The 288358-nt window shown below is 40.3% G+C and overlaps 1 protein-coding gene and 1 long non-coding RNA gene across 7 annotated transcripts; both read left to right on the forward strand.

Annotated features, from left to right (window-relative positions):
- Positions 1 to 4979: 4979 nt before the first annotated feature.
- On the forward strand, positions 4980 to 179672 carry LOC125355611. The gene is made up of 3 exons (XR_007211692.1): positions 4980 to 5499; positions 33444 to 33446; positions 178632 to 179672. It is a non-coding gene; the product is annotated as an uncharacterized LOC125355611 (long non-coding RNA).
- On the forward strand, positions 145887 to 149376 carry S1pr1 (sphingosine-1-phosphate receptor 1). 6 transcript variants are annotated; one of them, XM_048352062.1, is made up of 2 exons: positions 145887 to 146203; positions 147909 to 149376. In XM_048352062.1, exon 2 carries the CDS (start codon positions 148111 to 148113, stop codon positions 149257 to 149259), a length of 1149 nt encoding a protein of 382 aa, XP_048208019.1. In that variant the 5' UTR covers positions 145887 to 146203; positions 147909 to 148110; the 3' UTR covers positions 149260 to 149376. The 6 variants fall into 6 exon arrangements, with proteins under 6 accessions (XP_048208019.1, XP_048208018.1, XP_048208023.1 ...); XM_048352061.1 differs by having other exon boundaries at positions 147918 to 149376; XM_048352066.1 differs by having other exon boundaries at positions 146008 to 146199; positions 147918 to 149376.
- Positions 179673 to 288358: the final 108686 nt, after the last annotated feature.

The following is a 288358-nucleotide window of genomic DNA, read 5'->3' on the forward strand; positions in this document are numbered from 1 at the left end:
AAATTCCCTAATTTTCTGGCTCAATATTTGCAGACTTTACTTTTCCATTTTCTGTTGCATTCTGTTCTCACTCCCATGATGGTTAGTTTTATATGATACTTTGCTAGGCCTAGGTTCTAGATGCTTCCACTCTAACCTGTTGCTAGTGTTTGAATTCTTTTGTAGATTTAAGGAAGATAATATAGTGGAGCTCATATAATCAGTAAGTTAAAAGCAGTTTCCTAGAGAAAAAGAAATTGTGTTGTCAGGACTGTGGCATTACTCCTATTTAAGTTTCTGGCCTGTTAACCTACCCATCCAAACAATTTCACACTCTGACTTACAGAGTTTCAGGATGCCAGTCCCCACAGTCATGTGTGTCAACTCCTTGCTACAAGGGATTATGTGCAACTGAAGAGGCTATGTGGAACTTGGAAAGCCTACAAAAATAAAAAAATTCAGGTACCAGTGGCTCATCCCTATAGTACTAGCTACTCAGGAGGCTAAGATCTGAGGACTGTGGTTTGATGTCAGCTTAGCCAGACAAATCCAAGAGAACCAGCAAAAAATCAGAGGTGGAGCTGTGGCTCATGTGGTAGAGCACTAGTCTTGAGTAAAAAAGCTAATGGGCAGTACCCAGGCCCAGAGTTCAAATCAGAATACCAACACACATGGATAAAAATTAAAAATAAAATATGAATTTTAAAGTTACCATTACTGAAAATACAAGATTCAAGTTTTGTGAAGGAGAGGTCAAGACTGAAGCTAGACTATGTGTTTACAAAGAAGCAATCATTGAAATCACAAGATGGCAAAGATTTCTGTGGGAGAAAGAACAAAGACAGGGCAAAAGCTTTCGCTTAAGCCCATAGAAAGGGAAAGACCAGGGAGAGGAGCCATAAAGAAGCTAGCTGAAGACAAATTCCAATTCAGAAATTTTATTGTAAGAGATAAGATTAAGCCTTCCTTAAACCAAGGCAAAAGTTTGTGATTACAAACATGGACTAGATTCCTTGTAGCAAATTTCTATAAACAGGGTATCTTTAAGCAAGGGACATTTATACATTCTCAGGTATGAAGAGGCTGAAATCAAGTTCTCAGAATCCCCGGGGGAAGATCCTTTCTTTTCTCTTCTGCTTTTTGGTGGTTTCATGCAGTTTTAGTCCCCCAGCCCTGGCCATCAGCTTTAGTGTGGCTTATACTGACATCACTCCTGTAAGTTTCTGCCTTCTTTAAAGCCAGGGGCTTGCACTTGCTAAGCAGACACTCTATCACAAGAGTCATGCCCCTACTCTCGGCTTCCTTCTTCACATGGCTCTGTCTTTCTGTGTCTCAATGTCTGCATTTTCCTCTTCTTAAAAGGACACCAGTTATTAGATTTAGGGCCTGCTGTGATCCAGTGTGATCTCATTTTAACCTGATTTTATCTACAAAGACTTTATGTCCAAATAAGGTTATATTCACCATTTCTGGATAGACAAGAATTTTTCATGACACTTTTCAATCCAGTACTGATTTAGGAGTGGCAAGGCATTCTATAAAGCACTAAAGACAGTGAGCACTTAAAGTAAAAATATCTATTTTCTGGATGATTGTTAGAAGAAAAGTAGAGTTGTAGTTAGAGCCAAAAGCCACAACAAGAAGGATAGATATAATGAAAAATTATATACAGACTGAGAAATTATATACAGACTAAGAAATAGAGATAGAGACACCTATTGCTATTGATATAGTCCTAATGCCTATATATATTTGTAGGCAAAAATAGGGGGTAATAGAAGAGAGTTACCAAGTACAGTGATAGGGTGACGTGGAAAGGGGACAGAACAGCCAGTCCTGGGATCAGGACAGACAGTAGTTTTCAGTTCCAATAACAGTTCAAAACCAAATAAGGCTAGGTGTTGGTGGCTCGTGCCTGTAATCCTAGCTATTCAGTGGACTGAAATCTGAGGGCCAAGGTTCAAACATAGCCTGAGGAAACAAATCAGACAGACTGTTACCTCCAGTTAACTCACAAGAGCTGGAAATGGAGCTATGGCTCAAATGGGAGAGCACCAGTGTTCATCAGAAAAGAGTGAAAGCCCCTGAGTTCAAGCCCTAGTACAGGCATGAAAGGAAAGAAGGAAGGAAGGGAAGAAAGAGGGAGAAAGGGAGAGAAAGGAAAGAGAGAGAGTATGAAAGCATTCTTTAAAATACTATGTCAGTGTTTGCTCTGATGTTATGTTGTAGCTATCAGTTGTATATTTCTCAAAGAGGTACTTTTTTTCTCATGACAAATCCTAAAAGAATTGCTTATAATTAAAATTGACTGTAACCCACATGTCCAAATTGTGCTTTATAATTTGCTTACAGAAAATGATCATTTTAGACACACTAGAGAACTTAGTCTAGAGTAGCTGGAACCTATAATTTCATGTTGCTTAAGTATAAGCATACTAAAAATACTTCTTTTCATAAAAGTGCTTATGTGGTTGGATTCTAGCCAAGAGCAAAATATATATGTCTGTGATAATGTGAGTATTTCAAAGCTTTGACAATGTTGACATGAAATTTCATGTTTGTCCTTCGCATGGTTTGATTCGTGTGACATCACCCATTGTGGGAATTTCATGAGGAGGAGGAGAGCTTAAGTAAGCAAAGTTCCCTCAGTATGAAGTGGAGCTTTGTTTCTCTAGATGCTGATTTAGTTTTATTTTTACATAAGCAAGAATACAAAGGAGCTAACCAAATACATTCAGATTATATATTTACACACACACACACACACACACACACACTTTTCCCTCTTAGCTTTTTTTTAATCTTACAGATTTAATCAGCTCTTCAAAATGACAATAAAACATTTTCTCAGCCACAGAGAATGGTGTGTTTTCAATTGTTAGACTTTATTAAATAATGGATTTATATAAAAAGTTAGCCAAATAATACAAGTTACCTGTGATAATCTATATTTTGTAATACTAAAGTTTATTAATGCTGACATTTGGAGGTGTGAAGAATTACTGAGGTGGCCAGATCCAAGATGGCAGACTAGAGACAGGGCAATATCAGAACTCTGCTCAATCAGAAATATGAAGAACTACAGAGGTCATCAATTTGTGCCCTTTTTTTCAGATTGAGAAATGTTTGCTCAAAACAGCTGTTGGTGTCCTAAAGCCTAAAAGAATGATGAAGTGGATTTTGTAGACCAGGCATCATTTTAAACATCTTAGATGCACTTTCATATTAATTTACTTAATTCTCAAAGGCATCACTTCACAGGTGAGGAAATTAGACACAGAGGTTAAAGTTGCCCAAGAGAGCTACAGCATGGCATTTCTTTTTCATCATCTCCACAATTTATTTTGCATCTTTGAATATATTTATAATACTTAAAACAACTCTTTTTAAGGTCCTTTTTTTCTTATTCCATCATTTGTTTCAGTTCTTTTTCTTCTTTGTGGGTATTTGAACTTTCTCCTAGTTGTATAGTTGACATTCTTGTTGCTTGTCAGATTTCTTTAAAGACTGTACTGGTGGACAATTAAGTAATTTGTACATCACTTTTATCTTGTCTTGGCCTGAGCATAGGCTTTATTTTTTTGGCCAGTCCTGGGCCTTGGACTCAGGGCCTGAGCACTGTCCCTGGCTTCTTCCCGCTCAAGGCTAGCACTCTGCCACTTGAGCCACAGCGCCGCTTCTGGCCGTTTTCTGTATATGTGGTGTTGGGGAATCGAACCTAGGGCCTCGTGTATCCGAGGCAGGCACTCTTGCCACTAGGCTATATCCCCAGTCCCCGAGCATAGGCTTTTTTAAAGATAAATGTTTGTCTCAAAACTAATTTAACCTTGCTAATAATTCTGAAGGTTAAAATTCCATGATGCCTTTTGTATGATATGAAAAATAGTTCAGGTATTTTGTTGGTTTTGTATTCATCTACAGTGGGAAGGTAATGCCTTTGGCAGGTGTTTTGACCTCAAACTGCTATTACCAAACACCAGAAACTGTGAGTCTGACCAGCACAATTCCAGAGGCTGGGAAGTGCAGAGGTAAGTTGTTAAGTGATTTATTTCCTGTTGAGAATTTCTAGATTATAGATGGCGCCTTCTCACTTTGTCTTCACATAGTGAAGGGGGTAAAGTTGTTCTCTGGGATCTCTTACAAAAAGGCATTAGTCCCAGGGAAATGGATGGACCTAGAACAAATCTTGTTAAGTGAGGTAAGCCAAGCTCAGAGAGACAAAAGTACATGTTTTCTCACCTATGCAGAAGCTACTTCTAAAATACCCCAGGACATGACAAATTATACAGGATTCCAGGCATCCACACACAGTAAAACCAAAGGAGAATATTCTTAGGGGAAGAACACAAAGGCTCAGTGTCTGTGCCTCTGATCATATAAAATAATATTTATCAAAATTAACTTTAGGAAATGGAATCTATTGTTATCTTTTTCTGTTTTATTTGCTTATCTGTCTTTGGGAGGGTAAAAGGAGCCTAAAAGTTGGAGGGACAAAAGATGAACAAATGCAGCAGTGGTACTCATGAGACATTCTGTTGGAAATGAACTATATAATTTGTGAATAGGGATGGAAAAATCTGTCCAAAAAGGAATGCACTCATTACCTGACTTATGTAGCTGTACACCTGTGTACATTGCCTTTATAAAGAGGACTTCATGGAATCCTCTTTGGGCTCCTGTCAAGATGGAGAGCTACTTTAAAAGCTTTTTTTCCCTTCTTCAAATAACTTATTTTGATTACTTTTTTTTAAATGCCATTAGTCCTTTTTAATTATTTGTTTTGTTTTTGTTGCCAGTCCTGGGGCGTGAACTCAGGGCCTGAGCACTGTCCCTGGCTTCTTTTTGCTCAAGGCTAGCACTCTACCTCTTGAGCCACAGTGCCACTTCCAGCTTTTTTCTATATATGTAGTGCTGAGGAATCGAACCCAGGGCTTCATGTATATGAGGTGAGCACTTTTACCACTAGGCCACATTCCCAGCTCCATTAGTCCCTTTTAAGAGAGCTCTAGCTTCTAAACCTAATTACCTCCCACAGACCCCATTTGGTAATATTCTCATAATGGTGATTAAGTTTCAATATATGAATTTGGGGATGAGGATGAAAACATCATAACAGTGGACAGTAGTAGTTCACATGTATAATCAGATATCCTACATTTCATTATGGATCTTTCAATGAGCCTTTAGTTTTATAACTTGTTATTAAACTGACTGTGAATGCTATCTTCCAGCATTTTAAAACTATTGTCAAACTTGACTAAATCTCTCTTGAATTTCTTCTTGGGTTAGCCACATGCTTTCAGTACATAGCACATGGGATACATTCATACCATCAAATGAGTTCTGGACCTGCACCTTTGGTCTTGATACTGAATCAGTCAGTACACAACATGGTAGGAGAATTGCTAGAAGTTTGTCTTGACCTCTCTTAGGTAGTTGTAATTTACTGCACACTAAGTTCTGAAGACTGACCCTACTGGTCTTAAACAACTGTAAGACCCTCTTGCCCATATACAATTAGTGTTTCTTACCGCAACAAACGGTACAAAAGTGTGTTATCATTAAATGCATTTCTAGAGTTTTCCTCTGGGAAGGACTCATGCTTGTGCAACTCCAGGCACTTGAGCTCCATCCAGTCAGCTTCTGACTTGACTATCTGTGTTTTGAAAGCATGGTCATTGTAATGGGGTCCCCCTAAGGTAGGGGACCATAATGTAATGGGGCTCGAGGGGGGGAATCCCCATCCCTCCAAGAGTCTACCACTCAGAGACAGTCTCAAGTAAAAAGATGGATTTATTGGGGACGTAAAAAGTATACTGACTGGCCAGGGTGACAGCCCAGACTTGGGAGCTGATACTGCAACTGTAAAAAGCAGGCTGGCTGGCCAGGGCCGCAGCCCAGACTCGGGAGCTGGGACCGTGCGCAGGGCCATGTTCGGGGTCAAGTTATAAAGGCAAATACCACATGGTCAAACCTGCCATACACAGGTGGCCAATGAGGTTACAACACTTACAGAGCATGCCAGGTCACACGCAGGTGGCCAATGGAGTTACAATCTGCCTCTTAGCAACTGTTTGAACCAACCTATCATTTTAGTTAGACTTGGCACATGGATTTGGCAGGGCTCACATGATTCAGGCAGATACGCCTACTCATGGGAGGACTCAGGTTTGACCTTGAACGTTCTACTACTCAGATGGTCAAGCAGTTTACACAATCTCATCACAGCCAAGGGAAACTTCCCTGGATAGGATGGGGAAGATCTTAGTGAAGATGGAGTCAGCTTCTGCTCTCTAACTAATCTGAGATGGAGTCAATCTGAAACCCCTCAACAGCCAATGATGGTGCTGGCCAGATCTGACCTCCAAATTACAGTCATTCCATGCCACAAAATGGCTCAAGATTTGTAGGCTCTTCATTCACAGCTATCATCTCAGAAATGAATGTTAATTTTTCAAGACACTGAAATCAGGAGTTCAGGAAATATTTTCTTTTTGTATCTATTATATTAGATACTTGATGCCAACAAAAATCAATGCAATGTAATGTTACACGTTGAGATTCCCTGAAAGTTTGGGGAAAAAAGTTAAATTTACTAAGGATTTGAGTTAAGGACACAACAGCACTTCCATTTGCAGAATTCCAAATGATTATAAATCGACAAAAAAAGTTAAACAAAGCTTTGATTCAAAAATAGGAAGTGATTATTTGATTTATCTTTCAATTTGGCAACTGGTACGATTCTCATTTGGTTGCTGTCTCATCTGTCCCCTGACTCCATCACTTAAGAATAAAGATGTAAGCTTGATTTGCTGCCTTGTGGTCCTCCATAACAAATTAGATTTTGTTTAGAGTTTATTGCAAGTATTCCATTTTTTTTTTGTCAGTCCTGGGGCTTGAACTCAAGATATCTACACAATGGTCAGTCCCTAAGTCTCAGATAGTGGGGGATGGGGGTGGGGAGGGCAGCTTACTTCCTCATTGAGAACCAAAGGAATTCTTTTGTGCACTAAACAAGCAAGACTTAGACCATCATAGTATCTGGCCTAGGTTAGGAAGTTTAGAATCCTTTTCTTGTTTTGAATGGTCATTCCTCTTTTGACTTGTTCTTTGAGAAAACAGATTTTTGGACCTGCTTTTATGCCTGGGGTTGAAGTAATCAGTATCAGGATACAAAGAAGATAGTGAGACATTGCAGAATGAGAAGATTTGAATAAGTGAAAAGATAAAAATGCTGCTGCAGTAGATTTCAGAGATGAGACAAATAGATTCTGGAACTTAAGCTTGGTTTTAAGGTTGTCTAGATTGAAAGGACATTTCATCAGGCCAACAAAATAAAACTAATGAGTAAAGGTAACAAGATTAGAATGTGAATGTCTTAATTTTGTTTAGCTCAACAATGTGTATCAAATGCTTATTCCTTTCTGAGTATTTTGCTAACAAAAGGACATAAAGATAAATGAGGAATAGTCTTTAGAAATTTTAATCTGGAAAGTGATACACAACAACTATAAGAGAGTGGATTTCTATTAATAACATTTATATTAGAATCCTTTATTCAAAGGTTGCTGGAGCAATAGACCTGGGTTGGAAAGATGTAGGTTTAAAATTTAGCTCAGCCTCTTCTTAGTTATATAAGATTGAACCCTGTGAAGTCTTAATTTTATCTATATCTGTCTTGCACTTGATATCATAGATACATCTAGAAGCTATATATAGCTGTATATCTACCAGCAGATCTTTCTCACTAGGTCAGAAGGCATTTCACTACCATCAGACCTATCTAATTAATGGAGCCTGTGCTATCTTTTCTACCACAGGCTTTTTATTTTGTTGCTTTACAAATACTTGTAAGTCAATATTAACCCAGTAGAAATTACTGAGCTTCAATTTTCCCTTTCTTTCTCTCTCTCTCTTTCTTTCTCTCTCTCTCTCTCTCTCTCTCTCTCTCTTTCTTTCTCTAACAATAGAAACAATAAAACAATAAAAACAAAAATAAAACCAGTGGACAACAGTCTTGGGTAAAAATTTTTTCTTTTCCTTTTTTCTCCCATTTCTCTCTTTCTCTCCTTCCTTCCCTCCTTCCTTCCTTCCTTCCTTCCTTCTTTCCTTCCTTCCTTCCTTCCTTCCTTCCTTCCTTCCTTCCTTCCTTCCTTCCTTCCTTCCTTCCTTCCTTCCTCCCTCTCTTCCTTCCTTCCTCCCTCCCTCTCTTCCTTCCTTCCTTTCACTAGTCCTGAGATTTGAACTCAGGTCCCTGAGTTTCTTGGCTTAAGACTAGCACTCTACATTTCAACTTTTTGGTGGTTATTAGGAAATGATGGTCTCATAGACTTTCCTGCCCAAACTGCTTTGAACTGTGATCCTCAGGTCTCTGCCTCCTCAGTAGCTAGGATTACAGGCATGAGCCATGGGTGCTAGGCTTTGGGTTTTAATATTTGATGTCTGTCTTCAGGCATTACTATGCCACCTCAGCAAGTGAATTTAATTCCACTGTCTCTGACTCTTCTCAGAATCACATCTATCTATACTTTACATTTCTTTTTTTAAAATTTAATTTATTTATTAATTGAACACAAATTTTTTGACAAGGTGTTGTGCAAAAAGGGTACAGTTACATAGTAGGGCAGTGTATACATTTCTTGTGATATCTTACGCCCTGTTTTTCTATCCCTTCTCTAGGTCAGGTAGACATATATACAATATACAATGTATCAAGAACATACAGTAGCCACGTGGCCAGGCCCAAGAAAGTTCGCCTAGGGCTTTAAATGTAATGTCGATATTAGACCATATGTCGACAGTAGTCTTATATGAATGTACATACATAGCTTTTGAGCTATTGTATTCCCCTGAGAGGTCAATTTTTGACCTTTATATGTTGAGTAATTGTTTGGTTTTAGTTACATGATTCTGGATTTTTCCTTGTATTAATATGTAGTGTCCTTCTTTGTCTTTTTGAGTTGATTTTAATGAAAAGTCCAGCTTGTCTGAGATCCGGATGGCTACACCTGCCGTTTTGGTAGGTGCGTTTGCTTGGTAGATCTTGCTCCATCCTTTCATTCAGAGCCTGTTATGGTCTATTGCTGTAAGGTGGGTCTCTTGTAGGCAGCAGATGTCAACTTTTTGTTTGCGGATCCATCCTGCCAGTCTGCTCCTCTTTATCGGGGAGTTTAAACCATTTATATTTAAAGAGATCAAGCATAAGGGTATTTTTTCTCCTTCCATTTTCTTGTTTTGCTGTTTTTTCCTCTTTTTTTTTTCTTGTCTTTAGTGAGCTGTTCTTTCTGTTGGACTTTGGCTATTGTAGTTTCTTTCTGTTTCTGTCTGTGTGTCTTGTACGATCTCTGTTGGGTGGTGCTCCCCTCTTAGAATTCGCTGTAGGGTTGGTTTTTTATTCACATACTCCTTTAGCTCCTCTTTGGTGTGGAAAGATCTGGTTTTCCCTTTGAATGTGAATTCCAATTTCGCTGGATATTTGATCTGAGGTTGCATATTGTTAGCCTGAAGTACTTGGATGGTGTTCTTCTACTCACTTCGTGCTTGGTAAGTTTGTGTGGATAGGTCAGCTGTTATTCGAATCCTCTTCCCATTGTAGAAAATTTCTTTCTTCGCTTTGGCTGAATTCAGAATTTTCTCTTTAATCTTGAGGTCTGAAGTCTCGAATATTATGTGCCTTGGGGTGGCTTTTCTGGGGTCTGGCCTGCCAGGTGTCCTATAGGCTTCAGTTACCTGGATGGGGTCCCTTGTGAGATTGGGGAAGTTTTCTGCAATAACTTTATTGAGAACATGTTTAAGCCCTCTGCTCTGGTATTCAGCTCCTTCTTCTATTCCAATTACGCGCAGATTATATCTCTTGTCTTTGTCCATTAGTTCCTGGATTAGTCTGCCCTGAAGCTTCACCGTTGTTGTCGGCTGCTTCATCATCCAGGCAAGAGATTCTGGATTCCATATGGTCAACTCTTTGTGTTGTGGTTTCAATTACGGAGTTTATGGATGTCAGAGAGCTATTTATGGTTGTCAGATCAGCTCTGATAGTGGAAATTTCTTCCTTTAAAGAGTTGTTTTTAAAATCTATTTTTTCATGCATTTCAATTCTCAGGATGTTAAGATTTTCTTTAAAGGAGGCATTGTATCCATTTTTGCTTCCATTTATTTCTTGGCTTCCTGGGTGTCCTTCAAGGTTTCTGCTCTAAACTCCTGGAATTGTTTTCTGATTTCATTTCTGACGCTTTCCATCATTCCTGTTAACATGGCCTCATTTGCTTTTTTATTTTCCATCTCCTCTTCAGTCGTGCTGCTTTTTGGAGCTGGCGAGTTGGCTTGCTCTTTGATGAACGGTGTTATGTTTCTTTGTGATTTGCGCATCTGGAGATCTGTCGATGGCTTCCCAGGTTTGGTTTATAGCTCTGCCCTCCCTCCTGTGTAGGCGCATCTACCAGAGCAGGTGCTGCCGCTGCCTATACTTTACATTTCTTTGAAGTAGAGAAATGGCTTACCCTAAAAGACTAGGCTCCAGTCAAGAACTTTTTCTCATGACTGTAATCCTAGCTACTCAGGGTGATAATATCTGAGGACCAAGATACTGGGTAGAAAAGTCCACAAGATAGTGTTTTCAATTAACCAGCAAAGTTGAATACCAGACTGCAGGCAGGATTCAAGTGGTAGAGCACACAAGGCCCCTAGTACCAGTACACACACAGACAAAAAGATCAAGCTTCCAGCAAATAAACTTACTCTGCTTACCTTAAGAAAAAGAAATGATTGCAAGATACTATGGCAAAGGCCTAGTATGGACTAGATGCTCATTAGATACTTGCTGAATGGATAAATGATTCCAGTGCTGTGGAAGTCAGGATTGAAAGGAAGATCCACATCTGTCCATCAGCTCCTTGAGGAAGGAACACTGGCTATGGTGCTTACTGCAGCATTAAGCCCAGAATATGGCAAACAACTGATGCTTCAGTTTCCCGTGTGTCTGCATGAATATAGAGATGGCTGAATAGAGTCTAAAGATGGAATAAAATTCTTTAGGAGACTGTAGCATATTGTCAGCAAAGAGAACCATGTACTCAAAAGCTATGGTGATATAAAAATGCATGATTCTATCCTAGTTATCATTTTAGATTTCCATTTATGCACTGTCAATCCTACCTACTCAGGAGGCTGAGATCTGAGCATCCCAGTTTGAAGCTAGTCGTGGCATACATATTCTAGACTTTTTCTAATTAACCAGTAAAATGCAAGAAGTAGAGGTGTGGCTCAAGTGGTAGAGCACCAGCCTTGAGCAAAAAAAAAAAAAGCCAAATGAGATACACACACACACACACACACACACACACACACACACACACAGAGGCTCCCTGTCACAATAATAATGTCACTACAGACATCATTACTGGTACATATGTTTCTTGGTGTATTTATATTTATCATTGGACACCTATAACTTTCCTGTCATATTTGAATATATTTGTAAATCTTAGCCAGTTGAAATACCTTCAGTTCTAGCACAGAAACTTTTTTGTTGTTCCAACTCCTTTCAAATAGAATGTTTATAAGCAAGAACCACTCTGCAATCAGAACAGATAGCATTGTCCTCGCATTACAAAGATTAATTCACTTGAGTATGCCTGGTGAAAGAAAAAAAGTTAGAGATTTTGCCACACAGTTAAATGTAAGATTGTTTCCATTCCTTATGCAGTTAAATCTTCATCAAGGTAGGACAAGCTCTGGAAATTATTTCAACTGAATAACATAAGAAATGGAATAAAATTCATTTAAAACTGGTTCACACCAGCTTTCCTGTGTATACTATTAGCTGCTAAAATCAAGTCACAAAACATTATTTTGAGGAGAAAGGATTTAGTGAACCCTAGAAATTGGGTTTGATTTATGCCAGAAAATCTGCCTTTTCACTGCTTGAGATTTCTATGGAAGAAAGCCACAGTCTTTTACCAAATGGTTTCTAAGGAAACCCCGTATAGCACAGCATCTGAAAACAATTTGGTTGTTAATGAGAAATGGTTCTCACGGTGGGAAAGTGTTGACAGAGAGAAAAGCCTTCCAGATTTGGCAGACAGTCTGCAAAAGTGTTTACTGTTCTACAGTTACATTTATGAAATTTCTACATAGAGTAAATCCTATTCCATAGTCATTCTACTTGTAAGTATATATTTCTTGGGAAGGTGTAGCAGGAGAAAAGTGTTTGTGTTAAAGTTGTAAAGAGTTAAAGTTGTTGAACTTGGAAGTATATTCAGACAAGTTGCATTCCAGAATCTGTCTACTCCATTGAATTTTTCAATCTGTTTTGGAATTCCAGTGTTCTAGAATTTATATATTAGTATTGAATAATAAGCACACTATTTCACATAAAATTTATCTAAAAATCCTCAAACACAGGACAGCAGGTGTTTTGTAAATCTGTTTTCAAAATATGTTCTGAAATGTCCTACAAATTATATTTATTTTACTTCCTTTAAGTTCTTCCCCAAAAGAAAGTAATTAACTGCAGCCTTTAAAGTGGAATCCTTCCATAATAATTTCAAGATTACTTCTATTATAGCATAAAGTTCTAGATCTTATGGTTTAAAAATACTGTCAGATATACACTAAGTACTATAAATATATCTATTGAAGTAAGATTTCAGAATAGCCACACCTTTATTTTCTTGACTACTTTTAAGTAATTAAACTAAAGAGAATTCACTTAATAATTTAAATAGATTTTCATCTCTAGCATTGCTTAGAAACATGAATAAATACATAAGAAAAGCAAAAAAAAAAGTAGACCACTGGAAATTCAGAGGAAAATATTTAAGAATACTTCTTGTCCTCAAAGGATTAAAAGTTTCTAATCCATGTACAAATGTAATACTCAGATAGATCTTCTGTCACTTGGAAGCCTAGTGAGGCATCGTTTTGTGTATAGCTGCCATCAACCCATCTGTCCCAGAGTATGATTCCTGCTTTAAACTTCTGTGCATGACAGAGTTGCCAAGAGTCTTCGTGCTGTCCTCAGTTGCTTTTCCTCATTTGACCCCCACCGCCTTCCTTTTTCTTCTCTGGTCTTTGAAATTTCTCCACTCTGGACAGCTGCTTTCATTTGCAGCTCTGCTTTGGGCAGGGAAAAAATTCTGCCAATGAAAACAAGAAAACAAGAAGGGTTGCAAGTGCTTGCCATGTGCTACGGCTCTCTGGATGTCCACCTTGGAGTCTGCTCCTGCACGGACTCATGCATTGAGAAGGGGTCTGTTGTTGGAGACTGATCCTAAGTGAATGGTGGTTATCCAAGAGATGCCCCCCTCCATTATCATTTTAGAATCTACTAATTTACAATCTGTTGAGAGAACTGGGAAGGTAATAATTCATATTTACTCAATCCACTTCACACTTTGAGGATTTATATTTGGTTTGGTCAGATATATGCTATTGTCACTATTTCAGATTACAATAATAATTATAGAATACTTTTGATTACGTCATTTGAGAGCAAAGGAATATGACATTTTCTCTTCAGTCCTTACAATACATAGAAACCAGAGGGTAAAAGGTCTTCAAGTTTTCCAGAGTCATAAATCATGGATCTATCTATCTATCTATATCCATCCATCCATATATATGCATACACACATATATGTATATGTATAGGTGAGTATATCATAAATATTACTCATGAAGAGAGTGAACATCTTTTCTAAACCAAAATAATAGCAACAAAATACTCTTGTTATTATGCCAATTAACTTGATTTTGGAGAGTTAGTGAGATCTGTTTTGAGTGGCTAAAAAGAGAAAAGGATTCAATTCTTAACTTTATGGGTAAAGGGGAAGACTGACAGAGGAAGGAATCTCTTGAAGTCCTTCCTGTGAGCTTGTTTCAGTACTATGAATTGCCACTCTCAGAGCTGAATAGGTGAAAGGTAGAGAAACACAATTCAAGATCTGCGTAGATCACAGAGTGACGGTTGTCACTTAGTGTCTTGGACTTAGTGTCAGACTAAGGCTAAGGAAATGTCTCATTCCCAGAAGGCCTATAAACTAGACCAATGACAGTTTCTCAGAACTTGTAGGGCTTTTGCTTCTCTAAGTGCTGTTTCACTTATCAAACACCTACTGAATGCTCTATTTGTGAGGAAAGTGGCAAGTTGAGATGTTGAAGACAAGATATCGCCTTCCAGAACATCTCAGTCTAGTGGAGGAAAGGGACACATAAAGGCAAAACCATGGTACAGTGTTATCAAAATGAATTAATAATAAGTCTACTGGAGCACTTTTTTTTTTTCCAGTTCTGGGCTTTGACTCAGGGCCTGAGCACTGTCCCTGGCTTCTTTTTGCTCAAGGCTAGCACTCTGCCACTTGAGCCACAGTGCCTCTTCTGGCCATTTTCCATTTGTGTGGTGCTGGGGAATCAAACCCAGGGCTTCATGTATATGAGGCAAACACTCTTGCCACTAGGCCATATTCCCAGCCCCTACTGGAGCACTTTCTAAACTGCTAGAGCTTGCCATTAAATGAGAACACTTGTAAGGTGATTGCCATGTACTAGGTTTTTGTGACAGACTGAGGGTAAGAGAGAGTCACGGGGGTAAACAGGGTAAAAGCCCAAAATTGTCACAATAAAATCCACTGTTTTATGAAATTAATACCCACTAATAAAATACTTTTCAAGATGTCATCTTCTTTACCAATATTGACTTTACTGTTCCAATTTCAGTATTCTCATGCTAGACTACAGGTCTAGCCCTCCCATACTGGACCCCTTTTAATGTCTTACTGAAAAAAAACAAGTTTGTACTTTTGGAGAAATGAGACTTGTTGTGGAGATTAAAGAAAAAGATGGGGGGGGGGTGGGAATATGGCCTAGTGGCAAGAGTGCTTGCCTCTTATACTTGAAGCCCTAGGTTCGATTCCTCAGTACCACATATATAGAAAATGGCCAGAGGTGGTGCTCTGGCTCAAGTGGCAGAGTGCTTGCCTTGAGCAAAAAGAAGCCAGGGATGGTGCTCAGGCCCTGAGTCCAAACCCCAGGACTGGCAAAAAACAAACAAAAAATACCTTAAAAAAAGGGATAGAAATTTCTCTAATAGCAGAGAGAAAGTGAAGGGCTTTTCACTTGATCTCTACCTTTCCATTTCAGTAGATTTTCTCTTTCTGGAAGATGAGCACCAAGCACTGGGCTCACACCTGCAATCCTAGCTAGTCAGGAAGCTGACATCTGAGGATCACTGTTCAAATCCAATCTGGGCAGGAAAGTCTGGGAGACCCTTATCTCTTACCAGTAAAAGGCCAAAAGTGGAGCCATGGCTCCAGTGATAAAAAGAAAAGCTGTGTTTAAGCCTCAGTACCAGAACAATAAACACGAAACAAACAAATAAATGAAGTGAATGTCTTCTCCTTCCTCCCTCCCTCCCTTTCTTCCCTTCTTTCTTTGCTTCTCCTTCTCCCTCTCCTCCTCCTCCTCCTCGTCCCCCTCCTCCTCTTTCCCTTGTCCTCTTCTTCTTCCTCTTCTTCATGAGACTTCTCTTGTTTAAATACTAAATGCTTTAGTGAGTTGTACTCTGGATGACTTAGATAGCAACTATCCTGAATATTTGGTTCACTTGTAGATCAGGATGTCTCACTTGCAGTCCTATTGATTTTTAGAAAGGGGAGCTATTGAGAGAGGGCTGTGCTTGGTAATACAGTCCATTTGACTGCACCTGCTAATAAAAAACACTTTCTGCAAACATCTTACACTTGTGACAACCAAAATGCCCTCTAGGCATTGCCAAATACTTCTTGGTCGGTAGAATCATTTCTATGAGGCCCTCATGTTAAGGTGATGAGACCATGCACTGGGGCTCAGGTGTGGATTTTCTTCTTCAGGCGTAGCATAGACTTCAGTGTACCATGTGCTTTCATGTATGGGTGCATAGTTTGTCCAAGGTAACAGTGGGACCATGAGGAGTAAGCTCGTCCCTGCCCTGATGTAACTTACAGCCTAACAATTGACAAAGTCAGTCTACTTCTGTGGATAATGTCACATGATTCTTTGAAGTAGTGCCTTGAGCTTTGTTAAGATAAATGTCCAAAATCAGGTATCATTATAGGTTATCAAAATACAGCCAAGCACCAGACATTCTTCTTAATTTTCTTTAGACTGCATTGAAGGGTTGATTATTATATAAGGAATGGATTGAAATTTTTTGAGTTGTTTTACTAATGGGAATTTATTTAATTTTATTTTTCAGCTCTTTTTCCTCTAAATCTTTGATAAACCAACACGTGCTGTGGATTTAGGGGACATTAGCAGCACCTGTCCTGTCACACAAAGTTTTACTGTTTGGACAGCTGTCCACACTTTGAACATTTGTACAAGCACAATGATCTTACAATCATGTAATTGAAGCTAATCTATGCGTTTAACTTATTGCTATCAATTATATAAAAACCATTAAATAATTAAAAGCAATGACTCCAAATACTATAGCTAAGTATTGTGATTTATGTAAAGTCAAGAGTAAGGTACCACACAACATAGCCTTTAATATTCCATCTGAACTGGCAGGCGATTAGACAAATTAGTTAAGCACGAATAAAATATTTTCCAAGAATAGTGCATTTTCCTTCCATCTATGACAAAGTGATTTGGTGAAGCTATATTAAGAATTTGAGATTTGGGGGTGTTATGTATTAATGGTAAGTAAGCTTCAAGAGATATGTGGTTATTTAAATTTTTAATACTTCCTTTGGCCAGGTGCTGGTGGCTCACACTTGTAATCCTAGCTATTCAGGAGTCTGAGATCTGAGGATTACATATTGAAGCTAGCCTGGGCAGGAAAGGCTGTGAGACTCTTATCTGTAATTAACTATCTAAGAATGGGAAATGGAGCTGTGGCTCAAAGTGGTAGAACAATAGTCTTGAGCAAAAAAGCTCAGGGACAGCAACCAGGCCCTGAGTTTAAGCCTCAGGACACACACACACACACACACACACACACAAACACACAAATGCACACATACACACACACACACACATACATCTCATCACTAAGGTTTATTGTAGGGGTCTGTTTGCAACTCTAGCATTGTTTCTGTGTGTATGCCATTTTACTTTTAGTTGCTATTTGTTAAGAGCTTACTCTATGCCAGGAGTCATGCTGTGTACCTACTGACATGTATTTAATTTAAGGAACTCATTAAGAGATCCATAGTGATTTCCTCAACCTGAATCTGAATCCAGGATCTGAATGCAATCCATTGCTTTGAGCCAATGTTCTTGGTCTTAGCCATTCTAGGATGTGGCTCCATTGTGCAGTGTATAGACCATTGATTTTATGGGCATCAAAAGAAATGGACATTTGTTATCTAAGCTAGCTGATACTTGGAGATAACAATTTAGACATTTTGGTCTTTACATCCTAAAAACACTAGGATATGTTTGATTTTTTTGAAATAGATCTTAATGATATTTCTTCTTCTATTACGATAACAAAAGCAAAACAGAAACTTACAGGTACCAAACTTTCTTAAGTGATTTCCCTATTACTTCAATCTCCCTGACATTTCTAAGCTAGATAGACAGATTAATGTATATACAATGTAGCATTGCTTACATGATAAGCATATCATAATTCTGAAATAGCCATACTTCAAATGGTTCAAGATATTTGGCTTCAGTTTTGTTATTCTAAGTTAGATAAGCTACGTGGCTAAATTAGATTTAATACAAAAATTGCAAAGGGAAGAATTTTAAAACCACATACTTTTGCAGTGAAATCTACCTTGATGTATTTCTTTTTGTACTCTAATGATTATTGGTTGATAAAACATAATTTAACTTATATTGTAATGCTGGGTTTGTATTTAGAGCTAACTATGTAAATACTTACATATGGATGTGAAAAAGGAAGAATATGGAATTGTTAAGAGAAATAAATTATATTCTACAAAACATATGATCTATGAGCTTGGCATACAATCTATGACTCACAACTGTACTACTAGCTACTCAGGATGCTAAGATCTCAGGATCATAGTTCAAAGACAGCACAGACAGAAAATCCCGTGAGACCCTTTTCTCCAATTAACCACAAAAAGCCAAATATGGAGCTGTAATTCAAGTGGTAGAGTGATAGCCTTGAGCACAAAGTTCAAGGACAGCACTCAAGCCCTGAGTTCAAGCCCCGGGATGAGGGTTGGGGAGGAAGATGTATGAACATCTAAACTTAAAATCTAAGTAGTAAGTTTATCACTATTCTGTACTTTCTCTCAAGTTCTAATGTCTTAGTTGGAGAAAAAAACATGGTCTCCCATGAAATTTTGCACACTGTAAGAAGTCACACTGGCAGAGCACCCAGGATATACTTCAGATATAGATATACTTCATACCTAGATCAAACTGGGAACATAAGATGACCGGTAAGTTTAGGATGCCTTTCCATACTGCATTTTTGTTCTAGGCAGCCCAGCACATGGGTCTATCTAGGCTCTAGGTGTCTGTTGTGGGATGGACCAGTGTAAATCCTATCCTTGACATGAGGCTGAAAGTGAAAAATGAAATTTTCCTAACACCACACCTTTTCTCCAGTACTCTGAAACCCATCTGTGCCCTAGTCAGGAAGTCACAAAGTTTTCCAAGGAAGTCATTCTCTCTCACCTTGCTGGTTGGAGCACACCCCTCAAAGTCTCCTGTCACCTCTAGTAGAGTGATGCGCCCTACATTATTAGCAGATAGGATTCCTTGAGACTTCACATGACAATTCCCTTAGGAATCCTGCTATCTGAGAGCCAGGAGTAAAGTGAGGATCACTGTCCTTGGAGAAAGAGTAGCCTGAAGTTGCATTGTAGTTCTGAGGTGTCTTAGTCACATAACACAGCCCATCATCTGTGGGCTGGGCCAATTTGAAAAAAGTATAATTGTACCCACCTATAAATTGTTGGGTGGATTAAAGGAACCCTGTATACATATGCTAAAGATCAAATAACTCCTATGATTTCACTGTATGTATGTATGTATGTATGTATGTATGTATGTAGGTCAGTTGTGGGGCTTAAACTCAGGGCCTGGACACTGTCCCTGAGCTCTTTTGCGGAAGGCTAGCACTCTACTACTTTGACTACAGCTCCACTTCCAGTTTTTGAGTGGTCAAGTGGAGATAAGCATTTTATGGGGACTTTTCTGCCCATGCTGGCTTTGAACCACGATCCTCAGTTCTCAGTGTTCTGAGTTGCTAGGATTACAGGAATGAGCAATTGGCACCAAGCCTTCACTTTCTTTTATCCTTGTGCGGACTCTCAAAAAAGGAAGGGAGGGAAGGAAAAGAAAACCGACTAAAATACCAAGCAAACTAAATGTTTATTACTAAATAGTAAAGGGTTCAAGAAATGCTCTGAGCACTTGATATCTGCATTTTTTTTTTTTTTTTTTGCCAGTACATGGCCTTGGACTCAGCGCCTAAGCACTGTCCCTGGCTTCTTTTTGCTCAAGGCTAGCACTCTGCCACTTGAGCCACAGTGCCACTTCTAGCTGTTTTCTATAGATGTGGTGCTGGGGAATCAAACCAAAGGTTTCATATATATGAGGCAAGCACTCTTGCCACTAGGCCATATTCCCAACCCCGACATCTGCATTTCTCTGGCCTGCTTTTCTAGACATTTGCTTTATTCTCAGATTTTTTTTAATTTTTTATTTTTTGCAAATAATGATTCCTACCAATGCTAAATTAACCTGTTTCCAGTCTAACATAAAGTAGAGCAGCTCTCCTCAGAAACACCTACAATGAAAGTCTTGGCTTGTCAGAGCTGGTGCTTCAGGTGTGTATTGCCAATTAACCACCCCAAACCCAGAAGTGGAGCTGTGGCTCAAGTGGTAGAGTGCTAGCCTTGAGCAGAAAAGCTCATCGACAGTGCCCAGCCCTGGGTTCAAACCCCGAAACCAACACACACACACACACACACACACACACTCACACACGTATGTTTTGGTTTGCTGTCTCTGCACATTTCCATCCTGGAAGTAATCCAAGGTGTTTCAGTGATTTAATCATATAAACCTAGACCATATGTGTACCTGGGATGATTTCAGCCCCTCTAAAGAATAAAGGCAGAAGGTATACTGTGCATGGTATGTAGTTGTTACCAAAACAAACAATAAAGGGCAACTGAATGTTAGATTGTGAAATTGGGGAAATGTCTACTACACTGTCTTTTAAATAATAGTTATTATTGTTATTGTTATGTATGTTTGGATGTCATTTCCAAAATCTTATTAAACCCCTAATATTAAAGAACTCACTCTAACAATTTCACTCTGAGAATATATTTTAATATTGCCATTTTGGATAGTGCAGTACATCTCTTTCCATGAGGGCAAAATGATCAGGAAGTCTATAACATACCTATGCAAACACTAACTTCACTTTTGTGAGCCTCGAGTACTCTTCCAACTTCTTCAGCTTTGATCAAAATGGCTCTGCTCCCTGTAGGAAAAAACAGATGGTTGTCTGATAATTTCCTTTTTCCAGAAGCAAGAACATCAGCCCAGAGCTAGGATTAAGAAGAAAGAAGCAGGGGCTGGGGATATAGCCTAGTGGCAAGAGTGCCTGCCTCGGATACACGAGGCCCTAGGTTCGATTCCCCAGCACCACATATACAGAAAACGGCCAGAAGCGGCGCTGTGGCTCAAGTGGCAGAGTGCTAGCCTTGAGCAAAAAGAAGCCAGGGACAGTGCTCAGGCCCTGAGTCCAAGGCCCAGGACTGGCCAAAAAAAAAAAAAAAAAAAAAAAAAAAACAAGAAGAAAGAAGCACTTATTGGTGAAAAAGCATTTTTGTTTCTATAGATGTGTTCTTACACCTGCATTTCAGTAAAAGGAAAAGTTTGAAAGCAGTATTTCCCAAGTTCCTACAAGCTTTATTTAGCTTTTTCTATTTATACACTGGTGTAGAGTTCAAAGGGCTGTGGCTCTCAAAAGAAGACCCTTCTCTCCTTTGTATCTGTAAATCTACTGATCGATTTGTTTAGCTAATCCTATAGGCCAATCATCTGTGTTCGTACTTCAGCTTAACATAGAAGTTAACATTCCTTACCTTATATTACAATTATGTGTGTATATGTCACCTTAGCCTCAGAGTGGCCATTACTTGAAAATAATATTTAGGTCTTAATTCATTTAAATATCTCCTAACTGCTTATATAGTGAATATTAATTGTGAATTATTACTAATGAACATTAGTATGATTTAAATGGAATTTAATTAGATGGAGTTTGCTATATCATAAAACTATAATAGATGTGGGCACAAGTCTGTTTTCCTATAACCACTAAAACGTTCCTCTTTATAGACATATCAAGTCACTTACTACATGTGACAACCCCTGCAAATTAATTTGTCTTGTCTTGGCTATAGTTGATTAACATTCTCAGATACTTAGATCTTCTTTTCTTTTTTTTTTTTTTCAAATTTTTATTATCAAACTGATGTACAGAAATGTTACAGTTTCATACGTTAGGCATTGGATACATTTCTTGTACTGTTTGTTACCTTGTCCCTCATACCCCCCTCCCGACTCCCGCTTACCCTTTCTCCCCCTGAGGTGTTCAGTTCACTTACACCAAACAGTTTTGCAAGTATTGCTTTTGTAGTTGTTTGTCTTTTTTTACCCTGTGTCTCTCAATTTTGGTATTCCCTTTCAATTTCCTAGTTCCAACACCAGTATACACAGTTTCCTATATACTCAGATAAGACTACCGAGATAGTGTAGGTACAACCACAGGAAGGTAATACAAGAACATCATCAATAATAGAAGCTACAGATACACATGGGACGTTGAAAGTAGTTACAACTGTGATATAACAATTGTCTCCATAACATGGAGTTCATTTCACTTAGCATCATCTTAGGTGTTCATAAGGGTATAGCTATTGGGCCTTGTGATGCTCTGCTATGACTTGCCTAAACCTGTACTAATTATTCCCAATAGGGAGACCATGTTTCTTTGGGTCTGGCTCACTTCACTTAGTATAATTTTTTCCAAGTCCTTCCATTTCCTTACATATGGGACAATGTCATTCTTTCTGATAGAGGCATAAAATTCCATTGTGTATATGTACCACATTTTCCTGATCCATTCGTCTACTGAGGGGCATCTGGGTTGGTTCCAGATTCTTGCTATGACAAATTGTGCTGTGATGAACATTGTTGTGCTGGTGGCATTACTGTGATTTTGTTTGTGGTCTTTTGGCTAGATACCCAAAAGTGGGGCTGCTGGGTCATAGGGGAGTTTTATATTTAGCCTTCTGAGGAATCTCCATACTGCTTGCCAGAATGGCTGAACCAGATTACATTCCCACCAACAATGAAGTAGGGTTCCCTTTTGGCCACATCCCCTCCAACAATTGTTATTGTTAGTTTTCTTGATATAGGACATTCTTACTGGGGTGAGATGGAATCTCAATGTTGTTTTGATTGCATTTCTTTTATGGCCAGTGATGTAGAGCACTTTTTCATATGTCTCCTGGCCATTCTCATTTCCTCATTAGAGAAGTCTCTTTGTAAGTCTTTAGCCCACTTGATGAGGGGGCTATTGGTTCTTTGCAGTTTTGTTTTGGAAGAGGGTAATTTTTTTAGTTCTGCATATATTTTAGATATGAGGCCTTTGTCCGTTGAATGTCCGGTAAAGATCTTCTCCCAGTCTGTGGGCTTTCTGTTTATCTTGTTAGCTATGTCCTTTGCCCTGCAGAAGCTCTGCAGTTTGATGCAGTCCCATTTGTCCAACCTTTCTTTGATTTGTAGCCTTTCTGGGTCTTTGTTAAGGCAGTTCTGTCCTGTGCCAAGGAGCCCAAGTGTTTCTCCTACTCCTTCCTTTAGTGTTTTCAGGGTGTCTGTTTTGATTTCGAGGTCTTTAATCCATTTGGAATTGATTTTGGTGCAGGGTGATATATAAGGATCTAGTTTTAGTTTGTTGCATGTGTTGAACCAGTTTTGCCAGCACCATTTGTTAAAGAGGCTATCTTTCTTCCAGACTATTGTTTTAGCTCCTTTATCAAAGATTAAGTAGGCGTAGTTCTGTGGGTTCATTTCTGGGTCTTCAATTCTGTTCCATTGGTCTTCAGGCCTGTTCCCGTGCCAATACCAAGCTGTTTTTATTACTATAGCTTTATAATACAGCTTGAAGTTGGGTATTGTAATTCCTCCAGCACTGTTCTTTCTGTTTAGGATTGTTTTTGCTATTCTAGGTCTTTTATTGTTCCATATGAATTTCTGGATTGCTTCCTCTATTTCATTAAAAAATGGTGTTGGGGGGCTGGGGATATAGCCTAGTGGCAAGAGTGCCTGCCTCAGATACACAAGGCCCTAGGTTCGATTCCCCAGCACCACATATACAGAAAACGGCCAGAAGCGGCGCTGTGGCTCAAGTGGCAGAGTGCTAGCCTTGAGCGGGAAGAAGCCAGGGACAGTGCTCAGGCCCTGAGTCCAAAGCCCAGGCCTGGCCAAAAAAAAAAAAAAATGGTGTTGGGATATTAATGGGTATTGCATTGAATTTGTAGATAGCCTTTGGCAATATTGCCATTTTGATTATATTAATCCTCCCAATCCAGGAGCATGGGAGGTTTTTCCATTTCCTTAATTCTGACTTATTAGATCTTCTTTTCTTAGTCAGTATACTTAGGCAATATACTTAGGCCCTCTTATTTATGCTTTATACAAAATTACTATAGTTAGAGTTGTTTGCAGAATTGAAGGTATCACCAAATAAGCAAGCTTGATAAGAAAGCAGGACACTTCTGAGGACTTCAGCAATGAAAATCCATAAACAATGTCCCTTTGGGCACCTTCATGCATCTCCACTCAAGATTCATATTGCTAAGAATTGGTTTCAGCCAAGCTGATTCAAGAGTCAATGCCTGTGATTGGGAAATGGTTTCCCTTCCCTTCCTTCTTTCCTTCCTTCCTTCCTTCCTTCCTTCCTTCCTTCCTTCCTTCCTTCCTTCCTTCCTTCCTTCCTTCTTCCTCCTCTTCCTCCTCCTTCTCTTTCTGTTTCTTCTTCGTTCTTTTTTAATTCTATCAGAAATTAGAGTTAAGAGAATGAAGGGAAGAGGAAAAGGACAAAGACAGTTGTTACCATGGTAACTTGAGGGCAAACTAAGCCACCAGATTCTCTCCAAAGAATGTGAATTTTAAGTCCAATAACAAACAAACAAATGAACAAACAAACAGTATGAGTGATTTTGGCTTAGAAGTCACACAGACTGAGACTGGGGCCACAATGGGGAAGCAAAGGAACCCATGCTGACAGAGAGAAGCCAAGAGGAGAGATAAACATGCTCATGAATTCCTGAGCAGCCCAACAAGACAATTTCATTTCCTGGTGCATTCTCTTTATTTTTTTGAGCCTGAAAATGTATAATTCACAGTTATACCTCACAATGGTGGTAGTCACTCCTAAGGGAGTGGCAGCTGCTGGTCTGTGAGATGTGTTCAGAAAGTGATGTTGATAAGAGTGTACTGTACTTATACAAACCTCATGTTCTGGTAACTCATTCAGCTTGCATAGCCTCTTTTTGGTTTATTTATTTGGGGTTGTTTTTGGTGCTGGTCCTGGGGTTTGAACTCAGGACCTGGACAGTTTCCCTGAGCACTTGTGCTCACATTTAGTGCTCTACCACTTGAAACTACAGTGTCATTTTGTTTTTTTGGTAGTTAATTGGAGATTAGAGTCTTGTGGATTTTCCTGCCTGGGTTGGCTTTGAACCTCAATCCTCAGATCTCAACCTCCTAAGAAGTTAGAATTACAGGAGTGGATCCACGGATGCCTGGCTTGCTCAGCCTCTTGACATAATCAAGATATACAGTAAACATGGGATTCATGAGCTTGATGACAGAGTAACAAAACTTTTATATATTTTAATCATGAAAAGGAGTATATGCTAAAATAATGATTACTAAGCTCACAGTTGCATGTGTGATGCTCTTATTTGCCTGGCAGCACAATACCAGGAGAGCATTACATGAGTAAGGCATTCATAGCAATATGAAGTTACAACAGCCATGCAATGAGCCATCAGTTGGACACTTTAGTTCCATTATAATCATAAGCAACCTGTTGTTGACCAAAACATTTGGTGAATGACTATAATTTCCTTGTAACTGTCATAACTGAGGAGATCCTTTTAATTTATAAACAGGAAATTTAGCATTTTGACTCATGCCTTGGAATATTCAGTTACAAATTAGAGTTAAAATGGTCCTAGATACCAGAGTAAAGAAAAATCAGATAATCTTAGGCAAAGCAACAAAAATGCCATTTGTCAGTTAGTAATGACAATAGCAGCGACTTAAGATGTTTTGTATTTACTAAGTACCAAACCAAACACTGTTTTAAGTATTTATACATATTGTTTTATTTAATTTCCACCCTCCCTCTTTGAGGTTTGGGTAGTTGTCTTTTACACACAATAGATCTAATAATGCATAGAGAGGATAAAGCACAGGATTAAAATTCTACAATTAACATCAAACTGTAAATTCTTGAAAGTATAATTCTCTTCACAAACTTTAAGAAATGAAGTGAAAAGTTTCTGGTTTTTTTTTTTTTGGTTTTAGAAATCTAAGTTTTAAGATGGTTCAAAAAGCTTATAAATTCCTCTGGATCAACAACTTTCATTTTTTTTCCAGATTCTACTCTAATTGCATAGTTACTCTGGTATTTTCACTCAGATGAGTTTTATCTAGATCAAGAAATAAAATGTTATACAGCTTCTAGAAGAGTCAAGACAAGAGCAATTGTAATGCCCAAGAACCATGATTTTAGAGCACTTCATGTTTTCCAAGCTCAACCTCCCTGATGTAGACATTTTCCACAACCTCATGAAGTAGAAAACAGTATCATTCCCACCATAATTCTCTACTGTAATATGTTAAAATGCTTAGAAAACATGTGCAGTAACTATGCAGTACTTATAAACAAAAACACAACTACAGGTATTAGTCAACTTTAACAACTATTTGCTTAATGGAAACACAAATTACTTAGCAGTTGTGTTTTTAGGCTTTAGTCTTTGAGAAGCATTTGGGAAAAGAGGCACTGTCCTCTTTTAGCAAAACCATCAGAGATGGTTCCATGTGACTTATAAGGCAATCCAATCCTGTCTCACAATGAGTCTGTCTCAGAAATGTTCTTTAATTCTTAGTATGTCCACTCCACTTGAGAGTTACCATCAAGTGCTTCCAAGGTACACAGCATGTAGTAGCATTAATGATGACCTGCTGGGGGTGTGGGGTGTGGAAGGCTCCTCAGCCACAGGGAGGCTGTCTACAGTGGGCAGAAAGGAAGACTGGGCTGGAGCTTGGAGGATGCCCAGGCCCTGGCACCTCCTATCTCCTCATTCTCTTCTCTCTGGGTTCCTGTATCTCTTTTGTGATCCAACCTGCTCGGTGGGCCAATCTGGGAATATGTTTGGTCCCTTGCTAAGATGGGGAAAAAAAAAACACTAGAAACAGCAACAAGCAAGTAGCAAGCTTTTACATTGAACTTCAGCCAAAGAATTGGAAATTCTTCTTTTGCGTTAAAATCTTTTGCCTGTGTTAATCTGAAACAACCTACTAGATCAAATATGTTTTCTTCTCTGTTATTTTTTTTGAACAATGTCACCCCTTCTGTTTCTTTTTTCTTTTTTTATTTTATTAATTAAATTTTGTTGACAAGGTGTTGTACAAAAGGCAATGAGTACATTTCTTGTGATATCTTACACCCTCATTTTTCTTTCTCTTCCCTAGATCAGATAGGCATATATACAATACACAGTGTACCAAAATCATATACAGTAACCACATAGTGTACACCAAAGGAGATTCACCTAGAACTTTAAATGTAACGTCAACAATAGAATCCTCCTGTGTCCTTCTCTTGGAGTTGTTTTTGCTTATCCTCGTTTTATGTGATCATATGTACATAACTGTTGATCTATTGTGATCCACTGATATGTCTATTCTAGACCTTTTTATGTTATTAGCTGTGAATGTGACTCCATGAAAGGATTGTCTTATGGTTAACAGAAAAAGTGTATGTTGACAAAATGGTAACCTTTAATAAAAAAATTGGAACCTTCAATTTGATAAGACATTGTTGACAGTTATTCAGTTCTCAGATCCAGTCATAGTGACATAAGATGCAGCATAAGACAAAGGCCACACAAATTATCAATGTTAAGTATCAAGTGTGTGGAGAAAAAGGATTACAATTTATTTTCCTCCCAACTGTTGTAATGTTTGCTTTTAAAAAATCAGATTAGGGGGCTGGGGATATAGCCTAGTGGCAAGAGTGCCTGCCTCGGATACACGAGGCCCTAGGTTCGATTCCCCAGCACCACATATACAGAAAACGGCCAGAAGCGGCGCTGTGGCTCAAGTGGCGGAGTGCTAGCCTTGAGCGGGAAGAAGCCAGGGACAGTGCTCAGGCCCAGAGTCCAAGGCCCAGGACTGGCCAAAAAAAAAAAAAAAATCAGATTAGGGGAATATGGCCTAGTGGTAGAGTGCTTGCCTCGCATACATGAAGCCCTGGGTTCGATTCCCCAGCACCACATATATAGAAAAAGCCAGAAGTGGCCCTGTGGCTCAAGTGGTAGAGTGCTAGCCTTGAGCAAAAAGAAGGCAGGGACAGTTCTCAGGCCTGAGTCCCAAGCCTGAGATGTGGCTCAGTGGCAAAGCACTTGTCCAGCAAGTGCAACATCCTGGGTTCGAACCCAGTACCAAAAAAGAAAAGACCAAAAAAAAAAAAATCAGATTATTGAAATGAACTACAAGAGATGGAAACAAAGAGGTTTTTTTAAAAAATAAATTTTTTCCTTTGTAACTGTTTTTAATTTCTGTACATTTTGTCTCCTATGTATTTATCTGTTTGGGGAGAGTAAGAAGGAGCAAAGAAATGGAGGGACAACAGGTGAATAAAGGCAGAATGAGGGTCACGGTTCAAAGCTACCCCTGGCAGAAAAGTCCATGAGACTCTTATTGTCAATTAAACACTCAAAAACCGGAAGTGTCACTGTGGCTCAAAGTGGTAGAGTGCTATCCTTGAGCAAAAGAGCTCAGGGACAGTGTCCAGGCCCTGCGTTCAAGCCCTGGAACCTACCAAAAGAAAAAAAGAAAGAAAAGAAATGTACTTATTACCTGACATATATAACTGTAACCCCTCAGTACATCACCTTTATAATAACAATTTTAAAAATCAGATTAAAAAGTACATTAAAGCCTGGTACCATGCCTGTAATTCTAGCTATCCAGGAGGCAGAGATCTGAGAATTACAATTTGAAGCCAGCCCAAGGAGCAAAGTCCAAGAGACTCTTATATTCAGGTAACTACCAAAAAGGGGGAATGGAAGTATGTCTCAAGTGGTAGAGCACGAGCTAGCCTCCAGTGAAAAAAGCAAAAGGACGGAGACCAGACCAAGTTCAAGCCCTAGTACTAGCACCAAAAATAATAAATTATTAAATAAAATTATAAATAAATATACATTAAGTTCTGATATACTAAGATACAATTCTACCAACTAAAACTAGGCGTGCCTTATTCACCTTTTTCCCTTTCTCAGGATGGGATGCTCTCTACCAAGCTGTCTTTCTTTCTTTTCATGTGTTATTATTTCATCATTGTGTCAAGTTTAGCCTATTGAAAACTCCTATGTTCTCTGTAATTTAGGTTTTAAGTAGCATATGATTAAATCTGTTATTTTTTAAAAAAATCTAGCTGTTTTCCCTGACAGGGAAATGGTTTGGCATTCTTAATCTTCTGCAGAAATTATGTTGTAAAGAATAGATAAACCTAAGCAAGTCCAGAATTTTAAAGGAGCTCCATTAAAATGTGAAGGCCTTGTCAACTAGTTAAATAATAAAAGTTGGATTTGTCCTGAATATCCTTGCTGGGCTTATTATGCCTAAAAGGGGCCACAACCCACTTGCAAGGCCTCTGAATGAACTCCATTCATTCGATATTTGGAAATGTCTTTTCAGCCACAAAGAGAAACCATACTTACAACCTAATTTCTTTGGCGCCGACATCTGTGGAGGAAAAGCCAAGAGATGATTATGAAAACTCTAATACTTTCTCTCACTGGTTATATAATTTTGTAATCTTTAGTAGTGTTGGTGTATTTAAGGAAATATTCTTTCTAAAAGATTATACAGAGTAGTTCAGTGATACTGTAATAGCACATTTCATGTATGGTGCAACATTTCACAAGGCAGTGCCTCAAAGTAATTTGCTTCTTATGGTTACTGAAATATATATATTTACACTTAACACATACCCTGAGGCTTTAAGGAAAAGTATTGTGTTTTTTATTACTATGTTCTGAAATGTGAAGAGAATTCAAAATCTCGGTTTTGTTACGAAATCACTAGTGGAATTCTGTGTTCCTGTTTTGGAGGTCAGTGAAGGTCACAGAGTAGTGGGGCACGATGCATGTTTATGTGATTTCCCAGTGGTATCAGAGTAAGCTTTGGGGTGTGTGTGTGTGTGTGTGTGTGTGTGTGTGTGTGTGTGTGTGTGTGTACCAGTACTGGGGCTTTTTGATGGTATTGGGGTTTTAGTGGTACTGGGGTTCAAACTTAGGGCCTTTTACTTGCTAGACAGACACTCCACCACTTGAACCATGCAGCCGGTTCTTTTTTGATTTGGCCATTTTAAAAACAGGAGTTCATGTTTATTCTCAGGGAAGCCTGAATGATAATTTTCCCATTTATACTTCTCATGCAGCTGGGATGACAAGTGTGAGCCACAACACCCACCTTCATTAGATGGAATGGAGTCTTGTGAACTTTTTGTTTGGGGTGGCCTCCAACCTTGATCCTCCTCTTGACCGTCATGTCTTAAGTAGCTATAATCACAGGAATGAGTTACTGCACCTAACCTATAGTTTCTTTGAGATTTTATTTCCAGTTTTATCTTATTCATCTTTTGGGTAATACTGAATGTCACAAGATGTGTGACACTAGCAAGCATGAAGGAAGGCACTGGCAATCTACTACTTTCTACAAAGCAAAGCAACTTAGGTGTTGAGCTAAGTCATTGAACCTGTCTTTCACTCTTCTCCCCAGAACTTTCTTTTGTTTTAGTAGGATTGCTTCCTACTTGTGAGAGTGAATGTATGATTGCCATTGTCAGACTTGTAATAATTCTCAGACTACGTATTCTGGCACTGAACGCCACCAGACTTGGATTTCTATCAGTCTATATATTTATTCTACTGACATTCTAAGCACATCTAAGCTTCTTACATGCAAATCTGGAAACTGAAAATCTTGAATTAAACTCATTCAGTTTACTAGTTTTTAAAATTAAAAGCTAGAAATAGGAATGGGAATGTAGCTCAGTGATACAGTGCTTGCCTAAGAAGTACAGGCCCTGGGTTTAATCTCTAGCATCATTAAGAAAGAAGAAAAAGAAAAAAAAAGAAGGTAGTGATCAACATTTACGAAACCAAATTATTTGACTATTCTGGTATATCCCTCAATTATTCTTTTCCGGCCTATTGAGGGAAAATAAAAATATTTCTAATGGAAAATAATTAGATGAATTGTCGAATGGCAGAAGCTGCTAGTTACCCACTACTAGCTATTCCCCAGGGCTCCTGGCCTCAGATTCATACCATGTATGGTAGACATTTCTACTGATCTGCTATTGGCCCATTTCCAACTCAGAGCCAGCAGTTAACTGGAATTGTGTGTGGCAGTTTTTTTTGTTTTTGTTTTTGTTTTTGTTTTTGCCAGTCCTGGGGCTTGTACTCAGGGCCTGAGCACTGTCCGTGGCTTCTTTTTGCTCAATGCTAGCACTCTGCCACTTGAGCCACAGTGCCACTTCTGGCCGTTCTCTGTATATGTGGTGCTGGGGAATTGAACCCAGGGCCTCATGTATATGAGGCAAGCACTCTTACCACTAAGCCATATCCCCAGCCCCATGTGTAGCAGTTTTTAATGAACCTTCTTCAGGAGTGAAAGAGGAGTCATCATCTTCTCTGGAATATGATGCTGCCATCTTCAGACTATGGCATGTGGGCTTTAGAGGACAGACTGTCAAGGTGAATGGAGTCTGAGTCTCTGAAAACACAGAATGCCATTCCAGCTACACATTGGGACATTTCCATGAGCAATAATAAACATATTTCATTAAGCTCTTGTTTGGGATGGCGTTCTATCATTTGTTGTTAAACGTGTGTGTGTGTGTGTGTGTGTGTGTGTGTGTGTGTGTGTGTGTGTGCTGGTCCTGGGGGCTTGAACTCAGGGCCTGAGTTCTTTCCCTGAGCTTCTTTTGCTCAAGTCTGGCAATCTACCATGTGGGTTCTACTAATAGTTTTTGCTAGTGGTTTATTAGTCACAAGTCTCACAGACTTTCCTGCCTAGGCTGGCTTCAAACCACAATCCTTAGATCTCAGCCTCTTGACTAGCTAGGATTACAGGTGTGAGTCACTGGTGCCTGGCCCTAATCTTAACTAACACAGACTCACAAATCAGAAATTATTTGTTTATTTTTATGTTGAAAACATCTTTTTTATTGTTGCTTTTCCAAATTTGTTTGCATTTATTTAAAAAATTTGTAGACAACAGATGGTTGGGTCTTGATTTTTGATCCAACTTGCAATTTTTTTTTTAATCAGCAAATTAAGTCCATTGATATTGACTGTTAAAATGGACAGGGGTTTAGTTGTTCCTGCCTTTAAAATTTTGTTTTTCAATGTTACATTCTTGTTTGACTATTCATTTGGTGGAATTTATTTTCTCTATTGTTTTCCAGGTTCACACTCATCTTGCTCTTTTGTGTGCAGCATGTCTTGGAGTATCTCCCATAGTGGTTTAGTAGTGATAATTATTCTGGTTTTTGTTTATCATAGAATAGTGTATGGGCACGTGTGTGTGTGTGTGTCTTGGGCTTCAACTCAACTCAGGGCCTGGGCCCCATTGCTGAGCTTTGTTGCTCAAAGCTATTGCTCTAACACTTCACAGCTCTGTTTTATTTATTTAAAGAAATCTACTTAAGATGCTACTTGTACTTGAAAATTATGTTATAGGAAGGTTTTCTCATAAAGGATGCATGTTTTATTTTTAAATGTGGAACTAAGAATATTTAAGTTAGTTATTTTGGTGAATCATGATATTGTAGGAGATTACCAGTCAAATATACAGCCAACTACGGTATACATTTTAGATTATCATTTAAAAAACAACAACTCTAGGATATGTAGTGATAGACCTAGTGATATCTGGGTCTTTACCAAAAGTAAAATGACAATCTATGTGTGTTTACTTGTAGACTTACTTTTCTATTTCATTTTTTCCATGGCTTGGAATTCATTTTGATAAATAGTATTTTATTTTTAATTTTTATTGTTATTATAAAGGTGATGTACAGAGGGGAAAGGCCTCATATCTAAAATATATGCAGAACTAAAAACAAAACCACAAAGAACCAATAGCCCTCTCAACAAGTGGGCTAAAGACTTAAAAAGAGACTTCCCTGATGAGGAAATGAGAATGGCCAAGAGACATATGAAAAAGTGCTCTACATCATTTGCCATAAAAGAAATGCAATCAAAACAACATTGAGATTCCATCTCACCCCAGTAAGAATGTCCTATATCAAGAAAACTAACAATAACGATTGTTGGAGGGGATGTGGCCAAAAGGGAACCCTACTTCATTGTTGGTGGGAATGTAAACTGGTTCAGCCACTCTGGAAAGCAGTATGGAGATTCCTCAGAAGGCTAAACCTAGAGCTCCCCTATGACCCAGCAGCGCCACTTTTGGGTATCTAGCCAAAAGACCACAAACAAAATCACAGTAATGCCACCAGCACAACAATGTTCATCGCAGCACAATTTGTCATAGCGAGTATCTGGAACCAGCCCAGATGCCCCTCAGTAGAAGAATGGATCAGGAAAATGTGGTACTTATACACAATGGAATTTTATGCCTCTATCAGAAAGAATGACATTGCCCCATTTGTAAGGAAATGGAAGGACTTGAAAAAAATTATACTAAGTGAAGTGAGCCAGACCCAAAGAAGCATGGACTCTATGGTCTCCCTTATTGGGAATAATTAGTACAGGTTTAGGCAAGTCATAGCAGAGCATCACAAGGCCCAATAGCTATACCCTTATGAACACCTAAGATGATGCTAAGTGAAATGAACTCCATGTTATGGAAACAGTTGTAACTACTTTCAACGTCCTATGTGTATCTGTAGCTTCTATTATTGATGATTTTCTTGTATTACCTTCCTGTGGTTGTACTTACACTATCTCTGTAATCTTATCTGAGTATATTGGAAACCGTGTATACTGGTATTGGAAGTAGGAAATTGAATGGGAATACCAAATTTGAGAGACACAGGGTAAAAAAAGACAAACAACTACAAAAGCAATACTTGCAAAACTGTTTGGTGTAAGTGAACTGAACACCTCTGTGGGGGGGGAGGGAAAGGGGGAGGAGGGAAGGGGGTATGAGGGACCAGGTAACAAATGTACAAGAAATGTATCCAGTGCCTAACGTATGAAACTGTAACCTTTCTGTACATCAGTTTGATAATAAAAATTTGAAAAAAAGAGTTATACTACATGAAATGAGCCAGACCCAAAGAAGCATGGACTCTATGGTCTCCCTCATAGGGAATAATTAGTACAGGTTTAGGCAAGTCACAGCAGAGGATCACAAGAGCCCAATTGCTATACCCGTATGAACACATAAGATGATGCTAAGTGAAATGAACTCCATGTTATGGAAACGACTGTTATATCACTGTTGTAACTACTTTCAACGTGCTATGTGTAACTGTTGCTTCTATTATTGATGGTTTTCTTGTATCACTTCCTGTGGTGTATCTGCACTATTTCTGTATCTTATCTGAGTTTATTGGAAACCGTGTATACTGGTATTAGAACTAGGAAACTGAAAGGGAATACCAAAATCGAGAGACACAGTGTAAAAAAGACAAATGACTACAAAAGCAATACTTGCAAAACTGTTTGGTGTAAATGAACTGAACAACTCATCTTGGGGAAAGGGAAAGGGGGAGGGGGAGGGGGCAATGAGGGACGAGGTAACAAACAGTACAAGAAATGTATCCAATGCCTAATGTATGAAACTATAACCTCTCTGTACGTAAGTTTGACAATAAAAAATTTTTTTAAAAAGAAAAAGAGTACAATATTTTTTGGACAATGTCACCCCTTTTTGCTTTCTCTCCTAGATTTTCCCTTGCATCATCACCCACAAATTATATAGTTCTTTTTCAACATGGTGTCCAGTGCTGCATTTGTTTACCCCTTTTCTCTCCATTTTCTGCCTCCCCTTATATATAAATGAATAAACAGAACAAAAAGAAAAGAAAACACAACAGCAAAAGAGAAAGGACCTCTTATTTTCATTTTCTGGACTTCATTTTGATGAATAGTATTTTATATAATCAGATGCACATAAGCACTGTGCCTTTCTGATCCTCTCCTAAGAGTATACTCCTTTGGTCTTACAGTGTGTGAATGCCTACAGACCTATATAATTTATTATGTCCTGGTGTATTTTAAATCTAGCTTCTGCAAATGAAAGAAGTCATGTGCTGTTTGTGTCTCTGAGCTTGGCTTATCTCACTTAACATGATTTGTTCTAGGTCCATTTATTTCCCTGCAAATGACATAACATTATTCTTTCTATTGGCTGTGTAAATTTCCATTGTCTAGATATCACATTTTTTGGACCCACTTACCTATTGTAGGGCATCTGGGCTGTTTCCACAACTTGGCTATTATGAATAGCCCAGCAATGAACATGAACATGCATGTCTCTATGATAATGAATCAGATATTATTAAGAAAGCCTCCATAAAAGAGGACTATAGACCAATTTCCCTGATGAAAATAGACACAAAAATTCTCAACAAAATTCTGGCCAGTCAACTTCAAGAGGTCATCAAAAAAATCATACACCACGATCAAACTGGATTCATCCCAGGGATGCAAAGTTGGTTCAATATACGCAAGTCAATTAATGTAATCCACCACATCAAACGGAGCAAGGTAAAGAACCACATGGCTATATCACTCAATGCGGAATAAGTGTTCGACAAAATCCAGCACCCGTTTATGCTAAAAGCCCTGGAAAAACTGGGATTCCAGGGAACATTCCTGAATATAATCAAGGCAGTTTATGACAAACCAACAGCAAGCATAACTCTAAATAGTGAAAAACTAAAGACATTCCCTTTAAAATCAGGAACAAGACAGGGATGTCCACACTCTCCCCCACTCTTCAACATAGTACTAGAATTCCTAGCCAGAGCAATTAGACAAGAAGAAAATATAAAGGGGATCCAAATAGGAAAAGATGAAGTTGAACTTTCTCTCTTCACAGATGACATGATCCTATACCTAAAGAACCCCATAGACTCTACTCCCAAGCTACTAGAGCTGTTCCAAAACTTTGGCAAAGTTGCAGGATATAAAATAAACCCTCAAAAATCAATGGCCTTTCTCTATGCTAATGACCTGAAGACCGAGGCTGAAATCAGGAAAGCAACTCCTTTTGCAATAGCCTCAAAAAACATAAAATACCTAGGAATAACCTGAACCAAAGAAGTGAAAGACCTCTATATGAGAACTTTAAAAACATGAAAAATGAAATTAAGGCAGAACTAAGGAAATGGAAAAACCTCCCATGCTCCTGGACTGGGAGGATTAATATAATCAAAATGGCAATATTGCCAAAGGCTATCTACAAATTCACTGCAATACCCATTAATATCCCAACACCATTTTTTAATGCAATCCAGAAATTCATATGGAACAACAAAAGACCCAGAATAGCAAAACCAATCCTAAACAGAAAGAACAGTGCTGGAGGAATTACAATACCCAACTTCAAGCTGTATTATAAAGCTATAGTAATCAAATCAGCTTGGTATTGGCACCAGAACAGGCCTGAAGACCAATGGAACAGAATTGAAGACCCAGAAATGAACCCACAGATCTATGCCTACTTAATCTTTGATTAAAGGAGCTAAAATAATAGTCTGGAAGAAAGATAGCCTCTTTAACAAATGGTGCTGGCAAAACTGGTTCAATACATGCAACAAACTAAAACTAGATCCTTATATATCACCCTGCACCAAAATCAATTCCAAATGGATCAAAGACCTCGAAATCAAAACAGACACCTTGAAAACACTAAAGGAAGGAGTAGGAGAAACACTTGGGCTCCTTGGCACAGGACGGAACTTCCTGAACAAAGACCCAGAAAGGCTACAAATCAAAGAAAGGTTGGACAAATAGGAATGCATCAAACTGCAGAGCTTCTGCAGGGCAAAGGACATAGCTCGCAAGATAACCAGAAAGCCCACAGATTGGGAGAAGATCTTTACCGGCTACTCAACGGACAAAGGCCTCATATCTAAAATATATGCAGAACTAAAAAAATTACCTTCCTCCAAAACAAAACCGCAAAGAACCAATAGCCCCCTCATCAAGTGGGCTAAAGACTTAGAAAGAGAATTTCCTGATGAGGAAATGAGAATGGCCAAGAGACATATGAAAAAGTGCTCTACATCACTGGCCATAAAAGAAATGCAAATCAAAACAACATTGAGATTCCATCTCACCCCAGTAAGAATGTCCTATATCAAGAAAACTAACAATAACAATTGTTGGAGGGGATGTGGCCAAAAGGGAACCCTACTTCATTGTTGGTGGGAATTGTAAACTGGTTCAGCCATTCTGGAAAGCGGTATGGAGATTCCTTAGAAGCCTAAACATAGAGCTCCCCTATGACCCAGCAGCCCCACTTTTAGGTATCTATCCAAAAGACCACAAACAAAATCACACTAAAGCCACCAGCACAACAATGTTCATCGCAGCACAATTTGTCATAGCGAGAATCTGGAACCAACCCAGATGACCCTCAGTAGACGAATGGATCAGGAAAATGTGGTACATACACACAATGGAATTTTATGCCTCTATCAGAAAGAATGACATTGCCCATTTGTAAGGAAATGGAAGGACTTGGAAAAAGTTATACTAAGTGAAGTGAGCCAGACCCAAAGAACCATGGACTCTATGGTCTCCCTCATAGGGAATAATTAGCACAGGTTTAGGCAAGTCACAGCAGAGGATCACAAGAGCCCAATCGCTATACCCTTATGAACACATAAGATGATGCTAAGTGAAATGAACTCCATGTTATGGAAACGATTGTTATATCATTGTTGTAACTACTTTCAACGGGCTATGTGTAACTGTAGCTTCTATTATTGATGATCTTCTTGTATCCCCTTCCTGTGGTTGTACCTACACTATCTCTGTATCTTATCTGAGTATATTGGAAACCGTGTATACTGTTATTAGAACTAGGAAATTGAAAGGCAATACCAAAATCTAGAGACACAGGGTAAAAAAAAGAGAAACAACTACAAAAACAATACTTGCAAAACTGTTTGGTGTAAATGAACTGAACAATTCATGGGGGAGAAAGGGAAAGGTGGAGGGGGGAGAGGGCAATGAGGGATGAGGTAATAAACAGTACAAGAATGTATCCAATACCTAACGTATGAAACTGTAACCTCTCTGTACATCAGTTTTGTTTTTGTTTTTGCCAGTCCTGGGTCTTGGACTCAGGGCCTGAGTACTGTCCCTGGCTTCTTTTTGCCCAAGGCTAGCACTCTGCCACTTGAGTCCCAGTGCCACTTCTGGCCATTTTCTGTGTATGTGGTGCGGGGGAATCGAACCCAGGGCTTCAAGTATACGAGACAAGCGCTCTTGCCACTAGGCCATATCCCTAGCCCCTGTACATCAGTTTGATAATAAACAAACAAACAAAAAAGAATGGTTGTGGGGGAAATACTTCAGACACGTGTGTGTGTGTGTGTGTGTGTGTGTGTGTGTGTGTGTATAATAGGGTTCAATACATGTATAGAATACACTCAATGTATTCACACACACCACATACACAAACATATATCACACACATTACCTCTCCTGTCCTCCCCTTCTTCACAAAGATCCTACAAGCCAGGCACTGGTGGCTCATGCCTGTAATCCTAGCAACTCAGAAGGCTGAGATCTGAGGATCACGGTTCAAAGCCAGCCCAGACAGGAAAGTCCATGAGACTCTTCAATTAGCCACTAGAAAACCAGAAGTGATGCTTTGTTTCAAATGTCAGAATGATAACCTTGAGCGGAAGAGCTCAGGGACAGTGCCTAGGCCCAGAGTTCAAGCCTCACAACCAACCAAAAAGAAAAGGAAAGGAAAAAACAACCTACAGAATGGGGAAAGTCTTTGCCAGTTATCTTTTTTTTTTTTGCATTTGTTTATTTTTTTTCAAATTTTTAGTACCAAACTGATGTACAGAAAGGTTACAGTTTCATACGTTAGGCAGTGGATACATTTCTTGTACAGTTTGTTACCTTGTCCCTCATAACCCCCTCCCTCCTCCCCCTTTCCCCCCCCCCCCATTTTGCCAGGTATCTTTATCTCATAGGGAACTGATACCCAGAATACATAAAACCTTCAAAAATTAAATTCCAAAGCAATAAATGGATAAATAAATGAAACAGACCATTTGTAAAAGAAGAGCAGCTAGTGCTGGTGGCTCATACTTGTAATCCTGGCTACCCAGGAGGCTGAGATCTGAGGATCAGGGTTCCAAGTCAGACCAGACAAGAAAGTCCATGAGACTCTTTATCTCCAATTTACCAGTAAAAGCCAAAAATAAAGCTGTAGCTCAAGTGATAAAGTGCTAGCCTTGAGCACCAATGCCATGAGTTCAAGCCTCAGTATTGGCGCACACACACACACAGACACACACACACACAGATATTAATATTTTGAACAACTGAAGAATTTATCTAGACACATTGTACTCATGCACTGGTAAATTAAATTGAAACTCCTCTGTACAAATACTTAAAGGTAATATTTTTTTAATGCAGCCTTCTATACCAAATTAAGTGTTGACCCTGGGGTCCTCTTCATTACTTCTTACTTAGTGAATGCCTTCAGCCACTTACAGAGAGCACTGATGTTAAAATCTGACCTGAAACATCCTCAGCCCTTGGTTCCTTACTCCACACCGAAGGGCAAGTTCACATATGTTTTCATTGGTTGGGAACTGTTATTTGTGCTTTACAAGTTTATGGAAGCTTTATTTTTTTAAAGTTTTTATTATCAAACTGAATTACAGAGAGGTTACAGTTTCATACATTAGGCATTGGATACATTTCTTGTACTGTTTATTACCTCATCCCTCATTCCCCCTCTCCCTTTCCCCTTTCCCTTTTCCCACCCATGAGTTGTTCAGTTCATTTACACCAAACAGTTTTGCAAGTATTGCTTTTGTAGTTGTTTCTCTTTTTTTTACCCTGTGTCTCTCGATTTTGGTATTCCCTTTCAGTTTCCTAGTTCTAAAACCAGTATACATGGTTTCCAATATACTCAGATAAGATACAGAGATAGTGTAGGTACAACCACAGGAAGGGGATACAAGAAGATCATCAATAATAGAAGCTACAGTTACACATAGCACGTTGAAAGTAGTTACAACAATGATATAACAATCGTTTCCATAACATGGAGTTCATTTCACTTAGCATCATCTTATGTGTTCATAAGGGTATAGCGATTGGGCTCTTGTGATCCTCTGCTGTGACTTGCCTAAACCTGTGCTAATTATTCCCTATGAGGGAGACCATAGAGTCCATGGTTCTTTGGGTCTGGCTCACTTCACTTAGTATAACTTTTTCCAAGTCCTTCCATTTCCTTACAAATGGGCAATGTCATTCTTTCTGATAGAGGCATAAAATTCCATTGTGTATATGTACCACAATTTTCTGATCCATGCGTCTACTGAGGGTCATCTGGGTTGGTTCCAGATTCTTGCTATGACAAATTGTGCTGCGATGAACATTGTTGTGCTGGTGGCTTTAACGTGTTCTTGTTTGTAGTCTGTTGGGTAGATGACCAAAAGCGGGGCTGCTGGGTCATAGGGGAGTTCTATGTTTAGGCTTCTAAGGAATCTCCATACTGCTTTCCAGAGTGGCTGAACCAGTTTACATTCCCACCAACAATGAAGTAGGGTTCCCTTTTGGCCACATCCCCTCCAACAATTGTTATTGTTAGTTTTCTTGATATAGGACATTCTTACTGGGGTGAGATGGAATCTCAATGTTGTTTTGATTTGCATTTCTTTTATGGCCAGTGATGTAGAGCACTTTTTCATATGTCTCTTGGCCATTCTCATTTCCTCATCAGGAAATTCTCTTTCTAAGTCTTTAGCCCACTTGATGAGGGGGCTATTGGTTCTTTGAAGTTTTGTTTTGGAGGAATGTAAGTGTTTTAGTTCTGCATATATTTTAGATATGAGGCCTTTGTCCATTGAGTAGCCAGTAAAGATCTTCTCCCAATCTGTGGGCTTTCTGGTTATCTTGCGAGCTATGTCCTTTGCCCTGCAGAAGCTCTGCAGTTTGATGCAGTCCCATTTGTCCAACCTTTCTTTGATTTGTAGCCTTTCTGGGTCTTTGTTCAGGAAGTTCCGTCCTGTGCCAAGGAGCCCAAGTGTTTCTCCTACTCCTTCCTTTAGTGTTTTCAGAGTGTCTGTTTTGATTTTGAGGTCTTTGATCCATTTGGAATTGATTTTGGTGCAGGGTGATATATAAGGATCTAGTTTTAGTTTGTTGCATGTGTTGAACCAGTTTTGCCAGCACCATTTGTTAAAGAGGCTATCTTTCTTCCAGACTATTATTTTAGGTCCTTTAATCAAAGGTTAAGTAGGCATAGATCTGTGGGTTCATTTCTGGGTCTTCAATTCTGTTCCATTGGTCTTCAGGCCTGTTCTGGTGCCAATACCAAGCTGATTTGATTACTATAGCTTTATAATACAGCTTGAAGTTGGGTATTGTAATTCCTCCAGCACTGTTCTTTCTGCTTAGGATTGTTTTTGCTATTCTGGGTCTTTTATTGTTCCATATGAATTTCTGGATTGCATTAAAAAATGGTGTTGGGATATTAATGGGTATTGCAGTGAATTTGTAGATAGCCTTTGGCAATATTGCCATTTTGATTATATTAATCCTCCCAGTCCAGGAGCATGGGAGGTTTTTCCATTTCCTTAGTTCTGCCTTAATTTCATTTTTCATGTTTTTAAAGTTCTCATATAGAGGTCTTTCACTTCTTTGGTTCAGGTTATTCCTAGGTATTTTATGTTTTTTGAGGCTATTGCAAAAGGAGTTGCTTTCCTGATTTCAGCCTCGGTCTTCAGGTCATTAGCATAGAGAAAGGCCATTGATTTTTGAGGGTTTATTTTATATCCTGCAACTTTGCCAAAGTTTTGGATCAGCTCTAGTTGCTTGGGAGTAGAGTCTATGGGGTTCTTTAGGTATATGATCATGTCATCTGTGAAGAGAGAAAGTTCAACTTCATCTTTTCCTATTTGGATCCCTTTTATATTTTCTTCTTGTCTAATTGCTCTGGCTAGGAATTCTAGTACTATGTTGAAGAGTGGGGGAGAGTGTGGACATCCCTGTCTTGTTCCTGATTTTAAAGGGAATGTCTTTAGTTTTTCACCATTTAGAGTTATGTTTGCTGTTGGTTTGTCATAAACTGCCTTGATTATATTCAGGAATGTTCCCTGGAATCCCCGTTTTTCCTGGGCTTTTACCATAAATGGGTGCCCCCACAACCATTCTTAAAGTGGATTCATAGGACAAAACCAAGAACCTGGTGCTCTCTGTACAAGTCAATAAAAGAAGACACTGGTCTAGTTTCTACTTTCTTACTTACTTTCTTTGTTTCTTTCTCTCTTTCTTTCTTTTCCCTCTCTCTTCCTTTCTTTCTTTTTCTCTTTCTTACTCTCTCTTCCCCCTTTCTCTCTTCCTCTCTCTTTCATTTTCTCTCTTTCTCTCTACTATTTCTTTCTCTCTCTCCTTCTCTCCCTCTATCTCCTCTCTCTCCCTTTCTTTGTTTCTTTTTTTTCTTTCTCTCTTTTTCTTTCTTTCTCTCCTTCCTTCCTTCCTTCTTTCCTTCCTTCCTTCCTTCCTTCCTTCCTTCCTTCCTTCCTTCCTTCCTTCCTTCCTTCCTTCCTTCCTTCCTTCCTTCTTTCCTTCCTTCCTTTGCAGTGCAGGGGTTTGAATGCTATTGCCTGAGCCACACCTCAGTCTTTTTCTTTTTCTTAAATTTGTTTTTTAGATAGAGACTCAGACACTTTCCCCAGATTGGGCTTGGAGCTCAATCCTTTCATTTCAGCCTCCTGAGGAACTAAGATTACAGGAAGGTACCCCTCACCCCTTTCTAATTCTTTATGCTTTTTATCATTTTCCCTCTTTATCACATGCAGTGTTTAATATTTTGTTCTTCAATCATGATTGAGAAGTTTCACATCCTTATTTGTAGAGTATAAGATGTCATGCCCACACCTTCCTAGGCACACCTGGGCAAGAATGAAGGTTATAAAGGATCTGAAACTGGGTACTCTCTGACTGTAGGAAGAAGGAGCATTTGGAAAGAAGAGGATATATCTGTTTTAATACACTTCCTAAGTTCAAGGAAAGAGTTGTGCTGTTACCTATACTGTTGGCAGAGCTAACTGATGGACTATGATATATGATTTCCATTTCTCAAATAACCCACAATCCCTTCATGGTGGGAAACAATGGAGGCTGATGGGAAAGCCAAATGCAGAAAGAGCTGTGGTTGACTTCGAGTGTCTTTACAAGTTCAAGCTAAGATTCAGTGACACTTTGCATTTTGGATTCATGCCCGAGTACACTCAGATTTCACTATTATGCAGTTTCCTGAGGAACCCAAATACTAACAAAACTAATAAGCTGTATTTTTCTCCACTTCCTATGTGAACATTTCCAGTTGGTGCTCATTGTTGCTTTTGCTGAGGCCTTATATCATGAGAAGGTGGATTTGCACACTGATTGGGAGTGGAGTATGTACATTGGGAGTGTTACTATGTTCATTTTTACTTGTTCAGCAAAGGGACTGAATGTTTAGGAATACAAGTGTGATTTTCTCCCAGTCATTTTCTTTTGGGAGTTCTTCATCTCTTCCTACCAACACCTACCTACTCCCTAACCTCCTCAGTTAAACATGCACCTGCTCTTGCTCATAGATTTGCCTGCCAAGGCTGGCTATGAACTTCAATCATTGGATCTCAGTCTTCTGCATTGCTAGAATTACAGAGCCACTGATGCTTAATAAAGAAAGTGAAGTGCATTTTTTTAAATGCTGGAATCAGGGCCTTGGGAGCTTGAACCCAGAGCTGGGGCATAGTTTTTCTCCTCCTTCTCTCAAAGTTGGCACTCTACCACTTGAGCCACAGCTCTAATTCCATGTTTTGCTATTTTTGGAAACATTACTCTTTCATCCTTGTATGTGTCCCCACTTGGAGACAATAAAGCTAAGGAACAAACTAACAATAAATTAGACATTAATAACAGCTATTAAAGAAAGGTTCTTCTTGACCAACTTCCTTTACTCCTGGGACAAGATCAAGTATTTGAGAGATATTTGCATTTTGAGGAGCTGAAATATCATGCAGCCTTTTACAGTTCCTGCTCTTCCCTTCATCTTGATACTCATTTAAAAAAACAGAATACCCTTTTCACACCTTCCTTTTCCCACAACCACCTGCATTAGTGAAACTTTTCATTTTTTAAAATCCTTAGTTGTACAAAGCAGTTTCAATTTAACATTTCAGTTTTTGAATACAATGCACCATTTTCATTTATAATTTTTAAATTGTTATTTTTAAATGACAACAACGGAGTTGTTGTTTAACAAGGTCATTTATGAACACAATATGTCTTATTCAATGTCATCCCCACCATTATTTTCCCTCATCTCTTCGACCTCATCCATCCCCTCAAGTTACCTGCTTCCATTTTCACATAGGTACCTTGAATGTACTTTGACTGAGATGCTGTCTTCCTCCCTCCATTTGTCTGCGCTCCCCATCCCCCTGCTCTCACCACCTCTAAAAAAACATTTTTCAGCTTCCTGGTATTGATTGTGTTAAGGTGTTAAATACAAATTTGAATCTTGAATATTACTGGATACCTTTGACCAGTCAATCATGTCTCTACTTCTTATTAGAAAAATGTATTCACAACCTTTATAAATCAACTGATGCACACATCTGCTAGGCATAGGGTGAAGTGAGAGAACTGGTGGTGGGTAATTGATGAGTAAAAGTAATTGCAGCCTGAGCTGGGGGCTTGCTCAGGCCTATAATCTTGTCTATTCAAAAGCTGAGATATGAGGATCACAGTTCAAAGCCAGCCCTGGCAGGAAAACCTGCAAGACTCTTATCTCCAGTAAAAACTACTAAAAAAGCCACAAGTGAAGCTGTGGCTCAAGTGGTAGAGTGCTAACCCTGAGCAAAAAGCTCAAGGTCTGTGTTTAGGCTAAGTTCAAGCCCCAGGGCCAGCACAAAAAAATAAAGAAAGAAGAAAGTGAGAAAGAAGAGAAAAAGAAAATTCAAGTCCAGTAATGCCTACTGGGTTAATGTTGATTTATGAGTATTTGTGGAGCAACAAAATAAAGCCTCTAGTAAGATAGCCCAGGATCCATTAATTTACCAAGGAAGAGACTCTCTTTATTTCATTAGGCGGGATTAAGGAACTAGAATTCTTTATCAGAATCAGTGTGCCTGGGTTTGATTTGGCCCCTAATTTATAAGCTGAGTGACCTTTGTCAAATTATGTGATCTCTCCTGTCTCATATTTCTCCACTGTCAACCCTGTAGTTGAGTGTGTTTGTTTGTTTCCAACATGATTGTTAACTTGAAGACTTTCCTGCTGAGCAATGTAACATACTTTTTCAAAATGTAGCTCCACAACAATAATGACTCTTCCACAATCCTAAATGTGTAGACAATACAATATCATAAGTCTATTTGTGCTGTTTATTAAAACAATGAAGACCCCCTTTGTGACTCCATGATACTTCCCCCCATTGTAGGTCCAGTTTGATTACACATTAGTCAAACCTCCAATTACTTAGTTCATATCACAATGTCTCCCTCTTCTGAACTATTATTTTACATATCTTATATCTTATGGCGTTCACTCAATTCCTGTGCATGGTATTGGTCTTGTTCTTGGGAAGTAATAAAATACTGAATTTTTATTTGCGGTCAAAAACAGAACAAAACAAAACAAAACAAAAGCCCCTGGATTGCATTTACTCTCCAAAGTCTCATCTACTATCACAAAATAAATCTTAAATTATGCACAACTTAATTTTCACTGTGGTTCTTCAAGTTGGAATGCATACACATAAAAATGGAGGGACAGTTTATATTAGGCTCTTTAAACAAGAAGTTCATTCTAATCAGCTTCTCAAAAACATAACTATTTCCTTCACAAAAGAGTATGCCTTGGTAAACATGACATTCAGTGCAACTCACTGTACTATCAAAGCAAAGCATCTCTGAGTTATGGGGAGGGAGGAAATAAGTCAAGTTTCACAATCGAGCTCATCTACATTTTATAAGGGTCTACATTTTTGTCTGAAATGCTTTTGTAAAATGTGCTTTTTTTTTTTTTTTGCCAGTCCTGGGCCTTGGACTCAGGGCCTGAGCACCATCCCTGGCTTCTTCCCGCTCAAGGCTAGCACTCAGCCACTTGAGCCACAGCTCCACTTCTAGCCATTTTCTATATATGTGGTGCTGGGGAATCGAACCCAGGGCCTCATGTATATGAGGCAAGCACTCTTGCCACTAGGCCATATTCCCAGCCCCTAAAATGTGCTTTTTTAAAGCAGATGCATGACTTTGATGTCATAACATCATTTCATGATGACTATTAGGATTTGAGATTCTGTGTTTGAGATGATATGGAATGATGGAACTATTCTAGAATCAGTGTGCTGGGGTTTGAAACCTGGCCCATCGCTTAGAAGCTGTGTCAAATTACTTGGCCTTTCTCTGTCTGTCTCATTTTCATTTTCTGTAAATAAGAATGAGTATATATGTTATAAATGAACAGACATGAAGACCTTAGGATCATGATTATCACACTGCTCATTTGTTTGTGTGTTTGAAGCAATGTCCCACTCTTCAGCCCAGGCTAACCTTGAACTCAAAATCAGTCTACCTCAGTATCAAGAGTGTCCAAATTACAGGCATGCACCACAACCAACCACTGGTTCTTTTTTGTATCTTATGATTTCTAGCTAAATTCAGACTTCCTACCTCAAATGTAAATATACGTAAGTTATAAAGATGTTATATTCTCTAAATACAAACAGTGCAAGAATAACTTAAGCTTCCCTGTACACTATCATTCACCAAGCACATGGGACAATTCTTTTGTTTAATATGGAACAGTTCTTTTGTTTATTCATTTACTAAGTGTTCAATAAATACCTGCCCGCGGTTATGTAATTGCACAAGCCATTTCAATGGCTGGCTACTCAGTAAAGTATGTTCAAATATCATTTATTTTCTGTTGTTACTTGTGTGTCCTGGGCAAGCTTTTGTTTTGTTTTTTGATTAATTGAAAACCACACAGCCACCTATTATCCTAAAACTCAAGAAGGCTGAGGAAGGAGAATCTCAAGTTCAATGGCAGCCTGGGAACATATCAAGACTAGGTTGAAAAAATCATTAAAAAAGAAACTAGAAAAGAAACATAAAGCAAAATATATATAGCTAGATATTGATATCTATCTATAGTAAAATGCCTCTTGCAAAAGATGCTGTGTGCTGGTGGCTCACACCCATAACCCTAGATACTTAGGAGGCTGAAATCTGAGGATTGTGGTTTGAAGCCAGCCCAGGTAGGAAAGTCTGTGTTAACGCTTATCTCCAATTAACCACCCACAAGAGCAAGAAATAAAACTGGCTCAAGTGATAGAGCTCTAGCCTTGAGAAAAAAAATTCAGGGACAACACCCAGGCACTGAGCTCAAGCCCTAGGACAGACAACAAAAAATAAAATAAAATTTACAAAAAAAAAAGGTCTCTTTAATGCCATACTCATTCTTCAATTTTACACATTGCAAATAAATATGAACATATGTCCATATGTGTGCATACCCAAGACTATTTTCTCACAAAATTGAACTTAGAATATACATAATAGTTATCTATTGTGTTTTTCTCTTCAAAGACCATATGTGTAGCTCTTGACTGATATATGTGTGTGTGTGTGTGTGTGTGTGTGTGTGTGTGTATGTAGATACATATTCAACTTCATCTCTTTTACTTTCAGGTTGTTGCTGTTTGTGTGTGTGTGTGTGTGTGTGTGTGTGTGTGTGTCTGTGTGTGTGTCTGTGTTTGCCTGTACTAGAGAATGGACTCCGGCCTCATACACGTTCTGCTTCTATGGCTGGCCATCTACCGTCTGAGCCACATGCCAGAGCAGCTTTTTGCTGGTTAGTTGGAGATGGAGTCTTTCAGACTTTTCTACCCAGGCTAACTACCAACTTTGATCCTCAGTATCTAAGATTACAGATGTAAAACCACCACGCCTGGCTGGGCTTTTAATATTTAATATGGAAAAAACCCAACTTAATCTTTAAAAGTTTGTACAAACTTATTATATAATATCATAATCGTTTAGGTTTCAACTTAGAATCTGTCCATCAGTTGTTTTATTAATATTTTTAATGTCCTTTTTTTCTTTTGGAACTAGGGATCAAACCCAGGACACATTGCATTTGGTAGGCAAGTACTTTGACACTGAGCTACATCCCAGTCCCTCATATTTTAAATTTTTATCTGATTCAAAAATACATATATTTTTCTTGCTAGCTTGTAGAATTCAGCATGGTCACATGTTTATTATGTTTATACTTTGTTGAATTTACTCATTTATCCTCTAAACACACTAGTCTATTGATTTGCAATTTGTAATAACTCCTTCTGTAATATGTATATGAATATTTTGTTATGAGACATTAAGGATATTTTTCCTAGGATGGTTGTAAGATTTGCTCAAGCATCAGTGTCTTGAGGTTCAAGAATGACTATTCAATAAACCAGGTTTCACACTTGTATTTTCTCACAGCATTTGAACCTTGCACAGCAAAGATTATTTGAATAGCATGGATCACTGAATCTAACACGGTACTTTTTGCTCTGATTTCCATGTGTGTGAATGCACCTGCCTGGTTAGCCCTCTGGCCCTTCATCTCCCCATTCCACAGACAGTGTGCTACATTCCCTTGCAGTTCTTAAGGCTGCATTAGAGCTGTATTCCAGAGAAGCAATTTATTCCAATATTAAATGGATCATGCTATAGAATATATAATATCTTCTATATAATAATATATACCTATATCTTGTAAAGGAATGCCTCAAAGTAAAATAATGCTATGAACAATATTATTTGCTTGTGTGTGTGCATACAAATGTATAGGCTTGAAATCAGGGCCTCAAGTGCTTGCTTAGCTTTTTTGAGGCATTCAAAGCATTCATAGCATTATTTTACTTGTTACATTGTCTGTATTGCCTAGGTTGGCTTCACACTCCTCTCCCTTTAAAAATATGTTTTAAGCTAGGTGCTAGTGGCTCTTATCTGTAATCCTAGCTACTAAGGAGTCTGAGATCTATGTGTCACAGTTTGAAGCCAGCCAGATCAGGGAAGACTGTAAGACTCTTTTTTTCACCCTTTATTGTCAAAGTGAAGTACAGAGGGGTTACAGTTTCATATGTAAGGCAGTGAGTACATTTCTTGTTCAACTTGTTACCTCCTTCCTCATTTTTCCCCTACTTCCCCCTCTCCCTTTCCTTCCCCTCCCCTTCATGAGTTGTACAGTTGGTTTACACCAAATGGTGTTGAAAGTATTGCTTTTGGAATAATTTGTCTTTTTATCCTCTGTCTCTAGATTTTTATATTCCCTTTATTCGTAGTTCTAATACACGTATATACAGTATCCAGGGTAATAAGATGAGATACAGTGATAGCGGGGGTACAACCACAGGAAGGGAATACGAGAGAAACAAAGAAAAAGGTACTATTTCACATGACATGTTGAAAATAATTACAACAATGATGTATCACTTGTTTCCATAACATGGAGTTCATTTCACATAGCATCATCTTATGTGTTCATAAGGGCATAGCTACTATGATCTTCTGCTATGACTAACCTAAACCTGTAGTAATTATTCCCTATGAGGGAAACCATAGAGTCCATGTTTCTTTGGATTTGACTCACTTCACTTAGTATAAAATTTTCCAAGTCCTTCCATTTTCTTATGAATGGGGCAATGTCATTCTTTCTGATAGAGGCATAGAATTCCATTGTGTATATGTACCACATTTTCCTGACTGTAAGACTCTTATCTCCAATGAAACACCAAGAAATCTGGAAGTGAGAGCTATGGCTCAAATGGAAAAGTGCTAGCCTTGAGCATAAAAGTTCTAGAACAGCACCTTGGCCATGAGTTCAAGCCCCAAGACCAGTAAAAAAAAAAAAAAAAATATATATATATATATATATATATATATATATATGTTGGCTGGGAATATGGCTTAGTGGTAGAGTGCTTGCCTAGCATGCATGTAGCCCTGGGTTTGATTCCCCAGCACCACATAAACAGGAAAAGCCAGAAGTGGTGCTGTGGCTCAAGAGGTAGAGTGCTCGCCTTGAGCAAAAAGACAAAAGGCAGGGACAGTGCTCAGGCTCTGAGTCCAAGCCCCAGGACTGGCAATACATATATGTTGTATAAATTTAAAATGTTTATGTTTTATAAACATATGTTTTAACAAATGCATACATCTATGATTTAGTAAATTTAATGTATTTTTAATATAGCATTTAAAGACACAGATATATCATCAACTTTCTTCATCCTCTGTTAATTGTATACTATTTGTGGTTTAATTCCCATGCATGAAGTAACTAAATGTTGGCAAGAGCTTTTAGCTGGGCTCAGCTTTTAGTAAGCCAAGATTTTTGAAAGAAGATGGGCCATGCTTTTGCTTCCAAAATGTTGACTCTGGACTCAGCGGCCACCACGTAATAACAGACTACCCACTGCCTGAAAGGTCAGAATCACAGACTGATTAGAACATCATGATTATGTGCAGAAAGAAGCAGCAGGTCATCTGATGCCAAGCTTGAATTGGACTGTGTTCTGTGACCTACTTTCCTCAAACTGGTTTGGTTTTGATGGACAGAATAGGAACCAATATTCTATGGAAAGGACTTCCAGTTACTGTTTAACATGTAGCACCTTAAAGAAGTCATATATTAACAATTCTAATCTCTTTAGCAATGCTATTAATAATGTAGCTAATATAAAGATAGATGTCTTGATATATTTTCTAGTTCTGTAACAAGATGCCTGATACTGGATAGTTTTGGGAAAATAAAGTTTATTTAGCTCATGTTTTGTAAATAAGTCCAAGGGCATTGTGTGGGCAAACCACTCGTGTCATCACAGCACCCCATCCTCATGACCTCGTGTCATTCTCATGGCCTTCATAATCTTCCATGTCCAAAACCCAGTAACATGGGAATCTGGGAATTGAAATTCCAATACATGAAAATTTCAGGGACACATTCATCTAACACCATATGATATAATGAACATTCATGTGCAAAAACTAACACAAGCAATATTACTGGAAGACTTGATGTAGGCAAGTGCTTTCAACTTCATCGCTATCTTTGCAGGCAATTCTGGCCATGTTATTTGCTTGTGTTTGTGTATATTTGCTTATATACAATATACACCTGTACACTCACATGTATGTCATACATTGTATCCTCATATGTATAACTTTATTGAGATAATCCACATGCATAAATTCATCTTTTTAACAAGAATAATTTAGTAGTTAAAATATACTCATAGAGTTGTACAAACATCATTATTTAATTTAAAACATTTTCCTAACTTCAAAAAACAACAACAACAAGCAGCCAGTCCTCTAATTTGGTTGTTTGGAATAATAGATAAAACTTAAGAATCCTTTGATTAGACTGACCAAGAAAACCAAAAAAGAAAAGATAAAAATAAATTCAGACTTTAAGTGCATTATTATGTATAACTTCATCAGTAACTTTTAAATTATTGGTAGAGTAGAGAAATTTCTAGGAAAGCATAGGTTACTAAAGGTAAAAAAAAGAAAAATGAAAAAGAATATGATTGTATTAGACTACAGAAAATGAATTCATGCCTAGCATGCACAAGACCACCACACCAGATAGATTAGTGCACATTTATAATTCCAGGTACTTGAAAGGCAAGGGTAGTCCTTCCTTCCTTCCTTCCTTCTTTCCTTCCTTCCTTCCTTCCTTCCTTCCTTCCTTCCTTCCTTCCTTCCTTCCTTCCTTCCTTCCTTCCTTCCTTCCTCTCTCCCTCCCTCCATCCTTCCCTCCCTCTCTCCCTCCCTCCCTCCCTCTCTTTCTTTTTTCTTGTCCTGGGGCTTGAACTCAGGGCCTGGAAGCTGTCCATGAGCATCTTTTGCTCAAGGCTAGTGCTCTACTACTTCAGCCACAGCTCCCCTTCCACCTTCTTCCTGGTTAATTGGAGCTAAGAGTCTTACAGACTTTCTTGCCTGGGCTGGCTTCAAACCACAATCTTTAGGCTCAAACTCCTGAGTAGGTAGGATTAGAGGCTAAATGGTAAGAGGATCTTGGTCCAACACTAGCATAGGCAAAAAGCACGAGAGACTCTGAAAAAAAAAAACAACTGGAAGCAAAAGGCCTAGGATACTTGGGATTTGGGAAACTTGGGTGGGAGAATGGTGCAGTCAAGGTGCAAGCCACCTGTCTCAGTTCTCTCTGTGGAGATGGAGTCTTTTCTGTGTGGTCTGACCTCAACCCCAGTGCTCTTAATCACAGCTTCCCAATTATCTAGGATTACAGGTGTGAGTCACTAACTTTAAACAAGATTTATTTTTTTGTAGACAAAAGCACACTTTACCTTACCAGAAATAGAAAGGAACTTCATTAATCAGATAACAGCCTCTAAAAATAAAAACAATGGATATATATATATATATATATATATATATATATCTAATGAAGATATTCTAGAGGTATTATCCCTGAGAGCGGAAGTAAGGCACGATCACTGTCAACACTTAGACTCAACCTTGTGTGCCTGAATAAGTACAGCAAGGGTGTGAGAAAGGTAAGCAGATTGTTAAAGAGTAAATAAATCGCCATTTTATAAAGCTTATTACGTTAAGTGAGGACTGCAAAACATCTATAGACCAAGGCATGGTTATGCACACTTATAATTCCAGCTACTAAGGAAACAGAGGTAGGAAGATCTCCATTTGATGATGGTCCAGGAAAAAAAATCACAGGCCATTATCTTCAAAAAGCAAAATGCCCAAGGATGTGGCTCAAATGACAGAGCATGTGCCTAGTAAGTGGGAATCCAATTTCCAATTCCTAAAGAATAATCAATAGATAAATTATTACAATTAACAAAATGGATAAGTTAAACAACCAAAAATACTAATCACTGCTAAGGTATTTCAGAGTCCTCTAATCATAAAGAGGTGCCCCCCCCCCAATCTATCACTCTTTCATCCCAGAGTCCTCGTTTCTGTCATTGCCACACCGTTTACCTAGTTGCCCAAACCAGAACTTAGGGTGGTGCCTCTAGCGTGGGGCCTGCCTTTGTACAAACTTATGGGTGTGGATGTGACCCCGCCATGCCAGGGAGCTTGACTTGGTGAGCCGAGTGTGAGCTGGGGTTTAGCTCCAACTTGCCCTCATTCATTCAGCCCTCTTAGGTAGTGGACTTGCTGTCCAAAGCTTTCCTTCGGCTTTCCTGCTTTCCTCAGCTCAATTAACACAAATGCTGGCAAGTCTGTCTACACACAGATCCCAAAACCCCTCGCCTCCCCTCTGCTTCCTTCCCCCACACCCCCTTTCCCTTTACCCTCTCCTCTCTTCCTATCTCCTCCTCTCTCTTCCCTTCCCCTTCCTTCCCCTCCATCCCCTCCTCTCCCCTTTCCTCCATTCCCTTCCCTTCTCTTCTTTCCTCTCTCCCTTCCTCCTCCCTTCCCATCCCCTTTTCATCCCCTTATTCTCTGATTTTTCAACCTTGGCCCAAGTCCCCATTGTCTCCACCTTGCACACGGTACACCATCCTCTTCTCCTGCTTCTCTAGGATTCCTCCTCCCCAAAGTTGAGGGGTCAACACATAAACCCAATTGCATCAATTAACTTACATTCTTTTTACACACACACACACACACACACACACACACACACACACACACACCTCACCACCACCACCACTGCCACCAAAGTTGACTGGGAACCATGAAAACAAGCATGATCTGATGCTGCATTTCCAGCTTATGTGGTAACATCTCTCTTTGCCCATTCTACTGTAGCACACTTATTCGTAAGTAGAAGACTCTTTCATGCCTCAGGCTCATGCACAGGCTGCCTCTTTTGGAATAATGAGTGGTGTTATAAGCGCCATTGGTGCTTCTCATGCTCCATGCTGTGCACCTGCTGTGTACAATACAACTTACTGGTGTTCCTTCCCCCACCCCCGTCTCTCCCAATTACAATGTAAACTTCCTTAGGATGAGAATCGTTAAACGAACTGAACATGCTAAAGACTTTAAAATAAACAAAGAGAAGAGAGAACACCTTCTCAATAGGTAGCACACTGACACATAATAACCACTCAATAAAAGTCTGTTGAATTTTATGCAAATAGCATCTTTTTCTTCTACAGATACCTGTTTAAAAATAAATCTTTGATCATTTACAACAAATTTAAGTCAGGTGTGGTCATGCATGCCTGTAATCCCAGCACATAAAAGGCTGAGACAGAAGAATTGCAAGTTTGAGGCCAGCCTAGGCTACACAGCAAGACTTTGTCTCAAAAAGGAAAATCTAATAATGATAAAAACAATAATAATATGAAATTAAGTAATTACTAAAAGTATTTGTCAATCAACTACAAAGTTTTGTATGAAACACACAACCTATGCTTGACTTGGTGTAAAGTGATTAGAGCAGACAGGAAGACATGTGTCTAGCTGTGTGAATTAAAGATAAGCTAATACAGTTCTTTTTTTAAAAGAAGTCATGGTGAGAGTATTCTCTGCTACATTCAATGGCTTTAGTAGATAAGTATTCAATATTTTCTTGCTGACTGAATAACTTAATTTATCCTGATGTTCTGCCAGGTTTCTTATCAAAAGCAACAGAAGACAATTGGCTGATTGAAGAAAAGGAAATTTGTGGAGAGTCTGTGTGGGTTCCTAGAACCCCCAGGAGAGAGGCAGGTGGGGTTTGGGAGTGGACCGAAGTGTAAAGGTAGTCAGATGGAAGTGCCTTGAGTGGTGATAGGATGCTAGTGTTGAACAAAAAAGTACAGAGACACCACTCAGGCATGTGTGCAACCTCCCCCCCCCGCCGCACACACACACACACACACACACACACACACACACACACACACACACAGAGGAAAGGTCTCCAGAGCCAAAAAGCAAGCAATAACCTGACAAAGATATTGCTTCACCTCCCGATGGCTGATGGAGGTGCTCCCCACCAACCGCAGTGGTTATCCTGACTCTGGTTAAGGACCCTCTTCTTTCTGCTTCTCTGCAATGTTACTTGAGTGCATTTTCCTTGAATACAAGTTCTGCCTTCTGTTCCCATTTCACATCCAGGATAGATGTGCCTCAAAGATCTCATTGTGCATTTGATCCCTCTCTTTCTTTCTCAACCTTATTCCTCGCTCTGACTATGCATGCAAAACTCCAGCCATAGAGATGCACGTCAGAAATTTAGACAGTCTTTGCTTTCAGGAGACTCTTTTCTCTCCCTTCCTTCCTTCCTTCCTTCCTTCCTTCCTTCCTTCCTTCCTTCCTTCCTTCCTTCCTTCCTTCCTTCCTTCCTTTCTTCCTTCCTTTCCTTCCTTCCTTCCTTTCCTCCCTCCCTTCCTTTCCTCCCTCCCTCCCTCCCTTCCTTCCTTTCTGTGCTAGTACTAGGGCTTGAACTCAGGACTTGGGCACCTCTTCTTAGCTGTTTTTCTTGCACGAGGCTAACACTCCACCACTTGCACCACAGCTTCATCTTCAGCTTTTTAGTGGTTAACTAGAGACAAGAGCAGTTAATGGGTCTAAAGCACTACCTGGCTTTTAACCACAATCCTCAGTTCTCAGCCTCCTAAATAGCTAGGATTATAGGCTTGAACCACTGGTGCCCAGCTGACATTTTCTTATAGTTAAACAAAAACCAAAAGAGCATTCATAACAGCACATACCTTATCTATCAAGTTGTATAATCCAAGCGTGAAGTTAGCTTGATTTATTTTGTGATAGAACTTTGATAGCATAACTTCGTGATAAACATAGCCAGCCATCTAGCATTATGTATAATCCCTAATGACAATCTAAATTTAGTTTTGCAGATAATCTAAGCTCATGTAGAGTTAGATTTGGGGTGCATTTCATGCTCTTCCACCTTCTCTAAGATGTACATGCTGTAGATCTCTCCTTTTTCTTTTGGCTAATGTTACTTCAATACACATTTCCATGTGACTGGTGAGTTGACAGTTTCTGATGGATGATGAGGAAGGAAGCCATTTAAAGACTAAAAGCTATCTTGCCATATCTCCAAATTATGAAACAGGCATTTATTCATACATACATACATAAAGCATATATATATAATGTTTATGTGCCACATGTTTCTTTCATATGAGTATGTATATATATATTAAAAAATTTGCACAACAATAATCTAACTGCTCTACTGAAGAGACGAATGATACAAGTGATTGAAGTGTTCAGTTATGTTAGAACTTACCTTTGGGTGGAGTTCCACTACTGACAACGGATTAACTTGTGGTTTATTCTAAGCTTTATGGTCCCTTTGAACTATCAAGGCTGTTTGATCCAATGTGAGAAGAGTGCACTTTATGAGAACCAAGACAACATCAACTCCAGCTGTGGGGCCAGCAGCATGCGCCACACAGCAGGCAGCCTCTGCTTTGCAGTTCCTGTTTCCATCTGAAAAATGGCCCATGCTGGCATGATTTTTCGTAAGCAATGTAAATATGCAATGCATCCTTGCATTGCAGTGAAATTTAAAAGTATATGCAGTCTTAATTTCATTTAAAAACAAATGTAAATATGTCTGACAAACAGTACAGGGACACCTTCCCTTTGTGTTCTCACTTTTATGCGGCACTAGGGCTCCAGGGTTAGATTACAAGTGTGCTAGAGTTTCCTCTCCCTTACACACTTGTAGCTCGCTGCCCTGCTTGCTCTGTGTCCTCATTTCAATCTCAACAAGTGCCATCCAACCCTGTCCAGAAGCGGCCTTTAGGTAAAGCCTTGCCCTTAACTCTGCTCCACCAGCTACTTTCAGATCATCATTCTGCATTGTTTCTCTGTCTTCAACACCAACAGTCTCCTGACTGTTGTGAATTCTTAGAATTGCAACCTTCTCCCCTTTTCTGTGACAGATTATATTTGTCTTCAGAGCACTGGATCCTTCTATCTTTGGCCTCCTTGTTTCCTCTACTCTCACATGGCAGTTTATTTTCTGCTTTTTATTTATTTATATTAAAAATGTTAAAGAACAAAAGTAATGAAGACTCCTTGTAAGAAATAAAGAATAACCCAGGTGTTGGTGGATCATGCCTGTAATCCTAGATACTGGGGAAGCTGAGACCTGAGGATCCCAAGGAACAAGTGAGCTGGGTGCTCCTGGCTTACACCTGTAGTTACTAGCTACTTAAGAGGCTGACAATTATGTTTCAAAATCAACCCAGGTGGGAAAGTCTGTGATACTCTTATCTCCAATTAGCTACCCCAAAAAGCCAGAAGAGGAGCTGTGGCCCAAGTGGCAGAGTACTAGCTTTAAGTAGAAAAGCTTAGGGACAGCACCCAGTCCCTGAGTTCAAGTCCCAATACCATCACACATTAAAAAAAGACATAAGGATAAAATATATTATTGAACAAAAGAGTAAATGTCTTCCCTTCCTCTGGTTTATGTATACACACATGTATACTTGAAACACATTTTTAATTGCATATATGGATATTTTATCACAAAAGTTGGATTATACAGACTAAACAGTACTCTATAAATTGTATTTTTTTTTTTTTTACTGAAAATCGTGGATATCTTTCTTTGTTAATTTGTATGGACCTGTTTATTTTTTTGAAAAACTCCGTAGTATTCCAGAATATGTAAGCTTCATGTTCTAAAGTCTTTATTTTTCATGCCAGAAATGGATCCTTGGGCAGACTAAGCAAGTGCTCTACCACTGAACTACATTCCCAACAATTCTAAAATCTCTATGACTACCTCCATATAATCACTTTATTAGACAATCAAACGCAACAGCAAACCCAAATTACAAATTTTGTGAAAATCTGTAGTATGTTTCTAAACTACATTATATACCTGGGTTAATAACATTGCCATTTTTCCACACATGTGTCTTTAGAACTAGTGTTAAAATTTCCCCGAAACCCCATACAGAAATGTCACTAGTAGAAATGTGCCTTTGGGAATGGCACTAAGGCTTGGGGTCTGCATATCTCAAGTTGGATCTTCATGTGATCCCATTACACTTTTGATGGAAGCTCCAATGCTTTCTATTTATTGCAGAAGAAATACTTACCATATAGACCAGCAGTTATTAAGACTGTTTATCTGTAGAATTCCTTTCTTCTTCCTGCCCATCCGTACAAGACTAAGTATACTGTGCTTTTTTCATAAGGTCTTCCAGGATCTTTCTAGGAATAAATTATTGTCACTTTTTCTTTGCTGCTACAATATTAATGTGTATCCTGATTTGTACTCTAATCATTTATGTTTCTCCATTAATGAATTGGAAAATAACAGAATATTTTCCTTTCTTGGGTCTTACAAAATGAGTATTAACAGAACTTAAACCTTATGTTCTTATTGCATTTGAATAGCATCCAATTGTTTCATTATATGGTTCTCTGTGATATTTCTGCCCATGAGCTTTACCAAATCATATGCCATTGTAACATTTTATTTATAAAGTAACATTTTATTTATAAATCAAGTGATTGTTTCATAAAATAACCTCATACAAAATTTAACTAATTTTTTAAGAAAAGATTTTATTGCCTTAGAGCCGCAGTACGATTACATGGAAATAAGCCTTGATTTAACAAAGAATGTTTATTGCACTGGAATAATCTCAAATGTAAAATAGTATTGCAATAAAGTATTTGTATTGTACTTTCTGAGTGAATGAACACTGCTTACTCTTGTGATTAAAAGATCAAAGATTGTTAATCACATCCTTGCACGCTTCACATGTAATCTTCCAAATCCAGTAATAGTGATAACAAGCCTGTCCTTTATGTGAATGTTCAGAGCACCATAGTAATGAAACTTGGATTAGTCTTATGGTGGAATGAAGAGAGCAAATGTGTGTCTTACCACTGCATGTCGAATAATTTTTGTAAAAAATGTTTTGGGTTTGCTTTTTCTTTCATACTTAAGACCTCTTTACTAGTGCAAAACTGTTTTTGTGATTTATTGTTTTGTGATGCTTCTGGATTTTTATTTGATGCATTGGCCTGGGGAACAGATCACTGGAAAGAGCTTCTATGAAACTTAGCTACCAACATTATTGACCATGGAAAGATTGTATAATAAAGATGGAGGGGCTGGGAATGTGGCATAGTGGTAGAGTGCTAGCCTCATGTACATGAAGCCCTAGGTTCAATTCCTCAACACCACATATATAGAAGAAGCGAGAAGTGGCACTAAGGCTCAAGTGGTAGAGTGCTAGCCTTGAGCAAAAAGAAGCTCAGGGACAGTGATCAGGCCCTGAGTTCAAGCCCCAGGACTGGCAAAAAAGTGTGTGTGTGGGTTCCAGTTAAATATTCCTTATTTGGACACATTCAATTTCTTACCATTTAGAATAAAAATGTTCATGTGATATTGACTAAGATGCATTGTACTCAGAAACTGACATGTTGCAAGAAAACCCCTTTGCATAACTATTAGGTAATTTAAATAGGTTATGAATAAAAATTAAAAATTGCATGCATTTTTCTGCCTTGGGAACGACACTAATGGTAGAATAGCTGTAAGCACAGGGCCCTACATTGAAAGTTCAAATTTTCTTGCCCCATTAACCAGTGAACTGATGAATGGGCATATTTTGTTTACTGACATATTCTATAAGCAAAATGTAGCCTATTCATATGCAAAAATATTACTAAGCATCAGACAGTGAGATGCTCATACTCTAACATGGTGAATTTAACACCATTGTACTAAAAGAAAGAGAGAAACTGGGTGCTAGTGTTTCATGCCTGTAATACCAGCTCTTCAACAAGTTGAAATGTAAGGATGGCAATTTGAAGCCAGCCCAGGTAGGAAAGTCTTTTGAAACTCTTATCTCCAAGTTACCACCAGAAAGACAAAAAGTAGAGCTGTGCTCAAGTGGAAGAAGGCCAGCCTTGAGAGAAAAAGCTAAGGGACAGCACCCATGCCCTAGTACAGGCAAAATAATAGTAATAATTTTTTAAAAGCCCCTAGTTGAGATACAGAGTCTGTGACATTGGCAGAATAGGCAACCAAAGACACAGAAGCAGTGGTTTCCAGGGGCTGCTGGGAGGGAATCACGACCCCTGAATGGCTGTGCAATTTCTTTCCAGGGTTATTGAACTAGATAGTTATGACGAGTAAACAATTCCAAGAACTGTACACATTAAACTGACACATTTAATATTTATTCAATCATCGTGCATCAAGAGGCCTTGATCATTTATAATTGGCCTAGCAACTTTTCTAGAAATGAACTTCACTTCCTTTTCTAACGGGCTGTCCAATCAATTCAGTATCTAATTGATGAATCTATTTGATCCACAAATTTGAAATACCTCTTTCTGCTTTGTATTTGAATGTAAATTTGAGTCTTTTCTATCGGAAAATTTCATCTGCCTCTCTCTCCCAACACTGTATAGTTTTTTATCTTGGAATGTTACCTTCACTCTGACATTCTTCAGGGTTGCTTTCTCAGTTCTTTATCCTTAGAACTTTTTTTTTTTTGCCATTTTTTTCATTAGAAATTCGCATATGTTTATTATACAAAATAAATAGCACAGTTTTTCTCAGGCTCCTTATTCCCCTCTTTTTTTTGTGCCAGTACTGGGGCTTGAACTCAGGTAGCTTTTTCATTCAGAACTGTTTCTCTGCCACTCGGGCCCATCTCCACTTTCAACTCTTTGGTGGTTAATTGGAGATGAGTCTCATGGGCAAAGGGTAAAAGGTGAACCAATGCAACAGCAATACTTACAAAACTATATGCTGTAAACCAACTGTACAACTAGGGGGAGGGGATGGGTGGAAGGAATTGGGAAGGAGGGAAGGTGGGAGAAAAATGAGGGAGGAGGTAACAAGTTTGATAAGAAATGTACTCACTGTCTCACGTATGAAACTGTAACCCCTCTGTACATCACTTTGACAATAAATCAATCAATTAAGAAAGACTCTGTATATTACTTTGACAATAAATAAATTTAATAAAAGAGTCTCATGGGCTTTTCTGCATGGGCTGACTTCCAACTGCAATCCTCAGATCCTAGCTTCCTGAGAATCTGGGATTACAGGAGTGAGCTACTGGTACCCACTGACAGTTCTTTCATTTTTTTTTTTTAGAGAAGTTCTTGCTCTCCAATACAATTAAGCAGAAGATACAGGGATATCCCACAGAGCCCCTGCCCCTCCACCTACATTTATATACCTACACACTATTGACATCTTTCACCAGTGATAAATTTGTTCATATCAATGGACAACATCACCATCCAAGGCCCATAGTTTACCTTAAGGTTTTTTTTTGTTTTTCAAATTTTTATTATCAAACTGATGTACAGAGGGGTTACAGTTTCATACGTTAGGCCTTGGATACATTACTTGTACTGTTTGTTACCTCATCCCTCATACCCCGCCTCCCTCCTCCCCCTTTCCCTTTCCCCCCATGAGGTGTACCTTAAGGTTTATTCTCAGAGTTTCCCAGAGTTTCCCGGAGTTTTGCCAAGTGTTACAGTGACCTTTGTCTACCATGGAAATCTCACACAGAATAGATTCTCTGCCATGAAAGAGTCCTTGGGGATCTGCCTTTTCATCTGCCATATCCTTTCACTCCTGAGCACTATTGCCCTTATTTTAGTTCCCATTTTCTAGAACGTTGGATAGTCAGAATTACACAGATGTGGTCTTTCCACATTGGTTCAATGAGTACTGTGTATTTAAGTTTCCCCCATGCTTTTTCATGGCTTGCTGGCTTGTTATTGTTACTTCCCAGCATTGGGTAACACTTGGTTGTCTGGATGTGTCTGTTTGTTTACATCCAGTTATTAAATTCAGCCATACTCTCTCTGTATGAGGAGGACATTGGTCTGTCCCTCACACCAGCCATTCACGACCTCCAACTTGTTCCAACAACCTGAAACCATAGTGGATCACCATGATGGTCTAGGCATGCCGACATGCCTCACTTGAGGATGATAAAGGCATATTGGAAACTGATCCTGAGTGGTACCCAGATGCAATCTTTGTAGATAAGGAAGAAGCAGAGAGGAAAACCAAAGAAATTATAGGAGGCATAGGAAGAGTCACCAGACACTAAATTTGTGGGCATCTGTGATAAATACTGCACTAAAGGATAATGCAGTGGAGAGGGTGGTGGAGTCCATAGGGGCAGGCTTCATGGCTGCAATACAGACAATGTCTTCAGAGGCCAACTGTTGTTCTACTTCATTGAAACCCCCTGGATGACTTTTTGGGGGCTCCAAAGGGGTCATCAAGGAATCAGAAACTGAGGTGCACAGCATCGTGGGGGCCTCTCTTTTTCTCTTCTGTGTCTTTTAGTGGCTGTGTGATGAGCAGCCTCAAGTCTACATCAAATTCTACTAAAATAGATTAGAGCCAGTAAATCACTATGTAGAGAATTGTGTGTGTGTGTGTGTGTGTGTGTGTGTGTGTGTGTGTGTGCATGTGCATGCACCTGGTACTAGGTTTGAACTCAGGGCCTCATGACCTTGCTTGGCTTTTTTTTTCTCAAGCCGAATGCTCTAGTACTTGAGCTATACCTCTGCTTCTGACTTTTTGGTAGTTAATTGGAGATACTAGTCTCACATACATGCCACCTTGGGTTACGTTTATTATATTTATTAAACGTAATCCAAGGTGAGCTCAATGACTCTTCAGTAGAGTAGGACAAGATTACACTCTAACCAGAGTGCTTCTCCCTCTTGTTGAAATTTTACACTGAGCATCAAGACTGCAGTGGTGGGGCTGGGATTGTGGCTTAGTGGTAGAGTGCTTACCTAGCATGCTGATGCGCTGGGTTCGATTCCTTAGCACCACATGAACAGAAAAGGCCAGAAGTGGAGCTGTGGCTCAAGAGGTAGAGTGCTAGCCTTGAGCAAAAAGGAAGCCAGGGACAGTGCTCAGGCCCTGAGTTCAAGCCCAGGACTGCAAAAAAAAAAAAAAAAAAAAAAAAAGACTGCAGTGGTGTTAACATTGCCAGACCGATCCTGCTCTAGAAATGATAAATCTCAGGATTGATGAGAACAGGTATTCCTCCCTTCCAAGAGTTCAATGCTGAGTGAAGAAAGGAAGATATAGTATGATAACTTTAAGTAAAGTGTGAGTATACATGATAGTTAGGCATAAAGAGCAGGATATGCAGAGTTTACTTTAAGAATATACAGCAGAAAGATACTATAAAATTTTAGGTAAAACAACTCTATTGCCCTTCCGCAAAAAGCTGATAGTAATTTGTAAGAAATATTTTCAAGATATATGTTGGAACTTCTATTATTTGATCTTCATTGTTGGTACTCTCTAAATGACTGATGTAGTAATTATAAAATAGAGCTTGCTCAGAACAGTGCCTGGAGCAGAATAGATGGTAAATATTTGTCAAGCAAGTGAGTGAAGTGGGAAAGCAAAACATTTGGCATGCTAAGGTCTGTAATCATTTACTTACACTTGCTGTATTCTTCCTAGTAAGGGAAAATAACATTTTGCTATATATGTTAGTTCAATTTTTCATTACAAATTTCAAAGCAAAACAAAATTGTCTTATCCTTCTTAAACTAGTAAAACATATTTTACTATACTAAAATCTGTGTATGATTATAGTTTCTAAATCTTCTACCAAACTTAGTATATATGTTTGTTTGTTTTCAAGTGCAAACTTAGGGCCAATATAAAGAAGGCTGACCTTGTTGATTGGAATTAAGGTTTGGGGGCATCATTTGTAAATTTTAAAAAATATCAGAGCTATTCCAGTTGAAATTAATTATTTCAGATTGCATCATGGCTTCCTTCACAATCATGTATTGTGAAGTTGGAGTTACCTAACAGATAACAATGTCAATCAAGACTTTCAGCACACATGTAATCCTAGCTACTAAGGAAGCTGAGATCTAAGAATTGAAGTTGACAGCCAGCTAGGGCAGAAAAGTTTGTAAGACTCTTACATTCAATTAATCAGAAAAAAGTACAAAGTCAAGCTATTGCTTAAATGATAGAGTAACAATATTGAGTGAAATTGTCAGGGATGAGCTCAAGGCCCTGAGTTCAAACCTCATTATTAGCACAAAAATGAAAAAATAAAAAAAGACTATCATCATGTTTAATATACCAAGCCACAAATAGGATATGTTGATTTTTCTGGGTGAAATATTCAATAGAGAATATTTTTATTAGTTGAGGAAAGGCACCACTTGAATTGCATGTATCACACACTGTATTTCTAGGTTTGAATGTTATCACTAATATTTTAACATGCAAAAACTCCAATATTAGAACTTTAAGGATACATAACTAAAGGGAATTATATCTTGCCTATTTTGAAAAAGAAACCCAGATATTTATTTATATTACTGGTTATGATGTCTGATCTGCTGTTAAATCATGCTGTAACTAGGTCCAGGAAATAATGGAGGAACTGAGCCTGAGGTCCCATTGTGGTGAAATTATGCTTGGATTCTGATACAGGACAGTGTTTCGTCATTATATACTCTGTTAGAAATGTGTCTATAGCCCACATATAGCTTCTAGTAGAATCTACAGGGAAAGTATATCAATTAAGCCCTTCCTGAGACCTAAACAATGTCTATTTGACTACTAAGAGCTTGGATGCATTTAATAAGTTTCTTTTTAGCTATGGCCAAATATCAACAAACTTGGAAAAATCTTAGAAGGGGTAACGAATTCCGTCCATATGACATTAAGTCTATATATTTTCAGCATCTCTTTTGGACAAGGAATATGACTTTAAGTGTTCTGCAATCTGCTTTGGCTGGGAGAGTACAACATCTCACTACCTTCTGCTTGGAGTGCTCTCTCTTCTCTGGCTCTTGAACTCTCTGGAGGACATTTACAATTCTGGAAGACAAGGAAATGCCCCAGGCAGGGCGTGGCTGTGAAGGGATCTGTGTGCCTATGTGTGTGTGTTTGGGGGTGTGGGGTAGATTTTGATGGAGAATTCAGCCAGTGACACTTTCCCTGGAGTCTTTGAGGCCTAGGTTTCCTTCCTGCTATAAAGTGGGGCCCTAATCTCACTGAAACCATTCTTTATTCTACCCTGTATTTTCCCCCCTCCAGTGGGGTATACAATCGATCAAACCTCTTCTCTTCGTTGACCTCATTCATGTTCGCCTTCCCATGTGTTGTTTGTAGTGTTCAAATAAATTGTTCAGGCAATGTGTAGCAGCTGCCTGGGACAGATAACAGAAGAGCACTAGTTGGTAGCCCACTGTGGCCTGCCTTCTCTTCTTAAGCTGACCTCCGCACCTTTGAAGGTCTCTCGAGTTTTCAACAGCCAGAGTTTGAGGAAATCTGTTTAAAATTCAAAGTACTCACATAGGGGAAGAAAACAACATCTAGAAATGGTATTTTAGAAAAAAAGGAAGAGAGAAGCTAGAAATCCCTTCAGCAGTTTTGTTTAGCAAAAAGGAATGTCTCCATGTCAGGTCTAAGTTGATGGATAAAAACATAAGTCAGGAGAAAGACTAGGTGGGCATGTTTTTTAATGTGGTTATTAATGCTCAAAGTGTCCAATACAAGAGCATAGGATATAATCTGCTGGTTGTATATTTATTACTACATACTTAAATGACGTCTACTCACTATGCTGCTCCTGCTCAGGCAGCTTAGTGGTTTTTGTGGATCGCGAACCACACCCTTTAGATCAGATAAACTACAATATGATGATGAAGACAAATTCATAAGCCAGTGTTTATGAAGATATAGGATATATCAAAGGCCTAAAGTGGAATTCCATTGGTTGCACTTTTTACTAAATCTGTGATAACACTAAAAGCATACACAGTAATCTTTCACTAGATTAAAAGTCTGTACCATCTAAGTTACATGAAAACTTTAAGCACTTCAGCTATAAGAAGACTTAATTGTTACTGTTTTTATTTTTATTTTTTTATTTTTGTTTTCCATGGGGCTTGAACTCAGGACCTGGCACTGTCCCTCAGCTTCCTTTGCTTAAGGCTAGCACTCTACCACTTGAGCCACAGCGCCACTTATTGTTTTTAAAATCATGCTTGCATTTGAGTTTCTAAACTCCCATGGATTCCAGGAAAATTACTTTGGCAGTTATTTTGCATACACCAATCAGATTGTTCCATGGCATACAGGATTCAGGAAGTAATTTACATAGACATTTGATGGCTCTCCGATTCTACTCATCCTTTAGTCTAAATGCCTGCTATTTGAAAGTTCTGAGATGAGCACTGGCACCAGAGGTCTGGATTTTACTCTCAAAAATTGCAAGAATCCTGTTTTTCTATCCTTACTCCTAATATCAGATGACATGACTATTTTCCTATACTTTTTCAGAAAGCAGCTACCCAATCTGGTTACCTCCTGCCATGCTTGACATCACTGGCAGAATTATTCTTTTAAGTCCAATGCTGGTAACCATTTTTTTCTGCTTAGGAACTTCTAATGACGCATAGCTCCCCAGAATTGCTTGTATGACAAGATATTTACTCACTATGGACTTGAAGTTAGCTAGGTGGGAAGTAGCCACTACCCCAAGGGTTTTTGTCAGTTTGTTTTGCCTCTAATCCCAAATAGCTTCTAACCCCAAAATGCTATTCAAATAGTACCTTTGAAAAGTTATGTCAGTACTTTAAAAAGTTTCAAGCATCCTGCTTTAAAGCTAGTGCTCTTAATCCAAGAAGCTCTGGGAGATCAATATATGCATGTTTGGAATCCTCAGTAACTTTCTGGGGAGCGAGTCCATAGAAATAACCTAACCTTAAGAGGTCTTCAAAAGTTGAAAGCTATGCTGGGCCCCAGTGCCTCTGGTCTATAATTCTCACTACTCAGGAGGCTGGGATCTGAGAATCCTAGTTTACAGCCAGCACAGGGAAACAAATCTGAGACTTTTATCTCTAACCAGTAAAAAGCAGGAAGTGAACATGTGGCTCAAGTGATAGAGGATCAGCAGTGTGCTAAAAGGTTAAGGTGGAATGTGAGGCCCTGAGTTCAAGGCTTAGTACTGGTACCAAAAAAAAAAAAAAAAAAAAAAAAAAGGAAAAAGTTAAAGGCCATGAATCCATAACACACACTGGCAATTGGTCCTAATTTACTCTATATATTTACAGCGTCAACAGAATTTCTTTCACATGTATACCTTACAATCCAGCCACAATAAGCTACTTTGATTGTTTCAACATATAGGATCTCTGTAGACACTGCTATTTTCCTTCCTTCCTTCCTCTCTTCCTTCCTCTAACCTTCCTTTTTTGCTACCTTCCTTCCTACCTTTCTTCTACTTTTACTTCTCCTATGCCTGTACTGGAGTTTGAACTCAGGACCTCATGCTCTTGCTTGGCGTTTTCTGCTCAAGACTGGCTGTCTAACCACTTGAGCTACACCTCCATTTTTTGCTGGTTACTTGAAGATAGTCTCTGAATTGTCTTCCTAGACATACTTTTAACTGTGATCTTAGAGCTCAGCCCTTGAGTAGCTCGGATTACAGGTGGGAGCCACTAGCACCTGCCTTTTAAGCTTCAGCAGTAAGGGATGGTTTGCACCATTCTGAAATACATTTCCAGGGTTTGGTGCTCTGTCACAAGTGACTGTTAGATTGGAATGTCCTCACAATTCATCTGGTTAACTCCTCCACATCCATCAAGAACCAACTTAAATCCACTTCTTCATGAGTGTCTCCGTACTTCCTTTACAAAAAGTTATTGTACTAATCTTTATGTAAGACTAACACATTAACTGAACTAATGTCCACTTATTCTAATAAAATCGCTATATTCTCATTCCCAGTAGGCTTTATGCTAGTTGAAAGCAGAATCCCTAATTTTTCCATTCTCACATAGATACTATATTGCTTTATTTGGTGCTTAATTTCTCTTTTTAGATGATTACTCTATTTTTCACTTCCATTTATAAACTCTGGCTTTATTCTCAGGTGTAGTGAGGGTCATCATTTTGCAGACTCAGCCCTGCTCGGCATCTTGGCTTACTCCAGACCAAAGCAGCAATGTGTCAGTGGTTTTAGACTTACCACCACCACAACCGCAACTACCACTGTCTGTTTAGAACACTGGTATCTTTATCTGCAAGCTCTCCTTTTCTGATCTCTTGCCTTACATGTCTGTCACCGGGAAGTCTATTCCATATTTGGATTTTGCTGGAATCATAGCAGTAGAGCTTTCTGCTCTTGGCATTCTTATCCCATGTCAAAACCAATCCTCGGCCAGATATTGCACACTGAGTTGCTTTCCTGGTTAAAGTGAGGACACTTTCCTGCCCAGAGTAATCTTGATCTACATTCTGCTTTTCTTCTTGTCCCAAGAGCCTACAGATAATTAATTATCCAGAGATAGTGTTTAATAATCCCAAATGGAAATAGGATGACTTCCTCATGGCTGATATGAAATGAATGAATGGATAAATGAATATCTAGTCCAAAATACACACACACACACACACACACACACACACACACACACACACACACACTATTCTTTTCTTTATTTTTATTTTTATGTTTTTTTTGGTTTTGTTTTGTTTTTTGGCCAGTCCTGGGCTTTGGACTCAGGGCCTGAGCACTGTTCCTGGCTTGTTTTTGCTCAAGGCTAGCATTCTGCCACTTGAGCCACAGCGCCACTTCTGGCCATTTTCTGTATATGTGGTGCTGGGGAATTGAACCTAGAACCTCCTGTATGCGAGGCGAGCACTCTTGCCACTAGGCCACATCCCCAGCCCCCACACTATTCTTTACATTGCTGTGAAAAATACTTGGAGGAAGCAGTTTAAAGGAGAAAAGATTTATTTCAACTCATAGTTTTAGCATGTGGAGTCCATTGTAAGGCTAAGTATCATGGCCAACAAGGACATATGGCAAGCCAGGAGCTAGTGATTCATGCCTAACTACTTAGGAAGCTAAGACTTGAGGATGGAAGGTTGCAGACAGCCTGGGAAGGAAAGTCTGTGGGACACTTGTATCCAATTAGCCACTAGAAAACTGGAAGTGGTGCTGTGGCCCAAAATGGTAGAGCACTAGCCTTGAGTGAAAAAACTCAGAGACAGCTCCAGGCCCTGAATTCAAGCCCCATGACTGACAAAACAAAAACAAAAATGGCAGAGGAAAGCTGCTCCTCTCATGGTAGCTAGAAGCAAAGAGAAGCAAGAAGAATCCAGACCAAGACATACCTTTTAAATCACAGCCCTAGTGACAAGCTTCCTCCAAACTAGGCCCCACATTTCACAGTTCCTCCACCTCCCAACAGTATATTCAGATTTTGAATCCATCAATGTATTGAAACAAATAAAAACCCTCATGATTTATCTGTCTCAGGAAACATACTTTTATAGGTATGCTCTCAATCTAACTGAGTTGACAAAAAGTACCAATCATAAACAGACAGATAGACAGATAGAGAGACCATAGGGACTGCCTTACTTGTAACCATCAAGAATTTAGTTATTCCTTACTTCTCGCCACTTCTTCTTCTTCTTTTTTCTTTCTTTCTTTCTTTTTTTTTTTTTTTTTGGCCAGTCCTAGGCCGTGAACTCAGGGCCTGAGCACTGTCCCTGGTTTCTTTTTTGCTCAAGGCTAGCACTCTGCCTCTTGAGCCACAGCGCCACTTCTGGCCATTTTCTGTATATGCGGTGCTGAGGAATCGAACCCAGGACCTCATGTATACGAGGCAAGCACTCTTGCCACAAGGCCTTATTCCCAGCCCCTTCTAGCCACTTCTTGACACATGAGAACATGGGCCCAAGATTTCCAATTTTTCTACTTCCATCTACAAGAGTCCATCACAAAAGAAATTAGTTACATGACGATGACTCTGTGTGTGTGTGTGTTTGTATGTGTGTGTATTCTCTCAGCCAATCATACATCATTGCCGCAGAAGAAAGATGGAAGGAAGTCAGAGTCAAGTGGTAGACATAAGGACAAATACTGAATAATTCCACTTACAAAGTACCCATGATAATCAAATTCATCAACACAATAGAATAGTAGTTACCAGTGAATGTGAAATTCTTTTTTTTTTTTGGCCAGTCCTGGGGCTTGGACTCAGGGCCTGAGCACTGTCCCTGGCTTCTTTTTTTTTTTTTTGCTCAAGGCTAGCACTCTGCCACTTGAGCCACAGCGCCACTTCTGGCCAGTTTCTATATATGTGGTGCTGGGGAATTGAACCCAGGGCCTCATGTATACGAGGCAAGCACTCTTGCCACTAGGCCATATCCCCAGCCCATGTGAAATGTTCCATTCAGGTTCCTGGCCTCCAGCTGGTGGTGCTATTTTAAGAGGTTTTGAAAGGCAGGCTGAGGTGGACTAAGAAAGTTATAGAGCCATGCCTTTGAAGGTTATAGCTGGTCTGTAATCCCGTCTTCTCTTTGTTTGCTGTCTGCCATGAGTTGAAACTGCTCCTGTGATGTTCTGCTCAGCCCTGGGACAAATCTACCATGGACTGAACCCTCTGAAAAATGGGAGCCCAAACTAGTTTTCCTCCCTTAATTTATTATTCCAGGTGTTTTGCCCCCACTACTCCTGTTTTGTTTGTTTGTTTTTGAGCCAGCCCTGGGACTTGAACTCAGGGCCTGGGCACTGTCCCTGAAAAAAAAAAACTGATATGGAAAGTCACATGTAATATGGAGTTATTGTATACAATATGCAGAGTTTCAATTTGGGATACAGACTCATCAAGAGTTCAAGGCCAACCTAGAGCTATATAGCAAGACTCAGATTTAAGAAAAATAAAATAAGACATTTTCTCTTATATGTGCTCATTTTCTTTTATTGTGTTGAAACACAATTACAAAGAAGTCAACTTCTCATAACTGACCTATATTCTTGGCCAATGTAGGATTCTGGGTAAGTATCCTTGCTTTTCTTCTGCTACTTCCCAAATAATTTCCAGTTTCTCTGTATTTGTATATACATAAAACTCTCTCACCCTCTCGCTCTCTGTTTGTGTCTCTGTGTGTGAAGGTATTATGATAGTACAAAGATTGAAATAAGTTGGTAAGTCAGTATTATTCTTCATTTTTTTGGCAATCAAGAAAGTTATCTCCAGAGAGTCATATTTCTCTGATTGTGCTTTGTTCTAGTTCTAAATACTTTAAAATATTGATGACCTGTGATCATTCCCATAGTATTAATATTTCTTAATGGGGTTTGGTTATTAAGAGAAAAAGTATGGCTTCTAGCTTTCAGAAGAATTTGATGGGGAAATAAAAGCATGATATTGCCAACTCTATGGTTAACACTTCACTGAAGTTCCATAGAACCTTCTGCCGAACAATTGTTTCTTTCTTCTTTTTTCTCTTGCCTCATTCAATGTATACTGTCACATTGACAGAATATCACTTTCTTAGTAGATGCCTTTACTTCAAATTCTCAAAGGCTGCAGCAAAGCATGAATGTCCTTAACTTCCTGCCCTTCCTCCACTTCTTCAAAGGCAGCTTTGCCTCCTTTCCGTGAACCAGAGCTAAAGTTTTCACCCTTCTGTGTGAAAGCCAAGGCCAAAGCAGCACCTGTGCTCTGGTTCTCATTCCCTCCCACCTCATGCAGGACTGAAATCCACCAGCTGTCGCCTTTGCTTCCTGTGTCTTTAGATTCTGTGTCTCCTTTAGCTCCTTCCCCTGGGCCTATAAATGAGCTCAAGTCGCTCCCCAATTTTTTTTTTAAAGGGCATTTTTTTCAAACTTGGATCCTGATTTTTTGCGTTTACTCATTTGTAAAGGTCTCAAAGGGCTGTTCTGTTTGCTTTCTCTACTTTGTTAACTTTTACAGGCTCCTGATCCCACACCTTGGATGAGATTACTATGGAGATGTCACTTATGGCCACTTAGGTAGTAAATCCAGGGGACAGTTTCAATTATGTATTTATCTAATCCACAGCTTCGATGCTATTGAACTGTAAAATCCAGGTTCTGTAGTATAATTTCTTCTATAATCATGCCTTCTCATATTTCCTCTGTCTACTCTCAGCCATTGGTGCATCCGCAGATAGTCCTTTGTGGTCGCTTCCCAGCCAACACAAAGATGACCCCAGGACAAGGGCATTACCAGCATCTGTGACTCCCAGCTTTCCCCCATTTTCTAGACTCTGTTGTATATTGAACATATCCATCCGTGGTATACGGAATAATTTATTATAATTCTTCTTCTCCAGAGCTGCCCTCTCTACTCCTGTTTTGTTTGTTTTTGAGCCAGTCCTGGGACTTGAACTCAGGGCCTGGGCACTGTTTCTGACCTTTTTTGCTCAAGTCTAGTGCTCTACTACTTGAACCACAGCTCAACTTCTGACATTTTTATGGTTAATTGGAGATAAGAGTCTCACAGACTTTACTGCCTGGGCTGGCTTTGAACCATTATCCTCAGGTCTTATCCTCCTGAGTAGCTAGGATTATAGCCTGGCTCCACTCCAGTTTTCATATTTTAGTAAAGGATACCGCCATCTATTAATTGCCTATGCCAGAACTGTGGAAAAGATCCTTCTATCTCCTAAACGCTCAGTCCAACTAGGTGTAAAGTCCTGTGCATTTTACTAAGGTCTCTCTTTGACATGATTTCCCGTGTGCACCTATTTTTCCTGGTTGTTTAACTAGTTAGCTAGTGACTCTTTAATACTCACTCACTCAAGTAAGACAGCGCCATGCTCAGAATCCTATATGGTAGAGATGAGCTCAGTGGAACATGTTTGAAATCTCAGCACATGGGAGGCTAAGGCAGGAGAACCTTGAGTTCAAGGACAACATGTGCTATGAAGTGAAATCTCATCTTTAAACAACAAAAAGACTAGACTTGTAGCAAAAAATAAACCTCAGACCTGTAATCTTGGCTACTCAGGAGGCTGAGATGGGAGGATCACAGTTGGAAGCAAGCCCAGACAGGAAAGTCCATGAGACTCTTATCTCCAATTAACTGGCAAAAAGCCAGAAGTTGAGGTGGGGATAAAATGATAGCGCACCAGCCAGACTTAAATGAAAAACACTAGGGAACAGCTCGCTCTCAGGCCCTGAATTCAAACCCCAGCCCCTTTCCCTTCCCAGCCAAAACACACACACACACACACACACACACACACACACACACACACACACACACACACACACACAGAATGGTAGGATCTGGGAAAAGAATACAAGGCAATTACTATATATTTGTTAGAGTTGAGATTTGAGATGATGAAGTTTTGGAGAGTATACTGGAAATATTTGTTTAACAATGTTTATGCACTTAGCAACATTAAATTTTATACCTAAAGTGACCAAAAGGACAATTTTATGCTCTATATGTTGTCATACTGAAAATATTAAAATAGGTGGAGAGTTTCTGTGAACTTACATTGTTGTAATGACACATGGGGATATAACTTGACATGGGCAAATGATCATTTGTTGGCAGGGTGCAGTGGTATAGTTAGTTCTACAATGAAGGGATTTCAAGGGGTATCTAGGTGAAGAAAGTGGAGAATCTTTTAAAAATTTTAAATTTTTTATTGTTATTATAAAAGTGGTGTACAGAGGGGTAATGAGTACAATTTTTTTTGATAATGTCATCCCTTCCCTCCCTCTGTACCAGTTTTTCCCTCCAGTCCCCACCCACAAGCTATGTAGTTCATTTTCAACATAATGTCTAGTGACTAACACTACTGCTTTTGTTCATCCTTTGGAAATGGAGACTTTTTATAGATTTCCGGGTGGTCTAGCTACTGAATCTTTCCCAGTGACTTTAATGGTTCCTTCCTTCCTTCCTTCCTTCCTTCCTTCCTTCCTTCCTTCCTTCCTTCCTTCCTTCTTTCCTTCCTTCCTTCCTCCCTTCCTCCCACCCTCCCCTCTCTCCTTCATTTACATGCCCCCAGATGCTCCACAGGAGAAGATGAGTTCCTTAGCTTGAACAGGACCTTTCCTACTTCCAGAAAAGAAAATACTAGCCAATGCACTCAGTAGAGCAATAGAACTCTACCTAAGCAACAGAAATTACAAATAAGCAAGCTTTAAAAGACGTGCATTTGCAAAGTAGTTGTGAAGCAATCTGAAATCTGTACAAAAGAAAAGCAACCGCAGATGAAAACAAAGCCTTTGGGAGCTCTGACCTGGAATACAGGAATACATGATCACTGTTAAGTGCCAAAGGAAATGTAGTAGACCAACTCGAAACTGCTTATCTGGGTGCTTTCCATGGCGCCCCAAGACAGGCAAAGTTGGTCCGACTGCTCTGAGAGCTAATAAAGGTCACAAAAGTAAAAACAAGAGAAAGACTGCATGAGTCTTTGGTAAGCAGATGCCACATTTCCTCGATGTCTTCTCAGTTCTAAAGAAGTGAGTGAGAGTTGGCAGTTATGACCCTTATGTCTTTAGAATCATGCACTATTGCATTGTTTTCATGCACAATTAGCACATAGTTAAAGGAGAACTTTTTTCCTTTTAAACCAATCTGATATGGGGGCAGAGAAAGGGTGATCACTCTTTTCAAATTGTCTTCTCATCCTTATGCAATCAAAATAGCTTCAGATCCCCCTCCAGTTCCACATAGCTACTGACGGGATGGGGAGGGTAGCAATAGCAGCTGGCACATTTCTCTCCAGATGTGCTGTGGTTTTACGTACACAGAAGGCTGCTGATACCAGTAGAAATAGAAGTTCTACTCAATGGAATGAATTTGCCTTGGCCTTCAGCAGTTGACATTCTGAGTACTGGGATGCAAGGAAATGAAGTGGAGCCATCTCTCCAAGCATCTACTAAGTACTTACTCTATGTTATCTATACCTAACTTGAGTAAGTATGGCAGTGAGTGCTTGGTACTCAGTTCTGCTGAGTAATTTCTCTAAAGTCCCACTGTGAATAAACAGCAGAGCATGAGCCTCAGTGATGTGAAAGTCCATGTCTTTTTTTTTTTTTTTTTTTTTTTGGCCAGTCCTGGGCCTTGGACTCAGGGCCTGAGCACTGTCCCTGGCTTCTTCCCGCTCAAGGCTAGCACTCTGCCACTTGAGCCACAGCGCCGCTTCTGGCCGTTTTCTGTATATGTGGTGCTGGGGAATCGAACCTTGGGCCTCGTGTATCCGAGGCAGGCACTCTTGCCACTAGGCTATATCCCCAGCCCAGAAAGTCCATGTCTTTATTTAACCTCCCCCCTGCCCTTATGACCTTTCCATTTGGACATTAGTTAAAAAGGCCAAGTTCCATGTTCTGTGTCCCCATATCTGAACTTCTCCCATCACATCTACATGGCAGCCCTGCACCTTAGGTGCAAGGAATGAAATGGAAATTGCATCAGTCCTCTTTGAGCACCCAAAACATCCATAAGGTCTTAGTTGAACTCCAGGTTCCATGTGAATTCTGCTGCTTCTGCAATGGACAAAACTAGTTTGTTACAGTACTTAATTACTCATAATGAGAATTGACTTTTTAAAAAAGTCATTAACTAAGTCTTCTACGAAAGGATCTCTGCTAAAATTTTTGTAAGTCGTATTTCATTTAATAAGTGAGGAACAAGTATATGAAGATAAAACCTTTTTAATTAACCAAGCTGAGTAGGGATGGTTCATGCCTGTAATCCTAAACTATTCAGAAGGCTGGGATCTGAGGATCAAGATTCAAAGCTAGCCCACCCATGCAGGAAAGTCTGTGGGGACTCTTTTTTTTTTTTTTTTTGGCCAGTCCTGGGGCTTGGACTCAGGGCCTGAGCACTGTCCCTGGCTTCTTTTTGCTCAAGGCTAGACTCTGCCACTTGAGCCACAGCGCCACTTCTGGCCATTTTCTGTATATGTGGTGCTGGGGAATTGAACCCAGGGCCTCATGAATACGAGGCAGGCACTCTAGCCACTAGGCCATATCCCCAGCCCCTGTGGGGACTCTTATCTCCATTTAATCAACAAAAAGCCAGAAGTGGAACTGTGGTTCAAGTGGTAGACTATCAGCCTTGCACAAAAAAGCCCACGTTAGAGCCTAAGGCCCTGAATTCAAGCCCTAGGATGTGCATGTGCTTTAATTAGATCCTAACCTAACCTCTCTGTACATCAGTTTGATAATAAAAATTTGAAAAAAAAATTAGATTGTAACCTCTTTATTTATTAGCTGTGTGACTGTGGGCAATTTATTTAACTTTTCTGACTCAATTTATATCATCTGGCAAATGAAATTTTAAAAAATAATTAAGAGGTAGGAAATTTAAATAACAGGACTTAAGGAAATGGCTAATGTCCTTAACTGTTTTTCTTTGTATTGGCTTTGGAGTTTTAACTCAGAGTCTGTGTTTTCCCAGTGCTTGTGCAAATACCTCTACTGATTGAGTTGTACCTCCAGTTCAGTTTTTTGCTAGTTACTTTGGAGATAAAATCTCGAGGACTTTTCTGCTTAGGCTGGCTTCAAACTGTAATACTCTAGATCTCAGTCTTCTAGGTAGCGCCAGAATTACAGGCCTGAGCCAGTAGTACCAGCTGTGCACCTATTTTATTGTCTATACTAAAAACTTCTTCATTCTGTACAATCCCTGTCATGTCTATCCACACAGGTGAGCTTGGAGGACTTTTCCCTTGCTTTATCAGTTTTTACTCCAGCTCCTTGCCTGGAACTGCAACTCTACCTCAAACCTCACTCTAACTGACTGGATTCTTCAAGGCTTATTCTGAAGAGCTGGCTAGCATAGCAGCCTTTATTGCTTTGCTTCCTTCCCTATCACACCCATTGTCCTGAGACTGCATGTTGCAGAAGAACTCAAATGCTTACTCTATTCCTCAGACTGTTTTCTTTTTTTTTTATTTTTATTGTCAAACTGATGTACAGAGAGATTATAGTTTCATACATTAGGCATTCGATACATTTTTTGTACTGTTTGTTACTTCCTCCCTCATTCCTCCCGCCCCCCTTTTCCATTTCCTTTCCCCTCCCATGAGTTGTTCAGTTCATTTACCCCAAACAGTTTTGCAAGTATTGCTTTTGTAGTCGTTTGTCTTTTTTACCTTGCGTCTCTCGATTTTGGTATTCCTTTTCAGTTTCCTAGTTCTAATACCTGTATACACGGTTTCCAATGTACTCAGATAAGAGATAGAGATAGTGCAGGTACACCACAGGAAGGGGATACAAAAAGATCATCAATAATAGAAGCTACAGTTACACATAGCACATTGAAAGTAGTTACAACAATGATATAACAATCATTTCCATAACAGGGAGTTCATTTCACTTAGCATCATCTTATGCATTCATATTAGGCTCTTATGATCCTCTGCTGTGAGTTGCCTAAACCTGTGCTAATTATTCCCTATGACGGAGACCATAAAGTCCATGTTCCTTGGGGTCTGGCTCACTTCACTCAGTATAATTTTTTCCAAGTCCTTCCATTTCCTTACAAATGGAGCAATGTCATTCTTTCTGATTGAGGCATAAAATTCCATTGTGTATACGTACCACATTTTCCTGATCCAATTGTCTACTGAGGGGCATCTGGGTTGGTTCCAGATTCTCGCTATGACAAATTGTGCTGCAATGAACATTGTTGTGCTGGTGGCTTTAGCGTGTTCTTGTTTGTAGTCTGTTGGGTAGATGACCAAAAGCGGGGCTGCTGGGTCATAGGGGAGCTCTATGTTTAGGCTTCTAAGGAATCTCCATACTGCTTGCCAGAGTGGCTGAACCAGATTACATTCCCACCAACAATGAAGTAGGGTTCCCTTTTGGCCACATCCCCTCCAACAATTGCTATTGCTAGTTTTCTTGATATAGGACATTCTTACTGGGGTGAGATGGAATCTCAATGTTGTTTTGATTTGCATTTCTTTTATGGCCAGTGATGTAGAGCACTTTTTCATATGTCTCTTCGCCATTCTCATTTCCTCATCAGAGAAGTCTCTTTTTAAGTCTTTAGCCCACTTGTTGAGAGGGCTATTGGTTCTTTGAAGTTTTGTTTTGGAGGAATGTAATTGTTTTAGTTCTGCATATATTTTAGATATGAGGCCTTTGTCCGTTGAGTAGCTGGTAAAGATCTTCTCCCAATCTGTGGGCTCTCTGTTTATCTTGCAAGCTATGTCCTTTGCCCTGCAGAAGCTCTGCAGTTTGATGCAGTCCCATTTGTCCAACTTTTCTTTGATTTGTAGCCTTTCTGGGTCTTTGTTCAGGAAGTTCCGTCCTGTGCCAAGGAGCACTTGGGCTCAAGTGTTTCTCCTACTCCTTCCTTTAGTGTTTTCAGGGTGTCTGTTTTGATTTCGAGGTCTTTGATCCATTTGGAATTGATTTTGGTGCAGGGTGATATATAAGGATCTAGTTTTAGTTTGTTGCATGTGTTGAGCCAGTTTTGCCAGCACCATTTGTTAAAGAGGGTATCTTTCTTCCAGACTATTATTTTTAGCTCCTTTAATCAAAGATTAAGTAGGCATAGTTCTGTGGGTTCATTTCTGGGTCTTCAATTCTGTTCCATTGGTCTTCAGGCCTGTTCCGGTGCCAATACCAAGCTTTTTTTTTTTTTTTTTTTTTATATTACTATAGCTTTATAATACAGCTTGAAGTTGGGTATTGTAACTCCTCCAGCACTGTTCTTTCTGCTTAGGATTGTTTTTGCTATTCTAGGTCTTTTATTGTTCCATATGAATTTCTGGATTGCTTCCTCTATTTCATTAAAAAATGGTATTGGGATATTAATGGGTATTGCATTGAATTTGTCGATAGCCTTGGCAATATTGCCATTTTGATTATATTAATCCTCCCAATCCAGGAGCATGGGAGGTTTTTTCATTTCCTTAGTTCTGCCTTAATTTCATTTTTCATGTTTTTAAAGTTCTCATCATAGAGGTCTTTCACTTCTTTGGTTCAGGTTATTCCTAGGTATTTTATGTTTTTTGAGGCTATTGCAAAAGGAGTTGCTTTCCTGATTTCAGCCTCGGCATTTGGGTCATTAGCATAGAGAAAGGCCATTGATTTTTGAGGGTTTATTTTGTATCCTGCAACTTTGCCAAAGTTTTGGATCTGTTCTAGTAGCTTGGGAGTAGAGTCTATGAGGTTCTTTAGGTTTAGGATCATGTCATCTGTGAAGAGAGAAAGTTTAACTTCACCTTTTCCTATTTGGATCCCCTCTATATTTTCTTCTTGCCTAATTGCTCTGGCTAGGAATTCTAGTACTATGTTGAAAAGAAGGGGAGAGAGTGGACATCCCTGGCTCAGACTGTTTTCTAGGGGACTCAGGCTAAGACAAATATGAATAGAACTATTAGGCATATTCTGATAAGCTTCTTTTTTTTCTTTAATTTTTATTATCAAACTGATGTACAGAGAGGTTACAGTTTCATACTTTAGGCATTGGATACATTTCTTGTACTGTTTGTTACCTTGTCCTTCATACCCCCCACCCTCCTCCACCCCCCCACCCCCCGGAGGTTTTTAGTTCACTTACACCAAACAGTTTTGCAAGTATTGCTTTTGTAGTTGTTTGTCTTTTTTTTTTTTTTAACCCTTCTGATCAGCTTCTTAAGTAGAGTTTTTAACAGTAGTACTTTGGGAATTTCAGCAAGGATGAGGAGATTATCTTACCCAGGCCTCAAATAATGTCAAGAATGGTTAATATTTATGGACTACTTACTAAGTATGTAAGCCTTTTCTTTTTGTGTTCCTCAAGAAGGGGTCTTGTTTTGTAGCATAGGCTGGCTCTGAACTCTTGATCCTTCTGCCTCAGCCTTTTAACTTCCGAGATTACAAGCACTCACTATGACACCCAGCTAATATATATGTGAGCAAACTGAAGTATGTCAAAGTTAAGTAACACACTGAAGATTGCACAGCCTACTACTGGAGAATCCAGGTTTTAAATCCTAACATAAAGCCAATGCTCTTAATCTGACATCTTGGAATGATTTTATGGCAAAGGCAATGAGGGAGGACAACTTTCCCACCTGCATCACACAGCAAGCTCATATAACTGAAGTCATTTTGTGTTCAAGTCTAGGATTTAACCCAGCATTTCCCACCTGTGAGATCTACTTCATCAACAAAACATCTGATCGAGAAATACTTTCATTCCATAATTTTTGAGGGTTTAAAATGTAAGTATTTGAACCCATTTTAGGAGCCCATAGTAATTTCAAACTCTCTTGTTTTGATGGGCAAGGAAAGTTAGAGGGCTAGAGAATATTGGGTCCTGGGAAGGAGGCAGGGCCGCCTGGAGTAGGAAGCAATGACCTTGCCCAATTAGATAGCATGCTCATATGGTGTCCTGCTCATCAGTAACTGAGAGCTAGCAAATGAAAGCGGAACACAGAGGTCCTGAGGGATCATACCTTATGGAACCTAGGGATCAGATAATAAGCTTAATCCACAATATTTAAAAGTAGGCAGGATTGTATTCAGAAGCTGAGGATTATGAAGCAAAATAAATCCTATGGTTTTGATTTTGTTGTACCCAATACTACTGTGAGAAAAATCTTAAAAGCCTATCATTTCTAAGGCTGATCTTGGAATAAGATCATATCTGGACATTTTGTCAGTTAGATAACAAGCTCTTAGAGTTCAATTTTATGATGGGTGGTATGAATGCTCATGAGAGAGTCCAATAGGAATTGAGAATTCTTGAGCAAAAATTTACAACCCTAGGACATACTCAAATGTAGCTTTTAAATCCCATTTTCCATGTAGGCTTAATATATATATATATATTTTTGGCCAGTCCTGGGCCTTGGACTCAGGGCCTGAGCACTGTCCCTGGCTTCTTCCCGCTCAAGGCTAGCACTCTGCCACTTGAGCCACAGCGCCGCTTCTGGCCGTTTGTTTTTTTCTGTATATGTGGTACTGGGGAATCGAACCTAGGGCCTCGTGTATCCGAGGCAGGCACTCTTGCCACTAGGCTATATCCCCAGCCCTAGGCTTAATATTTTAAAAACTATTTTCTTACCTTTGTTCAGGACCCTTGTATTTGATGATTTTTAGTAAGATTATCATTTGAAATGAGGTCACCAGCTTCATGTTGCTGTGCAGGACTCTTGTGTATTGATATCATAATAATCCCTTGCTAATGAATCCCATTAGTTACAGCTTGTTTTTCAAACTTTTAGATATGTGTGAGATTAACCCAAGGAACCTATGACCACAGTCTTGGTCATAGTAAGAGTAAGCCTTCTCATTATTATTAATTACAAAAAGCCTCATATGCTACTTGCTATGCACTAGCCAGTGTTCTAGATATCTTATGTGTGTTAACTTACTTAATATGTGCAAATGCTATTCTTAGGTCAATTAGTCCAAGGAGAGAAACAAAGTCAATTAGCCTGCTCATACAGCTAATAAGTGATAGAACCATGATATAAACTTAGGGTAAAACCTTTTAACCACTAAGCAAAGTCTATGCCAGCACCTTGTGTTAAGAATCTAGAATGATAAGCCAATTATGATGGTGCATACCTGTAAGTCCAGCACCAGGGAGGGTGAGGCAGGAGGATCTCCAGTTCAAGGCCAGCCTGCATTACCTAATGAGATCCTGTCTCAAAGACAAAACAAAAGAAGCCAATAAACAAACAAAAAAGGAATCCACATCTGTTTGCCAAAGCATAAATAGTACCATGCCTCCCTTACAAAATTTTGTGTATAGAATGTTTAAGCTATATTTAAATTTTAACATAGCACCTAAAACTATCATTTATTTCTAACCTCAAAACAGATTCTGTGACAGTAACCAATCACATTTGCTTCCATTCAGTGAACACACTTTGATATTTGGCGTTGTGCTAGGTAGAAAGGATATGAAGACCCTATAGATGAGCATAAAGAGCATAAAGACCCTATAGAAATGATTGTGATAAATAGAAAGCGAATTGAATTAAACAGACATTATATATCAGGCACTATGTGATCACACACATTTTATTTTCCCATTTCAGGATAATTGGGATTCCGACTCCAACCTGTAACCAATGTCTATCTTTTCATGATACCAATGGTTTGTTTCTTTCCTTCCAAATGTTCTCCATTGTTAAAGAAAGAGTTGTGGCACATACCTGTAATCCTTGCACTGTGGAGGTGGAGGTAGGAAGACTGTGAGACCAGCCTAGACTACATAAAATACAATAAGAATAAGAAGGAAGAGGGGGGAGTGGGGAGGGGGAGGGGAGGGGGAGGGGGAGGGGGAGGGGGAGGGGGAGGGGGAGAAGGAGGAGGAGGAGGAGGGGGAGGAGGAGGAGGAGGAGGAGGAGGAGGAGGTGGTACCAAAGAGAATTGGAAAAGGCAAAGATGCTAGCTGATCAGAAGTGGACTCTCTCACATCTGCCATGCTTCTCTCATGGATCTATGAAGAGACACCACATGCATGGTGGCCCCAAACTGTAATCCCAGCAACTGGGAAACTGAGGCAGGAAGATCAAAAGCTTAAGGCCCAGCCTATGACATGTTGTGTCAAACACCACAGAGAGAGAGAGAGAGAGACAGACAGACAGACAGACAGAGAGACAGACAGACAGACAGACAGAGAGACAGAGAGACAGAGACAGAGAGGGAGGTGGGGAGGGAGGGAGGGAGGGAGAGAGAGAGAGGAAGAATGTAAGTATACATGACAATAATGCTTTTCTTTGGCTTACTAGTGCAATCGTGGAGAATGGGCCACATACTTTGGAAACAAGAAAGGAGCTGGGTCTGGCCTTTCTACAGAAGAGGTCATGTTTGATGTGCCCTGAAGAATGGGCAGGGGTTTCCAGCCGGAGAATGAGGTCAGGCCTCTGGAGGGAAAGCCAGCTCCCGCGCATCACCTGCCTGGTGTGCTGTTCTCATAGCACTTGCCTCAGAAAACAAACATGGACACTTGGTGCCTAGACAGAGCAGCGTGGTGGAGAGAGAGCAGACGGGAAGCCTGGAGATTGGGGTGAGCTTTGAGAGAGCCCCGCCCATGCCTGGCTTGTCATCTTCCTCCGGTAAAATAAGAGGGCTGTGCTGGAGATTGTTAAAAGCTCCTTCAAGCTTTAGAAAGGTCATTCTGTATTTCACACACAGTCTTTCCTTTGTCTTGTTTGTCAGTTATGGGGAAGAAATTCTACACGTGGCTTTTGCTGTTCATTTGGTATGAGACCTAGACTACTGTGTACTTCAGTACCTTAGCTCGCTGTGGAACCGTGTTGCAAGGAACTAAACATGTGAATGCACATATACCTATGACATAGAATGTATCATAGGTATAAAGTAAATTGACAAGAATGTACCATAAGTCTCCTAAGGGTTAACTATTTGTATATGTGTGTATACATAATACATACATATAATGAGAAGACATTTCAGAAGATTCAGCACATGCAGAATATAGCTGGGTGTGAAAGCACATGCTTGTAACCCCAGCATTTATGAGGCCCAGGAAGGAGGATCACAAATTCTAGGCCAGCCTGGGTTACATAGTGAGAGACTGCCTCATCTCCTGTCCTAACTGCACGCCACCAAAAAAGAATAATCTGTAATCAACCAGAAGCAATGGTCTGTGTCCCCAAATGAAAAGTGAATTTTCTTTCATATACTCTTTTGTTTGCGAGGGATGGAGGTGAAAAGTAATATGCTGTATTTAGTACAGGGAGACCATATTAACCCCAAGAAATAATAGGCAAAGGTTCAGCATCTGGAATTTTATATTTTAAGACCAGGTTACTGAATAACATGGAAAGATATTTAAGGAAATGATGCTAAGCTAGAATGGAATAAAATAGATGATTTTGTAATTAATGCTGATAAATTGATGATGATATTTGTGATAGTAAATACTTAATCAGGAGCATTTCTTGAGATTTTGCTATTCAATTATAACAACCTAAGCCTCTGAAGAGAATTCTATATTTTATTCTAAATCACAAATGCCTAGCTGGGTGTCAATGGCTCATGTCTGTAATCCTAGCTACTCAGAAAAGTGAGTAGCTATGAATCATAGTTCAAGCCAGACTATGCAGGAATAAGACTCTTATCTCTTAAGCAAACATGCACGAGCCTGAGAGCACACACGCGCGCGTGCACACACAGACACACACACACACTGATAGAGCCAGATGTGGAGGCATGGCTCAAGTGATAGAGTGCTAGCCTGGAGTGAAAAAGCTAAGCATAGTGCCCCCCCCCCCCCAGGCCCTGAGTTCAAGCCCTAGTATCAGTATGAAAAAAAAGAAGCTTTTCCATTTCTTTAGACTGCAACTGCCTTATCTCTTAGCAGAGGCCCAAAGCTTCAATTTGACCGCTTCTGGCAAACTAAATACAATTATGCAAACTACTAGGATTTGGGCCTAATCTAATTAATATGGTACATATGAAGCAGATAATAATTTCCCTGGTGGAAAACTGGATTGTCTTATTTCATGTTTAACTATAGTTTAGAAAAAATCATACTATGTAAATAAAATTTCATTGCCTTACATTTTCTGGTTGTTTAGATCCCAAATGAAAATGTTCAGGAAAAAAAATCTAGAATTGAAATTTCCAAACCATCATGTATAATGTATAATTATCAAACAGAATATTCTAGGAAACTAGAAAAAAGTCTCATGCAAAAATAATTGCTTTTCCTCTAATAAAGTACCTTATCATTTTTTTCTTTATATAACTACAAGCAGTGTCAAATATGATTTAAGGGAGATAGTTCTGTTCTCTTACATATAATAAAGGTTTAAGGGTTGAAAACTGACCTGATATGGTAATAGTTATGCACAGTAATGAATTCCAACCACCAACTTTCTGAATGGTATTTATAACCCAGAGAGCATTCTTATTTAATTATATGAAGTCATTAATATCAATGAGGGCGCTGGGAAGAAGAAATCAGGATTTCTTTTTCAGTTCACTTTATCAATAAAACCAAAGAAATTACCAATCTCATAGGGGAAAAGTCTTTTGTTTTTCTCTTTTCCTACCAAAAGTAGTTTCATACTGAAGAGAAGCCTGGCCTCACAGCAAATGTGCAGGGTGTATGAAGGCAGTTGTTTTTCCTAGTGTACGGATACAATCTTTTCTCATTTGTTCCTCAGTTTCTTGGGCACAGGGCCACCAATCCTGGTGACTATCAAGCTGTGCAGTCCCCCAGCCCAGATGTGGACTTTATTCACAGGTAGTTTCCAGACTCTAGGGCCCTCCAAACTGCTGTGAGGGAGGAACAGCTTGTAGAACGCAGAGGCCTGGCTTGTCTCCCTAGTCCATTCCCTGGGAGAAACTCTCACACTGCAGATACAGAGAGAGAGAAAAAAAATCCTTTGACAATTCTAATACTGTTCTGTCTTTCTTCATTTGCTTGTAAATAAAGAAATAGAGTGGTTGTGTGTTTACACAAAGGTACTGATAAGCACTGTTCCCCTGCTTCCTCCTTCCTTCCTGCTTTTCTCTCTCTCTCTCTCTTTCTTTCTCTTTCTTTCTTTCTTTCTTTCTTTCTTTCTTTCTTTCTTTCTTTCTTTCTTTCTTTCTTTCCCTTTCTTTTTTCTTTCATTCCTCCTCTCCCTTTCTTTTCTTCCTTCTTTCCTTCTCTCTTTTCCCCTTTCTCTCTTACTTTCTCCTCCTCTATTTTCTCTTTCTCTTTTTCTTTCTCTCTTTTCTTACTTTCCTTCTTTCTTCCTTTTCTTTCTTTCCTTATCTTCCTTTCTCTATTATGACACTATTTAGTCTCTACTGAAGACCATTTTGGTTTGCAGCAAGTGCTCTGCTTCTCTTTTGCCCTGGCAAGCGACTCAGAACACCATTTCCTTCTTTTCATTCTGATGCAGGGCAATTGTTCAGGACTGATAGGGCTTTGGCTTTTCCCATAGTTTAGCTTAGTATTTTACACTAGGAAGTTACAGTGTATTTAGATTGTAAAGCTTTTTCCATATATGCTTGTAACAGAACTCTGTGTTCTAATTGACCCAGCAAAGTTATGTTTCTTTTTCCTTGACTTTTAGTTAAACTTCAATTTCATTTTAATTTTGATGGTTTATTGTTCATTTGCCTCAAAGATAAACTGAGACAGAGAGATTGTCATTTCCTGTTTGGTGTGCTGCTTTTCCTGTTTACCATGTCAACCACTTTTTATTTAACTACTTATTCCATCAGGGTGACTTCCTAGGTAGTCACTAAGAAAAACTTTTGTCACTCTTTTTTTTTTTTTTTGGCCAGTCCTGGGACTTGAACTCAGGGCCTGAGCACTGTCCCTGTCTTCTTTTTGCTCAAGGCTAGCACTCTGCCACTTGAGCCACAGCACCACCTCTGGCCCTTTCTATATATGTGGTGCTAAGGAATTGAACCCAGGCCTTCATGTATATGAAGCAAGCACTCTTGCCACTAGGCCATATTCCCAGCCCCGAAGAAAAACTTTTGAAGCTGTGTTTTAAGCCTGTATTATTCTGCAGGTGATTTCTATCAGAAGTCAATGATCATGTGATCACTTGTATATGTATTCCTTTCAGCAATAACAAAATAACACTGTTACTTATCACTACAAACCTCAAAAAATTTGGGATTATTTTACACCAGCATCCCAACATTTTTATCTCTTGCCCAACAAGCAGATGAACGGCTGGGTAGGCTTGGAGGAGGGCATCAGACAAGTGTAGAGAAGTTGAAGGAGACACATATGTTGTTGGTTTTATTGATTTCTGTGATGACAGGCATGAATTTTGATTGAGTCATTATCTTCTGCTTTCTTCAGTAGATTTTAAAGATGGTTTTATCTTTCTCTCTGTCTTTATCTCACTCTCTTTCTGTGTGTTGAGGATTAACCTCTACAAGTGAGCCACACCCCCATCTCTAGAAGTACCTGTATTTCTTTTTTTTTTTTTTTTTGGCAGTCCTGGTGCTTGGACTCAGGGTCTGAGCACTGTCCCTGGCTTCTTTTTGCTCAAGGCTAGCACTCTACCACTTGAGCCACAGCGCCACTTCTGGCCATTTTCTGTATATATGGTGCTGGGGAATTGAACCCAGGGCCTCATGTATACGAGGCAAACACTCTTGCCACTAGCCCATATCCCCAGCCCCAAATACCTGTATTTCTTACACAAATATCAGAGCTAGTGATGGGTTCCTCTATAAACTTTCCTGTTTACATATAGGTTGATAGAATTTTGAATAAAAGCCTGTGAACATGTCATAACTGTTTATTATAAATTCAAACTCAGGAGATGCAACTGGCCCTATGCTTTGTAAATCTTCTACCTAAAAGCAGATGTGTTAGATCACTGTTTAAATAGTAACTGATATAATCTAAGTGGGATAGCCACTTAATACCTCCAATATCCTTTGAAAAGCTGGAAGTGAGTTGCGGATCAAGTGGTAGAATATCAGACTTGATGGGAAAAGCTCCAGGCTCTGAGTTCAAGTTCTAGTACTGGTATACACACAACACACACACACACACACACACACACACACACACACATATACACTGTTGTTTATGTAAGTATTAGTTGGTTTATGTTGAGGGCATTTGAGCATGATCTTTCCTATCCCTCGTGGGCATTTTATGAGATGCCTTCAGTTTGGTCATAAAGGTGATGTTTAAAAAAATGAAAAATTTTCCATTCCCTGCTGCATTTGCTTCTGACAAGGGCACCACATGAATCACAATACCCTCATGGCTGGGGTTTGCAATGGAGAGGTTTAGATTGCAGTACTGTCTTCTTCAGGTAAATTGGAGTATTTTTTCCTCCCCTCTAAGAGAGTTGCACAATAGGCACTGTACCTTCACCATCTTCCTTGGTCTCTTGTGAGTGTCATGGATCTCAGACAAACAAACGGATCTCAGAAAAGTATGGACAGTTGGATCTTCAAGTAAGAACAGAGTCTAAGTAATTCAGCCTGTTTCCTACATAAAGCTAGTGAAAATCAGGGAGTGTGTGTGTGTGTGTGTGTGTGTGTGTGTGTGTGTTGTGCATGCATGTTCATGCCAGTATTAAGTCTTGAACTGAGTCTGGGCACTGACCCTTAGCTTTTTCACTCAAGGCTGGCCCTCTATCACTGGAGCCATACATAGATCTATTTGTAGTTTTTGGTGGTTAGTTGGAGATAAGAGTTTCACAGACATCCTGTTTGAGCTGTCTTTGAACCACAATGCTCAGATCTGAGCCTTCTGAAGAGCTAGGATTACAAATGTGATCCTCTGGCTCAAGGAAAAATGAGGTTTCAGTTTGTTTGTTTTCATTTTTGTGTGTGTGTGCTGGTTCTGGGGTTGATATTCAGGGCATCAATGTTGCCATTTAGCTTTTTCAATCAAGGGGATTTTTAAATAAGAAAGTTAATGACTGAATGAATTTAACAAAGCCCTTCTTTGATGTATTGATGATTTGTTTGGATTTAAGTAGAATATCCATCAGCAATATTACATGGTGAAAAATTAGATCAAAAATATTTTTAAAAAGCCTTTACTATATATTTTTCGAACTTTTTTGTCAGTTTCCAATTTTGTTTTAGTTGACAGACCAGAACTTTGTCAATGCTATGCTACTGTTGAAGTAATTTTGTTAGGTAATCCTAAGTAAAAATTCCTTTCTAAGTTCAGGGCCAATCAATTTCCCCTCCCTCCCTCCCTCCCTCCTCCCTCCCTCCTCCCTCCCTCTCCCTCTCTCTTTCTCTCCCTCTCTCTCCCTTTCTTCTTTCTCCCTTCCTTCCTTCCTTCCTTCCTTCCTTCCTTCCTTCCTTCCTTCCTTCCTTCCTTCCTTCCTTCCTTCCTTCCTTCCTTCCTTCCTTCCTTCCTTCCTTTCTTCCGCCAGTCCTGGGCTTGAATTCAGGGCCTGCACACTCCTTGAGCCTCTTTGTTCTCAAGCCTAGCATTCTACCACTCTAACTACAGAACTTTTATTGGAGATAAGAGTCTCACAGACTTTTCTGCCAGGATCCTCAGATCTCAGTCTCCTAAGATTTCCCGTTTTAAACTAGGGTTTGATGTCTGTTAAGACCTGCTGTCTTGATGCAAAGGATGGGCAAGGGTTACTGATCCCAGTCCATTGACATTTACTGTGTGCTAAGGCAAGTGGGTCGCTGTGGTGTTAGGCATGCGGTGCCTCCTGCTTCTCCTCAGGGGAGACTTATGCAATAGAGAAAAATGTGTCTTTATCCCCTAAGGAAAGCAGATTCTAAATTTTGTTTGCCTCCTATTCAAACTCAAGTGAATCTTTTTTTGACCTCATATGTGGTTATAGGTAGCTGACTTCAAGTCAGGGGATGATATGGTAGGAGATTGGTAGCTCTGAATGAGCAAGGAATGACCTAGAAATGTTTTTAGAGGCTTAGTAAATATTTGTGGAAGAGGCTATTCAAACAATTTAGCAAATCCCATGTTGGAGGTTGCTGCCTCTAAAATTTACCACATACTTTCTCTAAGACAAAGAAAATATACCCTGAGATCTCTTGAGACTGTTTGAAAACTTTTAAACTTTTTTTCCACTTTTATAGTCCCCATATAATTGTGTGTGTGTTCACACGCGCGTGCGCGCATGCACGCCTGTGTATCTCTGTGTCTTTGTGTCTCTGTGTGCTAGTGCTGGCATTTGAATTCAAGGTTTTAAATTTTCTCTTAGTTTCTTCTGCTCAAGGCTGGTGTTCTACCACTTGAGCCACAGCTTGACTTCTGGCTTTTTGTTGGTAAACTGAAGATAAAAGTCTCATGTACTTTCCTGCCTGGGCTGGCTTTGAACTGTGATCCTCTGTTCTGAGCCTCCTGAGTAGTTAGGATTATAAGTGTGAGCCACCGGTGCCCAGCAGTCCTGTCTAATTTAACTTTGTTCACATCTATAGATGGGTTCTTTGGCTTTAAAAAGCATTTTGGTGTTTTTGTTTTACTATGACAAATGTACATAGTATGGATTTTTGCCATTTTAGTCATTTTTTAAGTCCACAATTCAGAATCATGAAGTGGAGTCATAGTGTTTTGCTGCCTTTTTTCTAGATGAATAGAAAGTGCATGTGACCAAGATGGATGTAGCGTTATCTAGGAAACAACTATAGTCAACTTAAAGGAGACTTCAGAACCCCAGAATCCTTGCCAGTGTGCACAAGTACAGGTAGCACAAGAACTATTCACCCCAAAAGTCAGGAAAACCCCATAAGAGCTGTGCAGTGTGCAACACTGGGTCTTTATTAGAATGGAATTGTCTTATAGAAGGCCAACAAAAAGTTGGCATGGATATATAATTAATGAACTGGGAAATGGATTAACAAGATTTATCTCGAATTAATTTTTCCCTAATTTGTGGATGAAAGCAAAACTGCATTAATTGGCAGAGGGGATGGTGTGTGTGTGTGTGTGTGTGTGTGTGTGTGTGTGTGTGTGCGTGTGTGTGTTTGTCATGGCTGTCTCTGGGGTTAGTTTGTCACATTTCATTTGCTGCCTTTTTTCTTTCTCTGCTCCCACCCTCCTTCCTCATTTCTAGCTCAACATCACCCCTTTTGTTCGTCTCAGGACTGCCATTGTGTAGATCTTCTGGATGGGAGAGAAGTGACAGACTGAATGATCCTGTTTTGACATGGATGTCTGAGCATATATGAATTAATCAATACTTCATAATCTAGGCAATGAAAGGTCCCCTCAGAGCTAAAAAGGACATTGTGCTCTGTGTGTGGGGGTGTGTGTGTGGGGGGGTGGGTGTGTGGCTTAACTCCCACTCATGCTAATGCAAATCACGCAGGCAAAGCCCCTTTCTTGAGTTGATAACATGTGCCCGCGTACATCCTCATCAATTACACAGCAACTCTTAATCACCTTGGCAAGCCCAAGAGGGCCTGAAGCCCGTCATGGAGGGATTATTGGCCAGCAGTTGGATCTGAATGTCAAATCTTAATTCTCTAATTTTCTTTCAAACTTATTCTACTATTGTTAATTAGATATTAGATATTGTTAATCAGATATTCCCTCAGGAAGTGAGCAAATGCGTGTGTGCTTGCAAATTGGGCAAGAAGGAGATGAAGTGAAGGGAACACAGGAGATTAAGAGGACAAACCTTTTGGCGTGTGCATTTTAGAACTACTAAATTATGTGCTCACCCACTGCCCCCCAGATCATGATTTGAATATATGTTTCTAGGTATAAATTCTTCTTTGTGATGTAGAGTTCTGGTACTTTTTTTTAAGTTCTGGGCATAAAATAGCCATTGTTAGAAGAGTCACTTTACCCTTGACTTAAATACTTCTTCATTTAACAGATATTAACGAAATCTATTCTATGCCAGGTAGAAAATGCCATAAAGATAGCGAAGATAATTTTTGCCATCAAAGAGCACCTTAACAAACAGGTACAGGGGCCCCTTGGTGTGTGAGGCACCCTTATATAAAATGGAATTTTCAAATAACCTCTGTGTACCCTCTTAAATACATTAAATTATATCTAGAAGACTTACTATATTTAATATGGTACCAATGTCATGCAAATAATTGATGTGCTGTATAGCTTATGGAATAATGACCAAAATCATGGACATATATAGTCTGTATGAATGCAATAGTTTCCTAAATATTTTTGGTCTGTGTTTAGTTGCATTTGTGGATGTAGAACACACAGATACAGAATGCCAATGGAAATATCAAAATACTTCGTGTCTGTGTATGTTTTTGAGGTTTCTCAGTTTAATTTTAAAATCATCTGTCACTTTACATTTTGGCTCATCATATGTTTGTATTTCTATTAAAATAATGTGTTTTGTTCTTCAAAAATCTCCACAAATCAACTAACACTGCTCCAAGAATATTTTCCAGGTATGGTTTTTAGTTTTACTTGATTTTTTTTTAATGAAGACACATTGTGTATCTCTAGCTATATTAATTGTGCAACCTGGGATAGCCTTCACTGAGAGGTCTTTGGCAGAGGAATGACCTGGCCAGATGTGCATTTTAAATAAAACATTCTGCCTGCTGTGTGGACTAGAAATGCAGGAGGCGGAGACTAAAGGCAGGAGGCGGGGATCAATTCGGAGCTATCTCTATAAAAAAATCTTACAGAACCCAATTTAAGTAGTAATATATAGGCAGAAGGTTAGCGGATGAAATGAATAGGGCAAAACCAAAAGGAAATTATAAAGTTCAATTGGATTTGTCTCAGCAAAAATATCATGACACTGGGTTTGAAAAGCAAGAGACAAACTGGAAAAACATATGTGACCCATGACTGGTAGAAAAGATGGGAGGGTTGTAATCACACATAAAGAGTTTTTAGGAATCAACAAAAAGCATTCTAGTAGAAAAGTAGTCAAAGAATATAAATATCCTAGAAAATTTTAAAGCCTCATCAAAGTTAAAAAAAAAAAGCACAAGAGCTATTTTTCATCTGACTGGCAAAAATCACACAACTTGCACTTGAGTGCTCACACACGGTCATACACACATACACAGTCATATGCACACGCACAAGAATTTAATAGCAATCAAAACTGAAAAAAAATCCTTCAGGAGATTTATTAAATAAAATTATAGTTTATTCCCTCAATGGAATATTATGTAATCATTAAAAAGAGTGTTTGGAACTTTATATCTTGACATAGAAAGGTATCATTCAAGTTTTCATTATTCAGTGAAAACAGGTTTCTAAATGTCTTGCATATTCAGGCATACTTCACATAGAACTGGGTGCATATGCAGAAATGTGCATGTCTTAATAAAGAGATATCTAGAAGGTTTTCAATTAAAAAAAAACAAAATGGGCCTTTCTAGAGAATTAGATATGGCTTTTGCATTTTGTGTGTATTGTTTAAAATTTTAATATGAGTGTTTAACAGAGGGAAGGACTTGTTGAACTGTGGTAAAGAGTAGAAAACCCATGCTGGGCTAGCAAGACTCCCAGTACCAGCCTGTAACCTCTGTCACTGGAGAAGAGGCAGCCTCTCCTCATTCATGCCCCTGTCCCCTAGGGTTATGCTTTCTGCTGCGCCACTTGTCATCCTACACAGTGCCTTCCTAACTGATCTGAAGCTCTCTGAAATATTGTTTCATGGTTAACTACTCCTTTACCTCCTCTGCCTTTATTCCAGAATTTTCTTCCTGTGTACTTTCCTTTATCTGCATGGCAGACGATTTGAGAAATGAGAGATATTATTGCAAGTGATTGACACAGACGTTCTTCTGTAGAAACAGAATGAACAATGAATGTGGCTCCCAATACTGGGCAGATCCATCCCAGGATGCCCAAAGGAGCTGGAAGGACTGTGGTTAGGAAGGGATGCCCATGATGCTGCTATGTTTGATGAGGGACGGCACTGAATGTTCAGGGCTTTTGAGGCAGGTTAAATTGTGGGGACAAGGATCTCTCCTGCTTAACAATCAAAGCAGATCTGCTGATAGAGTGTTTAGCTGTGCAAATAAACAAAAAAAAGTTTTAAATAGAGGACAAGAAAAGCCAGGATACTGTAAAGACACTTGCATGTTCATGTTCACTGTTGCACTATTCACAATAGCCGAGTTGTGGGAACAGCCCAGATGCCCTACTATCAGTGAGTGGATCCAAAAAATATGGTACTCATCCATTAGAGAGAATAAGATTATATCATTTGCAGGGAAATGGATGAACTTAGAACAAATCATGTTAAGTGAGGTAAACCAAGCTCAGAGAGACAAACAGCATGTTTTCTCTCATATGGGGAAGTTAGATCTAATATACACCAGGACATGATAAGTTATATTGGTCTCTAGGCATTCACACACAATGAGACCAAAGGAGGATACACTTAGGAGAGGAACACAAAGGGGCAATGCCTATGTGTATCTGATCATATGAAATAATACTTATCGAAATTAATTGCAGGAAATGGAAACCAGAGGTTTTTCTTTGTTGCTCTTTTTGTTTTCTTTTCCTTTTGCCTTATTTGTCTATGGGAGAGTAAGGCACAGAAATGGAAGGTGAACAAATGTACCAGTGGTACTCACTGGACACCATGTGGAAAATGAACTATACAACTTGTGGGTGGGGTTGGGAGGAAACTCTGGGACAGAGCAAGGGAAGGGGCAACATTGTCCAAAAACAAATGTACTCATTACCTGACTTATGTAACTGCAATGGCTCAGTACATGCCTTTTATAGTAATAATTTTTTTTTAAGCCAGGCTGGTCAGGCACCAAGTGCAAACGTTGTCTGTGTAAATGAGGACAACTGATGGTTGAGAAATTGGGGGTTTCTCAACCTCCCATGGAGAGCCTGAAGTCAGGGCTGTGCCTGTTTCCTGCCCCACCCTCTAGGACCACCTGCCCCTGACTTGTCTGTGCCTTTCTTGTGGTCACTGAAATCTCAGCCACTGGAGGGTGACTCACCTCAACCTTCAAGGCCCCGGCCATTTCTTATTGTGCATTGAACTCCTGCCAAATGATTGTCTCACACTATTATTGTCTAAAAGACAACGTGTACTAGAAATGTGAAACAGGAAATGTCCATCTGACCTTATTATGACAGAAGAAATTTCCAGAGTCCTTCTGCTGATGTCATTATTTGAAGAATTTTCTTCTTCCCCTTAAAGTCATGAGAATCTGGGATCAAATGTCTTGACCATTTTAGGCCTAGCCTGTTGCTTCTTAGCGCTCCTGACACAGTAGATGGACACCATAGAGCTGTAAGGAGGTTTCAGGGAGTCGGTTTCATCTGCAGGGTTCGTGTTATATGTATAGGAAGCATATCCATTTGTATGTCTTCATTTTATTTCCTTTGGAGGATTCTTAATTTCTGTGACATAGAAATCCCTTGCCCCACCCTCAAAGGCTGCATCCAGATTCCCATCTCACCTCTCCGGTCTTATGCTGGCTTCCTGCAGTCCCTGCGTTCTCAGCCAGCCACAGAAGCCAGGCCTGGCGGGCGCGGGCCCCCGCAATGCTCATGGTGACGCTGGGAAGCACAGCCAATCTCCTTTTTCTGTTTCGTTCCTGTTCTCAGCATCAGTACACTACGTTGAAATAAATGGAAACTCTGAAAGGAAGAGGAAGAAAGCTTAAGCAGGGCTAGGAGTGAGCGGAAGAAGAAAACATACAGACGTCAGTGACCCTTTCCTCCGTGGCAAGTGAGGAGCTGCCTCCAGGAAAGGAAGGAAAGGATTCCTCCTCCTCCTCCTCCTCCCCCTCCCCTTCCCCCTCCCCCTCCCCCTCCCCTGCTTGCTAGTACTGGATTTGAACTTATTCTTGCTAGGAAGACCCTCTACTACATCTCTAGTCTCTCTCCGCCCCCCCCCCCTTTTATTTTTTCCCTTGCTTTCGTTTAAGTCTCAGTTTAAAAAAATATTTATTTATTTATTTATTTATTGTTAAAGTAATGTACAGAGTGGTTACAGTTACATAAGTAAGGCAGTGAGTACATTTCTTATCAAACGTTTTTCTCCCACCTTGCCCTCTCCCGGGTTTCCTCCCCTGAGGTGTACAGTTGGTTTACAGCATATTGTCTTGTAAGTATTTCTGTTGCATTGGTTTATCTTTTACACTTTGTCTCTCCTTTTTGGTGTTCCCCTTCCTTAGTTTCAATAAACGTACATACAGTACCCAGTGCACCAAAGTCAGTTATAGTGACATCAGGGTTAAAACCATGGAGAAGAAGGACAAAAGAAAAAAGCATGACTTCACACAATATGTTAAAAACAACAACAACAAAGACAAACCCACTTATTTCCAAATCTTGTAGTTAATTTTGCTTAGCATCATATTATGTGATAATATATACATTGCTATTGAGCTATTGTGATCCTCTGCTAGGACTATCCTAGACAAATACTAATTGTTTCCAATGAAGGAAACCATAGAGTTTATGTTTATTTGGGTCTGGCTCACTTCACTTAGTATGATTTTTCCCCCCAAGTCTTTACATTTCCTCACGAATGGGGCCAAGCCATTCTTTCTAACAGAAGTGTAAAGTTCCCTTGTATATATGTACCACATTTTCTTGAGCTATTCATCCACTAATGTCTCAGTTTTTTAACTGGGAACTTAGATCAGGGTCCTCTTAATCAATGAGCTCCTGTATCACTGGAATGGGGACACTACCATCTCTGTCTTGTTGGTTGAGATGAGGAGGTTGCTAACAGGAACCAGTGACTTTGAATGATGACCCTCTTAATCTCAGCTTCCCAAGTAGCTAGGATTATTAGCATATGCCATCACATCTGGCACAGTAACTTCAGATTCTTATTTTATATTTGAACGTGATCCTTTTGTTGGGGGTGGGAAGTCATTCCTGGGGCTTGAACTTGGAGCCTGGGTGCTCAAGGCTATCACTGTACCACTTGAGTCACAGCCCCACTTTTGGTGTTTTTTTCTTTTGTAGTTTATTGCAGATAAAAGTCTTATAGACGTTCCTTCCCAGGCTGATTTTGAACCACTATCCTCAGATCTCAGCCTCCTGAGTATGTAGAATTGCAGGCACAAGCCACCAGTGCTTGGCTGAACTTTTTTTTTTTTTAATTGTATATCCTGAGAGTTTGACAGACCATTTTTGTTCCATTTCCCAGTTGACTTATTTCACTCTGGTTTCACATATTCCCAGCAATTCTTTTCTCTAGTAAAGTACAAATAGTATGTCTCACATCAATTTGAGTTTATTTACTGAAATTTTAGCTCACTTTGTGCAGAGTGAATTCTTAAGTGGCCCAGAGAGTGAATGATTGGCTTCCAGCCAAGTTTTGCTGATGTCTTTCCATGACCAAAATTAATCAGGTGAAAGGGAAAAAAATTAGTCTATTGTTTTGTCTGCCTTGGCCCCAACTTGCAGGCATATTTTAGATTTCTTTTCTACATCCATTGCAGATTGAGCATTGAAGGTTTATTTTGTACTTAAGTAGTTAAGATGTTTTAAGGGAAAAATGGGCTTTAATTTTTATAAGAGTTGTTATTTCAGAAACAGACCGGTGGGAATCTTGTGGTAGGAAGGGAAAAGTGAACACAGGAGAGAGTGGAAGTCCTATGTCAGAGGGCTCTGCACACACTTTCCTGAAGTGCCTTGGTTATACTTAAGTGCAACCTATTGTTTTAATCAGTCATAAAAATAGTATTTTGCCTTTTTTCCCCCATTCAACTATAAAATCAACAATATAAATATGACAGATCCTTCTTTCTCAGGATTCCTTTCCCACTGCCATCTCTGCTCTAACAAACAGATCATATTTCATTGTTTAAAACAAGGCTTGAAAAGCTATTAGGTTTTTGTCAACAATTAAATCCAAAAAGGAGTTTGTGATGAAGATATATGGCAGACTCTTGTCTAGGTATGCATGTTCCCCTGTGCATCTGGGGAACTTGGTGCAAAAGTGAATAAGAAAACTATGAAGCAAGGAAAAATGAGAAAACTGTAAAGCAATATGTTCCTGTGCCTCAAATTGAAGATGAAGGGGTTCATTTGCCTTCTCTTTCATTGATGCATATTTCAGTTTTAAATCAAACACTTCATGGATTCATAAAACATTTAGGAACTACACTAAGAAAGACAGACTTAAGAATCATAACCAAGATTTACCCATCACAAATATAACATACACATCAGGCTCTATCAAAGTATTGGAAGACACTGCAACAGAATTTTAAATTCTAGGCTTTTAGAACAGAAGCAACCATGGCTTTTTTGTCTTTGAGCTGATGCTTGCATAGAGGCTCACCTCAATTCTGCTTGATGTTTCCTTTTCTTATCCCATCATGCACCCAGCAGAAGATTAGAGAATTCATGACTAGAATCAGAAGATGCATCAAAACACTAGTTAAAATTCAGAGCAGATTGCAGAAGACAACATAACACAAGCACTCTTTGCTGATGGGCAAATAGGACCATGAAAACAGACCAGATAAGAAAATAACCAATTCTCTTTCCTGATATTTGACTTATGAAGTTTGTAGACACATTTGAATTCCTCGATTTAAAAAATGCTCATAGAACCAAATTGCTTTCTGAGGTTCGTTGAATGTGGCAACTTCACAGAGTGGATTCATCAAGTCAAATGATGTAGAAAGATGCTGTCTGGGCAGTGACTGTAGTGGGATGGCTGCCCACGGAAGTAAACAGGCCCACTGAGTTCTGCCCATTTGACCTGCCATCCACAAGGAGCGGGTGGGGGATCTTCATTAGCTGTTCTTCATTCTCTCTTCCAGTTTCATGTTTAATCTCAGTAAAGAACTGCTATTTTAAAAGGCTCTGTAGTCCAGAGGCAAAGGGTAAAGGAGAGGAGTCAGAGACCTACATTACATTCTAGCTGTAATATACTGTGGGTAGGGACAGGAGGGAAATATTGGGAGAGAGCTACAAAAAGGGAGACATGGTTTAAAAAGAATTGTGCTTATTACTCATTACCTGATTTATGTAACTGTCACCCCTCTGTATATCAACTCTATAATAACAATACAAAATAATAACAAAAAAGAAAATAATATTCCTATATATTCTTAGACCAATATATATATATATCAATATATATATCAATATAAATGTCTTTTTGATTATGAGGATAGCATGTTTTTTGTGATGTCTTGAATAAAAAATAATAAAAGAAGGTTTTGTAATCTAGTAAAAAAAAATACATTCTGGCTATAAGTCTTATTACCCATGAGACCTCTGAGAAGTTACTAACCTCTTTTAAATACTAACTTTCTCATCTATAAGCTACATTTTGTTGGGATCTATATCTATATCATCTATATCTATATCTATATAGATCGGTCATGTATATATATCATATATGTACATATGTAAAACAATCACATAGAGAAATTCTGGTGAACACACACACACACACACACACACACACACACACACACACACACACACATCTTCTGGTGACTTGTGGTCTCCTTCAAAACATTCACCCCCAACGCTCACTCCTGTCAGGCAGTTTTTTGATACTCCGGACAAGGTCACCAGTGACATTTACAATGACACATGCAGGGCCCAGCTCTCAGGCACTGTCAGCAGCATATGAACTTATCTTGCATTCTGCTGCCTGCTCCTTCTCATTTTCCTTATCTTGAAACACTGGCATGCTGTAGGGCTCAGACTTCTGGATTCTTCTCCCTTCATCATCAGAGCTTTGGTGGCCTCATTCTGCCTTGGATTCTTGCTGTCCTGGATGTGAAGATACATATTTCTAGTCTAGACCACCAATAAGCCTCCTGACAACCCCTGCACCCAACAGTCTTCTTTAATCTCTACTTGAATGTCATGCATGCTATCTTAAATTCAGCACATATCATAAATAAATGGAACCCCTTGGTCTTCCTACAAACCCATGGCTCCAGCAGTGTTTTCCATCCCACTAAGTCACAATTCCATCCTTAAAGTGGTAAGCTAAGAAGAACTCTGGAGTAATCTTTGAAGACTAGCACCTCTATTTAAGCCATCAAGAAGCCATGCTGTCAAATCCTTTGACCTCCATTGAGGACTGAACCACTGCATCAACCCTTTTCTACTCTGTCACTCTGGCCCTTTCCTGCTTTGCATCTCAATTCTTAGAAATTCCAAATGAGTCTTCTTGCTTCCCCCATAGCACTTTCAGACTATTTTCAAATAGCAGCAGTTATAGTGTAAGATCCTGCTACATTTTACTCAAAAGCCTCCAGAGGTATCCTACCTCATTTGGAGTAGAACTCAGATAGGCCCTACATAATTTGTCCAATATCCTAGTGCTCTCTTCCTTGTTTACTCTGCTCTACCATGTTACCTGACTTGCTTTTCCATAACCATGATATATATTCTCCTTTTTTTTTATTGCTTTCTCCCTTACAATACTTATTTTATAGACACCAATGTGTCCAGTATCTCTTCAAATTTTTGTTCAAATGGCATTTTTCCCATGAGGGTTTTGCTGGCTCCTTGTTTTACACTTTGACTCCCTACATACTTTATTTTTCTTTATAACTCACCATATCAGAATGTACTTTGTTGTGTTTTGTTTTTTTTGTTTATTTTCTATCTTACCCATTTGAATATAGCCCACAGGGAAGAGATTAATACATTATTGTCTCATTTGTTCACCATTGCTTGCCCTGTGTCTGTGTTTGCCATTGAGATATTTATTTCTATGAATAAATAAATGACTGCATTTCCTATCATACACAGCACTGGAATGTGACTACAATGTGCAAGGAAGTGAGAATCTAGATTCTAGTTTTGAATCTAGATTCTAGATTTGACTAAGGCTCCCATGAACAGGGTTATCTGGAAAAGTCATCACACATCTCTGATCCCTGTTTTCCTAGTCTTTAAGTCCTACCTTGCAGGGAGGGAGAAGTCTTCAAGTATGGGTTGTTTCTGGAAGGGCAATTCCATCTTTGCATAAAGAAGGACATGAATGCCACATGACCCTCCACATACCCACAATCAATGGTTGGTATAAACATTAACTCGGGGAAAGAAAATTCTTGTTTTTTATTGTTACTCTAAAGGTTATGTACAGAAGAGTTATAGTTTCATAAGCTAGGCAATGAGTACATTTATTTATGGACAATGACACCTCTTCCCTTGCTCTTTCTCAGTTTAGGAAGAGCAAATTCTGTGTGAACTGATTTTTTAAAAAAATTGTCATGGAAATAAAACACCCAATGAAGCCAACATCTAGTCTAGGGAAAGGAAGCAATGAAGATAACCTGGCAGAATTAGTTTTTCTGCTCACAGATGGTACTCACCTACTTGAACCATGCCTACACTTGCGGCTTTTGGAAGTTGAATTGAAGGTAAGAGTTTCACATGGTCTACCATGACTGGATGCAAATCTCAATCCTCAGAATTTAGGCTCCTGGGATTATAGGTGTGAGTCCTCAGCAGCTGACACCAATGCCTTCTTTCTACTCCCAACTCTCTATTAGAGTTTACATTCAAGTAAAATAACTGAAGCTGGGCACTGGTGGCTCACACTGGTAATTCTAGCTATTCAGGAAGCTGAGTTCTGAAGATTGGGGTCCTAAGCCAGCCTGGGCACGAGAGTATGTGAGAATCTTAGCTCTAATTAATCACCAAAAAGGCAGAAGTGGATCAAGTGGTAGAGCACTACTTGTGAACAAAATAGGTCAGGGAGAAAGTCCAGGCCTTGCGTTAAAGACCTAGGACCAGCACAAAGGAAGAAAGAAAGAAAGAGAGACCCCGGGACCAGCACACAAAAAAAGAAAGAAAGAAAGAGAGAAAGAAAAAGAAAGAAAGAAAGAAAGAAAGAAAGAAAGAAAGAAAGAAAGAAAGAAAGAAAGAAAGAAAGAGAGGAAGGAAGGAAGGAAGGAAAGAAAGAAAAAGGAAGAAAGAGAAAGAAAGAAGGATGGAGGAAAGAGAAAGAAAGAAGGATGGAGGAAAGAGGAGAGAGGAAGGCAGGGAAAGAAAATGAGAGAATGAATCAATTCAGCAGAGAAACACACTAGACACTATGTTAGAAATGAACTACACAACTTGAGCAGGAGGGAAGTTGGTAGGGGAAAAACTGAGAGAGAATGAGGGGAGTGGTGAGACTGTTTAAAAGGAAATGTACTCATTATCTGGATTATGTAACTGTAACCCCTCTGTATACCACATTTACAATAAAAAATTTAAAACATAGTATAATAAAATAAATGAATGAATGTATGAAAGGAGGCAGGAAGAAAGAAAAAACAAAGAAAAAGAAATGAAACAATTGTTATTTTTCATGTTTTTTAAATTTAATTTATTTATTAATTGAACACAAATATTTTTGACAAGGTGTTATGCAAAAAGGGTACAGTTACATAGTCAGGCAGTGTGTACATTTCTTGTGATATCTTATGCCCTGTTTTTCTTTCTCTTCTCTAGGTCAGGTAGACATATATACAATATACAATGTATCAAGAACATATACAGTAGCCACGTGGCCAAGCCCAAGAAAATTCTCCTAGGGCTTTAAATGTAGTGTCGATATTAGACAATATGTCGACATTAGTCTTATATGAACATACATACATAGCTTTTGAGCTATTGTATTCCACTGAGAGGTCAATTTTTGACCTTTATATGTTGAGTAGTTGTTTGGTTTTAGTTACATAATGTAGGGTCGCTGACCCAAACCTGTGGGAAATACTGTTTGATAAGCAGATTTTGGTTTCACAGACCTGGTCTCTACTGTCTCTCCGTCTCCCTTTCATAACAGTCATATATCAGGGAGATCACGCCCCTTTGTTTTCTGTGTTCTAGGCTAGTCTCGCTCAACATTATTTGCTCAAGTTCTGACCATTTCCCTGTGAATAACAACATTTTACCATTCCTAATCGCTATGTAGTATTCCATTGTGTATAGGTACCATATTTTTTGGATCCATTCGTCTGTGGAGGGGCATCTGGGTTGATTCCATATTTTGGCTATTGTGAATTGTGCCGTGATAAACATGGAAGTACAAATGTCTTTTTGATATCTTGGGACTTGCTGTTTAGGATAGATGCCTAGGAGTGGTATGGCTGGGTCATAGGGTAGGTCTATATTGAGCTTTTTGAGAAACCTCCATACTGTTCTCCAAAGTGGTTGTACTAATTTGCACTCCCACCAACAATGGAGAAGGGTTCCTCTTTCCCTGCACCCACTCCAGCATTTGTTGTTGCCTGAGTTCAGAGTATAGGCCATTCTAACTGGGGTGAGGTGGTATCTCAGGGTTGTTTTTATTTGCATTTCCTTTACTACCAGGAATGTTGAACATTTCCTCATATGTTTCTTTGCCATTTTTATTTCTTCTCTTGTGAAGTCTCTCTTTAGCTCCTTTGCCCATTTCCTAATTGGTTTATTAGGCTTGGAGGGGCTTAGTTTTTTGAGTTCTCTGTAGATGACCGATATAAGGCCTTTGTCTGTTGCTGTGCTGGTAAAGGTCCTTTCCCATATGGTTGGCTATCTTTCCGTTTTGGTGGCGATGTCCTTAGCTGTGCAGAAACTTTTTAATTTGTAGTAGTCCCATTTGTCGAGTCTCTCCCCTATTTGTTGTGCCCTGGGACTCTATTCAGGAAGTTCCTTCCTGTGCCTATAAGTTCTAGCATCTTTCCTACTCTGTCCTTCAGTAGTTTCAAGGATTCAGGTCTGATATTGAGCCTTGATCCATTTTGAGTTGATCTTGGTGCATGGTGATAGGCTTGGGTCTACTTTGAGTGTTCTGCATATGGCTGCCCAGTTCTCCCAGCACCAGTAGTTGAAGAGGCTATGTTTATTCCATTGTATGTCTTTAGCTTCTTTGTCGAATATCAGCTGGCTGTAAGAGTGCGGTTTTATTTCTGGATTTTCAATTCTAATCCATTGGTCTTCCGATCTGTTTTTATATCAATACCAGGCTGTTTTTGTTATGATGGCCCTGTAGTAGAGCTTGAAGTCTGGTATTGTGATACCTCCCGCACTGCTTTTTTTGCCTAGATTTGCTTTGGCTATTCTAGGTCTTTTGCTGTTCCATATGAATTTATGGATTGCTTTTTCTATTTCAGTGAAGAATGTGACTGGGATTTTGATAGGGATTGCATTGAACTTGTATAACAATTTGGGCAATATGGCCATTTTCACTACATTGATTCTTCCTACCCATGAGCATGGGAGGTCTTTCCATCTCCTTGTGTCTTCTTTGATTTCCCTTATTACATTTTTATAGTTCTCATTAAATAGGTCCGTCACGTCCTTGGTTAAGTTGATCCCTAGGTACTTTATTCTTTTTTTGGCTACTGTAAATGGAATTGTTTCCATAATTTCCTTTTCTTTTTGTACATTGCTGGTGTACAGAAAAGCTGCTGACTTTTGTGGATTGATTTTGTAGCCTGCTACTTTGCCAAAATGGTTTTTTAGGTGTAGGAGTTTGGGGACTGAGTTTTTTGGGTCCTTCAGATATAAGATCATGTCGTCTGCGAATAGGGATAATTTGATTTCTTCCTTGACGATGTGGATCCCTTTGATGTCCTCCTCTTGCCTTATTGCTATGGCTAGGGATTCCAGCACTATGTTGAACAGAAGTGGGGAGAGTGGGCATCCTTGTCTTGTTCCTGAGTTTAGGGGGAATGATTTAAGTTTCTCTCCATTTAAGATGATGTTAGCAGTTGGTCTGTTGTATATGGCTATTATTGTTTTGAGGAATGTTCCATCTGTTCCTGTTCTCTCCAGAGCTTTTAATAAGTATGGATGTTGTATTTTGTCAAAGGCTTTTTGGGCATCGACTGAGAGAACAATGTGATTCTTGATTTTAATTCTGTTTATGTGGTGAATTATGTTGATTGATTTACGGATGTTGAACCATCCTTGTGACTGTGGGATGAAGCCTACTTGGTCGTGATGTATAATTTTCTTGATCAGTTTCTGGATCCTATTAGCTAATATTTCATTGAGGAGCTTTGTGTCTGTGTTCATTAGTGATATTGGTCTGTAGTTCTCTTTTTTTGTTGGGTCTTTGCCTGGTTTTGGAATGAATATGATATTAGCTTCATAGAACGAGTTTGGGATTTCTCCCTCTGTTTCTATTTCGCGGAAGAGTTTGAGGAGTATTGGTATTAGCTCCTCACTAAAGGTTTTATAGAATTCGTTGGTGAGTCCATCTGGACTTGGGCTTTTCTTTGTTGGAAGGTTCTTGATTACCTCCTGTATCTCACTGTAAGTTATTGGCTGATTTAGTTGATTTATTTCTTCTTTGTTCAGTTTGGGAAGTTTATACTTCTCTAAGAATTGATCCATTTCTGTAAAATTATTGTTTTTTACTGAGTAGAGGTTCTGGAAATAGTTCCTTATGATTGTTTGAATATCGTGTGTACTTGTTGTAATTTTTCCGGTGGAGTCCCTGATTTTACGTATAGGAGTCTCTTCTCTTCTTTTTTTTTTTGTGAGTCTTGTGAGGGGTCTGTCAATTTTATTTATTTTCTCAAAGAATCAGCTTTTAGTCTTATTTATTTGTTGAATGGTGTTTCTATTTTCAATCAGACTTATCTCTTCTTTAGTCTTTGTGATCTCTCTCCTCCTAGTCATTTTAGATTCGATCATTTCTTGTTTCTCCAGTTGTTTTATTTTCATCATGCGGTTATTCACCTGCTCTGCCTCCATTCTTTTAATGTGAGTGCTGAGGGCAATGGTCTTGCCCCTCAGTACTGCCTTAGCTGTGTCCCATAGGTTTCTTCGTGATGTATTTTCTTTGTCATTGTGGCTTATGAATTCGTTGATTTCATCTTTAATTTGGTCTGTGGCCCAAGTGTTGGATAACAGTGTGGGGTTTAGCATCCAAGAATGTGTATAGCCTCTGTGGTAACTGTTGTTATTGAGGATTACCTTTAATCCACTGTGATCAGATATAATACATTGGATGATGTCAATACTTTTGTATTTGCTGAGGTTCTTTGTGTGGGCTATGACATGGTCTATTTTGGAGTATGATCCATGGGCTGCTGAGAAGAAGGTGTATTGGGTCTCTGTAGAGTGGAAGATTCTGTATAGATCTGTCAGATCCATTTGGGATATGGTGTTCCTTAGGTCCTCAGCTCCCTTGCTGATCCTCTGGGTGTTGGATCTGTCTCTTGGAGAGAGTGGGGTATTAAAGTCTCCCACTATAATTGTGTTTGCGACTATCTTGCTCTGTAGTTCTGTGAGAATTTGCTTGATGTATGTAGGGCCTCTTTGTTAGGTGAGTATACATTTATCACCGTGATGTCTTGATTCTGGAATTTTCCTTGTATTAAAATGTAGTGTCCTTCTTTGTCTTTTTGAGTTGATTTTGTTTGCTTGGAAGATCTTGCTCCATCCTTTCATTCGGAGCCTGTTTTTGTCCCTTGCTGTAAGGCAGGTCTCTTGTAGACAACAGATGGCAATTTTTGTTTGCGGACCCATTCTGCCAGTCTGGTCCTCTTAACCAGAGAGTTTATACCATTTATATTGAAAGAGATCAAGGATAAGAGTGGTTTTTCTCCTTCCATTTTCTTGTTGGGCTGTTTTTTCCTCTTTTTTTTTTTTTCTTTTCTTTAGTGAGCTGCTCTTTCTGTTGGGCTCTGGCTATTGTAGTTTCTTTCTGTTTCTGTCTGTGTGTCCTGTACGATTTCTGTTGGTTGGGATTTCCTTCTTAGAATTCGCTGTAGGGCTGGTTTTTTATTCACATACTCTTTTAGATCCTCTTTGCTATGGAAAGATCTGGTTTTCCCTTCAAATGTGAACTCCAACTTCGCTGGATATTTAATCCTAGGTTGCATATTGTTGGCCTGTAGAACTTGGGTGGTGTTCTTCCACTCACTTTGTGCTTGGTCGGTTTGTGTGGAGAGGTCTGCTGTTATTCGGATCGTCTTCCCATTGTAGTAAATTTCTTTCTTTGCTTTGGCTGCATTCAGAATTTTCTCTTTATTCTTGAGATCTGAAGTCTTGAATATTATGTGCCTTGGCGTGGCTTTTCTGGGGTCTGGCCTGCCAGGTGTCCTATAGGCTTCAGTTACCTGGATGGGGTCCCTTGTGAGATTGGGGACGTTTTCTGCAATAACTTTATTGAAAATATGATGAAGCCCTCTGCTCTGGTATTCGGCTCCTTCTTCTATTCCAGTTATGCACAGATTATGTCTCTTGTCTTTGTCCACTAGTTCCTGGATTAGTCTTCCCTGGAGCTTCACTGTTTCTTGGAGTGTGGTACTTTTCTGGTTCTTGTTGGCTGCTTCATCGTCCAAGAGAGAGAGATTCTGGATTCCATATGGTCAATTCTTTGTGCTGTGGATTCAATTGTGGAGTTTATGGATGTCAGAGAGCTATTTATGGTTGTCAGATCAGCTCTGATCGTGGAAATTTCTTCCTTTAAAGAGTTGTATTTTAAATCTATTTTTTCATGCATTTCACTTCTCAGGATGTTAAGGTCTTCTTTAACAGAGGTTTGCATTGTATCCATTTTTGCTTCCATTTCTTTCTTGGCTTCCTGGATGTCCTTCAAGACTTCCACTCTAAACTCCTGGAATTGTTTTCTGATTTCGTTTCTGACACTTTCCATCATTTCTGTTAAAATGGCCTTATTTGCTTTTTTATTCTCCATATCCTCTTCTGTCATGCTGCTTTTTGGCTTGCCTTTTGATGAACTGTGTTATATTTCTTTGTGATTTGCACATCTGGAGATCTGTGCGTGGCTTCCCTGGTTTGGTTTTGTGCTGGTCCATCATTGGGAGCCTTGTGTCCTCGTGTCCTGGCTCTGGGTTTGGGTTTGTCTGTTGAACCTTGCTTCCCAATGGGTGAGCGTGACCTTCTCAGTTGTTGCTGAGGTGGTCACTCTCCCTCCACTTGGGGGTCGGTAGGTTCTGTGTCTTTCTCTGTGGGACAGTGTCCTGCCGTTCTGTTGTGATGACCCTAGCGTGCCCCTGTTGGGGGTTTGCTGATCGCTGATTCAGCATGGTGTGGAGGCTTATCTCTTCCATGGTTCTTTTTTCCACTCTGTATCTTGGTCAGAGGAGCTCACCTCTCAGGCAGTTCACCTTCCTGTGTGGACTGCTCCGGGGCTGGTGTTGTTGAGGGGCGGCCCACCCACTTGTGCGAAATGTGCCAAACTGAGTGGGCACGGGCTGATGGAGAGCTCTGCCCTCCTGTGTAGGCGCGCCTACCAGAGCGGGTGCTGTCGCCGGGGGCCCTGCCCACCTGTGTGCTGTGCGCCCACTACAACAGACGCTGCCACTGTGGCCCCGCCCACCTGAGCAGGGTACGCCTACCAGAGCGAGCCCCAGGCTGTTGGCTTGTGCTTGCGCCCTCCTGCGAGTCCGATGTGGGGGGCGGTATGTCTGGGGCCCAGTGGGATCAACTGTCTGGGCGCGGGTTAGCGCCCTCAGACTGCGCCTCCACTGTGAGAGGGGCATGTGATCAGGCCCAGGTGTCCCTGCTATGCTGGTATTGCCCACCAGTGCCTGTGATTTTAATTGTAAAAGTCCGGGAGGTCCAGGCACCTTGGGTGGGGCTTGCACTTCCGGCCCCTGTTGGGTAGGGGGCGGGGTCAGTGCGGCCAGTTGAGGCTCCTGGGCAGCCTTGGGGCTGCTCCGCTCTTCCCCTGCTAAACTCCTGTGACTTCCTGGAACCTGATGGGGCCTTCCTGCCTGATTTGGGGGTTCTTTGTTCCCTCAGGGTGGGGAGGGGAGAGAGGGAGATGTAGCTTCTTTGTAGGGTTTGGGTCTCTGATAGCTGGTCTCCTTTTGGGGGAGGGGGTAATGGGGGACTCCCTGGTCCTGGATTGTGTGTGTGTCCGGCGCCGCCGTTGGTCCTCCGAGGGTGGAGTGCTGTAGTGTGGTGAAAGGTCATGGTGGCATCCCTGGCTCTCCCCTTCTGCACCGCTGGGTTCCCCAGCCGCTTACGTCCATTCCCGGTGTCAACCCGAACTTCCCATCACCACTGTCGCCATGTGTCTTGGTCCGCACTCTCCCTGGTGTCCGTGGAGTCCCGCTGTCTGGACTCTGCACTCCCGGTGTGAGTTTTCGGCAGTCGGTCTGCTGATCGCCGGGTCCCCTGGCCCTGTTCGGGCCAGGGTCAGCTGGTGGGGGGAGGGTGCCCCGGAGATTCTCCGGCTCCGTGTAGGTTTTCAGCTCTTCTTTTTTGCTCTTTTTTGTTTTCCTGCCTTTCTCCACTGCTTCTGGCTGCTGGTTTTGCTGGGTTCTTGATGGGGTGTTGGGTGTTGGAGTTCCCAGCTCGCTATTCAGTTGTAGCGAGTCGGGGTGCCTCCCTACTGTGGCGGCACCATCTTCCTCCTCACAATTTTTATTTTAATATTAATCAAACTCTTCTATTTTATATAGTCATGATATAATTCCAGTGAGGTTTGTGTCCCCCCCCTCCCCCCCCCCCCCCCCGTTGAACTCTGTCACTTTGAGCCACAGCACCACTTCTGGATTTCTGGTGGTGAATTGGATATAATTGTCTCACAGATTTCCCTGTCCACGTTGTCTTTGAACAGCAATCCTCAGATCTCAGCCTCCTGAGTAGCTGGGATTACAGGCATGAACAGCGGAGCCCAATGAGCATTTTTGAAGTTGCAATATTCAGTGCTATCCTTGTCTAACTAGGAGATAGGAATAGCTGATGTTTTGTACTTTGTGCATATTTCTAAATAGATAGAAACACATTTCTAAAAGTATAGAAACCAAATAAGACTTTAAAAACATCTTAACCATTTTTAACTTAAATACTTGGACATTTGAAAACATTAAATGATTTTCAAGGTATAGTTATTAAATTATTTTATAGAGTTTAAAAAAATTTTAAATTGCATTCAATAACACAGGATTTTGTAGTAAAACCATATTTGCTCAGATTCCCTGGATTCTTTCTTCCCTAGTAAATACTGGAAGATTTCTTTTGTATCTGAGTTATATAGCAAACATTTCCAACAAATACTTTTTCATGTTCTTGTTGTTTGTGGCAAGGTCTCACGATGTAACTTGCTGTCCTTGAACTTGAGATTCTCATATCTTAGTTTCAGACTACAAGGATTACAAGCATGTACCATGAATTAATTAGCAAGAATTTTAACTAACTTTTAATAAACATGAATTTTTGTGCAAATAAGATTGGAGAAAGGAATGCTAAAAACACAAAACAATCTGGGTGCAATAAGTCTGAAGCAGGAGGCTGGAGCAGGAAGATCACAAGCTTGCAGCCATCCTGGAATAAATAGTGAGACCTCCTCCCCACCCCCCAAACAAAAACTAGCAAAAACAAACAAATTAAAAGCAATTAAACAAAACAAACTTTAGCCAGGTGCTGCTGGCTCAAGTCTGTAATCCTAGATACTTGGGAAGAAGAGTTCTGAGGATCACAATTCAAAGCCAGCCCTGGAAGGAAAATAGGTGAGACTTGTGTCCAATTAACCACCAGAAAACAGGAAGGGGTGCTGTGGATCAAAGTGGTAGAACACTGCCTTGAGCAAAAAAGTTCAGAGACAGCGCCTAGCCCGAGTTCAAGCCCTGAGACCTCCAAAACAAAAAACAAAACCTTTAGTGGTGGTTTAAATACAAATATTTAAATACTTGTCTGGTTGAGATAGGATTCTAATGTTAGATCTGTTTTATGAACATTTCAGTTTCAATGGGCATCCTCAGCATAAACTCTTGACAACCTGGATGACATTCTGCTACTCCTGTCCTGAGCTCTGGCCTTTGTCCTGGTTGCCTCTCCTGCCTATCACCAAGTCTGAAATCCTAGTAAGCTTCATGTGTGGAAGCTATCTTTATCTTCTGTGGTGATAAAAATGGCAGCATACTTTTATTTCCCATTTCTTTGCACTAGGTAGAGATAGATAGATTAGATAGCTAGATACACAGATAGACAAATAGATGATAGATTTTCCTTTCCTATTTCTTTGCATTAGAATATAGATAATGATACATAATTACAGATAGCTATAGATAGATATTGGTAGGTACATACATACACATGCATGCATGCATATATATGGATATGAATAGATATAGGCATATACTTCTAGGTATAAGCAAATTGCTATTTTATTCTTGGTCTATGATCCTATATTTTTAGTTCTAATATTTTAGAAGCATAAATGTTTGCAAGGAAATGTATCAGTAGGTAGACACAGATATATAATTTTTAAGATAGGCAGTATCATGAAAGAATTAAGAAACATTCCAATGCCTATTATAGGCCACAGTTGGAATATCGTATACTGTACCAAAATTTAGCTTAACACAGTAATTTATTATTAGAGTTCATTTTTCAGGAAGTTGTTTGTCCTTTTAATGGTGGCAGAAAGATGATAGCGAAGCTAGGTTATCTGCAAGCTGTATTCCCACGTCTGTTCCTGTACTGTCCAGCTAGCCTAGCTGAGGGTTGGTCAGGAATTTCCTCTTCCTCTCTCCAAACATCCAGGAGTTCAGCGGCTTCTGCTTCTAGTTGTGCACTTGCAAGCTTACTACTGGATGTAACCCCCATTCTGTAATTATCATTCAACAGAGTATGGCCTTATAACACAATCATGACACATAAGCTATTCTTTTTCCTTTATGTTATTTCCATTTCTTATAGTTTCCTTCTTTAATTCCATTTTTTGGTTATGTTTTTGGTTTTTGGTGCCCCTCTTGGGGCTTGAACTTGGGCCAGGGCTCTGTCCCTTAGTTTTTTGTTTCTCAAGATGAGTGCTCAACCACTTGAGCCACATCTCTACTTTGTGCTTTTTGCTGGTTAATTAGAGATGAGAGTCTCAAGGACTTTTCTATCAGGACAGGCTTTTGAATTGACATGCTCATATTTCAGCCTCCTGCATAGCTAGAATTACAGGCTTGAGACACTGGCATTGTTTGTTTTTTCATTCAATTTTAGTAAAACTTTCAATGTTGTTTATAAAGTCCTCTCATTTGAAATGGCATTTACAAATGAGATTCATAAGCAAGTTGCTTCTGTAATCTGACAGAGCATATAGTGCCTGTCTTCCAATACATTCTGCAGGCTTTGGAAATGTGGCCTTTGCTGCCCTCGCAGGCAGAATGGACTGGTATTTTAAGATTTCCTGTGCCTGGGAAGGTGTGGAAAGTCTGACTGAGTTATATTGTGTTCTGACTTCCTGAGGCTGCCTCATTTTCGGCAGGCCATGAAACAAAGCTTGCTCACATTCTGCTACTTCTTTGTAGTTAAAATTCAATTCTAGGACTTTGCATTTCAATTTTGTGCTTAGGGTCTTAAGCTTAGCATCTCTGTAATTTTATAGACATAGCAATTTTATTTTATAATACCTCGATAGTAGGGATAATTAAGAAATATTGGAGACAAAGAATATCCAGTGTGATGTTCCAAATCATTTCTTAAAAGAAGTTGAATAGAGAATTTCAAAGGGGAAGAGAAAGCTACAGAGAGGGTTACTTCAAACAAATATATGATATATGCACATGCAGAATTCTATAGTGAAAGCCTTTGGTGTAATTACTACACACTACAAAGAAAAATAAATGATATGAAAGTAAAATAGCCTCTGAGAGAGGGGTGGATACCAGCCCAAGGAGAGAGGGCTAATGAAGAGAGTGAGGATGAATTCAGTTGATGTAATTTATTTACGTGTATAAAAACAGAACAATGGAATTGTTGAAATGGCTGTAAGAAGGGGAAATGGAATAAGGGAGAATCGAAAAGGCTGTGAGGTTGATCTGTATCCATTGTAGATGTGTGTAGATGTGTCACCAATGAACTTCTCCCTCACATGCACACTTTGTACAACTAATGTATGGTAATTAGAAAAGTAACCTGACTTTAATATGTATTTGTTGTTACATCATGCATTTATTGGCTATACTAGGTACATTATTATCATTTATCATCCACTCTTTTTTAACTTAAATTTTATTGTGAAGGTGATGTACAGAGGGGTTACAATTATGTAAGTCAGGTAATGAGTACATTTCTTTTTTGAACATTGATACCCCCTCCTTTATTTTTCTCCCAGTTTTTCCCCTCCCAACCCCCTCTCCCCAAGTTGTATAGGTCATTTCCAACATAGTGTCTGTTGAACTGGTTCACCCTTTGTCTCACCGTTTCTATGATTCCTCTTCCATTCTTCAAGTCAGATAAACTTACATACAAGACAAAGGGTACAGAAATAAAAACCAATGACAGCAGGTAGTGAACCAAAGGAAAAATAAAAATAAAAAATAATTGAAAATGGTGCAATTGGTGCAATAATTGTTTCAATTTCTTGGTGTTTGTTTTGATAAGCATCATTTTATATGGTCATATTGCACATAGCTATTGAGTCATTGCGATCCTCTCCTAAGAATGTCCTCATTTGTTCTCACTGTGTGGATGTTTAGAGTGCTTTTTCATTAATCTTGTCTAAGTGTAATTATTTGTCATGAATTTTTCTTAACATAGTAGAGAGGTTGAAAACATGGTCTGGAACTGGAACTGAACTGGGCTTCCATTTTAGTTTGCTGCTCATGAACTGCATATATATATATATATATATATATATATATATATATATATATGGATTACTTCAATGCTTCAGTTTCAAAAAGAGAGAGACTTGAAATAGTAATAACTGCCTAGTTATTACTAGTAGCCATATTGTGAGGGTTAAATAAGCTTGTTTAAGAAGTCTCCAGGCTCCATAGTTCAGGGGTTAGAGACTGGTCTTATAAGAAGTGTCCAACTCCTACTTCCCACAGAGGACTCTGGAAATGTTTCTCTCACTTATTCTTTTTTCAGTTCTTCCTACTTTATTCTGTTGTTCTAAAATTAATTCTGGTGAAAACTTCAGATGGAATTTGTTGATAAAAACAATCAGTATAGTTCTATGTAACTGGTTAATGAGCAGTAACTATTACCTGTTATTATTGCTGCTTTGTTTATTTAGATTTAGTAAGTTTTCCTTTCTTTTCCTGACTACATCTTCTTCTTCTTCTTTTTTTTTTTTTTTTTGCCAGTCCTGGGCCTTGGACTCAGGGCCTGAGCACCTTCCCTGGCTTCTTCCCGCTCAAGGCTAGCACTCTGCCAACTGAGCCACAGCGCCCCTTCTGGCCGTTTTCCATATATGTGGTGCTGGGGAATCGAACTGAGAGCTTCATGTGTAGGAGGCAAGCACTCTTGCCACTAGGCCATATTCCCAGCCCTGACTACATCTTCTTAATGATTTGACTAAATGTCTGTTGAGAACTATTTCAGCAAATAGCTGTCATTAAGCTGTTTTCTGTGTTATAATTTTTAATGAAAAAATAAAATTTTACAGTATCAGTATTTAATCCTTTCCTTCGTTCTTCAGTGAAAACTATGTAAGATATAAAAGACACTGAGAGTCAGAAATACAGGGAGAGTTTCTCAGTAGGTTATCTTGTTTGTTTTTGGTGTGTGTGTGTGTGTGTGTGTGTGTGTGTGTGTGTATGTGTATGTGTGTGTACTGGGGACTGAACTCAGGGCCTGTATGCTGTTCCTTAGCTTTTTCATCTAAGGCAGGTGCTCAGCCACTTGAACCACAGCTCTACTTCTGGCTTTTTGGTGATTAGTTGGAAATAAGAGTCTCTCAGCTTTGTCTGCCTGGGCTGGCTTCAAATCTCACCCTTCATATCTCAGCTTCCCTGACTAGCTAAGATTATGGGTGTGAGCCACTAAGCTCAGTACTTTGTAGTTCTTGAAAACAGTCAATAGAAGAAACAGACTGACACTGAGGTTTTCTGCTTGCTAGAAAGTATTATTTTGCTTTTCTGGAACCACCTTTGGTTTCAAGTCTCTCACTAAGATTGAAGAGAACAATGTTATATGTTTGCATGCAATGACTTTTAAATACAAATCTCAACAGATACTTATGTTTCAACTGACACAAGATTGACAGGAAATGGAAGGAAATGTTGAGCAAAATAAAAAAAGAAAAAAGCTACCTCATAGAGGCCTATGTAGAAATGAGACATTTCCAGAGAAGCAGTTGTTTCTGGTAATTATAAATTTTCTTCCTTCTAGACTGACTAATAAATAGCATTGTCAATTAATCATATCTTTTGAAACTCAGTCTCAGTATTGTTGATATCACCACCATGGCATTCATAGCTGAGTACAACTGTTACTATTAACTCTTTGAGGTCAAGAAATTTCAGTTATATCCTGTCTTCTGCTTGTCATGCAGAAAAGCAGAAAACCAAGTTATTTTCTCTAAATCAACAGATTTAGTCAGTTTAATAGATTGACATCTTAATATGTTACCTTCAAATCTGCAGTCTGAGTAAAATAATTCATATGAGGATTTCAAAGTACTCAACAAGACTTTAATTCCTATTGGATATTGTTTTTAATAGCAGAGGAGTTAAAATGAGGAGTTAACAGGAAGTGTTTCAATGAAAAAGAATCTTGAAGACTATATAATAAGAAAAAGGAGATAAAAGGACAAAGTGGAGCTTATAGAAGTCATAAAAGTGGGATGTGAAGTGTGCATATGTCTTTAAGAATAGGCAATAGCTTGAAAACTACATGCCCTTGAAAGGGTCGCTGGATATCAGTTGTCCTGGGAGCTTTTAACAAAAGTAGGAAGGGAGAGTTTTTTCTTAGAGGAATAACATCTAAAGGCTAAGATATAAAGAAAACTACCTTATAAAATGCATGTTCCATTTCTTGACCTGGTTGCTTAGCTAAGTGTTTTATTTGGTGATAGTTTTATATTATATTATTTTATTTTTTGCTGGTCCTATGGCTTGAACTCAGGACCTGGGTACTATTTTTTTTTTTTTTTTGCCAGTCCTGGGCCTTGGACTCAGGGGCTGAGCACTGTCCCTGGCTTCCTTTTGCTCAAGGCTAGCACTCTGCCACTTGAGCCACAGCGCCACTTCTGGCCATTTTCTGTATATGTGGTGCTGAGGAATCGAACCCTGGGCTTCATGTATACGAGGCAAGCACTCTTGCCACTAGGCCATATCCCCAGCCCCTGGGTACTATTCTTGAACCTCTTTGTGCTCAGGCTGGTGCTTTACCACTTGAGCCACAGTGCCACTTATGGCCCTTTCTGAGTAGTTTATTGGAGATATGAGGCTCACTGACTTCTCTGCCCAAATTGGCTTTGAGCTGTGATCTTCAGATCTCAGCCTCCTGAGTGGTTAGACTGTATTTTTTTTTTTTTGCCAGTCTTTGGGCTTGGACTCAGGGCCTAAGCACTGTTCCTGGCTTCTTTTTGCTCAAGGCTAGCACTCTACCACTTGAGCCACAGCCCCACTTCTGGCCATTTTCTATATATGTGGTGCTGGGGAATCGAACCCTGGGCTTCATGTATACAAGGCAAGCACTCTTGCCACTAGGCCATATTCCCAGCCCCTCCTGAGTGGTTAGAATTACAGGCATGAACCACAGGCACCTGGCTTTTTTGCTGATAATTTATCACGTAGTACAGTAATACTTTGAACTCTCTTCTACGAGGGCATTATATTTTAATTTGAAAGAAAAAAAGGTAACAAAAGCCAAGTACTTGTCTTTTATATTACTAAATTCTGTATTTTGAACTCCTCACAGATAATCTTTATCCCTTTCTCTTGATCTATTCCCTGTCAGACGTCAGCTAGGATTACAGGCATGAGCCACAGGCATCTGAGCTGGCTTCAAACTATGATCCTCAGATCTCAGCCTCATGAGTAGTTATGATTACAGGCATAAGCCAACAGACTAGCTCATATTTGTCTTTTTGAAGAGCTCTGATGCTTTTCTTCAAGTCACCTCAAGAAGCATTTATTGGATGTCTGTGTATACAGGTCACCAAAGATGTCACAAAGTTTGCAATCTAGCTAGGAGATGTAATTGGGTTTGGGGCAGTTAGGATGGCAGTCAAGGTATTCATGCAGTGTCACTATGAAAATGTTCAACCTGGAGTAGCAAGGGGGTAAGAGAAGGCTTAGTTTAAGAAGTGATTTTTGAGCCAGTGAAATAATTCACACCCAACTCAGAATTTCCTAATTTAGGAAAAGGCTTCTTACAAACACCCCCAACACACACACACACAACACACACACACACACACACACACACACACATCTTTCACTACAGGTACTCGTGTGCTACAAGTAGCTCAGTACTGCTGAGTTATAAATTCCTATGTGGTGAGCAGAAAGTACAGGAGAGGGACTTCCTTGAAACTTCAGAAGACTGTCAGAGAAGACAATGCTGCCCTCCATTTCCTATACAGAAAAATTGAAACTAATTAAATTGTACATCCAAATCCAATAGTAAACTATAAAGCAAGTGTTGAGAAATACAAGGTTCTAACATTTTTGATACTTTATAATAGCAAATATTTTTTTCACAGTCTTTTCCTAACATTCTTCACTTCTTGTGGTATACTGAGCACTTATCACTCAAGCCCAAACAATACCAGCATCTGTCGTTAACCTCTGTGGGAATTTACTTCTATTAGAGACACTATGGTCAGTATATTACATACATTATTTCATTGGGTTCTTTCAACAGGGTGTGGGAAAAATCTGTTAGAATGATTATTGTTATTATTATTAATGATTTTTTAAAAATCATCACACTGGGAAGCAATGATAGAGCTTGGTATCTTTACCACCCAGTGCCACCCTTAGGATATGACCAAGCAGGTACGTTAGTGAGAACCCCTGCTTTTTTTACTTCGATTCATTAATATACTTAGTCAATATTTCTGAGGACCTACTGTGTGCCAGCCCTGGGGTGGATATTGATGGTTACCATAAAACATGAAAAATGTCCTGGCCAGGATGGCCTGAATAAGTAGGAGAAGTCTGATCTGACAGAGAAACCAACAGAATTTGGAAAGTAACAATTGTATTAGGTTGGAAGGTGGGCTGAAATTAAAAGAGTTTCATGTGAGGTAGGTGCTAAGAGGGGCTCACACATACAGATGCCAAGTAAAGATACCCCCTGGGACAGAGCATCCCAGGTCCCAGAAGGGCTGCCAGCCCTTCCAGGGATTGCTTCCCCAAGGCCACACCTTTCCCCATATCCAGACCAAGGTCACACCCTTCCTCTCACATGCAGGCCAAGGTCGCCCCCCCCCCCCACATCCCCTTGCTGGCAAGCTCCAATGGACATCCCAGGTTCTGAGCACTCTGTTGCCTTGTTGGCTGGTGCTTGGCTCGAATCTCAGCTTGATGTTTCTGTCTTTCCAATCCTACTTCCTCCCCCTCCTTTGCATGGGTGTTGACTCAGAATCTGTCCCTGGTAAACATCCGGAACACGGAACTCTGCCTTGGTGTGTTTCCTGAAGAACCTAAACTGTGCTACTGCAAGACAAAGAGTGAAAGGCCCTTGGGAAGGCTGTGGATTGAGGGAGGTAAGCTGAAGAGGTGGATGAGAGTCAAATCACCAAGTTGTGGCCTGTAAGGATTTCTCCTTTTAGGCCATGGTAGGACACTATGGTATTGTGTGAAATAGGAAAGACAAGATCTGCTTGTGACCTGTGCAATATCACTTTGCCTACAGTGTGGACATACTGAATTGCTGCTATGCTTGGAAAACACTAAACATGTAACTTTCAAAATCCTTTTTTCTCCCCTGAGGGTAACGGGGACAGCAGGACATGATGAAAGTATTTTCTATGCTTATATGAATATGTTCTATTATTTTGTACAATTAATATGTGCTGTTAAAAAAGACCTGCTTTTTTCTTGTATATTTAAAGTTAAACCATCAGAGCGTGTTTTTCTGTTTTTGAATCACTGCTTTTCAGTTGTTTCCATTGTCAATAAAAGCTACTAGATTTGTTTCGTGGTTTTTGCAGCTTTCATCCTAAGAGATATTTTCTAGCATTAGATTTTTGACATACTATAGGAAGTAGAGCTATGTGATGACTAGCAAAGTTATTTGTCTAAGAGAAGGCACTAGAAATTTGGTCTCTAGAAACAAAATCAGAAGGACCTATCTTCCTGTCTATCATGCATCAATGGTTCTACTCTTATGTCTAGTTTTCTTCTTTTTTTTTTTTTTTTTTTGTTTTTTTTTTGGCCAGTCCTGGGCCTTGGACTCAGGGCCTGAGACTGTCCCTGGCTTCTTCCCGCTCAAGGCTAGCACTCTGCCACTTGAGCCACAGCGCCGCTTCTGGCCGTTTTCTGTATATGTGGTGCTGGGGAATCGAACCTAGGGCCTCGTGTATCCGAGGCAGGCACTCTTGCCACTAGGCTATATCCCCAGCCCTAGTTTTCTTCTTAATCCCCAGATACATGTAACACACAGTATTTGCATTATCACAGTTCATTTAGATAGAAAGAACTTTATAAGTTACATTTTCAAAATTGAAAACAAAAACAACTTTTGTTGAAGCCAAGAGCTGGTGGCTCTTGGCATGTAATACTCAGGAGACTGAGATCTTAGGATCATGGTTCAAAGCCAATCACAAAAAGAAAAAATAAGGCAGAAGTAGAGTTTTGGCTCATGAGGTAGAGTTCTAGTCTTGAACAAAAAAATCAGTGATAGCACCCAAACCCCTGAGCTTAAGCCCCAGGTCACACACACACACACACACACACACACACACACACATATACACACACCTCTTTGTTGAGTATACTTGAAATACTACAAGCACATGTATTTAAAGCATACATTTTTGATGTTTTAAAGTATGCATGTATGTGTCTGTGAAATTGCTATATCAAGACAGATAAATATATCCAGCACCCTCAAAACTTCATTGTGTCCCTTTGTCACCCCTCCCTCTCTTGCTTTCCTGACCTCTTCCCTAAACAACCATGGACCTACTTTCTGTTGCTGTGGATTACACTGAGTAGAACTTTATATAACAAAAGCACCAGAGGTGCACTGCTGTATATTTTTTGAATACTTTGAAAACTAGATACAAAATGAGCAATTGCTTAATATTTGATATTAATTATCAAACTTGTTACACAGATTTCTGTGTATTTATTCATGTGATCTTATGCATTACATGTGATCTTATGTATTAGAAATACCGTCAGTGAGAGGTGAGGGCTAGCATTCCAAGTATAATCATATGTTTAAATGTGCACAATGAGCCATTGCCCCTTACACCAAAATTTTGATCTAGTAAGCAAAGCAATCTTTCTATGAAATTATAAGCCAAAACAAATTATCTGTGACATTATCTTCACAAGCTTGTTTTTGACATAAAAGATGTGTTCAAATAACCTGGAAATTTTAAGGTGAAAGGTTGCTTTTATTAGGAGAAGCTGGGAGATGAGAGGTAATTTACTGAATTTCACTAAAATAAGATGATCTATTAAACTGGGGGTCTGTTTGTTCAACACACACACACACACACACACACACACACACACACACACACACCTTCTCTCATTCTGTCTCTCTTCTCCCCTCTCTCCTCTTCTTCTTTTCTTTCACCCTCCCTTCCATTCCCCCTCTTCTGATACAAATACACTAACTCATGCACACATAAATAATACTATTCCTTTTCTGTGACACAAATTGCCCTATATTATCATTTTACTTTTTTTGCCAGTCCTGGGACTTGAACTCAGGGCCTGAGCACTGTCCCTGGCTTTTTTTGCTCAAGGCTAGCACTCTACCACTTGATCCACAGCTCCATTTCTGGCTTTTTCTGCTTATGTGGTGCGGAGAATATGTCTGAATCCTGGCACTATTCAATTGTGCCTTTGATAGTATAAACCCTGGGCTAGACCACAAAATCATATCACTTTTATTTATTTACTCATTCATGCCAGTTCTTGGGCTTGAACTTGAGGCTTGGGTGCTTGTTCTGAGCTTTTCTAATCAAGGTTAGTGCTCTATCACTTGAGCCACAGCTCCTCTTCCAGCTTCTTCTGTGATTAATTGGAGATAAGAGTTTTATGGACTTTCCTGCCCAGGCTGGCTTGGAACTGTGATCCTCAGATCTCAGCCTCCTGAGTAGCTAAGATTACAAGTGTGAGCTACCAGTGCCTGGCTACATTTAATCACTTTTTAAAGATGGTTCCACACACAGAAGAGGCCCTCCCCATGGATTTCTCAGCAGATTAGGGGGGTTTTCTGCTTTCTGACCATCATTCCTTTGGGCACATGGAAGAAGCCAATGCTATCCATCCTTACCTTTAGCCCATCATGCTTTTATTCTGATTATCATTTTTTAATTTGATTATCATTTTATAAGCTCTTGAACAATTGTATTTTATTTTTTAATATGTGCACCTGTAGGAAGTAGCACTTTTCTATTTTGCATCCTATGTTTCATTTCATATTATTTTAGAGAAAGCTCTTTTCTCTATCTTCATCTCTGGCTCTCTATCTTGCATATGTAACCAGTACACCTTTTAATTCCCCAGTATCACAGGGCTTAGAAGCCTGTGCCTTACATGTGAACTTAAATGAAAAATCCATGGCAGACTTAACTCCAGCCACTATTGGAAGGATAAGATTGATGCAATGTGTAATTTACACCTTAGTGCCTCTACAAACCACATGCCAGAGTTGTTTTTTCTTTTTAAAAAATATGTGTTAACTTCTATACATCACAGGAATGGAATCCTGTTATCTTGTGCTGGCTTGGAATATTGTTACAGATCTGAGTTCTGTGTGGGTTAGATCTCAAGTTTTCTTTCTCTGGTCAAATGTTGTGTCTTGTGGTTTTCTTTTTTCTTTTGGAGTTATGATAATGTTTTAAAAGACCTTTTCTGTGCATTGTATCTTAGATCTGTTCATTTTTCAGAGGACTTTTTAAAAATTTAAGCCTAAAGTAAGGAAAGGTGACAACCCCATTTATCATATCCCACTGAGGGTGTGTGCTTACATGCAAAATTTCATCTATTGAGGAATGTTCTAGGATCCTTTGAAACTTGAATTGGAAATTTTTTTTTTTTTGGCCAGTCCTGGGGCTTGGTCTCAGGGCCTGAGCACTGTCCCTGGCTTCTTCTTGCTCAAGGCTAGCACTCTGCCACTTGAGCCACAGCGCCACTTCTGGCCATTTTCTGTATATGTGGTGCTGGGGAATTGAACCCAGGGCCTCATGTATACGAGGCAAGCACTCTTGCCACTAGGCCATATCCCCAGCCCCGAATTGGAAAATTTTTATAGCAAAATCAAATGAAGTCTTGGTTTCCAGAGCACAATGTATACAGCATAGTTACCTAAATTGTGTATGGAGAACACTGTTTTTATTCAAGAGGCTCTCATATTAATTTTACTTACTAACAAAGAAAACTTTTAAAAAGAAAAAGAAAAAACAGAATACTGGGCTAGAAGCGTGGCTCAAGTGGCAAAGCTTTAGCCTAGACATGCAAGGTCCTGTTTTCAAATGCCAATACATCAAAACAAATAATAAATGGATAAATAAAATGAAGTTGATAAATCAAAGAAAGAAATTGGAGACTGAAATCTCCCTGAGATTTCTTCTTAGGATTTTCTCACAGGTTGTAGCTAAGAAACAATAGAGCTCAACATCAAGAGATAACAACAGAGTATAATGTTTAAGTAACAGGTAGCCCAAGATAATGATATAGTTCTTGTTACTTTTTCTTTTAATTCTTCGAAGAGGACTCTTTCCCAGCAGTGACTGCAAAGGTCCCGGGCTTACTGTTGGTTGCTCCCTTCTCTTCTCTCCATTAGGGAGATGTGGTAGGGGAGGGGGCTGGGTGTATTAATTGTAGTTGATGAGGTTCGCACTGTCTCTGCAGCCTTGGCATTCTCATCTGGCTATGGTCCTCCTGTGCGTGGCCATGGAAAGGCCGTACATGCTGTTCTTGCTTGTGGAGAGTGATGCTCAGGGAGAGAGAGAAAGACAGAGAGATCCCTGATGATTAGCAGGAGGGAAGGCAGAGAGGACAAGGAGAAGAGGCAGTGAGACTCAAGGAAGGTAGAAGATGATTAAAAAAAAAAAGCTCTTGGTGAAACAAAAGTTAAGAACAAAACATAAGAACAAAAGTTCTTATGATACTTGGCACTGCCCACAGCTTTGGGCACAGTGGAGTGTGGATGGAGGACAGCAAAGTCTATTAAAGGGTCTAAGGGTGAGTATAGAAGTAGTCCCATGATTACCTTTGCTTCTACCAAGAAGTTTCTTCACCTCTAAAACAAGTGTGTCATGCTAAACGATCTCTGTGATACTGGGTTTGGAGCTGGATGTGGATGAGTGGAGAAAGTGGAGAGATATGATAATAAATCTATTTGTTTATTAAAAAAATAACAGTTCTGCCAGGCACTGGTGGCTCAGGAGGTGCTGAGTATCTGTTAGCAACTCAAGAGGCTAAGATCTGAGGACTGAGGTTTAAAGCCAGCCGGGGCAAGAAAGTCTGAGACATTCTTATCTCCAATTAAGCACCAAATAAAGCAGATGTGGAGCTGTGGCTCAAGGGGTAGAGTGCTATCCTTGAGTATAGAGAGGCTCAGTGACAGAACCCAGGCCCTGCCCTGAGTTCAAGCCTCAGGATCAGCACACACACACACACACACACACACACACACACACCTCACTATTTTGGGTCACAGTCATAAACCAAACTATTGTGACAAACAGTGCATAATCAAATTAACAGTTTATAGTGTGTTTTATGTGTTAGTAAGAACTATGAAAAAGATGGGAAGAGGGTGAACCTAAGGTTAAGTGAGGAGCAGAAGAATTTGAAACTTGGGCAGATTCCTTTCAGTTTGTGTATGGAGCTGAAGAAATATTCATTGTGTGTGTGTGTGTGTGTGTGTGTGTGTGTGTGTGTGTGTTCAGGCACAAGTACATGCACTGGTCTTGATGGGTTTACGTGATGCCAAGCCCTGCACCAAGAAAGACTAACCCATCTGAGGACAGAACACAGGTAAAATTAACTCAGGTAATGGGCCATGTGCATTGCAGGGAGATAGCTGCACATAGTGAATTGTCTGTGGAAACCAGACCTGCTGGGGCAAAGTTTTCCATGGGAAGAACTTTACATTTCTTTCTACTGTTGGGAAACCACTAGAGGACTTTGAACAGATAAGGGGCTCAATTAGATCCATATTAAAAAAAAAAAGCTTCACTTTGGTGGCTGTGTAAACATATAGAAAGCAAAAGTCTAAATGAGGGGAAGTCAGTAAAAGTCAGTGGGCTTTAAAAAAGAGGCTCAAGATTAGATTACTACAATGAAATACCCAAAGTAGTTTATTTCTACAGAGAAAAGGCTTCTTTTTGTTCATGGTTCTGGAGTTTCCAGCAAGAGATTCCATTACTCTGAGGCTCTGGCAAGGTAGGGTGTCATAGAGGGAGCCCATGGCAGAGCAGACAGACACCTGAGCATGTATCCCAAGACAACAGACAAGTACCACTGGAAACAGTAGCACGGTGTCAGAATATTCCACTGAGATCCACATCCAACAGTCTTTTTACATATTTTTAGATAAAAAAATTCCAATTTGGGGAGTCAAATGTTGCTAATACAACAACAACGTGCTATTCAAGTCAGCCAAATTCTCACTTGCTCCAAGAGACAGAGAGTGAATGTTTATAAGAAGTTCCTAGAAATCACTTCATACTTGTAGCAGAGCACCACATACCCACAGTCCTTCACTTCACAGGTTACAAAAAAAGTAAATCCTGTCAGCTAGAGAATGAAGGCTGACTTTGATGTGCCCTGTGCCCCATGGTCACCAGCCTTTGCTTTCATAACCCCCAAGATTTCACAACCCAAATCTCATGCTTACAAAATACTGTTCCCTTGTCACAGCTGACCCTGACTTCAGTGTTTGATTTTTCTTTTTTATTCCCTCTGACCTTGAATGATACACAGCCCTCTTGGCAGGCCTCAGACTTCAGCTTCTCCTGCTACACCTGGCTGACCAGGCTGATCCACCTTGACTTGTGCATTTCCTGATGCCAGTGAGATTCTGTGAGACAAAGCCTCTCCACCTTGAATAGTAGGACTGTCACACAGATGTGTGCATTCTTCAACACTTATTTAACTGCTCCTGTAGCTACTTTTTCATTTCTATTTCCTGCAGTTTATTTCAATAAACATTATTTTGTATGATCAGAGGCACATAGCAATTGCACCTTTGTGTTCCTCTTCTAAGAGTATCTAGCTATTTTTGTTTTTTAAAAAAACAACCTTAATTTTAAGCAGGTGTGGTGGCTTATGCTTGTAATCCTAGCTACTCAGGAAGCTCAGGTCTGAGGATCACAGTTTGCAACTAACTTGGGGAAGACAAATCCAAGAGAATATTATTTTTATTTAACCAGAAAAAAGCTGAAACTGATCTTAGTAAGGAATGACATTGTTCAAAAAGAAATGTATGCATTACTCAACTTATATAACTGTAACCCCTCTGAACATCACCTTTATAATAACAATAATTTTATTAAAAGCTGGAACAAAAGGCATGGCTCAAGCACTAGAGTGTTACTTGAGTAGAAAAGCAAAGCAAGAGCATGAGGCCTTGAATTCAAGGCCTAGTCCTGGCATGTGCCTGTGCACATGTGCACGTGTAAGAACACACACACACACAGATACTTCTGGTGAGGGAGATTTCAGCTCTGCTATTTCCTTTGCTATATGCAATGTTTTTTACTTCTTTTCTTAAAATATTCTCTTCCCTTGGAGCTTTAAAAGTAGGCCTTTAAAAGTAGGCTTTAAAAGTAGGGGCTGGGAATATGGCCTAGTAAAGTGTTCACGTCGTATACATGAAGCCCTGGGTTCAATTCCTTAGCATCACATATATAGAAAAGGCCAGAAGTTGCGCTGTGGCTCAAGTGGCAGAGTGCCAGCCTTGAGCAAAAAGAAGCCAGGGACAGTGCTCAGGCCCTGAGTTCCAGCCCCAGGACTGGCAAAAAAAAAAAAAAAGCATGCCTCGCTTCTCCAAGAGGTCTTTTCTGTCTTTCATGAAGTCACTTCCTTTTTTGTGTGCATGTACTGGTGCTGGGGCCTTGTACTGGTGCTCAGGGCCTGAGCACTATCTCTGAGCATTTTGTTCAAGGTTAGTGCTCTACTCCTTAAGCCATGGCTTCATTTCTGGCTTTTTAGGAGTTCATTGGCAATAAGAGCCTCATGGCCTTGTGTGCCTGGGCAGGCTTTGAATTGTGAGCCTCAGAGATCAGCTTTCTAAGTAGCTAGGATTACAGGTGTGGGGTCCCAGCACCAGCTTGCTTAGATTTTTGTTCGTCTGGCACTCTCACTTGAGCCACACCTCCACTGCCAGCATTTTCCTGGTTGAGGGTAAGGGTCTCTTGAATTTATTTTCCCTGGCTGGCTTCAAAACTGCAATTCTCAGATTTCAGCCTCCTGGCTATAAAGCCAAGGGACAGCACTCAAGCCTTGAGTTCAAGTCCCAATATTAGCATAAAGCAAACAAACAAAATTCCATCCATTGCCAGGCACCAGGGACTCATGCCTGCAATCCTAGCTACTCAGGAGGCTGAGAAATGAGGATCATAGTTCAAAGACAGCCTGGGTAGAAAAGTCCCCATTAGACTCATCTCCAATTAACCACTCAAAAACTGGAAGTAGAGCTGTAGCTCAAGGTAATACAACCCTAGCCTTGAGCAAAAGAGCACAGGAACTGTGAACAGGCCCTGAGTTCAAGTCCCATGACCAACCAAAAGATTTTTAAAAATTCATCCATTAGTTCTTTTTTAATTAATTAATTAATTGTCAAAGTGATGTACAGAGGGGTTACCTAAGGCAGTGAGTATATTGCTTATCAAACTTCTTACCTCCTTCCTCCCTCATTTTTCTTCCACCTTCCCCACTCCCCAATTCCCTTCCCTCCCCACTAGTTGTACAGTTGGTTTACAGTATACTGTCTTGTAAGTATCGCTGTTGCATTGGTTCACCTTTCACCCTTTGATGTTCCCCTTCCCTTCCCTAGTTCCAATAAACATATATATATACACACATACATATTACCTAGGGTACCAAAATCAGATACAGTGACATCAGGGGTAAAACCATGGGGAAGAAAGACAAAAGAAAAAGGCATAATTTCATATGGTATGTTGAAAATAACAACAACAATGATAAACCACTTATTTCCATAACTTGGAGTTCATTTTGTTTAGCATCATTTTATTAGCTATTGAGCTATTGTGGTCTTCTGCTAGGACTATCCTAGACATGTACTAATTTTTACCAATGAGGGAAACCATAGGGTCTTTCTTTGGGTCTGGCTCCCTTCACTTATTATGTTTTTTCCCCAAAGTCTTTCCATTTCCTTATGAATGGGGCAATGTCATTCTTTCTGATAGAGGCATAGAATTCCATTGTGTATATGTACCACATTTTCTTGATCAATTCATCTACTGAGGGGTATCTGGGTTGGTTCCATATTTCAGTGATGGTAAATTGTGCTATGATGAACATAGTTGTGCTGGTAGCTTTAATGTGTTCTTGCTTGTAATCCTTTGGGTAAATGCCCAAAAGTGGGGTTGCTGGGTCATAGGAACCTCCACACTGCTTTCCAGAGTGGTTGAACCAGTTTATACTCCCACCAACAATGTAGTATGGTTCCCTTTTGGCCAATCCCTGCCAGCATCTGTTGTTACTAGTTTTCTTGATAATGGACATTCTTAGTGGGGTGAGGTGGAATCTCTGTGCTGCTTTGATTTGCATTTTTTAAAATATTTTTTTGTTTATTTGTTTTGTTTTTGTTGCCAGTCCTGTGGCATGGACTCAGGGCCTGAGCACTGTCCCTGGCTTCTTTTTGCTCAAGGCTAGCACTCTACCTCTTGAACCACAGCGCCACTTCAGGCTTTTTTCTATATATGTGGTGCTGAGGCTTCATGTATACTTTACCACTTTACCACAAGGCCACATTCCCAGCCCCATGATTTGCATTTCTTTTATGGCCACTGATGTTGAGCACTTCTTTATGTGTTTCTTGACCATTCTAATTTCCTCTTCAGAGAAGTCTCTCTTTAGGTCTTTAGCCTAGTTGTTTCTTTGAGGATTTATTTTGGGAGAACTTAATTTTTTGAGTTCTGCATATATTTTAGATAAGAGGTCTGTTGTATGGCCAGTGAAAAATCTTCTAATCTGAGGACAAGCTATGTCCTTTGCTGTGCAGAAGCTCTGCAGTTTGATGTAATCCCATTTTCCCAACCTTTCTTTGATTTGTTGTATTTCTAGGCCTTTAGTAAGGAAGTTTCGACCTGTTCTAAGGAGCCCAAGTGTTTCTCCTATTCCTTTCTGAAATGTTTTCAGGGCATCTGCTTTTGCCTCGAAGTATCTGATCCATTTGAAGTTGATTCTGGTGCAGGGTGATGTGTAAGGATCTAGCTTTGGTTTGTTACGGGTATTTAACCAATTTTGCCAGCACAACTTGTTGAAAGGGCTGTCTTTCCTCCATCCTATTTTTTTAAGCTCCTTTATCATAGATTAAGTGGCCATAGGTCTGCGGGTTCATTTCTGGGTCTTCAATTCTATTCCATTGGTCCTCAGGCATATCCTTGTGCCAATACCAAGCTGTTTTTTATTACTATAGCTTTGTAATAGACTTTGAAGTTTGATGTCTATATTCCTTCTGCACTGTTCTTCCTGCTTAGGATTGTTTTTTTGCTATTTGGGGTCTTTTATTGTTCCATATGAATTTTTGGATTGCTTCCTCTATTTAATTAAAGACTGGGGTTGGGATATTGATGGGTTTTGCATCAAATTTGTAGATAGCCTTTGGCAGTGTTGCCATTTTCATGATGTTAATCTTCCCAATCCAAGAGCATGGGAGGTTTTTCCATTTCTTTAGCTCTTTAATTTCTTTTCCCAAGTTTTTAAAGTTTTCATCATAGAGATCTTTCACTTCTTTGGTTAAGGTTATTCCTATGTATTTTTTTAAGGAGTTGCTTTTCTGATTTCAGCCTTGCTGTTCACATTGTTGGCATACAGAAAATCCATTGAATTTTGAGGAATTATTTTATATCCTGATACTTTGCCAAAGTTTTGGATCAGCTCAAGTAACTTGGGAATGGAGTCTATGGGCATCCATTAGTTCTTATGGGGGATTGGTTCCTTCCTGGACTCCATGAACTATATACCTATTATATTTCACTGTTTAAAGAATAAAACACCTGCTCATGTTCAGTACAGATGCAATTCTATTTTTCTGTATTTTTGATTCCTGGTTGGATACTCCCATGGACATGAAACACACAAATGCAGAGGATGGGCTGTGTATTATTGCATATATTCATGAAATGTAACCTATTGCCTGCAAGATTCCCTAAAAATTAGACCATTATTTGAACAAGGTCTTGCACAGTTAATATAGGATAGTTGTTTTATACTTTGTAAACTGTGATTTTTTAATCAATAATGTGATTAGGTACACCTCAAAAGATTAAAACCAGAAACAAACACCAAACACTATGCTTTGATAGAAAAGAGTACATTATGATTGCTCTGATAAATATGGAAGCAACCCCCTTCCAGCACAATGCAGTATCTTTATTCTACCTTGCATTTTCTAGAACCTTCTATCTGGCATTCTACGTCTGACTAGAAAGTTTAAACAACAAAGATTTCTCCTTTGTCTTTTGTATCACTTTCTTAGAGCCACTACAAGTCTCAAATGGTATGTCCTTTATCTGTTTCTTGTCTGTTTTTGAAACAAGGTCTTACTCTGTAACCCAGGCTGGCACCAAACTCACCAATCCTCCTGCCTCCCCCCTCCTAAGGGCCAAACTACACTGGGTTCCAAACTATGTTTTCTGGAGTTAAAGTCAAACTGTGGGAAGGTCTGGCTCCTCCTGGATGATGCAAGGGAGGATCTGTTTCCTGTCTTTCCCTGCTTCTAGAAGCCACCCACATTCTTAGACCATGAAACTTTCTTTACATCAGTCTAGCCTCGTGTTGTCATCATCATTCCTTCTTCACTGGACCACCCTTCTTCCTCCATCTTGAAAACCCCTTATGATTACACTGGGCTCACCCAAGGCAGGTCAGTGAATCTCCTTGTCTCAAGATTCTTCCCTTAATCTCACATGCTAAGTCTCTTTTCTAGAAAGCTTCAAATTGTATTCAGAGGATTTAGGGAATTACAAGGGGACCTCTTTGATGATGGGATGGGGCACTCCATCTACCATATTCCTATTGATTTGCTTAATTTTCTTTTCTCTTCCTTCTCTTCCTCCTCCTCCTCATTCTTTTTCTTCTTTCCTCATTCTCCTCCTTCCCACTCCCTCCTTTTCTTAGTTCTTGAACTCAGGCCTGGGATCTTCATTGTACTTTTGTGCTCAAGGCTAGTACTCTTATCACTTGAGCATACTCCAATTCTGGCTTTTTGGTGGTTAATTGGAGATGAGTCTCATGAACTTTATGGCCTGGGCTAGTTTTGAATGACAATCCTCAGATCTCAGTCTGCTGAGTATTTAGGATTACAATCATAAGCCATCAAATGCCCGGGTGACTTGTCTAATTTTTATTCTTATATTTTGTGGGTCTGTTTATTTAAAAAATTAAAATAAATACCATAAGATATTATAACAAGCAATAGAGTTTGAAGTTCTTTCAAAAATTATCCAGTCAAGGCTGGATAGTCAAGGCTGATGGAGACAGGACTCAAATTCTTGTCACCGGGAGTAGCAAGGAGCCAACTCAGGCCCTGTGGGATCTGGCTTCCGGTCACAGAAAAGGTGTGGATGCTTTGGGTGAGGCAGTGGCTGGGAAGATTCATTATTAGCAGATCCTCAAGGCTCATCGATTGTTTCCTGACACCTATCACCCTAGGTTTCTGCTGTTTATTTTAGACTCTGGGCTTCCAACTTTCCCTTTTGAGACTATCCATTATCTTTCAAATAAATTTCTTTAATGTTTAATTCTATTATTGTTCTGTTCCCAAACAGACTCCTTCACTACATTTTCAAATACAATTTTTAAATAATTTTAAATGATTGTCTGTAGCCTAGAGGAGGGTTGCATCATAATTTTGTGTTGCTAATTGGGCACAAAACAATAAATCACAGCAAGCCAGGCACCTATGTCTCACACTTGTGATCCTAGCTACTCAGAAGGCTGAAATCAGGGTCACAGTTCAGAGACAGCCCAAGCAGAAAACTATACAAGACTTTTATATATAATTAATCAGCAAAAAGTCAGACTGGAGATGTGGTTTAAGTGGTAGAGTGCCAGCAATGCTCTGAGTTCAAACCCTGGTGCCAATACCCTCCCCCTCCCCAGTCACAATCACAGTAACAGAGCACATATTTATTAATCTAAGCTTTTAACTCCATGTATAGATAGGCCCTAACCTTTGATAATGATTCCCTAACAATGGCTATGAGACCTCCATTACCTTTTGATCATCAAAGAATAATTTACATTTTGCTTAGGAAATGAATGTCTTTTAATTGATAGTAGCTACAACCAAAACATTTGATCAACTGGAATACTCTATCTCCTTTCACTATGAGCTAAATAGAAATATACTGAATAGCGCTGTCATATTTTGTACACATTAATTTCCTTAATGCCCAACACTTGGATATTTCTGGAGCTCTTGAGAAAACATTATCCTTGAAATACGTTCTGTATTCAGGCCAATAGAATGTTCGTGTTTAGCCCCCTTGGTTGAGTAATATTTTGTCCCATAATACTTTCTGAATGCCTGCCATGTGCTCGCCTCTTTACAAGGGCCCGAGTACAAAGATGAATAAGACTCCTGGCTCCTTGTACAATGCCTGGCGGTGACAAGAGGCACTCAATGAATGCTTTCTGAATTAATGACATAATCCCTGCCTCTAAGGAGCTCTCTCCTGTGGGAAACAGAGACACCTAAATGGGGCATATCGTGTGCCCAAAATAGTGAGTTCAAGTGGGGGTGGCGGGGGACAGGAGCTGTGGGCATGTTTCAGATGCCTGCCCGAGTTCCTAGCATGGTGTCAAGGGCACAGTGTCCTGTCCAATGACACTTCCTGGCCGAGGAGGAACTGCTATGCAGGCCTGTCTTTCCAGGCTCTCATAGGAATGCTTGTGACTCTGTCTTTGAACTCCTATTAATAGGCCTCCTCAGCCCTTCAGCTGATTGTGCCTTCACATCAAACAACCAGAATCCCCAACAATGATTTCTTGGCTCAAAGCCAATGCTTAAGCATCAAAGCCATTTTCCTTACAAATCAGGTTCTTGTGATGATAAATAAAGGTACCAGGATTCCAAACCAATTATCCCAGGGTGAGAGGCATATTCTTCAAGGGCATCTTGGGTTTTATTTAAGAAAAACAACAACAGTAACATTGCTGCTGCAAGGGCTCAAGTGTCAACAGTGGACCCAGCTAAGTGTTGAGAGGCATGACCAGGAGGCAGTGCAGAAATCATGGAGCTCCAAGCAAATGTAGGCTTAGGCACATTCATAAAGTTTCTGGCTTGATCCCCTCCAGCAAAACTACTGAAACGTCATCCTGCCTGGAACTGTAGAATTAGATAAAGCATGTGCTTCTAAATTCCGATCTCAGAATTGGCCTTAGTGAGGCAATCTCAAGCAAATCATTCTCGAAGCCTTTGTTTCCATGTTTGTAAAATAGGCAATATTGAGCCCTCCCTGGTCTGTTTTATGAAAAGCAATAGCATGTGAAGAGTCCAGTGGATAATGGGTGCTATCACTCATTCGAACTACTATGCTAAGTGCCATTTATAACCTTTATAAACATTATTTTAGCTCTTTATCCCAACCCCATGGGATAGGTATTCTTACCCCCATTAATAGAAGAATGAAGTGAGACTTGATTCATTGCTCAATAAATATCCAAGATAGTGAGACAGAGAGGATTCGAACCTAGGGCTGCTTTCTTCCATGAGGAGGCTCTTATACACCCTGTGATGATTCCCTCTTAAAGCACCGGAGCCCTCCTGTAGCTTCCTTGCTCCTGTCTAGATTCCCAAAGACCCCAATGTCTGTCTAATGACCTCAGCCAGCTGGACAGGACAGTCTGCCTGATGGGCTGAGTTCCCATGCTGGACACACAGCAAAGAGCCTTCCTGGGGATCCTCGCAGAGCAAGCTCCATTGGAAACAAAAAGTGCATTTTACTTTGGCAACACAACACAGTGTGCAATCTGCAGATAATCCATTAGTTGGAATATACTGGAACAAAAACTGACTTTGAGGGGCTGCAGACTTGTATGTAAGGCCCACTTATGCACCATGAGCTACACAAATTTAATCTCCTGTGTTCTGAGTTAATGTAAATGATCAGAGTTTCTAGGTTTCAATTCAGTCTTTCTCTCTCTCCTTCCCTTCCTCTCTCTCTCCCTCTCTCTTTCTCTCTCTTCTTCTCTTTGCTGCCTCCCAACAGCTGCATTACCTGAAGTTGTGGCCATCTGCCTGACCTAGCAGCAGATCAGCCATGAGGAGAGAAAAGAGGGAACAGAGTAAGTTAGCCTGCTTTCCCTGCTTTTTACCCAGTTCTGGGCTACCTGTGAGGGGCCCCTCTCCCCCTTCCCATGGGGCTTCGGGTGACACCGGAATCCTCAGGTGCCCTCCTTAACCTGGCCCCCACCTCTGTACCATGTTCTAGTCTCTTCAGTGAACATTCCTGGTCGCTTCTATTTCTTGCTTAGAATCTGACTGGAACAGTATACAAAAGTACTCCTGACTATAAAGCACTATCTAGAAAAATATCGATCATCAAATTAATATTTTGGTTCTTATTATTATCTATCTTTCACAATTAGTGCTACATTGATCAATATTCTCTGGGTTATTTTTATTGTGACAGTCCAAACACTTAAAAACAAAACAAAACTCAAAACATCAGTTTGATAATAAAAATTTGAAAAAAAAATTAAAAAATAAATTTAAAAAAAAACCAACAAAAAACTCAAAACAACCAGAGCCAATAATTAAGACTGTATTGAATAGTTGTCCCCATGTGTATCTTTCTTCTTCATTGATTAGGAAATTACTAGAAAGCTGAATAGTTGTCAGAGCAGAAAGGTGTCCAATCAAAATTCAACTCTCTGGTCACAGTGAATTGTAGAGAAGGAGATGTGGTTTTGTACAGATCACAGTGTATATATACATACATACATACATATGTAACTATATATGTAAATATAGATGTATGTATTTAAAAGTCTTAGCTGGGCACTGGTGGCTCACACTTATAATCCTAGCTACTCAGGAGGCTGAGATCTGAGGATCTGAGATCTGAGATCACAGTTTTGAAGCCAGCCTGGGTGGATTAATCAAGGACGCTCTTATTTCAATTTAACCAGCAAAGAGCTGGAAGTAGAGGTTGGGCTCAAGTGGTAGGGCACCAAAGTTAAGCAAGAATATGAGACCCTGAGATCAAGCACCAGTGCCAACACCCATACAAAGAGTAAAACATGCAAGTATAAAAAAATGGATACTTCAATGTGGAATTGAAGTATGTGTCATACTTCCATCATGGTAAATGCATTGTAGTGGTGACCATGAGACCCATACCGTTTTAAGCTGATAGAACAGAAGATACAATGAGACAATGTGTTCAGTTCATACTAATAGTAATGAATAAAACCTTAGATTGTCTTTCAAAATACCAAGTGCTTTCTGTGAACTCATCTTTCTAGGATCCTAAAATAAATTGTTTGAAGAAATGTGATCTCAAGTATCTCAGATATGAGATTTTTGAAGCTATCATAAATATGTCTACAATTCAAGTGCTACTAGAAGAAGCCCCCCAAATTTGCTGCAAGGCCGATTGGGTGTGTGTGTGTGTGTGTGTGTGTGTGTGTGTGTGTGTGTGTGCGTGCTGGTACTGGAGATTGAACTCTGAACCTAGTGCTTCATCACTTGAGTTCCAGCTTTTTTGTTGGCCAGTTAGACATAAAAATCAATACTCAAGGGGAATACCAAAATTGAGAGACAAAGGGTAAAATAAGAGAAACAACAACAAAAGCAACACTTGCAAAACTGTTTGGTGTAAGTGAACTGAACACCTGGGGGGGGGGGAAAGGGGGAGGGGGGAGGGGGGTATGAGGGACAAGGTAACAAACAGTACAAGAAATGTATCCAATGCCTAATGTATGAAACTGTAACCTCTCTGTACATCAGTTTTATAATAAAAAAAAACAAAAAAAGAAATGAACTTTTAAAAAGATCAAAATGAATGAAAAAAATCAATACTCAAATTGCAGTGTGTGTCTGATTTAGATCAGTTTTTTCAAAAAACCAAGATTTCAAGAAAAATCTTTAACTTCACCTTGATGGACAGTAAAGTGATAACAACATGAAAATGGTTAAGTAAAAGTTTATTGACTTTAAAAAACACTTATACTATTTATAAATAAATACTTATTTAAATCACATAGTCAACTGTCTTACACAAGTAAGATGTATTAGAATTCTTTTGTTGCAAGCAACAGAAAATGTTTTGGATATATTTCAATAAAATGAAATTTTATCAAAAGTGGAGTGGCTCTTTTAAGCTTGAAAATCTAGATGTTAGGAATGACTGGACAAGCTCTTCAGGGTTCTGCCCTCAGGGTGAAAGTGGTTTTTGACCTTGAGTCACCCTGCTCCTGATTAAAATCCCAGGAGAATCAACCTGGCCTGGCTTGGGTTCTGGACTGGGCCAAGGGGGTTGGTTGGCTGGACTGGCAGTTCTGGTGCGTGGGATGGAGAAAGATGCTATGCCAGAAGAAAAGCTGGATGCTAAAACCTGGAGTTGAGAGAAGAGATTCTGGTCCGTCAAGAAGAATAGATTAGCAAGTATGTTATATGTATGTGTGGAAACAGCACAATGAAAATCCTTAATTTATACTAATATTAGTGATGATAAAGAACAGATTCTACCACAAGGCTCTGGAGCATTTTACGACATGTTATGATATTAGATATGGCACATTTTCTCCCTGAGAAGGAAGGAAGGAAGGTAGGAAAGAATAAGAAAGAAGAGGATAGGAAGGAAGGAAGGAAGGAAGAGGGAGGGAGGGAAAGAGGAAAGGGAGGGGAGGGAGGGAAGAAGGAAGGAAGGAAGGAAGGAAGGAAGGAAGGAAGGAAGGGAAGATGATGAGAAGAAGAAGGATGTTAGGCCAAGTGTAGTCACACATTGCTGGAATCTCAGTGCTCCTCTGGAGTCTGACATAGAAGAATTATGAGTGTGAGGCCAGCTTGGGCTCTTATGCAAGACCTAGTCTTCCCCCAAGGAAACAGCTGCATCCATTCTTACCTGCTCATTTCATCTTGTCAAGACCTTGTCTTCATGCTTGGCAAACTGTCCATCTTGAATTGGAGAGCGTAGGGATAGAGTGGGTAAGAAGCTGGGTGACAGTATGACTCAATAGTGAGCCTGGGCCATTTAAGTGAAAGTCTATGTGCTCAGTGGTAAAATATTCTCCCACAGCATGGGCACAAGCTCTGTGTCTGGAAAGGAGAATGGATGGTTTTCCTCTGAATACATGAATAGCTCCACCACCAATTAATAAGCTCTGCTCAGGCACACAGCATTTCACAAAATTAAATATTTTGGAGGGGCCCAGTTGTCCTTGAACTTGCTACATTGCCTAAACTGGCTTCAACTCATAATCCTCTTGCCTCAACCTCCTGAGTGCTAGAATTACAAATGTGTACCACTATGCCCATCCAGTTTTGCACTGGTTAAAATCTTAAGATATGATAGCCAGTGATGACTGCCAAGCTAGTAACATGAAAGAGATTAGAAGAACATATGAAAAGGACTTTGAAAGATAAGAAGACAATGCAAAATGAAGAAAACTCAAAGAGAGGGAAGGTGTTAGGAAGTAAGGAGAGAGGGAAAGAGGAATGGAAGGAGAAAGTGAAGGAAAAAAGAAAATGGATCAAAAAATAATACACTCTTGAAATTAAATATTAGTGGAAAATGCAATCTCAGGCAACATTTCTTTTTTGCAGTCTCCAAGCACAGTAGGTTCTCAGTTAAATGTTTGTTGGATGATTGGTAAGGGAAAGTTAGGATATCTCACTTGCAGGTAGGAAGAAATGTCTGTGACTTGGATCATGACTTGGCTGGATGTGTCGTTCAAGTAGTAAAGTGCCATCTGAGCAAGAAAGTTGAGCAAGGACATGAGTTCAAGCCCTGGTACAGGCACAAATAAAAAAGAGACCATGAGGCTGATTCAAGCATTTTACCATCCAAATAGCATGATTTTATAGTAAAATTAATTATTATTTAATCAACTAAATAAGAATGCCAGGCACTGTTAGCTCATGCTTATAGTCCTAGCTACTCAGGAGGTTGAGATCTGAGGATCGTAGTTTGAAGCCAGCCCCTGCAGAAATGCCTGTGAGACTCTTATTTCCAATTAACCACCAGAAAAAAAATGGAAGTGGCACTGGCCTTGAACACAAAAGTTCAGGGACAGAGCCCAGGCCCTGAGTTCAAGCCCCATTACTAGCACAGCAAAATAAATAAATAAGTAAAATAAAATAAGATAAAAATTAACAGAGAAATAATTGATGGATTTAATTAATTTTAAGAACTCTCTTTTGTCTTCCTTTGCATGCTCACAATGGAGCCCAGGGCCTTGTACACATTCCCCACCCCACATGATGCTTCTTAACTGAAGTAATGTTTCTAAGCTTAAGTGTGCACTATGCCCATTGGAAAAAAAATATAGAAAAATAAAAATCACCACCAGCATGCATCATCCAGAACTTTCAGTAAACTCAAGACAAAGAGAGGACCTAAAAGCTTTGGTGGAGGTTGAGAGACGGTCAATGGTAATTTGATTTATTGTAGCTATGTACAACATTTTGGCCCTAAATTTAGTAGCTCAAAGCTATAACCTATTTATTATCAGTCAATGCTCTTGAGAAAGTCTCACTATGAAGCTCACGCAGAAGCAAGAATCAAGAGTCCTGGAGTGGCTCAATGGGGGTGTTCTGGCTTAGTGGTTCTCAAGAGGTTTAATCAGATAGTAGCTTGGCCTGGGGACATTTAAAAAGCTTCTCTCTCTCTCATGGGAAGAGTTGAACAGCTACATGGTTGGCTATTTTTTTTCTTCCCTATAACAAATCTGTTGTTTGAATGTATGCGCTTATTCAAATACCTTATGTTAGCATTTCAATTCCAAAGAAGTGAGGTCAGTCTGGATAGGACAAGCAGAAAGAGAGAGAGAGAGAGAGGGAAAGAGAGAGAGAGACAGACAGACAGATAGACAGACAGAGACAGAGACAGAGACAGACAGAGTGTGGGACAGAGAGATAGACAGAGAGAGACAGAGACACAGAGACAGAGGCACAGAGACAGAGACAGGGATTCAAAGAGACAGAGACACAGAGTCCAATAAATAGGATCAATGCTCTTACAAAAGAGGCATCAGGCCAGTTGTAGTAACACACACCTGTAATACCAACCCTTGAGAGACTGAGGAGGAAGATGATGAGTTCCTGACCAACCTGGGCTACATATGAAGCCTAGGTGACATCTACTTTAATCTCTATCACCCTTCCATCTCTTCTGGCTAAGTAAGGACACCAGGTTTGTCCCTTTCACCAATAGAAGATACAGCCATAGGCACCATCTTGGAGGCAGAAAACAGTGTTTCCTGGGCAGTGGATCTGGTGGCTTTTTGAACTTGGACTTCCCAACATTCTGAAACTTAAGTAATACATTACTAAGTCAGAAGAATTTTGTTTCAGCATCAGTAACAGACCAAGACAATAAGGATGTCAGCTCTAACAGCAAAATGGAGAGACAGAGGCAGAGAGACAGAGAGACAGAGAGAGAGAGAGGCAGAGAGACAGAGAGAGACACAGAGAGAGGCAGAGAGACAGACAGACAGAGACAGAGAGAGACACAGAGAGAGATAGAGAGATGCTGTGTGACTTTCAGTGACTCACAGTGGGCCCTGCTCAGCATCATCTGCATCCCATTCTGGCTATAACGCTCTAAGTACAGGTGGTACAGAGTCTAGCCTCAGTGGAGGAGTAGAGAAGGCATCTTATAAGAAGAGGAATGGAAGTAATCCCAGCCTCAGTGTATAAGTTAGGGAGTCAGAGTTCTTCCTAGCCATTCTCCATGCCAGAAGACAATGGAACAATACCTTTGGAAAGCTGAAGGAAAATAACATTCAGACTAGAATTCTATATTCAGCCAAACTATAAATAAAGAGGGACAGCAGGATAACCTGGCTTATCCTGCATCCTTCCAACTTCTCAAGGAATTTATTTCCCATCTTCCCTCAAGCAGGAAACTCTATCAATAGGAAAGCATAAACAAAGAATGAGGGAGATTCAGGAAATGAGACTCCAACCAAGACAGTAGTGAAGCCCAACCTCAGATTGACATCCAGGCGACAGAACTGCAAAGGAAGACAGAGGGACTCAAAAACTGTGTCTCAAAACTTGGCTGGTAGCTCACACCTATAATCCAAGCTACTCAGAAAGATGAGATCTGAGGATTGTGGTTTGAAGGCAGCCTGGGCAGGAAAGTCTGTGAGACTCTTATTGCCTCTACCAAGCAGCTGGAAATGGAGCTGTGGCTCCAGTGGTAGACAGCTAGCCTTGAGCAAAAGAAACTCAGAGACTGTGCCCAGGCCCTGAGTTCAAGCCCCAGGACTGGCACTCCTTACCCCCAATTTAAAAAAAATGTTGCCATGAATTTGATTCTGTTTTTCTTATGGGTTTGATGGTCCTGGCAGGGTTGTGGTGATAAACATGTAGGAAATGGAGAAAGAAAGTGACAATACAAAAGGCAGAAGGAAGTAAATATATTACAGTAATAACGATATGGCCAAACTGTAAAATCTGTAGCCATAGTAACATAGAAAATGCTATTAATCTATGTTCAGAGGAGGGTCCAATGAGGAGAGAAGTAGTAAGCTTGAGAGCTAAGATTTAATACTCAGAGGACAGAGTCAACACCTAATATTGAAAATTGAAAAGATAAAATATTGTCAACACATGCAACCTATCAAAAACCAGGGAGATGAATAAATACCCAAACATAAAGATGCAAAGGAAAGAGTGAAAATGGGGATTCAGCTTTAATTACTAATTTAATTAATAATAATTAAGTGCTTTGCTTATTAAAGGAATTAATAGTGATAGTTTTTATACTTAATAATTAAATTACTATTGAAATATTTCATTCAGAAGTTTATGCATGTATTGATTAAAATAATAATGATTACTAGTGCAAGCAATCATGCATGGAAATTTCTGTCAAAACATGGAGGTTTGAACTCCCCATACATTCTCCTATTTCCAATCTCACATAATTAGATAAATAACTTACAAATAGATGAGAGAAAACAAAAGATCTGGGCAGATGCTTATTCAGTTGAAAAGGGCTCACATTTAGAAAGATATGCCAACCACAAACATAATCACACTAAAGCCACCAGCACAACAATGTTCATTGCAGCACAATTTGTCATAGCTAGAATCTGGAACCAACCCAGATGCCCCTCAGTAGAAGAATGGATCAGGAAAATGTGGTGCTTATACACAATGGAATTTTATGCCTCTATCAGAAAGAATGACATTGCCCCATTTGTAAGGAAATGGAAGAACTTGGAAAAAATTATACTAAGTGAAGTGAGCCAGACCCAAAGAAACATGGACTCTATTGTCTCCTTCATAGGGAATAATTAGCACAGGTTTAGGCAAGTCACAGCAGAGGATCACGAGAGCCCAATAGCTATACCCTTATGAACACATAAGATGATGCTAAGTGCTAGCCTTGAGCAAAAAGAAGCCAGGGACAGTGCTCAGGCCCTGAGTCCTGGACCCAGGACTGGCAAAAAAAAAAAAAAAAAGATGTCAAATTGGGTACTTAAGAGTAAGAAAAGCCTTAGCAATAAATTATTGCATATGAAAGACTACCATGCATCATGAATCATTAAAATAACAAATTTCTTTATTTTTTTATTTTTTTATTTCTTTGGCCAGTCCTGGGCCTTGAACTCAGGGCCTGAGCACTGTCCCTGGCCTCCTTTTGCTCAAGGCTAGCACTCTGCCACTTGAGCCACAGCACCACTTCTGGCCATTGTCTGTATATGTGGTGCTGGGGAATCGAACCCAGGGCCTCATGTATATGAGGCAGGCACTCTTGCCACTAGGCCATATCCCCAGCCCCACAAATTTCTTTATTAATTGCCTTGATTTTGTTTGTGTAAGTGTGCTAGAGATTGAATGCATAGCCTATTGAATGCTAAGAACATTCTCTACCATACCCCTAGCTCCTCCCTTAAACAAGTTATAAAACACTGTTATTACATTTGTGCTATATGAACATCATATTGAACTCAAGGCTTTAAGCTCCTGCTCAGCTTTCTCACTCAAGGCAGGTGTTCTACCATGTGAGCCACACCTCCACTTCCAGCGTTTTGTTGGTTAATTAGAGATAAGCATCTCAGGAATTTTCTTGCCTGAGCTGGCTTTGAATCATAATCCGCAGAACTTGGCTTCCTGAGTAGCTGGGATTGGGGATGTGAGCTGCTGCCTGATGCCATGTATCTTTTGGTCTTCATGTGGTCTAATGTTAAAATATAATTTTCTGTAGGGAAAATAGAAAGATATTTCAGTGCTTTATCTGCCATGTTCATCAGGCTTTTTTAATTTAAAAATTTCTTTCAACTTTAAAATTCATTATTTGTAACATCATGTAAGTTTAAACAACTATTCCAAGTCTAGAACATTATTATGACTTTTATTTTCTTGAATACCATTTCAAGCTTTCATATGCATTATTAATAAATACCTTTATTTGAGATAATAGCCTGTTTGTTACTAATGTCTATGTAACATAGTGATGTATTTTGGACTTTATAGAGCTTTTGTGTATGACAGAATTTTAAATGTCAAGTCAACAGGAGAAATATCTTTTTTTAATTGTCTAGATTTATTCATCCAAAAATGTACATATACAAAAAAATAGATTAGCCCATAAACATATACAGATATTATCAACCAATTACAAATAAAATATTATTAAATTTTAAAGCAGCATAGATTCAAAATGAAGAAGCTCTTTTGCTACTTTATTAAGTTATAATTATTCATTAAAGACAAAATTCATTTTTTGAAATTGTTACATGGTAAATTATCTGAGAAGCAACATTTTTGAAGGATTGAATCTGTTGGCGTCTTTATTAGAGCATTAGCCAGTCTTCAGGCAGCCAGTTGTTACAAAGGCCTGCAGCCCACAAATACCCTGAACACTGTCAGGAAACAAGCCAGAGAGGAAAGATAGAACAGAAACAATATCTTTTTCTAGTTCTTAAGATTCATTTGTCCTCATTATATGGACAACAAGCAATTCAATATTCAGTTGAATATTTACTGCTTCTATTCAAAACATGTGTTTCCTTCTTAATAATGTATTACATTCTTGGTATGATTCAAATCTACTCACACAAACTTTCTCAGTATCTAGAATAATTTCAGTTTTGTTAATTGCTCTTTTTATGGTTTGTTTTATTTTCCATTAATTTTGAATAGGAATTTTCTCAATCCTTTCCCAAGTAAGTTTGTCAGTGACAAGGTATTTATTTTGCAAATCTGAGTGACAAGTCTATCCCCACTACCATTTCTCCCATGTTTAATTGCAAATATTTTATTTCCAAATCGAATAGCTAAATCCCACAAATCACAAACATATGAAAACTATAACCAATCTTTTCCCATCCACATGGGGAAAAAAGGATGACACATTTAAAATTACGTACACTGAGTCACTAAATATATTCTGAGAAGAGCACATCTCAGATCTCAGCCTCCTGAATAGCTAGGATTACAGACATGAGTTGCTACCGGGTGCTATGTAGATAGTGATGTACACTGTTTCCTCCACAGTAGAAGGCTTGTTATTTTCTATGAATAAATAAGAGAAGGGTTGGGTTTTTACTGAGGATGAAAGTCTGGAGGAGGAGAGGATAGTTGGAAAGTAACTGAAAGCAATTAGGTAACAATGTGGAGTTGCTTAGATTGAGCAAATAAAAACACAGTTTACCCAGTGACACTTGAATCACTCAGTAACAAATATATATTGATTATTTACTCACAGTTTATGCCTCAAAGATTACATGACATTTTACCTAGCATTCTTTAAGAAGAAATACTAAAATAATTAATAAAGGACATGGCTGACACCAGTGGCTCACGTGTGCAATCCTAGCTATTCAGGAGGCTGAGATCTGAGGATTGCCGGCTTAGGCAAAAAAAAGTCTGTGACATTCTTACCTTCAATTAACCAGAAAAAATCTGGAACTGATGCTGTGACTCAAGGGTTAGAGTGCCAGACTTGTGGGAAAAGCTAAGGGAGAGTACTTTGGCTCTGAGTTCAAGCTCTAGTACTAGCACAAAAAGAAAGAAAAAGGGGAAGGAAGAAAAGAAAGAAAGAAAAAAGGAAGGAAGGAAGGAAGGGAGAGAAGGAAGAAGGAGAAAGAAGGAAGGAAGGAAAGGAAGAAAGAAAGAAAGGGAGGAAGAAAGAAAGAAAGAAAGAAAGAAAGAAAGAAAGAAAGAAAGAGAAAGAAAGAAAGAAGGAAGATAAAAAAAATGAAGCTGCTTTGATAACAGCAATTTGGGATGGAACAAGTTTAATGAGATCTGGGAAGTATACGTAACCTCACTGTGATGAGAAATATGATCAGCATATTAGGCTTGATTTCTAGGCAGTAGCAGAAAAGAGAGTTGGGCTAGAAGCCAGGAGATAGATTGAGAATGCAATGTTTGTGGTTCTATTGAAAGCAACTTGGAAATAGTGTTTGAGTGGGTAGAGGTGGAGGGATGAAAAGGTAGGCAATGGTAAGCTAGAGACCTGGAATTACCACAGAAAACATCAGTGGAAGCAGTTTCCCTGCTTTCTAATTTGACCTGCATGGTCATCTTACATTTATGTCACATAGGTGTCCCTGAGATGGGTAGTACTGAATAATCACTGGCAAAGTAGTTCTTTAGAATGTCAGATCCAATATTCAATGGTATTCACAACAGAAGAGACTGACTTCCTCCATGTAATTCTTAGACATGTCTGAGGTTTATCTGGGTGATTTGAAGTAGTGATTAAAGAGTCTATAGCCATATCCCACAGTACCTAACTCAGTGAATACATTCTAGGCTTAGTTTCCTTGTTTATAAAAATTGGATAATAATAGTACCTAACTTGGAGGTATAAAACTGTAAGGACTTGGGCTGGGAATATGGCATAGTGGCAAGAGTGCTTGCCTCATATACATGAAGCCATGGGTTCGATTCCTCAGCACCACATATATAGAAAAGGCCAGAAGTGGCGCTGTGGCTCAAGTGGCAATGTGCTTGCCTTGAGCAAAAAGAAGCCAGGGACGGTGCTCAGGCTCTGAGTTCAAGCCCCAGGACTGGCAAAAACAAAAACAAAAACACAAAAAACAAAACCTGTAAGGACTTAATAGACTGATGTGTGTAACATTTAGAATCTGGTACATGCTTACTTAGAGTACAACTTTACAGTCAATAAATAAGACAGGCAAGGAGAGGCTTTAAATTCCATGCGTTAAAATGTATATGTATGCCTGGGTATGGTTGTACATGACTGTAATCCTAGCATTAGGAGGCAAGGGCTGGAGGATCTCAAATTGAAGCTAGCCTAGGATGCATGGCTTAAAAATAAATAGATAAGCCCAGTGTTGGTGGTGCTTACCTGTAATCCTAGATAATCAAGAGGCTAAGATATGAAGACTGAATTAAGCCAACACAGGCAGAAAAGTCCTTGAGACTCATCACCACTTAACCTCCCAAATGCTGGAAGTGGGGATATGGCTCAAGTAGGAGAGCTCCAGCATTAGGGGGAAAAGCCAACCAAGTAAGAGAGTGAGGCCCTGAGTTCAAGCCCCAGTACTTGCCACACAGAAACAAACAAAACTAAATCTCTGTATAGACTTTGTATGCCCAGAGAGCTGATTGTCTTCAAATGTATTAACTAGCAGATTTTTAATAGATACTTGTAGACAAGTAAGGTCAGATAAGTATAAATATAAAACATTAAATCTAGAAGTCTACTTCTCTTCATGAGCATATATTTCAATTTCTTTTACATTACTATTATTTTTTAATTTTTCTTTTGTTTTGGTTAGTGCTGGGGCTTGAACCCAGGGCCTAGCATTCTTGTTGGACTCTATGGACTTCTACCCCATGGCTAGTGCTCTAACATGGGAGCTACACTTCTGCTTTTATTTGTTTGTTTGGTTCTTTTTTTTTTTTTTTTTTTTGTCCCCATCCTGGGCTGAACTCCGGGCCTGGGCGCTGTCCCTGTTTCTTTTTGCTCAAGGCTCTGCCTCCTGAGCCACAGCTCTACTTTCTGCATTTGGGGGTAGTTTTGTGGAGATAAGAGTCTCACTGACTTTCCTGCCTGGGCTGACCTCAAACCCTGATCCTCAGATCTCAGTCTCTTGAGTAGCTAGGTTGCAAGCATGAGCCACTGATGCCCAGACACACCTCCACTTTTAAGTTTTGCTGGTTATTTGGAGATAAGAGTCTCTTGAATTTGTCTGTCCAGGACTTTGAACTATGATTCTCAGACCTCAGCCTCCTGAGGAGCAAGGGCCATTTCAATTCTTCTTATTGGTTGTGGGGCTTGAACTCAGGACCTGGGCACCGTCCTTGAGCCTTTTTTTTCAAGGCTAGTTCTGTACCACTTTGAGCCACAGCTCCACTTCTGGTTTGCAGGGTGTTCATTGGAGATAAGAGTCTCATGGACTTTCCTGTCCAGGATGGCTTTGAACTGAGATCCTCTTGAGTAGCTAGGCTTATGGGCATGAGCCACTTACTCCCAGTCCATTTCACTTTTTGAATCCTTATTGACTGATGGACGACATTTGAATTAGGATGTAAGACACAAAAACACTTAAGTTTTGGAACCCAGCTCAGACTTTCATTAGCTGGGAAATTTACAGAACATGTGACCTGTCTGGGGAGCCTTTCTGTCTCGAATAACACAGCTAATAATCCTAGTTAACTACACAGAGTTGTAGAATCAAATTGGTTTATCACGTGCTCAATTCAGTCCAGGTACACAGCTCGCTGTTACTCTGGTCCCTTTAAAAAACTCCTTAGTAGCAGGTGGCAATGGTAGCTGACCTCTCACTTTCCTTGTGGTGCTGTCGATTTACACAACAGCATCTCCCCCTAGCAAATGCAGTTAAGTCCGTCAGCCCCCTCAGTCTATTCCGGAAGCCTGGCGGACCGTTAATCTTGCTTTCCCTATTGTGTGTACACACTTGAATTTGTGGCAATGACTTGGGTGCAGCCCCAGAAAGGGTCTGTTGTTTATTCAGGCTCCTGTGACTCATTCAGGTACAGGGCGTGTCTGGCAATTCAAACGGCACACTCGGAGGAAGTTTTGAGTTTACTTCTGACAGGGTGGGAGGGCTGGGCCACCCAGGACTGGGTGCAAACCTCATTTATTTTTTTAGCTAGCCCATCGCACCAGTGTTCTGAGCTTGCCACTAAGGCAAATCTGACCACGGCCTATCCTTAGCCTCTCAAACCAAGTAGTATCTAGGTGAACTAGAAGGGTGGATGAAATGTAATTATTGAGATTCAGGAGTGGGGGGAGAGGACGTTCATCTTCCAGGTGGACAGAGAAGGGGTCTGACTCTTAGCTGGGCAGCTGCAAGCTCCGGGTTGCGCTGGACATGGCGCCTTTGGGAAATTTCTGAGCTACCCAAGCCTTTAAATCTGTCAGGACTGCACCGGAGCCCGCCTCCTCACGGGCCCCAGGCCGGCTACAGTGTGAGACACACAGCCTGAACTTGAGTTCAGCATTCAGTTAAGGGGATCCCCCTCCCCCAAGAAGCCCCGGAGCTAGCCCATTTCACGGTGCACCCAAGGAAAAAACCATTTACTCCCCATTTCCACCGCCACTTTCGAAGTTTTTAGGGTGTGGGTAAAGGGATCAGTAGAGGAGTGTCAGGACAGGAGTGTCAGGACTGCAGTCTCCGTTTCCGAACCTGGCATCTCGCACTCGTTACCCAGCCTCTCTTCCTAGGTGGCCCCCAGTCACAACCAGGGGACCCGCGGCCTCCCCGGGACTGTGGAATAGGGGAGGGAGATCCAGAGGTCCTTTTGGAGATATGATTTGGTCACCCTGCTCAGTTTCCAAAGGGTCCCCAACTTCCTTAGGTTTCCTGGGCTCCGGGGCTCCGGTGAATTGTCTCCCTCGCCAGGGAACTGCGGAGAGCTGGCAAGGGACGTGATTTATAGCCTAGAATTTAGGGGACATTCGGCTCCGCCTCTCTGCGCCTCTCTCTCCCGGTCGTTGGTTGAGGAGAGGTTTTCTCTCGTTCTCTCTCGCTCTCTCTCGCTCTCTCTCCGTCTCTCTCTCGTCCCAGCCCCCAGATGGTTCACGGACGCCACTTCACTCGCGTCCAGCTTCGAGGAGGGGCGAGTGTCGCTGTCCGGGGCGGGAAGAGTTAAAGGCATTAACCCCTCCCCGTCACTTCTCCACCCCGGCGGGGCGCCCGGAGCCTCGGCTGCGAAGAGCCAGTGCTGGGCGGCGCGTTGCGCGGTGGCCTGCGGGGCTGGCGGCGGTGGAGCGCGCGGCTGCGGAGCGAGGGGACCCCGGCGCCGGGAACTTTGTGCCACTCGGCCGGTCCCAGGCAGCAACAAGATGCCGAGCGCGCTCTGCAGATCCCGAGCTCCCCGGACGCAACTTCGCCCTGCCTGAGCGAGGTAGGGGCTTCCACAGTCCGCTGGTGGGGAACTGGGGAGCGGACGGGGGCTCCTGGAACCCCCAGTATTGCGGGATGGAGGGAATTGGATAAAGTTTCTAAACCAGAACGAAACCGTCAAGAATTTTGCAGACAGCCCTCTCTCTGGACCCTGAGATTCTTCCTTGGCCAACTGGTTGGAGCCTGTGGGTGGGATTGCTCTGGGGTGCTTGGGGGTGGGCGCGGGGACAGCCCCTGAGCGCAGAACCCACTGCGGTGCGGCGCGGGTGGGGGACTGGGCGCAGAGAGTTGTTAGAAGACAGAAAGGGAAGATCGTTATTTTCGGGGAATTCTGTACACAAAGACGATTGGAGACGTGTACTGACTTAAAACTTGTGCTTCTGGCAAGTGGGGTGTAGAATTAAGATGAAGGTGACGTGGAGAGTTTAAGGGGTGTTTTTTGTTTCTTTTGGGGCGCGGGAAGCCTTTGCTACCCGGGAAATGACTGGGATTGCTCCAGCCTCGGTGACTTGGTTTGGTATCACAAAGTGCATTTAAACAACTTGCAAGCAGGCTTCTGCTCAAAGCGCAGTGGTGCCGTGTTTTTCCCACGCCTTTCTGTGAAAAGAGGCAAAGTGATATGGGGGTGGAGGACTGCCCACGCGTGTCCAGCAATGCCCACAACACACGTGTGCGCGAGTTCTGCAGAGTATTTTTGTACTTGCAGCTGGAAAAGTGATGGTGTGTGTTGTTAAATTCTCTCTCTCTCTCTCTCTCTCTGTGTGTGTGTGTGTGTGTGTGTGTGTGTGTGTGTGTGTGATGGCTACTGGCTACGCTGAAAACTTCTGTACTTTATGTATGAAACGTTTCTGGGATTTGCTGCAATCGCTTATCAATGTTCTTCCCTGAGTACCTTTAAATTTACTTGTGCTGGGCTTGTGGAGAAAAAAAGAAGAAGAAAGAATAGGCAGTTGCTTCACGGGGGCGCCTAGCTTTCCTGTTTACAGCAAGGCCTGGGCGGGCAGGCAGCCCACTCGTTGCTGCGCCTGGGACCCTCCTCACACCTGCTCCTAGAGTTATTAATAGAGAGCAGAAAAGTGGCTTACGATGTCAAATGATGTTCGTGCAAATATACTTTCTTGCATAGCAATTAGGAGGTGGTACTATGCCACTGAACTCTGTGAGCTGGAGAGGAGGGAAGAGGCGAGTGGCAGAGGTCTGCTTGTCCCTCCTCAGATTTGGCACTTGGGTTTCTTCCTTGGTGAGATCTGGCTGGTGGTAAGAGTTTAGCGGAGTTGAAGACCCCTTAGAGATATCTGTGGGCTGGAACTGGAGGCCAGGATAGAGAGAGAGGGAAGGAAAGGGTGTGTGTGTGTGTGTGTGTGACGCAGAATAGAACATTTTCCCGGGTTTTCCAATTTCCATTTTGATGAATGCTATCATAGAGGGAGTTTTCCTTTAGTTGGAGTTATCAATCTGAATAAATTGTGTGTGTATGTGTGTGTGTGTGCGCGCGCGTGCACGCGTTTCTCCAACTTTCCATTTTGTTTTGCTAGAAATGAAAATTGGATTAAAAAACCCAACATATCCTTCTCCATGCGCTCTCCCCAAGTTTCCTTAGAACAAACCACCAACAGAATTGGAGCAATGCCTTTGCTGGAATGAATTATGCTAATGTGCGGTGGCTTTACCCTCCCCCCCCTTCTGACTCTTGTTTTCTTTGTCAGTTGTTTCAGGCTGCGGTTCCCCAGGCCCTCTCTAGCCAAGGAAAAAAAGAGCTTGAATCTCATCTCACTGAATACCCCTTGCAGCGTGAGCAGAGGCAGGCCCCGTGGACCTCTCCCTCTAGCGGCCATCCGAGGAACTGTCACCCGGGGCCTCCTTGGGTGTGTGTGTAGTGGTGGTGGTGGGGTGACTGGGTGTAGCACCATGGGGTCCACCAACACCCCACTGGTCAAGGCCCTCCACAGCTCGGTCTCTGATTATGTCAACTACGACATCATTGTCCGGCATTACAACCACACGGGCAAGCTGAACATCAGCGTGGACAAGGAGAACAGCATTAAGTTGACATCAGTGGTGTTCATCCTCATTTGCTGCTTGATCATCCTGGAGAACATCTTTGTCTTGCTGACCATTTGGAAAACCAAGAAGTTTCACCGGCCTATGTACTACTTCATCGGCAACCTGGCCCTCTCAGACCTGTTGGCGGGGGTGGCTTACACGGCCAATCTGCTCCTGTCTGGGGCCACCACTTACAAGCTCACCCCGGCCCAGTGGTTTTTGCGGGAAGGGAGCATGTTCGTGGCTCTTTCGGCGTCGGTATTCAGCCTCCTAGCCATCGCCATTGAGCGCTACATCACTATGCTGAAGATGAAACTCCACAATGGGAGCAACAGCTCTCGTTCCTTCCTGCTGATCAGCGCCTGCTGGGTCATCTCCCTCATCCTGGGGGGTTTGCCCATCATGGGCTGGAACTGCATCGGTGCGCTACCCAGCTGTTCCACGGTGCTGCCTCTATACCACAAGCACTATATCCTTTTCTGCACTACCGTCTTCACCCTGCTCTTGCTCTCCATTGTCATCCTGTACTGCAGGATCTACTCGCTGGTCAGGACTCGAAGTCGCCGGCTCACCTTCCGCAAGAACATTTCCAAGGCCAGCCGAAGCTCCGAGAAGTCACTGGCCTTGCTGAAGACGGTGATCATCGTCTTGAGCGTCTTTATCGCCTGCTGGGCGCCCCTCTTTATCCTGCTCCTGCTGGATGTGGGCTGCAAGGTGAAGACCTGCGACATCCTCTTCAAAGCTGAGTACTTCCTGGTGCTGGCCGTGCTGAACTCGGGGACCAACCCCATCATTTACACCTTGACCAACAAGGAGATGCGCAGGGCCTTCATCCGGATCGTGTCGTGTTGTAAGTGCCCCAGCGGAGACGCCACGGGCAAGTTCAAGCGACCCATCATCGCGGGCATGGAGTTCAGCCGCAGTAAATCCGACAATTCCTCCCACCCCCAGAAGGACGATGGGGACAACCCAGAGACCATCATGTCTTCTGGGAACGTCAACTCCTCTTCCTAAGACGTGAAACTTGCCAATCCGATCCTCGATCCTGGAAAAATGCTCATACTTGGGTCAGCATTTGAAAAAAAAATGCATTTGAGCCTCAAAGGGCTGTGATGAAGGAGCTGCTGAGAGAGAGAGAGAGAGAGAGAGAGAGAGAGAGAGAGAGAGAGAGAGAGAGATGGAGTGGGGGAGGGGAGAGAAGGCACTGCCTGGACTTGCGGGTGTGGGCTGGTTGTGTAGTTTCTGTGAACAATGCACAGGGAAGGGTGGAGGTCAGGTTTGGATTTGGAGCCTATTTCCTCCCCCCCGCCCCAACCCTGGAGCTTTGATTTTGTACTGAGCCAAAGGTCTAGCATTGTGTCAGGCTCCTCTAGAGTTTCTTCAGCCCCTCCTCAAAGACGGAGGTCCCTGGGGCAGGGCCTCTGGAGTTTTGAGATGATTTCTTTCCCTATAGTTTCAAGCCCAAGAGTGTGTTCTGCTGTGCACTCCATGTCTTCCAATGCTCTGCGTGCCACCCCACCCACACCCTTCCTTGAGGTTCTTTGACTTTGTGGTGAACCTGCCCAGTGTTCACAGAGGTGGATTGTGGCACAGTCCCAGTTCAAACTCATCTGTCAGCAGGTAGGCTGTGTCCTTTAAGTTAGGCAGAAAGGAGATGGAAAATGCTTGGGGATGGAAAACAATTTCATTCGCCAAGGCCAAAGTTTCCACTCAAGTTGGATGAGTATTTTGGAATTTGGTTGAAATCACTTGGAGTTAAAAAATACACACACTTTTTTTTCTTCAATGAAATGTGTTGTGCTGTCATGTCCATCTTGGCTGTAATCAGAATAAGGAAATCTTTATCTAAATGCTATCAGCCAAGTTCTTTAGTATGGGGGAGGGTGGAGACAAAAGCAAAAGAAAACAAAATGAAAACTGGGGATTAACTTTTGTAAACCACGAGAGAATTTTAAATTTCTAACAAATAGGATATCAGTCTTTGGCACTTTTTTTTGTGGATGTTTATTTCAAAGCATGTGTTTCAACCAACAAGATGGTTGTATTTTGTTGTGTTTAAAGTACTTTTTTTCATGATGTTTGAATGTATTTGTTTCAGCAGAGATCATTTTTTAAAAATCAGATTTCTTCCTAACCTGTGTTAATACCATTGAATGTGTACTTCTTAAAATACCATCATTGTGTGCCCTTAAAAGCATTACTTTAATTGATAGGGAACACCAGAAGTTTTTCAAAATAGCTATTCATTAGGTAGTAAATACGATGTGCATAAATATTACAAAGAATAAAAATATATTACTATCTCTTTAGTATGGTTCCAGTGCAATTAAACCAAGAAAGATATTGTTGTTGTTTTTTAAAATAGTATTTAATAGGTTTCTGACTTGTGGATTATTTTGCACATAGCTTTATCAACTTTTAAACATTAATAAACTGAATTTTTAAAGATCCTTTTGAAAAGAATATTTTTTAAAAATGGTTTTTGAGATATTCTCTTTGATCATATGGCTCTGTGGAATCAAAGTTAAGGTCAAAGGTCTCTTATACCTTAAGGATTATCACCTTGATAAACTAGAATGTGAAAAAAAATGTGGTTTTTTTAGAAACCACTCTATCTTTTTTTTCAGGAAGAGAAACTTCAATAAGGGCTGGGGATATGGCCTAGTGGCAAGAGAGAAACTTCAATAAACTTACAATGAACAGTTGTAAAAAAAGGTGAGATCAAAACCACCAATCTTCTAAATACCACAATGTCAAATAAATATAATTGCTGGAGTTTTAAATTGCGTTCCAGCCAAACAAAATTAAGGATAAGTTTCTGTCCCAAACCATGGGCTTTAAGAGACTTAACAATGTGGTCTTAAATCTAATTTAAATTCTGACATAGAATGATCAGCTCAAACTCATCAAGAAAGCATACATACTGTTTTTTCCACTGACATGCCAGGAAAGTAAGAACATGAGCATAAGAGAAAATATTAAATGTCTCAGTTTCCTTTGGATAGTTTTGGGTTTACCAGGCTGTGTTTTGAACAAATAGAAACACACAGTATCAGTCAAGAAACAATTTGTTAGCCAGGCACCAGAATTGCATACCTGTTATCCTAGCTACCCAGTAGGCTGAGATGTGAGGATTGTGATTTCAAGTCAGCTTGGGCAGGAATGTCTGAGATACTGATCACCAATTAACCACCAGAAAAAGAAAAGAAAAGCCAGAGTGGAGGTATAAAGCACCCCAAGCATTAGTATTGGTACAAAACAAATGAAAAGATAAGAAAATTGCAGAATATAGGCTGAGTAGCTAGGCCCTTTTTATTTAAAAACTTTCCATTGTGTTTGAATACCTTAACATGTTTGGTTATTCATTTCTCCAAAGAGAAAATGAAAATAAAGAATGTGAAGCAAGCATCAAAGAATTATTATGATAGTTAACTCTCAGTGGGATTGTCTTCATTGGGGGAAAAAACAAAAAAAAATTCAGTGTGTTGGACTCCCCAAACCTATTGTCACTTTCAGAATGTGTGTTTTTGAGTGTCATTGAATGTACACAGGACACAGTTGGGATATGAAGATAAACCTCACCTCACAGACTTGATGTCATTTCAGAGTAAGGTTAACTGTGGGAAACAGAAGTGTGTTTGCTAAGGAAATCTTAGGTCATAACCTCCAGCTTCCTGAAGGAAATGCCAAAAATGCTCTGAAGACAAAAGGCTGGAAACAAACTGGAATGTTTCTGTCCATCTGTCTGCCCAGGCGGAAGGAATGACTTCATGTTACACTCACTTCCTAGTACTTTCATGACAGTCAGGCCCAATGGAAAAGTGTGTCCATTTTGTTTCAGTGGAGGACACAATGTGTGTGCAACCTGGCTTATCTTTAGAAGGCACAGCTGTGACTCACAAAACCGAGGGCAGATGGGAAGAGGAGTTGCTGGGGTCTGGGGAGTTCCTTGGCAACCAGGAAACCAACCTCAATGGCCCACCTGTGAGTACAAAATCCAATGACACCAGTGGCTCACACCTGTAATCCTAGCTCCTCAGGAGGCAGAGATCTGAGGATCATGGTTCAGAGCCAGCCCTGACAGCAAAGTATGTGACGTACCTATCTCAACCAAGTAGTAGAATGCCCGCCTTGAGCAAAAAAGGAAAGGGACAGTGCGCAGGCTAAGATGAAGGAATTCTTAGTTTTATCCCAACATGACTATCTGGTTTTTATTGAGTATATTCCAGGAAGTGGAGAACGGGGAAAAAATCTCAGTGGCTATATGCTTATATTAAAATATACTCAGACAAAGTTTTGATCCAAAACATGTTCAAGAGCTGTGAAAGGCAAATGGAAATACTTTACATATTTGTGTAAAAAAAGTTCAATTGGCCCAAAGTATTAGAAAAGTTATGAAATGGCATCACATAATACTTTATCTCCAGCAGTTAATGTGATTATGGGTTTACAGAATTCAAAACCTTATGTAAGACAAATTCTTTTTTCTATATTTTTAGTCTTGACTACATATTGATTTAATAACCAAAATCAGTCTCATAATATTAGAAATTCAGGTTATAGTCAAAGTTTACAACATATTAGATTCTTCTGAGTAATATCAATACTTCAGTTATGTATAGTAGTTCACTTGTTGGTTTCTTTTTCTCTCCAAGTCAGAATATAAAGTATTTAATTCTAGGTCTTTTCAAATTATGTTAACTTCTCTTGTGGGCATTGCCTTTGTTAAAGATTTGCCCAATGAATCTCCCTGTTGTGGTTTTAACCTAGATTCCATGCTTTATAAGCTCCTGATTCTTCGTGCCTATGTGCCATACATCACTGAGATATTTTACATTGTGAAAGAATACCTTCAGACAGGTGGCAGATTTCCCTGGAGAGATTCTTCAAAATGAAGATGACCTTCAAGCAATTCTCAGTATTAGCCAATCCATTTCAGTTGAGCAGTGGGGAATGGGACTGGGGTAATCTAGGTAAGAATAGCCCACATACAAAGCTCTGGGAGAGTTGACCTTGTAAATAGTCTGTAGCTCCAATGTGGGAGGGGTGAGATAAATTGTAATCCTGGCACTTGGGGAGGCAGGAGGAGAAGGATTAAGAGTGGATAGCCAGTCTGGGCTGGTCATTGGCTGAAAGTCTAGGAATGCCCTTTATCTACAATCAATGAAGTTTTGTAATCTGTGTAAAATGATGTTATTATTATTATTTTTAAGGATATGGTTTGTCATATGCTTCTGATCTGAAATTATGTTTTCTGTGGGCAACTAACTGATTTGCTCAAATTAGATTTCCAAAGCAGACATGCCTGAATTATCTCTCAATAATTGGTCAACATTGAAGGAGTAATTATAATTGCTATTATATACTATTATATAAAAACCTATTAGGCTTTTCTTTTCCTGTGAACACAGCCAGTTTTTTTTTCTTTCTCTTCTCTTCTTTTTCCTTTGCTTATTGATGTATATTAATTGTACATAGTAAAGGGTTTCACTAGGACAATTCTATACATGCACATAGAAAGTTGTCAATGAAAAATAATAAATTACATCATTTCCTTCAAACTTCCTGCCCTTCTGATGTGTATTGGGCCAAAGAAAAGGACTGAAAATACAACTATATTTACCTTAGCCTCTGCTTCCATAAGGAAGGGATCTAGATAGAGCTTTGAAAAAATTCAACGTTTACTTCAATAAGCAAAAGCCTTTAGATTGTCTACCAAATAAAAAATGATTTTGCCAGGCTCTAGTGGCTCATGTCTGCAATCCTCGTTACTGAAGAGGTGGAGAACTGAGAATTATGGTCTGAAGCCAGCCCAAGCTGGAAAGTCCAGGAGACTCTTATCTCTGATTAGCCACAAATAGTCAGAAGTGGAGCTGTGACTTCACTTCTGGAGCAGTAGCCTTAAGCCACAAAGCTAAGAGACAGCAGCATCCATGCCCCCAGTTCAGTTCTCATTACCTATGAAAACAGAAAAAGAAAACAAAAAGATTGTTAGCTAGTAATCAAAAAAATGCCAGAAAACAGAAGGATAATTAATAGCATTAGATAGACTGGCAATTAATTCAGTCTTGTCACAATCTTTGACAAGAGCTAGGACCCATAGCAGTGTTGACTCCAGTTAAAAATCTATCTCCACATTCATCCTATCTCTTATTCCTTGTGCTTGTTTCTCTGATTTAGACTGACCTGCTTCCTGTTTTCCTTGTGGACTCAAAGATTAGAACTCAGTTTTAGCTGTACATAAAGCCTTTAGCCAAAGCCAAGTGTAGGATACTGACTTGAATGAACAAGGATTGCTACATTTTGGGCTGGGAATGTGGCTTAGAGGTAGAGTGCTCACCTAGAATGCATGAAGACCTGGGTTTGAGTCCTTAGCACCATATAAACAGAAAAAGCCAGAAGTGGTGCTGTGGCTTAAGAGGTAGAGTGCTAGCCTTGAGTAAAAAGAAGCCAGGGACAGTGCTCAGTCCCTGAGTTCAAGCCCCAGGACTGGCAAAAAGGGGGGAAAAAGGAATTGCTACATTTAGTTTTGTTGAATCATCTTATTTTTCAATCAGCAGTTTCTTAAAAAAAAAAAGAAAAGAAATGGATTAGTACATTGTAGTAAACCCATACAATGCAATACTATTTAGTAATTATAGAAAGGAATATAATAACATTTTTAAAGTTTATATGCACCTAAGCCCATTATGTTGAGCAAAAGAAGCCAGTCATAGAAGAAGCATGAACTGTATAATTTTACTTATGTGAAGTGTAAGAAAAGAGCTAAGTAATGGAAAGTGTTAACAAGTAGAACAGTGGTCAGGTGTAATGGTGCACACCTGTAATCCCAGCTACTCCAGATGTAGAGGCAGGAGGAGCTTGAGTTTTAGGCCAGCCCTGGTGAAGCTAGCTATAAGATTACATCTGGAATATAAAATAAAAATAAAAGGGTTTGACAATGTGGCTCAAGTGGCAAAAACAATTGCCTAGCCTAGCATGTAACAAAGCCTTGCTTGGTTCAATCCCCCAGTAAAACACACACACACACACATACAAATAGGAATAAACTTTCTAGGTTGTAAACAGTACTCATTCCCTTAAAATTATAAGAGCATTGTCTACTCACACATATGCAGTCAAGCATATTCTTAAGATCTCTAAATGTTTTTTTTTTTTTAATCGCAATGTTTTATGTCAATTCTGACTGTGAGAGCCAGAGGGGTCTTTCTCAGTGGAATTAGGAGAAGATTCCATAAAGTCCAAAAAAAGATGGCAACTGTCCCAGAGTCTCCCATAGAAGGGACATATTAGCATTACCCCATGCCCACAATCAAAACATCCACATGCTAAGTAATCATGACCCCATGATACTCTTTCGCTTCTATAGGATGAGAATTTGGCTTAAGATTAGTATTAGTAATCCCCAAACAATTTCTCTGTGTTGGAAGAGTCTGGGGACGTAATGAAACTTGTCATAATAAAAGTTGGTTGACATTAACATTTCATGTATTACCATATAAAGATTCGTAAACAGATTTATGAAGAATGAACTTTTAGGGTTTGGGGACTTAGCTCAGTGGAAGACCACTTGCTTGGCAAGTGCAAGGCCCTGAGTTCCATCCTCACTTCTGAAAAAGCAAACAAAACCCCCAAAGCTAAAAGAATGAACTTGCAATGGTGAGGTGGCTCAAAGGCTGACATCTGAGGATCACAGCTCAAAGCCAGCCCCAGCAGAAAGTTCAAGAAGCTCTTATCTTCAATAAACCACCAAAAAGCTGGTATTGGTACTGTGGCTTAAGTGGTAGTGCATCAGCCTTGAGCACAAAAGCTCAGGAACCAAGCCTAGGCCCTCAGTTCAAGCCCCATGACTGCCAAAACAAACAAACAAACAAACAGAAAAACAAACAAAAACCCCACATTTGTATTGGAAACAGAAAAAACAAACTGTAGTGTTCCAAACTATTTCTTACCATACATAATCAAATCTATACAAGGCATTTGATCAGATAACACTTACCTGCACATAAAAGCAGTACATTGTTAGAAATAATGGGCAGGGACTCAAAGAATATGAAAGACAGGATTGTGTGTTTTTAAGGATTTTACAATCCTGAGACTGTTGTTTGCTTGGGCCTATGGGCTCCTTCTCCAGCCAGCTTTGGGCACCATGTTACCCTGAACCTTGGACAAGCTGACTGGACGTGAAGCTGGAAAGTAAATGGGAGGGAAGAAGCAATGCTAGCTGTGCAGACAAGAAGCTGGGAATGGTCTGATGGTATTCATCAATTTCCCTGTTCATTCTGCTGTTCCCATCTGCTTCTAGGCCTTCCCACTCCTATCCCTTCACAAGCATTCTTGCCTGTGTTGTGTGCCATAGACACAGGCAAAGTGACAAATGGGGCACCTGCCTTTAGAGAGGATTTAGTTTCCCAGCTCTAGGGCTTCAATGTCCCTTCCCTTTGAGATTAAGCAATATGGCAGAAGATAGTTTTCTCTATTTTTTTAATGAACTTTTTCATGGGATTATATACATTTAATTCTTCAGCAGTGTAAAATCACTTCAGTTAGTGAGTATGATCCACTTTGACAACCTTTTATTTCTGACTTTTGTTGTTATTCTTGTTGCTTCTTTATGCATGCTTGCTGCTGTGAGGGCTTGGAGTCAGAGCCTCAGCCCTGTTCTTTTGATTTTGTTGTTCAAGGCTGGTGCTCTATCAAGTGAGCCATGCTTCTGCTTCTGGCTTTTTGCTGGTTAAATGGAGAAAAGAGTCTTATGGGTTTTTTTTCCTGCCTGATTTAGCTTTGAACCTGGATTCTCACATCTTAGCTTCCTGAGTAGCACATATAGACCTATAGGAAAGAGCCACTGCATCCAGCCTTTACCTCTGACTTTTATTTGCCATCTCTAAATAATTTAAGATTAAATAATGGTGAGTTAATTCATTTGGAATGGTGTGTGTGTGTGTGTGTGTGTGTGTGTGTGTGTGTGTGTGTATTAGATGTTCTTATAAAGATCCTCAGATCCGAGCCTCCTGAGTAGTTAGGATTGCAGGCATGAACCACCAGCTCTTGGCTATTGCTTGCCATCTTTAAGTGGAAGATTCTTACAAAATGCCAAGAATAGCCTGGATATTGGCAGATATCAGTTCAAAGTCAACCATAAAGGAAAGCCTGAGAGACTTCCATCTCCAATTAACCAGCCAAAAGCCAAAAGTGGGTCTGTGGTTCAAGTGGTAGAGTGCCAACCTTGAACACAAAAAGCTAGCCGGGCACAGTGCCCAGACCGTGAATTCAAGCCCCACTACACACACACACACACACACACACACACACACACACACACACACACACACACACACACCCCAACAGCTCAGTTATCTGTCCTCCCAGATCTCACCCTTGAAGGATGAATGGCTTTGTTGTTTTTCACAAAGGAGAAAAAGTATACCTAGTGACGAAGTTTCTCTTTCTCCTGTCTAGACACTTTAGAGAAAAACAAATGTAGTTGATCCGTCAAGTTAGATTCTAAAATAAGAGAAGACTTATGTGAATCCACTTGTGCAGCTCTTAGCTGTCAGATGCCTGGAGAGTCTTTTACCCAGCTTCAGCCCTTTTTGCGGTACCAGAAATAGTGGTTAGCTCTCACATGCTGTTCTGCTTCAGCTGGCTTCATGTGGCCACCTGCAGAAAATAGTTCTTGGTTTCTCTTCCTTATCTACTTGCCAGTCAAGGCAGCTTCTAGAAAAACATAGATGTTAATATTCTCGATCTCACAGGAAAGTGAACTGGGGTATTAAGGAATCATCTCGGAACTGACAGAGTGGTTCGTTCATAGCTACTTGGGAGGCAGAGGGTGAGTGGGATTCAAGTTCAAGGCTAGCCTGGACAAAACATTTAGGAGATACCCCTCTCAAACACTAAAAAGCTATGAGGGAAAAATAAATATGAGCATTGCTGTTGATCAAAGTGGGGCATAAATTCAAGACCCTATCTTCCAAACAAGTAAGGTTTAAAAAAAGGCTGGGATATTGTACATATGTTTATCTGAGCTAGGGAAGAGAAAGAAAATTGAGGGAGGGTATAAAAAATATGACAAGAAATGTACTTGCTACCTTATTATGTAACTGTAACCCCTCTGTATATCACCTTTGCAATAAAATTTTTTAAAAAGGCCAGGGGTATGGCTTAAGTAGTAGAGCACCTGCCTTGTAAGCACAAGGCCCTGAGTTTAAATCCTAGTACTGTAAAAACAAACAAGCAAGCAAACACAAATTAGACTATTGAATTAACTGCATATGTTCTACTAACAGTTTTTTCCAGCTGAACTTTTATACATAATAGGAACAGAAGGACAAATAACTATACAGAATTTAAAAGAAAACCACATGGACTGTATTCATGTATGTATATTTATTTAGAGATAGAGTTTTACTATGTAACCTAGGCTAGACTCATGATCCTCTTTCTTCAGCCTACATGCTACCAACATTACAGGCACACAGTCCTGCTTGGGCCTTATTATCTGAAGAACAAAGTAACACACAATAACATTTCACTTGAAAAAAGTTTTATTGTATCATCTCATTTTACGTGTTCTATTTATTTCTTGTACGAATTACTTATGTGGAGCTAAGTGACACAGCACATGCCTGTAATCCCAGCACTCTGGGGGCCAGGGCAGGAAGAGCCAATGTTCAAGGCCAGCCTGTGCTACATAAAAAGCAAATGGGTGCATGTTCAATGCCTTATGTTATTTCTGATAATCAGTGACCTATAATAGCTGGAGTCCTATGCAGCACAATTTGTGATGTGTTTAAACAATTGAAGCATTTGTAGGTGGCCATGTGAAATGGACTCTGTTCTCTGGCCATCTAAAGGAATCAGACAGAAGCTCACATGTGAGCCCAACCCCTATGTAAAGCCGGTACTTGAGTATGAGGGTTCTGTCTATCAAGGGGACACAAGCCATGCCAAGAAACACATGGTTTATAGATTAGTAGATTAGATTTCTAAGCTTGTTTATTTGACATCTTTCTATATTCATTTGGGTTTTACATTTTGTATCAAATTTGTTAAAGGGCAATGGTGGGCATTCTTACAATGTTTAAGTTAAATGCTAATCAACACACAAGAGTACATGTTTGCAATTTTTGTGTTAAGACCTTACATGTTAAGAGTGGGTAACTAAGCTCCTGGAGGTTTGGTAGTGTACGATGACGTATGCTCAAATATATATCAGATTGTCCAACTAGAGAAAAAAACTGCTCAAATATTTTTCTTCTTAAGCAAGGAATAAGCTAAGCAGCTCCTTCTTTTAGTGGAAATTTAAATAAATATGTTAATTCAATGCAATATTCAACCTCACTTGAAAATCCAAAGTATTATAAACTGAGGGACTGGGAATATGGCCTAGTGGCAAGAGTGTTTGCCCTGGGTTCAATTCCTCACCACCACATATAAAGAAAAGGCTGGAAGTGCTGCTGTGGCTCAAGTGGCAGAGTGCTAGCCTTGAGCAAAAAGGAGCCAGGGATGGTGCTTAGGCCATGAGTTCAAGCCCCAGGACTGGCAAAAAGAAAAAGAAAACTTAAAGTATTATTAACTGAAGGAGTGGGAAGTTGCTTTACTTCAGGTTTTAAAAATATGCTTTTCTTTTTGTTTTAAAAGCCAGGCATCATTGGTTCACACCTATAATCCTAGCTACTCAGAAGGCTGAGATTTAAGGATATTGGTTCCAAGCCAGCTCAGAATAGAAAGCCTGTAAGACTTTTATCTCCAATTAATCAGCAAAAATGGGAGAAGCGGAGGTGTGGTTCAAGTTGTGTTTTTAAAAAAGCTAGGGGACTGCTCCTAGACCCTGAGTTCATGTCCCAGTGTCAGCACCAAAAAAGAAAGGATGGAAGTAAGGAAGGAAGGGTGGAAGGAAGGAAGGAAGGAAGGAAGGAAGAAAGAAAGAAAGAAGGAAGGAAACAAAGAAAGGAAGAAGGAAAGAGAAAGAGAAAACAGGCAGGAGGAAAGTAGGAGGGAGGGAGGGAAAAGAAAAGAGGAAAAGGAAAAGCTTTTAAAATAATTTCGATAAGAGACTTAAAACATTTACAAACATTTACAATTTACAGAAATGTATTGACTCATAGTTGTGAAAGCCTGGTATGTGTCAGAAGACTCTTACTGTGCTGTGACTTGAGGACTTAGTAGAAGAAGAAGAAGAAGAAGGAAGATGAAGAGAAGAAGAAAAAGGAGATGAAAAGAGAGAGATTAGACAGTTGGCTTCCTGAAAATCATACATATGACTATTTATCTAACAAATAGGTCCCTTATAATGAACAATTCTTTCTAAGTAACTTTTGCCTAATGGTATAATATGCCTAAGGGAATTTGGAGGAATTACATACATACTGAAAATGCAAAGCATGAGAGAGAGATGACTTTGGTTAAAAAAGCACTGCTGTGGCCTGGCACCGGTGGCTCACATTTGTAATTCTAGCAACTCAGGAGGCTGAGATCTGAAGAATCAACAGTTCGAGGCCAACTCAGGCACAAAATTTTGTCTGGATCCATCTAAACAATCTGAAGGTGTGGCTCAAGTGGTAGAGCACCAGTTATGAGCAAGGTACTCTAGTAGAAGCTAAGTGGTTCTCAATGTGTAATCCTAGTCACTCAGGAGGCTGGGAGCTCAGGACCATAGTCCAAAGCCAACCTGGCCAGCAAAGTCTGGGAGACTCATATCTCCAGCTAAGCCCTCAAAAGCCAGAAGTGGAGGCACAGCTCAGAGTCATAACACCAGCCATGAGCAAAATGGCTGAAGGAGACCATGTATGAGTTCAAGCCCCAGAACTAGCACACTCATGGAGTCCAGAGTGCATGATTTGGGGAGTGCAAACCTTGCTATTGCCCCAAATCAAATATGATTTGTTCCCTGGTGAGGGAAGTTTTAAGACCACCATAACTGCTTCTTATCCTCTTAAGACTGAGTTCTGGCACTGTGTTGGTGGTACTGCGGACTACAGAATGCAGATGGGTGGAAGTGAGTGTCAGCATTACCACTGTAAGCTCTCATTATCAATAAAGCATGTGCTGGCAGGAGACTTTCAATTTGAGCAGAAATAGTTTATTATTGTTATAAGGGTTTGTATTTTGCCCTTACTTTCATTTAAATCTTTCCAAAGCAAAAAAAAAAAAAAGAGGACTTTGTACTCTAGACACAAAGAAGTTCAACACATCAGGGGTCATGGCAGTTCCTCTGGGTTATAAACTATTCACAGTCATTGCATCTCACTGCAGGAATTTTTCTGTGATTTTTTTTTTCCATAGTGGTCAGTCTTGTTACAGAGGCTATAACATCATAGCCAAGGCATATAAAGTCAGCAATATCATACATCCTTCCCTATTCCTTTTTTGGCAATTTTAAGGAAGAACACAAATACAGGGTGCAATTTTGTTTTGTTTCACATATATACATATGTACAAATAAACACACATATACATATATATATGTGTGCACACATACACACACATATATAATTTTTTCCTTTTGGGCCTGGTGCTTAAACTCAAGCTAGTACTCTACCACTTGAGCCACATACCTCCACTTTTGGCCTTCTTTCTTTGCTTTTTTAAAAATTAATTTGAGACAAGAATCTCATAGAACTATGTGATCCTTAGATCTCAACCTTTTGTTATCTAGCATTGCAGGTATTTCTGGGTAGAAACAAAGATTTTGCCTAGGCCCTGAGTTTAAATCCTAGAACTGGCAAGGAGGAGAAGAGGAGGAGGGGGAGGAGGGGGAGAGGAGGAAGAGGAGGAGGAGGAGGAGGAGGAGGAGGAGGAGGAGGAGGAGGAGGAGGAGGAGGAGGAGGAGGAGGAGGAGGAGGAGGGTTACAAACTTTTCTGATCAGGCTGACTTAATCCTCAGATCTCAGGTTCCTGAATAGCTGGAATTACAGAATTACAATGAGCCATTGCTGCCCGGCTTGTGTGGCCTCTATGATGAACTGGCAGGGCATCCTGAAATTTGCCACAGCCTTCTTGGACAATGTCTTTGCATGAAAATCATTAACATCTCATCATTTTCATTAAGAATCTTTAGTAGCCCAGGGCAGAGTTTGGTTTTTCAGTTACCTTGTAAGAGAATTCAGTGGCCCCAAAGGTTCAGGACAGTGTATGGAAGTAAAAGCTCTTTAATGAGATGAAGTTACAGAGCAGTTGAAGCACACCCAACAATCCCCACACATGGCACCTGGTTCAGGGACTGGCATTCGAGCTGTATCCGTGCTGTGCCAAGAAGCTGCTGTGTGCAAAAACAAAATCAACTGAACGGAAATGAGCCAAGGGTGGCCTTTGTGGAAAGAAAATTTCTTTAAAAACAATTTTTTTATTAGCATACATTAGTTGTACAAGGGATTTCTAGTTTATTTTATTTTGTTTTATGCCGGTTTTCTGTGGCACTCCAGTCTCCTGATCAGCAGAGAATGTGTGCCTAGCTCTGTTCACTATGCCACAGGGAGCTAAAAACACTCCTCCTCCTCCTCCTCCTCCTCCTCCTCCTCCTCCTCCTCCTCCTCCTCCTCCTCCTCCTCCTCCTCCTCCTCCTCCTCCTCCTCCTCCTCCTCCTCCTCCTCCTCCTCCTCCTCCTCCTCCTCCTCCTCCTCCTCCTCCTCCTCCTCCTCCTCCTCCTCCTCCTCCTCCTCCTCCTCCTCCTCCTCCTCCTCCTCCTCCTCCTCCTCCTCCTCCTCCTCCTCCTCCTCCTCCTCCTCCTCCTCCTCCTCCTCCTCCTCCTCCTCCTCCTCCTCCTCCTCCTCCTCCTCCTCCTCCTCCTCCTCCTCCTCCTCCTCCTCCTCCTCCTCCTCCTCCTCCTCCTCCTCCTCCTCCTCCTCCTCCTCCTCCCCCCCACTCCTGGGGACTGAACTCTGCACCTGAGCACTGTCCGTAAGATTCTTTTCCTCAGGGCTAGCACTCTACACTGTCCGTAAGATTCTTTCCCTCAGGGCTAGCACTCTACCACTTGTGCCACAGGACCACTTCCGGCTTGTGGTACTGAGAAATTGAACCCAGGGCCTCATGCATGCTAGGCAAGCACTTTATCACTAAGCTATATTTCCAGCCCCTGAAAACATTTCTTTTAGCTGGGCTTTGTGGCTCTCATCCTAGCTACTCAGGAGGCTGAGATCTGAGTATCAAAGTTTATATCCAGCTTGAGTAGAAAACTGCATGAGACTCTCATCTCCAGTTAGCAAAAAGGCACAAGTTGAGCCATGGCTCTAGGTGTAGAGTGCCAGCCTGAGTAAAAAAGCCAAGCAAGGTCCTAAGTTCAAGCCCCAGTATTGGCACACAGACACAGATACAAAGACACACACAGACACAGACACAGACACACACACACACACACACAGAAACACAAAGGCATGTTTTGTTGTGTAATCTTCTGATCTTTAAATGCTGATATTTTAAAATACTGTAATTTTAAGCACTGGATTTTAAAACTATGTCATATTTTCTTTTCAGGATACTGTGACAAAATAGTTGCTCACAAATGACTTCAGGTCTTCTATTATACCACATCAGAGCAACTCAGCTTTCAGACCTCACTTTCCACCCTGGGCTTAAGTCAGTCTCCCAATCCAGCAGTTTCTCTCCTGGGGTCTGATAAGCAAGGGTACAGTGGGCTGGGTTTGATGGCACATGCCTGTAATCCCAGGACAAGGGAGGCTGAGGCAGGAGGATGACAAGTTTCAGGCCAGACCAGGCTAATTTTTAAGGACTATCTCACAAAACAAAATGAAAAGCTATTCTGAAGGCTGAGACCTGAGGATTGCAGTTTGAGGCCAGCCTAGGCAGGAAAATTCATGAAACTCATCTTTAATTAACCAATACAAAAGTGTGAGAAGTGGAGTTATGGTTCAAGTGGTAGAGTTCTAGCCTTGAATGAGGAAGCTAAGTGACAGGGCCCAGGTCCTGAGTTCAAGCATCAGTACTGGCACAAAAACAAAAATTAAAAAGGGCTGGGTGCATAGCTCATGGGGTAGAGTAATTAACAAGGAAAGGGAATCTTGGAGTTTGGTCTCTATCACTGTGCCATAAAAAATAAAATAAAATAAAGTAAAAAGCCACAGTAGAGAACAAGCTGGCTCTGGCTGTGGGACTTTGGGCAGGCAGACATCTGCTGGGCACTTTGTGTTTGGATGGGCCAACTCCATCCTGCATTTCCACCGTGTGATGGGATGAGCACACAGACAAGAGCATCTCCACTGTTCTAAAGACTGTTCTGTGTTGTACAATGCATCAGCACAATGGAAGGCTTATTCTGACCTTTGCCTTCCTCACTAAAATTCCTTTCACCATTCAAATTCATCCAGTGCCAGAGGCTCACCCCTAGATACCTAGCTTCTTAGGAGGCTGAGGTCTGAAGATGGAAGTTTGAAGCCATCCTGGGCAGGGAGGACTATGCTATTCTTATTTCCAGTTAATCTGCAAAAAGCCAGAAATGGAGCTGAGGCTTAAGTGATAGAGCCCTCACCTTGAGCAAAAATGTTCAAGGACTGTGCTCAGATCCAGAGTTCAAGCCCCAGGACTTTATTAAAAAAATTATACTGGGAATATGGCCTAGTGGCAAGAGTGCTTGTTTCATATACATGAAGCCCTAGGTTCGATTCCGCAGCACCACATATATAGAAAACGGCCAGAAGTGGCACTATGGCTCAAGTGGTAGAGTGCTAGCCTTGAGCAAAAAGAAGCCAGGGATAGTGCTCAGGCCCTGAGGCAAGCTCCAGGGATGGCTAATATATATATGTATATATACATATATATAATTTAAATTTACAAATATTCTATTTTTATTTTGTATATTTTCACATTTATAAAAAAATAATTAGAACACCTTAGCCAGTCTAGTGTTCCCATTTTCACCTAGCTGGACACATCTGTTCTGAATATGAAGTCTGAGGCTAAAGAAGTTAGATAACTTCCCCTGTGTCATGTGACCAAGAGTGACCAGTGGTGCTGGCTGTGCATCCGCAAAGCCAGAGAAACTTCCTCAAGCTTCTTCAGACTGAGAACCACATATTCATCAAGTTGGAAAGGCCTTTAGACTATAATATATTCTATTGTCTCATTTTAGAGACAAGTAACTTGTTCACTTTTCTTTTCCTTCTGTTTTGAAATAATAGTTGTATTAAAGACAGCGATAATCAGAAGTGATTGATTTTGTTGTGGGTTCTATTACCTCATTTTTTTTTGTGCTGGACCTTGGACTCAGGGCCCTAGGGCTTTTCTCTCTCTCTCTTTTTCCTGCTAGGCCAATGCTATACCACTTGAGACATAGCTCAACTTTCTGTTTTTTGCTGGTTAGTTGGTAAGAATCTCAAGGACTTTCCTGCCTAGCCTGACTTAGATAACTTCAACTCTCAGGCTCTTGAGTAACTAGAATTAGAGACCAGCCTAGGGCTGTATTTCCATTTTTCTTGTTTCATTTAGATTCAGATAGCCTTACTTTGAACCTTCCAGCTAAAGTCCCTTGCTAATTTCTATAACCCAGATAAATTGAATGCAAGTGTCTAAAATGACAATAATTTTTGCTTCTGCTGCAATGCAAATTTTGCTAAATTTAGAGAGAGCTGGAGATCAAAACCAGCCAATGGGTGTGGCCAGTGTTAATGTAGATGTTGTACCAAACAGAGAGAGAAAAGAACTAGCTACAGTTTAAGTGAATGGCAGAGTCTCTGTGGTTTGCCATGTCACTCGAAACCCCAAAAGGGACTTCATTTTTGTGCACGTTGGTCCATTTGGTTTTTTTTTTTAAATTGAGTATACAAAGCTCAAGAGTTCTTTTGGCCTTAAAAATTGTTTATTTCAGTCAAAATTTCTCATTAGGATTTTGGTTTTCATGTTGCGAATTTCAAAATTGCAAAATGCAAATGTTGCATTCTAATATTATACCCCTAGCCCCCTTCAGTTCTCTCTACCTTCCTTTCTATGCCAATAACCTTTGGTATTTCAGTTTCCACACAGCCACCCCCAGTCAGAGCCATCTGCACTGGTGTGGTCACAGCCAGGAGAAGAGCTGTCCATGCTGTGGGTTTCTGTGCACCACAGAGAATATCGGCTCTTCCTTGTAGCAAAAAGTGGAAGGCAGAAATATGGGATTTTGTCCATAGTAAGGTATTTTTCTGTCTTAGAGAAAATGCATGCATGTATGGGGAAGTCACAATAAGCAGTTTGAAAGTAGTATGGAAAGGACCTTAGACCCTAATACATTCAACTATCACATTTTAGAGATAAGTAACTTGGCCACTTTTCCTTCTACTGTTTTGAAATCATAGTTGTATTAAAAAGAGCAATAATCAGAAGTCATTTATTTGTGTTGTGGGTTATATTACTTTTTTTTTTTTTTTTTTTTTTTGGTGCTGGGGCTTGAACTCAGGGCCTGGGCTCTGACTAGGTATGTGTGACACTGGAGAAATAATTCAAGTAATCTGAATTCCTTCCTTCCTTCCTTCCTTCCTTCCTTCCTTCCTTCCTTCCTTCCTTCCTTCCCTCCATATTGGAACTTGAACTAGAGGCCTCATGATCTCATTTGACATTTTTGCTCAAGGTTGATCCTCTTAACACTTGGGGCCCAGCTCCACTTTCCGCTTTTTGGTGAGCATTGAAAATAAGGCTCTTGCAGATGTTCTGCCTGGATTGGCTTTGAACCACAGTCCTCAGATCTTAGCCTCTTTGGTAGCTAGGATTACAGGTAAAAGCCACCAGTGCCATCTATTTATAAATTAGTGATAATTCCAACTTCAAAGGCTGATGTGCGAATCAAATAAGATCGTGGTTTTCAATATCTGTCAGAGACTGATACTGCATGCAAATACGTCATCTACATCGTTTAGCACTGTTACAGAGAACCTACTCTGCCCAATATACCCTTGAAAAACAGACACAGCCCTTGTTGTGCCAATTCCCAGCTTTCCTCTGATCCTCTGCTCTACATACATACCACATAGGATGATGATGCCTGCTTATTCAAGAAATTTGGTAATACCTGCCAGTCAACAATGTTGTGATGTGTTTAGACTGTCTATATGCAGGAAACAAAAAAAGTGAAAGGAAATGCAAAGTTTCCTCTCAACTGCAACTCAAATGTACAGAAACTTGGCTTGTCTAAACTATTCTAACTTCCTTCCTTGTGCTTATGTCTTCTTGGAGGTGGTTGAGGAGAGAATAATATGAATTGAACACCTGGCTTAAAATATAATCCTAGCATGGTGGCACATGCTTGTAATCTCAGCACTCTCAAGGCTGAGGCTGGAGGATCACACCTTCAAGGCTAGTCTTTACTAGACTGTGAGACACTGCTTCAAAATGAAAACAAATTGGGCTCTGGTAGCTCCAACCTCTAATCCTAGTTATTCATGAGGCTGAAATCTGAAGAATCATAGTTCAAGATCAGCCTATATAGACAAATTTAGTAGGCTCCATCTCCAAAGTACAAAAGCAAGGCTTGAGGCATGGCTTAGAGGGTAAAATACCAGTCTAGTAAGTGTAAGGCCCCGAGTTTAAACCCAAGTACTGCCAAGAAAAATTAAAAATAGATTAAAATAAAATATAGTACTAGTTTGGGTATAGTTGGAGCTGGTTAGTATAACAAGGGTAAATCTTCAGTGAGTGCACACATGCTCATGCACACAGGCATGCACACATAAAGCAGTAATTTAATCTTTTTGGATACTGTTCTGCCTTCTGTGGATGAAAATGCTCAGGCCCAACCTCTGCTGGCCTACATCATGCGGGGAAGAGCTGTAGCTGGCACTGCACAGCCTCCTGGTGGTAGGGAGGCATTGATGTCCTTAGGCACAGTGCCCTGCCCATGCTGGCTGTTACCCTGTGGGTGTTTGTGGCTGCTGCTGGGTGGGTGTGACTTGTGATTGGTTTGGTCAAAGTCCAGCAGTCAGCTCAGGCTGACATGCACTCATTTCAGCTTCCCCACTCTGCTTGAGGTCCCTTTGAAGTCTGGCTTGTGTCTCCTTCAGCCAGCCCTGGCATCACAAACCTTTGATAAGCAGGAGAATGCTGGTTTGTGTCCCCTGGGCCTCTTTGGTCCACTGCTTGCTTACCAGAATCTCCTGTGAGGCCTTAGATTTGTATGGGAATTTGTTCTACACTGAGCCAGCACTTCCTGGAGCCCATGGAGACTCTTTCACCAGTGTTCTGCCAGGCACTGGTGGCTCACGTCTATAATTCTAGTTGCTCAGGAGGCTGAGATCTGAGGATCACAGTGTGAAGACAGCCCTGGCAAGAAGGTCCATGAGACTCTCACCTCTCATTTATCAACAAAAAGCCAGAAGTAGATATGTGGCTATGGCTCAAGTGGTGGAGCCAGCAAAACTAAGGGACAGAACCTAGGCCCTGAGTTCAACCCCCAAGACTGGTGCGCGCGCGCACCCACCCACACCCACACCAAGAATGAACCCTATTGGCCTTCCAAGAAAATCTCATGTGGCACAAGTCAAAGGGGCTTGCAAAGGATGCCTGTCCATTTGTTTGCTTATGAAACAAGGTTGCATTTTGCAAAACAAGCTGTCCTCCAAAGGGTAGTCTTTCCCACAATATCTTCTTCTGCCTTCACCGAGCTTCATCTTAGTGACTAGCAGATTCTCTATCCTTTCTCTATCATGGGAAGTGAAAGTCCTGTAGCCTTCACAAAGGAGCTCATCAACTCTTTTTCTTTTGGAAAGACAAAACAGAACATCCCTCTTTGGTTCTTCTACAACAAATTGCAAGCCTTTCTCCAGAACAAATCATTGCCCAAGGTGGTATACTAGTGTGAAGAATTCAGCTCCAGGAGTGACCAAGAGCAAAGCAGTTTAAAGTGAAAATGGTGCCCTCCCTACAAAACATGACTGCTGCTTTCAAGAAACTCATGGTTTACTAGCTCATGGCTGCCTGGCTGTCCAGGTGCCTAGACTGTGCCCAGAGGTTGGTGGTTCTGATAACTTGTCTTACTATGCATGGATTTGAAATTGGTGATGGACAGTATGCTTGTAAGACATACCTCAACTGTAAGCAAAGTGCACTCTCCCTTTGTTTGTTACTTTCCTCTCATACTTCACTATTTGTTCTCCATTCTTATTGGTTCACCTCTTTTCTCTCTCTGGCTCTCTTTCTTTCTCCTAAATCTCTCTCATTTCTTTCTCTGCTTTTAAATCCATCTCTTTGTTCTCCACTGTTAGTACATTAAATAAACAGTACACAAGACCATTGTTTTAAACAAGTCAGTTTTTATTTTTGAACAAACCAGGCTAAAAAAATGGAGTCACTCAATCCAAGTTGTTTGACCCTCAGGAATTGAGAGATAAGCCAAATTTCCCAAACAGGCCATTCTCTCTTTCTCTCTCTCTCTCTCCCTCCCCACCCCCCTCTCTCTTCCTTGCTTTCTTCTTTCCTCTCTTTCTTCTTTCCCTCTCATCTTTCCATCTTTTTTTTTCTTCTAATACTAGGGCTTAAACTCAGAGCCTAGGCGCTATTGCTTACCATTTTGCTCGGCTGGTGCTCTACCACTTGAGCCACACCTCTACTTCAGATTTTTTTTTCTGATTAATTGGTGACAAGAATCTCATGGATTTTCCTTCCCCAAACTGGCTTTCAACTGTGATACTTAGATCTCAGCCTCTTAAGAGGTAGAATTACAGGTGTGAGCCACTGACAATAGCCAAACAGGCCATTTTCAATGGGCTTGATAAAGAAGTTTCCTCTGCTTCAATCCTTACACAAAAGAAATAATTGAAAGAATCTAATGAAAATGGGTCAATAATTTTCCTATTTTTCTGTTTCCCTGCAGAAAATGACTGTGAAATAATGCCAGGGATTTGGGTTTTGTTTCTGCTTTCTTTAAGCCTTTCTGCTGCTTATAAGGCTAATTCCTTTTCCAATCTTTGGAACACTTACTCTATTTTATGGGTTGAAGTGCTGCTTGATCCTAAAACTGACAATAAAGCCAGCTAGGATCTTTAACATGTAATTTTGTCTTGGTAATGAAGTTTGAACTCAGTGTCTCAAACTTGCTGGCTGTCACTCAGCCTGCTAAGTGGTTACTCTGCCATTTGACAAGCCACATTTCCAACTTAGCTTTCCTTCCTTCCTTCCTTCCTTCCTTCCTTCCTTCCTTCCTTCCTTCCTTCCTTCCTTTCTTCCTTCTTTCCTTCCTTCCATATTGGGGCTTGAGCTCTGGGCCTCACACTCTTGCTTGTTTTATTATGCTCAAAGTTGGTGCTCTGCCACTTGAGCTATACCTTCACATCTAGCTGTATGTTGGTTAATTGGTGATAAAAGTCTCATGGACTTTCCTACTTGCTCTGGCTTTGAACCTCAATCCTCAAATCTGTTTCTTGTATAGCTAGGATATAGGCATGAGCCAACAGCATGCGCGCAAACACACACATATACATATACATATATATGTACATATGTATATATATATATACATACATATATATATATATATATATGAACTTTTCTGCCCACACTGGTTTTGAACAGCCTCCTAAGTAGCTAGGATTTCAGATGTGAGCCACTGATAACCTGGCTTACAATTTCGTCTGTTATCTCCTATAGTAAATATATACACAGGCATGTTAATGCACAAATGCCTTTAACACCTCTTCTTCTTTATCAGTATGCACACATGTGTATCCACTGCTCCTCTAGCTCTTTTTCAACAATTTTCTTTTATGTCCTTCGATATATGTAAGCATTAATTCCTTTTTGTTTGTCATGGGGCTTGAACTCAGGGCCTGGGTGCTGTCCCTGAGCTCTATTGCTAAAGGCTCGAGTTCTACCACTTTGATCTACAACTACTTCTGGTTTTCTGGTGGTTAGTTGGAGATAAGAGTCTCACAGGGACTTTTTTCCATGGGCTGGATTTGAATTGCAGTCCCCAGATCTCAGCCTCCTGAGTAGCTAGAATTACAGTAGTGAGCCCCCAGTGCCTGGCTTTGATTACTTAACATGATCATCATTGCTATAATTTGCAGGGCATGTATTATTATATGCTAGACATGAGAGCATGAGGCCATTCTTTTCACCTTTGCTCTCTCTTTTTATCCTTACAATCTCATTTACTCCTTCCTACATACAATTCTCATTGTATACGAAGGAAGTAGGAACTATGTAAGAAGAAAAATGGCTACTGAATTAGCCACTTCAGAGGTAGGACTTGAACTCAGGTTACACTGGCTTCAAAGCCCATTCTGTCATTGATATTTGTAGCTCAGGTCACTGGCTGGCAAAATAATTTACCAAGACAGGGAAAAAAGAAGTTTACTAGAACATAGGTATAAGAGAGACTCAAAGGGAAACTAGCTAGCCAAAGAGGCACAGCAGCATTCAGACAGGGTGAGGCTAGGCTAGGTTTGATTGGCTATTCCACTTGTAGAAGTGGCTGACCCTTTCCCAGCCTTGACTCCCTTCCTCATACCACATGGACCTTGATATTTCTGTCCATCATATTAAATGAGAACTTCTTCAAAAATTATACCAAGGAGTGCTGTAACAAATAAAAGGAAGGAAGGAAGATTCTTTCCCATTGAAGGAAGATTTTAATGTGGACTGCCCTACAATAATGCTAAATATGAAACTCAAAAATTCTTACACTCCCTGATCTAAAATTGTATTAGCATATATTAGTTATACAAGGAAGTGTTTTGTGACGTTTCCACAAGGCATAAAATGTGCTCCATCAATTTCATCTCCTCTCTCTCTCTTCTTCATTCCCTATAGTTCTTGATTTTTTAAAAAGCCATCACTTTGAAGAGAAGAATGGGGAAGTTTTTTTTTTTAAAGAGATGATTAATCCTTGATGCAATTCTGTTAAAAGTGCTGACTAATGGTCTGATGACTGTTGTTTTTGATCTCCTTGGTGGTGAAGGGGCCATTGCAAGCCAAGAAACAGAAAGAGGATAGAAATACCAGCCACTGAAAAATGCTAACCTCACAGGTCTCTGGATTATTTTGGTTCTAGCTATTTTTCTGAGCTAATTTAACCACTTCCTCTTCAGCTCTTTTGTTCATGCAGGCCTCCTTATTTTCCTGCCTCTCTTTAGGTTATTTTAAGAAGTATAGTTTATTCCCTTGCATCTCCCTCCCTGTTTTTTGAGACAAGGTCTTCCTCTGTAGCCTAACCTGGTCATACATTGGAGATCCCTCTACATCTCCCTCTGAACACTGGGATTACAGATGTGAGCCTCAATGCTCAGTGTAATTTCTCATTTTTTTAAAATTAAATTTTATCGATAAGATGATGTGCAGAGAGAGTATAGTTACATAATAAGGTAGTGAGTACATTTCTTGTCATATTTGTTATACCCTCCCTCATTTTTCTTTCCCTTCCCCAGTTCAGATAAGCATATATACAATATCCAGTGTACCAGAATCATATACAGTGACCACAGGGGGTACGTCAAAGGAAATTCACCTAGTACATTAAACATTGACAACAGTAAAATCCTCCTGTTTCCATCTCTTGGAGTTCATTTTGCTTAGCCTCATCTTATATAGTCATATGTATGTAGCTGTTGAGACCTTTTTATGTTTATTTAGTAATTGTTTGGTTTTAGAGAGATGATCTAAAATCACTGACCAAAATATGTAGAAATACCATTTGAAAAGAAGTTTGTTGCTTTACAGACATGATCTCTACTGTTCTCCCCTCCCCCTCCAACAACCACATATCAGGGAGACCATGCGCCTTTGTCCTCTGTGCTTTAGGCTTGTCTTGCTCAATATTATTCATTTAAGATCTGACCATTTCCCTGTGAATGCCATTATTTTATCATTTTTTTGCCATTAAGATTACCTTTATTTTAAGTACACATTAAACAAGAGATTGATTATCTAAAATCAAATGTAACACTTTTGAAAGAGACATATTCTAAAATAACTTATTTCAATGACAAATTAAAAATTTACTGAGTAGTCTGATTTCTAAGTTTATCTTGCTGTTAATTTCATTAAACATATTGACTATTTTTTCAGTAGGCAGACAATTATGTTTACTGTAGAGACAATATTTGTTGATTATTCAGTAGAATTCATTGTTACCTAATATGCACAGAATGGACTTTTCTATGAAATTATGTAAGATGTCATGTTATCTTCTCCATATTAATAACCTAATTGTATTTTCATATGTGCAAGTAAACTTTATGAGCAATATTCTTTGTTAGCTCTCTGTACTCTAGTTGCTCACCACACAATCTGAGGCTGTTATAAGAATTCTTTTTTAAAAAAAGGATTTACATTCACAAGGCTTTTATCCTGTTTGGATTCTCCAATGCAAACTGAGTTTTCTTCCAGGTGAAAGACATTTCACATCTATTACATTCCTAATGTTTCTCACATGTGTGAATTCTCTTAGGCCTGCTAAAGTGAGTTTTGGTTGAAAGACTTTCTATGTTTACAAGGTTTCTCACCTGTGTGAATTCTATTATCCATGCCAAGGTCTGTCCACATTTGTTTTATTCATAAGGTTTCTCTCCTGTGTGTTCTCTGATGAACATGAAGGTCTGTCCCACTTCTAGGTGAAAGAATTTCCTCATTTGTCACATTCGAACTTGCCGCTTGTGGTTCATTGTTCCTCCTCCAGGCTGGGAATCGGCTGAAACGATCCCAGGGTATTGCAGACACCAGAAATCTAGGCCATACGGGTAATGATAATATTACCCCATGAGCTCCACGTGCACCTTGGACACTCCATAGATGGTCCTGGGCCTCCGAACACAGAGGTCCGGGGTTGGGTTCCGGGGAGACCCCCCCAGACGACCAGCTGGGCTCACCAAATGACCTGCGGGTGCAGCCACCAGGGAGGCAGAGCTGGGATGCTGAAGCCGGGGCGCGGCTCATTTTTGAAAGCACACTTTACCATCCATCTGTTCATATTTTCCCTCTCTCTCTGTCTTCCTCACTTCTTGTCCTCCCCCACTTGATATTGTTTTATTCTGGTTAATTAGAGATAAGAGACTTGAGGATTTGTCTGCCTCCATCCAAACCATGATTCTCAGATCTCAACCTCTTGTGTAGCGAGGTGTATAAGCCACCAGTGTCCTTTTCTTATTCATATATTTCCCCCCTTTTCTCTTGCTTTGTTTCTTTTATCCTTATTCATACTGTGAAATGTGCTGGAATCTTAATCTCTTAACATCCTGGCCCTCACCAGCTGGGGCCTTTGAAGTTTGTATTCAACATCTGTTCATTAATAACCAAATCATTTGCCAATCACAACTGTGCCGTTATGGCATTTGGAGGTGACAGGTACAGCCATGTTGCTGTTTATTTTATTCTGTGAGGTTTTACTGAAAGATAATGAGTGGCTCAAGGAATAAAACAGATTACACACTCCAGTAAAAGAAGTATGTGGCTGAGTGTGTGGCTATGCATTTAGGTAGATGTGTGTGTGTGTGTGTGTGTGTGTGTGTGTGTGTGTGTCAGAATTACAAAAAGGATAAATTCTCCCTAAAGAATGTATAACTTTTGAAAACAATTAATTGAATATTTTCAGATAGTACACAGGTATTTAAATATTCCTAAGACAAACAAATGAAGCTACAGATATGTCAAATATTCCAATCTGATCATTACACATTTTATGTTTGAATTGAAATGTCACCAAAAAGTAATATCAACATCTACATCTATCTATCTATCTACCTATCATCTATCTGTATGTTTGTACAACTACTTATGACAATTAAAAATGTATTTTTGAAAAGAAGGTGTAGTTATTCCATACCAGCTACTCCTTAGAATCTTCCTGTCTTCAGAGAACAGTTCTAAGGTCTTCCCTTAGAGGATATGACCATTGCTAGTCAATTTTGATCTGTGTGTAATACTACAGTGATTGATTGGGTATTGGTGATAATTGATTTCAATATGTTTTGCTCATTAATTGTTAAACTTTAAGGAATGATTTGATCCCATGAGTCTTTCAGAAAATGGAGTGGGTAGTGGCCTTTAGCATTTACAATAGTCACCATGTCAGCCTGAAGTGAGATCTATCTGGCTAGCACTGTTTATTATCAATGTCCTCAATGTCTACCTTGAGCAGAAAATGTGATGCTCATTTCTGGATCCCTCTCTAAGTTCTCTGCTTTACTTTCTTTGGAAGTAATCAGAGAAATGGCAAAACTGCCTGGGAGGAGAGGAGAGGGGAGATAAGGGAGAGAGTGGAGGAGGGGAGAGAGAGGAACAATAACATGAGGATAGAAGAGGAGAAGGAAAAAGAAGACAAAAAAGAGAAAATTTTTAAAAAAGAAAGAAGGCAATGTACATAGCACCTTACGGCACATAAGTGACATAGATACATAGTGACCTTATGGTCACTAACACATTTGGAAAAGGACATGCTTTCTGATTAAGACCTAGCCTTAATCTCTCATTCTCTTATTCCCTATGCCTACCCAAGTTCATTCTGTAATAAGCATTTGGATTGGAATTGGGGATTCTAATTATCTGGCAGGAGTAATCAGATACAAATAACTGCAGGGCAAATCAGTAATCAGGAGCAAACAGGAGGGCATAGCAGATAAAAGCTAAGAAATACATTTAGCCCCTTGTTAAATCTTCCAGTTTGCTTTTAAAAAAAATCAAATTAGGCTCCTATTCAAAAGGCTTAAGCATTCAGGGAGTAGCTCTATAAAATAAAATAAAAAAAAAATCCAACCAGTTTAGAATGACAAATGCTTCTTTTCTTGTTAGTTTTCTGGAATAGGCAGAGGAAATAACACAGTATCAGGGTAATACCAATGAAGTGGTCAGAAAACCTCCCCGAGACATGGAAAAACAAGAGTCTAGTGACTCCTGGTTCTTTTTGTCTTGCAGGCATTAATCTCTTTGTTTCTCACTTTCTCTGTTGCTGTCACTTTGTGTCAGTGCTGGTGTTTGAACTCAGGGCCTCTACCTAACTAGCTCAAGGCTAGCGCTCTACCATTTAAGCCACACCTCCACTTTCAACTTTTTGCCTATTAATTGGACCTAGGAGTCTCATGAACTTTCCTGCCCAGGCTGGTTTCAAACCTGAATCTTCAGATCTCAGCTTCCTGAGTAGCTAGGATTACAGGTGTAATCGAAGGCATGGGATTGCTCTCTACACGATCACCTTCAGACAAGAGGTGCCAGCCACCTCCTTCCAGTTGTGATTCTAAAGGAAGCAGAGAGACTTAGGAGCCATGCCAACCTTCACAGGACTTCACAGGAGGGAAATCAGAATTACATACAATCAGCCTTAACAATACTCCTGTCGTTGTCAGCAGGTTTAACAAAATCCCAGGGCTATAAATTCAGGAGTCTGAATTTATAGATGACAAAGGGTGGGATTGAATAAAACTAGCTGTTTAATTGTCAGAGTAGCTTTTCCTGATTGGAGCAAGACAGACTTGTAGTGTGATGTTTTATTTGGTTCCTGAGCACACTTTCACCTCTCTCTCTTTCTCTCTCTCTCTCTGCTTTGTAAGAGGAAAGAGGTCTGTTTTTCTTCTTGCTGTATAAAAAGAGACAGTATGGAGTGGGAAAAGATACAACCCAATGTCAAGACTGTACTTACCATTTTCTTTCGTATAAAGTGGGAGTGGCAATCACAAGATGGAAGTGCTTTGGGCACATGTCATTCAGAAACTTGAGGTCAAAGCCACAAATGCAGAACTAATGGGAAGCCCGCCATGAAATTTTTCTTCAAGGGTCAGAGTGTCTTTCAGAAGAGAATAGGAATTAGATTAAGTGCATATTGCTTATTATGTAGAATATGCTAGCATATTATGGAGCCCAGGAAACAATCAACTTCTATGGACTCATTCCAAATGCAGCCCTAAGGGGATGACAAATGTTCTCACAAAGAGCAGAGCAATGCTTCCAGCCAGGGAAGAGCAGAGTAAAGGAAAGAACTCCAAATTCCTGTCTGGTTTAAATCACAGGCTGCAAACGCAGAGGCAGACTGCGCAGGACATCGGTATGAGTGGGAGAACATAGATCAGGGACCTGAAATTGATTGAAAGGGACCCTTCAGTTTTTTAGTTACAAAAGTGATACATAGAGGAAAGACTACGGATACAATGTAAAAGCAAAATTTACACCTTTATTTCCAATACTTAGATACGTGATAGCCTGGCACGCTGGTGGTTCATGCCTGTAATTCTTGTTACCCAAGAGGATTGAAATTTGAAGGCAGCCCAGGCAGAAAAGTCTGGGAGATTCTTATCTCTAAATAACTAGTCAAAAGCTGATGGGTGGCTTTTTTTTTTCTTTTTTGGCCAGTCCCCGGATTTGGAACTCAGGGCCTGAGTACTGTCCCTGGCCTCTTTTTGCTCAAGGCTAGCACTCTGCCTCTTGAACCACAGAGCCACTTCTGGCTTTTTCTGTGTATGTGGTGCTGAGGAATCGAACCCAGGGCTTTATGCATGCTAGGCAAGTATTCTGCCACTAAGCTACACTCCCAACCCTCAAAAGCTGATGTAGAGCTCAAGTGGAAGAGCACCAGCTTTGAGAAAAAAATAAGATAAGCTAGAGGTCTTGAATTCAAATTCCAGTACTGGCAAATGAAAATCTTCTAAATGTTATCCATTTAGATGTTTATATATGTAAATCTAATTAATATATTTATATATTTAATACTTATATATTTTTAGAATATGTATGTTTTAAATATACACCTTTACACTTTTAAGAAATCTTTTATTACTAAGCAATATACTGGAAATACCATGTCAATAAAGATATTTTCATTGTCTTGCCACTTTTACTACTAATTATATCTATCTATTTACCCATCTATACTGCTGGTCCTAGAGCTTGAACTTATGGCCTGGGACTGTCCCTGAGCTTTTTAGTTCAAGTCTAGTACTCTGCCACTTAATAATTAATTGAAAATAAGAGTCTCAGGGACTTTCTTGCCCAGGCTGGCTTCTAACTGTAATCCTCAGATCTTAGCTTCCTGAGTAGCTAGGAGTACAGGCATGAGCCACCAGGTTGGGCTGCTAATATATTTACTGACTAATATATCTATAGACTATAGACTATCTTTCTTTATTTGTAATATTATCCATGTGCCTTATCTATAAATACAATGGAATACCCCTTCGTTGGGAAAGAAATTTTCATGAAAACAATAAAACAAAGCAGAGCCCTTGTGGGGGAGAATTATGGTAGCTATTAGATTTCTTACATTTATAGGCATATATGCAAAAATAGGAACTAGAAATAGGAAGATTAGTTTTGAGCCCAGTAAGAAAAGATGGAACTTCTCCTTTCCCTTCTACATGGGCCCCTCCCTATCTTCCTTAACCACACCCAGGCAGTTTCCCCAGATGTGTCCAGGCTGGCTAGATCACTCCAGGATTTCTGATTGTAATGAGGAAGCTTAGCAGATCAATGTTTAGATAGAGATCTCATGACCTTTCAACCTTTAGCCCCACCCTTTGTTTACCACTTTGAGTGCTGGCACCCATGACTGTAAAAGGAAGAAAAAAAAAAACCCTAAAAGGCAAAGAAGCAAAGCAACTATGCCAACTGTCAGGTCAGGTCTGCAGAGTCCCACCTTACTCTCTCTTCCTGTGTAAAGAGGAGAACCAGTCTTGGTTGTTTAGGCAGAAACTAACCTGCAATATGCAAGCAAATACTTACCTACTGAAGGCAATTATATTCCATTGAGGAAAAAAATAATCATCATAATCCTGCCTGCATCTTTCAATCCTGTTTTCATTAAGACCAACACTAGAGCTTCCTGCCTATTAGAATTAACCCTGCTTTCTGTACCTTTGTCCATCTGCCTTCATCTCTTCCCCCAAACAATTGCTCTGCTTTCATAGCTACCAAATTAAAAAGCAAACACACACAAAAGTCAGGATCACATAAAACACGAAGACCTGAAATCCTTTGTACTTATCTCCTTACAACAATCACTCCCTCCCCCCTGTTTGGGTTTTGAGTAAAATTCAAGATTTTTATTTATATTTTTCTCTTGACTATCTGAATTCCATTTTATTTTCCAAAATACTCCAATCTGGCCTTTATGTCTATTAGCTGCTAAAATGACTGATCAGAGTTGCCTGTGACCTCTATGTTGACCCGATAACCTTGTGTTTGTTGTTTGTCTACTTCTCAGTGTCTTTTTCAACAAGCCCACAATCTACTCTTCCTAACCTTTTCAGGTTTCTTCCACACCGACTGCCTATATTATTTCTCTTTTGCCAACTTTCCTCCACTAATGGGTTTCTAATAGTTTGACTTGGGGCTAGGTATTTTAGTTTGGATTTGTTTTTTGAACAAATAAATGTAGCCCAAGCTGGCCTTGAACACATGATCCTGCTTCACTCTCTTGAGATTTTATTATGAGTGGGCACTACTCTGTTCCCTGCAAGGCTGGGTTCTTGATCTCCTTTTTTCCTTTCTTCTTTTTCCTCCTTATACTCTTCTTCTTACTCCTCCTCTTCATAGAGCACTTCCTCCTCCTCTCCGTGTGTGTGTGTGTGTGTGTGTGTGTGTGTGTGTGTGTGTGTATGTGTGTGTGTGCCAGTACTGGGGCATGAACTCAAGGCCTGGTACTTTCCTGTGGCTTTTTTACTCAAGGCTGGCACTCTACCACTTGGGCTATGCTTACAGTTCTGGCATTTTGGTGGCTAACTGGAGATATGAATCTCAAGGTTTGGTCTGCCCTGGCTGGCTTTAAATTATAGTCCTCACATCTCAGCCTACTGAGTAGCTAGGATTATAGCCATGATCCACTGGGGGCTTTTCTCTCTCTCTCTCTCTCTCTCTCTCTCTCTCTCTCTCTCTCTCTCTTGAGAGAGAAACTATATTGTCTAGGCTGGTCTCAAAATTCTAGACACAAGCATTCCACCTACCTCAGCCTCCTGAGTAGCATGAAGTATAAACACGTATTACTTTACCTAGATCCTTCTCTTTGCTGTCTGCATTTTCTCCTGAGTTATTGTGCCCCATCAATGGCTTTAATTACAATCTATACACTGATGACTCATGGTGAGACTCTGGTGCTGGGACATTCTCCCTGCAGTACTAAGACATCATTTCCCTGATAGATTGCTAGGTGAATTGACTGCAGGAAGCTCATGATGTTTGTGGTTTTTTTTTTTTTCCTTTTGTGTGTGTGTGTGTGGGGGGGGTGCCTGTCCAGGGGCTTGCACGCAGGACCTAGGTGCTATCCCTGAGCTGTTTTGCTCAAGGCTAGCACTCTATCACTTTAGCCATAGCTCCACTTCCAGCCTTTTTGGTAGTTAATTGGAGATATGAGTCTCACAGACTTTCCTTCCTATGGCTAAGCTTTGGACCATAATCCTCAGATCTCAGCATCAAGAATAGCTAGGACTACAGGCATGAATCACCGGCACCCAGCTGCTGTTTCCCTTTTTAGATATTGTCCTCCCACCCAGGTTATGTCCTTTCTCCAAGAGCAGCCTGCATCCAGTGCTGCTTGGAGTGAGAATCCAGGGCACAAGGGCTGTCCACACAAGAAGTATGCCTGTTCTAGAACTTTCTGCATGACTGGCTGAGGTCTGTTCCAACATCACTATATCACTATAATATAGTTGGGCTTCTTTCTTTGCAGAATCATGCTGACCCTACTGCCTACTGATTATATAATTTCTGGTAGACACCCAAATGTCCGTTTAGCTGCAAAGAGCTAATTATGGCAGCTTCTGTGAAGCCTGGGCATATAGACTGATTTCAAACTGATTTGGGGCATCTCTCACCCAACCAAATGGAGCTAGAGAGGCTCACCTCAACTTGGGTTGGTACTGAGGGGTCCTCTTAATTTAGCCCTAAAAAAAGGAAATACATTGACATTTCAAGGATTGTGGTTTGAACTGAACCATAGAGAACTGGTATTACCATGGGCCCCTTGTTAGATTAGTTGTGGGGATGGGGTGAGAAAGAAATAGATTCCCAAGTAGATTCCATTAGACTCACTGTATCTATTGGCTCCATAAACTCACTCAGTGGCATGTGCCTAATTATTGCTAATGGGTCAGCTGTTAGAAGGACACCTGCATTGCAACATTAACCTGTGGGGAAAGAAATATCATAATGGAGAAGGCCACGTCAAAATTTCTGAAACAAGCTATTTAGTAGGTTGAGGGTTCAAAGCCAGCATGTGCAGAAATGTCCATAAAACTCTTATCTCCAACTAATCTCTCTCTCTCTCTCTCTCGCACACACACACACACACACACACACACGTGGAGCTATGACTCAAGTGGTAGACACTATGTGATAGATGCCAAGTGGCAGGCTAGCTTTGAGTAAAAAGCACAGGGACTGTGTCTAAGTTCTGAGTTCAAGCCCCAGGACAAGCAACAACAACCACAAAAAGTTTCTGAAACTTCTTTCCTGCCCCTCAAGAGAGAAAAGTTAAAATATAAAGATTTCACCCTAGAGTAGCAGACTTTAACATCACTAATGAAGTCCTGAAGGGCACAGAGATGGCTGACCTCACTCCTCATTATGATATCTCCTGTTAATTCAGGAATCTGTCTCCTGTAGAAACTGGATGGCTTTGGAGGATAACTGAAGAATGCCACCTGCTCAGAAAAGTGAGATCCTTGATTGTAGCTACTGTACTGGATATGGCTTTACTGATAGACAGATAAGATAAAAAGATCAACTAGGCTTTACATATATGGTCTATAGGTATTGACTTGTGCTATTTTCTATTCTAATTGAAGATCAGTAATAGTTTACACTCATGAAATATGAGTTACAGTCAATGGCAGTGTTGACTCTGTGTGTGTGTGTGTGTGTGTGTGTGTGTGTCACTGGAGTCTAAACTCAGGGCCTTGCATTCTTGGGTTGGCTTTTTCCACTCAAGGCTGGGTGATATACCACTTGAAATACAACTCCACTTTTGGCTTTTTGCTGGTTAATTGAAGAGAAGAGTCTCATGAACTTTCCTGCCCAGACTGTTTTCAAACCATGATTCTCAGATCTCAGCCACCAAATGGCTAGGATTACAGGTAAGCAGTATTGGTGCCTGATTATACTATGTAAATGTTAACAAAAGACAAAATATTTGAAGGGGCCAAAAATGTAGGTTTATACCATCCAAAAATGACTTGTTGTGGCAAGGATATAGGTAAATGAGCTCTTTATGTCTTCCTGCAGGAAATAGATGCCATCTGAGTCTTATAAACAAGTATTTGGTTCTCTGTCTCTATTTTTTTTAAATAGCTATGATTTTTTAGGACATATGTGCTACATATGTCCTAGAGTCTAGCAATCCCTTTCCCAGAAATCATCATAGAGGTGAGAACACCAGAAAGGAAGAGTATTTGAATAGTAACACTTAAGAAGCAAGTGTGAGTAATTGCAATAGTTGCTGAATAAATTTCATTCACTTTCATGAACCAGGGTATGCTATTTAAATGCTAAGGTAGAGTTAGGCCAGTTATCTTGAAGGGATTCCCACAACTAGGGTTGAGTGAGAAAAACATGCACAGAAGCTGGGCTAGATGGCTCACTCCTGAAACCTTAGCTACTCAGGAGACTGAGATCCGAGGATCATGGTTCAAAGCCAGCCCAGGCAGAAAAATCCATGACAGTCTTACCTCCAGTTAACTACGAAAATTCTAGAATGGAGATGTAGCTCAAGTGGTATAGTGCCAGCCTTGAGCAAAAATGCTAAGGGATAGCATCTAGGTCCTGAAATCAAGCCACAGTACCAGCACACACACTGACACACACACACACACAGACACACACAGACACACACACAGTGCATGGAATGTTATTGAAATTTGTAAAACAAAGCTAAGAGAATGCCATATATAGAAATCTTAGGTATGCCCAGGATTATGTGGTAGGAAACATATTGCAGTTCTGACATGAGTTTCCTTAGGGAAGAGCAGTTGCTGATGTGAGCAAACTGGAAGAAAGAGGAAGAAAAGAGATAAAGACAAAGCAAAAATACTTGATAGAAAAGCATACTTTTAATACTATATTTCTGAGTTTATGGAAACATATGTTTGTGAAGATGTACTGGATGCAGACATCTATTAGTTTATTTATTTACTGCTAAGTTTTATTCAAAGTGTTTTCAGGTAATAACTAATTTGACCCTTTTAACAGCCCATCACAGCAATTAGTTTTAGATTTTGCATTTGAAATGCAAGGAAATTGAGGTACTAATGCGGTTGCTACAGTTACATACCTAGTAAACAGCCAATCAGGGATTTGTTTATTTTATTTTGCTTTTGTGCTAGTACTGAGTTTTGAACTCAGGGCTTCAGGCTCCTTCTTGGCTTTTTTGCTCAAGGCTGATGCTCTAACATACCTCTATTTCTAGCTTTTGGTTGGTTAATTGGAGATAAGAATCTATCAGGCCAGGCACCAGTAGTTCAAGCACCAGTTGTTCCCTAATCTGGAGGGTGAGATCTGAGGATCTTGGTTTGAAGTCAGACCAGGCAAGAAAGTCCATGAGACTCTTATCTTCAATTAACCATCCAAAGCTGGAAATGGAGCTGTGACTCAAATGGTAGAGTACTAGCCTTGAGCAAAAATCAAAACCTCAGGGATAGCACTCAGGCTTTGAGTTCAAGCCTCAGGACTGGCACCGAAAACTAAAACTAGTCTATCAGATTTGTCTGCTCAGTTGGGCTTTGAACTTTAGTCCTCAGATCTCAGACTCCTGAGTTGCTTGGAATAATAGACATGAGCTCAGGTATAAATCAGGAATTTAAATTTAAACATTCCAACTTCAGAGTTTCTGAGTGCCGCAGTCTTAGCTCCTCTTCTGGGAAATAAGTCACTAATCCATGGCTGTTCATTGCACTCAGGCAATTCCAACTCTTCAAATGGTTTTTACACAATATGTGATTGGGCTCCTCCCAGCTCAACAGATAGCCAGTCCCAGTGGTTTGTTTTGCACCTAGGCTTCAGGACCCGGTGGCTGGCTCTATAGTGTTCTTCAGATAGATCTTCAAGCTGAGCACATGGTTGTGGTAGGCACATAGTAGGTAACTTCATTTTAAGAGTCAAGGCCGAGGACATTTCCACAGAGTTGCTTTCTCATCCCTCTCCTTTGCTTTTTCAGTCTTCCTCAACTCCTCCTCATTCTCCTTCCTTCTTCTTCCTTTCCTCTTTCTTCTACTACATTAATCAAGCCAGTCCTCTGTTTAGTTCCAGTTATAATTTGAACCTAAAAAGCTCCTTAAATCTCATGTATTCAAAGACTTGGTTGGTCTGGAGCCAGTGGTTCATATCTGCAATTGTAGTTACTGAGGAGGGTGAGATTTGAGGATCATGGTTTGAAGCAAACCCAGGAAGGAAAATCCATGAGACTCTTATCTCCAATAAATTCCCCAAAACCTGGAATTGGTACTTTGCCTCAAGGTGGTAAAGCACTAACCTTGAACAAAAGAAACTCAGGGACAGTGCCCACATCCTGAGTTCAAGCCTTAGGAGACACACACACACACACACACACACACACACACACACACACACTCATAGGCACAGAGCTTGGTTGCCAGCTGATAGATTACTGAGAAGTGATTGGCTCATGAGAGCTCCAATTTCATCAATGGTTGAATCTACTGATGAATTCCTAGCTGAAAAGACTGGCGGGAGGTGGTTTGGTGGAAGAGGCAGGTCAGTGGAGAAGTGCCTTTGAAGGGAATATCTAATTCCTGACCTTTTGTTTCCTTTTGTTTCCTTGTCACAATGAGGCAGTAATTTTCTCTAGCATGCCCAACCAACACCATGGTGTTCTCTCTCACCATGACCAAAAAACAGAGCTAAGTGACTGTAGATCAAAACCTACCAAAGTAAGCCAAAGTAAATCCTTCCTCCCTTATGTGGCTTTCTTAGGGATTTTTGTCCATTGTTGGAAGTGCAAGGGATTCTGGGTGCTCAAATAGCAGGGTGTGGCTCAGAAGGGGCAAGTAGGTGATGTGGGGTTAAAATGTTTTAGGCAGCCTTCTGAGGAAGCACACAGTGGTTTGATAACAGCACAGAGCTAACAAATTCATGTTTTTTTCTTCTTGGGTCACAGGAAACCCCACCCTTCCCAGTGGTTGGTAGCAGAGGGCACTAAAGGAGACCAGTGTGTGAAGATAGGTGGAAAAGACTGCTGGAAAATGCAAATAGAGGTTAATATAATTTCACCTATGGAAAAGCATTGGGAATTGGAAAATCAAGAGAGGTGGGGCCCCAGGAAGCCTCAATTGCTTTTTGTTTACTCAAGGATAAGAAGGAAGAGCTATAGCTTCAGCAGCAGTGAGCCAGGAGAAGCTTTCTGGAAAATACCCAGTTACCCAGGCTTCAGTCTGTCAACTCTTGAAAGACTTCCTCCAGTGCTAAGTTGTAATGTTTGAGTGTTTGGTCTATGTGAGGTTGTCTCCTCCTCCTCTAATGCTGCTGGCTTTTTAGGGGTTCGTTGGAGATAAGAATCCCACAGTCTTTCCTGCCTGAGCTGGCCTTGAACTTCCAACCTCAGATGCCAGACTCCTGAATAGCTAGAATTATGGATGTGAGCCATCAGGACCCAGCTTACTCCCTGTCTTTTAACTGCCTTAAGAACTCCAGCTCTTGCAACTTCCCTAACCTCTATCCAATACTGTGCTTGACCTCTCATGGACATTTCATAAATGCTTGCAAAATGCCTGAGGATATTCAATTTTTCTTCTCTTCTTTTTGTGGTGGCACTGATGTTGGAATTGAGGGTCTTGTGCTTACTTAACTTGCTTGCTTGCTTGGTTACAACTTGAGCCATACTTTACTCCTAGTTTTTTTTTTTTTCTGCTTTATTGGAGGTAGAGTTATGTAGACTTTTCTTCCTGAGTTCTCTTTGAACCAGATATCTTGCAGATCTCTGTCTCCTGAATATTGTAGATTACAGGTGTGAGCCACTGATTCTCACCTTTAGTAGCTTCTTGATGCCTATGGAGGATGAACAAAATTAAATTCTGATGTATACAAAGGTGTTCTGCATGGAATCAAGCATTTGGGATTAATTATCCCTAAAGGAAGATAATATAAATTAATGTCAAAAGGAAGGCTCGGTCTCATCGTGACAGATGTGCCAGCCTGGGTGGGAGAGGGCAACTCTGGCTGGCAGGTTTTGTAAGGAAACTGGAGGTTGTACTCTATATAACTGCCAAAGGGGAAGTTATTGGGCACTGATATCTAGCTCTTCTCTGCTGGTCAGAGAGTCAAGTTGCATACTCTGGAAGTGTTGGGCCAGCCCTGAAAATAAGTTAGGTTGTTTTGAGTGCTCCCCTTAAAACACAAAAATGAAAGGCTAGCTTTGGCCCTAGGGCCGGGGTGGGGGGCACATTCTAATACTTTTCTTTTTTGTTATTTTGTCAGTCTTGTAAAGAAATCCTTACCAGAAGTCGACCACAGCAGTAATCCTTTTTTTCATGGTTAAATATTAAAAGTATTGCTCGAAGATCTCTTCTGAATGTCTTTAAAAGGAGCCCTGATTGTCATCTTTTCCTCTCTAAGTCCAGGCCAGAATTTAAGATGTACTGACCACTTTATGTCTCTTACAACCCTTTATTGTTATCTGATAGTGGGGCTTTAACATTTGCATGTGTTGAATATTCATATATGCAATGAGCCTTTGATTATCCTGGGGTAGAGGATGTATGTTGATTGGGTTAGTGGACCATTTACAATCACTTTTGATTTCAAGTCTTGTTAAGATAATCACAGACTCTGTTTAATCCTTTTTTGAAATCATTACTGTGGGTGTTTATTCCTATGTGGGAATTAATGTAGGGGTGTTGTTCTTATGCAAAACAGCGGTCCCATATCCTCTCCATTCCGAAAGGAAGAAGGCAAACAAGATCTTTATGCATTAGTCAGAATAGGATGTTGCTTCGGAAAGGCACTGGAGGAGGTGGAAAAAAGAGACTAGGTGTCATTCATTTACCAAGTAGTTATTGAGTCTCTCTACCATAAAACTGGCCAGGTGCTAACTAGCTTTGGGAACTAGGTGGCCAGGACTGTCTTGATTTAATATTGTAAGTCATGTGATTCTGGAAATTCTCCAAGGGAGTATGTGTGGCACTGGGGCATTTACATGCTAGCTAAGTCATTTACATACTTATTTATGAAATAAGGTATTGTTTGATATTGGGGCTTGAATTCAGGGCCTTCCACTCCCAGCCTTATCCACTCAAGGATGAATCTCTGCCACTTGAGACACACCTCCACTTCTGGCTTTTTGGTAGGTAATTTGGAGATAAGAGTCTCAGAGACTTTTCTGCTGTGGCTTACTTTGAACCATGACCTTCAGATCCCAGTTTCCTGGGTAGCTAGAATTACAAGTGTGAGCCATCAGTGTCCAGTTATTCTTTTAAAACATATTTTTATTAGCATATATTAATTGCATAAAGGGAAGTTTCATTGTGACATTTCATATACTCACAGAACATATCATGATCAAACTCACCCCTCCATTTCTTACCCTCATTCACTCTTCTTACAGAAACAATTTTAACAGGTTTTATTATCCATACATGCATATGAAATACTTTGATGTTATTCACCCTCTTTGTTGGCTTTCCCCCTTCCTGAATGCCCCACTCCCAACACTGCATGCTGGACTTGCTTGTAAAGCACTACTCTTAAGGAAAGAATGGCTCATGTTAGGCTGGGGGAATGGTGGTGGGCTTGACAAGTAGTTAAGTGTTACCCAAACACATTTGAAGTGTGGGGGCTGCAGCCAGCCACGAGATCAGGTGGGGCCTTAAAGACTTATCTTAGCCTGGAGAGAGATGCTGGATCTTCTTATCCATGTTAGGCAAGGGAGGCTGCCAGTTGCAGCTTCTCCCTCACCTCTGTCAGCTTGTGACTAACAAAATCTTCATTCCACTGTATTCTCCATCAGATATAGTAAAGCCATGCATTTTTCTCATTTCTAGGAAGCTAGGATGTATTAAAATCTGCTAGTTGCCCTCTTCAAGTAAATATCATTCCCTTTCAGGTTGTTGAGTGGGCAGGTGATTTCTAGAAAGAGTTGCATAGGACTTTGCTTGGGATCCAAATTCTCTACAAAGATTAAGTCATTAATCCTCATTGTGGTGAAGGACTGTTATCCTTCATGTTCAGCTGTGGGTTTGGGAGAAAGTACTGAAGAGAGGGGTCTAGCCCAAGGTGATGCAGCTGGTCCATGGAGAAATTAGGCGGTGGCTGCTGGGCTCCCTGGCACTCTTTCCTTCTGAGGCAAGGGGGTGCCTTGGGCTTGTGTCAAGATAGGTGCTATATCCCGGAGAGGGATGCTTCAAAGCCCTAAGCCTCTCAGAAAGCAAACCCCAAGCACAGCCTTGTGGGGGTCAGATACTGAGTGTGTATGACAGGCCTTCTGGTAGTCTTTGACAGCTGTGAAATTGGACTCCCAACAACTATTGCTAAGAGCATTTGAAGAAGGGCTGGGTGATCCATATGTAAAGTGCACAGAGGGAAAACAAGGAGGTTTTTGTGCCGTAGTTTTCCTTGTGTCCCATGCTTTACGATTCTAAAAGCACACCCCCTTCTCACCTCCATAGAGTTAACTCTTCATGCAGAGGAAACAGACAGAGAAGGGCTGACTGTGGCCTCATCCTTCAGATTTATACATCGAGGACCTAACTCCTAGTACATTATAATGTGCTGTGTGGAGAAGGGACTTTAAATAGTGTTAGAATGGAGGAAAACAGAAAAGGAATAGGCCGGACTCAGTCATCAACAGGCGAGGATTGTTTATTGAGAAACAGCGAGGGGCACAGATCTTCCCTCTTGGGTTTGGAGGTTGTGCCAGGGGGTCAATTTGGGACCAGGCTTATAAGGGGTCTGAACAAGGAGGCAGAGGTTATTAAAAGCACCACTAGGTTTAGGAAGTTGGTGGCTTTTCCTTGGATCCACAATGGATTGTTTACAGATGGGCTTAGGTGAATTGCTCTGCTGGCACATCAAAGCGGGTCAGAACATACCTGGGGTTTTGCCTGATGCCTGTACGTGCCTGGGAAAATGGGGTGGGGGTCAATCCTTCATATTCTATCTTTGTATACATAGAAAGAATGGGCCTCGAGGGGAAAGGCAAGTCCTTCAAACAGTATATAATAACAAGGCCTGTAGGATAGGCCTTAGTCCAATCTATTTTTTTTTTTTTTGCCAGTCTTGGGGCTTGAACTCAGGGCCTGAGCACTGTCTCTGGCTTCTTTTTGCTCAAGGCTAGCACTCTATCACTTGAGCCACAGCACCACTTCTGGCTTTTTTCTATATATGTGGTTCTGAGGAATCAAACCCAGGGCTTCATGTACGCAAGACAAGCACTCTTGCCACTAGGCCATGTTCTCAGCCCTAGTCCAATCTAATCTACAAAAGAAGGAAGAAATTTGGAAATGAAAGAATCTGTCATAGCCATTCCAGGGGATCATGCAGAGATAGTCACAGACAGGAGAAGGTTTATAAGGAGGTTTATTAGTGGGACCATATCTCCCACAGGAGAGGGAGCAATATGGCATCCATATCTTAATCCAGATAGTCGTTTATATAACTCTGGGGCTAGAGGGGAAGTAGTTAAGTCTGAGTGGTGAGTGTGAGTGGCCCATTAAAGCCCTAGGGCAGGGAGTTCAGGTATGGGTGGACCTGGGGGCTAGTGGGAGGGGCAGAGGACCTGAGGTGGGTGAAATACACAGAGGACAGTGTGGGAGGACCCCTGCTAGACAAGGAGGGAGGCCTCAAGAGAAACCACACTTGATCTCACTTTGATCTGACCCTGTGAGATCTGCTTACATTCAGCCACTTACTCTGGTCCTTTTGCGATGGAACACCTAGCAGACTAATACAGTAGAACACTTTGGAACACTGTTCAACTGTTCAGACATACTCATGTCCTACCAGAAAAGGAAATCATATTAGTGATATAAATCCCATAAGCTCATTATTAACAACACTACTGCAGATCACTTACAAATACAAAGCCTTTGCCATGTGCCAACACTTAGGTGACTGTGTTATTTCACTTAATACTCATTGTTACCTCGGCCCAGGAGAACAGTCCCTTCCCACTTTCTCTTCATGAAAGATAGTGTGAAGGTTTTCCAATAATCACTTGACTGTCAATCACCTGACTGTGAGTCAGCAAAGGATCCCAGGTGCTGAGGTCACTTGCTCATCTGCTGAGTTCACTTCCTGATCTGCCCTGAGACGCCTCTCTCAGACAGTGAGAGGTTCCCCAGGCTCTGAGATCACATCTGCATCCACTGTGGTCCATTCCCTATATAATCTCTCTCAACACAAGTCACCTTCTTTGCTTTTTCCTTCCCTTCTCTCTCCATAACATCTCCATCTCATGGGGGCCAGAAGTTTGCTCTCTCCCCAATAAAATCTTTTCTGCCTTCACCATGTGGTGATTTCCTCTCAGTGAACCTTAAACTCATAAAGCACTTAAATAAGTGATGGAGAGAGAAAGGAAACAAACATGTCTTCCTTCTAGTACAATTCTATTACTTTATTTTTTTGTTGGTTGTGTGGCTTGAACTCAGGGATTGGGCATTGTCCCTCAGCTTTTTGCGCTCAAGGCTAGTACTCTACCAGTTTGAGTCACAGCACCACTTCCAGATTTGAGGTAGTTAATTGGAGATAAGAATCTCATGGACTTACCTACCCAGGCTGGCTTTGAACCATGATTCCTAGATCTCAACCTCCTGAATAGCTAGGATAACAGATGTGAGCCACCAATGCCCAGAAGAATGTATTATTTTAGCTATACATACTGAATAATTTCAAGGAACCTTCTGCACAACATCATGCTTATAGACTAGTTCCCTCTTGGTCTGGAGATATGGCTCAGCAGTAAAGTACCAGCTTAGTAACCACAAAGGTCTAGAATTCAAACTCCAGAACTATTAAAAACAACAACACCCACTTAGACTCATGTCTTCTTCTTCTTCATAGGAGATATATCACAAGGCCCCAGCGAAATGCACAGATAGTATCAAATTTGATTTATACTGTATGAATCCATTTCCTATAGGCCCTGCAGTGTTACCACACTACCAGACCTAAGATATTCCTTTGGGCCCTGGTGACTCTTTGTATCATAACTCTTTGTTCTTTGGGGCTATCATTCAGTAAAACACGTTACTTGAGCACAAACACAAGAATAGCCAATGGGTTGAAAATCAAGATGGGTCCCTAGTGAAAAGCAGGTTGGTAGTGTGAATAGCATGGATACACAGGACAAAGCTGTCTCCTTCATGTCTCATCATGGTACTTGGTACTGTATAGCATGCAATGAAAAACCTACAAATGATTTCTGGAATTTTCCTTTTAGTATTTTCAGGCCCTAGTTGACTGTGGGTAGCTGTTACCTGGAAAACTAGAACAGCAGAAAAAAGGGTGAATTGCAGTTGATGGACTGTTCTTAAAAGTGTGTGACACCTTTCCCTAGTCATCTCTTTAGTCTCAAGGGACATTCCTATAACAAAGGATAGGTTAGCAAGAAAAGCATAACCAATTTGCTTAATCGAAATTTTATAGACATTAAAAGCTTCATAAATGAAGAGCCAAATACTCAGGAAAAACTCCATATGTGTGCTTAGCTCTGAGGAAGCATAGGCAGCCATGTGGAAATGTAATTGGAGCTCATGTGAGAGATGTAGTGAGGTCGGTGTGTTCTGATTCTTTGTAGCCTCCTGCAGTAGCTTTTCTTTTTATGAGGAAGGATTTCTCTACACTAAGTCTTCAAGGAAGTTCCTAGACTTTTGTGGTTTGCTTTGGGATCAGAACAGTTCTAGTTTCTATGGTCCACCTTGGAGAGAAGTCTGATTTTTATAATGGCTGGAATAAGAAAGTTGTGGGAGATAGCAGGACAGGATTAGGCTATAGAGTTGTTTCCAGTGCTTTCCAGTCTCCTTTAGTTCAAAATATTCAACATGAAAAAATAACATATTTTATGAGATAGTGTTCTGAACCCCAATAACAAATTGTGCACTTACAATTTTTTTTTTTTTGCCAGTCCAGTGCCTTGGACTCAGGGCCTGAGCACTGTCCCTGGCTTCTTTTTGCTCAAGACTAGCATTCTACCACTTAAGCCACAGTGCCACTTCTGGCTTTTTCTATAGATGTGGTACTGAGGAATCGAACCCAGGGCTTCGTCTATGCAAGGAAGGCATGCTACCTCTAGGCCATATTCCCAGCTCCAGCACTTTCAAATTGTCAAGTGGACTCAGGCACTGGTGGCTTACCCTTATGATTCTAGCTACTCAGGAGGCTGAGATCTGAGGATCATGATTAAAAGCCAGCTTGGGCAGGAAAATGTATGGCACTCTCATCTCCAATTAAGTACCAGAGAGTCAGATATGTTGCTGTGGCTCAAAGTAGTGGACTTGACTAGACTTGAGCCTCAAAGTTCAGGGAAAATGCCCAGGACTTAAGTTCAAGCCCCAGGACTACCACCGTCCCCTTCCCCCAAATTGTCAAGCAGCTAGAGGTCATGTTAAGTGCTTTTTATCATAAAGAAAAAGAACAATGACTAAACACCCTTGTGAATTATGTGATAATATCATTTATTCATTTGCTTATTTTTGTGCTGGGAGTGGGGCTTAATTTATATCTTATCACATGATCTTTCCCACTGGCACTCTACCTATTGGGTCATGCTTCCAGTCCCACATTTTCTTGGTTAATTGGAGATGGAATCTCAAAGACTTTTCTCCCTGAACTGACTTTGAACCTCAATCTTCAGAGCTTAGCTTTCTGAATAGCTACAATTATAGGCATGAGCCACCAATACCCAACTCTATTGTCTTATTTTTACCAAGCAAATCATCACACTCAGGGCCACCTGCAGTGTACTGATAGGGCAGTGGTGTGTTGTGCCAGGCTGTTTGGCTCTAGAGGTTACACAGAACTCTACCACCGCCCCCTTACTACTTCATAGAGACAAGGCTAGTTTAGTTTAGGGTTAGTTTTCCACATACTTATATCAATGATGTTTGGTTTTTGAGATAGAATCTTTTTATGTAGCTCAGGCAAGTATCAAGCCCCTAAATGCTGAGATTATAGGTATGTTCCACCACGTCTGGCTTTAAATTATATCACTTTCTTCTTTCCTATGTTTGGTAGCTGAAGTGGGTCTTGAATTCATGACTTCCCACTTGCTAGGCAAGCACTCTGTCATTTGAGCCAACCCTTTTTTTAATGATAGTTTGTAAGACTTCTAAATATCTCCTTCCCATTAATCCCCCCGGAGTCACTGTTGGCATAGGTTTTTGTTGTTGTTGTTGTTTTTGCCAGTCCTGGGGCTTGAACTCTTGGCCTGGGCGCTGTCCCAAAGCATCTTTTGCTCAAGGCTAGTGGGCAACTACTTGAGCCATAGCCGCACTTCTGCCTTTTTCTATGCACCCAGCATAGGTTTGGATGTGAAAGAAGTAAAAGATTGAGCACAGAAAACTGGGGATCCCATTCTATACCCAAAAAAGCAACAACAGAGTTCTTTTATTTCCTGCAAGGGAGGAGGACTTCCAAGAAAAAGAGGAACATGGATGATAGCTAATAATATTTTACTAAAAATAAGAAGCACCTGGCCAGGAGAGGTCATGTGCCCGGAAAAGCCAGTGGAGGGATGATTTAGTTAGACTTGGAGTTCTTGATGGGGCAGGAGGAGACATTACTCTTGCCTTCAAGCGTGAGGATGGAAGGCCAGGCCCTGCTGTCTCACGCCTGTCATCCTAGCTACTCAGTAGGCTGAGATCTGAGGACTGTGTTTTAAAGGCAGCTCTGATAGAAAGTCCATGAGACTCTTATCTCCAATTAACCACCAAAAAGCTGGAAGTGGAGGTGTGGCTCAACTGGTAGAGCACCAGACTTGAGTTTGTTTTATTCAAGTGAGAACATGAGGCCCTGAGTTCAAGCTCCATGACAGACACACACACAATAAAAAATGAAGATGAAAAAATGAGGCTGAATCAAGCGAGGAAGTAAGCAAGGGAGAGAGAGAGAGAGAGAGAGAGAGAGAGAGAGAGACAGAGAGAGAGACAGAGAGAGAGACAGAGAGAGGGAGAGAGAGACAGAGAGACAGAGAGACAGAGACAGAGAGAGGAAGAAAAGCCAAGTAAAGAGCATTAGGTAGGGCATTATGGGTAGATGGGGGAGTGAGAGAAGTGGTCTGGGCAAGGCTAATAGACATGAAGAAGTGTGGGAGAATTAATTTCTCTGACCAAAAGGAAGACTTCGCCTCGGCACAGTCACTTCAATGCCGGTCAGCATACTGACAGGCTCCTGGGAACATATTCCCAGCTAGAAGTTTCTTTGTGTCTGTGGGCCAAAAGATGCCGCCTTTAGTCAGGAGAATCTCCCCTTCCCCCATACAAAGTCTCCCTGAGGAGACTGGTTTGCACAGCCGCCTTTAGTGATAGTTACTCATTATAGATAGGGTAGCTTCTTCTTCACAAATCGCAAATTCCCTTCTCAATAATCAGGATAGCTTCTTCCCACAGTAAACAGAGAAGTCTCCTCTAGGTGCATAGAGCCCTGGTCAAGGTCCGGAGCAAATAGTAGCTAGTTAGTAAATAGTTTGGCCCTAAATAAGTAAACTCTCTTCGAAGCAGTAAAATTTTGTAGTAGATAAACTTCTATGTTAGTGTCCTTCCTCCCAGAAATGGCATTCCTCAAATTCTTGTAGTTATATGGATAATATGCTGTGTTAACCTTTACCCTGAAACTTGTAAGCTGATTTCTAATGATATATGCTGTGTTAACCTTTGCCCTGAAAATTGGGAATTGATTTCTAATTATATATAAACCCTGGCCCTCCTGAAATAAAGTATGCATTGGTTCACTCGCCTTGCATTCCCCATGTCCTGACTATGGTTGCAGTTCCCGGGTCCAACAAAGAAGCTAAGGAGAGTGGCTGAGTAGAAATGTAGTTTCATTGTGGGTAAGAAAAGGGTACGTTAGCAAGGCCTCCCAATCTTTAGTGCATTCTTGGATGCCATACAAATGTGTGGAAGACTCTAGAATGATACATTATAGAGTGTTGTGAGTTGTGGCAAAGTAGAGAGTAACAGCCTTTTATACTAAAACCAAACAATGACAACAAACACCACAGTTCTAACATATCACTGCTGACCTGATTCTGTCTGAGGTCTGCTGGTTTGAGCCTTCTTTTTGACATAAACTAAATTGTACTAGGTGATTATAATAAGGGACATATGTAACCAAGGGTATGAAGAGCTATTTGGATATTTGTGGTAAGGCTGGGAAGCCAGAGGACCTGTTCCCAGCCAGAGGACCTGTTTCCGTTATATTCATTTATTGTTTCACTGTCTTAAGAGGCCTGTAGAGCTTTGTTGTTGTTTGGTCACTACTGCCACTTTGTGGTCATTTGGGGATGTGCCAGCATAAAAAAAGTTACTTTTCATCTTTCAAGTCTTGTGACTCCAGCTGCAAAAGATCTGAATAAATGACAGCGGTGAGATCGAGATGAATATGTCAACTTTTCACAAATAACGATGGTTGTTATTGCTAAAGAATCAATGCAGAGAGCATGAGGTATGGGTAGTAGAAACTTTCTTTGCCATGACTGGGTGTCTGTAGCTGTAGAATCTCTTTGGGAGAGCTGTTGATATTCAGCTAGGAACTGGGATGTTGTGTGGGAAAGATTAACTGTTTGAAGGTTCAATGGAGGACCAGGAGATTTCTACTTAGCTAATTCTGTCACTGTGTATGCCACTTTGGGGACTGCTAAAAACTGTGGGGCTAAGGAGGGTAACATTTCTTTTGGGGGGAGGAGGGGTTAGGGTTCCTTGGAGGAATTCCATGAGATTGTAAACTGTAAAGGGTCTCTGGGGCTTAGGGTCAGGAGAGAGGTAGTAAGGAAAACCTAGCCTGCTCCACAAGAAAAATTAATTTTGAAAATTGAGGCCGGGTGCCTGTTCCTCAGGAGGCCAAGATCTGAGGATCCCCAAGTTGAAGTCCAACCCAGTCAGACAAATCTGAAAGACTCATCTTTAGTTAACCAGCAAAAATCCGGAAGTATGTGGCTCAAGAGGGGGAGCATCAGCCTTGATTGAAAAAGCCAAGGGGACAGCATGAGGCACAAAGTTCAAGCCTCCCTGTTATATAAAATAAAGAAAATAAAAGGAAAAAAAAGAGATCCATGCAGGTGATTCAAAATTCAAGAGATGGAGACTATGCAATGAAATATCTTCTCATTGACCTGTCTTGGAAAGCAATTTCACAATCTCTTGTATGTCTTTCTAGAAATTGTCCTCATATTTGTCACCTCTTCCTTCCATTAACAGAAAAAGCACAAACATGCTGTCCCGTAAATACCTACTTTGCTATTTATATATTGAGTCTCATGCAAAATTTCACCTGTGTTTTAAAATGAATATATTTATATTATTCACACACATTTATATATATACACACACACATTTGCCTAGAGAATCTATCACTCTTTTTGTTTTTCTCAAAGCATTTTGTGACTCAAACTCATATTGTGTTTTATTTTTGAGTCAGGGTCTTACTCCAAAACCCAATCAGGTGTTACTCGGCGATCTTCTAGTCTCAGCCTCCTAAGTGCTGGGGTCTAAACACATGTGCCACCACACCTAGCAAAAAGATTTGTCCTTCCTTTAAATTATCTGACCTATTCTTTCCTTTCTTTCTGTTGCATTCTTAATGTTTGGGGTTCTGGCTTGGTTTGCTGTTTGTCAATTCTCTCCAGGTAGTCTGTAAACTAGCAACTCCTATGTTTTCTAGCCTGTCTCAGATCCACCTGTGAAGGTGTTACCTGAATCACATGATCACAAGTTCTGAGTCCATGGATCTCAAACCAGCAGCATCGGCACTACTTTGAAATTCTTGGTGTGTGTGTGTGTGTGTGTGTGTGTGTGTGTGTGTGTGTGTGTGCGTGCCAGAGGAGCTTGAACTTGGAATCTGGATGCTGTCCCTGAGCTTTTTTCCTCAAGGCTAATGCTCTGTCCCTTGAGCCACAGCTCCACTGCTGACTTCTTGGTGGTTAGTGGAGTTTTATGGACTTTCTTGCCTGGGCTGGCTTGGAATGAAGATCCTTAGATCTCAGCCTTCTGAGTATCTAGGATGACATGCAGGAGCCACCAATTCCCTCCTGACCTTGGAAATTTTTAGACAACTAAACTCTTAGTACATCCCAGACCTATTGAATTAGAAACTTCTGGAAAGGGGCAGTCACTCTGTTTTGACCTGCCCTCAAGTCACTGCAATGCACACCAAAATTCCTAGCTGTGGTTGAGAGGCTAACTCAGACCAGGAGATAGGATTATACTCACAGCCTTGGGCACTTGGCTGATGGCACTCAGAATTTGTTGTGTGGACTTGAATATTTTATTCTGAGCCCTCGGCATCCATCTTGGGCACTCATAGGCAGAGCAAGCTGCAGTTTTCATTTGTAATCTAATTTGGTGCTGGAGACCAAGCTGAGCATCTTTCCTGATTGTTCTACCTTGCATCCAGTACTCAGCAATGCTGGGTTCTTCTACACACAACCATGTACCCTTATTTCTGCCCAATCCCATCTTCCTCCTGATCGATTTCTCCAATTCCTGAGGATTTCTCCAATTTCCCCTAGCCCAACACAGATTTTCCCAAGGGGGATTTCCTGAAAGAGGTTTTCCGCCCCCATACTTTGTAATCTCATTTGACAGACTGCCCAACCTGACAAGCCCCCTCCCCCCCATTCCCTTTGTGGGTCTGCTGGTGACTCATTCTGTGGTCTGATACTTGATTTCTTACCTAATTGGTGCTGAATTTTCCTCTGTGGAGATAACTGCAGAATTAGCTGTGATGATCAAGTAAACAGAACTGATTCAGTCTTAAGCCAACCTAGAACTGAAGCAGCCCAAAGCTCATTTCAGGAAGCGACCTGTGGATTCTGGTCAGGCTGGCCTTGTTGGCAACACAGCTGGCCAGATTCTTTCCAGTCTTCTGCAGTTCTGAGTTAGATGTGGGTACCCTGTCATGGTTCGGTTTCATCTTCCTCTACCATCCCTCCAGTGCCCGTCACTCCAGCCACAGAAGTGTTTGGGATTCCTTGAACTTACCCTGTAATTTCAAATGTGCAAGACTTTGTTTTTCTTACTCAGTTGGAAATCTTCATTTTACCAGCATTTATGTCTCTTTGTTCATTAAAATCCTACTTATCCTCCAATTACCAGCTAAAATGCAATTCTTCCTAGTCTTTTTTTTTAATTCCTAAAATCAAGATTGTGACTTTGCTTTCCTCTCATATGCCATTGTATTTTACTTTTGCTGATATTAAACGTAGTGTGTGTGTGTGTGTGTGTGTGTGTGTGTGTGTGTGTGTGTATTCCAGTACTGGGGCTTGAACTCAGGGTCTGGGTACTGTCCTTTAGCTTTTTTATTTGTTTGTTTGTTAATTGGAATAAGACACTTCAGCCTGGCTTTGAACCACAATCTTCAGATCTCAGCCTCCAGAGTAGCTAGGATTATGGCATGAGCCACCAGAGCCCAGCTGCTGGTATTAAACATGTTTGGAGAAGTATATGCCCTCCTTAAAAGCCAGCTTCTTGACAGAAGGGACCAAGACAACCATTCTATTCTCCCTATGGTATACAAGTTAGGGATCAACACAAGTTAGGGATCAATACCTTTCTCTATAAAGAACTTCTATAGGAAACCTCATGAGGAAATCAATTTATTTAGTTTGTTGTAGAACAATAATAGCATTATGCACAATTTTATCACATATCTTAATCACTAGAGGTAGAACTGAAGGACTTGAAGCTGTTTCACACAGTTAACCAGCTCCAAAATGAAGACTGGATGAATTTTGGGAGAAAAGGAATAGATGTATGCCTGAGCACTAGCAGGTAGAGGTAAGTATAATCCTTTCTGGTAAAAGATTTGGAAGGAGCTGGGAGCCAGTGGCTCACATCTGTCATCCAGCTGAGATCTGAGGATTTCAATTCAAAGCCAGCCAGGGCAATAAAGTCCAAGAGCCTCTTATCTCCAATTAACCACCAGGAAAGTGGAAGTAGAGCTGTGTCTCAAAGTGGTAGAGTGCTGGCCTTAAGCTCAAGAGCTCAGGGACAGTGCCCAGGCCCTGAGTGCAAGCCCCAGGATTACACACACACACACACACACACACACACACATACACACACACTCACTCACTATTCCTTTATTTCTATTAAAGCCTTTCCTGTTGCTAAGAATCCTCGCTGTGACATTGGTGTTCTGTGATCTTTAAGGGGTGTGGACTCCAGAGGTCAAGAAGCGTCTGTCTCTACCTTGGAAAACAAGGACAGATAGACTTCAGAGAGTCATTGAATCTCTGTGATTGCAAAGTTTTGACCAGCAGAAAGAGCTGTGTTTGATGGAATGAGTGATTGAAGTAGCTCTGGGCCAGGGGCGGGGCAGGAGATCCCAACTAGGTCCAAATTTTATGCCTCAGTTGGGATGGAGCAAGTGATGCCACACTGGGGTTTTCCACTGTAGTATTTGGTTTTATTTTCTAATTTGGTGGATCTTCTTTCCCTAATACTTTATGAGCATTTTTCTTCTTGATCATTCTTCCTAGAATCTAAGCCAGTCCTGAGTCATGGCTGAAGTACTCGGGTTTCCAGTCAAACCTACAAGGAGTTGATGTATCTTTCTGCCTTGCTGTGGAAGCATCAATGACTACAGGGTCCCCCACATAGCTCTTCTCCGCAATATGTGACTCACTTTCCTGACTTGCTGCCCCTCTGCCCCTGCCATGGGGCAGTGCAAACCCTCCTTGGTTTGGGGAGTTTCCATCTTTCCCCACTGGCTCACTTCTCCAATCAACTCTACTCTGCTGAGTCAATTCTTCATTTTATTTGGTCTGGGGATTTGTCCATTCCTTCTAGAAGCTTGATGATACCATTCCTTTGGTTATAATCATTTTGATATTCTCTTATCATGAAGAATTAAGATGAATTGTTATGATGAATTCTCTTGTCATGGTCCATGCAGCTCCCACTTCCAGCCATTCACCATTCACACTGAACACACAAATCTGCACCATCGAGGAAGAGGGGCTCCAAGATACCCCAGTTTTAAAAAGAAGTGGTCTCATTGAGAGAGAACACAGGTTACTGGCTGTGTAAATTTCTGAGAGCGTCATAAACCTGTGCCACACTTCTTCACGGGACTCAAGAGTTAGTAAGATCACTGAGGGGACCACTAAGTAGCAGGGGAAGCTAAGTACTATGAATAGTGGCTTGGGGACCCATGATGGAAAATCTTAGCTTGTGTTTGGATCAGAGGGTATGGAGCAAGATTTTTTGGATTCAGAGACAGAAATGTCAAATAAACCAGCAGCACAGGATTTCATGAGCCTGAGTACAGCAGTCACGTACCATACTGAGAATCAGGTGCATTGTTGATTGAGGATGACCATCAGCACCTTCCCCACCCAGCACATGTGGACTTGTTTTCAAGCGGAGTGATTGACTCATTGGCTTGAAATCGCTGGTGGGAACCAGCACTCCACATTCTGTGTAAATTGATCACAGACTGGCAATTATCTGACAGAAAAAGAAGAGGAGACACTTTGTAATCATAGCATTTTTTAAATCAACCCAGAACTACAATTCCAAGACTGCATTTGTATTTGCATGATAAATGAATAATGGGAGTTCCCTTATCCTGTAAAGTAGGTGTTCATATAAAAAATGTATCAAATATCTATAAATTAGAGAGAATTGTCTCAGATTGTCAGTGGACTTTTCCTTGCACTAGGGAGAGAGATTTCAAGCCAAAAAAACCCACAACAAAACCTCAAAACCACAAGTAATAATAGTCATACAGCCAGACTGCTCAAAGACTACAAATTGTATGGCGTCTATAAAATACTTCATAGGATATATGTGGGGCAAGAAGGAATGCTGGTGGGTTTAAGTGGGGTGTTTTTAAGGCATTGTTGGGAAGAGGTCATGGAATTTCAGACTCAGAGGAACTGAGGAAATCAGCTTTGTGGATGTTGAGTGAGAACATCCCAGAATGTGGGGAGATAAGGCATATGTGCTATGTTCCTGGAACTTCTAAGAGGCCAGTGTGGATGACCCAGTGGGTGAGACAGGAGACAGGAGGTCACTCAGGTCTTCAAAAACCACTGCAGAGGGGCTGGGGATATAGCCTAGTGGCAAGAGTGCCTGCCTCGGATACACGAGGCCCTAGGTTCGATTCCCCAGCACCACATATACAGAAAACGGCCAGAAGCGGCGCTATGGCTCAAGTGGCAGAGTGCTAGCCTTGAGCAAAAAGAAGCCAGGGACAGTGCTCAGGCCCTGAGTCCAAGGCCCAGGACTGGCCAAAAAAAAAAAAAAAAAAAAAAAAAAAACCACTGCAGAGACTGTATATATTTTTTTTCTGAGACACAGTATTTAGAAGGAGGGTTCTGGTGGCTCAGGTCACAATAGATTAATAGTGATGGGGGGGGTAGTAAGTCTAGATATATGGACACCAGAGAGGGACTGGGTGCTGTCTGTGCAGGTGATAGCAACTTGGGCCATGGTAATGGTTGAGACTGTGAGGAAAGTTGTAGCTTTCTGGATATATTTCATGGTGTGAGGGAAATCTCAATGATCACAATGAGTTTTCCTCACTTTTTCCTCCTCTTCCTCCTTCATTTCTTCCTCCTCCTCCTCCTCCTCCCCCTCCCCCTCCCCCTCCCCCTCCCCTTCCTCTTCCTTCTCTTGCTATGTTGCTCTGGGTGGCCTTGAACTCCTGGGCTCAATGATGAGTACTGTGGACAGTAGGCATTCACTACCACACTTGGCTTAGGATGTTGAGTCTACTTGTAAGGACTGAGGATTTGGGAAGATGGACTTTCCTTCAAATGATATGAAGACCGAGGAGGGAGTGACTCATTGCTGGCAAGTGTGGGGCATGATGGGCTCAAACTGCCAAAGTTCAGATTTGGACATGTGGTATCAATGCTTTGCTCACAGAATAATCTAGATAGAGCCCTGTGAGCTGGTGTTTATCTGATATTCACATACATTTGGCACCAGGAAATCCTAAGAGCTTTCCGCTTTCGGAGCCCCTGTAGGAACTTCTGGGAGTTTTCCTCTGGAAAAAATGGAACAGAATGGACACCTTGCCATGGTTCGGCTCTGTAGGTTACCATAGGGGAAATTCCTTGGGGCAAGAGCTCTGTTTTGTAGGAGCAGCCCTTGTGAGGAAAAGGGTGATTCAAAGATTAAGGATTATTGGATTATTTCTTGGTAGATTCATCTACAAATACTATCACTTATGGAGTCTCTATCTCACTCTTATCCATGTGTCTTGGGGTTTGCATACCTTAGAATGAGATGTTTTTCTATATCTTTCTAACTTTCCATGGCTCTTTTCTGATACTGTCGTCCTCATTTTTTCTTGGTTTTCTCACCTGTTTTACCCTTGAACTTGACTACTTTTCTCACCTTCAGCTCTAAGTCTGCCATGATGCTCTTTTTGTTTTTATGCCTGTCTTATGGCTTGGAACCTGTCCCTAAGCTTTCTTTGTTTAAGGTTAGTGTTCTACCACTTGAGTCACACTCCACTTCAGGCTTTTTATGTGATTAATTGGAGATGAGAGTCTCATGGACTTTCCTGCACTGGCTGTCTTTGAACTGTGATCCTTAGATCTCAGCCTTCTGAGTAGCTAGGATTACAGGCATGAGCCACTGGTGCTTAGCTAATGTCATCTCCTTCCCCACCCCCAGTCATGGGCTTTGAACTCAGGGATTAGGAGCTGTCCCTGAGCTCTTTTGTTCAAGGTTAGCACTTTACCACTTTGAACCACAGCACCACTTCCTTGGCTAATGTTTTTAACTATGAATAAGTCTTCTTTAGGGGTGAACTAGAAGTGGGCACCTACATAGCTGAGTGTGGTGGCTTACATGTCATCTTAGCTATCCTGGAGGCTGAGACTGGAAAGATCATGATTTAAGGCCATCTAGGGCAAGAAAATTCACAAGACCCCATCTCAGTGGAAAGAGCTGGGCATGATGCTTCATACTTTCATCCTAGCTGCAGTAAGAAGTATAAATAGGAAGATTACAGTCTAGCCAGTGGGAGTTGGGGTATGGGAGAAAGGAGTGAGGCCATATCTCAAAATAACAAGATCAAAATATCTGTGGCCATGGTTCACATGGCAGAGTGTTTGTTAACCAAGTATATGCCCTGAGTTTTCAAACCCTAGCACTGTCCAAAAAGAAAGAAAAGTAAAAAGAAGTAGGTATCTAAATAATATATCACAAATGATTCTGCAATAAAAAACTTGAATTAGTTGAATAAGTCTTCTTTCTTGTACTTCCTTGGATGGGATGAAGTTAGCAGAGATGAAGTAAAACATTTTCCAAGGCAAGATTGAACCATCCTGACACACAGCAGCAGCGACCTCTGTCAGCTCTCCTACCAGCTGGATGAAGAGCAGCATGCATGTCTTTCCACATTCAGGACTGTGGCTTTCTTCTTCCAGGCATACACAGCCAAGTTCATTGATCTCTCTGCCTGCTTTCCCACTGTACCTTGTATGTAGTAGGCACATGATAAATGACTGTGAGGTATACGTGAAGAGTGGAATGAATTGCCCTTGTTAAATAGCACAGAATTTGAAGTCATAGGGTTGGGCATTGTCTCATCACAGCTTCCAGGAAAGGAAACATCTTTGTATCTTAGAAGTTTTAGGCAGCTGATGATCCTCACTGAGGAAGTTATGATTAAGTCTCAGGAAACAGACAAGGAAGATGAGACACAATTTCACTTAATGAGTCCGGATGGGTGGGCCTGAGGCCCCATGGCTTCTGATGTCAAGACTGACCTAACTCATAAACTGCTGCTCTGAATAACATCCTTGGCCTTCTCTGTCTTTATCCACTAAGAAGTGGCTTGCCCCTTCATGTGCCTGCCACACCTACTTCTAGACCTTGGGATGATTTGAGAGAGTTTACAGAAAAATCCAGTCCTCAGATTCTTCAAAACTAGTTGTGAGGTGTTTTCTCAAGGCAAGAAAAGTGACTTTCTAGATACACACCAATCTCCACTGGCAATGTTTTAGCATTCATTTTTTATTAATTTTATTGATTCTATTTGAGTCTAGTATCTATCTATCTATCTATCTATCTATCTATCTATCTATCTATCTATCTATCTGTCTATCTATCATCTAATCTACTTTTGTGCCTTACTGAAACGTGCACTCAGGAAGGCCTTGTGTTCTTACTTAACTTTTGTGCTCAGGGCTGGTGCTCTACTACTTGAGTCACACCTCCACTTCTGGTTTGTTTGAAGGTTGCTGTTTTTTAGTTGGAGAAAAGAGTTTCTAGATATTTCTGCCTAAGCTCATTTCAAACCTTAATCCTTAGCCTCTGAGTTGCTAGGATTACAAGAATGTGCCACTGGTGCCTAGCCATTCTTTTTTTTTTCTTTTAAAGGACGTGAATGAAAACACAGTTGGTATTCTATTTTGAGTACTTTCCCAACCATGGGTTCAAGCAGCTGTAGATCTAAAATTTAAAAATGTATCTGAATGGAGCATGTGCATTTTTTGTGTAATTATTCCCTGAAAGATATGATATAGCAATGATTTACACTATATTATAATACATTATGCATTATAAGTGATGTTGAGATGATTGAAAGTAAATAAGAATTTAGGCTTTGGTGGCTCACACCTGTAATCCTACCTACTCTCTACCCTAGCTGAGATCTGAGGAACATGGCTTAAGGTTAGCTAGCTAAGGACAAGACTCCATCTTGGAAATAACCAGGAAAAGAATCTGGACTGGAGTTACAGTTAACCTTCATTGGCTTCCAATTTTACGTATTCTCAGATTAGCTCCCAGCTCTCCTAGATAGTTTACAAAATTCTATCTTCAACCTTGTTTTTGGGGGGCTGAGGATGGAGCTCAGAGCCATGCAGCTCTGCTGCCAGAGTAGACACCCAACCTCCAAAGCTTGTTTGTGGTTTATGATAAGTTTCCATCTTGGAGAAATGTCCCCATTTCCTGGAATATGCCCCTGGCTTTCCAGTGGCTAAGTCTTCATTCCTCCTCATCCCTCTCCCTGGAATTCCCCATTCAAGTCTCTGCCATTTGAAAATCACTCATCATTAAAGATAAAGTAAGTCCAAATTTCACTTCTTTCCTGAGATTTGTCCTTGACTATTTAGTCTCTGTTTCCTAGCAGCTGTTACTCTCCGCTTTTTGTTTTGCTTCTCTGTTGGTCTTAGACCTTGAGCCAGAGCCTGGGACCTATTTGGGCTTCTCTTAGAGCCTTACATAATGAGTATTGACTAGATGCTGGTGCTTATTTGAAGTAGTTGATGGGTCAGTGAAATGGAGTCATAGCTTTTGATTGACTCTGTTTGTGTGTGTGTGTGTGTGTGTGTGTGTGTGTGTGTGTGTGTGTGTGTGTATGTGTGTGTGTGTTGCTCTTTTATTTTTGGACTCCTGCCCCCTTTTTTTTTGTTAGTTGTGAGGCTTGAACTCAGGACCTGGGTGCAGTCCCTAAGCTCTTTTTATACTTTGAGCCACAGTGCTACCTCCTTGTTTTTGTTTTTGTTGGGAGGATTTTAGAAATTACTTCTGTTGGGTTTGGGGTCAGCCACATCTGTAATGTTTCCCTTGAGAAGTAAAGCCTGATTTCTGGAGATAAGGGGACAGCCCTTTGTAGTAATTCTGATTTATGGTAAGGACTGGCAAATACTGGGCACTAAATAATGGCCTGACATTTCCCCTGAAGTCTGACAAAAGAATAGCAGAGACAGCACTTACTACAGGTCTAGAATGTGTACAGGATATGCTATTTATATTTTATTTATTTATTTTTGTGCCAGTACTGAACTTGAGACTTCTCACTCTTACTTAGCTTTTCTACTCAAGCCTGGTGCTCTACCGTATGAGTCATATCTTCACTTTAACTACTTTGCTGGTTCATTGGACACAAGAGTCTCTTGGATTGGCCTGTTTGGGCTGACTTTGAACCAAGCTCCTCAGTTCTCAGTCTTCTGAATCACTTGGGTTATAAGTGTGATTCACCAGTTCCCAGATCCAGCTATGGGTTCTTTAAGCACAGAAATAAGAGTAACCAACACTTTTGGACTTTTACTAGATGGCAGGTCTGCTGTCACCATGTTCCCTAGGCTCACTAATTTTATTCTGGTAAGAGCATTGTAAGTTGTTGAAACTATTAAGAGCAAATTGACTCACAGGGAAGCTAATCCATTGTCATATTCATATAACTGGGAGGAAGTTATTCTGAACCTGAGGAATTGGTTAACAATGAGCAGCTCACAATCCCACTGCCATGCTGAATTTAATCCAATCTTTCCAGTAAGGTACATTGACTTCAGTTTACAGAAAGAGAAAAACTGAGTGTCCAAGAGATTAAACAACTTTTCCTGCAGATGTGCATGTGGTGAACAATCAACCTGAGATTTCAGGCAGGTTTTATCCCTTATGCCTGGGCCATGGCGAGTCTATCTCATCCTGTCTCCCCAGTGACATCACTAACCTCTTTGAGAATTGATGAAGAATAGAAGAATTAGTCAGAGAGGATGCCTAGCAAATAACTGTTAGAACTAGGATAGAGGAAGCTGGGTGCAGGTGGTGGCTCACATCTGTAACCCTAATTATTCAAGAGAATCTGAGGATCAAGGCTGAAGGCCAGCTCAGGAAGGAAAGTTAATTAGACCTTTATTTACAATTAATCATACAAAAAGCCAGAAGTGGTCCTGTGGCTCAAGTGGTAGAGTGCTAGCCTTGAGCAAAGAGAAATTTAGGGACAGTGCCCAGACTCATAGTTCAAGCCCCAGGATCAGCCAACAATAACAACAACAACAACAACAACAACAACAACAACAACAAAAACTAGGCTAAAGGTCTTCAACCAGGAGAATTCTGTCTTTTATGCTTATAATATTCACAGTGACCACAGCCCTGTAGATTTCCTGGAAATGTCACATGTGGAGTGAGTAGCAGAATATGGCTCCCTAGGTCAGCAGATAGCCTCCCTGACTGAGAATCCCCAGGAACTGCCCTGGGGGTGTTGCACAGTTACTCAGGGGGTACAAAAAAGTTCCCTTACTGAGGATTTTCTGTGTGTTCCCAGAGGACTTCACAAAGTAATTTTGATTCATTTGACAGTCTGGGAAAAGCTCAGTAACTGCTGCCCCATTGTGTGCCTGTCTCCTGACAATGTGCCCTGGATGAGGCGGGTAGCTTAGCCTATGGCCATGCCATTAATGTGTCCATTATACACCAAATAATTACTGCAATGACCTTTATTTTTTCATTCAATTAACACCCTGAAAATTTTTTTTCTTTTTGGTCAGTCATGGGAGTTGAACTCAGACCTGGGCACTGTCACTGAGCTTTTTCACACAAGGCTAATGATCGATCACTTTGAGGCACAGCACCACTTTCGGTTTCCTGATGGTTAATTGGAGAGTCTCACAGACATTCCTGCCTGTGCTGGCATTGAACTGTGATCCTCAGTTCTCAGCCTCCTGAGTGGCTAGGGTTATAGATGTGAGCCACTGAAGCCTGGCTTCAATGTGTCTTTGAGAGGAAGAATAGACTATACTTGGTAGTGGAGGTACAAGGTGAGCTTGGGCCAGGAATGGCATGCACACCTGTAATCCCAGGATTTGGGAGGCTGAGACAGGATAATTGTGAGTTTGAGACTTGCTAGTTTATTTAAAAAATAAACAAATATGAATGAATGAATGAGTGAATGAATGGAGGTGGACTTGGGTTGTTGTTTTGGGAATGCTTTGAATGGTGCAAGGGATCATAGGAAGTGTGCGTGTGTGTATATGTGTGTGTGTATGTGTGTGTGTGTGTACTTGAACTTGAACTCAGAGCCTGAGCAATGTGCCTTAGCTTTTGTACTCAAGGCTGGTGCTCTACTACTCAAGCCACAGCTCTACTTCCAGCTTTTTGCTAGTCAATTGGGAGATGAGAGCCTCATGAACTTTCCTGCCTAAGTTGGCTTTGAACTGTGCTCCTCAGATCTCAGCCTCCTGAGTAGCTAGGACTATAGGTGTGAGCCACTGAAACTCAGCTGGGGGATTTCTAGAGTACAGTATGTGTCTGGAATTTAGGCTGACTCAACATGTTTGATTCAAAATGAATTTACAATTCTGAATGAGGAAATCTACAAAGGGTGAAGTATGGCTGCCTTGTGGTTGATTTTTTAGTTTACATCCAGGGCTGCTGCTTGAATAGTTTTCAATTGGAGATAAATTGGTCTTTTTTGTCCCTCAAGATCTTGAAGGGGTTTTGGCCTTTGGGGCTGGAGTCATGGGGAAAATATCTTTGTAGTACATTTGGGATTGTTCATGTGACACAGGAAACATGTGTGGCTTGGTAGGGGAAAAGGCTGAAGATATATTTGGGAGACAACTTCTAAAATAAACATCCTCAATTTCTGCCTGCTCATCTCATCTCATTTTAGGTTTCTTAATTAATAGGTGGATGTCATCAAATTTGAAATTCTGTTAAGAGATTCAAGAATATTTGAAATAATGAGAGCAGTCCTAATTGTCTTAAACATTTTCCAGGACTCAAAGGGAAGGCAACTCAGAAGCTAGTGGTGAGCCAGCGGGGGTGGGGGGGGCAGGGGGTGGGGAATGTAGTGAGTGTTACCATGGGTGAAACCTTGAAACCTTTTGGTCCAATTAAGAAGCACTAAATACATGAAAGAATGAATGACAGGTCAGTCAAAGATGGGAGAGGGGACCCACAAGTGGTGGACAGAGCCAATGCAGAGGGTGAATAAGGTGCAGATGGTTGCAGTACTTAATTCTCGTTTATGAAAATGGAAGTCTGTCAGCATTAGCTCATGCCCATAATCCTAGCTATTAATAAGGCTGAAGTCTGAGGATCACAGTTCAAAGCCAACCCCAGGGAAGAAAGGCGGTGAGACTGATTAGCCACCAAAAAGCTAGAGATGGAGCTGTGGCTCAAGTGGTAGACCACTTGCCTCGAGCAAAAAAGCCTTGGGACAGCACCCAGGCCCTGAGTTCAAGCTCCAGGACTGGCATAAACAAACAAACAAATAAATAAGTAAATGGAACAATGAAACCTGTTGAAATTATTTTAAGAAGAAGGAAGGAGGGACTGAGGGAATGCATTGTGTATGTCTGGAAATGTCACCATAAAATTCTCCTTGTTCAACTAATACATGGTAATTAAAAAAAATTTTTTTAAGAGACAGACATGTGCTTGTGAGATGGAAGAGGAAGAGGAGGAGGGGGAGGAAGAGGAGGAGCAGCAGCAGCAGTAGCAGCAGGAGGAGGAGGAGGAGGAGGCATAGGAGGAGGAGGAGGAAGAGGAGGAGGAGGAGGAGGAGGAGGAGGACGAGAACGAGGACGAGGACGAGGACGAGGACCATGACGAAGACCACAACGACGACGATGGGTGGGGGAAGAAGGAAGAGGATGGAAAAAAGAACAGAACATCATGCACACTGGGGATGCACTGTCAGGGAAATGGTCTGTGTATGGGTTCAAAGCAGAAAGTTTGAAGCTAGGAGAGGTTGGCTTCAAATGTGAACGGAAGGCCATCTGCCTTTTGGAACTCCGGAATTATTCTTTCTCTAGTTTCCCCTTACATACAAGGAAGTCTTACCAATTCTTCCAGGCCACATGGTATATAGCTACAAACACTTGGGATTTTACAAAAAAGGATACCTGATGCTATATAGGGGCATCAACAATTCCCACAGTCTCCAGCGAGTGCAGCTTTGGTGGCAAATTGGGCCCCGAGGTTCTGCATACTTGGCCATGGCTTTGAGCAGTCCCATGTACAGACCCCTAGACATCACATCACCATGGCCTTGAACTGTCATGCATTGTGGGCCCTTGGGCCTCACATAATGGCCAATCACTCCTGGAAGACTCCCCTGTGAACAGTGGACTGATTGGACTCAGAAGTGTGCCCCCCAAGTGGGGCGTCCTGTCAGAGGGGCTCCACAATGCACGGAGAGTTTGTACAGGCTGCATAGAGCCTCTGGTTGGGTCTGGGGACTGATAGGACCTACAAGCTTTTCAATGATCTTGAGAGGATGTAACTGTCTCCTGGAGAGAGTTTATTAGCCCCTGCTCAATGCACCCGGGGGCCATGCCTTCTCTTGAGACTCATCTGACAGAAGTTCTGCTGGCATCCCCCTGGGATTGTCCTTCAAATGCAAATTACTGGGCTCTACCTGGAACTGAGTACATCATAATCTCCAGGGGTGGCACCTACACACTAAGAAGCAGTCTTGCAGGTGACTCTGGGGGATGCTGAAGTTTGTTCACCTTGGATATGTGGGTAATGTAGTGAACTTGAATGCAATGTACTGCAGGAAAATCAAGTGTTTCCTCCTCAGTTGCAGCTCAATAGCATCACCAGGAGAGGGCATCGACTGACCTGCTTTGGGCTCTGCTGAGCAGCAGATGCCAACAGCATCCACAGCAAGCTCTTGTCTGTTGCAGGTGTGAAATACAAGCACATGATGAAGGACTTCAGAGGCTGGGGTATCAAAAAGGCAACTAGAGATAATGCAAGAATAAAGTAGTGGCTGCAGCAAGCCAGTGTCTCAAACTCAGTGGCATGCAGGCCTGGCATGCTTCTGCAATTCCCTTTTCCTTCCAGTATACCAGCGTTCCGATTTCCCTTTGTTCTCACCCCAGATCCCCCATCAGGTTTTAGGGCTGACACGCTTTCCCATGTCCTGTCAGTGGCTGAAGATATGTGTGCTGCCATGCTCAGGGGGCCATATTGATTTCTGCAGCATCCCCTCATCTTTTTTGCATGGTTCACTCCAAGGGCCAATAGGCAATGTCCTTTGTTCCCATTTCCTCAGTGGCATCCACCAACATTGGTTCTCTTAGCGACCTGTCATCTCTTGTGTTGTATTCCTGCCCCTGCTCCTTTCTCCTGCTCTCCAGATGCCCCATTGACTTCCCCCAGCCCCAGTTCCTACAGGGAGACCAGTGGGACAGAACTTAGTTCAGACTTGATCATGGGCCTTTTGTCCTTGTTCGCTTTCTCCCTGGCATATCCATCCATCTTTGATACCTTTGTGGTAGAAGACACAGGGTACTTTGTAGTTTTGATGTGTATGTGTGTGTGTGTGTGTGTGTGTGTGTGTGTGTGTGTGTGTATATGTGTGGGCACATGCATACACCAATACTGGTGCTCAAACTCAGGGTCTCTGTCTCTGTTACTCTCTCTCTGTCAGTCACTCATTTACTCATTCTCTCTCTCTCTCTCTCTTTCTCTCTCTGTCTCTCATTTGGTAAGGCTTTAGCACTTGAGCCACATCTCCACTTCCAACTGTTTGGTGGTTAATTAGAGATAAAGAGTTTCAAGGATTTGTCATCCTCAGACTACAAGTGTGGACTACCAACACTTCAGAGTTTTGTATTTATTTGTTTTGGTCATCTCTGAAGACAAATATTTACCTAGCTATGAGAATTAATATATCATGTCAAGTGTGCCTGTCCTTTCTGCTGCAGTGGTGTTCAGGAAACACCAAAGATGGCCTTTTCCACAAAGTGCAATTTAAAGTAATTCTTAAATGTTCAAAGCATTTCCCACCATTGCAGGGGAAAGAGGGGTTTTGGTGGGGATTTGTGCTGGGGAATTAAAGCTGACATTTTATAATTTTAAGGATTTATCAGACACTTTCTCAATATACAGTGGAATTCTCACATCCTGTATTCTAAACACAAGTACAAATGGAAAGGGCTGCAATGCTCCAGGTGAGAGGAAGCTGAGATCATTAATGATTTTGTGCTGGTAGATTCAACAAATAAACACACACACACGCATGCACACACACACACACACACACACACACACACACACACACTAGGCATGAGGTTTTGCTTCTTAGGGCTGGGTTGTTTCCACTTATACTGACTCTGATCATTTGTTATTGCAGAATTGTTATCTTGACTTCTGAACACAAAGGAAGAAAATATAGAAGGCAAGCTAAGCACCACAGCTGTGCTAGGTTTGTCACTGGGATACAATCAGATCATTTCACTTGTGTGTGTATGTGGGGGAGGGGTGTACTTTTGTTTTTGTCCTGCCATTTTCATGATCTACAATTCTGAAGCTGTGTCATTGTTTTCTGGCTAACTGGGAACCATACGTCTTTATCTTTATTTTATGTGCTTTTCAAAAACTGAGGGTTAAGATGGTTTTCTTGCACTTTGTAGCAACAAAGTGATGTTTTCTACTACACCCCCAGAAGACACACAGAGTCACCCACCCCTAAGGGGGAGCAGTTTACCACAGCATAAGGGGAGAAAGCCATTATCCCTTTAAAAGTCACTTACCTCTGTTGGTAAAGCCCTTTTTGTTTTTGGTAAGACTGGAGAAACTTAGGAGGAACAAGCCAAGGTCAACAAGTTACTTTGATTCCTTCTTTAAGGCAGCCTAGAGTCAACTTTGCTCCTTATAACACTAAATTTCCTATTCAGAAGCATCTGTCTGCCATCTTTCCTTTTCATTTATTTTATTTTATTATTTATTTTGATGTTTTGAGACAGGGTCTCAATATAGCCCAGGCTGGCTTCAAATTCTTGATCCTCTTTTGTCTCTCTCCTGAGTGCTGTGATTACACATGAGCATCACCATGCCTGGTTCATTTCCTTTTATAAACCTGTGATCTATGACTTCCCAATGAATGTGCTCACAAATGTAGTCACCATCTTTCTTTTTAAATATCAGGTTTATGACCTGAAGCTGAGCATGCTGGGAAATGTGCCTGCCCTCTCCTGTGATTTCCCATTTGAATGTGTATAGCTTTCCAAATAAAATCCCCACTGATGCTTTCTTTGTTTAAAGAGCATTGCTTTGCAGATAAATCTAGTGTTCTCCTTACTAGCTCTCCATGAAAACGTCTCCCTCTAGTCTTTTATTTCCTGCTTGTGCTTGTTGGTTTTGAATTTGTCAAGATGAAAATCCAGTGTGCTCAGTTAATAATAGTAGGAGCTCAGGAATGAAATAACCCCAAAGCTTGCACTTTTCCTACTGCACCAACTTCTTTGCATCTTGATATATCTTACCGTCACAGCTACACTTTCCTCAGTAGGGGGAGGGCTTGCCCTTCCCTGGCACTCAGAAGTTAAACCGTTTCTTGGGAATCAGAAAGCTGAGCTGCTTGCTCAAGACCCTTATGGCTTGGTTGTAGATCTTAATAGAGTCACTCTCGCTTTCCAATTGTAAAAATCCCATAGGGACAACCTAGCTCTTCATGACTAACTTCTTTCCCTGCCAGAGCTATCATACACTAGATGCATGAGATCATCTTGCTCCAGGGGTGTGTGTGTGTGTGTGTGTGAGCATGCACATGCATGTGCACTAGTATTGGAAAAGAATTTAGGGCTTCTTGCTCTCACTTTTTTTTTTCACTCAAGGATGGCATTCTACCACTACAGCCACAGCTCTACTTCTGGCTTTTTGCTGGTGAGTTGGAGATAAGAATCGCATAGACTTTTCTGCCTGGGCTGGATTCAAACCTTGATCCTCAGAGCTCAGCCTCCTGAGTAGTTAGGATTACACATATGAGTCATCAGCACACAGCTTCCTTGCTCCTATTGAAGTAAGGAAGATATGGTTCATGGCCCCGATGGTCTTGTTTTGAAAAGTAAACATGAAGCTTCACTTGGCTTTGATTGGCTTTACTATAGCAGAGAAAGTAAGGATATGAGGGTATGAAAAAAAATGACTTTGAAATTGCAACTCTTTAAATTAGTAGTTTGAAATAGGAACTTATAAACAAAAGGAATAAGTTGCAAGAGTTGAAGACTGATGAATATTTCATTTTCTATGATCCACAAACTTCCTTAATAACTTTAGTACTTAATTTCTATGATATTCAAGAAGTTTTTCTTCTGTTTGAATTATCCTGTCACTGTCCTACATAGCTTGAAGACAAAGGCATACAGAAAGACTTCCTTATGGCTGAATGTGTCACCATGATTGATATATTCTCTGGATCCTACAGAAGAAACCAAAGAAAACAAATACCTTGATAGGCAGAGGCTTCTAGATACCTATAATTATCTCTTAGTTGTTGATAGTAATTTATTCAGGCTAGAAATGAACCTCAAAAGTTGTATTTTCCACTTGCTCACAGCTGGCTGTGCCCATTCCAGTTTTCTGGTACTAGATTCTGGCCAGTGAGTTTGACATGGAAGTATTGGTTGGTATTTGTGTTGTAGAAAGGGAAGTGCATATGATTTTTCTTCTATCTTGCTGCTTGGCATAGGACTGTGATGGCTGTAGCTAAGACTGCCATTGTGGGCCCTGAGGATAAGGCTCTCTTCCTGGAGGTACAACGAAAGGAAAGCTGAAAGGAGCTTGAGCCTTAAGGTCACCAGAGTGCCCTTGAGCAGCCATCCTGTAGCTTTTGCCAAGGATCTCAATGGCTTCCTGTCTCATGCATCTAAGCCACATCTCACTGGTAGGAGGTACAATTGTTCTTGTTCTGGCAGGAAGACATAGAAGCCTTCATGATGAATTTGGACTATGGCTCAGAAACAAGCCTGAAATGGACTCTCATGGCTGCTCTGGATTTTGAACTTATGGAGGCTTTTCCTTGTTGCTTTGTGCCTCCTATCTTCTCCTGCTCCCGTGGCATCCCCAGCCTCATTCCCTCAGCTCTTCAGCTTTTTCGGCCTTTCAGTTGCACCAGCCATGACTTTGCCCCCAAAGCTGCATCTCTAGGCTTGGCTTGTGGCTCTGTACCTGAAAACTTCCCTCCCTCTCCATCTCAATACTGGTGAGTAGAAATAGCATAACAAGAGAAAGTAAGACTCTCTGAAGGTGTGCTCATAACTAAGCTTCTGGATTAAAAAATCAGTTTAATACTGGTAAGTTCTTGTGTCCATTTCTCAGGCAGATGGTTTTTGTGTTGGGGTGTCTATCTGGCAGGATGGCTGGCCACTAAGCACCTATGGTTGCAGGTTTAGGAGTCCCTGATTTCTGAGGAAGAGCATTTTGGAGCAATATTCACAGAGCCCATGAATGGAGGGAATGTCACAGCCACCTGGCCCTGTGCCAGGTGTGTAATCCCTAGTAGCTCAGCCTCAGCTTTGGAATGTGTCTTTTCCCCAAAGCTAACCTTAATCACCAACTTAACTGCATTTTCTCAGGGATGATTACAGCTTCCCCTGATGAGAACAGATCCCCTCAGGCAGAGGGATGGACACTCTGAACTCTGTCACTCCTCGTGGGATGACCCTGGTGCGCAAAGGTTACTGTTGCCTCATTAGACTTCTGAGGGGAATTTGAAGTTGAGTAATGTCTTTCTTAGAATGTTCCCACATCTAGAGTTGTATTTAAATGAATCCTCAGTTCCAGGAATGCATTTGACAGCCCATTTGAAGCGTATAGATTTGCTTGCTTGGCAGAAACTCTGGGGCTTCCCTTTAAGGAACATTTTTCAACTTGTGATTTTTGGATAATGACCAAATGGAAGTCGCAAGTTTCTCCCTTTATGCTTGTCAACAAGATGGTACAAATTGCTATTGTTTTTTATGACTACAAATCAACTAATATCTTCCCCTCCCTCCCCCATTTCCTATATGATAGACAACAGCATGTGGAAGAAATTTGTGAGGCAGTGATCAGCCTGGTGGATTGCCCAAGTAAGCCATCACAAAGGATTTTATTGTCTTCACCCATCCTGGCTCTTAGTCTCTTGCTTTTTGTACTATTGTTTGCCATGCACATCACATAGAGAAAGGAATAATAGCTACTAAGCTGAAAGAAGAAAGACCGCAGCAATTTGTATGCAATCTCATTTGAACTCTTGGATTTGGAAGGGAGCTTTGCTTCCTTTCTCCACCCCTTCCCTTTCTTTCCTTCTTTTTTTTTTTTTAAACTGCTGCTCAGCTTCTTGTGCTTAATGAGGCTTTTCAGAAAGGAAAACTAGCAAACAACCAAACATGAGTTCTGCCCTTTAAGCAGTCACTTCTGAAAGTCTACCAGAAGACAGTTGTGCTATGAAGGTGAGTTAGAGGCTATCTCTAACGGTAATCAACAGTCCTTCCAACTGGATTCCAGCAAGTCAGACTCTATGTGGGGTTCTTTAATAACAGTGGCATCTAACATTCCATTTCATTAATACACTTACAGGAAAATTTCACTTCCTGTGCATACTAATTATCCACTGAGTGGTTGCTAGTCCAAGGAGGGTTGAATATCCATGGAAAGGGGTTGATAATGTCAGTGTGGAGTATGCAAATCTATTAGATGATGCTGTCCACAGTTGAAATGAACATAACAGACAGCACAGATTTAAGCTGTGTTTAGATGCTGTTTCTCATAGCAATGTACAAATGCCTCGTCAAATTCAGATAAATCACTAGCATTTCTGACTTTGATTTTCAGCCAACAGATACAAAACAAACACCATCATGAGGGTGGAATGTCAATATTGTTTTTTTTGGTGGGGGGATAGTAATATAGTTGGAATTCAGGGCTTTTTGCTCTGTAGGCAGGTGCTCAACTGATGAACCATGCCTCCAGCCATTTTTGTTGGTTCAAGATAGGGACTTGCTTCTGGTCTGGGCTCATGCATGGGCTTTCTGTAATTGCAGGAATGACAGGAGTATTTACCCTACCCAACTTCTTCCACTGAGCTGGAGTCTCATGGACTTTTCTACCTGAGCTGTTCTAGAACCAGGATTCTATGGATTGCAACCTCCCACATAGTTTAGGACAACTGGTACACCACGCTATGTGGCTTGAGACGTCTCCTCATGATCCTTCCTGCCCAGGTTTGCCTGGGAACATAGGATTCCCATCCCCAGCCTCCCAAATAGTTCATATTATAGGCTACCAGTGCCAGCTTTTTAAGGATTTTTTTTTTGAGACTGGATCTCTATAGTCCTGTCTGTTTTCAAACTTAGAATACTTTTTCCTCTCTCTCCTCAGTGCTGGGATTACAGGTATAATCATTACACTTAGCCCTCAATGTTTTTAAATGTTAGGCGAGTGTCCTTCTAAGCAAAATGTTCTGGAAGCAGCCCGATAGAGATTTTCTGAATGTGTAGAGAAGTTGCAGGAGTATTTTGTGCATGAGAATATCAGACATAAGAAAAGATGCTAAGGATTGTAGAAACTGTCCAGTAGCAATGATAAAGATAAATGTACGTTACATTATCTTTTGACTGCCTTGTGATAAAGGAACTCGTATTATCAAATAGGAAATTAAGAATTACTGTAATACTTTGGGAATTATTTATCTCTCTAGTTGTATTCTTATTTACTTTCCTTCTGTATTGAATTTTGACCCAGGCACCCAAGAGCACTCTGGACTATTCAGCCACTCCATATTGAATAGCATTTAGAGAGTCCAAACTCCACCCTTATATCTACCTTTCTCTCAGCTCAATTTCTTGGACCCATTCATACAGTCAATCCAATCTTTCTAAGTTGTCTGACCTTCCAGTTCTTTCTCATTCAGTTCCTTCCATCTAACTCTAAACCAGACACATTATGGCAGAATGGAAAGACTTAAGAGTCAGTGTGTGTCCAAATGATCCTCTGTCACAAACTTGCTGCATGAGCCTTCTTTCTAATCCTATTCTTTTGGGGGAAATAAGGTATTAAAAAAAAACAAAACCTACTTGATGCTTGACCTAAATAGCTTCAGGGTCAAGGGACAGGGTCACATCTCAAGATTTCCAAGCACAGGACTGGCAGGTGTAGTAACCTATTCACTAGGTCCCCACTATGGCACCAGTTAAATCCAGTACTTTATCATCCTTCAATGGCCAAGATGGTGCCAGTCAGATATAGTATCTTTATTTCAATAGCTCATACCATCAGTAGTTAGTGAGTGACATCATCACTAAGGATGCCCTTCTTCCCTTTCATCAAGATTGTGCCTAAGCATCTTTAAAATTGTGAAGCCTGCTCAGTGCATTCCTGTCCGAAGTGATCTCTTACTGTTCTCAGCTGTCAAATCTACTTGTGCAGCAATTAATCTTGTAATGGTTTGTAATGGTTTATGATCCTTTTGGATGCACAGAACTTTTAATTATATCTCTTGTGAGACATAATTTTGCTGTGGAATTATCTGCAGCTTGCCTGTGAGATTTGGAAACCTCTGAGTGTGGTTTTTAGTTGTTTAATCTCCAGGGCTTTGCAATGTGATTGATGGGCGCTTTATAAGCATATCAATAAAAGCTATTTGATTGAATACACATATTTCTAATGTTGTCTGTTGTAGTTCGGACCAGGGGGTGAAAGGATACTATTTGCAACATGTAAATATTTACTTAACAGATTTTATGGTATCAATTAAAAGGGATGACTATTACTGGAGTTCCCAGCTATAAGATCTGGCTCTGGTCTCACCCGTTAAGTGAAAATTAAGTAATATATGTAGCAGAGGCAAAAATGAATTTATCTACAGTTTTAAGTCAAACTGGGGAGAAAAAAATCCCCTCAATCTGTATCCATCTTGTTTATAGGAATGTCCCAATACACAGAAAAGATGAAACAAAAGCCAGGAAATAGGCAGATGGCCCCAGGGGTGATATGGGGTCCAGACTTCATTCTCAGCATAGATTATCCTGGAGGCAACTCAGTTTCCAGATTCCAGTGTGGTTCCTCTTTTTCTTACTCATTCCTCAATCTTGAGGGACTTGGGATGCTGGGTGACCTGGTTGGCCTAAATTGGTATGGAGATTTCATCAAGGCACTCAAAACATAAAGGTGAAACAGGATCCAGGTGCCTATATTGGGGAAAAAAGAAATGCATGTGCAAAATACAAGCAAGAGCCAAGGACAGAAGCTATCTAATACTTCTACCTAAAGGGAAGATAGATGATATGCATGAAAATGCTCTTCTTCCATTTCTGGTTTAGCTTGTTTTCTTTAGGGGAGGACTAACATAAGATACTTCATTTTGGTTATAATTTTTTCTTCCTCTTCTCTCTGAACACACTTCCTCTCTGAATCTTTCTGTGCCCTGGTTCTTCACAGAGGGTTTAATGGTCTCTGATATCTTAGTGTGTAAGCTGATTCCATTTAGGAAAGGAAGGCTATAGGTGAATAAAATCAGTTTTTAAAACCTGGACAGCAAGAGTGGCTTAGGAAGAGTGGTGCTTAGTATACAACAGAATAGCAGACTTTGAATACAGGTATATGAATGATTGCTTTGTTTACCATTTACAAACACACCTACTTCAGTGAGTTTTCATATCTGGAGTATACTTTGCAATAGGACTTTACTTTTAGGCATTTATAACTAGGCACCAGTGGCTCACGCCTGTAATCCTAGCTGTTGAGGAGAATGAGATCTGAGAATCACAGTTCGAAGCAGAAAGTTAGTGAGACTCATCTCCAGTTAACCACCCAAATGGCAGAAGTGGAGATGTGGCTCAAGTGTAAAAGTGCCAGCACTGAGAATGCAAAGACTTAATCAATCCCCAGTATCAGCACATGAATAAATAAATATATACAAAAATAAATAGTATATATAGAAATAAATAGAAACCTCTTTAAAATAGTCTTATATCTGTCTTACATTAAAATATATTGCTAAACTCATTTTGAAATGAGGATGAAAAATTCTGGATTATTCCTTACTGCCTTAAGAAGACATGGCTCATGTAATCCAAAATGACTATAGCAATATGTAATGTTTAGTAGCCAAATTTCAGATACTTTTAGAATGTTAAGACAACAATCATGATAGGTAACATTTTATCAGGACCACTCGGTTTTAAATTTTATAAAATTTGAATCAATAAAAATATTTGTAGCTCATTTAACCAGTGTTATAAATGGAACTTCATCTAATCATCTGAGATGCCATCTCTGATCAACTAGAAAGCGGCAATTTTCCTTCAAAATGACTTTGATACTGGCAAAACATGCAGTCAGAGGCAGTTCCCATTCTCTAAGAAGTACAACTATGAATTGGAGCATTGGCTTTTGAATGAAGATAACAAGAGACAAAGTCATACTTTATGGGATGTTTAATTTTTCTTGTAACCTTTCACATAAGCAATTGGTAAGCATCATCTACCATGAGCACATACAATTTTAGGATAACATGCTACAGAGATATAAAACATAATCACCTCTGCTTCCCAAGGATGATTTTTACCTTGAAATCTGCTCTTCTTGAACTGTTAAACCTACTTTAATTTCCTTGAGAATTAACTTTTCTTTTGCTTTTTGTGCAAGTGCTAGGACTTGAATTCAGGGGCTGGGTGCTGTTCCTTAGCTTTATTTTTTTAGCTTGATACTGATTCTCTATCACTGGAGCCACAGCTCTACTTTTGGCTTTCTAATGGTTAACTGGAGATAATAATGGACTTTTCTGCCTAGGCTGACTTTGAGCTGGGATCCTCAGTAAAGTAAGATTACAAACATGAGCCAGTGATGTCAAGAAGATTTAATTTTCTTGAGTAATTAAAACCTAATAGCAGAAATTATCTTGGTACTACAAAAATACAACTCTTAATAGTTTGTCCTTTTGTAAATTTTACAAGAGTAGGTCAATGATGCTGTCCCAGGAGAAATCATATATACCCTATCTATACTTAAAAAAATCATATTATTTATTTTCATTCTTAAATGATTCAGATGAGTAAAAGGAAAACCAAATATTTTTAGAATTTTATCTTAAGAATAGTGGTAATGTGATGCTGGGAATGTGGCCCAGTGGTAGAGTGCTTGTCTAGCTTGCATGAAGCCCTGGTTTGATTTCTTAGTACCACATATACAGAAAAAGCTGAAAGTGGTACTGTGGCTCAAGTGGTAGAGTGCCAGCCTTGAGGAAAATGAAGCCAAAGATAGTCCTGACTTCAAGCCCCATGACTGGGAAAAACAAAAAAGAATAGTGGTAATGCCAAATGTCATAACTTTTTTTTTTCAAAAAGCAAAGATAAATGGTTTACAGATAAAAAAGAAGAATTCTGGTAATGTGCCTTAAATAATTATAAACTTTTCACAATTCAGTTTATGTCTATATTCATTTGCAGCTTTCTAAGTTTTTTATCAATTAATATTCATATCTACTTCATATCTATACTCATGAGAAACTATGGATAACATTTTTAGTTGCAATCGATGTATATACATTAAATATATAACCTATCTGGGATGTAAAAAGCCTAATATTTATGCTTTCAAATCTTTAAAAATCAATGCTGTTGGATAACATGGATAGTTTTCTGTCATAAAACAAATTGTGTGTTTGTTTATAAACACTTCTGAAAACCATAAAGATGTAAACAAGAATTTCCAACCATTTCATTATACTCTACTTGTAATAGTCATTGATATATTATCACATTATGCAGATACTCTATATACATAGGAGATATGATGTTATACAACACATTTTCTTAAATACCTTTCCTATTTCATATGTCACAAAATTAAAACTGACCCCAGCTGTCTGTGGTGGTGCATGCTGATAATCAGCAAGGGGGATGAAGTAGGAGGATCATGAGTTTGAGGACAGCCTGGGCTATACCTTTAAACCAGGCCCTGGTGGCTCATACTTGCAATCCTAGCTACTCTGGAGGCTGAGATCTCAGGATTCTGGTTCAAAGACAGCCAGTATAAGAATGCCTGTGAGACTCTCTCCATGAGACTCTTTTCTCCAATTGACTACCAAGAAACTGGAAGTGGCATTGTGGCTGAAAGTGGTAGAGTGACAGCCTTGAGCAAAAGAGCTCAGAGACAGTGCCTAGGCCCTGAGTTCAAGCCTCATGACTGACAACAAAACAAAACACGGTTTCTATCTTAATAATTTTGAATCCTAGACATTTATTTTTGTTTTCTTAAGTTCAAATATATATGTATCTATATCTTTATTTATATGAATATATAGTTATCTAACAAAACACGGTTTCTATCTTAATAATTTTGAATTCTACATATTTATTTTTGTTTTCAAGTTCATATATATAGATGTATCTATGTACAGTATAATATATAATATCTACATATAGATATAATTCCTATCTATATAAATCTATAGATATCTATATAATATAATGTCTATATAAGTATATAGATATATACTAAAAGTCCAGTTCTCAGTAGGGGTGATATAAAAATAATATCAAAAATAATTATTTAAAAAATACATTTTTTCAATACAATTTTACCTTACACAAAACTTTTTAAAGTAATTCAAATTTTATTATGATAATTGTTACACAAATACATTTTCCCTCACATAATTATAACAAAGATATTGAAACAATTGTGAAAATAAATTCAACTATCACTTAATTATTGAATGTATGGCTTTTATTTTGTTGTTGTTTTTCTTTCAGAATGACCTAATCCTTGTGTGTAAAGTCTAAGATGACCCTTTCTGCCCTTTATATTGTAGTATGTGAGTGTAAAACCCAGAAGTAGTCTGGAAAACCATGTTTTAATATATTGTGAATGTGGAGAATATGGATAAATAGCAAGTAAAACTACAGGTAAATAAACTCCAGGTATTTCTTAATCTTACTTAAATCGTTAGAACTTAAAATAGGGCTAGTATAGCATAGGCATTTTAAAATTATTCATAGCTGTGCTGATAGTAAATTAGATATGAAAATATTTAACCTCATAACATTTAGAATAAAATATATATCAGTATCTATCAGCAATGAAATCATATTGAGAGGCTTAAATTGCAGTAATGTTGAGTAGAAACTTTATTACCCCAATGTCAAAAAGTAGCCCTACTTTAACCTTGTAGAATACATGTGTATCCATCAACATTCTCACCCAGAGCAAAATATGGAGCCACACCAAAACTGTCTGACGTAGCCTCATTTTCCTGATCCCATCCTCTAACCTAAGTTCACGTTTTAAATTTCCTAATATAAAGCCATGTAGAGATTCCTCTGAGCCAACCACACATGCATATTTTTGTCGCTTCTCAAGTGCAAAGTATCAGCCATCTCTCTTTTGGGGTAAGATTGAATAACACAATCCTTTGTCTATTATATACAAGGCAGTACAAAAGCCCACCCAATCCTGAATATGCAATTGTTCAGAGAGGTTGACACCTTCTGTAGTTTTATCATGAAAAGTTAAACTTGTGCCATATACAAATAACAGAAAAAGAATTATTATTATGCTTTTTTTTTCTTTTTTTGTGATTGGCCTGGGCCTTAACCTCAGGGCCTAGCCACTGTGTTTGAGCATTTTTTGCTCAAGTGTAGCACTGTACCACTTTAGCTACAGCTCCACATTCAGATTTTTAGTGGTTAATTGGATATCGCGTCTCACAGACTTCCCTGCCCAGGCTGGCTTCAAACCATGATCTTCAGATCTCAGCCTTCTGAGTAGCTAGTATTATGGTGTGAGCCACTGGTGCTGGCTAACAGAAAGATCTTTGACAAAAATACACACCCATGATAATATAGCAACTTTGTAAAATGTCATATTTAACAATTATGTATGCAAAATAACCATGGAAAAGAAAACTAAAGCAATAATCCAGTAAAAGTATTTTTTTTTCCTTTGCTGGTCCTGGAACTTGAACTTGTGGCCCCGAGCACTATTCCTGAGCCTCTTTGAGCTCAAGGCTAGCACTCTACCACTTGAGCTACAGATCCACTTCTGGTTTTCTTGAGTTGTTTATTGGATGTAAGAGTCTCATGAGATGGGCACCAGTGGCTAACAAATGTATTTCTAGCTACTCAAGAGGCTGAGATCTGAGGTTTGAAGTCAGCCCAGGGAGAAAAGTCCCTGTGAGACTCGTGTCCAATTAACAACTCAAAGCTCAGAAGTGATGCTGTGGCTCAAAGTGGTAGAGCACTTACCTTGAGCAAAATAGAGCTCAGGCCCTGAGTTCAAGCCCCAGAACCAGAAAAAAAAAGTCTTACTGACTTTCCTGCCTGGGCTGGCTTCTAATAGCAATCCACAGATCTCAGCCTTCTGAGTAGAATTATAGGGGTGAGCCACTAGAGTGTGGTTAAAGAAATTTTAATATACTTTTAAGACACATGATTTTGAGGCATGCTAATACTACTTCTACAATTACTTAGTAAGATATTTCTGCACACTTTTGCAAACTCCATATATGCTTAGCAATCTCCATATGTCAACAATTCTCAAATGTACCTAAAATAATGTTCTGATTAACATGCCAAATATTTCCCATATGCTTCCTATTTTTTTCTATCAGTATTGGGGTTTTCTAGGCAGATGTTTTATCACTAAGCAACGTCCTTTTTGGCTCTTATTTTTAAGATAGGGTCTTGCTTTCCTCTAGACTGCTGTCTTCCTATTTTACTTCTCCCTTGTATCTAGGATGACAGGCCTGTGCCCAGTTTCTGCCAATGAGATGTAGTCTTATGGACTTCTCCACCCACTTTGGCCTGGAACAATGATCCTCTTTCTCTCAGCCTCCCTTGTAGCTAGGATAATAACCATGCCAGTCTCTGGCTGTTGGTTGAAAATAAATCTTGTAAAATTTTTTGCTTTGGGTTTGTCTCAAACCTCCATTCTTCTAATTTCAACCTCCCACACAGCCAGAATGACAAACATGAGCCACCAGTTCTGGACTTGTTTTCTCTGACTTTTAAGTACTTAAAAAAAAAAGAATGCACATTGAATTCCTTTCTAGAAGCTTTGTTAGAAGAAAATTTGAATCAAACACATTTCTAGAAATTTCCTGAGGAATGTAGCTATTGTGTTACATTGATCAATTAAAAAATACCCATGTTCAAAATCTAGAGTTTTTTTCACTAATTAGATTTTAAGAACAATTAAACCCATAAAAGTAATATTTATGTATTATGTTATCTAGACAACCAAACAAAATTTTTCAGCAGACTTTCTGTCCTATGACTTAAAATGCTATTTGATATTAATAAACAGAGCTTTGTGTATGTATATATGTGTCTGTACATATACACGTGATATGTAGGTCAGCCATCCTTACAAATAAAAGACTAAAAGCTTAAAGCAGTATCAACTAAATATTGTGACTATTTTATAACTCAGTATCAGATGAATTGCATTTACAAATTACAGGGGCTCTAGAGTATTTAAAATTGATGAACAAATATGACCTGAGTCATCTTAAAGCTCTATTGCTTATTCCTTCTAAATCACTGGCTTATATTAGATGAAAATGTTCTTTAAGTCTTCATTTCCAGATATATATTGTCCCTCTAAAATACTTTTTCTTAAAACTATTTGAAGAGTTAGAAAAACAGGTATCTTAATGGTGAACTAGTATGTTTTTATATAGGAATGATCTATGAAACACACTTAAATATAAAATACACATACTATATATATTATCTTTTCATAGATTTTCAGAGCTCAAGAGTACTTAAACTCATAAGACAAGAGCAGTACTGTAACAGAAATTTGCTGGGTCAATAAACAGTTAAATACAAATTATATTTATGAAAAATTCAAATAAGCAGAAACTACCTGGTTATGTGGCTAAACCTTATGATCGGGCTGGGGATATGGCCTAGTGGCAAGAGAGCTTGCCTCGTATACATAAGGCCCTGGGTTCCATTCCCCAGCACCACATATACAGAAAACGGCCAGAAGTGGCGCTGTGGCTCAAGTGGCAGAGTGCTAGCCTTGAGCAAAAGGAAGCCAGGGACAGTGCTCAGGCCCTGAGTCCAAGCCCCAGGACTGGCCAAAAAAAAAAGAAAGAGAGCAAAGACCTTTTATATTACCTATAATTGCAGCTTCAGAATTTTGTTATTATTGTTATTTTCATATTTGATATCCTGGGGGGTGGAACTCTGGGCCTGGGGCTCTGTCTGTGAGATCCTTTTTGCTCAAGGCTAGTGCTCTACCACTTGAGCCACAGCTCCACTTCTGGCTTTTTCTGTGATTAATTGGAGATAAGAATCTCAAGGACTTTCCTGCTTGGGCTGGCTTCACCCCTCTATCCTCAGAACTCAGCCTCCCGGGTTGCTAGAATTCCAGGCGTGAGCCACTACTGCCCAGCTTCAGAATAATTTTAAAGAAGCTCTCACACACAAAAACAGATGCAAAAAATATTTTAGATTAGACATGCCAAGAATAGCAAGGTTTGCCAGATGCTGTTTGAGGACTCATTTAGATAAAGGTTCATGTTGGTGGCTGAAGCAAGAGTCAGTTTTAGGGAAGTGTTTTTTGGGCAAGCAGTAAGATGCTCTGCCTAAGGAGAATTCCTTTCTAGGCAGTCATCACTTAGCCAGATCTAACATTTCGTGTGTCTCAGAAAGCCCTGTCAGCAAGTGTACAAGAAATCCTTAGAAGCTGCTTTTGCTAGTTATTGTGGACTCCTTATATGGGCTCAGGAGTTAACTCAAAGCAAGAGAAGGCCTGCAATAAGAGCAATGACAGAATATATAGAGAAATAGAAAGATGAAGTTTGGGGGAGAAATTCTTAGTTTCCCTCCACCTTACCCATGGCAGTGTTGTGACTTAGAGGAAAAGAAAAGGAAGCGGAAACATGAAGATGTCTTTTCTCCAGCCTTAGGGCTCCCCAGAGTGGTCCAACCTCACTCCTAGAATAATTTCTTTTTTTTTTTTTTTTTTTGCCAGTCCTGGGGCTTGAACTCAGGGCCTGAGCACTGTCCCTGGCTTCTTTTTGCTCAAGGCTAGCACTCTGCCACTTTAGCCACAGTGCCACTTCTGGCCGTTTTCTGTATATGTGGTGCTGGGGAATCGAACCCAGGGCCTCATGTATACAAGCAAGCACTCTTGCCACTAGGCCATATCCCCAGCCCTCCTAGAATAATTTCATCCCTAGGATTCTGGTTCCATTACCATCAGAATCCCAGCTAATGAGTATAAGGAAATAGATGAAATTGTAAGTACCCAGCCTGCTGGAATCCTGGCCCTTATCAGAATCATTTGAATGATTCCCTTTAGTCCTAAATTTCTTACAGGGTAGTGTGGGTGCCCCACAAGCAGTTAATTAGGGGGAGAAGCTCCATTACTGCAAAGTGGTTGAATTGAGAACAAGCTAAACTCAAGGATTAAAATAATTTCAGAAGAAGCATTTCATGGGATATTGATTAATACATTGCCTGTAAAGAATGAAAGCTAATTGGAGCATTACATCTCAGCAACAACATATTAACTGCAAAGAATTAATTTGTAAATGAATATTTTGTTTCTCTCTTAGGTATTCATTTGTTGAAAGGCATGCTGAGAATGGCCTCCAACTGAGGCAGGAGAGACTAGGGATGTGGCATGTGGGACATAACACTCAAACCTCAGAAATTAAGAATTGTGTTTATGGGTTACCTGATTAGACATGCTCAAACACAGAGGATGAATTTGACCAAAGTACATGAAAATATCACATTGAAACTCCTTTGCACAATTCACATACACTAATGAAAAAAACAAAATCTGAAAAATAAAAAAGTTCCTACTGCACATCCCCGCCCCCCCCCCTTTTTTTAAACTAATAGTTGGCCCTGTACTATTTGAGCCACAGCTCTACTTCTGGCTATTTTTGGTGATTCATTGGAGATTAGAGTGTCATGAATTTTCCTGCCCTGGCTGGCTTTTAACCATGATCCTCAGATCTCAGCCACCTGAGTAGCTAGGATTACAGGCGTGAGCCACTGATGCCCAGCCATTTTTTTACAAACAGCTTTATACTGTCATTGAGCAGCAAACCAATGCATGACCTCTTCTCCCACTACTCCGATGGCTTTCATGCTTAAGGACTAAGCTCATACACCTTCAAGAGATGACCTGCCTGGCCCACTCCCTTCATTTAAAAGGCTATCACTGGAAATCACAAAATACTGACATCTATGTTGTAAGAACTGGAATTAACTATCTCCCATTTCAAGTTTTGGGGCCCAGCTGATAACATCAGAACACTGTAGCAGCAGGTAGGATTCAGATGTACCAGGTGTCCAGAACAAAAAGGATCATGCGTCCTAAGAAATCCTTAACAGGACGTCCTGTCTTACTTTCCTTAGAATTACACCCCTGCAAAACTAGCCCAGCTATACTTTTTCTACCTGTCTGGGCCTTGTCAATGAAGTGGGCATGTTCTTTTTGCTTACCTTGCTAAAAACAAATACACAAACAAAAACTGTTTCTTTCCCTGCCTCTCTTCCTGAAATTTACATTCCACTTTTAGAAATCATCCTTCTTCTCTAGCAACCTTTGCTGTTCTGCAGTGGTGACAAAATGAGATAGCCTGCCTGCCTGCCTTCTTTCCTGCCTTCCTTCCTCCCTGTGACAGTACTGGGGAAGTTGAACTGAGAACTTCACATTTGCTTGGTAGATACTCTACCACTTGAGCCATACTTAGTTATTTTGCCTTAGTTATTTTGTAAATAGAGTTCCATGTTTATGCCTGAGCTGACTTGAACTGTGATCCTCCAATTTTCACTTCCTGCTTAGCTGGATGACAGGTACATGTTACTACATGCAGCTTTCAATTGATCAAGATGGGGTTCTCCTGAAATTTTTGCCTGGGCTGGCCTCAAACAGAGGCCAGTTCTGGTCTGTATCTTCCAAACAGCTAGGATTATAAATGGGAGCCTTTGTACCTAGCCTGAGTATCCTTCCAGCCATTTTGGACTCATTGTAGTTGTTTGGGCTTAGATTCTTACCTCCCTCACCCCCACCCCTACCACCCAGATTCTGGTGGGGTCAATCCCAGTCCTTTCACATATTAGACAAACACTTTCTACCATGGAGCTACATCTTTGTTCTCTAGCCTTGGACTCTTCAGCTGGAAAAAATAACTGTTCCGGCAGGGTACAAAGACAACATTTTGTTTTTGGAAAAGAACATTCCCTTAGTGGAGATGAACATAAAATCCCCGGGATGGTTTTTGCCAGTTAGTTTTTATGTCATTACTAGGAATACACTCCGTATGTAATGGGTTTTCCATACTGTCTTGGTAAGTCTGGGGCAGAAAAGACATCAGTAGTGGGAATTTTCTGGGCTCTAGTCACCTTTTCTGTGACAAGATGGTACAAAGAATGTGCCAGACAGTTAGGGAAGAGGAATTGAGAACGAGACAGAGATGGCCTCAGAGTATTTTCCATGATCCTAATTTGTAGGTGAAATCACCCAATTGTGGAGGTACGTGGAAAGGAATAAGGAGCCTGAAGTGTGATGGATAGAGGGGAAAAAATCCCATTATTGTGTGGTTGGGCTTTGAAAATACTTTTTAATGGAAATTTAAACACTAGTCTCTAGCGATTATACGAAGAACGAGGAGTGTTTTATGAAATTATGTGTTGCTGGTTAAGGGGCTGTTTGAGTTCTCTTTGACATATCTTTCTTCCTGGTTGATTGACCATGAATTTAAATTAATCATATTTCACCTAATCCACATCTTTGTTCTTCTGGCTAATATTCCACATTTTCTTTAGTTTTATGGAGATAGAAGGAAGCATGAAGGTAAATTAGTGATTTACTGGGTTTTCAAATTAATAGAATCAAGAATAGAATACCAAAGTAGAAAAGAGAAGCTATTGCTTTAACTGTGGTTCAAATAGTGAAGTATCTGCCCAGCAAAAACAAAATTTGGATTCCAAACCCCAGTACTACCTAAGTAAATAATTAACAAATAAATGTTTTTGCCCGTCCCAGGGCTTGAGCTCAGGGCCTGGGCACTGTCGCTGAGCTTCTTTTTTTTGCTCAAGGCTAGTGCTCTGCCACTTGAGCCATAGCACCACTTCCAGCTTTTTCTGTGTATGGTGGTATTGAGGAACTGAACCCAGTGCTTCATGCATGCTAGGCAAGCACTCTACCAATAAGCTACATTCCCACAAATGAATATTTTCAAAACCAATACCATAATGTTTTTCTTGAATTTGCAGCAATCAGATCTGGAATCAACAATTAGATTTATGATCTTGAAAAAATATTATAACTGTTTCTGTTTGTTATCTACCCATTTCAGAATGAAACAGTAGGCAGATCACCCCCACCCCCATGACTCACATAGATACAACTTTCCAAGCTCCTAAATGTCTTATGGCCATTTAGAATCCCAAGAGTGAAAAGTTCAGCATCATTAGCTCTGTCTTACTTCGTGGAATCCTGAAACTGACATATCACAGACAGGTGACTCCTGAGTCGGGCAACAATAAACAAGTGCTAGTAATTTTAGAGTAATTATGAATCCATTCATGTGTGATCTTCTAATGAAGTCAAAGAAAGGAATCAGCAGTGAGGCAATATATTTTAGTTCTTAATTAGGAAGCTAGCAGCAAGTTTTAATGGTCTTGAGTTTCTTCTAAGTATTCCTACAGCGCTGTTCTTATGTAAAGGTATGGTGCAGTCAGAGCACTGACAGAATCCAGTCAACAGCACCATACTTAACAGCTATGAAACCCTTTGCTCTACTACTTTCTGAATTGGTGCTATTAATCAGGAAATGTATTTGCTGTTGGCAGAAATAAGGCATTTTCACTTGTGAAGTTGCCAAAAATATACTGTGTGTGTATGCACATCATTGCTGGTTATTTACAAATGTTAAACTTAAACATCCCATGGTGTAAAGATTCTATATCTGTCCTTCCTTAATTCCAAGGTGGCTGCAAGGTGACTAGTTCAGAGTAAATACAGACGCAGAGTGAAAACGAAAATGCCAAGATTTTCTTGTGCTTTTAATTTACTTATGGGTCTAAGTAAGGAGTCAGTGCTTTTCAGCAAAAGCAGTTTCTAAGTACCTGTTACAATCTCCTCTCATAAATTACTCATTCAAAGGTGAGAAAAGAGTATTCACTCTTTGTATCCCCTGAAGACCACTAGAATCACCAATTGATGACTGAAATTGTGACAACATCCACTTGATTGTGAGTAAGGTCTCCAAAAGGTAGAGTAGGATTTGGAGAGGGAAGTTGAAAGTGGAAATCTGATTGAGACAGGAGATGTTTAGGCTGTCATTCTAGAATTTGTGCACTAAAGTCTTGCAAACATATATTTCTGGAACAAGTGGCAGAGGCATATTGATATAAGAGCTGTGGTTTTAGTTCTGATCATTAAGCCATGTGAATATAGTCCTATGTGATTATGATCAGATTGTTTCAGTATTTCTCTGTTCACTCACCTGCCTATACATATATTTGTCCACCCTCCTACTCAATTTATTTTATTTTATTTAATATTATTATTATTATTATTATTATTATTATTATTATTATTATTTTGCCAGTCCTGGGCCTTGGACTCAGGGCCTGAGCACTGTCCCTGGCTTCTTTTTGCTCAAGGCTAGCACTCTGCCACTTGAGCCACAATGCCACTTTTGGCCGTTTTCTATATATGTGGTGCTGGGGAATTGAACCTAGGGCTTCATGTATACGAGGCAAGCACTCTTGCCACTAGGCCATATTCCTAGCTCCCCTACTCAATTTATTAAGCCTTTACTATTTGTCAGGCACTGTGCTGGATACTAGGAGTACACAGACAAGTGACAGAATATTTATTCTCTTTATAGTCTCAACAGCCTAGCAGGAATAACAAATACTTTAGGATGTGGTTCTACCAGCAAGTATATAAATGATTAGAGTCTGAATAAAAAAGATATGACAGAAATTCTAGGTTGTTTATCAACAGGAAAGGACCTCTAGTGCAATGCTCAGAGAACCAACTTTATTTGGTAAACAGGGATTTCCAACTTCGGCTGCCCTTTTAACATTACCTGGAAATTGATTGAAAACCAACCAACCAACCAAAGACATAATCAATGTCAGAATCTGTGAGATAAAGCCTATGCATTTAGTGTCCACTAATTAATTCTACAGAATGATCAGAATTCTTAAACCCTGCCAAAATGACTAGGATGCCATCACAAATTTTATCAACTAAGACAGATTTTTAATATGAATTGCTGTGAAAGTAGAAAGAAGACAGGTAAAATTTCAGCCTTACAGCAGTCCTGTAAGTCATATACTATTATGATATTCTTATTCTATAGTAAAGTAAATGAGTTATTATTTCTCAAGCTTTGGATTTTGCCCTGGGAACTAGATTCCTGCTTATCTTGATAAAATTTCAGCATCTTTTACTCTGGTGATCTTTTGTATTCTGCTCAGATCATAAAATTTTCCATCTACCAATATGACTTTCCTAGCATACATTCTCTTGCTAGAGATTAACTTTCCTTGAGTACCTCCTGCTGTACAGACACTTGTAAACTGCTTTAGCTGTATCGAGAAGGCAGACTTGAAGGACTAATGTTTTTGTCGACATGACTAGGCCATGGTGATCCAAGTATTTGAGTGTGTCTGTGAGATTGTTCATGGGTAAGATTAACATTTGAACTGGTGGACTGACTGTCATAATTGCTTTCCCTCAAGTGTATGGGCTTTACTAGGCAGTCAAAATCTGAATAACAGAAATATCCAGTAAGAGAGAATTCTTTCTTTCTGATGGCCTTTGATTGAGGACATTTGTTTTGTAATCCTGTCTGTCTTTGTATTTGATCTGAAACTTTAGTGCTTCCTGGGTCTCAAACCTGTAGGCCTTTGCAGTGGAGCTATGTTGGTCTCCATCTTTCTAATTTCAAACCAGTGTGTGCACGTGTGCGCTCACACACCTACCCACCCACCACATATCTCATTTGTGCGGGCTAGTACACGTGGTCTTAGTATTTCCCTATTCTTCACACTGATAGATGGGAAATTTTTTTTTTATGGGGCATTGCACTATATCTTGCATGTCAAAGTAGATTGCCAAAGTTGTGCATTAGCTACCACTCTTTTGGTTTTCAGTTAATACTCCTTTGGTTTTGCGTCATAAAATTCCAACTATTGCTTTTTACTTTTTGTCGGTCCTAGAGTTTGGACTCAGGGCCCAGGCACTGTTCCTGAGCTTTGTAGCTCATGTTTAACCTTCTATTACTTTGAGCTACAGCTCCATTTAAAGAATTTAGGTAGTTAATCATAGATACCAGTCTCATGGACTTTCCTGCCTTGGCTGGCTTTGAACCATGATCCTCAGATCTCAAGCTCCTGGGTAACTAGGATTACAGGTATGAGCCACCAGTTCCTGGAAAAACCTAACTACCTTAAGCAAAACAACAACAACCACAACCCCATCCCCATAATTTCCCAGTTTATTCAAGAAAAAGTTGAACATTCTGGTTGGGACTGACTCTTTCTGCATGATGGGAACATGAATGACTACAGGTACATTTTACATCTCAGGATATTTCTTTCCAGGGAGAAAGCTTACTCTACCAAGTGGAATGACTTTAGGAAAGAACTACATACCCACAAACTTAAAACAAAAATTTTAATTTGCCATACAAAGGGGTTTCAATTCAACATATCAGTTTATGAGTTACAATGCATCTTGATCAATCTTGTATTTCTCCCCCCTCCCAAACCCACCCATCTCCTCTCTCAATTGTCCTAGTCCCATTTTGAAATATATGCATTGAATATTAGGACTGTATTCATCCACCCTTTCTCTCTCCATTCATCTACCCATCCCTTCCCCATGACATGTATCTATTCTGTCACCTTGCTTCATTTATATATTTTATGGCAATTTTCTCAGTTTTCATTTACTGTAAGACAATATGTCTGTCTTGTTTTTAGCTCTGAATTAACCTATGCAAGCCATTCCACATAGTGTGCTAAGTAAATATTTGTTGAATAAATTACATTTATTGTGTATCTATCATGTTCCTTTTAATTAGTATACAGTTTATATGTTCTCTGATAAACATAAAGAAGGACATATAGTTTGTTTAGTGAGAGAGAGAGAGAGAGAGAGAGCGAGAGAGCTGTTATGGCTTAAACTCAGGGCTTTGCCCTCTCATTTGGCTTTGTTACCTTCAACTGGCCTTCTGTTTCTTGAGCCCTGTGTCCAGTCTAGCATTGTTCTAGTTAATTGTAAATGGAGTCTCATGGACTTTTCTTCCAAGATTGGATTTGAACTGAAACATAGAAGTGTGGCTTAGAAGTAAGAAGGGGAAAGTGGGTTGTTGTTTGTTTAGTTTCTTTAAAGGTAGTATCATCATCAGAAGGTAAAATCAGTGATAAGAAGGCTCTCATAGAAGGGAAGAGGCTGGTCTTTATAGGGGTGAGAAGATTCCAAAGCATAGGTGCAGGCACTGGCGTGGGAGGGCTCACTTCCTCTAGTATGACAGGAAGAATAAGGCAGAACATAGACTGCATGTTCTCAAGTTCACTGCTTATTTCTTTTTCACAATAAATCATTCATTATAATATGTCATAATAAAATATGTTAAGTATAGTATGTATAATATATAAAATATATTATAATAAAATATATTATTTTAATCCTAGTCCCTGTTTCTTTTCCTCCTCCTCCTCCTTCTCCTCCTCCTCTTCCTCCTTCTCCTCCTCCTCCCCCTCCTCCTCCCCCTCCCTCTCCCCCTCCTTTTTCTTCTTTCTCACCTCCCCCCATCCCTCTCCCTGTCTCATTTCTTCCTTTCTCCTTCTGTGCTTGTACTGGGGCTTGAATTCAGAGCTTTGTGCTGTGGCTTAGCATTTTTCTCAAGTCTGGTTTCTACCACTTGACTATTAGCTCCACTTCTGGTTTTTTGCTGGTCAATTGGATTAAGTATTGAAGTGGGGAGATTGGGTCTGGCTGGTGCCATCTAGGCCACATGGTGGGTGGAAGGGTCTGGCACGTTGTCTTCATGGTGGAGGAAGCCCCCGCCTCCCAGGTGATGGATGTGCTTGAATCCCTGGAGTCAGGCACAAGAACTTGGCTGATAGATTACTAAGCCTGTCAGTCCAGGGCCTGGGATGGGGAGTTTCCTGTGTTCCTGACCCCTGATCTGATCCTATTTAGGCCCAGACCAGCTCATGTGCCATTACACCATGCCACGTGTCTCCATGTTCATGTCCTGTGATCTGTCTCCTGGCTCTTCTCCAGTCACCAGGACATCCCACTTCAGCTCTCCATTGGAGCTGAATTGGTTTGTTTGTATTGTTTTTGTTCTTTCTTTCCTTGCTGGCCTTCATGTCTCAGTTTCCTAACAGTGTCAAGAGTCCACCATGCAGTCACCGACCTTTTAATAAATACTCCAAAATTCAACCTTTTAAAATGTGACTTCTCCATTTCCTCACTGTACAACATTATCTTCTGGATTTGTCTGCCCAACACTTTGGGTCAATGGCTTGAACTGTGATCCTTAGATTTCAGTCTCAATATTCAATAGCTATTCAATATTCCATCCTAGCTATTCAATAGCTAGGATTACAGCCATGAGCCACTGTTGCCCAGCTTAATCCTAGTCCTTAAAGGGAAGAAACCATATTTTACTAAGTTACTTTGCATTTTCTTTCTTTTTAAAAATTTTTATTGCTGCTTCCTGTTTTAAAGAGAACTTAGAAGATTCTTAAATCTCCTGTGAGCTCAACAGTTTCATTAACAGTTTCCTTTTTTTAAATGTTCACTCATGACCTTCTGTAGAAGACTGAAGTGAATTGCTTAACTCCTCAAATTTAACCTTTCTAGCAAAACACACTGTCTTTAAAAGGGTACACAATAAGAAAGATGTGAATAAAAATTTCAGAAATTGTGTGTATCTAACAAGTGATTGAAACACTATATTTGTAATCATTACTTTGAGTTCCTAGATTAAAATAAGCAGTCTTCCTGGTTGTAGAGAAACTAATTAAACACACAGCTTTATTGAAAACAACTGGGAGTTTGGGATATAATAAGGATACTGGGTCTAATGAGTGCCATCTTGTCAACATGGTGGATAATAGGGAATTGTGTTTAACTGGTGCCATCTTGTCTACCTGGTGGAGTAAGGTGAAGTTCTACCGCTAGGTGATGGACATGCCTGAATTCCTATGGGCAGGGGTGGGGACTTGGACTATAGGTTACTGGACCTGCCAGTTCTGTGCCTTAAACTTGCCAGACTTGAGTTCCCTTTGACCCTGTCCCCTGACCGGACCCCATTTAGTCCCTAACCAGCTCTGGTGCCATTGTGTACCATGCCTGGTGTTGGCTGACTCTCCTCAGGTTACCATGGTGTCCCACTTCGGCTGTCCATTAGTATTGATCTGATTTGTTTGTATTGTTTTTTTCTTTACTCTCCTACTCTCATGGCTCAGTTGTCTAACAATGTTAACCGTATTCAAGACTGCAAGTTTTCTGGGGACATCTACCTGCGGTTGCTGGCTTTCTAAAAAAGGCTCCTGATTCAACCTCTCAAAATGTAGCTTCTCTGTATCTCCAGATTGAATAACAAGGATAGGAAAAAGAAAATAGAAAGTTATGTCATTTAAAATATATAATACCTTGATCCTTTGATTCTTGATCCTGGTGGTCTCCTTAAGCTTCTGTGATAGACAAATGTGCAGAGAATTGTGACATTTGTGTCCCTAAAGTGTAAGGTATCCAATACAGTCAGTATTATCTGCAATATGATCTCTGCGTAATTGATTAGCTTCATTCACAGGGGAGCCATTCTATTTCTAAGACAACAAAGAATTAGATTTTACCATTGATCCAGTTGCTTTGGCTACCCTAGTTGGGAAATTAGATTGATAGATGATTTGACAATTGTTTAGTGATTCTTTATTAGTTTTGGTCTTTCTGCTTTTGGGATGACTAAATATAATCCCTAAATCTTGGCATGCAAGGTGAATCCAGTTTTTTGCTGATCATCTTGGTGAAAAAAACAGTTTAATTCTTTCTCTAAATTAAGAATTGGAGAATGAGGCTTCAAAATAGTCTCCAGGAAGTAGAAATATTCTGTTTCGTAGCTCCTCTTCACCAAGTCCAACAACTTCCTTAACAAAAAGATCCACTTACAAAACTATTACTCAAGGAGACATTTGATTCCATCTCCTTTGTTCTGCACAAACTAGGCAATGTATTGTGGAAAAGTAAATGTTTGTAGAAGTTTTTTTCTAACAGCTAATAAGATGATTGGAAAAGGAGAAAGTGGTGCAGGTCCAGCCTCCAAGAAATAGCTTATCCAGCAGTAAATGTCATTATGTGATATTCAGTAATACTACTTCTACTCAGATAACAATAAGGAAACTGGAAAAAAATGCTTACTTTTAATCAACCCAATGATATATACTTATGAAAGATGCCTGATGGCAAATTGAACTTTAAATGAAATCATAGTTGCATATTAACAGATTTATGATAAATAAGAATAATTCAACTTTGTGCACTTGAAAATTTCCAGAAAAAGCGGGACAGTTTCAGAGATTGAAGTAAATTTAATTTATTTCATTTCTTTTCCACTCTGTAGACGTTTTTGGACCTCTATTCCTGCATCTGGTATGGTGATGGATGCTTCAGATGCAAATCCCAGCCCTCAAGGGACTCATTGCCTCCTGAGGAAGAAAGACAGTTAAACAGCTACGTGACAATGTTATATTTGTTGTCATGGTGGAAAGCACAAGATGCTTTGGGAGCTCAAGAAAGAGAATGCCAAACATTAGAAGAGGGAGGCATTTATCAGACTTCAAAGAGCAGAGATGACATTAAAGCTTAATTGTTTCTCCTTTTTACATTTTTAACTTAATTTTTTGAAAATATATTTTAGTAATTCTTTTAATTGTACATATTTACATTGATTTTTAAAAATTATCCTCAGGGGCTGGGGATATAGCCTAGTGGCAAGAGTGCCTGCCTCGGATACACGAGGCCCTAGGTTCGATTCCCCAGCACCACATATACAGAAAACGGCCAGAAGCGGCGCTGTGGCTCAAGTGGCAGAGTGCTAGCCTTGAGTGGGAAGAAGCCATGGACAGTGCTCAGGCCCTGAGTCCAAGGCCCAGGACTGGCCAAAAAAAAAAAAAATTATCCTTAAATAGTTGTACTCAGAGCTTTCAATTCAATATATCAGCTTGTCACCCCTTTTATCTTTATCCCCATCTTTCCACCCTTACTCAACCCTTCAATTTACCTGGTTCTATTTTCACATATGTACACTGAATATTATGACTGCATTCATCCACTCTTCATTCATCCTCTCTCCATTTGTTTGCCTTCTCCATGACCTCATCTCCCACCCATGAAAACTCATGTTCCATCTTCCTAATATTCATTGATCCTGAAGGGCAAGTGAGAATTTCAGGCTGTACAAAGAGAGGAAGATTCCAGATATAAAGAAAGCATATGCAAAGACACAGGGGCAGCAAAGAACATGTGTGCTTGGAGGTTGGCTGGGCATTGCATGTGACTTTAGATGCACTTCTTCCAGAGTTTATGGATGGGAAAGGTCACCAGCTTTCAAAGTTCTAGGAGATGTATTCACAGAGGGGATTTGAAAGCAGGCACAAGGAGGGTAAACAAAGCAAGAGAAGGGGACATCCTGGATGGGTAAAGAATATCAACAGAGGCCAGCTTCTCAGAACTTTTGCTGTCTTTAATCACATATAAATCCAGTCCTATTTCAACAACCTACTGTCCCTTTTGTTACACTGCATGATAATCGTGCAAAGAGCTTTTCAATGTGGTATCTCATTTAGGCAAATACCACAGTTTATTCAGGTGTGTGTGTGTGTGTTTCATATATATGGATATACATATATGCAGTATTCTGAAATATATATACAGACACTTTTATATATTGACTTCAACAGAAGATTAAATGACTTTTCCAAAGTTCAAAAAGTGAGAAAAGATTTGGGTTTTTGTTATTATAGAGAAAGGTGCCCAAGTCAATGAACCTAGTGATGATAAAAATGTGTGTGTGTGTGTGTGTGTGTGTGTGTATGCATGTGTATGTACGTGCATGCACATTCAAGTGTATGTGAATTTCAGCGGAAGCTGTAAAAGGATTGTCTTTGTCTCAAGGTCTAACAGCCCCCAAAATGATGTGGACAAATCAAGCTTGTTGAGTGAATGAGTTGTATTTGAGGTTAGATATTTGGTTAGGGTTATTTATTTGAATAAATTAGACAGATGCTCCACTAAGGTTCAGCTGCCTCTTGATTATGTTTTCATTACCTGCATCAGGCAGGGGGCAGTGTATGCAGGCAGAGGGGAACAGTGATTAAACATTACTCCTGAAGGACAGCTTTTTTTTTTTCTTTTAATAGTAACCATGCCTGATTCTGGAAGGAAATGTCTCCATTAATTTTCCCATCAGTTTGATACATAGTTCTATTCCTATTTTTGCTTCTGCTAGGGACCAGAGTCTCTGTTCAGTCATCATGGTGGCTTCTTTCCCAGGTAATGGTTCTTATCGAAACCAGCAACAAGATTTTTTGCAACATGTGATGGTTAACTTTGTGCATCAACATGACTGGGCTAAGGGGCATTATATTTCTGAGTATGCATCTCCAGGTGTTTCTGGCAGAGATTAGCTCTTGAATTGGTAGACTGAGGAACTAGATGCCCATTTCAGTATGGATGGTCCTCAAGCTACCCACTGAGTACTTACATTGAATAGAAAGGTGGAGGAGAGATAAATTCTCGATCTTCTTTAATTGGGATATCTATTTTGATTTGTTCTTAAGCATCAGAGCTTCTGTTTCTTGGACCTTTGGAGTCTGGGATTTATGCAAGAATAAATCCAGTTCTCAGGCTTTGAGATTCAGACTTAAAGCATCACCATTGGTGGCTTTGGTTCTTATGCCCTTGAACTTGGACTAATTATACCACACAATCTTCTGAAATCTCGAGCTTGCTGTTGTCTGATCTCAAATAATCTTCTAAACGATGTGAATTCCCATACTCACTTTCTGTCTCTTTCTCTCTCTAATATATCTCTCTATATTGTATACATACATACATAGTCGTATACACATTTGTGCAAATGTGTGTGTATATGTGTAAGTAGTATATAAAGTCCTTTTCTGTGAGGCCTATGGTTGTTTATCACTATCACCAAATGAGTAGATGTTTTAAAAGAAAAGAGGTGTTATTTAGCTCACAGTTTTTGGAGGCCGAAAGTCCAAACATCACTCTCTGGGCTCTGGTGAGTGTCTTCTGAGCTACATCACAGTGGGAGGATGTCATGGGAGAGATCCTGTGACCAACAGTCAGAGTGAGGGGGAGGAGCTAGCCTTGTAAATTTCTACTGGGTCTTGTCTCAGAAGTTCCACCATCTCTATATGATACACAGAGGAACTAATTCCCACCTTAGAACCCTGGGAAGATAAAGCACAGCCAAACCATAGTATTCCCAGGCTCAGTAGGCCTCTAAAGGTGAGAATTAAGTATGACCCTTGAGAAGATATGCTATATGTCAAAGAGATGACTTGGTTTTCTAATTTATTCAAGTAGAAATCTTGGGACTATGTATAAGAATGTGGGGTAGCTGGATGCTGGTGGTTTATACCTGTAATCTTAGCTGCTCAGGAGGCCGAGATCTGAGGATTTATGTTTGAAGCCAGCCAAGGTAGACCAGGAAACTCTTATTTCCAGTTAACCAGCAAAAGCTACAAGAGGACATGTGGCTCAAATGGTAGAGCACTAACTTTGAGAGAACAAAAGGCAGTCAAAAGCAAAAGGCCCTAAGTTCAAGCCTCCAGTAATGGCATATACATACACATTTACATACAAGAATGTGATAAAATGGTTAAATGAATATAAAGCTAGATGAAGTTGAATTTATTAATATGAGCCTACTAAGCAGAGATTCTGGATTTAATGTTATAGTTTGGAGAATAACAAAGGACACTAACATTCTCTTTATGAAATTTTATGAGTGTATGTCAGGCTAGTTCAGTTGAACTCTAAGCTCATCCACTGTTTACTTCTCCACTTCCAGAATGGAATCTACTTAGCTGACAAAATCCACATGTTCCTTCTTTGATATCTTAGGTGAGTAAGATCTATATAATGGTGGGAAAGGCTAAATGGATGACTTAAGAAAACAATAAACAAAAAACAATACTAAGAATGGGCATTGTGGCTTAATTGGTAGAGTGCCAATTGTGAATAAACATGCCAACCAAGAGCAGGAGGCACTGAGTCCAAGCCCCAAGCTAGCAACAAATCACCACCACCACAACTACAAACAATCCTGTATTTTCACAGATAGGGCAGCAATTAGTGATATTCCTCTTGAAAGATGTAGCTATGGTGATTTTGTACACAACCATATCAGCGTTCCTTTTTGGTCTGTATAGAAGACAATGGAACGTGAAGAATGACAGTGATTAGTAAATGTTTTGCCAAGTTTTACCAAGCTCCAATTACAGCTGTGGTACTAGGTGTGATTTCATTGCTTGAGCAAATTAACACATCTCCTGGTATTTGGTATGCAGCTATTAATCTGGCAGATGCTTTTTCCTCAATACCTGTCCAGAAGATGACCCAGAAGCAGTTTCTTTTATAGTTGGCATGGCCAGCAATCTTATTTCACTTTTCTACTTCTTGGGTATATCAATTTACCAGTCCGAAATTGTAACTTGCTTTTTGGAAAACTTGATCATATTTATCTTCCATGAAACTGGCCCATTACACTGATGATCTCATGCTGCATTGACCTATTGAATGAGAACGTGTAACTGCTCTAGGCTTATTGGTGAGACATTATTGTGTGCCATTGAGTAGAAACTAATCCAGCTAAAATTTAGGAGTCTCATCTCAGAGAAATATCTGGGGGTGGGTCTAGTTGTGTGGAGGCATTTTAAGATATGTCAACAAGGATAAAACATTGCATATACACCTTCCTATGGCCAAGAAATAAATACAACACTTAATTGGACTGCTTGAATTTTGGAGGTAATATACTGTTCTCCTGAGTGTTAATTTATTCTATGCAGCCAATGATCCAACTTTGTAAATTTGAAGTGGAACCCAGAACAAGAGAAAGCTTTACAATGGGCCCAGCTGGCTGTGCACAGTGAGTGCTCTGTTGCTGGAGCCACATGATCCAGCAGAGTCAATGGTGCTGGTCATGTTGGTGAAAGACCTGAAGGCTTTGGCAGGCTCTCACATGTGAACCGTAGAGTTGACTCTTGGAATTTTGGAGTTCTCAAATCATCTATCACTATTCTCCCCTGACCAGTTCTTTTGCCCAGTATTGGGCCCTTAGTAAAAACTGAATGCTTGGCAAGGACCACTGAGTAATGGTGATGAGTTGTGCCTTACCTGACCCATCACATCATAAAGTTCAGCATGCACTGATGCACACATTATCTAATGGAAGTGGCATATGTGCAACTGGGCCCAAGCAGGCTCTGCAGGCAGAAGCACACTGTAGAAAGCAGTGGCCTAAATGTAGAAGGGTCCTGCTCCTCTTATCCTGTTTTGTCTCTTCCAGTCTATGACCTATGGTGTCATGGGGAGTTTCTTACAATCAGTTGACAGAGAAGACTCAGACTTAGTTTTCAGCTAGCTCTGCACCATCTTGATGCAGACAGATCCAGCAATAGAGCTCTTTATTGGAATGTCCCTAAAGGACAGAGGACATGGAAAACCTTAACAACAGTGGAACTTTGGGTAGTGTATCTATTTCTATGTAGCAGAAGAAATGACCAGATGTGTGATTCTATGCTGACTCATGGGCTGGAGCCCATGGATTGGTTGGATGGTCAAGAACTAGGAAGAAATGTAATTGGGATGCTAATGACAAGGAGACTTGGGGAAACGTATGTGCAAAGATTTCTCTCATTGGGCAACAACTGCGATTATATTTGTGTTCCATGTCGAATGCTTACAAAAGGATGACTTCATCTGAAGAAGATTTAAGTAATCAAGTAGGTAAGAGATTTACTGGTGGAGACCAGTCAACTTCCTTCTCTAACCACCATTGTCATTGCCCAATTGGCTCATAAACCAAGGTATGGTGGTGATAGGAATGGAGGTTATAGCTGGGTTCAACATCATGGACTTCTACTTGGCTGTGGCCATCTCTGAGTATTCAATTTTTCAGCAATAGAGGCCAACACCGAACCTCCGATGTAGCACAATTTCCAGGGGTGATGGGCCCGGTTTCTGGTGACAGGTTTATTGTGCTGACTGCCTTCACCAAAGAAAGGGCAGTATTTTGTTCTTACTAGACTGATCCTCTGGGCATGGATCTGTCTTCCAGCATGCAGTGCTTCTACCCAAATTGCCATCTGCAGACTTTACAGAATGCCTCACCCAGCATTTTAATATTTCACTCACCATTGCTTTTGACTGACGAAGTCAACTCAAAGCCAAGTAAGTATGGAAAGGGGCCCATGATTAGGGAATTTACTGGTTTTACCAAGTTCCCCACCATTCTGAAGCAGCTGGTTTGATAGATTAGATGACTTTTTGAATATTCAGTTAAAGCACCAGGTAAATGGCAATATCTTGCAGCGCTGGGGTACAATTTTTAAGAAGGTTGTATATGCACTAAATTAACATGTAATATAGGCTAATGTTTCTTTGATCATCAGGATCTGTGGGTCCAGGAATCAAGAGGGAGAAATGAGGCAGATACTATTCATAATTACTCTCAGTAATCCATTAGAAAAATGTTTTACTCTTGTAGCTGTGGCTTTAGCATAAAGGATTTAATTCCAGAAGGAATAATACTTCTACTAGGAGACATAGCATGGATTTCACCAACTGAAGTTTAGAATGCTACCCAACTACTCTGGGCTCCTTATGACTCTGAATCATAAGGACTCAGCATTATTGTGCTACCTTGGGATATTGATTCAGACTGCCAAGGAGAAATTGGGCCACTATTTCACAACAGAGGAAAGGATTAGGATCATGTGGTACAGGAAATCCTCAGAACATCTCTTAGTAGTCTCCTGCCCTATAATGAAGTTCCATGGAACAGTATAATAATCCAATGAAGACAAAGACTTAATTGCTCAGACTCTTCAGAAATGAAAGACTGTGTCACCAAACGAAGTAAAGAATTATGACCAGCTGAGATGCTTGCTGAAGGCAAAAGGTATACAGAATAGAAAGCAGAAGGTGATTGTGATAAATACAAGCTACAACTCTATGACAAGTTACAGAGTTAGGGCCATCAATTCTTATGAGTATTTCCTTTTTTGTTGTTAAGGATGCATTTAGAAATTTATACTCATGTATTAAGTAATACCTTTGCTTTCTTTCTTCTTCCCTTATACAACATTAGAAGTCTTGAGTTTCTATCATGATTTATATATTTTATGATTTTGCATCATAATACCTAAGTATAATATAAATCACTCATAGACTTTACCTTTTCTTTGAAGAAGGGGTTAGCAGCATATCTTCTGTTGTAAGCAGGACAGTGGTGTTGTGTGAAGCAGCACTATAACCTTGCTATTCTCTTTATTTGGAGATCCAGTGTGGTTTAATGAGATGTATAAATGTGCCAGATTGATAATGTGTGGACTTGTGATGTTTAATTTCGTGTCAAGTTAACTGGACTAAGAAATGCCCAAAAGGATGACAAAACTATTTCTGAATGTGTTTTTGCAGGTGTTCTTGAATTGTTGGATTGAGTAAACATCTGTCTTCATCAGTGTAGCTGTACATCATTCAGTCAGCTGAGGGCCTGGATATAAGAAGACAGAGAAAGAGCCTTTTTGAAATAAGGTATTCCTTTGTCAGTCTCTTCCTGCTCTTGGATATTACAGCTTTTAATTCTTAGACCTTTAAACTCTGAGCACCTAAATTATGATAACTACACTTCTTAAGAACACCTTTTAAGGACAACTATGCTAGCCAAACTTGATGGTGCATATTTATAATCTCAGTTCTTGAATGCCTGAGACAAAAGGATTGCTTGAGTTCAAAATTCACTTTGAGGCCAGCCCGGGCAAAATAGTAAGACCCTTCCTCACTGAGGGGAGGAGGAGAAGGAGGAAGAGAAGAAGAAGAAAGAAGAAGAGGAAGAAGAAGAAGAGGGAGAAAGAAAAAGGAAAAAGAAGAAGGAAGAGGAGGAGGAAGAAGATGGAAGAAGGAAACAGGCAAGAAGAAAGAGGAAATTAAAACTGGAGAGAATAAAGGAAGGCTAGAGATAGCTCAGTATTAGAGTGCTTGCTTAGCAGTACATGAAGTTTTAGGCTCCATCTTCCTCTTTCTGTCTTTCTCCCATCTATACCTGTCTATCTGTCTGTCTGTCTTTAACTATCTACCTATCCATTTATTTGTCTGCCTGTCCGTCCATCTATCCATCTCTCTCTATCTTTCATCTATCTACCTACCTGTCTAAAATCATCTTTGAAGCATTTCAGGAAAAAGCTGGAGATAGATCAAGACAGAAGGAACATTTGAATCCTCCTTTTATAAGACCTGTCCATCAACTGCAGTTTGAGTACTCTCAGTTGGAAACCTGGAGCTATAAGTTGCTTTAGTGACAACTTCTCAAGGCAGAAATCAGGCTAGAGTAACCACTGTCAAGATGTAACTGTCTCATTTAGATAATAAAACATGAACAAAAACAAGAAGGACCACTGGGTTACATTTAAGTTTTCAGGAGAAATGCCTGCTGGAATCTTATTGATTTTTGAAATGAGTTTTGGTAGTGTTTTATCCACGCTATTTTATTTCAATGAAGCTACCATTTAATGTCCCAAAGCATAACAAAGGGGAAATAAGTTAGTGTTCATGCAAAAATTGGCTTGTATCCTGATTTCACATGGAACCTGCTTAGTTGAAGCTGGCATATGCAGGGTGACTGACAACACCCAAACAAAGCAATTATTTTTCAATATGTTTACTTTGTAATTACATAATAATTTGAAAATGGAGGATTAGTTCTTAATTCTTAGTCAGTATCAAAAATAACTCCTCAGTAGTGAAGCTAGACTGAGTACTCTTCTGAATCTTTCACAATGCTTCTGTTAACCTTTTCCATGCCATAATAAACAAGAGACATGTAAAGATCAAATAAAGAATAAGACATTGTTCACAGGATTTCTGAGATCCTGTACTCTAAATTAGGCTTAAAAAATTAATTTAGCTAGGTGTTGGTGGCTAACAGTTTGCAATCCTAGCCACTCAATAGGCTGACCTCTGAGGGTCACCGTTTGAATATAGAGCAGTCAGAGAAGTCCTTGAGACTCTTATCTTCAATTAACCATTGCAAAGCCAGAAATGGAGCCATGGGTCAAATTTAGAGCAAAAATGCTCAGAGACAGAATGCAGGCCCAGAATGCTGGCCATAGGACTGGCACACTAACCTACAAAAACTTTAATATAATTCGCTGATTATTTTCAGTTTACCAAAAAATTTGAAAACTGTGGATTAAGTGGTTATTTGAATTCCGTTAGTGGTTTATCTAGAGATTTGATATACTTAGGATTTTTCTTGTGGCAGTCTTGAGGTTTGAACTTGAGTCTTTTGCTTATTGGCAGATGCTCTACCAATAAGCTACCCTTTCAATCTTATTTAGGACCACTAAACCTAAGAGCTCCATTCTTATATACCATGGGTTTCTGATCCCAAAGATCCATGTATATGATTTATGGGGGGGAGAACACTAGGGTTATTGGAAGCCATTCCTTGAATCTTTTACAGGTTGAATTTATGAAGAATGGCATGTGCAAAGTATTCTTTCCCACTCTGGTATGCCTGTTGTGAGAAACCCAGACAGTGAAATAGGACTTCAAGGCTTCTTGAGAAGCCATCTTTATCTGTGCCTGCACTGACTCCAGTGAATTCATATCTGGACTGAAGCTCTGAGGACAAAGGGGTGCTGCCTTATAGAATCCTGCAAGCCCTTTCCAGAAAAGCAAGAAGCAAAGTTCTTTCCATACATGGCCAGCTGTGGTCCCATTAGCTGCTCTATCCCTAGCACTAAGTGATGCCTTAGGTCTTGTCTCCTGCATTCTACAGAACAAAGGGTTATTAAGAACTAGGAAGCCTGCTCTCTGTCCTGGAGCAAGCATAATGACGAATTTCAGGAAGTCTGCTTCTTGTCATGCAGCTTTCCCACTGCACTGGTACTCATGCTGAGCTGTAGAATTTTAACTGAGAGAGCAGAAATAAAGATGTTATCTCAATCTGAACTGTGTCAAATTTAAGGCAATTTTATGGAAGTTGATTGCCAAATAAGGCTTATTAATTTCAAATCATCCATAAAAGGGAGACATTGTCTTTTATTTAATGTTCTTTACATATCAATTTGGTAAGTGAGGTTTAACATATTGTAATATACATGTTAGAAATACTTAGCATGGATTAAAGAAGACCAACAGGAACGTTACACACAGAAAGCTTGAAATTCCTAAGCAAAAAAAAAAAAAAGCTACATTTGGAAAAAGATGCATTATAACTGTGACATTAATTACTAATTTCCAAGTTGCAACTTTTAGTATATGTGCTGCCTCTCAACACAATCTTTGAATTTCCAAGTTGCTTAATGTGACACTAATAATTTGAAATATGTCTGTGTGATTTCATCTTAAATAATTTTGAGTAAAAATGATCTCACATTTATTAATTATTTTTTATTTTTTTACTTTTCTTTTTAGTTCCTTTTCTTTATTTTTTTTCCTGCTTTTTTTCTCTGATCCTATCTTTTACTTCTCACACTCATTTTTTTCCTTTGATTTCATAATTAAGCAAATTAAGCTGTCTTTCCCTCCTTCCCCTCCCCAATACTGGGTCTTGAACTCAGAGCCTGGGTGCTGTCTCACTCAAGCTTTTCTCACTTAAGGCTAGTGCTCTGCTACTTCCAGTTTTCTGGTGGATAATTGGAGATAACAGTCTTATGGACTTCTCTGACTGGTCTGTCTTCAAACCTTGATCCTCAGATCTCAGCCTCCTGCGTAGGTAGGATTACAGGTGTGAGCTATCAGCACCAAACTACTAAACTATTGATTTCAGAATAAATTCCTATTTGCAAATTGAATCTCCAACAAATAAGTGGATGGAAATGCATACACTGAAGGATAATAACCAGGAACCAGTTTCTAGCTGCCTATTAGTATTATGGAAGTCTCATAGATACAATTCAGAACTGAAGTGTCCCCCAAAGGCCATACCTTAAAAGACTTTGTCTCCTGCCTGTGGCACTATGAGGAGGTGGTAGAATTCTTAGGAGGTGGGATCTAGTGCAATGAAGTTAGGTAACTGGGGGCAGGGGAAGGGCATACTTGAAGGTGATGGTGTTATTTGGCCCTTTCCTGTTTCCTCTTTCTCTCTCCTCTTCTTCCCCTCCCCCCAGCTTCTTCTTCTTTTTGCTAGTTCTGTAGCTTGAACTCAGGGCTTGGGTGATGAGCCTCTTTGTGCTCAAGGATAGTGCTCTATCACTTGAGCTCCATTTCTACCTTTCTCTGAGTAGTTCATTAGAGGTAAGAGTCTCATGGACTTTTCTGCCTATGCTGGTTTTGAACCATGATCTTCAGATCTCAGCCTCCTGAGTAACAAGGCTTATAGATGTGAGCCACCAGCACTCAACTTCCTGTCTCTCTATGTACTTCTCAGCTGCCATTATGAATGTGGATCTCCTCTTCCACGTGCTCTTGATCATCATGAGGTCCGCCTCAGCACAGGCCCAAAGACAATAGGGTTATCTAACATTGGACTGAAACTTTGCTCCTTATTAGTTCATTTCCTTGGGTATTTTGTCACAATGCCAGGAAGCTGCCTAGTACACCAGGTAGGCAGGAATCCCCAATAATGGCCAATTACATTTGTTCATTCTGGAGAGACAGGATCTGGATCTGACTTAGCTTGTAAGACATTCATCTTTTCTGTGTCTTATATGTAGAGAATATTTCTATATATTTTACACATATAATCAAAATATCCCAGAATATCAAAGAACCTTTAATTTTCTGTTTTTCATTAATAAGACTTAATCTAAAATTTGGGACTACAAGCATTCAGTCTTACCAGGTAATATAAGAAATTACTTATAATCATGGTGTGATTTCCCATTTATGTTTTCTGAAAGTCCCTTGGTGAATACTAATGTTATGTTTACATTAGGAAACGTAAATCACAAGTGATAATAGGTTCTCCAAGTGATAATAGGTTTTCTTTGATTTGTTATCCAGTGTCCTTCTTTTTGGCTTTCAATATATATCTTGTTTGTTTTTTATTTTTATTTTTTGTCCATCAAAGGGCTTGAACTCTGGGCCTGGCCACTATCCCTGAGCTCTTCAGCTCAAGGCTAGTGCTCTACCACTTGAGCCACAGCACCACTTCTAGTTTTCTGGTTATTAATTGGAGATAAGAATCTCATGGGCTGGCTTTGGACTGTGATCCTCAGATCTCAGCCTTCTGAGTAGCTAGGATTACAGGTGGGAGACACTGGTGCCTGGCTCTTGTTTGTCTTTTAACTAACATTTTAAACAGGTAAATCAGTTATGAAAGAGTTTAGAGAGCTTTTTTATCGATTACTACAGAAAATCCAGGTTGTACCAGAAAGATACTTGCTTTGGTATCTCAGATATTTCTCTATTACTTACTTATGATTTAAACAGATTGCATTAGAAACTGGACTTTATAAGAATTAGCACAGTATGGTGCTGGTGGCACACACCTGTAATCCTAGCTACTGAGTAGGCTGAAATCTGAGGATTACAGTTCAAAGCCAGCCCAGACAGGAAAGTCTATGACTCTTATTGGCAATGAACCACCAGAAAACTGGAAGTGGAGATGTGGCTCAAAGTGGTAGAGTGCTAGACTTAAGCAAAAGAGCTGGGGTAGCACTATCTGAGCTGAAGCCCCATGACTGACATAAAGTAAAATAAAAATAAAATAAAAAGAACTAGCATAATGAAGAAGAATATGCAAAAGCAAATGGCATAATAGAAATTTATACCCTAAGAGAAATTCTATAATGAATTATCCTTATTCATTAAGCCAACTTCTTAGACAAACTGATGATAGCATGTTTTAAAGTTTAATTTTAAATTTACTTAGGGAAGAAGCTTCTGAAATTCCTAAGTAGAAGATTTTTCTTCTTCTTCTTTTTTATTTTTTTCCAGTCCTGGGGCTTGAACTCAGGGCCTGAGCACTGTCTCTGGTTTCTTTTTACTCTACCTCTTGAGCCACAGAGTCACTTTTTCTGTATATGTGGTGCTGAGGAATCGAACCCAGGGCTTCATGTATATGAGGCAAGCATTCTACCACTAGGCCATATTCCCAGCCCCGAGATTCTTTTTTTTTTATGCATATGTTTAGAGAGAGGCCATAAAATGATTAGGTTCTTCATCAGACCTGTAATTAGGAATGAGATGCTTAAGTCCCTTGCCAAATGAATTCTTTTTATTTTTCTTTTCTCTCTCTCTCTCTCTGTGTGTGTGTGTGTGTGTGTGTGTGTGTGTGTGTGTGTGTGTGTGTGTGAATGGGATTAGAACACAAGTCCTCAAATTCAATTGGTTTGCTTGCTTGGCTAATGATCTACCACTTGAGCCATGCCTCTAACTCTGCTTTTTGCTGGTTATTTTGGAGATGGAATCTTGAAGATTTTTTTTTTTTGTCACAAGCTGGCCTTTGAACCATCCAAACCTCTGATCTGTTTCCTGAGTAGCTAGGGTTACAGGTGAGAGCCACTGGAACCTAGTTAGGAATACAATCTTCCAGAAAAAGTTTAAAGAATTTTCTCAAGAATGTTATGTATTTCTCAGAAAGAGATGTAAATTATACCTCATAAAATCTAGCTTTGGTGCAATTTTTCTTCTTATCTCAGATTACTTTACACGCAACCTGCAAATCCTTTCCTATAATACTTAGAATAAAATCCAAATCCTTATTAGGCCCCCATACCTCTAGGATGTCATTTTCTGTCTCCTAGCTGCTTCTGTCTCCTCTTACTTTTATACTCTGTTCTTTTCCTGTCCTTTAATTATGATAGTTCTCCTCCTGCTTCCATTCTTTGCAGTGCTCCCTCTGTCTGGAAAACACAGTTTCTGCACAACTGTGGCACTTCTCCCTCTCTTTGACTAGGTCTCTGTAGCAATGAGGCAGCAGGTAGAATTGTATCCTTCCACTTTCAATCTCATCTTTTCTTGGTACCTTCCTTCTATTTCTTGGCTTTCTTTAAATTCCAAATGCTGTCTACTGCCCATATATTTATTGTTTATTTTCCATCTTCCCATGTCCCCACTTGGGTATAAATAGGCTCCGTGAGCTCAAGGACTCTGTTCTGTTCACAACTATATTCCCAAGACCAAAAGTGGGTCCTGGCTCATTCATCCATATGATACAGCCCTGTGGCTAAATTGTGTCCCCTACCTGGATTCTTATGTCAATCTCAGAAAGTGACCATATTTGGAGATAGGATCATTCTAGTTAAATTACAATAAGCTTTGCAGGGTAGGCCAATAAGGTTTTTATGAGAATATCAATGGACATATACAGACATATACAGAGGGAAGGTTATGAGGAAAACACATGGGGAGGATGAAGATGGTCATCTATAGGGCAAAGAGAGGCTTGAACCTGGACTGCCCCTTCTTAGTCAGTACTTAAACTGGTTTTGCTGAAAAGCATTGACTCTTTTTTGGGGCCCATATATTAAGCAGAAACACGAGCAACGCTTAGTGTCCTTGCCTCCATTTTGTATCTATCCTTCCTGTAAGTCACTGGTGCTGCATTCACTTTATAGTCACTTTGGAATCCAGAAAGGACAAAACGGATCGATAATATCTCTCTAAGGAAGGGTAGAAGTAAGGACCCCATATAAAAGAACTTCAGTTCCTCTTCAAGGAAGTGGTTCTGTGGCTCAGAGTGTAGAGCTGTGGCCTTGACTGAAAAAGCTCAGGGACAGTGGCCAGGCCCTGAGTTCAAGCCCCATGACTGACAAAAGTAAGTAGAGTTCCTCTTTAGGACAAATCCACCAGGATTTGTTGCCAATCCACCAGGATTTTTTGCCTATCCACCAGGCAACACTATTCTGTTTATCCTGCTTTCCTCTCTCTCTCAAGTTCTGACAGTGCTAACACCATCTCTGAAGCCCTCTCCCAAATAAAAAATGGAGATGAAGACCAACTGGGCCTCATCTGTGGCTGGAACTGATTTACTATGATACTTCTCATCCTCACCCTAATTCTTTGTCTACTTAATTTTTGCTCATCTTTGTGCCTGAAAGATGGTAGAAGGCATGTTGAAGGGCTTACATCCACTTTTCCTGTGACTGCCCAGCAACAAATCTCCCTTCTCTGGCCTTTATAGTTTCTCACCTCTTTATGTGGTATGTTGGGATAAGTGGACAAACCTGACATTTTGGAAACCCTGGAGATTGGGCCTGGACCCTAAAACTTACTTCAATATGATCTCCAGAAGAGGACAACTCTGATGCTTGACATCAGACTTCCAGACTGCAGAAGTAAGAAAATAAATTCTGTTGTTTACCTGACCCAATCTATGTACTTTGTTATGAGAGCCTTAGTGAACTAGTAGAGCAATGCAGATACATAAATAAACAGATAAATAAAGGACCCAGAACAGTTTTATAAGGATAAAAGGTAATGTCTTTGTTGAACTCTCATCTACAAAGTATCATATCGATAAATTCTTAATGGAAACTTCAAAGTTGGTATGGAAACAAGACACAGACTGGGTGGAAGGGTGAGGGCGGGGAGGTTGCTTCCTGGCCACTGGGAGACCTAATTCAACATCAGAGCAACCAACACCTTCATGTCTTGGAGATCATTGTACCTCTTGGAAGTCAGAAAATTCAATGCAATGCTTTTTGGGGACTTAGCTATGCCTAACAATGAGAACACAAGAGGAACAGAAAGGAGGTGTGACTGGCACCATGAGGTTTGTGCTAGTGAAGGATATGGATGGATTATTGTCAGACATTATACTGGACTTGAAGAAATCAGACCAAAATGTATGCAGCAAAATGATAGATATTATGTCTAGTATCAAAAACACAAACTGACAAGAGAGTTGGGTAGACCTAAAAAAAAAATAATGTTGACATTGTAATTAAAACTGATGTCAAGGAGACTGTAGCGAGAAGCTCATAGAAATGATCCACAGACAGCAGACTCACAAAACACCAAAGGAGGGACAGGAGCTAAGAATGAATGCAACAGCACGGCAGAAATCAATAAAAACAGGGCCAGCATACATGTGGGTAAGAATGCTTTGAGTTTTTTGCAAATGCCAAATATCAGCACCTTTTGATTAAAAAGAAAACACATATTGGAGACATGAAAACAAGGATCATTTCTAACCTGCTTGAAATCTGCCTCTTGGAATAGATGGTGTAGTAACTAGCTGTGAAATCAAACCTGTTCAAGTCCTGGTTTGTTTCCATATTCTGCATCCACAAAAATTACTTAAAATTGGGAAGCCCAAACAAGTAACATTAGAAAGGACCTGTAAATCCAGGAGAGTAAGTGATGAGCTAATTGCTTGTAATGAGACCCAACCTTAACCAGTCCCAGATGGATGATACTCAGAAACCATGAGAAGATACATGGATTGGATGGATACCAGACTGTCACCATTCATCTTTGAGAAACAATGGCAAATGACAAAATGGAACATTAGAAATACATAGTATTATATCACTTTTCCAAAAGGGTCCAGGACACTTTATTTAAATTATTCACTCTAGTACTTACAATCCATTTTTTAAAAACCATTAAACAGATTGTTAAGCAGATGTCTTGCAAACACCAAGAAAAACAAGTGTCATCCATTGTCACCACCCACTGTTTTTGACATTCGTTTGTCTTTTTTCGTTTTCTTTTGAGATCTGTGCCACTGAAAGTGATTCATAACAAATGAAACCCATCATCCTTTTGGAAGAGTTGCCAACTGGAGGATGAGAAGAGTATTTGAGATATGTTTGATCTTGAATTTATTATGTTGTGTGTATTTGATGATATTCTCTCAACTTCCTACAGAATATGTCATTACCTAAGCACTGCAGAGCCTGAGCTAAATCCCCAAACACAAAGATTTTTCTATACATGTCTTAGTGAGAACTTTAAACTTCCAAGAAAATATCTTACTAACCAACTTGGTGTTTTCCTTTTCCTTTTCCACTGTACTATTTTGATAGCATCTTACCATTCTCTCATTGCTCTGGATTTGTGAAGCTGCCTGAGTTGTCCCTACAATAGCCCGATTGTGCTTAGCACTTTGCTGTCTCTTTGGCAGGCACAGGTACACTACCACAATGATTGTGCTTAGCACTTTGCTGTCTCTTTGGCAGGCACAAGTACCCTAGCACACTGATTGTGCTTAGCACTTTGCTGTCTCTTTGGCAGGCACAGGTACACTAGCATACTGACTGGACCTACAGAGCATTTCACAGCCTCTTCCTGGCTTGCCTAGAAAAACAATGGATTTCTATTATTCTAGATGCTAATTCCTTGTCAGAGGAATAGCTTGCCAAGATTTTTCTCTGAAGCACTGCTTGGACCTCTGATTTTGTGAAATGCAACTTCTCATTATTCTTGTCTCAACACATCATACATTTATTTCTCTTTCATCATTAGAAATGCTATTACCATATATTAATTGGACAAAATAACATTCATTATGACATGTTCATATATGTGTTTGACCATATCCACTCATCCTCTTCTTAAATTGTCCCTTTTCAAGGGGGGAATGAGGGAAGAGGTAACAAACAGCACAAGAAATGTATCCAATGCCTAACGTATGAAACTGTAACCTCTGTGTACATCACTTTGATAATAAATAAGAAAAAAAATAAATTAAAAAAATTGTCCCTTTTCTACTTTCATGGGTATTTTTTTTAATCTAGCATTTTGCATATAAAACAAAACAAGGTATTATATTTGTCTTTCTGAATCTGGATCATTTTATTTATCACAATGGTCTCTGATTCTATGCATTTCCCATGAGATACCATAATTCTATTCTTCATAGCTGAATGACACTCCATTGTGTACATGCATACTCATATATATGTATATATGTGTAAATATTTATCTATAAATAAATAATGTATATGTGTGTACCGCATTTCTTTTTTCTGTTCACCCATTCAAGAGCACCCAGTCTGGCTCCACAGCTTGACAGTGAAGGCAGTGCTACAGTAAACATGGATGCCTGAGTCTCTACCGTGTTCATTCCTTTGGGTATATATACCCAGAAGTTGCATGACAGGATGGTGCGGTAATTTTCTTTTTAGTTTTGTAAGGAACCTCCATACTTTTTTCTATAATGGCTTCATTACGTTATAACCCTCCCAACGATGTAATGTGATCCTTGATCACATTTGTTGCTTGTTTTCTTGAAGTTAGCCATGCTAACTAGGGTGGGATGGAATCTCAGTGTACTTTTGACTTTCATTCCACTGATTGCTAAGGATGCTGAACATTTCTTTTTCTGTATTTATTGGCTGTTTGTACTTTTTTTTAATGGTATGACTTTTTTAAAAATTTATTTATTAATTGAACACAAATTTTCTGACAAGGTGTTGTGCAAAAAGGGTACAGTTACATAGTAGGGCAGTGTGTACATTTCTTGTGATATCTTACGCCCTGTTTTTCTATCTCTTCCCTAGGTCAGGTAGACATATATACAATATACAATGTATCAAGAACATATACAGTAGCCACGTGGCCAAGCCCAAGAAAGTTCGCCTAGGGCTTTAAATGTAATATTGATATTAGACCATATGTCGACAGTAGTCTTACATGAACGTACATACATAGCTTTTGAGCTATTGCATTCCCCTGAGAGGTCAGTTTTGACCTTTATATGTTGAGTAATTGTTTGGTTTTAGTTACATACTATTGGGTCGCTGCCCCAATCCTGTGGGGGAATACTATTTGACAAGCAGTTTTTGGTTTCACAGACTTGGTCTCTACTGTCTCTCCGTCTCCCTTTGTTAACAGTCATATATCAGGGAGATCATGCCCCTTTCTTTTCTGTGTTCTAGGCTTGCCTCACTCAACATTATTTGTTCAAGTTCTGACCATTTCCCTGCGAATAACAATATTTCACCATTCCTAATCGCTATGTAGTATACTATTGTGTATAAATACCATATTTTTTGGATCCATTCGTCTGTGGAGGGGCATCTGGGTTGTTTCCATATTTTGGCTATTGTGAATTGTGCCGCGATAAACATGGAAGTACAAATGTCTTTTTGATATCTTGGGTTTTGCTGTTTAGGATAGATGCCTAGGAGTGGTATGGCTGGGTCATAGGGTAGGTCTATATTGAGCTTTTTGAGAAACCTCCATACTGTTCTCCAAAGTGGTTGTACAAATTTGCACTCTCACCAACAATGGAGAAGGGTTCCTCTTTCCCCGCAACCCCTCCAGCATTTGTTGTTGCCTGAGTTCAGAGTATAGGCCATTTTAACAGGGGTGAGGTGGTATCTCAGGGTTGTTTTTATTTGCATTTCCTTTATTACCAGGGATGTTGAGCATTTCCTCATGTGTTTCTTTGCCATTTTTATATCTTCTCTTGTGAAGTCTCTCTTTAGCTCCTTTGCCCATTTCCTAATAGATTTATTGGGCTTGGAGGGGCTTAGTTTTTTGAGTTCTTTGTAGATGACAGATATCAGGCCTTTGTTGCTGTGCTGGTAAATATCCTTTCCCGTATCGTTGGCTGTCTTTCTATTTTGGTGCCTATGTCTTTAGCTGTGCAGAAACTTTTTAATTTGTAGTAGTCCCATTTGTCGAGTCTTTCCCCTATTTGTTGTGCCCCTGGGACTCTATTCAGGAAGTTCCTTCCTGAGCCTATAAGTTCTAGCGTCTTTCCTACTCTGTCCTTCAGTAGTTTCAAGGATTCAGGTCTGATATTGAGGTCCTTGATCCATTTTGAGTTGATCTTGGTGCATGGTGATAGGCTTGGGTCTACTTTGAGTGTTCTGCATATGGCTGCCCAGTTCTCCCAGCACCAGTAGTTGAAGAGGCTATGTTTATTCCATTGTATGTCTTTAGCTCCTTTGTCGAATATCAGTTGGCTGTAAGAGTGCGGTTTTATTTCTGGGTCTTCAATTCTAATCCATTGGTCTTCCGATCTGTTTTTATACCAATACCATGCTGTTTTTGTTATGATTGCCTTGTAGTAGAGCTTGAAGTCTGGAATTGTGATACCTCCTGCACTGCTTTTTTTTGCCTAGATTTGCTTTGGCTATTCTAGGTCTTTTGCTGTTCCATATGAATTTATGGATTGCTTTTTCTATTTCAGTGAAGAATGTGGCTGGGATTTTGATAGGTATTGCATTGAATTTGTATAACAATTTGGGCAATATGGCCATTTTCACTATATTGATTCTGCCTACCCATGAGCATGGGAGGTCTTTCCATCTCCTTGTGTCTTCTTTGATTTTCATTATTAGATTTTTATAGTTTTCATTAAGTAGGTCCATCACGTCCTTGGTTAAGTTGATCCCTAGGTACTTTATTCTTTTTTTGGCTACTGTAAATGGAATTGTTCCATAATTTCCTTTTCTGTTTGTATATTGCTGGTGTACAGAAAAGCTGCTTACTTTTGTGGATTGATTTTGTATCCTGCTACTTTGCGAAATTGGTTTATTAGGTGTAGGAGTTTGGGTACTGAGTTGTTTGGGTCCTTCAGATATAAGATCATGTCATCTGCGAATAGGGATAACTTGATTTCTTCCTTGCCGATGTGGATCCCTTTGATGTCCTCCTCTTGCCGTATTGCTATGGCTAGGGATTCCAGCACTATGTTGAAAAGAAGTGGACATCCTTGTCTTGTTCCTGAGTTTAGGGGGAATGATTTAAGTTTCTCTCCATTTATTTTATTTATTTATTTATTTTTTGTCTTTTTTTTTTACGTTTTTATTATAAAACTGATGTACACAGAGGTTACAGTTTCACACGTTAGGCATTGGTTACATTTCTTGTACTGTTTGCTACCTTGTCCCTCATACCCCCCTCCCCACTCCCCCTGTCCCCCCCTGAGGTGTTCAGTTCACTTACACCAAACAGTTTTGCAAGTATTGCTTTTGTTGTTGTTTCTCGTATTTTACCCTTTGTCTCTCAATTTTGGTATTGCCTTTGAATTTCCTAATTCTAATACCAGTACACACTGTTTCCCATACACTCAGATAAGATTACAGAGATAGTGTAGATATAATCACAAGAAGGTGATACACGAACATCATCAATAGTAGAAACTACAGATACACATGGGATGTTGAAAGTAGTTTAAACTCTGATATAACAATCATTTTCATAAAATGGAGTTCATTTCACTTAGCATCATCTTATGGGATCATAAGGGTATAGCTATTGGGCTCTTGTGATCCTCTGTTGTGACTTGCCTAAACCTGTGCTAATTAGTCCCAATAAGGGAGACCATAGAGTCCATGTTTGTTTGTGTCTGGCTCACTTCACTTAGTATGATTTTTTCCAAGTCCTTCCATTTCCTTACAAATGGGGCAATGTCATTCTTTCTGATAGAGGCATAAAATTCCATTGTGTATATGTACCACATTTTCCTGATCCATTCGTCTACTGAGGGGCATCTGGGTTGGTTCCAGATTCTCGCTATGACAAATTGCGCTGCAATGAACATTGTTGTGCTGGTGGCTTTACTTTGATTTTGTTTGTAGTTTTTTGGATAAATACCCAAAAGTGGGGTTTCTGGGTCATAGGGGAGTTCTACATTTAGCCTTCTGAGGAATCTCCATACTGCTTGCCAGAGTGGCTGAACTAGTTTACATTCCCACCAACAATGAATTAGGGTTCCCTTTTGGCCACATCCCCTCCAACAACTGTTATTGTTAGTTTTCTTGATATATGACATTCTTACTGGGGTGAGATGGAATCTCAATGTTGTTTTGATTTGCATTTCCTTTATGGCCAGTGATGTAGAGCACTTTTTCATATGTCTCTTGGCCATTCTCATTTCCTCATCAGAGAAGTCTCTTTGTAGGTCTTTAGCCCACTTGATGAATGGGCTATTAGTTCTTTGTGGTTTTGTTTTGGAGGAAAGTAATTTTTTTTAGTTCTGCATATATTTTAGATATGAGGCCTTTGTCCGTTGAATGGCTGGTAAAGATCTTCTCCCAGTCTGTGGGCTTTCTGTTTATCTTGCAAGCTATGTCCTTTGCCGTGCAGAAGCTCTGCAGTTTGACGCATTCCCATTTGTCCAACCTTTCTTTGATTTGTAGCCTTTCTGGGTCTTTGTTCAGGAAGTTCCGTCCTGCGCCAAGGAGCCCAAGTGTTTCTCCTACTTCTTCCTTTAGTGTTTTCAGGATGTCTGTTTTGATTTCGAGGTCTTTAATCCATTTGGAATTGATTTTGGTGCAGGGTGATATATAAGGATCTAGTTTTAGTTTGTTGCATGTGTTGAGCCAGTTTATCCAGCACAATTTGTTAAAGAGGCTATCTTTCTTCCAAACTATTGTCTTAGCGCCTTTATCAAAGATTAAGTAGGCGTCGTTCTGTGGGTTCATTCCCGGGTCTTCAATTCTGTTCCATTGGTCTTCAGACCTGTTCCGGTGCCAATACCAAGCTGTTTTTATTACTATAGCTTTATAATACAGCTTGAAGTTGGCTATTGTAATTCTTCCAGCACTGTTCTTTCTGCTTAGGAGTGTTTTTGCTATTCTAGGTCTTTTATTGTTCCATATGAATTTCTGGATTGCTTCCTCTATTTCATCAAAAAATCGTGTTGGGATATTAATGGGTATTGCATTGAATTTGTAGATAGTCTTTGGCAATATTGCCATTTTGATTATATTAATCCTCCCAATCCAGGAGCATGGGAGGTTTTTCCATTTCATTAGTTCTGACTTAATTTCGTTTTTCAAGGTTTTAAAGTTCTCCTCAAAGAGGTCTTTCACTTCTTTGATTAAGGTTATTCCTAGGTATTTAATGTTTTTGGAGGCTATTGCAAAGGGGGTTGCTTTCCTGATATCAGCCTCGGTCTTCGGGTCATTAGCATACAGAAAGGCCATCGATTTTTGAAGGTTTATTTTATATTCTGCAACTTTGCCAAAGTTTTGGATCAGCTCTAGTAGCTTGGGGGTAGAGTCTATGGGATTCTTTAGGTATAGGATCATGTCATCTGCGAAGAGAGAGAATTTAACTTCATCTTTACCTACTTGGATCCCCTTTATATTTTCTTCTTGCCTGATTGCTCTGGCTAGGAATTCTAGTACTATGTTGAAGAGCAGGGGAGAGAGTGGACATCCCTGCCTTGTTCCTGATTTTAAAGGGAATGGCTTTAGTTTTTCACCATTTAGAGTTATGCTTGCTGTTGGTTTGTCATAGACTACCTTGATTATATTCAAGAACGTTCCCTGGAATCCCAGTTTTTCCAGGGCTTTTAGCATAAATGGGTGCTGGATTTTATCGAACGCTTTTTCCGCATCCAAAGATAAAACCATGTGGTTTTTTACCTTGCTCCGGTTGATGTGGTGGATTACATTAATTGACTTGCGTATATTAAACCAACTTTTCATCCATGGGATGAATCCAGTTTGATCGTGGTGTATGATTTTTTTCTATGTTCATCAGGGAGATTGGTCTGTAGTCCTCTTTCCGTGATGAGTCTCTGCCTGGTTTTGGGATGAGGGTTATACTGGCTTCATAAAATGAGTCTGGTAGTGAACGTTCTCTTTCAATTTTATTGAAGAGTTTGAGAAATATTGGAGTGAGTTCTGTTTTGAAGGCCTTGTAGAATTCTGCAGTGAATCTGTCTAGACCTGGGCTTTTCTTGGATGGGAGATCATTTATTGCCATTTCTATTTCAATACTGGATATGGGTTTGTTTAGAAGGTTGAAATCTTCATGGTTGAGTTTGGGGGTATCAATTTTTTCTAGGAAATCATCCTTTTCTCCCAAGTTCTCAAATTTGTTGGCATAAAGGTTTGCAAAATAGTCCCTTATTATTTTCTGAATTTCGGTTAATTCTGTGGTGATGTTACCTGTTTTATCTCTTATCTTGTTTATTTGAGTGTGCTGCCTTTGTTTTTTGGTCAGGTTTGCCAGGGGTCTGTCTATCTTGTTGATATTTTCAAAGACCCAACTCTTTGTTTTGTTGATTCTTTCTATGGTTTTTTCGTCTCTAATTGATTTATTTCTGATTTGATTTTAATTATTTGCTTCTGTCTATTGACTTGGGGTTTGGCTTGTTGTTCTCTCTCAAGGAAATTACGGTGCTTCCTTAAATTATTGAGTTGCTGTTTCTCCAGTTTGTTGATGTATGCACTCAGAGATATAAATTTTCCTCTGAGTACTGCCTTTGCTGTGTCCCAAAGGAGCTGGTACTTTGTGTCCTCAACTTGGTTGAATTCCATAAACATTTGAATTTCCATTTTAATTTCTTAAATGACCCTCTGATGGTTCAGCAGTGTGTTGTTTAGTCTCCATGAATTGTAGCAATTTCTGTGGTGGCTGGTTGAGTTGAGCTCTAATTTTATTCCATTGTGGTCTGAGAGAATGCAGGGAATGGTTTTGATACTTCTGAATTTGTACAGATTTTCTTTGTGCCCTAAGATGTGATCTATTTTGGAGAATGTTCCATGTGTTGCTGAAAAGAATGTGTATTCTGTCCTTGCTGGGTGGAATATTCTGTAGATGTCAATTAAGTCTAGTTGGTCTATGCAATTGTTTATTTCTGTGGTTTCTTTGTTCAGTTTTTGGCGTGTTGATCTGTCCAGAGGTGACAGTGGAGTGTTAAAGTCCCCAACTATCAATGTGTTTGGGTCTATGAGTGATTTTAGAGCCAGTAGTGTTTGTTTGATGAAGTTGGGTGCTCCTGCATTTGGTGTGTAGATATTTAGAATGGTTATTTCTTCCTGTAGGAGAGATCCTTTTACTAGTATGTAGTAACCTTCTTTGTCTCTTCTTACCTTTTTTAATTTGAAGTCAATGTTGTCTGATACTAGGATTGCAACTCCAGCCTGTTTATGGGGGCCATTTGCTTGATAGATTTGTTTCCAGCCTTTCACTTTTAGAAGATGTTTACTTTGGCTGGATAGATATGTCTCTTGGAGGCAGCAGAAAGATGGATCTTGATTTTTGATCCAACTTATGAGCCTGTGTCGTTTGATTGGAGAATTAAGTCCATTAATGTTGACAGTTAGGATTGCGAGATGATCGTTTGTTCCTTTCATTATCACTATCTTGTTTAAAGCTGTGTCTTCCCATTTCTTGATCTGATGTTTACTATTTAGGGTTCATTTCTCTGTCTGTATTGGGATCTTGATTATTTTCCCTGTATTTTGTGTAAAGCTGGTTTGGTGGAGATATATTGTTTCAGTTTTTCCTTATTGTGGAAGACTTTTATTTGACCTTCAGCTATGAAGGAGAGTTTGGCTGGGTACAGAATTCTTGGTTGGTAGTTATTTTTATTTAGAGTTTGGTATACTTCATTCCAGGCTCTCCTTGCTTTCATGGTCTCTGCTGAGAAGTCTGGGGGTAATTCTCATTGCTTTTCCTTTATATGTGATTGTTTTCTTTGCCTTAACAGTTTTGAGTATTTTTTCCTTGATTTCTACTGATCCTGTTTTGATCACAATGTGTCGGTGGGATGTCCTATTCTGATCTGGTCGATTTGGGGTTCTAAATGCTTCTTGTATCTGTATAGGGCTTTCCTTCTGGATATTTGGGACGTTCTCAGCTAATATTCTGTTAAATAGTTTGCCTATCCCATTAACCTCTTTCTCCAAGTTTTCCTCAATACCTATTATCCTTAAATTGGGCTTCCTGATCGTGTCTTGAATCTCCTGTAGCGATCTGTTTTGTTGATTGGACTGGATTTGTATTGATTTTTTATCTTTCTCCATAGAATCTAAGGAATCTTCAGCTCCCGAAATTCGATCCTCTGCTTCAGTTAGTCGGGACTGTAGGCTAGTTACTTGATTTCGAATCTCTTTTGCTTCTGACTGGTCTTTCCTGATAATTTCCATGTCATATCTTAGGTCTTGTATGGACTTCTTTACTTCATTAACTTCATTACTTTGGTTTTGAGAGTTGTCTCTCAAATCTTTAAGCTGGTTAGCTATCTTTTCATTTGACTCTTATCTTTCTATTTGTGGATGCCATGAAATTCTCCATTAATTTTTGCTTTGCCTCCTCACGCTCTAGAATAATTGACTGAAGAGATTCGAACTTTTCATTTATCATGTTTATCAGTAGACTTTGTAGAGCATTTTGAGGGTTCTCTTCTATGTCTTTGATTGGCTGCTCTGCTTCCTGCTTGTTTTGAGTGGGAGATAAGACTTCATTGTTTGCCATCCTTCTTGTGTTTCTTCTGCCCATTTGAATTGGGGGTGCCAGTCTACCAGCACCTGTGAGCACCGTTTAAGACCCAACGCAGCCCTTACCAAGCACTGTTGTGTAAATCTTACAAGTTCACAATTATGTACAGAGACCCTGTATACCTGTCTATAAAATTAGATTTGGTGTTCCTAAAGAATACAATCTCAATATAACAACTGATCCTGCGCCCTGTATTCAGTAGTTACTTATTTACTGTTACAACCCTATACGCAATTCTTGTTTTTATATTAAGATCTTTTAGGACTGGCTTTCTCTATGAACCCCTTTGATTCACTCTTATTAAGCTGGGATACCCTCTATCCAATAACCAGGAGTCATTGGAGACTGGAGGTCCAGGCAGTAAGTCAGGAGAGTAAGTTGGAGGTAGTAAAGAGAATAGAGTAAAATGTATTGGGGAGGGGAGGTGGTGATTTTGGTTTAGTTTCAGTGACGTGGAAGTGTCGAGAACAGTAGAATCAGTCGAGAGAATAAGGTTGCAATGATAGATAATGGAGAGTTAGCAGAAAAGAGTGGAGGTGTTCTTCATAGAGAAGTAAGTTTTAAAGAAAGAGAACGCAGAGAGAGAAATAAAAGTAGTGGGAGACAGAAGCACACAACACAGAATAATTATTTTAAAAAAGAAGATAAAATAAAAAGGAAAAAAATTTAAAAAATCAGCAAAGGAACAATCCAAACAAACAGAAAAGAAAAAAAAACTTGATAAAACAAACTGGTAAAAATAGAAAACATGGGGGGAAAAAAAAAGACGACATTTCAGAATTGAAAAAAAATTTTTTTTTTAAAGTTCAAGAAATGCTGAAAAAATAAAGAGAAAAAAAAATGGAGTCTTCTTTGGGTCATGTTTCCCCAGTCTCTGGTTTCCTTATGATGGTCTGCAGTCTATATTCCTGATTTTCTGGGTTTGGCAGAATTCAGCTTGCTCCTCTGTTTGCTGCAGTGCTGCTGCCTTTACAGCCTGCCTTTGAATAGGCTGTGAACTCAGCAGGGCGGGGCGCCTCTGGCCTCTTTTACCCAGCTGAGAGGTGCTTGCCTGTGCAAGGCTTCTGCCTCCTGCACCAGGCGGCCTCTTTCGCGGAGGTTGCTTTGGAAAGCAGCTCCTTTTCGGGCTGGGAATTGGGCTTCCTCTGTGACAGGACCGTTTAACTGTCTCAGGAACCTCAGTCTGGTGTTTCCCTGCCGCTGGGAGCTGGTGGCTGTTTTCGCTTTAAATTTAGAAGTTCCGGCGGGCAGGTCGGGGCACCTCTGGCTAAGCCAGGCCCAGGGCACACCTCCCAACTGGGCAGGGGGCTTTCTCCTGGGCAGAGTCGGCTCTCGCTGATTGGTCCCTCTTGCCCTTTTCAAAGATGGCTAATTTGACCTCACTTTTCCGAGGCCCGCTTTAGTTCCAATCTGGTCTGACCCTATGCCAGTGGCAAAGATGGCACTTTGCTCTGGCGGTGGGGGCAGGGCTGCCTTGCCGGAGTTGCTCTGTGGTCACAAGTGAGAATATCTTTCGTGGGTACTCACACTTTCTCGGCGATTTCAGTTCGTCCGTTTTCAGGTGCCGGCGGGTCTCCGCTGTGTGCTTTACCTCCGTGGAGTGCAGGTTGCTGTGATGGGCACTGTGCTGGTGCCGCCGACACTGGTGGGGCGGTGGGAAACTGCCCAAAGCTCGAATCTGTGTTTTCAGACGTGCAAAGTCAGTTTTTCCTTCCTGGCCAGAATCCCTGTACTGTTACAACTTAGGCTGGTTGTATTTCTAGTGGTAAAAGTTTCTAAGGGGTGAGAAATCTGCGGTGCTGGAGGGAGCTGAGCTATTGCACTGCAGCTGCTCTGCTGTCTTACCGAAAGTCAGTTTCTCTCCATTTAATATGCTATTAACAGTTGGTCTGTTGTATATGGCTTCTATTGTTTTGAGGAATGTTCCATCTATTCCTGTTCTCTCCAAACCTTTTTCTTTTTTTTTGGCCAGTCCTGGGACTTGGACTCAGGGCCTGAGCACTGTCCCTGGCTTCTTCCCGCTCAAGGCTAGCACTCTGCCACTTGAGCCACAGCGCCGCTTCTGGCCGTTTTCTGTATATGTGGTGCTGGGGAATCGAACCTAGGGCCTCGTGTATCCGAGGCAGGCACTCTTGCCACTAGGCTATATCCCCAGCCCCTCCAAACCTTTTAATAGGTATGGATGTTGTATTTTGTCAAAGGCTTTTTGGGCATCCACTGAGATAACAATGTAATTCTTAATTTTAGATCTGTTTATGTGGTGAATTACGTTGATTGATTTACGGATGTTGAACCATCCTTGTGACTGTGGGATGAAGCCTACTTGGTCATGATGTATGATTTTCTTGATCAGTTTCTGGATCCTGTTCGCTAATACTTTATTGAGGAGCTTTGTGTCTGTGTTCATTAGTGCTATGGGTCTGTAGTTCGCTTTTTTTGTTGGGTCTTTGCCTGGTTTGGGAATGAGTATGATATTAGCTTCGTAGAATGAGTTTGGGATTTCTCCCTCTGTTTCTATTTTGTGGAAGAGTTTGAGGAGCAATGGTATTAGCTCATCACTAAAGGTTTTATAGAATTCGTTGGTGAATCCATCTGGACCTGGGCTTTTCTTTGTTGGGAGGTTCTTGATTACCTCCTGTATCTCACTGTAAGTTATTGGTTTATTTAGTTGATTTATTTCTTCTTGGTTAAGTTTGGGCAGTTTGTACTTCTCTAAGAATTGATCCATTTCTGTAAAATTATTGTTTTTTGCTGAGTAGAGTTTTTGGAAATAGCTCCTTATGATTGTTTCAATATCGTGTGTACTTGTAATTTTCTGGTGGAGTCCTTGATTTTACGTATATGAGTCTCTTCTCTTCTTTTTTTGTAAGTCTTGCAAGGGGTCTGTCAATTTTGTTTATTTTCTCAAAGAACCAGCTTTTAGTCTTATTTGTTTGTTGAGTGGTCTTTCTATTTTCAATCAGATTGATCTCTTCTTTAATCTTTGTGATCTCTCCCCTCCTAGTCATTTTAGATTCTGTCATTTCTTGTTTCTCCAGTTGTTTTAGTTTCATCGTGAGGTTATTCACCTGCTCTGCTTCCATTCTTTTAATGTGAGTGCTGAGGGCAATGATCTTGCCCCTCAGTACTGCCTTAGCTGTGTCCCACAGGTTTCTTTGTGATATGTTTTCATTGTCATTGTGGTTTATGAATTCATTGATTTCATCTTTAATTTGGTCTGTGGCCCAAGTGTTGGATAGCAGTGTGGGGTTTAGCCTCCAAGAATGTGTATAGCCTCTGTGGTATCCTTTGTTGTTGAGGGTTACCTTTAATCCACTGTGATCAGATATAATACATGGGATGACGTCAATACTTTTGTATTTGCTGAGGTTCTTTGTGTGGGCTATGACGTGGTCTATTTTGGAATATGATCCATGGGCTGCTGAAAAGGTTTATTGGGTCTCTGTAGGGTGGAAGATTCTGTATAGGTCTGTCAGATCCATTTGGGATATGGTGTTACTTAGGTCCTCAGCTCCCTTGCTAATCCTCTGGGTGTTGGATCTGTCTCTTGGAGAGAGTGGGGTATTAAGGTCAACCACTAAGATTGTGTTTGCATCTTTCTTGTTCTGTAATTCTGTGAGAATTTGCTTGACATATGTAGGGCTTCTTTTGTTTGGTGAGTATACATTTATCACCGTGATGTCTTGATTCTGGATTTTTCCTTGTATTAATATGTAGTGTCCTTCTTTGTCTTTTTGAGTTGATTTTAATGAAAAGTCCAGCTTGTCTGAGATCAGGATGGCTACACCTGCCGTTTTGGTAGGTGCATTTGCTTGGTAGATCTTGCTCCATCCTTTCATTCGGAGCCTGTTTTTGTCTCTTGCTGTAAGGTGGCTCTCTTGTAGGCAGCAGATATCAACTTTTTGTTTGCGAATCCACCCTGCCAGTCTGCTCCTCTTTATCGGAGAGTTTAAACCATTTATATTTAAAGAGATCAAGCATAAGGGTGTTTTTTCTCCTTCCATTTTCTTGTTTTGCTGTTTTTTCCTCTTTTTTTTTTTTCTTTTTCTTGTCTTTAGTGAGCTGTTCTTTCTGTTGGACTTTGGCTATTGTAGTTTCTTTCTGATTCTGTCTGTGTGTCTTGTATGATCTCTGTTGGGTGGGGCTCCCCTCTTAGAATTCGCTGTACGGCTGGTTTTTTATTCACATACTCCTTTAGCTCCTCTTTGGTGTGGAAAGATCTGGTTTTCCCTTTGAATGTGAACTCCAATTTCACTGGATATTTGATCTGAGGTTGCATATTTTTAGCCTGAAGTACTTGGATGGTGGTCTTCCACTCACTTTGTGCTTGGTAAGTTTGTGTGGATAAGTCAGCTGTTATTCAAATCCTGTTCCCATTGTAGAAAATTTCTTTCTTCGCTTTGGCTGAATTAAGAATTTTCTCTTTAATCTTGAGGTCTGAAGTCTTGAATATTATGTGCCTTGGGGTGGCTTTTCTGGGGTCTGGCCTGCCAGGTGTCCTATAGGCTTCGGTTACCTGGATGGGGTCCCTTGTGAGATTGGGGAAGTTTTCTGCAATAACTTTATTGAGAACATGTTTAAGCCCTCTGCTCTGATATTCGGCTCCTTTTTCTATTCCAATTATGCACAGATTATATCTCTTTGTCCATTAGTTCCTGGATTAGTCTGCCCTGAAGCTTCACTGTTTCTTGGAGTGTGGTCATTTTCTGGTTGTTGTTGGCTGCTTCATTGTCTAGGCGAGAGATTCTGTATTCCATATGGTCCACTCTTTGTGTTATGGTTTCAATTGCGGAGTTTATGGATGTCAGCGAGCTATTTATGGTTGTCAGATCAGCTCTGATCGTGGAAATTTCTTCCTTTAAAGAGTTGTATTTTAAATCTATTTTTTCATGCATTTCAATTCTCAGGATAAGATTTTCTTTAAAGGAGGCTTGCATTGTATCCATTTTTGTTTCCATTTCTTTAAAGTAGGCTTGCATTGTATCCATTTTTGCTTCCATTTCTTTCTTGCCTTCCTGGGTGTCCTTCAAGATTTCTGCTCTAAACTCCTGGAATTGTTTTCTGATTTCATTTCTGACGCTTTCTATTATTACTGTTAACATGGCCTCATTTGCTTTTTTAATCTCCATCTCCTCTTCAGTCGTGCTGCTTTTTGGAGCTGGCGAGTTGGCTTGCTCTTTGATGATCTGTGTTATGTTTCTTTGTGATTTGCACATCTGGAGATCTGTGGATAGCTTCTCAGGTTTGGTTTGTAGCTCTGCCCTCCCTCCTGTGTAGGCACGTCTACCAGAGCAGGTGCTGCCGCTGTGGCCCCGCCCACCTGTGCGGGGCACGACTACCAGAGCGGGTGCTGTCGCCGGGGTCCCCACCCACCTGTGTGCTGTGTGCCTGCTACAACAGGCTCTGGCGCTGTGGCCCCGTCCACTTTAGCAGGGTACACCTCCCAGAGCGAGCCCCGGGTTGTTGGGTTGTGTTTGTGCCCTCCCGTGAGTCCGTTGGGGGGGGCAGTATGAGTGGGGTCCAGTGGGATCGACTGTCTGGGTGTCAGTTAGCACCCTCAGACCTCGCCTCCGCTGCGAGGGGGGGACGTGATCAGGCCCCAGTGTCCCTGCTGTGCTGGTATTGCTCACCAGTGCCTGTGATTTTAGTTGTAAGAGTCCGCGAGGTCCTGGCGCCTCGGGTGGGGCTTGCACTGCCGGCTGTCCCCCAGCCCCTGTTGGGAAGGGGGCAGGGCCAATTTGGCCAGATCTGGATCCTGTGTGGCCTTGGGGCTGCTCCGCCCTTCCCCTGCTAAACTGACTTCCCAGCACCTGATGGGAGCTTCCCGCCTGATTTGGGGGTTCTTTGTTCCCTTGGGGAGGGGTGGGGAGGGGGAGGGAGGGAGATCTAGCTTCTTTGTAGGGCTTGGGTCTCTGATAGCTGGTCTCCCGTTGGGTTAGCGGGTAATGAGGGACTCACTGATCCTGGATTGTGTGTGTATCCTGCGCAGCCGTTGGTCCTTCAGGGGGTGGCGAAGTGTCGTGGTGGCATCCCCGGTTCCCTCCTTCTGCTGCACTGGGTTCCTCAGCCACCGTCCGTCCGAACCCAGTGTGGACCCGAACTTCTCGTCACTGCCGTCGTGTGTCTTGGTCCACACCCTCCCTAGTGACCATGGGGTCTCCCGCTGTCTGAATTCTGTGCTCCCGGCAGCCTGTCTGCCGATCGCCAGGTTCCCCTTGTTTTCTTGCGTATCTCCACTGCTTCTGGCTGCTGGTTTTTCTGGGTTCTTGATGGGGTGTTGGGTGTTGGAGTTCCCAGCTCGCTATTCAGTTGGAGTGAGTCGGGGTGCCTCCCTACTGTGTCGGCACCATCTTTCTCTCATGGTATGTCTTTTTATTCACTATTTTGTTAGAACTTATTACAACATCCCTCTTTCTCTTTCTTTTTCCTCCCTACCTCAATCTTTATCTCCTTCCCTTTCTTCTTTGTCTCTTTCCTTCCATTCCTTTATTCATTCAACTCATTCATTTGCAAAACTGTTCATCTTGCTCATTTATAGGCATTTTGTTTCCCATTCTGGAAAAGTGAGACTCTTTCTCAGCTAGTTTTACCTCTTGACTTTAACTTCAAATATAATCTCTCCACAGCTAATTAAATGCCTCCACTTTTGCCTTCCCCTCTGATTATGCTTTGCTAGACAGTTCATTTAAAGTCATCCAAATGTGTGGGTTCCTTGATTTAGTATGAGCAAGCGCTACTCTGGCTGAGCACAAAGAGTTGTGGCATAGGTGTGTGTTCTGGGGTCTCTGAAATTATGGTTATTATTGACTAATTTAACTATTGTCTAGAATCAATGCTAACAGCTTGTCCTTCACTGCTGCTTGTTTGCTTGGCTGATCCTGGGGTTGGGCTTCGTATCCTTTAGCTCCCCCAAGGGCAGGCTCTGAACCCAGGCTCTTACTCTTTCCCTATTTCTGTATTTTTTTCCCTACAACTCCCAGCAATTGTGGATCTTCAGGCTACAGGCTACCATCGGAAAGTGTTCAAGCAGAGACAGGACAGCTGTAGTCAAGACAACTGTAGAGGGAATGCTTGCCTTAACTGGAAGGTTATCCCAAATCACCTTCAGATTTCTAGCAGCTCCAACAATTGGTGATTTTATGGAATAAAATGTTCAATGTTTTCTTAGATGGCTATATTCTCCTGATTTAGCTGAAAGTCGTTGTTTATACATGCATTTTTGCATGGATGTTAAATTTTCTTTATGGATTTGTTTGAAGTAAATGGGTTGTTACTTGTAGCTTAGGTAGTTTTCAGTTTACATGAATTGTCAATGGCTTTGATGCTTGGTTTGGTAGAAAGAAACTCCTTATTAATTCTATGATAGAAATAATCAGTTTCCAAAATCCTGTTCTTTCTTTTTTCCATGGTAATATAATTTTAGTTGCATGTAAAATAGTGTCTTGGACCTTCCTATATCCTTGGATCTGGGTGTGACTAAGATCTAAATATGAGGGAGCCTCTGTGGCTCACTAAGGGGAGGTGGCTTGTCTTTCTTTGTGATTTCCTTTCTAGGGGGGGCTATATGCAGATATGGGGTGGGGTTTGTGGGACCATAAAGCAAAGGAAATATTCTAGAAATGGATGAGGGACAAACAACCTAGACTATGGATCTCCTCATGTGAAGTTTCTCTAGTTTGCGAAAGGATAAATTTCAGTCTTATCTAAAGGGCTATTTCAGAAAATTAACATCTTAATATTTAAAAATTTATACTAAAATGAGTAACAGATTTGCCTTGTAGCTAAATCTTCTAGGTATATAGGTATTGACAACTGCTGTTTGGAGAGGTGAATGAATAGCACTACATATAGAATTGGATTGGATGGATGGGTTCTGGAACAAAACTAGGGAGAGAAAATTCTCAGTCTCTGCCTTTGTCCATTACAGTTTTACAAGTTACATAAAAGTTGAAAAGGCCAGAAAATATCCAAGCAGAGCTTTAGCTGTGTGTCTAGTTACCAGAACTCCAGATCAGTCTTTCTCCTGGTGCCATGACTCTCTAAGTGAACCCTTTTATTCTGAGCATGGTATTTCCCATAGGGATCCTAATTCTGCGGGCTCCTATTACAGAAGGAGCTCTAATGCAGCATTCCCTCTATACTAAGCATTTTCTGAGGAGCTTTTATAACTCTTCATCAAATCCCCAGTGTAACAATTGTTGGCTTCACTTTCTGGCTGAGGAGACTGATAATCAGGAAAATATGGCCTATAGTCTATATAGCAGAATCAAAATTTCAGCTCCAGATCTGTTCCCAAAGCCTCCTCATACTTCTCATTGCCAAGGAAGTTACGGGGTTATTTGTAGTGTGAAGTGCTAGGGTAGAGAGATCCCAGGGATCCTGTTTATCTGATGGTCACCTCTAAAGACTTTTGAGTAAAGCATGCAGGCATGTACTACCATCAGTCCTAATCTGGTGCTGTGGGGACGAATTGACTTTTAAATGAGGTTCAGGTGGTGGAGGCTCAAATATTCTCAAACATTTTCATATGTAAGGGAGAAACTGTCTTACAACTCTGAGGAATCAGGTGAATGCTTTATTTTTACATCTTTCTATTTGTGTCAGAGAACAGTGCCATCATGTGGTAGAGAAACGAATAGCAATGGCTGGGAACAGATGACTTGGTAGCCTGGTTTGGTTGAGGCACTGGGGATGTTGGGGGAGGGGTGACCTAGAAATGAAAGCAGGCCAGAGAAATGCTTTGTTTTTTGCCGACGAATGTTCAGTATACTCTAGAAAGTCTAATATTGAAATCGTCACAAGCTTTTCATTATTTTTCAAGCCAAGGGGAGAGAAAGGATCTGTATAAACAAGATTATACAATCTTATTCTCCTTCCTTATTTTATTAATTCTTTTATTTATTTATTTTAAACCTTGACCTCTTTATTTTTTTTGGCCAGTCCTGGGGCTTGGACTCAGGGTTTGAGCACTGTCCTTGGCTTCTTTTTTTTGCTCACTCTGCCACTTGAGCCACAGCGTGACTTCTGGCTGTTTTCTGGATATGTGGTGCTGGTGAATTGAACCCAGGTCTTCATGTATACAAGGCAAGCACTCTTGCCACTAGGGCATATCCCCAGCCACTTTTATTCATTTATTTAATTTTAGTTTTTGGTGGCAGTTCTGTGGCTTCAACTCAGGATTTCATGTTCTCACTCAGCTTTTTCTATCAGGGCTGACAAGCTACCACTTGAGCCATACCCCCCAATTTGGGCGTGTGTGTGTGTGTGTGTGTGTGTGTGTGTGTGTGTGTGTGTGTGTGTGTGTGTCTGTGTGTCTGTGTGTCTGTGTGTGTGTGCCAGTCCTTGAACTCAGAGCTTGGGCACTGTCCTTGATATTTTTTCTTGCTCAAGGATAGCACTGTACCACTTCCAGCTCTAGGTGGCTAATTGGAGAAAAGAGTCTCCCTGCCCGGGCTGACTTCAAACTGTGATCCTTAGATCTCAGCCTCCTGTGTATCTAGGATTACAGGCATGAGCCACTGGCACACTTGGATAGTTTGGACTTTTACTAGTTAATTGGCAGTGAGGGTCTCAATTTGTTTATCCTGGCAGGTTTGAAACCATGATTCTCAAATCTCAGCCAAGCTAGGACCTCAGGCATGAGTCACCAGTCCTCAATGAGAAGTTCATTCTTTAGACAAGTAGGAAAAGTTGGGTCGGTTGTAGCTCCCTGACTTACACTCATAGACAATAACCACTGGTCCCTAGCAGCTTAGGAAAAGTTAGGAAAGCTTTGCATGGAGGTTAGAGAGGAGAGTGGGCAGAGGTAAAGAAGGGCCTGGTGATGGTAGACACCACTGCAGGTGGACATTAGGAAGCTAAAGTCACTGAATATACCCAACAAATAAATAAACTAAATAAACCCAACAAATAAACCCAAATATTTCAAAGTTGGACTACCTACATACTGTGGCCAAAATCATTGAGCAGGGACCAGGTTAGGACTTTACACTCTGGGGAAGCAGATTTTTCTTATAGCCCAAATAAACGCTGCCCCCCTATTGCCGTATACCCCAGGAGAAAAGAATATCATGTTAGAGATGACAATTATGGAGCTTTCTAGTCTCTGGTTCTCCTAAGTAAAACAGCACTGCCTGTGGTCACTACTGAGATCACAGACTTCCCTCTGCATGCTGGTAATTCCGTCTGCCTTTCGTCCTGACCTAATAGTGAGCACTTCAGACCAGGCTGACTAACTTCAGCCTAGTGATGTAAGATTAGTCTGGGCTTAGTGTGTCATTTGTATTTTCTTCTTTCAGGTAGCTGAGCTAGAAAGCCCCAAGAATATCAGATCACTGGAGTTAAAGCTGAAAGGCAACACCAGAGAGCTAGGATGTAGAGTTGTTTCCACAAGGTTGGTGAGGGTCTTTGTTGGGTTTATGAGGGTGAGGCCAAGAAGGGGCTGTCAAAGACTTTCTGCTAGATTGTATGCCAAGGAGAAAGTGCTAGCGATGGTTGATAGTCCCTAGAAATGCCTTAGGTTTGGATGAGGGTTTCCTGGTTGTAGTTTGGATTCTCCTCCTCCTAAACATCAGTGTTAGTAAACACATTGATTTCTTCAGATGAACTGAATAAGTCTCTTTCTCACAACAGAAAAAGCTAGGTTCCAGCAGAGATCAAGAGAGAGGTTTGAGTATCTGAGATGTGGGTTAGGAAGGCCTCCAAGTCCTGACAGAGTGAAAGCCCAGGTCCATCAAGTAGAAATGCTTATGTCTACACAGAGCTGCAAGCTGCAAACAGTGGACATTTCCCAGCTGTCGTTCTGTTTGGTTCTTGTAATGACTGTAGAGAATGACAGGGCAGAACTGGTGACTGTTCTCACATTGCTCATTAGAAAAATTGTGCTCAGGGATTTAATGAGTTACTCTGAGTCCTGTAAATGGGAAATGGTGAAGATGTGACTTGAATCCTACTTCTGGTTTTCCTCATTAGATGAGACTTTCTATCTAGGGTTATGCACCAGACTTGCCTCTGGTCACCTGGTTCTTGTGCCAAAGCCTCCACCTATGGGATACTCACTCAGTAAAGTCATTCATGGCCTGAGCTGCTTTGCTTCCTAAAGATCTACAGGTGAATGTGAGGAGCAATGTGAGAAAATTAGACAAGGCAGGCTCAGCAGCAGCTCCGTTGTGTTATTTAGTGCCCACCAGGAAGCTTACAGCCTTCAGCTCTGTGGAAATTCTGTGAGAAAGATTAAGAAATTCTTTTGTTGTTTTTGTTGTTGTTATTGCCAGTCCTGGGCCTTGGACTCAGGGCCTGAGCACTGTCCCTGGCTTCTTTTTGCTCAAGGCTAGCACTTTGCCACTTGAGCCACAGCACCACTTCCGGCCATTTTCTATATATATATGTGGTGCTGGGGAATCGAACCCAGGGCTTCATGTACACGAGGCAAGCACTGTTGCCACTAGGCCATATTCCCAGCCCAAGAAATTCTTTTTAAAAAGCATCCTTTAAGTACAAAGGACTTGCCATTCAACAAAGCAGTTATGAATATAGTGCATCTTGATCAATGTCACCCTTTCAATCTTTTCACTCAACCTACTCTTTTCCTCACTTTGCTTAATTTTTAGGTTATGTATTGCATTTATTATTGAATTTATTTATTTAACAAAGCAGCTTATGTGTACATCTTTATCTCTGTCACTCTTCAACATTTTCCCCCTTTGACCTACCCCTCCCTTCTTTCTTTTTTCTAAAGAAAGTAAACTCAATATATTCACAGTGTCTTATGGAAGACTAGAACCATGGTACTATTAAGAGGTAATGAATCCTTTAACTCCTATAGTGTCCACAAATTACTCATTCCTTAATAAAGAAATGTGTTTCTTGGATTATATCTTTAGAAAAAAACATGCTGTTTAAAAAATCTATTTTGGAACATCTTCTCCAAATCATGGGCTTGCTATGTAAAAATAGTTTATAGGCTAGTCCTGCAGCCTTTTTTTTCATGTAGTTTGCTGCCACTAAACCCCTTTTATCTATGAATCTTAGAGCTGCCAAGAAGGTTCACATCTGATGTTGAAAGGGAGTTATCTCAAAGACAAATAACTCTAGGAAGAATTTTTGGAGTCTTTTCACTTTAGGTATTAATTGATCTGACACCTGGCTGGGGTGTCAAAATTCTGGGGGCTTGTCTGTGCATAGGTTATCTGAAGACATTATGTCCTGAGAACCCCCCAAAAGAGAAAGGAACTGAAATACACTGTATCATCAGACTGCCCAAGTAATGACAGAAGCATCATGGGAAATGTAAAGAGATGGAGGGATTAGGGAGTACTTCCAGTTGGATTTTCCTCAAAAGAACTCTTCTCATTTCATCTTTCTGGTATCACTTGGGCCACCATTTTAAAATTTGCCATCTTAAATCACAAGACTGGCCTAGCTTCATGTAGGGTTTCCAGTAGAAGAAACATGTAAAAAGAAAAGGTAGAAGCAAAAGGAGTTGCTTTCCTGATTTCAGCCTCGGTCTTCAGGTCATTAGCATAGAGAAAGGCCATTGACTTTTGAGGGTTTATTTTATATCCTGCAACTTTGCCAAAGTTTTGGATCAGCTCTAGTAGCTTGGGAGTAGAGTCTATGGGGTTCCTTAGATATAGGATCATGTCATCTGTGAAGAGAGAAAGTTTAACTTCATCTTTTCCTATTTGGATCCCCTTTATATTTTCTTCTTGCCTAATTGCTCTGGCTAAGAATTCTAGTATTATGTTGAACAGAAGGGGAGAGAGCGGACATCCCTGACTTGCTCCTGATTTTAAAGGGAATGGCTCTAGCATTTCACCATTTAGAATTATGGTTGCTGTTGGTTTGTCATAAACTTCCTTTATTATAGTCAGTACTGTTCCCTGGAATCCCAGTTTTTCCAGGGCTTTTAGCATAAATGGGTGCTGGATTTTATCAAATGCCTTTTACGCATCCAGAGAAATAACCATGTAGTTCTTTACCTTGCTCCAGTTGATGTGGTTGATTACATTAACTGACTTGCGTATATTCAACCACCTTTGCATCCCTGGGATGAATCCAGTTTGATCGTGGTGTATGATTTTTTGATGACCTGTTGATATCGATTGGCCAGAATTTTGTTGAGAATTTTTGCATCAATGTTCATCAGGGAAATCAGCCTATAGTTCTCTTTCCTTGTTGAGTCCCTGCCTGGTTTTGAGATGAGGGTTATACTGGCTTCATAGAATGTGTCTGGTAGTGAACTTTCTGTTTCAATTTCATTGAAGAGTTTGAAAATTTTGGTGTGAGTTCTGCTTTGAAGGCCTTGTAGAATTGTGCTGTGAATCCGTCTGGAACTGGGTTTTTCTTGGATGGGAGATCTCTTATTGCCGTTTCTATTTCAATGCTGGATATGGGTCTGTTTAGAAGGTTTAAATCTTCATGCTTGAGTTTGGGAATATCAATTTTTTCTAGGAACTCATCCATTTCTTCCAAGTTCTCGAATTTGTTGCCATAAAGGTTTGCAAAATAGTCCCTTATTGTGTTCTGAATTTTGGTTATTTCTGTGGTGATGTTACCTGTTTAATCTCTGATCTTGTTTATTTGAGTGTGCTGCCTTTGTTTTTTGGTCAGGTTTGCTAGGGGGTCTGTCTATCTTGTTGATTTTTTCAAAGAACCAACTCTTTGTTTTGTTGATTCTTTGGATGGTTTTTTTTTTGTCTCTTAATTGATTTAATTCTGATTTGATTTTAATTATTTGCTTCCGTCTATTGATTTGGGGTTTGGCTTGTTGTTCTCTTTCAAGGAGATTAAGGTGCTTCCTTAAATTATTGAGTTGCTGTTTCTCCAGTTTGTTGGTGTATGCCCTCAGAAATATAAATTTTTCTCTGAGTACTGCCTTTGCTGTGTCCCAAAGGAGCTGGTACTTTGTGTACTCATCTTGGTTGAATTCCATAAACATTTGAATTTTTCTTTTAATTTCTTCAATGACCCACTGATGGTTCAGCAGTGTGTTGTTTAACTTCCATGAATTGTAGGATTTTCTGTGGTGCCTGTTTGAGTTGAGCTCTAATTTTATTCCATTGTGGTCTGAGAGATTGCAGGGAATGGTTTTGATACTTCTGAATTTGTACAGATTTTCTTTGTGCCCTAGATATGATCCATTTTGGAGAATGTTCCATGTGTTGCTGAAAAGAATGTGTATTCTGGTGTTGCTGGATGGAATATTCTGTAGATGTCGCTTAAGTCTAGTTAGTCTATGCAATTGTTTATTTCTGTGGTTTCTTTGTTCAGTTTTTGGCGTGTTGATCTGTCCAGAGGTGACAGTGGAGTGTTAAAGTCCCCAACTATCAATGTGTTTGGGTCTATGAGTGATTTTAGAGCCAGTAGTGTTTGTTTGATGAAGTTGGGTGCTCCTGCATTTGGTGTGTAGATATTTAGAATGGTTATTTCTTCCTGTAGGAGAGATCCTTTTACTAGTATGTAGTAACCTTCTTTGTCTCTTCTTACCTTTTTTAATTTGAAGTCAATGTTGTCTGATACTAGGATTGCAACTCCAGCCTGCTTATGGGGGCCATTTGCTTGGTAGATTTGATTCCAGCCTTTCACTTTTAGAAGATGTTTACTTTTGCTGGATAGATGAGTCTCTTGAAGGCAGCAGAAAGATGGATCTTGATTTTTGATCCAACTTATGAGCCTGTGTCGTTTGATTGGAGAATTAAGTCCATTAATATTGAGAGTTAAGAATGAGAGATGATCATTTGTTCCTTTCATTATAGCTATCTTGTTAAAAGCTGTGTCTTCCCAATTGTTGCTCTAATATTCTGATTTTCTATTTAGGGTTCATTTCTCAGTCTGTATTGTGATTTTGATTATTTTCCCTGTATAGTACATCTTTGTGGATTTTTCTGTAAAGCTGGTTCTGTAAAGCTGGAGATATATTGTTACAAATTTTCCTTACTGTGGAAGACTTTTATTTGACCTTCAGCTATGAATGAGAGTTTAACTGGGTACAGTATTCTTGGTTGGTAAGTATTTTTATTTAGGGTTTGGTATACCTCATTCCGGGCTCTCCTTGTTTTCATGGTCTCTGCTGAGAAGTCTGGAGTAATTCTGATTGCTTTTCCTTTATATGTGATTATTTTCTTCTCCCTAACAGCTTTAAGGCTTCTTCCTTGGACTCTAATAATCCTGTTTTGATCACAGTATGTTGATGTGATGTCCTATTCTGGTCAGGTGGGTTTGGGGTTCTAAATGCTTCTTGTATCTGTATAAGCCTATCCTTCTGGATATTTTCGAAGTTCTCGGCTAATGTTCTGTTAAATTGGTTGCCTATTCCATTAACTTCTTTCTCCAGGTTTTCCTCAATACGTATTAACCTTAAATTGGGCTTCCTGATTGTGTCTTGGAGCTCCTGGGGTGATCTGTTTTGTTGACTGGATTGGTTTTGTATTGATTTTTTATCTTTCTCCATAGATTCTAGGGAATCTTCAGCTCCTCAGATTCCATCCTCTCCTTCAACTAGTCGGGACTGTAGGCTAGCTACTTGATTTTGAATCTCTTTTCCTTCTGACTGGTCTTTCCTGATGATTTCCATGTCCTTGGTATAATTATCTCTTAGGTCCTACATGGACTTCTTTACTTCATTAACTTCATTAATTTTGTTTTGAGTGCTGTCTCTCAAATCTTTTAGCTGGGTAGCTATCTTTTCATTTGACTCTTGAAGTTCATTTATCTTTCTATTTGTCTAGGCCATGAAATCATCTATTACTTTATGGAAGGATTAATGTATTGATTCAAACTTTTCATTTATCATGTTTATCAGTAAACTTTGTAGAGCATTTTGAGGGTTCTCTTTTATGTCTTTGATTGACTGCTCTGCTTCCTGCTTGTTTTGAGTGGGAGATAAGACTCCATTATTTGCCATCTTGTGTTTCTTCTGCCCATTTGGATTGGGAATACCAATCTACAAGTACCTGTGAGCACCGTTTAAGACCCAAAGCAGACATTACCAAGCACTGCTGTGTAAATCTTAGAAATTCACTATTATGTACAGATACCTTGTATACCTGTATATAAAATTAGATGTGGTGTACCTAAAGAATACAATTTTGATATGACAACCAATCTTGAGCCCTGTATTCAGTAGTTACTTATTTACTGTTACAACCCTATTGTGAGGCACGCCCGCCCGGATGCCTTGCATCATTAAAAGGCTATTCTAGCTGGCCCCGCCTCCCAGCCTTGGGACCACATGTAGTCAAGATGGCGCCTGGTGGTGAACCCAGAGGCGGTCCTGTGGGCTGTGACGTAGAATTAGGCCACCCCTTAGGGCGGTCCCTTGGAGCGCCACCCTGACGTACAGCTCAGGCGTCCAATCACAGCCCCTACATAGGTGCACATACCCCTCCTCTTCTGATGCCCATTGACCCCTTTAAAAGAGCATCTCATTGCCGCCAATAAATGAGTCTTAGTGCTGACTGGCTCCCGGACTGTCTCTGTGTCCTCCGTCGAGGAGGTCCCTCTTGCCCTTCTCAAAGATGACCGCTTTGTCCTTGCTTTCCCCAGGCCTGCTTTATTTCCAGTCTGGTCTGATTCTATGCCAGTGTCAAAGATGGTGCTTTGCTCTGGCGGTGGGGGAAGGGCTACCTCCCAGAAGCTGCTCTGTTGGCGCGAGTGAGAATGTCTTTTGTGGGGTACTCACGCTTTCTCTGAGATTTCAGCCCATCTGTGCTCAGCTTGCGATCCACGTGTGTCTGCCACCGTCTGGAGGATTTCTCCCTGGTTGCTGCTGTATGCTTTAGGTGCGCAGAGTGCGGGGTGCTATGCTGGTGCTGGCACTGGCGTGGTGGCGGGATGCTGCCTGGAGCTCAAATCTGTATTTTCAGGCCAGCAAAGTCCATTTTTCCTTCCTGGCAAGAATCCCTGTACTGTTATAACTTACTTGGGCTACCTTTCTAGGAGTAAAAGTTTCTCTGGAGTGGTAAAACTGCAATGTCCGAGGGAGCTCAGCTAGGGCTCTGCTGCTTCTCTGCCATCTTCCTGGAATTCTCTCTTTCTTCTTTATTTTCTCCTATGGCCTTTTCCCAAATAACCTATTTTATTTTATTTGCTGCTGGTACTCAGCCTGTGAGTGCTGTCCCTTAGCTTATTCCACTCAAGGCCATCCCTTGAGCTACATCTCCACTTGTAGCTTTCTGCTGGTTAATGGGAGATAGAGAGCCTTAGGACTTTCATTCCTGGACTGGCTTTGAACTCTAATCCTGAGATCAAGCCTCCTAAGTAGTTAGGATAACTGGCATGAGCTGTAGGCACCTATGTAATCTCTCTCTCTCTCTCTCTCTCTCTCTCTCTCTCTCTTTTAATGAGTGATTTATTCACTCATCAGGTATTTTTTGAGAACTCCACTTTTTACAAGTCAGGGAATATGGGAGATCCTGACAGAGCAAAGACGAGCAAATTCTATAAGCAATTTACAGTCTGAGAGAGCAGTTAGAGTCTTATCTTGATAAGAATAAGAAGGGTAGATATACGTGTGAACAAAAAACCATGAGTGACTATGAGAAGAGTATAAGAAGGGAGTATAGTTCTATAACCATATGATACCAGAAAGATTTGTACAGAGAGTTGGACACTAAAGAATGGGATGGATATAAGGTAAAGGTGACTCCAGATAGAGAGCAAATATTTGCATAGACTTAGAAGTAAAAAAGCTTTTTGTGTATAAGGGATTGCATACCCCTTCTCTTAGAGAATAAAGAAGAATTAGGGAATAATGAAGAGTGAACTTGTAAAAGCAGGTAGAAGTTGCATCACAAAATACTTGATAAGTAGAGTGACTGTGTCTTTTTTCTAAATTGAGGTACTTTTGAGAATAAGTGTCATTAATAATTATTCTAGGACAAATTAAAAAATAGGGTGATCTAAGAGAAATGGGATCATATTATTTTCTTTCTTTTGCTTTTTTATCCTTCCTCCCTTCCTTCCTTCATCTTTTTTCTCTCTTTCCTTCCTTCTGTCCCTCTCTCCCTCCCTCCTTCCCTCTCTCCCTCCCTTCCTTCCTTTCTTCCTTCCTTCCTCTTTTCTCTTTCTTTCCTTCCCTCCTTCCCTCTCCCTCTCTCCTTCCCTCCTTCCCTCCCTCTCTCCTTCCCTCCCTCCCTCCCTCCCTCCCTTCCTTCCTTCCTTCCTTCCTTCCTTCCTTCCTTCCTTCCTTCCTTCCTTCCTTCCTTCCTTCCTCTCTTTTTTCCCTCCCTCCCTCCCTCCCTCCCTCCCTCCCTTCCTTCCTTCCTTCCTTCCTTCCTTCCTTCCTTCCTCCCTTCCTCTCTTTTTTCCCTCCCTCCCTCCCTCCCTCCCTCCCTTCCTTCCTTCCTTCCTTCCTTCCTTCCTTCCTTTCTTCCTTCTTTCCTTCCTCTTTTCTCTCTTTGTTTCCCTCCCTCCACCCTTCCTCCCTCCCTCCCCTTCCCTCCCCCTCCCTTCCTCTCTCCCTCCTTCCCTCTCCTCTCTTTCTTTCTTTCTTTCTTTCTTTCTTTCTTTCTTTCTTTCTTTCTTTCTTTCTTTCTTTCTTTCTTTCTTTCTTTCTTTCTTTCTTTCTTTCTTTCTTTCCTCTTTTCTGTGCTGGTCCTGGGGCTTGAACTCAGGGCCAGAGTGCTGACCCTGAACTTTTGTGCTCAAGGTTAGCACTCTACCTCTTAAGCCATAGCTCCATTTCCATCGTGTGTGTGTGTGTGTGTGTGTGTGTGTGTGTGTGTGCGCGTGTATGTGTGTGTGTGTGTGTGTGTGCTTAATTATCGATAAGAGTCTCACAGACATTCCTGCCTGGGTTGACTTCAAACTATGATCATCAAATCTTACCAGGCCTTGAGTACTGGCTTCTTATTTCTAAAAGAAGTAAGGGAACTCATAATTCATGCTGTCAGCACTTGTGAGGTTTTGTTGGCTCAATTAATTAATTTGTTTTTTATGCCAGTACTGGGGTATGAATTTAGGGTCTAGACAGTGTTCCTTAGCATTTTTGCTCAAGGCTAGCACTCTACCATTTGAGCCACAGCGTCACTTCTGGCATTTTACTGGTTAATTGGCAACAATAGTCTCATAGATTTTCTTGCCAGGGCTGGCTTTGAACTGTGATCCTCAGATCTCAGCCTCTGAGTAGGCAGCATTACAAGTCTAAGAAGTCAATCCTGGTGCCTGGCTTATTGCCAAGTTTTGAGCTTGTGACTATTTAACATGAACACAAAGTTTCCTCTACAGCAGTTAGACTTGTCAGGGACCACACTTCCGGGGCAGGCCTGTGACCTTGACTCTGACAATACACTACTTTAGCCTGGGGCTGCTAATCTTGAGAGTTTAAATGGAGAGTCTTTTGGGGGAAGATGGTGCCTGGAGCAGAGCTCTACACAGACCATCTTAGGGCCTGTGCTCTGCTCTGTTCTGAATCTGCTTTTCTAGGTGGTCCATTAATCTTCTGACCTCTCTATGGTCATTCCATTCCAAGAAGATTCCTTCTTTTTTTAATAAAGTCAGGGTTGGTGCTGGTGTCTATTGTGTGAAACCAAAGGGTATTGTTTGCAAATTGACATCACAGCTCTGGCTTATTGTTGTTGGATCATCTAGCACATGTGCTGAGATTGAAAAGGAAGGGGGGATAAATGTATGTATTACCATCCTGGAGTGCAATGATCCTTCTGCCATGTTCTAAGAATCGCTATTAAGATTCTTCACAATCACCTTGATTGAGCAAAGTCAAAAGGGAACAAGGGCTTCTGTTAATGTCCATTTTTTTTTGCAGGCTTTGGATGAGCATAAAGAATAACAATGGCTGTATGTGACCCCAGCTTGTCCCACATTGCTGATGTTGGATGTGTGGGCAATACAGGGTAGAGAGTCTGATAGAAGACCATGGGGAAATTGGCTTGAACCTTTCTTTCAAAGCCCAAATTATGCTGGCCATAAAGAAAAACCATAAGAGTCCTACAGTCTCCAGGGCTGTTCCTTATGTGAGCAGTAAATTTTCCTCAAGAAAATGGAATGGAGTGCAGCATTAGGAAAGTATAAATATCATTGCCATTTTGATTCTTTAAAGGTTTAGTTTAAAAAATTCCATGGATATTTTCTTAACTTGCCTTAATGAGGTGAGTCACCGAAAGTGTGCTTCCCATAGTTTTCTTTGTGGTTTGTGTGTTTCTTTTGCATTCCATTAAATTTTATGGCATTTGTGGGGATTTGAAGCCTCAGATTTAATCAATAGTCATTTCTTCTGCATCAGCACTTTTAGACCAGCACACTGTATATTAAGCAGTATTTTAGTGCGTGGTCTGACCTTTACTTCTTAGAATGCTCTTCCTAATTATAATTTCTCCTGTTTTGCCATGATGTATGTTTAAGGTCAAAGGCTCTTAATAGTGCTTGTGAATTTTTCCCCAAGGATCACAAAATGTGAGCCTAATGTGTGGAATTCAAGATTTTCTTTGTGTTTGGATTTGGACAGAATTAAGGCTGGCAGTTTGAATTCTTGAAGCTATCTAATCGTGTGTGTGTGTGTGTGTGTGTGTGTGTGTGTGTGTGTGTGTGTTACATTTTTGAAATGCTTAACAATCCTAAATATGCCATTTAGGATTCTGGCTGACCCCTGAGTACTGTCAATGTTTTGGACATGCTAGGCAATCAGATCTGATGAAAATCATATGGTTTCTATTCATGCTTATATTTTACCACTGAAAAGCTATGTGATAACCCATGCTGTGTCCCTATGGGAAACTGTCTTCCTGAGGCTGAAACCTAATCATAAGAGACTGACTTCCTGTTTTCTCTCACAGCATAGGCGATGATCTGGTTGCCACAGCTGTTATTAGCCTTGGCAGTGTTTAGCACTTGTGTTGTTAGCCAGGATATAATGTGTTTGAGGATATTAAGAGACTCATCAGTGTGGCCTCTGTTACCTTCCTGAGTCAAATTGGCAAGAAGCTTGAGGGTAACAGATTTGGCTTTAGAAAGGTTTTGTTGATTTCTACAGCAACCTCTCTGTATGAGACATATCTGGGATCTCAACAGCTGATTTTTCTCAGCTCTGAAGTGAGAACTTTAATTGGGTGTGTCTCAAGTTCCCATCAAGCCAGTGAGTAATCTGCAGTGAAAGAATCTGTGACTATAATCTATGCCTCCATCACTTCCTCCACTGACTTTGTTTCCCTTCATTCAAAAGCAACCTAATCCCTTCCCAATAATGTTTCTCTTGTAACAGAATCACTTTCCAAAGCATGACTCTCTCCACCATTCTTTGTCACAACACTGTTTCATTTTATTTATATTATTTATATTTATTTATATTATATTGTGGCACTAGGAATTGAATCTAGGGCCTCATGAATGTTATGCAGGTGCTCTAGCACTCAAGCCAAGCTGCCAGCCCAGCTTTAGTAAATTAGAACTGCTTCTCTCAACCAATGGCAGACCTTGAAGCTGCATTCTGAGTGAAAAATACCTTATCTAATAGTTGCTTCCCTTCCTGGACTGCTGGCTTCATCATCTGAGCTACTCAATTTGCTTACACAGGGGTTTGTGCTCCTGGACTTGGAATTTTGTCCTTGGGCTAGACTGGAACACTCAGTATGAGCAGAACTTGTTAGGAACTGGAAGAGAGAAGGTGAGTTATTATACAAAACCTGAGCAGGGTCTCTAACATCTGTAAGTCTGGAAATATTTATTCTATAGTGTTTTTGTCTTTCCTTTGCTAATCTACTCATCTAGTAGGGCTTATTCTTTCCTGCATTTATCTGTTTTTGGTTTTCTTTTTCTGTGAGTGGTATTCCTTTAAGTATCTCTTTGCAGTGTTGGTTTAGTAGTCATGGATTCCTTTAGCCATTGTTTATCATGGAAAGATTTTATTTTGCCCTCTTTTATGAAGGATAGCTTTACTGGGTATATGGATCTCCTTTTCTTTCTTCATAATTTCCTCTTTTTTGCATCACCACATTCTTCTCATTCATGGAGTAAAATATATGGCAAATGTTTCTAATCCACCACCCTGCTTTGCCCCCAGGCATCTTTATTCTGCAATTGGAATAATATGAATAGGTGGTTGTGTAGGGTAATTGAAATTATATATGTAAAATCTTGCAAAAGCATGGAAGAATGTGTGGCTTTACCCTAAATTATGTTAGTAGGTTTCAGAGATTCTTGGATCAGTAATGAAGTTCTCTACCCACAAGACCAAACATAGGGCTAGGTGATACGTCCTGGGTAGCTAGGATTTCAGGAATAAGCCATTGGTGCTTGGTGCTTTCTTATTGTTTTTTAAATAATGGAAAGTAAGCCTTCATTTTGTTCTGGAAGGAATATCCTTCCAAGACTTCTAACTATGTAAACATCATTGAAAAAAATTAGATCAAAGGCAGCCATTTGAAAAGTGTACTGGAATGCAAAAGTCCTGTTTGGTAAAGTCACTGAGATTTGGCTGTCTGTAATTAATAAGGTATTTCATATATGACCTCTCATATAATATGTACTCAGTAAAATGGTAGCTATAAAGAGCAGGACCATTCTTGACAATAACAGGACTCAGTTTTGATGGTGAACAATTTAACATAAACTCAAAACCCATATCAGACTCTTATTCACTATTAACATTCAACATGCATTATCAAAGGAATAATTAATGCATTATTTCAAAGTGATAACACTTTGAACATTGCACTAACCAAAGACAAAATGTTATCAGATTGAAAACCATGTATCTTTTTCATCTCTTCCTTCTATTGTTTGTATATATTTTTCTATAGACTATTTTGTATATAGTACTTTCTTAACAAATAATGTTTGAAAGATTAGCAGCTAGATAAATAATACATATAGATAATCCTCACATTCTAATCACACCAGTGATTTACACACCTTTCTTATCATATATGGAATCTGTTAGGGTTGCCCAGGCTGGCTTTGAACCATGACCCTCAGATCAAATGAATCTGTGTCCCTATATTTCCAACTGAAGCAACCAGGAGATCAATAGTAATAATAGTTTTTAATCAGAGCTTACCTGGAACTTGTTACAAATAAATACTTGCAAGAGTTATTTTGCACTCTGTGGGTCTGACTAAAAGCCGCAGAGGATAAAATCTGTAATGACAAAACTCAATAGTAGACATAATGAGTGTTTTGAAATAGCAACTGATTAAACAATCTTGTTAACTGAATGCAGTACTTTAGGATACTAATTAAGATAGAAACCACTGTCAGCTCTGTATCCAAGGTAGCTTACATACTTGGGAAACAGACATTGAACACATTTGTTTGCACCCAAATCTGATGAGCTTCTTTGCAGCTTGAGTTTAAAACTGCCCTTTCTTTTTCCCTTTTGGCCTGCAGAGCCAGTTACATCTTGGTTACCTTAGAACTGCACACAGTTTGAATTTAAAACTGCTCATTTTTCTTTTTCCTTTTGGCCTGTGGAGCCAGTTCAGCAGTTACCAGAAAAACCTTTAAAACAATTTTGGTAAAGAGACACATTAGCATACAAATTGACCTTTGAGCACTTGCTAGAAGGGTAGGGGTTGCATGAAAACCTAACAAGTAACCAAGATGGTGAGTTTCTGGATGAGTCATGATGGTAAGGAAACTTGGTGGAGCTTTATTAAGCAAGCAAGCAGACAAGCAGAGAGAAAGCAGACAAACAGAAAGGAAGGGATGGTTAGCTTTCGAGGGAACCTAAAGAAGGTCCCCAGGACCCAACCTACACTTCACTCTCAAGAGCCCAAGGAAAGATAGAGGGAGGGGGAGGAGGAGGGGGAGGAGGAGATGGGGAAGGAAGAGGGAGAGGGATAGAGAGAGAAGTAGAGGTTGATGGAGACAGGAGACAGAAAGTTTCATAAGGTGAGCCTGAATGTGTAGAATATCTGGCCATTGCATTGTCATTGCATTGACAGAAACTGTGGAAATAAAAATAAGGTGTGGCTTTATGGAGTCCTTAAGTGAAAGGACATCTAGAGAACATAATAAGAAAGATGAGGGGGGAGGAGATTCTGATGAGAGCAGAGAAAGGCACCATGAAGGCACTCCTATCCACCTGAGGCTTTTCAGGTTGAGTCAAATTCTGCATTCAGGTGTCTCCAAAGGAGAAGAGACTTGCCAAAAAAGGCATTGAGGACTTGGAGGGGGGGAGGGGGCGTTGTCCCTCTAGTATGGTACCACAAAGAAAAGAGACAGATGAACAGAAGGCCCTTAGATGAAAGTCACACACCGGAGGTAAGGAGGATATGGTGTGATGGATGTGTAGCCAGTGATAGTAAAAGCAAGAAGTCCCGGGCTGGGAATGTGGCCTAGTGGTAGAGTGCTTGCCTAGCATACATGAAGTCCTGGCTTCGATTTCTCAGCACCACATATATAGAAAAAGCCGGAAGTGGCGCTGTTGCTCAAGTGGTAGAGTGCTAGCTTTGAGCAAAAGGAAGCCCAGGACAGTGCTCAGGCCCTAAGTTCAAGGCCTAGGACCTACCTCCCCCCTCCCCCCCCCACCAAAAAAAAAAAAAAAGAAAAAGAAAAGCAAGAAGTCTGAGGCGGGATTCCTTCGACTTTTGCCAGTTTGGGTTTGAGGAGGCATGGTCAGGGAGCAGATTGATGCTCAGAGAGAGAAGAAGAGGTTATCCAGCCATTCCTGACTCTATCCTCTCCCAGGTTTCAGCACCATATGTAAGATTTGGAGAAAGGATAACTCCGTGAGATTATTCAAGCAGAGGAGAGTTTATTACAAGAACGGAAGCTGCCTGCCCCAAACTGCCAGCTCATGGGAGATGTAGTATATGGAGGCTACACCAGATGGAGGCATGCAGAGAGAGGAACTAATCACAGAGATTGATTACATAGGGATAGGGAAGGGAGGAGGCATGGATTCAGCGAATGCAGACATGACCTCAGAGGTTACTAGGGTAACCTCTCGTGGTCCAAAGGAGGTGGATTGGAGCAGATGAGGAAGTGACCTCAGAGGAAGGTGGAGTGACCTTAGAGCCTGGGGGACCTTCATTGCCCCCAGGTGTTCCAGTTACCTGGGTTACAGATGCTGGATGGGGACTTCTAGGGAGGGCCATGTGTGCTTCCTCATGGAAAACAAAGGGAGAGGGGGTTTACCAGCAGCTTCCCATAGAAAACAGGAGAAAGGACCATTGTTCCCAGATGGAACTAACAGAATCAAGCTGATGAAGATATGAAAT

The sequence above is a fragment of the Perognathus longimembris genome, chromosome 7 (genome assembly GCF_023159225.1).
Source record: "Perognathus longimembris pacificus isolate PPM17 chromosome 7, ASM2315922v1, whole genome shotgun sequence".
Classification (NCBI taxonomy): Eukaryota; Metazoa; Chordata; class Mammalia; order Rodentia; family Heteromyidae; genus Perognathus; species Perognathus longimembris.

Coding starts and splice junctions, on each gene's coding strand:
- S1pr1 (XM_048352062.1), top strand. CDS start 148,111: ATGGGGTCCACCAACACCCCACTGGTCAAGGCCCTCCACAGCTCGGTC.